This window comes from Pongo abelii, chromosome 11, assembly GCF_028885655.2.
Source record: "Pongo abelii isolate AG06213 chromosome 11, NHGRI_mPonAbe1-v2.0_pri, whole genome shotgun sequence".
Classification (NCBI taxonomy): Eukaryota; Metazoa; Chordata; class Mammalia; order Primates; family Hominidae; genus Pongo; species Pongo abelii.
This window is the reverse complement of record NC_071996.2, coordinates 103,354,948-103,639,214: the sequence shown is the minus strand read 5'-3', so window position 1 is coordinate 103,639,214 and position 284,267 is coordinate 103,354,948. Positions and strand designations below refer to the sequence as shown.

At 39.4% G+C, this 284,267-nt stretch overlaps 3 protein-coding genes across 10 annotated transcripts; 1 reads left to right on the top strand and 2 right to left on the bottom strand.

Annotated features, from left to right (window-relative positions):
* Window positions 1-1,986: 1,986 nt before the first annotated feature.
* SGO2 (shugoshin 2) lies at window positions 1,987-61,002 on the bottom strand. Of its 2 annotated transcripts, none has more exons than XM_024243639.2 (9): window positions 59,497-61,002; window positions 52,682-52,816; window positions 50,628-50,803; window positions 49,654-49,731; window positions 43,134-43,219; window positions 16,009-16,238; window positions 12,007-14,919; window positions 10,454-10,604; window positions 1,987-2,332 (listed from the first exon to the last, which is right to left on the bottom strand). In XM_024243639.2, exons 2-9 carry the CDS (start codon window positions 52,812-52,814, stop codon window positions 2,317-2,319), a joined length of 3,783 nt encoding a protein of 1,260 aa, XP_024099407.2. In that variant the 5' UTR covers window positions 52,815-52,816; window positions 59,497-61,002; the 3' UTR covers window positions 1,987-2,316. The 2 variants fall into 2 exon arrangements, with proteins under 2 accessions (XP_024099407.2, XP_024099408.2); XM_024243640.3 differs by lacking the exon at window positions 59,497-61,002 and adding an exon at window positions 59,010-59,494.
* A 14,717-nt stretch (window positions 61,003-75,719) lies between these two features.
* Window positions 75,720-93,772, top strand: KCTD18 (potassium channel tetramerization domain containing 18). 4 transcript variants are annotated; one of them, XM_002812718.6, is made up of 7 exons: window positions 75,720-75,911; window positions 78,820-79,054; window positions 80,959-81,170; window positions 83,646-83,839; window positions 84,888-84,982; window positions 89,456-89,558; window positions 92,114-93,772. In XM_002812718.6, exons 2-7 carry the CDS (start codon window positions 78,895-78,897, stop codon window positions 92,628-92,630), a joined length of 1,281 nt encoding a protein of 426 aa, XP_002812764.2. In that variant the 5' UTR covers window positions 75,720-75,911; window positions 78,820-78,894; the 3' UTR covers window positions 92,631-93,772. The 4 variants fall into 4 exon arrangements, with proteins under 4 accessions (XP_002812764.2, XP_009236224.2, XP_054405613.1 ...); XM_009237949.3 differs by having other exon boundaries at window positions 75,853-76,294; XM_054549638.2 differs by lacking the exon at window positions 75,720-75,911 and adding an exon at window positions 75,972-76,424.
* A 10,285-nt stretch (window positions 93,773-104,057) lies between these two features.
* Window positions 104,058-276,810, bottom strand: SPATS2L (spermatogenesis associated serine rich 2 like). 4 transcript variants are annotated; one of them, XM_024243635.3, is made up of 13 exons: window positions 276,751-276,810; window positions 253,887-253,936; window positions 193,854-193,914; window positions 170,738-170,846; window positions 166,694-166,743; window positions 163,659-163,905; window positions 143,714-143,920; window positions 142,257-142,392; window positions 122,874-122,932; window positions 115,292-115,401; window positions 112,541-112,643; window positions 109,514-109,734; window positions 104,058-104,952 (listed from the first exon to the last, which is right to left on the bottom strand). In XM_024243635.3, the coding sequence occupies exons 3-13, from the start codon at window positions 193,890-193,892 to the stop codon at window positions 104,557-104,559; spliced, it is 1,677 nt and encodes a 558-aa protein (XP_024099403.1). In that variant the 5' UTR covers window positions 193,893-193,914; window positions 253,887-253,936; window positions 276,751-276,810; the 3' UTR covers window positions 104,058-104,556. The 4 variants fall into 4 exon arrangements, with proteins under 4 accessions (XP_024099403.1, XP_024099401.2, XP_024099404.1 ...); XM_024243633.3 differs by lacking the exon at window positions 276,751-276,810 and adding an exon at window positions 276,408-276,648; XM_024243636.3 differs by lacking the exon at window positions 143,714-143,920 and having other exon boundaries at window positions 276,751-276,793.
* Between the last annotated feature and the right edge of the window lie 7,457 nt (window positions 276,811-284,267).

Below are 284,267 nucleotides of genomic sequence, written 5' to 3'. Positions count from 1 at the left end.
AGCTAATAATTACTGGTTTTAAAAACCTTGATATAAACTTAAAAATTTTATCACTATTTACAGTTTATCCAGTAACTAACCATAAAGTTTATCTGGTAAATAAGAACAGAGATGTAAAACATCTTGGAAAACTTAAAAAAAAAAAAAAAACTTGGAAAATAGAGCAAAGCATAAAAATAAAGATCACCTGTAAGCCCACAACTTAGAACTTACCACCGTTAACTTTTTTAGTCTATCCTTACTTTTTGAAACATGTACTTTAACACCTTTAAAAACTTAAGTGGGATTAAACTAGTTATTTTTCAGGCTTCTTTTCACTTGCCATACCTTAGAACATTTTCCCATGTTATTTCATTTATGTAAACACAAAAATTTTATTGTGAAATTTTCCAAACTTTGCACATAAAAGTGAAGAGTGCAACTGGCATCTACCTGCCCTTCTCTGAGCTTTAACAATGGTCAACGTTTTGACATACTCCATTTTTTGCAGTATTTAAAAGCCAATCCTGGACATATTTTAGCCCTAAATACTTCAAAAACACACATACACATCCTTTTAGTCAGCCGCAATGCCATTTCAGTGTCTAAAAAATGTCTTTTACACTTGACTTCTTTGAATCAAACAAGAGCTGTGCCATGTATTTACATGTGGTCTCATCAGTCTCTTTTGATCTAAAACAGACTTTTTTTAAAATTCAAATTTTTATTTATTTATTTTTATTATTATACTTTAAGTTTTAGGGTACATGTGCACAATGTGCAGGTTAGTTACATATGTATACATGTGCCATGCTGGTGTGCTGCACCCATTAACTCGTCATTTAACATTAGGTATATCTCCTAATGCTATCCCTCCCCCCCTTCCCCCACCCCACAACAGTCCCCAGAGTGTGATGTTCCCCTTCCTGTGTCCATGTGTTCTCATTGTTCCATTTGACCCAGCCATCCCATTACTGGGTATATACCCAAAGGACTATAAAACAGACTTTTTAACACTGTTAACACATTGAAAAAGAAACCAGGTCAGTTGTCCTATTGAAATGAACCATTTTTTGAATGTGGCTAATTGCTTCTCCCTGGTGTTTTCTACTCTACTTATTTCCTATGCATTAAATATTAGATCTAAAGCTTTGATTAAATTCAGGTTCAATTTTTTGGAGGGCAGAGGGCAAGAACACTTCATAGGTGGTACTACATACTTAATATTGCAGCACAGCAGGAAGCATATGGTGTCTGGTTGTTTCATTCGTAATGATGCTAACATTGATCAGTGGGTTCAGAAGGCTATTTCTTTGTAATGAATTTCTCCATCAACATTTCACCTAATTGTTTTACATCCATTGTTGAGCATTGCCTGAGCAGTAGTTTTAATAGGGGGTTGCAATTTTTCTAATTCTAGCATTTCTTCTTCATTCATCAACTGGGATTCTTTGAATAAAACCATCCATCCTTCACTAGAGCTATTGACTAAACCCCTCCAGCACTCTGTACATCTACTGCAGTCTCTCAAAGTGTGGTACTAGGACAATCCTCGGACGGACTTACCTGAAGCATCTGATTAAGATGCACATTTCTGGGCCCACCCTGTTCCTGGTCAGATATTGTTTAAAAAAGTTTTCCATCTAGGTGGAATAGAGTTTGAGTAGTCATTTGAATTCAATAAAACTGTGTATTGATCTCAGATATGAACAGGATTTATTACTACTTATTACTGGAAGAGTAAGTGATCTTTAAAACCAAGTTATAAAAACCAAATTCAAAAGAGCCTGAAAGGTTAATCTCCTCCTCTAAGTCATCAGATTACATATAATAGAATACAGAAGCTGACATTCAATATGTATTTCTGAAAATGGAAGAATGAAGGGAGAGAAAACGGGCCAGGGCAGAAGGTGGCTTTAAACCCTTTTAGATGTCCACATATATTGAATGGGTTAAAACACACAGCAAAACAAGACAACCTAGTATACAAGATAACCAATGCAGAGGTATTTATTAACACATTTTATTTGGTTAAAAGGTTAATAGCTATTGTTTGGTTAAAGGCTACTAGGTAAAAAGAAGCTTAAATAAACAGGAAGATAAGTTATATCATGACCAAAATGACTTAAAAAGTTTAATGTTACAAAATAGCTATTTTATGCACATATATCTATTAATAAACATTAAGAATGGACAAATCAACACTCCATGAAAGGCCAAAAAAAACAAAAAAAAACTTTTCACATCAAGCATTTCATCTTCTTGATACTAGTTATATTTCTGTTTTGATTCCTTATGCTTTGAAAATTCAGAAAAACCAGAATCCATAAATTCACTTCATCTTCTCATCTTGCTGCAAAGTAGAAAAAAAGGAAGATTAATAACAACCCAAAATTAATGCTTTTGCTGTGAAGCATGGAGAAGAAAACTGTTTCATCATATCAGTAGTTTCCTTAAACCATAAGCTTTGTTAAATATTTGAAATACTCTAATTTTTCTTAAATCTTACAGTTCTCACTATCACAGTATTTCAAATAATTCATTTCAAATATTTAAGAAAATAAATCAACACAGCTTTTATATATTATGTGTTTATTACAAAGTTCCTTTTTATTAGCTATGTTCAAGAACATGTGAAAATATACAATTTAAAAACAAAGTAAGTGCTCATGTTCCTACACCCAGGTTAAGAAACAAAATATTGCCACACCTCCAATGTGCCCCTTTCTGATTACATCCCTCTCCTCCCCCAAAAAGGGACCACTATCCTGAATTGTATTATCACTCCTTTCTTTACAGTTTTTGTTTTAAGCACTTGTGTATTGCTCTCCTAAAAAGTATATTGTTTGGTTTTATCTATGTTTGATAGATATCTTTATATCAACGGAATCGTACTGTAGATGTTTTTCTGTGACTTTTCCCACTCAACATCTTCATTCATTTTCAAGCCTCTCCTTTATTGAAACATTAAGCATTTTATATTCCGTGTCTGATTGCTGTTTCTGCTGATACCTTGTTCCCCTGTGTATGTAATGTTTTTCTTTACTATGAGGTAGCTCTTCATTTTCCTTGGAACTCTGGCTGTGCAAAACATGTTGAGGTGTGAGATGGACAACTCCCTACAAAATATTTGCTTCCAATAGACAACAGGGCACTATAGTTCATGCACTAATTATACTAAATCCTCAGCTTAATTTTTTTTTGCCTTCTAAATATTGTGAATTCCAGCTATAATCTGCAATAAAGGCTGTATTTTGGTTATGAATTCTAAGGAAAGTTTTTTTCCTCCTTAATTCAGCACCCAAGTTATTCCCTGGGGCTGAGCAAGCTAGTGGGGAGGTTATTTTTAGTTTGCTCTTCTACTGAGAAAGTAGATCAACTTTATGGAAGAAGATCTATTAGACTCTTTATTTTGGATAAACCCTAGGATTTGTCTTCTGTCCCTAGGCCCAGAGGGCTGTGAATGCAATGTTTAGGTTCACCTAGTTAGACAAATATCTTCAGGATAAGGTCAGTTCCCCTCTGAGTTCCTGCTATCATTTGATATTTGATCTAAGCTTTTCTTACTTTCCTACTAAAAGAAATGTTGGTTAGCTAATAGTCATTAGCTAAGAAATGAGTTCAAGGTATGTTTTTTAGTATTTTACCCAATAATTTTATTTTTTCAGTAAGAGGGTAGATTACTGCACCTAATACATCATGTTTCGAGATACGGAGTTTAGTTATATTTTACATGCATGTGTGTAAGTGTGGTTTTTAGATGAAATACATAGACATGGTCCCAAATTAAAAAAGGTATACAAGATTAGGTGGAAAGGTCTCTTTCACTCCTTTGTACTCCTCTTCAGAGCCAGTGTGATACCACTGCCTTGGGTAATTAGATAGAGTTTAATTAATCCTTTCAAAAGAAGTACCTATTCTAAATAAAACATAGCAAAATGCTGTAAGGAAATAATGTTCTATTTTAGTTTAGATGTACAGTGCATGCAGACGATTTGCTATACAGCTTAGTTGGTAAAATTTTCAAAAGCAAAAGCCACAGTATTCAGTATAAATTCCGAGTGATGACCATCCAGTTGCCACTTTTTTTCTTCCTTCTTTTTCGATTGGAAATAGTATGCACTAGGTATATCACAGCTTCTAGTAGCTCCCATGAAAGTAGATCCTAATTAAAGCTGCTTGCTATTAGGGAATGATCATCATAGGTATTGAAGATAGGAGTGGTAGGAGTTATCAGGAAGCTCACATAAATATGTTTTTAAAGTCTTTACCTCTTAAAGACTTTAAGTCTTTAGTCCATAGCACTGAACATGACAAATGAGGACATTTTTAATATAATAAAGGCCACAATCCAAAATGAAATAAGTAATAATTATGATATTTACATAGCAAAAAGCAGAGCAACCACCTTTCTGAAGCAAAAACTACAGGAGATACATGGAAACACAGGACACAATAGATTTTAACATACCACTCTTAGTGTAACAGTACAAAACAGATCACTTATTTACAAAAAATAAGTAAAGAGAAGATCTAAGCAACATAATACAGTAAATCTTATGGATATACATCAAACTTTAGACCCTGATTATGGAGAATACACATTTAAGCACTCACAGCACAGTTATAAATGCTGATCCTATAGTAGGTCACAAAGAAAATACTGGCAATTTCCATAAAGCAGAAATATTACAATAAATAATTTCTGACCAAAATGCAATAAAACTAGATTTACAAATAAAAACAAAAAACCAGAAAGGTTCATCTACCTGGAATTTTTAAAACCTCCTAATAACTCCTGAAGAAAAGGAGAAACTTAAAAATGACATTGAAAACACTATGTATCAGAATCAAGATACATTGAAAGCACTGATCAGAGAAAAACTGATTGCAAAAGACACTTTTTAAAAAAAATTTGTTTTTTGTGTTCTATTTACTTATTTTTATTTTTAATTTTTTGAGTCAGGATCTTTCTCTGTGCAGTGGCACAATCATGGCTCACTGCAGCCTCGACCTACCAGGCCCAAACTATCCTCCCACCTCAGCCTCTCTAGTAGCAGCTGAGAATACAAGCACATGCCAACGTGCCTGGCTGATTTTTAAATTTTTTATAGAGTGAGGATCTCCCTGTGTTGCCCAGGCTGGTCTCGGACTCTTGGGCTCAAGTGATCCTCTCCCCTCAGCCACCCAAGGTGTTGGGATTACAGGTGTGAGCCACTGTGCCTGGCCATAAAACACTGTTATCTATATAAATGAAAGAATAAAAACAATAAATTGAAATGAGAAAACAACAACAATAAAGTAAATCAAAGAAAACACAAAGAAGGAAATAATAAATATGAAGCAGAAATCAGTGAAGTAGAGAACAGAAAAATAGATCCAATTGGTAAATCAAAGTCCTGATTTTTTGGAAAAGTTAATAAATAAACTACTACCTAATTTGATAAAGAAAAAGAGAAAAAGAACAAACACAAAAAATAATAAATGATATAGGTAAAATAATTATGGGAAAAAAGATTTAAAATTAATTTACATGTCTAATTCATAAAAGATAATTTGCAGACTTTTATGCAAATAAATTTGAAAACTTAGATGAAATGGATAATTTCCTATGGAAATACAAATAAGAAAAATTGACCCCATTAGAGCAAAAAAGCTTAAACAGACTAATTTTTACACATACAAAAAATAGTCAACGTTATTAAGGAACTATCCCACACAAAACAATACTAGGTCCAGATGGTTTCAGAAGGGAATGCTAACAAACTTAGAAAAACCAGAGAGTCCCAATGTTCTAAAATTATATAAGTATATAACATACAAATAGTTATGGACATAAATTATAATGCACTATAAATTATAATGAAATATAAATTATTTCATTAAAGGAACCAAGACGGTGACTTTCTTGATTCCCTTAATATGATACCTAGGCCAGATAAAGACAATTCAAAGGCGGATAACTATAGACTCACATCAGTTATGAATGTTGATATAAAAATTCTAAACAAAATATTTTGGCAAACTCAATTCAATATCACATTATAAAAAACATACTCCATGACCAAGTGAGATTCATTCCAGGAAAGCAAGGTTAGTTCGGTACTAGAAAACTCATCAACAGATGCCATGTTAATACATGTAAGGAAATAAAGTATATGATTATCTTCATAAATGCTGAACAAGCCTTTGACAAAATTCAACAATCATTCATGATAAAAACACTCAATAGGCATCAAGGGGCATTTTCTTAGTAAATTATGTACATATCTTAATCCTACAGCAAGTACCTTGTTTAATGGAGAGACAAAAATACTTCAACAGAAGTATTTCTACTAAAATCAGGAACAAGGCAAGCATGCCTACTATTCCTGCTACTATTTTAACACTGTACCTGATTTACTAGCCAATGCTAATATAAAAAGAGTAAGAGGCATACAAAGGGGGTAATGAAGTAAAACTATCTCTATTTTCAGATGATATCATACTATACCTGGAGAACTCAAGACAATCAGTGAGATAAGAGAATAACAGAGTTCAGAAAGTAGCAAGATATAAACTGACACAGAATTTAACAGCTTTCATATATATGAACAACACTGGACATCAGTTACATGTCCATATATAATAGCAACAAAGAAAACTAAATACTTAACAGACCAGTGGTTTTCAACTCAGGATGATTTTGCCTCCCAGTTGAAATTTTGCAACATATGGAGACATTTTTGGTTGTTATAAATGTGAGGGTGCTACTGACATCTAGTGGATGGAGGTCAGGGATACCGCTAAACATCCTACAATACACAGGACAGCCTCCCATAAAAGAGAAGTATCTAGCCCCAAAGGTCAACAGTGCCAAGGTTATGAAACTCCGAGCCAGACAAGTCAATAACATCCTAAGGTTCATTTGGAACAACAAACATTCAAGAACAGTGAGGTAAACAATTAAAAAGAAAAACCATGAGAGGATACTAGCCCTACCAGACATTAAAACATACTGTAGATCCTCTACAATAAACAAGGAGACCACTGGCAAAGGTAATGAGATGTCTCACTTCCGAGATGACATTTTGTTATACAAGACTCTATCCTGCTAGAGGACTTGCTCTAGAGATTCTCCATAGCTGGCTTTGAAGTAAGTGGCTATGCTGTAAAGGAGGCTGTATGGCAAGAAGCTAAGGACAGCCTCTAGTTAACAACAAGATGAAGCCCTCTGGCCAGAACCACAAGGAAATGAATTCTGCCAACAATCTGTATGACTTGGAAGCAGATTCTTCCCCAGCACGGCCTCCAGATGAGAACCAGCCTGGACGACACCTTTAGTGCAGCTTTGTCAGACCCTAAGCAGAGCACCCAATTAAGCTGCATCCAGATTGCTACTTAAGCCACTAGGATTATGGGAATATTGTTATGGAGTAATAGATAACTAACACAATACAATATAAGCAATGAGCATACCTAGTGCTCAGATCTTGGTTTCTAAGCAAAATTCTTTAATTAAGGGAACCAGGCTTCTCAAAGAAGTGCCTGATTCTGGCACTTCTCACTAGGGTAAGCCTGGAACATCCTGTGTGTCAGAAAGTAAGAAAGTGCTCCAAATAGTATGAAGTCATGTCAAAAGGACACGGAAGCCAACCTGAAGGAACTTTTAGTGGTCAAAGTTGGAATAACTTGAGCAACAAGATAAATATTAATGGTATTGGACTTTGATCCATAGAACAAAAGAGATACCCATGATATATATCTGTATCTATATCTATATCTATATATATCTATAGAAAAGACAACTCTTCCTTACAGATGAATTCCAATTAATGTAGAAGGAAAGGGAGAAATAAAAAATCACTACTAGTAGTACCCACAGTAGTAACTGTTGCAGGCAAGATCCACCAATGGATGCTAAAATTAGTGGGTGAAAGTTTGAGAATGGAATATATAGACTCAAAATACCTCCCTCCCATGTTCATTAACAATAGAGGAAAAGATTGTGACTTCACAGTTAAAAAACCCAGCAGACACTACCTTAACCAAGGAATCAAGGCTAACATGACTAGTAATGAAACACGTTGACATAATGAAGCCTTGAAATGAGGCAAGAAGGACATATAGTTTCTGTGAAATATTTGCCAAAAGAGCACAACTGCATTGCAATCGTGAGAAAATATCAGACAAACCCAAACCGAGAGATATTCTACAAAATAAACTGACCAGTAGTCTTCAAAGGTGTCCAAGGCAGAAAAAAAGAAAAGACTGAGAAACTGTCATAGGTTGGAGGATGCTTAGGAGAAACAACAACTAAATACAATGCGGGACTCCAGATAGAATTCTGAAACAGAAAGTGATGTTAGTGAAAAGTCTATAGTTTGTTAATAGTATTGTACCAATGCTAATTCTTTAGTTTTGATAATTTTACTGTGGGCACATAAGACATTAAAATTAAGGAATGCTGGGAGAGGACCATATGGGAAACCTTCGTATTATTTTTACAACTTTACCATAAGTTTACAATTAGTTCAAAATAAAGTTTAACTTACAACTCATTAAAAGGCAAATGACCCAACTGAAAAATGGGCAAAGGATCTCAACAGGCATTTCTCCAGGAAGATATACAGATGGCCAGTAAGCACATGAAAAGACGCTCAACATCATTAGTTATCAGGGGATTGCAAATCAAAACCACCATGCAATATCACTTCATACCCACTAGGACGGCTAGAATCAAAGTCATAGAAAAACAAGTGTTGGTAAGGATAAGGAGAAATTTTTAAAAATCATCATCGTTGGTAAGCACGTAAAATGGTACAGCAGTTTTGGAAACAGCTTGGCAGTTCCTCAAACAATTAAACAGACTCAGCAATTCCACTCCTAGGGATATATCCAAGAAAAAAAACAAAAACAATACTTTACACACAAAACCTTGCAAAAGAATGTTCATAGTAGCATATTCATAATAGCCAAAAGATGAAAACAACCCAGTTGTCCATCAAAGGACAAATGGATGAACAAAATGTGGTATATCTATACAATGGAATATTATCCAGTCATAAAAATGAATGAAATACTGATACATGCTACAATATGAAAGAAACTTTAAAACATGCCGGGTGAAAGAAGCCAGTTGCAAAGACCACATATTCTATTATTCCATTCATATGAAATGTCTAGAACAGGGAAATCTAGAGAGACAAGAAGTTGATTAGTGGTTGCCTAGAATTGGGCGGATAGGAAAGTGATAACTAAAGGGTACAGGGTTTCTTTTTACGTAAAGAAATGTTCTAAAATTGACTCTGGTAATGGTTGCACATATCGATGAATATACTAAAAACCAGAATATTGTACACTTTTTTTTTCTTTTTTGAGACAGTTTCACTCTGTCACCCAGGTTGGAGTGCAGTGGTATAATCTCAGCTCACTGCAACATCTGCCTCTGGGTTCAAGGTGATTCTCTTGCCTCAGCCTCCCGAGCAGCTGGGACTACAGTCGCGCGCCACCATACCCAGCTACTTTTTGCATTTTTAGTAGAGATGGGGTTTCACCATGTTGGTCAGGCTCGTCTTGGACTCCTGGACTCAAGCGATCCACCTGCCTCAGCCTCCCACAGTGCTGGGATTACAGGTGTGAGCCACCACATCTGGTCTAAATTGTACAGTTTAAATTGTGTGAATTATATCTCTCAATAGCTGTTTTTTTTAAAAAAAAAAGAAAGAAAAAAAAAGAAAGGCCCCTTGGTCCTTAATTTCACTTTTAATTTTCTTTTACCCTCCCTTATATTACTGCCATCTGCTGGTTATTGTTTTAAAATACCCATGAGAATCATTCTTTTTTGTTAGATGTGATCATTGTTGTCTAGTTTTGCTAAGAACTTTAAGTTCTTACTTTTTAGAGACAGATATATAGAAGTGTTTTAAGAATTAAATGACTCAATATTTGAGACTCTAAAATACAACAAAATGGATAGATGAAGCAAATACGACAAAGTGTTATAACTGTTGAACCTGAGGAATGGATAAATTGGAGGAGGGCACTATTCTCTTTGTTGGGGTATGTTTGAAATTTACAAAAATAAAGAGAAAGGACTGTTATTCTTTGAGAGTAAAGGACACATAAACCACTTTGACTTCTAGGGAACGAGGTAGGAAATAAACAAATGGGGTAACAAAAATAGCTTGCAAATCACAGGCCACAAATTTTTAAAATTATAATTATCAGGTTACAATTTAAAATATGACAGTAGTAGAACTGGGAACTAACCAAAAGTAAATCAATTTAAATCCAGACAATCCTCCAACCCCCCAAAAATAGCCTGTCCAAAGGACATATTTATTCAAATCTTACCCAAATAATACTGTGGTTGTTACATATCAATAATATACATTTTATTGAGTTATCAGAAGTGCTCAAATACTAATTCAGGCACAAATTTTTTTAAGGATATATTTTATAATGGCATACTAAAATCATTTGAAATACTTACTCTCTGAGGCTTGGCTCTTTAAAATGGAAAGGAGTACACCTTCTTCTTCTGCTTGTCCGTTCTGAAGATAGATCTTCTGACTTATTTTCAGATTCAGCAGTGTTATTTGAAACAAAACTGGTATTTGTCAAGTCCTGTAATGGTCTATCGCCTGAAAAGAATATTATTTTTCACAAATATTTTTAAAAGTATATAGAGATACAAATAGATATGAGCTATATAATGGTTTGCAAATCACTGCAGCAAATTTTAAATCTTGATTCAATTTTGAGAGGAAAGAGACTAACATTTGAAACAAACTGTCAAAGTAGCCTGCAACCTTTTTATTCTGAAATCACATATGGCTCCCAAAAGTTCATCCTAGTTCAACTCTTTTCATGGAAGCACACAAATTACAGAACATTCATTCAATATATATGCCATTGATCACTCACTCTGTGTAAGGCACCATGAGGAGCACAGAGATAAAAAATGTCTCACCAAATGTCTCTAACAAATCCTGCAACTCTAAACCTTTGTAATTCTTCTGCTTCAGTGTGCTTTTACCTGGAATTGACTTACCCACCAAAACCTTAGGGATCTACACACATATATTGAAATAATAGGCTCCCCGTAAAAATTTTTAATTGGTACAGGAATGTTTAATATTACAAAATTTCTAATGTCAAAAGAACATTTTTAGGATCCACTGTTAAGGAAAAAAATGAGATAAGTAATGTTATATATAGTATGACTTCAAATATATATTTAAAATTCCATAGATTTGGATCTGCATGCACATGGTAAATGGACTAAAGTTCTCCCAGGTGATTTTTTCCCCCTCCCTTTTTCTGACTCTCTACTTTTGATTTTTTTGCAATGAGTACTATTTTAATAACTGGGAAAAAAATGAAAAGTAAATACTACAGGTAAAAATCTTACTTATCCTTTAGGGCCTAAAATGCTACCTATTTAAGGATGCGTTTGAAGATTCCTCTAGTCAAAATTACTCCCCATTATATCCCTTAGCGTAATACATGTGCTTAAAGAATCATTTATTCCATTTCACCATGTTTGTTACATACATGGAATCTGAGGAAAGGGGGTTGGTATTGTTTATTTTTCAATCCTCTCTAATATCTAGAAGGGTTTGATCACATTAAATATATGTTGTTGAACGGGGAAACAGTCTCACCCTCAAGAAACGTGCAACTGTTTTCAGTAAAATAAAAACCAGTACAATTCATTATTATATATATTTAAAACATACAATTTCCTTCAGATGTATGAAAAAGCAAATTATTTGCCTAAGATCTTTATTAGGCAAGTTTGTGGTAAAGGCCAAATCCATTTGTAGTTGTAAATATCCAAGATACTCTCACTGTTATTTCCCGAAGTATGAAACTTTCTTTATTCCTTCATGTTACTTCTATGGATCATGTACTCAGTTATTTATTGTTTTTAAATTCCATAAAAATACTATTTAGAAAATACTTCATTGGCTAAGTAAAAAACAAAAACAAAAAACAAAACACTTCTAAAACTTTATCATTTCATAATGGTTATTAACCTACCTATTCCTGATTTTTGGGTTCTCCAGTTGACTTTAAATTTCATCTCGTTCATCTTCTCACGCTCATCATCACTTACTTGAAAGGCTGGTGAGCACTCCAAGGCAAAATTTTCTTTTATTATCACATTTTTACTAGAAGAAATGCTCAAAGGTACTAAACCTCCACGAACACTGTCAAAGGAAGAATCTTGTATGTTAGGTGAATATATCTCAGACAAAGATCCAAATGCCTTTGTGTAAAAGTCTGGCTTATTTTTGACCATTTTCTCATTCCCCAAATTGTTTTCCTTATCAACTTGTTCAGACACAGTAGACGACTTTCCCTGAACGCTGTCAAGTATTCTTTCCGTCACTTCATGGCTCTCTGGAGAAGGATCTATGGAGGTCTTCCTTTTCTTTGACTTAGATGTCATTTTATTTACCTTTTTAACCTGACACTCTCCTTCTTTTATTTCTTCCACAAAAGGGAGATCTCCTTTTTTATTCAAAGTGGTAGTGCTTTGTTTCTGAGTCTTACATAGTTCAACTGGGTTTCCTGGATCAGAATCTGCTTCACTAGTAATATGTTTTAAATCAGATTCTAAGGAGATAGATGTCTGTGAAGATTGTGTTAACTGTGAAGCAAGTTTGTTCTTACCTTTTGTCAAAATGTTCTTTGCCTTGCATGATGATTCTTTCTTACGCTTTTTAACTACTTTGTAGGAATCTAAAATTTGATCACAACTTTCCTTTTCATTACTGTTGACTTCCATATGGTGTTCATTGATAATGTCTTGGCATTCAAGTTTTTGTTTAGATTTATTTACTTTAAAATCAAGATCTTTTGTATAGCTTTCTTGGACATGTACATCTTTATCAATATCCTCATATATCTGGTTCATTTGAGAAATTATTTCTGTCTTCCAATTCACTTTATTCCTGAGCTTCTTATTTATTTTTGATTCATTTTGCTCAGCAGATTTCCTATCAGTAACATACTTTTTCAAATCCAATATATTCTGGGTGTCATAATCACATAAATTTCCATTATCTTTGATGAGAAGATCAACTGTTTGAAATTCATTTGTGACTTGCAGATTTTCAGAAATTGTTTCTTTATCCTTTGGGGTTAGAGACAAGAAGTTATCTTTTTCTAGGTCATGTACACCTTTGTTATCCTTCTCATATACTTGGTTGGTTTCAGGAATTATTTCTGACTTTTGATATACATTTAGTCTAGGCTTCTTACCTATTTTTGAATCATTTTGACAAGCAGGTTGCATATCATGGACATGTTTCACCCCCAAAACATTTTGAATCTCAGAATCATACAGGTTTCCACTACCTTTGGTAGAAAGAGCAGGTGCTTCAAACTCATTTGGGTCTTCTAGGTTTCCGGGGATGATTTCCTTATCTTTTTGAGTTAAAAAGAGTGAGTGACTTTTAACTGTGTATTCTATACTTTTGTCATTATCTAAATGATTCACTTCAGAAATTATTTCTGTCTTCCGATTTACTTTCTGCCTAAGCTTCTTATTAACTTTTGATTCATTTTGCTGAACGGGGTACATATTGGTGATCTGCTTTTGCAAACCCAACACATTCTGGGTCCTACAGTCACATCGATTTTCATTATCTCCAGTAGAAAGAGCTGGGATTTGAAGCTCTTTGGAAACTTCTATGTTTTCAGAGATAGGTTCTTTATCATCTTGGGTTTCGGAAAAAAAATTATCTTTTAGGCCACGCACCTCATCTTTATCATTATCCTCATACATGTGGTTCATTCCAGAAATTATTTCTGTCTTCCGGTTTACTTTCTTTCTAAGCTTATTGATGTTTGATTCATTTTGCTCAGAGGGTTGAATATCAGTGACATGCTTTTTCGAATCCAATATATTGTGGGTCTCATAATCACATAAATTTCCATTATCTTTGGTGGAAAGATTGGCTGTGTGAAATTCATTTGTGACGTCTAGGTTTTCATAAATGGTTACTTTATCCTTTTGGTTTGGGAGTAAGTTATCTTTTTCTAATTTGTGAATCACAAATGTCTGTCTAGAAGCTTTACTTTTATTACAAGTTAGGGAATTCTGACCCTTATCAAATTTACTCTCCTGGTGAAATTTACCTGAACTTTGGGATAAAGAGTATGTCTCCTCTTGCTCATTTGTTATTCTTTTCTCCTTTTTATTACACTGGACATTTTCTCTGTCACCTTGTTCAAAGCCAGTTTGAAGGGTCATTTTCTTCAGTTCATTCATCTGAGCCAGCTGTTCATTATTGAAAATAAAACCGGGATCTTCTGCATCCCTTTTGCCATCCAGGACATCAGATCTTTCTGGCCTGTTTTCAATCTTTTCCCCGATATCGACATCTGAACTATTTTTAAACTGTCTCTTTGATCTCTCTCTCTTTTTTTCAGAGCCTGAATCTTTCACTTTTCTGAAAGTTTTCATTCCATGTTCATTTGTTTTTTTATTACTTTTCTTTTTAATACCTGTTGAAACTGTGACAATTTTGCTGACATCACTAGCAGTTAAATCCATGTCAGCATCATACACAGTTTTCTGCAACTGAAAGTCATCATTATCCTCAACTTGATTCATGCACTCTGCATTAGGTTCTCTGGCAGACTCAGAAGATAAGCCAGGAAGATCCTGTTTATTTCTTTGCATTTCAGTATTTGTTTCATTAGTATGACCATTTATCTCATCATTGCAATTTAATTCTGGATTTGAAATGTGTTGTTGATCTAAAACTGTTGCACAGGGAGTGTCTGCAGAAAGATTATTTGATTCCCAAGATGACCCACGCTTCTTCCTTTCAGTCACATTACTAGGGGATGGTTTCTCCCATCTGTGGCCAATAGGTTGGGTGTTTCTCATCTCATTCATTAGAGAACTCTTAGAATTTTGGTCTGAGTGGGAATGGCTTTCTATTAAGAAAAGGAAAATAAAACTCAGAAATAAGTAATGAAATAAATAATAAGTTACTTTAAACAAATTAGATTTGAAATCAAGCTGTTTCATAGATATAATTTCTGACAATGTGTTCTGCCCAGATCCTAATATTACTAAGAATCTATGCTTATAAGAAAATAAGTTAGAAATGATGAGTACTCCTAAATCACATTTTACATTTGTATCTGTAGAAAATATATACTGAGAATTCTGCCTCAGCTCCAACAGTAGAGTGGAGTACAGCCAATAGTAAAGCCATTAGCATACATTTCTAGAGTGGACGGAGGCCAGCAAATGAACCCAAATAATAGTGATAACTCTGAAAAGGATTGCTATCAAAGACTATCAACAGGCAGCTAAAATTTATATAAATTATATATACATATATTAATATATGTTTGTATGTGTGTAAATATATACACACATGTATATATGTATATATGTGTGTATGTATATTATATACATATACATACACACACACATTTTCAGAAAGGAAAAACAATTCTAAGCTCTAAATTCAAAATTGTTATAGTTCCACATCCCAGTCTGAAAATCTGTGGCAAATCTGTAAGCACCAGACTACACCACAGATTATCATTTAGGAATACTATATAAATAAAATGTAAATGCCATCTTTTTTCTTGCTCAACCATTACCCAGGCTCAAGTTTTTGCTTTACCATTAATTAGTAATGATCTTGAAAGAGTCTCTATACCTATCTAGGCCCCCAATTTTCATATCTATGAAAAAAGAGGGTAAAACTAAGTAAATATATGGTATCTTTCAAATCATAAGCTAAGATATCAAGAAAAGCTCATTAGGTCCATTTATTTCTAAACATTTCTTCCAGAGTAACAGTATTAGGCCACTGTGGATCTGATGTTTGTCAGCATATTTACTTTAAAATTAAATCTATCACCAGCAGTTTTAAATGGCAGAAGTTAGCAAATCTGTAACATAAGAAAGCTAACTTATTAACTGTTATACATAATTGCCCTCAGGAAGAACATCTGATGAATGTAACTAACACAAATACTCAAAATGAATTTTTAAAACAATCTCACCTCTGGGAGGTACATCAACTATAGAAGAAATATGTTCTGAATCATCTAAACCATATACATTTTGATTATTTTCTTTAAGAAATAACACTTCCAAATTATCCTGAGTTGATAAAGGTTGTGTTGTTGATCCTGAAGAGGGAAAATCAGGTAATGTCTTTGATTTAATATTGTTGTCACACTGCATTTTATCTTTATCATCATCTTCATCATCATTTGAAGTTAATGGAACCCTAAAGGCAAGTGGGAAGGAAATGAGAAAGTATGTATTTTATAAATTTTTTTAAGTGCATGGACAGTTATTTCTATATTCTATTTAAGATCGAACCACAAATCCACCTGGTACTTTTTCAAGTTCAATGAAGACACTTAAAGGTAGGAAATAAGTAGTTCCTACTAGAACAGAACTTGGAAGGAAACAGGAATGCTTCTTAACCCCTTAGTCACAGTGGCCCCAAAAGAAGATAATTTATATATTCACTTCTTGTGCTATTAGAAGACTACTATTAAGGAAATGAAAAAAGTTCAAACGTACTTACAATAGCCATATATAATATTTATACTTTTCATAAAATTAATTCTATGTAATACCCAAAAATCTTCCTTTGGTTTCTAGCAAATATAATTGTTTATAAAATTATGTGTGAAATAAGTTTGCTATGTTTCCAAAAGGCATCCAAGTACACTAAAATCATTATTCCTAGAGTAATTAAATCTATGGGAAGAAAACAGACAGAAATCCATAGAAATAATTTGATAAACTGACGTATTTGAATTCAAAGAATGAAGAGTAATATCATCCACAAACAGTAGAGTTGTCTTGTATTCCAAGGAAATCACAGATATTTTAAAATAATTTATAATAAGAAAAATAAAATATTTCTGATAAATATTTATGAGAAATTTAAAGGCAACTACCAGTAGAATAGCTGTTGGGAGGAATTTTCTATACCACTTGAGGAAACAAGTTAACAAAAATAAACAGAGAGGTTCCGCTTCTGGTGATGGCTAAACAGTTACTATCAGACCAACCCTACCTAACATAATGACTATAAATTCTGGACAAAATATTTAAAAAAACAACTACTAGAAGTCAGTGAATGGACAAAAAGCAAGTAGAGAGCTAGCGAAGGGGGTGCCGACACTTGGAAGAAGAGTGAGTTTTCCATTGTTTTACAGCCTCAGCTGGTGCCACATTCAAAAAAAGTTAGAAACCTACAGTCTTATTGGTTCAAGGTTAGAATTCAGGGCAACTACAACAGCTGTAAAGTGATGGGGGGAAATGTCAGATAAGAGAGTTAGAGAGGAGAGCCCCAAATTTTGTGTATAAATGCTCCCCAAATATCTAGCTGACCTCTGAATCCCATATATATGAGGAAGATTCGAAGCAGCCTATCTAAGGATAAAACAACTAAAATGAGATTTCAGATGTATTTTGGGTTCAGACAAGGTTACTGCCTACTAAAATTGAAACATCAAAACTCTTTGGGAGAGCATAACTGAATCTACATTTTCTACAACAAGGGATACACAATACCCAGGTGCAATCTAATATTATCCAATATATGAAGCAATAGAAAAACATGATTTAAACTCGTATGGAAAAGATAAAAGAGAATGATCCTGTAGCAAATGGCCAATAAGTACATAAAAATATACTTGACATCATTAATTATTAGGGAACTACAAATAAAAACCATGATGCAATACTACTTCATACTCCTAGATGGCTATAATCACAAGACAGATAATTACTAACAAGTGTTGGTGAGGAGATGGAGAAATCAGTATTGAAATACTGCGCTGGCGGGAATGTAAAATGGTGCAGAAGCTTGGAAAAACAATTTGGCAGTTTCTCCAAAAGTTAAACACAGAGTTACCAGATGACCCAGCAATTCCACTGCTAGGCATATATTCAAGAGAACTGAAAATGTATGTCCACACAAAAACTTGTACATGAATGTTTACTGCAGCATTATTCATAATAGCCAGAAAGTGGAAACAACACAAATGTCCATTAATTGATGAATGGATAAACAAAACATAGTATATCCATACAACAGAATTATTGTCTCTCCATAAAAAGTAATGAAATGCTCATATGTGCTACAACATGAATGAACCTTGAAAACAATATGCTAAGTGAAAAAAGCCAGACACAAAAGGCCACACATTTTATGATTCCATTCATATGAAATATCCAAAATGGCCAAATCCATTTAGACAGAAAGTAGATTAGCAGTTGTTAGGGGCTAGGGGAGTGGAGAATGGGAAGTGACTGCTATACATATGAGATTCCCTTTTAGAGATTGAAATATTTTAGAATTGAACAGGGTGAAGATTCAAAGCTTTGTGAATATACTAAAACCACTGTACTGTATACTTTAAAAGGGTGAATTTCATGTGATAAGAAATTTTATGTTAAGTGAATTATATATCTCTATGTTCTTAAAAGTAAAAACAAGGAAATAATTTAAAAAATAGACACCAATGAAATATAAAACATAAAATTGAGAAAAATAAAATCAATGAAGCCAAAAGCTGAGTTTGTTAAATGAACAATAAAATTGACACACCCCTAGCTAGTTTGATTAAACATACAAATTACAAAAATCAGGAAAGAAAGGTTCTCACTACAGATGCTACAGGCATTAAAAGAATAAGAGAGGTTCCAAGATGACCAAATAGGAACAGTTCCAGTCTATAGCACCCAGCATGAGTGATGCAGAAGACGGGTGATTTCTGCATTTCCAACTGAGGTACCAGGCTCATCTCACTGCGGCTTGTCGGAGAATGGGTGCAGGACAGTGAGTGCAGCCCACGGAGCATGAACCGAAGCACGCCTCACCTGGGAAGTACAAGGGGTCAGGGAATTCCCTTTCCTAGCCAAGGGAAGCCTTGACACATGGCACCTGGAAAATCGGGTCACTCCTACCCTAATACTGCGCTTTTCCAACAGTCTTAGCAAACAGCATACTAGGAGATTATATCCCGCACCTGGCTCAGGGGGCCCCCGCCCACGGACCCTAGAGCACAGCAGCCTGAGACTGAACTGCAAGGCAGCAGCCAGGCTGGGGGAGGGGTGCCCACCACTGCTGAGGCTCGAGTAGGTAAACAAAGCGGCCAGGAAGCTTGAAGCAGGTGGAGCCCACTGCAGCTCAAGGAGGCCTGCCTGCCTGTGTAGACTCCACCTCTGGTGGCAGGGCACAGCTGAACAAAAGGCAGCAGAAACTTCTGCAGACTTAAACGTCCCTGTCTGACAGCTTTGAAGAGAGTAGTGGTTCTCCCAGCCCAGAGTTTGAGATCTGAGAATGGACAGACTGCCGCCTCAAGTGGGTCCCTGACCCCCGAGTAGCCTAACTGGGAGACACCTCCCAGTGGGGGCCGACTGACACCTCATATGGCCGGGTGCTCCTCTGAGACGAAGCTTCCGAGGAACGATCAGACAGCAACATTTGCCATTCTGCAATATTTGCTGTTCTGCAGCCTCCACTGGTGATACCCAAGCAAACAGGGTCTGCAGTGGACCTCCAGCAAACTCCAACAGACTTGCAGCTGAGGGTCCTGACTGTTAGAAGGAAAACTAACAAACAGAAAGGACATCCACACCAAAACCCCATCTGTACGTCACCATCATCAAAGACCAAAGGTAGATAAAACCAAAAAGATGGGGAGAAACCAGAGCAGAAAGCTGAAAATTCTAAAAATTAGAGCACCTCTTCCCCTCCAAAGGAATGCAGCTCCTCGCCAGCAACGGAACAAAGCTGAACAGACAATGACTCTGATGAGTGGAGAGAAGAAGGCTTTAGACTATCAGTAATAACAAACTTCTCCGAGCTAAAAGAGGATGTTCAAACCCATCGCAAAGAAGTTAAAAACCTTGAAAAAAGATTAGACAAATGGCTAACTAGAATAAACAGTGTAGAGAAGACCTCAAATGACCTGATGGAGCTGAAAACCGTGGCACGAGAACTATGTGACGCATGCACAAGCTTCAGCAGCCGATTTGATCAGTGACTGAAGATCAAATGAATGAAACGAAACGAGAAGAGAAGTTTAGAGAAGAAAGAGTAAAAAGAAATGAACAAAGCCTCCAAGAAATATGGGACTATGTGAAAAGACCAAATCTACGTCTGATTGGTGTACCTGAAAGTGACAGGGAGAATGGAACCAAGTTGGAAAACACTCTTCAGGATACTATCCAAGAGAACTTCCCCAACCTAGCAAGGCAGGCCAACATTCAAATTCAGGAAATACAGAGAATGCCACAAAGATACTCCTTGAGAAGAGCAACTCCAAGACACATAATTGTTAGATTCACCAAAGTAGAAATGAAGGAAACAATGTTAGGGGCAGCCAGAGAGAAAGGTCGGGTTACTCACAAAGGGAAGCCCATCAGACTAACAGCAGATCTCTCGGCAGAAAATCTACAAGCCAGAAGAGAGTGGGGGCCAATATTCAACATTATTAAAGAAAAGAATTTTCAACCCAGAATTTCATATCCAGCCAAACTAAGCTTCATAAGTGAAGGAGAAATAAAATCCTTTACAGACAAGCAAATACTGAGAGATATTGTCACCACCAGGCCTGCCTTACAAGAGCTCTTGAAGGAAGCACTAAACATGGAAAGGAACAACCAGTACCAGCCACTGCAAAAACATGCCAAATTGTAAAGATCACTGATGGTAGGAAGAAACTGCATCAACTAACGAGTAAAATAACCAGCTAACATCATAATGACAGGATCAAATTCACACATAACAATATTAACCTTAAATGTAAATGGGCTAAATGCTCCAGTTAAAAGACACAGACTGGCAAATTGGATAAAGACTCAAGACCCATCAGTGTGCTGTATTCAGGAGACCCATCTCACATGCAGAGACACACATAGGCTCAAAATAAAGGGATGGAGGAAGATCTACCAAGCAAATGGAAAACAAAAAAAGGCAGGGGTTGCAATCCTAGTCTCTGACAAAACAGACTTTAAACCAACAAAGATCAGAAGAGACAAAGGAGGCCATTACATAATGGTAAAGGGATCAATTCAACAAGAAGAGCTAACTATCCTAAATATATATGCACCCAATACAGGAGCACCCAGATTCATAAAACAAGTCCTTAGAGACCTACAAAGAGACTTAGACTCCCACACAATAATAATGGGAGACTTTAACACCCCACTGTCAACATTAGACAGATCCATAAGACAGAAAATTAGCAAGGATATCCAGGAATTGAATTCAGGTCTGCACCAAGCAGACCTAATAGACATCTACAGAACTCTCCACTCCAAATCAACAGAATATATATTTTTCTCAGCACCACATCACACTTATTCCAAAATTGACCACATAGTTGGAAGTAAATCACTCCTCAGCAAATGTAAAAGAACAGAAATTGTAACAAACTGTCTCTCAGACCACAGTGCAATCAAACTAGAACTCAGGATTAAGAAACTCACTCAAAACCGCTCAACTACATGGAAACTGAACAACCTGCTCCTGAATGACTACTGGGTACATAATGAAATGAAGGCAGAAATAAGGATGTTCTATGAAACCAATGACAACAAAGACACAACATACCAGAATCTCTGGGACACATTTAAAGCAGTGTGTAGAGGGAATTTACAGCACTAAATGCCCACAAGAGAAAGCAGGAAAGATCTAAAATTGATACCCTAACATCACAATTAAAAGAACTAGAGAAGCAAGAGCAAACACATTCAAAAGCTAGCAAAAGGCAAGAAACAACTAAGATCAGAGCAGAACTGAAGGAGATAGAGACACAAAAAAACCCTTCAAAAAATCAATGAATCCAGGAGCTGGTTTTTTTGAAAAGATCAACAAAATTGATAGACCACTAGCAAGACTAATAAAGAAGAAAAGAGAGAAGAATCAAATAGATGCAATAAAAAATGATAAAGGGGATATCACCACCGATCCCACAGAAATACAAACTACCATCAGAGAATACTACAAACACCTCTATGCAAATAAGCTAGAAAATCTAGAAGAAATGGATAAATTCCTGGACACATACACCCTCCCAAGACTAAACCAGGAAGAAGTTGAATCCCTGAATAGACCAATAACAGGCTCTGAAATTGAGGCAATAATTAATAGCCTACCAACCAAAAAAAGTCCAGGACCAGACGGATTCACAGCTGAATTCTACCAGAGGTACAAAGAGGAGTTGGTACCATTCCTTCTGAAACTATTCCAATCAACAGAAAAAGAGGGAATCCTTCCTAACTCATTTTATGAGGCCAGCATCATCCTGACACCAAAGCCTGGCAGAGACACAACAAAAAAAGAGAATTTTAGACGAATAACCCTGATGAACATCGATGTAAGAATCCTCAATAAAATACTGGCAAACCGAATCCAGCAGCACATCAAAAAACTTATCCACCATGATCAAGTTGGCTTCATCCCTGGGATGCAAGGCTGGTTCAACATACACAAATCAATAAACGTAATCCATCATATAAACAGAACCAAAGACAAAAACCACATGATTATCTCAATAGATGCAGAAAAGGCCTTCAACAAAATTCAACAGCCCTTCATGCTAAAAACCCCCAATAAATTAGATACTGATGGGATGTATCTCAAAATAATAAGAGCCATTTATGACAAACCCACAGCCAATATCATACTGAATGGGCAAAAACTGGAAGCATTCCCTTTGAAAACTGGCACAAGACAGGGATGCCCTCTCTCACCACTCCTATTCAACATAGTGTTGGAAGTTCTGGCCAGGGCAATTAGGCAGGAGAAACAAATAAAGGGTATTCAATTAGGAAAAGAGGAAGTCAAATTGTCCCTGTTTGCAGATGACATGATTGTATATTTAGAAAACCCCACTGTCTCAGCTCAAAATATCCTTAAGCTGATAAGCAACTTCCGCAAAGTCTCAGGATACAAAATCAATGTGCAAAAATCACAAGCATTCCTATACACCAATAACAGACAAATAGAGAGCCAAATCATGAGTGAACTCCCATTCACAATTGCTTCAAAGAGAATAAAATACCTAGGAATCCAACTTACAAGGGATGGGAAGGACCTCTTCAAGGAGAACTACAAACCACTGCTCAATGAAATAAAAGAGGACACAAACAAATGGAAGAACATTCCATGCTCATGGATAGGAAGAATCAATATTGTGAAAATGGCCATACTGCCCAAGGTAATTTATAGATTCAATGCCATCCCCATCAAGCTACCAATGACTTTCTTCACAGAATTGGAAAAAACTACTTAGAGTTCATATGAAAACAAAAAAGAGCCTGCATCGCCAAGACAATCCTAAGCCAAAAGAACAAAGCTGGAGGCATCACTCTACCTGACTTCAAACTATACTACAAGGCTATAGTACACAAAACAGCATGGTACTGGTACCAAAACAGAGATATAGACCAATGGAACAGAACACAGACCTCAGAAATAATACCACACATCTACAACTATCTGATCTTTGACAAACCTGACAAAAACAAGAAAAGGGGAAAGGATTCCCTATTTAATAAATGGTGCTGGGAAAACTGGCTAGCCATATGTAGAAAGCTGAAACTGGATCCCTTCCTTACACCTTATACAAAAATTAATTCAAGATGGATTAAAGACTTAAATGTTAGACCTAAAACCATAAAAACCCTAGAAGAAAACCTAGGCAATACCATTCAGGACACAGGCATGGGCAAGGACTTCATGACTAAAACACTAAAAAGTAATTGCAGCAAAAGCCAAAATTGACAAATGGGATCTAATTAAACTAAAGAGCTTCTGCACAGCAAAGGAAACTACCATCAGAGTGAACAGGCAACCTACAAAATGGGAGAAAATTTTCGCAACCTACTCATCTGACAAAGGGCTAATATCCAGAATCTACAATGAACTCAAACAAATTTACAAGAAAAAAAACAAACAACCCCATCAAAAAGTGGGCAAAGGACATGAACAGACACTTCTCAAAAGAAGACATTTATGCAGCCAAAAAACACATGAGAAAATGCTCACCATCACTGGCCATCAGAGAAATGCAAATCAAAACCACAATGAGATACCATCTCACACCAGTTAGAATGGTGAGCATTAAAAAGTCAGGAAACAACAGGTGTTGGAGAGGATGTGGAGAAACAGGAACACTTTTACACTGTTGGTGGGACTGTAAACTAGTTCAACCCTTGTGGAAGTCAGTGTGGTGATTCCTCAGGGATCTAGAACTAGAAATTCCATTCGACCCAGCCATCCCATTACTGGGTATATACCCAAAGGACTATAAATCATGCTGCTATAAAGACACATGCACACGTATGTTTATTGCGGCACTATTCACAATAGCAAAGACTTGGAACCAACCCAAATGTCCAACAATGATAGACTGGATTAAGAAAATGTGGCACATATACACCATGGAGTACTATGCAGCCATAAAAAAGGATGAGTTCATGTCCTTTGTGGGGACATGGATGAAGCTGGAAACCATCATTCTCAGCAAACTATCGCAAGGACAGAAAACCAAACATCGCCTATTCTCACTCATAGGTGGGAACTGAACAATGAGAACACTTGGACACAGGATGGGGAACATCACACACCAGGGCCTGTCGTGGGGTGGGGGGAGGGGGGAGGGATAGCGTTAGGAAACATACCTAATTTAAATGACAAGTTACTGGGTGCAGCACACCAACATGGCAGATGTATACATATGTAACAAACCTGCACATTGTGCACATGTACCCTAGAACTTAAAGTACAATAATAAAAAAAAAGAATAAGAAAAGCATAGTATAAGCAACTTTATACCAATAAACTTTACTGACTAGATGAGATGGGTGATTTTCTTGAAAGACAAACATTTTCTAAATTGACTTGCAAAGAAACCAAAAACTTGAAAAGCCCCATATCTATTTTAAAAATTAAATTCATAATTAAAAACTCCAGGCCCAAATTACTTCTTTTGTGAATTCTACTAAACATTAATGAAAAACTACCAATTGTACAAACTCTTTCAAAAATTGAGGAAGACAAATGCTTCTCATCTCATGAGGCCAGCATAACCCTTGTCAAAACCTATCAACGGTTTTTGTAAGAAAATTAAAGACCAATATCCCTTATGAACATAGCACATAAATTTTAAAGAAAATATTAGCAAATCAAACCCAGCAATATATAGAAAGAATAATACATCATAACAAAAATTTTTTTTAGGAATGCAAAGTTTGCATTAGAAAATCCACTGAAGTCACTGTATTAGTAGAACAAAGGAGAAAAATAATGATTCTCTCTAGAAATGCAAAAAAATTATTTGACAAAATTCAATACAAATTCATTATAAAAACTCAGAAAACCAGAAAAAAGGGAACTTCTTCAGCTTGCAAGAAAGGTGCTAACTTTTCAATAGAAAAAGACAGATGCCTGAAGATGATGAAATGACACCTGATGGACTTATATAGCATTTTAAATATAATAGAATTTGAAAGTAAGGGTATAGAAAAAGATATATCATGGAAATATTATACCAAACAAAGTAGACTTTAAAGCAGGAACCATTGCTAGAAATTAGAAAAACAAATCAGTCCTAAATGTATGAGTACCTAATAACAGCTTTAAAATACATATAGCAAAAATTGACAAAACTAAAAGGAGAAACAGATGAATTCATAATCATAATGGTAGACTTTAATAAACTTCTCTCAATAACTGACAGAATAAACAGACAACAGAAGCAGGAAGGATATGGAAGACTATAATGAACAAACTAGACACAGCTGCCATACATAAAATACTGCGTTCAACAATTGCAAAATACACATTTTTTTCATGTGCATCCCAAATACTTACCAAATTAGATCAAGCTTTGTCCTAATGAAATTCCCAACATACTTCAAAAATCTAAATTCATTTTAACTATAGTACCTAATTATAGCAGAATTAAGCTAGACATCAACAACAAAAAGTAAAAATAAAAATACCCATCAGCTTAGAAATCAAATATACTTATAAGTGATCCATAGGGTCAAATAAAAAATCAGAAAAAAAAATCTTGAACTAAATAATGATACGGTATATCAAAAACTGTGAATCTAGGAGACTGATAATGCATGCCTGTAGTCCCAGCTACTCAGGAGGCTAAAGCAGGAGGATCATTTGAACCCAGGAGATCAAGTCCAGCTTGGGCAACAGCACATGAGAACTCATCACAAAATAAACAAACAAAAATTGTGGAACACAGCTAAAGCAGTGATTATAGAAAAATAACCTTAAATGCTTATATTTTTAAAACAGAGGCTGAAAATTGATAATCTAAATTACCCCAAGGAGCAACTAATAAGAGTAACAATAATAATAATGAAAAGAAAGGCAAACCAGAAAGAAAGAAACAATAAAGAGCAGAATCAATGAAATAGAAAGCAAATATACTAAAACAACGTAGCTCCAAATGAGACCTTCACAAAGATGAATAAAATTGACAGACCTCTAGAGCAAGACTAATTAAGAAAAAAAGTGATGAAACACAAATAACCAACACTGAGAAAGAAGAAGAGAACCTCACTACATACCCAAAACACATTAAGCACATAACTTGATAATATTATGGACAATTTTATGCCAGTAATTTTAGATGAAATGGTCAAATTCTTTAAAAAAAAAATTAACAAACCTAACATAAGAAGAAATAAGAAATCTGAATATTCTTATACCTATTAAAGAAATGAAATGTTAGGCCAGGCGTGATGGCTCATGCCTGTAATCCCAGCACACTGGGAGGCCGAGGCAGGTGGATCACCTGAGGTCAGGAGTTCAAGACCATCCTGGCCAACATGGCAAAACCCTGTCTCTACAAAATATACAAAATTTAGCTGGGCGTGTTGGCGAGCATCTGTAATCCCAGCTACTCGAGAGGCTGAGACAGGAGAACCACTTGAACCCGGAAGGCAGAGGCTGCAGTGAGCCAAGAGCGCACCATTGCACTCTAGCCTGGGCTGCAGGAGTGAAACTCCACCTCAAAAAAAAAAAAAAAAAAAAGAGAGATGTTACCAAAACCTTTTCCACAAGAAAACTGCAAGCAGGCCCAGGTAACTTCTAAACGTTAAAGAAAAATATATATATATATCCTACACATATACTGCCATAAAACAGAAAAAGAGGTGTACTTAATTCATTTACAGTGACCAGCATACTACAAATACAAAAACCTGACAAAATCTATTACAAGAAACAAAAATTATACATCATTTTCATCAACATACAATGATGTAAAATGATGCAAAAATCTTTTTTAAAAATTAGCAATTACAATTTTGCGGCATATTAAAAGGATACTTCATCAGGAGCAGTTCATTGTAGAAATGCAATTGTGGTTTAACATTCAAAAATCTTTATAATTCATTATATGAATAAAAAATATTTAAAAATTCATAACATTAATAGAGAAAAGAAAAAATTAGTATCTACTCAATAGTGACAGAAAAAGCATTTGACAAAATTCAGTAGCTATTCGTGAAAAACTCTCAGCAAACTGAAAGTACAAGGAAACTTTCATAATCTGATTAAGAGAATCTACAAAAACCCAAGAGCAGACATCATATTTAACAACAGGAATACAATATTTAATAATGGGAATACAATATGAATGCCTGTTCTTACTTCTTTTATTCAATATTTAACAAGTAGCTGGCCGGGCATGGTGGCTCATGCCTGTAACCCCAGCATTTTGGGAGGCCAAGGTGGGCAGATCATGAGGTCAAGAGATTGAGACCACCCTGGCCAACATGGTGAAACCCCGTCTCTACTAAAAGTACAAAAATTAGCTGGGCGTGATGGTGCATGCCTGTAGTCCCAGCTACTCAGGAGGCTGAGGCAGGAGAATCACTTGAACCCAGGAGGCGGAGGTTGCAGTGAGCCGAGATCACACCATTGCACTCAAGCTTGGTGACAGAGCGAGACTCCGTCTCAAAAAAAAAAAAAAAAAAAAAATGTAGCCAATGCAACAAGGTAAGAAAAAATAAAAGCCAAAACCTGGAAAAAACAAACAAACAAATAAAAGAAAAGCTATATATTAGGAGGTTGGGGGGAATAAAACTGCCCTTATTCACAAATAGTAAAATTATATTCACAAACTATTAGAATAGCAAGGTCACTGGAAACAAGGTCAATGTCCAAAAATTATATTGCTATATATTAACATCAAGAAGAAAATTAAATTTAAAAAGCAGAGCTTCTCTGCCTATGGGGTAGCCATTTCTTATTCCTTTACTTTCCTAATAAACTTGCTTTTACTTTAAGGGTTTGCCTTGAATTCTTTCTTGCATGAGATCCAAGATCCCTCTCTTGGGGTCTGGATCAGGACGCTTTCCAATAACATCTTCTTGGCAAACCATGAAGGGATGATACTGAGGAGACCCCTGACCCAAAGGAAATAGACTGCAGCACCAATTGGCCAACTTTGGGTAAGTGGTGGGGTGCCCAGGTAAAGGATGGGATTGGGTTAGAGGCCCAACTTAGTGGAGTCAGAGTGTCTCCTAAGACAGAGTGGATTAAAGGCCCCTCTTAATAAAAGGCAAGGATGCTTCACCAAACTTCAGTCTGAGGCCCAACTTATGAGGGTTAGAGGCCCCCATCAGTAAATTCCCTCTTGGTTAAGAACAAATTTGGCATTATGGGATGTTAACCACTCTTCTCTTTGAATTAATTTGCCTTCCACTCTTTGCAGATGGCTTTGGGTGACAGGATTAGGCATGCACAGGTTCATGGGACATGGGGAGCTTTTTCCTCCCCTAAAGGGGGAAACCTGAGAGCTGATGGGACTGCTGGAAAAGATCCTTTCACAACTGACAAATGGCCACCTGAACTTTTGATTCAGTGTCATTGCATTGAGTGGGTCTTTCTCTGGCTTCCCTGAACTCTTTGTCTTCCCCACTTTGCCACAGGCAATCTCTCTCTCCCTCTCTCTGTCTCTCTGTCTCTGTCTCTGTCTCTGTCTCTCTCTTGGCCAGGAGTTTTGGGGTTGATATCACAGTTAGCTCTAAAAATTGTTTTGAGCAGTTAAAAGCCTTTGCAAGCTCAAAATTGGCTGCTGTAAGGTCCTTCTGGGAAGGGCAATGGAAACTGCCCAATGCTGTAGCTTACTGGCTAAAACTTTGTCTTTTCACTATAGCAGCTTGGGTTCAATTCCCAGCTTAGGGAATGAGTACTTTCTGGTTGATATCTGTGTGATCTTTATCATTTGTTGATTCTTTTCCCCTCCGTGTATGACTTCTGGCTTCCCTTCTTGAATCTTCCTTTCTCTGAGCTACCTTTGGAGATTCTGGATCTTATAAAAACTGCTTACCACCTCTTTGAAAATACCTTGTACATTCGTGGTTAAGTCATAACTTTAGGCTTACTGGTTTCACCTGGGAGGTTACCTTTGGTAAATTCAAAAGCGAGAAATATTGGCTGTTTGGCCTGGCTAAAATCAGGTAATGAGATTTAAAAGGACCTTTTAAAAGAGCACTATGACTAAAAGTCAGTAGATAATTAAAAGCGGATATTTGACTAAGCACGGTGGCTCATGCCTGTAATCCCAGCACTTTGGGAGGCCGAGGTGGGCAGATCACCTGAGGTTAGGAGTTCGAGACCAGCCTGGCCAACATGATGAAACCCCATCTCTGCTAAAAATAAAAGAATTAGCCAAGCTTGGTGGCAGGTGCCTGTAATTCCAGCTACTCAGGAGGCTGAGGCAGGAGAATTGCTTGAACCCAGGAGGTGGAGGTTGTAGTAAGCCAAGATTGCACCATTGCGCTCCAGCCTGGACGACAAGAGTGAGACTCCATCTCAAAACAAACAAACAAAAAAAGCGGATATTCAAGCTCTAATAGCCTGAGACTCCTTGGGGAAAACAGAGGAGGCACCACAGACCCTGTTTTGGGAAAAACCTGTTTACCTCATGAAACCCCAGGAATTGAAAGTTGATAGATCTCTCTCAAAATCTAAGGCTCTATTCTGTTTCGCATTGCGTTATCTGATGTTTTTGACTTTCGGGGGTATCAGAAATTCTTTGCATTATGAGAGAACATTGGGGTGTAATAATTTGGTAGGAAATATGCTTCTGGGGATAGCTAATGGCAGTTATGGCGGGGATACTCGGCTGTTTGCATGTTTGGATCAGAAAAGCATGCTCTTGGCCACCTGGAAGGTATGGAAATGTCCTCACCTCCCACTACCACTGAGAAATAAGACTCCCCTGGGGGATGGACTAATCGGCTTTGGGTTGTTTTGTAAAAAATGCCCAGTAAAATCATTGTACTGTCTTGTTCCATAGCATTTCTCATTTTTTGGGATCCAGGATCTGGTATAAAAATGGGACCCTTAATTTGGGGGGATTTATTTTGCCTTCCAGCTATGCCTGCTTATTAGGCCCTAGAAACTGCATGCTTGAAATAGAAACTTAAAAATTAGCAAATGAAAAATCTTACAACTACTGGATCTTCTTTTGTTTGTGTATTTATGTGTGTGGTGTGTGTGATAAAAAAGGGCTTTAACTGGCTTAAAAATAATAAGTGCTTAAATAAAACATTTTGTCAGAAAAGTAAAAAGTGTAATGCCTTTTAGTTCATGTGACTTAACTAATCTTTGGGAAAAGATTATAAAAAGTCATGGGAATGTGAATATTTTTTTGCCTCGTTGAGAGGGTTAAAAAATTGTTTTAATTAGATAGGATAAAGCTGAAGATTTGAGCAAGTTGTGGAGGTTTGTGAAAAATTAATCTTGTAAAAACGTTCTGTGTGAGAACATATTAAAGGGGTATTATTCAGTCTTTCCATAAATTGAACATTGGAATAAAAGAATAACAGGTTTTTCTTAGAGCACTGATCTGCTCTTTAAAAAAAAAAAAAAAATTTGTAAAGGGTTGTAAAAGGTTTGCGAATCTTACCTTAAGGTCAAACTGATTAAGACTGAATACATTTTTGTATAAGGTTTTATTAAGAATTGAGTTTGACATAAATAATACACTAATGCAGTGGTGAAATTTGGCTTATTTGGCATAAAAATCTTACAGGAAGCACTGTCGAATATGAAACAGTGTTTGTCTTTCTTTGTGCTTATATAAATGTTACTGGTATGTGTTCCCAAATTATGGAAAATTCCTATAACTCTGATATGGCTTAGTGTATGTTATTAATCATTATAACTGTTATGCAAAATTGTTGTATGTCATAGAAGAAACCAAAATTTCCTTGTCAATTGTGGCTTTAATAATGGTTGTCCTAACTAAGACTTTTTGTCACCTACAGACAATTGTCTTGTTTTAATCCTCTTCAAAAGGTAATTTATAATCAGCTATAGGACTTTGACAGGTGCTCTTGAATGCAAGTTTCTAGTAACTTTGGAGATTGTGACATTAGAATAGAGGAAAAAACTTCCAGTACTCATGGAGAGTGGAAATGTTCATGAATATCAAATAGGACAGTATTTAACTGCATGGACTGAACTAATGTAAGTCTGAAGTAATCTTTTTTGGCTTTTTGCTTGAAACGTTGATGATCTTTTGTTTTGTTTTTCAGTGTCAACAAAATTTTTCTTTTGAGCTATTTACAGCTTTTAAAAATTGAGTAAAGAATACTCCTGTGAACAAAATTTGGAGCATGTTTGTTTCTCTCTACCTGATTTCTCTAGAATTTGAAAACTAGTTGTAAATATTCTTAATTGATGGCAATATAGTTGTTTGTATAAGTACAATAAGAATCTGTTTTCTTTTGCAACAGGACACAATTGGAAAAACTGGTTATTTTACCAAGGCATTGACTGGAATGGTGTGCTTTCCTTTAAGGAATCAAATTTGACTTAGAGAGCCAATAAAGGCCCATTGGGAAAACTGGCCTCATACCTTGTCTACACAATCCCTGTACAGGTTTCTTGACCTGTGGTAAGTAAATAATGTCATTTTCTGACAGGCCCAGGAGCCCCAAGTTATCTTGGGACCTCAAGAAGAGAGGAATTTACTCAAGTTATAGGTATCGGAGGGTACAAACCCATGGCTGGGCTCGGCTTTAAAAAAGTCTCATCTGAGATTCCTTATGGAACAGTGTTCCATCAAAGCCAATTTAAAAAGAGCTTATGTTTAAAAAAATTATTCTTGCTGCACTTTCTATAAATAATCAGGCTAAATGTAAGACTAAAGCTTATTTTTGCAAACAAATCAGTTCTATTATGATTTGTCTTTAGTAAAAATGTGATACTGGAGAGAGAAGAAAATTATGTTTCAAGCACTATGATACACCTGTTATTGGATTCTAGTCTCATCAGTTGTTTTTGAGTTTTTTTCTGCAATTTAGACTGACTCTGGTTATTCCTGTGAACCCATCAGTGGTCTCTGGCTGTTGCTCAAAAGAAACAAGACGGACAGGTAATGTAGAAATCTCGATCAGTATTCTAATTCTGGGCACGTATTGGAATCAGTTAGTGACTCCCTATTAGCTTGGTTCCAACAATTGCCCAGTTCATGGAAAGCCTTCTTATTTAGTTTACTTGGGATAATTTTACTTATTTTGCTTTACTGTTGTAGAATATATTGCTATTGTACTCCTTGTGTAGGAATGCAGGATGGGCTTCCTTAATGTTTTCTGAAATGGTGCACTTATTAATCTTCCAGGTATCACCTTTTGTCAGAACTCAAGAGTTATGAATGGTCCTCACCATACTGTTGCCTTCTGACTGAGCTCCTCTCTACCCGAATACAAGAGACCCTAACAGTTAGGCAGGAATATCATCACCCCTATTCAGCCTGAAGAAGTTACAGAAGATGAATTTTCGTCCCTCTACAACCCTTAGGATTAAGGGTTCCCTTGTAAAAGGGGGCGGGGGGGTGGATATGTCAGAGGTATTTGAGCCAGAGCAACTCCGTCTTGAACAGCGGATGGGTGAAATAAGGCTGAGACCTTCTGGGCTGTACTCCCAGGAGGTTAAGGCATTCTTAGTCAATGGATGAGATAGGAGGTCAGCAAAAGGTACAGGTCACAAAGACCCTGCTGATAAAACAGCCTGCGGTAAAGAAGCCGGCCAAAACCCACCAAAACCAAGATGGTGACAAAAGTGACCTCCGGTCATCCTCACTGCTCATTATATGCTAATTATAATTTATTAGCATGCTAAAAGACACTCCCACCAGCACCATGACAATTTACAAATGCCATGGTAATGTCAGGAAGTTACCTTATATGGTCTAAAAGGGGAGAAAACCTCAGTTCCAGGAATTGCCCACCTCTTTCCTAGAAAACTCATGAATAATTCACCCCTTGTTTAGCATATGATCAAGGAATAACTACAAGTAACCTTGGTTGAACAGCCCATGCCACTGCTCTGCTTATGGAGTAGCCATTCTTTATTCCTTAACTTTACTAGTAAACTTGCTTTCACTTAAAAAACAAACAAACAAAACCCAGTAACATTCAGAATATCATTTAAGAATATAAAATAAAGCTGAGCACTGTGACACACAACTGTAATCTCAGTTATTCAGGAGGCTGAGGTAAGAGTTTGAATCTAGCCTGGACAACATAGCAAGACCCTATCTCAAAAAATATATTTGAAAAAGTATCTATATGAAATGAATAGAAATATGAGATATGTAATAACTCAATACAAAAAAACTACAAAACATGGAGAGAATATATATTATAGCTAAATAGAGTGATATATCATGTTTATAGATGGAAGAGTCAATTTTATAAAATGTCCGTTGTCCCCGCACTAAACTATATTCCACATAATCCTGGCCAAAAATTCTAGGTTATGTATGTGTGTGTGTAAACTGACAAGCTGATTCTAAAATTCAAGTGTAAATGCAAAGAGCCAAGCTAATGTTGAAGAATAAAAATAAATAAAATGGAGATTCACACTATCAAATAGCAAGACTTACTATAAAGCTAATAATTAAGACAGTGTGGTATTGACAAAAGGACTCACATAATAGAATAGTGAGTTTAGAAACAGACCCATTCATATCCAGTCTCCTTGATTTACAATACAGATGACACTGCAATGGGGTGGAAAAAGGATGATTGCTTCAATAAATGATACAAGGTCAATAAGATATCTACATGAAAAAAAAAATTATGACCCTTCCCTCCCATCATACCCAAAATTCTAAGTAGACTGAATATATAAACGTGAATGGAAAAATAATAAAATTTTTAGAACAGAACACCTTGTGACCTTGCAATCAATAGAAATATTCCTTTTAAAAAATGTATTGAGGTAAAAGATACATATATGACTTACATCTTTACCATTTTTAAGTCTACAGTTCAGTGGTAATGAAAATTCTCTTTCATTCCTCTCTCCTCCTTCCCAGCCTCTGTTAACCACCAATGTATCTTCATGAGATCCACTTTTTAAGCTCCCACATATGAGTGAGAATATTTGTCTTTCTGTGCTTGGCTTATTTCACTTAACATAATGGCCTCAGTTCTATCCATGTTGCTGCAAATGACAGGATTTTATTTTTATGACTGAATAATATGCTATTGTGTATATATCTTCCATACTTTATCCACACATCTGTTGATGGCTGCTTAGGTTGATTCCACATGTTGGCTATTGTGAATAGTGCTGCAATAAACATGGGAGTGCAGACAGCTCTTTGATACACTGATTTCCTTTTTTCTTTGGATATAAACTCAGCAATGGAATTGCTAGATCATATGGAAGTTATATTTTTAGTTTTTTGAAGAACCTCCATGCTGTTCTGCATAGTGGCTATATTAATTTACATTTCTACCAGTATACGATGATTTCCCTTTTTTCTTTTCTTTTTTTTTTTTTTGCTACTTAGTTGTTTAAGCTCCTAATATATGCTGGTTATTAATCCTTTCTCAGAGAGACAGTTTGCAAATATTTTCTCACATTATGTGTGTTGTCTCTTCACTTTGTTGATTGTTTCCGTTGCTGTGCAGAAGCTTTTTAGCTTGATGTAATAATCTTAATTGTCTGTTTTTGCTTTGGTTGCCTGTGCTTTTGAGGTCTTACACAAGACATTTTTGCCCAGATCACTCCTGAAGTGTTTCCCCAATGTTTTCTTCTAATGGTTTCATAGTTTTTGGTCTTAGATTCAAATCTTTTATCCATTTTGATTTGATTTTTGTGTATGGTGAGAGATAGGAGTCTAGTTTCATTCTTCTGCATATAGTTATCCAGTTTTCCCAGCACCATTTATTAAAGACACTATCCCTTTGTAAGTTCTTGGGACCTTTGTAGAAGATGAGTTGGTTGTAAATGGTGCATTATATCTAGTTTCTCTGTTCCATTGGTATCTATGTCCATTTTTATGCCAGTACCATGCTGTTTTGGTTACTACAGCTTTGTCATAAATTTTGAAGTCATGTAGTGTGATGCCTCCAGCTTTGTTCATTTTGCTCAAGATTGCTTTGGTTACTCAGGGTCTTTTGCGGGTTCATATAAATTTTAGGATTTTTCCCCCTTATTTCTGTGAAGAATGTCATTGGTATTTTGATATGAATTGCATTGAATCTGTAAATTGCTTTGGGTAGTATTTTCATTTTAACAGTATTAATTCTTCCAATCCATGAGCATGGAATATCTTCCCTTTTTTGGTGTCCTATTTCTTTCATCAGGGTTTTGTCATTTTCCTTCTATAGAACTTTCACTTCTTTTGGTTAGATTGATTCCTAGGTATTTCATATTTTTTGTAGCTATGACAAATAGGATTGCTTTCTTGACTTCTTTTTCAGATTGTCCACTGTTGGTGTATATAAATGCTACTAATTATGTCGATTTTGCATCCTGCAACTTTACTGAATTCCCTTATGTATCCTAACAGCTTTTCGGTGGAGTCTTTATAAGATCAGGCCATCTGCAAACAAGGCTAATTTGACTTCTTCCTTTCCAGTGTCGATGCCCTCTATTTTGTTTTCTTGCTTAGTTGCTCTGGCCAGTACTTCAAGTATTATGTTGAATAGCAGTGAAAGTGGGCATTCTTGTCTTGTTCCAGTCTTCAAAGTACAATGCTAGATGTGGATTTGTCATAGATGGCCTTTACTACTTTGAGGTATATTCTTTTTATACCCATTTTGATGAGTGTTTTTATCAAAAAGGGATGTTGAATTTTACCAAAAGCTGTTTGGCATCTATTGAAATAATCATACAGTTTTTGTTCTTGTTTCTGTTAATGTGGTGAATCACATTGATTGATTTGTGTATGCTGAGCCATCCTTACAACCCTAGCATGAATCCCACTTGATCATGGTGAATGTTCTTTTTAATGTGCTGTTGAATTTGACTTGCTAGTACTTTGTTGAGGATTTTTGCATCTATGTTCATCAGTGATATTGGTCTGTAGTTTTCTTTTTTCGTTGTGTCCTTGTCTGGTTTTGGTATTAGGGTAATGCTGGCCTTGTAGAGTGAGTTTGGAAGTATTCCCTCCTTTTCAAAGAGTTTTAGTGGGATTCATAATCATTGTTCTTTAAATTTTTGGTAGAATCCATCAAGTCCTGGGCTTTTCTTTTTTTGAGACAGGGTGTTGCTCTGTCACCAAAGCTGGAGTGCAGTGGTGTGAACACTGCTCACTGTAGCCTCAACTTCCCAGGCTCAAACAGTCCTCCCACCTTAGCCTCCTGAGTAGCTGGGACCACAGGATTAGCCTGACAGGATTAATTCTCACAGGATTAGCCACCACACCCAGCTAATTTTTTATTTTGTAGGGACTGGATCTTGTTATATTGCCCAGGCTGGTCTCAAACTCCTGGCCTCAAGCAATCCTCCTGCCTTGGCCTCCCAAAGGGATGGGATTATAGGTATGACCCACTGTGCCCAGCCTGGGCTTTTCTTCAATGGGAGAGTTTTTATTATAGCTTCAATCTCATTACTTGTTATTGGTTTGTTGAGGTTTTCTATTTCTTTATGGTTTAATCTTGGTAGGTTATATGTGTCCAAAAATGTATTCATTTCTTCCACATTTTGTGATTTGTTGGTGTATAATTATTCATAATTGTCTCTAATAATTATTTATATTTCTGAGGTCTGAGGTGTTACGTTTCATCTCTTGTTTGATTTTATTTATTATAGTCCTCTCTCTTAGTCTAGCTAAAGGTTTGTCAATGTTGTTTATCTTTTCAAAAAACCAACTTTTCATTTTATCTTCTATACTTTTTTAGTCTCAATTGTATTTATTTCTGCTCTGATCTTTATTATTTCTTCTGCTAACTTGGGATTTGCTTTGTTCTTGCTTTTCTAATTCCTTGACATGTATTTTTAGGTTGTTTATTTGAAGTTTTTCTCCTTTTTTGATACAGGCATTTATTGCTATAAACTTCCCTTTCAGTATTGCTTTTGCCATACCCCATATACTTTGCTATGTTGTATTTCCCTTTTAATTTAAGAAAATTTTTAATTTCCTTCTTACTTTCTTCTTTGACCCATTGGTTGCTTAGGAGCATGTTGTTTAATTTCCATTTGTTTGTGTATTTTCCAAAGTTCCTCTCATTATTGATTTCCAGTTTTCTTCCATTGTGAAGATACTGGATATGATTTATATTTTTTTGAACTTGTACAGACTTGTTTGTGCCTAGGATATGGTCTGTTCTGAAAAATCTTCCATGTATTGATGAAAAGAATGTGTATTCTGCAGCAGTTGGGTGAAATGTTCTGTAGATGTCAGTTAGACCTATTGCATCTAGTGTGCAGTTTATGCTGTTTCTTTGTTGATTTTCTGTCTGGATGATCTGTCTATTACTGAGAGTGGGATGTTAAACCCCCTACTATTACTGTATTGCAGTCTCTCTCTCTCTCCCTTTACATCCATTAATGTTGGCTTTATATGGAGCTGCAGTGTTGAGTGCATAGATATTTATAGTTGTTATATCCTCTGGTTGAATTGACCCCTTAATCATATAATGACCCTTCTTTACTGCCAGTTTTTACAGTCTTTGTAGTTTATCTTATCTGCTATGAGTACAGCTACTCTTGCTCTTGTTTTCTAGTTGCATGGAATGTTTTTTTCCATCCCTTCTCCACTTTCAGTCTATATGTGTCTTTATAGGTGAAGTGGGTTTCTTGAAGGGAGCACATAGGTAGGTCTCATTTATTTATCCATTCAGCTACTCTATGGCTTTTAACTGAAGAACTGAGACAATTTATATAAAAACCCACAAAAGAATTCTATAATTTAACTCCATTCTCCAACATTTTGTCTTTTAGTTTTATCAATTTACATATTTTTAAATTATCTATTAACAGGTTGGTATAGTTTTGATAAATTTATCTTTTGGGCTTCATGCTAGAGTTTGAGTGGATTGCACACCATAAATACAGTTAACAAAGGATTCTGGGTTTGTCTGTGTACTTAATTTTACCAGTGGGTCTTATACCTTAAAAAGTTTCCTTTTGCATGGTAGTGTTTTTTACTTTCAGACTGAAGAACTCCCTTCCACATTTCTCGCAAGATGGGTCTTGGTGGTGGTGAATTTCCTCAGCTTTTGTTTATCCGTGAAAGACTTTAGCTCTCCTTTAAATTTGCATGACAATTTGTTGGACACAATATTCTTAGGTGTCAGTTTTTTGTTGTTGTTTGAGTGCTTTGAAAATGTTGTTCTACTTCCTCCTGGCCTGCATGGTTTCTGTGGAGAAGTCTGTTGCCCCATGAATTGGAGCTCCTTTATGTTATTTGCTTCTTATCTCTCATTGCTTTTAGGATCTTCTCTTTGTCTTTGACCTTTGAAAGTTTGATTATTATATGCCTTGGAGTAGTCTTATTTGCACTGAATCTGTTTGGTGTTCTCAGGCCTTCCTTTACCTGGACATGTATATCTTTCGCATGTCTTGAAAAGTTTTCTGTTATTATTTCTTTGAATAAGCTTCCTATGCCTTGCTCATGCTCAGCTCTCAAACACTAATAATTCTTAGATTTGGTCTTTTGGGGTAATTTTCTGTATCTTGTAGGCACTCTTCATTCCTTTTCCTTCTATTTGTTTTTCTCCTCTGACTGTGTATTTTCAAATAGCCAGCTCACTGATTCTTTCCTCTGCTTGGTTCATTCTGCTATTAAGAACCCCTAAAGAGTTTTATAGTTCAGCAAATGTATTTCTCAGTTCCAAGATTTCTGTTTGACTTTTATTATTTTAATCTCTTTGTTAAATTTCTCTGATAAATTTCTGAGCTGCTTTTCTGTGTTATATTGGAGATCACTGAGTTTCCTTAAAACTACTATTTAGAATTCTTGGTCCAAGAACTCACAAACTGCCACTTCATTAGTCACTAAATTTCTGCTTTTTGTCCTTTTGGGAAGGTCATGGTTCCTTGTCTGCTGTAGTTTCTTGTGAGTATAAGTCTATGTCTTTGCCTTGAAGGATTATTTATTCCAGTTTTCTTTGTCCAGCCTGTTTTGGATTTTATTGAATATATCTGCCTAGCAAACCTTTTTTTTTTTTTTTTTTTTTTAGACGGAGTCTTGCTCTGTCGCCCAGGCTGGAGTGCAGTGGCAGGATCTTGGCTCACTGCAAGCTCCGCCTTCTGGGTTCACATCATTCTCCTGCCTCAGCTTCCTGAATAGCTGGGACTACAGGCACCTGCCACCACGCCTGGCTCATTTTTTGTATTTTTTTTTTTTTTTTTAGCAAATCTTTACTGCTAGTTTGCTGCCTCCTTTTTGGCTCTAGGTGGTGCCTTCAACCCAGGTTCACCTTGGAGCTAGTAAATGGTTTGACCACTGCCTGTCCCAAAATGGGGGAGGTCCCAAAGGGTTTAGGACAGCAGTGTGGGAAGGCTGGTTAGGAGTTCACACCCAGGGGGCCTGGGGAATGTACCTCCTACAACCACTCTCATTTGGCGCTTCCTTTGGCTGAGTTACAGAGCAGAATTTCTGGGCTGGGGATGGTACTCCAGCCTTGCTTGTTTGTTTCTGCCTGTCCTCAGGGATATTTCTCCCTTCAGGCACTCACAATGCTACCCGTCAGTTAAGGCAAGGACAGTTCTCCTGACAGGGAACTGAAGAAGGTGGGGAAGCTGGCTGACCATTTCAATTTTGCTTTTTCCAGTATAGAAACTGTGAGTTGAGGGGAGATTTTCCACATAGTTTGGGCCTGGCAGAATGGGAGGGAGGGGCATCGCACATGTGGAAGTGCAGTTCTCCTACCATCTGCTCAGAGTTTTTCCACCTCTCTTTGGCCCCAGGAAGTATCTCATCTAGCTTGAGCTCTGGGCTGTTGACGGTGGTAGATCTTGGCACTGTATATTTTGTTTTGTTTTGTTTTGTTTTGTTGGGGCAAGAGAAGCCAGCTTATCTTACACTGCCATTTTAGAACCAGAACCAATAAAGATTTTCTTAAAAGGACACAAAAATTAGTAACCAAAAAGGGGGGTGAGGGAGAAGATACACACCTCCCTGCCACAAACAAAGTTGGATTTCATAAAGAGCTACTGGTCATCTAAAGACACCATTAAGAGAGCAAAGGGGCAAGCCACAGAGTAGAAGATACACGAAGAATATGCCAGGCATGGTGGCTCACACCTGTAATCCTAGCACTTTGCAAGGTGGGCAGATCACTTGAGGTGGGCAGATCACTTGAGCTCAGGAGTTCAAGACTAGCCTAGGCAACATGGCAAAACCCTGTCTCTACAAAAAGTATAAAAATTAGCCAGGCATGGTGGCATGCACCTGTAGTCCCAGCTACTTGGGGGACTGAGGAGAGAGGATCGCTTGAGCCCAAGAGGTCAAGGCTGTAGTGAGCTGAGATTGCACCACTGCACTCCAGGCTGGGTGACAAAGTGAGACTCTGCCTCACATACAAAAAAATGTATAGAAAGAACACCTTAAAAAATATGACAGATAACCCAATAGAAAGTAAACATATGAAAATATACTTAACTTCTTAATTATCAGGAAAATTAAAAATAAAACCTCAAAATGATACCACTACACATCCCTCAAAATGGCTAAAATGAAAAAGACAGACAATAACAAGAATTGTTGAGGATATAGAACAACAGGAATCCTCATATATTGTTAGTAATAATGTAAATTGGTATAACTCCTTTAGAAAACTACTTAGCAGTTTCTCCTGAAGCCAAAGATAGATAGATAGATAGATATATCTCCCAAGTAATTCTACTCCACACTATATACCTAAAAGAATGTGTGCATACCTTCATCAAAAGGCATATATGTGGCAGCCCTATTTGTAATAGATCAAAACTAGAAAACCAGGTCAGGTGCGGTGGCTCATGCTTGTAATCCCAGCACTTTCAGAGGCCGAGGTGAGAGGATTACTGGAGGTCAGGAGTTTGAGACCAGCCTGGCCAACATGGTAAAATCCTGTCCCTACTAAAAATACAAAAATTAGCCAAGCAGAGTGGTGGGTGCCCATAATCCCAACTACTTGGGAGGCTAAGGCAGGAGGATCACTTGAACCCGGGAGGTGGAGGTTGCAGTGAGCCAAGATCGTGCCACTGCACTCCAGCTTGGGTGACAGAGCAAGACTCTGTCTCAAAAAGCAAACAAACAAACCGGAAAACCAACAAAATGTTGACCATAAGAAGAACGGATACATTGTAGAATAATCATACAATTGAATACTATACAGCAATGAGAACAAATAATTTACAACTACATACAGCAATATGGATGAATCTCACAAACATAATGCTGGGCAAAAGAAGACAGAGACAAACATACACACTGTATAATTTCATTATATGAAGTTCAAAACCATGCAAAATTAATCGATCTATAATTAGAAGTCGGTACAATATTTATCCTTGGATAGGTGTTGGGTAGTGGGTAGTGACTAGAAGGGGACACAGGGAAGTATCTGAGATGTTGGTAATATTCCGTTTCTTGTTCTGGGTATTCGTTACACAACAGTGTTCACTTGGTGAAAATCCACCATGTTTGAATATGTATAATATACTTCAAACAAAAGTTCACTTAAAGACACACAATACAATTTTTTGGAGGACAAGTTGACACTTGATTTGCATATCTATATGAAATAATATGTGCATAATGACAACATACTTTTGAAAAACTACTAAGGATCTAATAAACAACAAAATTTACTATTTTAAAATTACAACAATTAAAATGTACTGGTACAAAATGGTAATAACACACATAATAGGCAAGTCAATGGAACAAACTACAATGAATTGAAAGTGATACAGTAAATATGAGAATTTTTTACTATGGTACAGATAGCATTTCAATAAATAAGTGCATTTACTTGTGCACTTAAGTAAAAGCATTAAATCTATAAGTTATATACAATAGAAAGAACATTTTCTAAAAGAGACAACAGGATTTTGGTCAATGCTATCAATTCATTCAATCATTTCGCCTCTCTGAGCACCACTGACAGACTTGTAAGATGACAGATTTAAAATAGGGTGCTTTCTATAACTTATAATCAAATTAATAAAAAATGAGAATTGTGCACACGAGGAGAAGAGCAAAGACAAAAGTTAGTTTTGTTTGTTTGTTTTTTTGAGACGGAGTCTCGCTCTGTTGCCCAGGCTGGAGCGCAGTGGCGCAATCTCGGCTCACTGCAAGCTCCACCTCCCAAGTTCACACCATTCTCCTGCCTCAGCCTCCCGAGTAGCCAGGACTACAGGTGCCCACCACCATGCCCAGCTAATTTTTTGTATTTTTAGTAGAGACGGGGTTTCACCATGTTAGCCAGGATGGTCTCGATCTCCTGACCTCGTGATCCTCCCGCCTCAGCCTCCCAAAGTGCCGGGATTACAGGCATGAGCCACCGCGCCCGGCCGGCCGACAAAAATTAATTTTAAAGCTTAGGACAGTACACAGGATAATAAAGGTAGAAACAGTCATCAGATTTATCCAGCAAAAATCAATACAAGGCCAGGAGTGAACTAGATGAAAAGAAAAAAAAGAACTGTAAAGTAGCAAGACATTACAAATAAACCTGGTTGGGGGATTGACCGTAAGTTTCCTTGAAGTCCTAGAGAAACAACCTATAGCGAGACACTACAAACCACCTCATTTCTACCTTAGTAGATAACTACAGGTTGATGATCCTGAACACTGTACAATACACACAAACACTAATTGTGTTATATAAAATCTATATACTCTGAACTAGTGTAATTCAAGCCCATATTTACCTTGCAAATGGAAGACGCATCAATTTGCACTGTTTACTAATTCGTTTCTTCTTGCTAGCTGACAGTAGAAAGGAACTCTGATGGAACTATTTTTGAAAAGAATAAAGAAAACAAAGTTTCTAGCCTTATTAAATCATGTTAGTTATCACAGTACCAAATTATACAATGACATTAATAGTAAAAGAACAATTCTTGCATTTATCTTTAATAGTTTAATGAGAATAATGTGATAATAAGGTTAAAACACAGTTCATCCTTAATCATGCCAACAAAAGATAATCACTGCCAATATTTTGGTATATAACCTCAACATTCTTCTATGTGTAGGAATAAATACATGACTATACCTACACAAATACAATATCTTTACATACATGCAATATGTTCATGTCTACATATGTATTATATAATATTTTACTGAATTTTATAATACATCTTTTAAATGGCTTTTTAAAATTCAAAATCTGGGTGATTTTAATATATCTTTTATATATTTACTTATCCATATTTCCAAATTTTCAGATACAAACATGTTTTAATTATTAATAGAGACCAGAAAATTAGGCAACACACAACCATGTTTTTTATTACAGAGCTAAGCTGTAATAGAAACAAGGGAATGGTGCCAAATTATCAAGCTGATTTTAAAATTCATAGGAAAATGCAAAAGACCTAGAATAACTAAAAAAACAAAAAAAACTTTGAGAAAGAAAAAAGTTAGGAGGGTTACAGTAATTGAGACAGTATAGTATTAGCATAATGATAGACAAATAGATCAATGACACAGAACAGAGAGTCCAGAAATGGATTCACATATATTTGGTCAATTAATTTTTGACAAAAGCACAAAGGTCAAAATGGGGAACTTAAACTTCCACACTCACCAGGCTATAATAAGACAACTCTCTTCCAAATCAGCAGTACCATCAGAAAAGGCTTGGGACAGCCCAGTGTTAAAGAGTACATCCCCGCCCAGCAATGTCAGTGGAGGACATATTTGGATCACCATCCTGTTTCATATTCTTTTTATGAGATGGTCAGTTGGGTATAGCCATTAAAAGAAGGCAGAGACTCAGGAAAAAAATAAAGTTTATTATACTTGCGGGTCCTACAGACAAGAGGTACAGCAGGCCATGCAGAGCCACACAGAAAAGACACTAGGATGGTCAGGAGGCAGAAGATGGGAACGAGGGGAAGGTTTAGGCCAGAGCCTATTATTGGAGTTTTCATAGGAAAGGCAAGACAGGGCAGGGTGAATAGTCTAGAATTGGCTAGTTTGAATAATTTTGGCAGGCTCTAAGACATAGGAGAGGTAGGTTCCTGGTTGCCTAGTACCTGACCCTGGGCCAATCAAAGCAGAAGACCATTGCTTCCTGAGATATAAGGGCCAGACAGGGGAGATATGGCTCTGGATTAGTTAGCTTGCATATCAAAAGTGCTATGGTTTTGAATGTCTCCTCCAAAACTCATGTTGAAATTGAATTACCATTGTGATGGTATTAACAGGCAGGACTTTTAAGAGGTAATTAGGTCATGAGGGGTCTGCCCTCATGAATGGATTAATGCTGTTATTGCAGGAGTGGGTTACAGGAGTCTGGTCTCCTTTTCTGTCTTGCATGCTTTCTTGCCCTTCCACCTTCTATCATGGGATGACACATGCCAGATGTCAGCATCATGCTCTTGGACTTCCCAGCCTCCAGAACTGTGAACCAAATGAATCTCTGTTCTTTATAAATTACCCAGTCTTTTTAGAGAATGAAATCTCAAATGAAAAAAGAAAAGAAAACGATAAATTACCCTGTATGTGGTATTCTGTTATAGCAGCACAAAACAGACTAAAACAAAAGACATGCTCCTGGCTGGTCCCTTGCCATCTCTAAAAATTGGCTAGCCCTGAGAAGGGCAGTGTCTCCAGCCAATAATGTTTTAAAAGATGTAAAAACATCATAATACACAGAAAATAAAATGTCTATATGCTATACATCCCCATTCAGTGATAGGAAGGAGTTCCCCTCTCTCTCCTCTATGGTGGGGATAGAAGTGGTTTAATAAAGAACTAGGATTTTCATCACTCTTCAGTAGTAACAACCTCCCCCCTTCATTATCCTCCTCATCCTCATGTCAGCAGAGGCCAGGAAAGTAATGAGGTGCACCCTTCCCTGTTCCAGCCATAGTGGTGTCAGCCTGAACTCCCAGCTCCACTCATCAGTTATGCCCACCACAGTGTTGTCAACGGAGGCTGAATGGGAAGTCTAAATTTCAGTCCCCACTTGGCAGTAGGCAGCACCTCCCCTTACCACCAGTGTAGTGTCAAAGGAGGTCTGCTTAAACACAAGATGGAAGTAAGATCCAATGTCTTATAATGCATCTAAAATGTCCAAGATACAATCAAAAATCAATCACTCGTCATACCAAAAATCAGGTAACTCTAAATTGGAATGAGAAAGGACGATAGATACCAACACTGAGATGACACAAATGTTGGAATTATCTGACAAAGATTTTAAAACAAGTATCATAAAAATGCTTCAACAAGCAATTACTAACATGCTTAAAACAAATGAAAAAATGGAACATCTCAGCAAACAAATAGATGTAAAGAGCTGAATGGAGCTCAGAACTGAAAAATGTAATAATCAAATAAAATAAAATAAATTAAATGGGCTCAACAGCAAAACCAAGAAGAAAAGGGGGGAAAAACCTGCGAACTTGGAGATAGAACAATAGAAATTACTCAAACTGAACAAGAGAGAAAAGAGACTGAAAAAAATAACAGAGGGTTAGGGATTTGTGGAATAGCAAAAAAGATAAAACATTCATGTCATCAGAGTCCTAGAAGGAAAGGAGAAAGAGAAAGAGGGCAGGACTGGAAAAGTACTTGGGGACATTATGGCTGAACATTTTTCCAAACTTGATAAAGTCATCAACCTACAAATTCAAGAAGCTGAGTGAACCTCAAAAAGATAAACTCAAGGAAATTCGTGGCAAAACACATCAAAGTCAAAATTCTCAAAACTAAAGACAATTTAAAAAATTGAAAGTATTGAGAGAAAAATGGCATCTTACCTACAGTTAACAATAAAAAAAAAGCATTGACTCAAAGTTAGAAAAGTAACAATGAACCACAAAAAGGCAAAAGAACTTATTAAAAATAAAAGCAAAAAACGTTTGAAACATCAAACATTAAATTAAATTAGAAAGATGGTTCTTTTAAAAGAATAAAATAAAATAGAAAAACCACAACAACCTAAGATAGTGGGGAGAAAAAAGACAAATAAAAGCCCAAATACATAAAATTAATCAACTGGGGAAATGCAACACAGACAAAATTAAAAGAATAATGACAGACTATCCTGGTCAACTCTGTGAACATCAATTTAAAAACTTAGATGAAACAGATAACTTTCTAAGGAAAAATAATTTAATAAAACTAAACACAAAAGAAAGAAAGATTTTCCTAAGGGGACCAATATCCATAGGATAAATAAAGTCAACAAAAAGCTACTATCACTCTCATCAGAAAAGTCCCAGGTCCAGATGGTTTCACAGAATAATTCTACCAAACCTCTAAAGAAAAACAGTTATAATACTGTATCACTTTTCAAGAACATAGAAAAAGTAAAACATCCAAATTGTTTTTATGAGCTTAGTATATATAACATTTTTATCAATGCCTAAAGACTGTATGGTCTTATGTTTTTTTCTATGCATAGAAAAAAAGCCTCAGAGTCCTCACTTATAACTAACAATAGAAAAATCCTAAGCAAAACTGGCAAAAAAGAATTCAGCAGCACATTAAAAGAAAAATAAATCACTTCTGAAGTTTATTACAGAAATGTAAAATTAGGAAAGTTACTAAAATAAATAATCATACTAAGCCACCTAAAAAGACCACATCATCATCGTACTAAAAAGATACTTACATTATTTAGCATTATTTGTATTTAAAAAGCTCAATCAAAGAGGGACTGCAGGAAATATACGTACCTTACTTATTTACATATAAAACAAGCATCATTCTTACTGGGGAAACACTACCTAATATTTTATATGTATTTATTGCACCCTACTATGTTCTAGATGTTGTTCTGGTAAAGACATCCCTGCACTCAAAAAGCTCACATTCTGATGGGATGAACAATAAACAAAATTGTCATATAGTGTTAAGTGTTAAGGAGAAAGATTAAAGAAGAAAAGCAGGATATGAAATGTAGGTGCAGGGGTGAGGAGTGTTTAAATTTATGCAGAGTTGCTAGGGAAGGCTTCACTGTAGTCACTTTTGAGTCAACATTTGAAGGACAGGAACTTGTTGCATGCAGACAGAACATGTACAAAGGCACTACAGTAGCAGCTCACCTCTGTTTGAGGGAGTGAAGTGGGCAGAGAACTGCACTGAAAAGGTTAAGGAGTGGAAGAAAGAGGAGAGTAGTAAATGAGGTGGAAGAAATAACAAGAGTTTCAGTTTTCAGATCACATCAAGCAATAGATAAGACTCCACTGGAGAGTTTCAAGCAGAGACTGACATTTTAACAGGATCACTCTGGCTGTTATAATAAGAAGAGAATACATAGAGAAACAAGAGAAAAAATAAGAAGGCCAAGTTGGGATGCTAATATTAATACAATATGTAAGTAAGAGATAATGGTGCCTTGGACATGGGTGGTGAAAGAGGGTTGTGAGAACTGGTAGAATTGTAGACTGATTTTGAAGGCAGAACTAAAATGATTTGCCAAAGGGTCAGATATGGGGTGTGAGAAAAAGACAGGAAAAGAGAGTTGTGATTACCTTAGATGAAAATCTCAAAAGGAACTGGTTTGGTGGCAAATGTGAAATTTGAGATGGCTTTTAGACATCCAAACAGATGCCAAGTAGGTAATTAGATATAAATTATCTGGAGGTCAGAGGAGATGGTCAGGCTGGAGTTACAAATTTGAAAGTCATCAGTGTACAGTAGTAATTAAAACCATAAGATAGAATAAAATTATTTAGGAGGAGTGAATGTAGATAGAAAAGAGAAGTCCAAGAACTGAGTCACAAGGCATTCCCAAAACTTAGGAAAATAAAGAGAAACCAGCAAACAGACTGAAAAGGAATAGCCAGAAAGGCAGGAAGAGACTTAGGAGAGTATGGTATTCTAAAAGTCACGTGAAGTCAATGCAAGAACCAAGAATTATCCATGGGTTTTCGCAACATGGACATCAATGGTGACTTTCAGGATTTAGTGGATTGGTGGTGAAAACCCAATTGGAATGGGATCAAGAGAAACTACAGATAGTGAATAAATCTCTCAAAAAGCTTTGCTGTAAAGGCAAGAAGAGAGCTGAGATAGTAGCTGGGAAGTAGGTGAAATAAGAGGTTTATTATTATTTTTTTTTAAGATGAGAGATGATAACATTTTTGCATCCTGATGGGAATAATCCAGAAGGGAGGGAAAAAATTAATGATGCAAGAGGGAAAGGCACTCTACACTAACACAAGCCAACAGCAAAGGACAACCCAAGTGTCCAACAATAGGAGCCTAGTGAGGTAGATTACAAGTCCACTCTAGATCTATCCAAAGCAGCACCAAAAGAGAATGAGAAATCACTCCACATAATCATATGGAGAGATCCCCAAGATATGTCACATAAAAAGGTATAGAACATCTGGTATAGCATGCTATCTTTTGTGTAAAGAAGTAAGAAAATATTTATTTTGTTTGTTTGTTTTTATATAAAGAAACAGATGAAAGCAATCACCTGCATGAGGTACAAGAAGACAGAATGGAGAAGAAAGTAGCTGAAGGCGGACAAAAGCATGTGTGAAATTTATTCTATACTTTTCTTATCTCGTTCTGATGTTAGGACAGTACGTCTATATGACCCATCACCTGCCCCACTTAATAACAACTAGAAGGAATAAGAATTTTAAAGCTTGGTATGCAAAAGTTAGTCTGTTAAACAGTAAGTTCAAGAAGGTAGCTACCAAGATGGTATACTGCCTTCACCTCCAGCTTCTCCATCTACCTGCTGTCCAGTTTTTACTTTTCCTTAATCTAGATGTTGACCTTAGCCCTCTGAATTCTCCAAAAAGAACCATATGAAAAGCATTTGGGAAACTTAGAATTTGTTTTAGAAAACAGTATAAAGTAGGACCAGCCTCTATTTTTTTCCCCAGTTTTTCCATTGTGTCCATCTTTAAAACAAACAAACAAAAAACAAAAACCCCAAAGTCTTTCCTCACTTAAAATGCTTCCTTTCTACTAATGTCTTTATGTTTCTGAGTCCGTTTAGGAGCTCAGAATGTTCCACTAACCTGTCTAATCCTGTTACTTTTAATAAAAACCTAATTTTCATACGACATTTTCAATAACCGATTATACAAAATGATAATATGCTGTTAGCCAGTTAAAACTGATATTATCATCAGTCCTTTGCACAAAACTTGAAATGTGAATCTCTAACCTTGATGTTATTTAAATAATCTCAGTGATCCTCAGTCATGTAAAGAATGACACTATTTACATATAAATTCTACTTACCTCAGAAAGACTGCTCATTTCAATTGCAGTTATCAAGTTATTGTTCATGAGAGCTTCTATGTCTATAAGCTTCTTATTCTGCACATGTAAAATAAAGACCCCTTTTAATCAGTTAAGACTTGTAGTTTATTATAATATCAAGCATTTATGAATGCCATCCATGTAAGAAAACTTAAAAAATAATTGATATCACATTGAGCTAAAAATTGAGATAACATTCAGCTAAAATGGTACATTATATAGTACCAAATAGTATTATACAGTCCAAATAGTCATACATATCATACATACATACATGTACACACACACACACACGTTGAATGCTTTAGAACTAATAATTATAAGTTTTCCTATAAACATTTTTCTATCTTCTCATAATAATATATCACATGGCAAGAGAACAGTTTGTCAGCCACAGGAATTTAACCCACAAGTAGGGTAGGTCCTTTTTCCATTATAAATAAGTCCTACTCATTTTAGATTTAGATCTATAGTTGCAGCCTAGCTAATCATTGGCTCTCACTGCCCTGTCTGTGAACAGAGTTGAAATTTGGAAGGAAAAGAAACAACTATAATCCTCATTCTGTTTAGCTTGTAGCCAGGTAAATGCTGAGATTAAAAAAGAATAACAACATTCTGGGAATTCCTTTCCTTTCAAGAACACTGGAAGAACTATGACCATCTTTTAAAAATGTATTAATGTACCAAGCTTTGTTTATTATTAGCAATCGAATGTTGGTCAAGGTATTATACTGGTTTACATAGCACACAAGCACACATTTAGAATGTAGATTTAAAACACATATTTTATTACCCATTAACAGTTTGTCCTTTAACATAGACTTACATGACATACTGACTTTCAATAATTTTTCACAATTGGAGATTTGAAAAATATTTTTAGAGCTTCTATAATAATGCAGCTAAAAGATTTAAGTTATAATTAGAATTCAAAAACAATATAGCTTACATACCAAGTTATTTAGCTTTAGGCGAAGAAATGTGTTCTCAAAATTCAGTTTCTCTACTTCTTTTTGCAATAGCATCTTTTCAGTTGTAATTCTTCGAGAGTTCTCTTTTTCTCTACTAAGAGCCTGAGCTAATGCCCTGTTGTTGTGCTTTAAAGATATTTTGAAAATAGAAGAATTATCTGTAAAAAAGATTTTTAAAATGAGTTAATATTGAACTTATACCTTAAGAAATTTTTATATTCCTTAGTAAAACATTAGACAAAATGCATTTCACAAGTTTTAACTGAAGATTAGAAAAGGGAATAACAATACAGATGTAGTTTTGAGAAAAATAAACCGAGTTTAGAGCTGAAGAAATGAAAGCTAGACAGAAGATGAAGAATTCAAGAGTTGTGAGGAATGCGGAATATGTATAAAAAGGAATAAGAGGACTGCAGCACAGACACAGGATTCTACATAATTAGATCAGTCACAAAAACTAAATCTTGATACTTGCTGCTCTACCTGCTCTCCTACCTTTGACTAGTAGACAGAATGGAGAAACTGATTCTGCAGCTCTAACTGGAAATGTCCCATAGGAATGAGGGTAGCCAATCTGTGAAAATTCTAAAGCCGGCTTCTACAGCTCCAGAACTGAACAAATTATTTAATACTCCCAACATCCATTTTTAAACTTTGAGTGATAGAGGCATACTTACTCTAATGTTAGACAGATAATCTAAACCCCACGGGACCTTTTACTGCCATCTAAAAGATTCGACCTCTTATTTCTAGGCATCTACTGCAATCTAAACTTGACTCCTCTTTAAAAGCACTATGTAAATATGATTTAAATCACTCCTGAAATGCTTTTCTGTTGGAAGCAAAGAAATTTCATTGTGAATTCCTTGGTAAAGCTTACCTTAAATATAGTGTATTCCCTTAGTACATTTAAAACATCATTATATTTTCATAATTTTAACTTACATGTCACTATTCAATAACATATGCCACTGAATAAAAGTCTAGTGTGTGTGAAATAAGTTTTATAAAATTTAATAACATTTTATAAATACTCAGGGAAAACTTGGGATTCTGCAAAACAGGGTCCAAAACAGTACTTTACCTTTGGCACAGAGAGAGTAGTTTTAGATGGCCATCCTTGGCACAGCAAATAGAAACTGACTACAACAAGCTTAGGATTTCCAGAAGATAAAGAGTAATAACATTTTCCTGTTGTACTCCTCAAAGTCAGCATATTCCTTCATAACAGGGGGTGTGGAATAGTCTTGCCAAAGGGAGTAAGCAAGAGCCAGTATAAGGAGTGGCCCTAGAGACCTGGGTGGGAGCTGCATCATGATTTACAGGAACCCAGGAGGCTGGGTTGTTTTAGAAGGCACACGTGATTGTCCTTTGCAGGAGCTATATCAGCAGATAATGTGACTAAAAGGATACCTCCCCAACTCCTGCTAAGATGGGTATGAACATTGAGATAATTTTCAGAAGTAATGAAAATTTATCTTGGGGAGTTTTCCCACCTCCTTTTTTTTGTGCCCTTCTGATGCCTTAACTCCAGAATTCATGAAATTCCATTTCCAAAGTACTCAGTATCTTCATAAGATTGCCTATATAAAGTCACATATATATATATATACACACACACACGTATATATATACGTGTATATATATATATATATAAGCATCCAGTGTGAGCCCACCTCCTCTAGGCTACCCATCATCCAGCTGCCATGACATGCCAGAACAACCTGCTACTCTTATTACATCTTTTCCAGAAAAGTCATGTTGGTATTTTTTTTGTGCGCTGTATAAAGTAGCTGTCTTGGGTCACCGCAGCCTCACTGCTGAAAATTCAGCTGTGTCATACTTAGGGTAAATCATCAAAACCACCCAACTGACAGGAGTTGAAGGAGATAGGAAGGATCAAATTTAAAAAGTTAACAGTTAACAAAATAGTCATTTTAGTAATTTTCTGTACTTGATAAAATAAGGTAGCAAATATATAACAATTCTGGGGAAAAGTTAAAACGTGAGTGTATTTTAAAACTGATGGCACTTACTTAGTATTTTTGTTTTTATTTTTGAAGCAAGAGAAACATTCAACTTAGCAGTCTTTGAAATTCTTTTGTCTTTCACATGTCTCTTAATTCCTGAGGTAAAAAGTGAGCCAGTTTCCATCACTGGGCACTCCATCACTGAAGTGAAAGAAAAAAAAAATCATAGTATTGATTAATAAAAGAAAAAGGATAACTGATAAATACATTTTAAAAAGTAACAATCATGACTTAATATACTTTGTGCATTAAGTATTTGCTAAACTTTGTATAAAATCTGAAAGTATGAATGTAATCAAAAGTGGCTTAAGGTATAATCCAAAAAGGTAAATGATTATTTTTTTCATTTAAACCTACATTAATCATCTATGTACCAGGTGCAGGGGACAGATGACAGGATATGGTCTCTGCCCTCACGGAATGCATGGTACAATGTGGGTACAGACAGTGCTTTCATACAATGTAAGAAGTGTAACCTTAGAGATATACATAGAGTTTAAAGGAAGTACGGAAGAGATATACCCAATCCAAGGTGGGGAAGGGGGTTGGAGAAATAGGAAACCTTAAATTTGTCTATTAGATTTATGGCCTATTATAGAAACAGGAAGATAAAGAAATCATTACATTATAGTATTACAAGAGTAATGGCTACAATACACAATGCAGAGGAGAAGTGATTAACTGTGCCTGGGCAGGGGAAAAGGATCAGAGATAGCTTCACTGAGAAGGAGCAGTTGATGTTGAGCCATGTAAGACCAACCTCCCCATGCCTCCATTTCCTCCCCAAGCCTCCTTGCCTCCATCTGAAGAGATCTTAAAAAAAACAACAACAACAACAACAAAAAAAAAACCCGTCACCTGCACCTGCCTAACCCTCAATACTCAGCCTCCCCACCACTTCCTGCCTTGAGTCCACAGGACTCAACTCACTATGTCAATCCAGGACTCAGCTCACTTTGTCAATCATGGCAAGAATCCCTCAACTCCTGGGTCAGGTTCATCCCCCTCACTCGAATCCCCTAAGCTCTACACATTCCTCATCTGGTCCTGTGGTAAGCTGGAAAATGGTCCCCCAAAGTTATTAGATCCCTTTAATTCTAAACCTCATCTGGAAAAAGGGCCTTTGCAGATTTGAATAAGTTGAGGATCTTCTAATGGGGAGATTATCCTGGATTATCCAGGCAGGCCTAAATACTATCACAAGAGTCCTTACAAGAGACAGCAGAGACAGGAGTGATGCAGCCACATGTCAAGGACTGCCAGCAGCCATCAGGAACTGACAAAGCAAGGAACAGATTCTCCTGAAGAGCCTCCAGAGAGAGTACAGCTGCAAATACACCTTGAGGTGGGAAAACCAGTGATAACTGAATTTAGACTTCTGGCCTCCAGAACTGTGGGGAAATACATTTCAGTTGTTTTAAGTACCTCATTTATGATAATTTGTTACAGCTGCCAAAGGAAATGCATACAGCCTGCCTATTTTACCCTTGTCAGACTCATGAGGTCCTCTAGAACTCACATTCCATCATCAACCAAACCTCTACAGCCTCAATCTCTTCTCTGAATGTTCCCTTCATCTTCTTGAACCACCGTCTCCCCTGAGGACACAGATTCTCCTGCAGTCCTGTCAGGCAGGGGCTGTTTTCCCTCCCACACCCCTTCTAGAGGCTACAACACATTCATGCGTGCAGACCATTCATCTTCCCTCCTCCCTAAAAATTCCCATCCTTGAATATACTGCCACTAGACTCTATTACCCCTTTCCCTTCACTGCTGTTATCAATCCCTGGGTCACTCCTCTTTATGAATTATTTCATATCCTCACTCACTGTTATTCTCTCTCAGAACACTGAAGCAGCCTGTGGAGAACTTTCTGAAAACTTCCATTGCAATTACCCACAAAGCATACCTGTATCTGTGTATCTGTTTTCTCTCCTGTTTTTAGGGATCAACTGTGTTCCTAGATACAGATCCATGCACTGGATCCCAGGCCTTCCTGCCTCCTTAAAGACATCATTCCAACAATTCTTTCCCTATATCATCAGTTTTTTCCTTTTCCACTGGACCATTCTCATCAATATACAAACACACTGCTATTTCCTCACCTTAAAGAACCCTCTTTTGTTCCCACTTCATACTCAGACTACCACTCCAATTCTCTGCAGACCTTTACAGCAAATCTCCTTGAAAAAATTGTCTATACTCAGTTTCCAACCTTCTCATAAACCTACTTCAATCAGGCCTTCACTTGGACTATTCCACCAAAACTGCTTTTTTCCAAGATCTCTGATGACTTCTGTGCTGCTAAATCTAATAGTCAATTCTCAGTCTTCATCTAACTTGATCTATCAGCAGCATTTTAATGTGGTTAATTTCTCCTTCCTCAAAAATTGTATTTCCTTGGCTTCTAGAACATCAAAGTCCTACGTTTTTTTCCTACCTACCTACCTACCTGTTCCTCCTCTGTCTCTTTTACAGGTTCTTCCAACCTCTAACAGGGTCTTTCCTTGAACTTCCTCTCTTTATCTACACTACCTTCTTTGGTGATTTCATACAGTCTCATCACTTAAAATACCAGCCAGATGCCAAGGACTCCATAATTATGTCCTCAGTTTGGATCTCTTTCCTGAACTCTGGATTCATATACCCAACTGTCTACTCCACAATTTCACTTGAATAACTAAAGTAGATGCACCACATTTAACTTCACCAAACCTGCTTCACTCAGAGCATTTTCTATTTCAGTTCATGGTAACTTCATCCTTTCAGTTGCTCAGGTCAAAAATCTCTCTCATATCTCAACTTATACCTTCACAATATATTTAGAATCTGACCAATTCTCAGTATGTCCATTGCTGCCAACCTAGTCAGAGTCACTACCATGTCTCACTTGAGTTTCTGCAACAGGCTTTGACTCCCTATTTCCACTGCTGCTGTCCCTACAGTGAATTAATTTATACAATCTAAAACTCTCCCACAGTTCCCACTTCTCTCCAAAGTCCTTAGTACGGTCTCTCCACTAGCTCTGCACTTCTCTAATTTGAACTCCTCCTCCTCTCCCTCTATCGCATTCCCCTCAGGCCATACTGGCCACCAAGATCTAGCTGTTTGGAGCATATGCCAGGCATTCTTCAGCCTCAGGTCCTTTATACTGGTTATTCTGCATTTAGAATAAATGCTGTTTAGAAACATCTTCTTCCAGATATACAAATGGCCCATTCACTCCCCTCCATCAAGTCTCTTCAAATGTCACCTTCTCAGTGAGGTCGCTTAAAACTGTAGCTCCAGGCCGGGTGCAGTGGCTCATGCCAGCAATCCCAGCACTTTGGGAGGCTGAGGTGGGTGGATCACCTGAGGTCAGGAGTTCGAGACCAGCCTAGCCAACATGGTGAAACCCGTCTCTACTAAAAATACAAAAAAATTAGCTGGGCATGGTGGCGGGTGCCTGTAATCCCAGGTACTCAGGAGGCTGAGGCAAGAGAAACGCTTGAACCTGGGAGGTGGAGGCTGCAGTGAGCTGAGATCAAATCATGGCACTCCAGCCTGGGTGACAGAGTGAGCCTCTGTCTCAAAAACAAAACACAAAACAAAACTGTAGCTCCTTCCCCCAACATCTATCACTATCTAACATACTATAGATTTATTTATTGTCTGTCTTCCCCAACTAGAATTTAAATTCTAGGAGGTCATGGATTTTTACGTTTTATTCACTGATATATTCCCCAGCTCATGGAATAGTGCCTTACAAATGATATCAACACAGTAAATATTTGTTGAATGAATAAGTAAGTCTTAGAAACTAAGAACTTGTCAGGCATCAAGATTAGGAAGGGCATTCCAGGAAGAAAGAATGGCATGTGTAAATGCATGAAAATGAAACATTTAAGAAAATACAAGTGGTCCCTTGATGCTGGAATGCTATGACCTGATTTCCCTGCTTCCCTTTACAGCAAAACTCCTTTAGAGAGTTGTCTATACTTGCTGTCTCCAATTCATCTCCTCCCAGTCTCTCTTGATCCACTACAATGAAATTTCTGCTGTCACCACTACTATATGGAAACTGTTCATTAAGGTCACTGAATTACTATGTTGTTAAATCAAATACTGTGGTCAGGCCTAGTCTCTTTTTACTTGATCTGTGAAAAGCATTTAATATCAAGTCATTCCTTCCTTTTGAAATACGCTCTTCACTTGGTTGCAAAATAGCACATTCTTCTGTTTGTTCTGAGGCAGGATTTTCTCCTGCCTCGCTGACCACTTCTCAGTCTCTCTTGCTGGTTATTCTTCATCTCTCTAACCTCTTACCACTGGAGTGCCCTAGATCTCAGTCCTTGGATCTCATCTCTTTTATATTTACATATACTCCCTGGTCTATCAGCCAGTGTCCTGGCTTTTAAATCGAAATGCTGATAACTCTCAAATTTGTGTTCCCAATCTAGACTTTTCCCTTGAACTCCAGATTTATTCATCCAACTGCCTACTACTCATCTCCAACTAGGATTTCTAACACACATCTCAAATTTAACATGTCCTAAACTCCCCCCACCCCAACCTACTTCACCATGTCCTCCCTAGCTCACTTAATGACAACTCCATCCTTTCAGCTGCTCAGGTCAGAAAGTTCTCTTTCATATCCCACATCTATTCTATCATCAATTATGCTGGCCCAGCTTTCACAATGCATCCACCTGGGCTACTTACCACTATTTCTACTGCTACCACTTTGATCCAAGTTGCCATTCTCTCTCATGTACATTATTTGCTATAGCTACATGAATGGTGTTCCCTGCCTCCATTTTCTCCCTGACTATCTATTCTTAACCTAGCAACCACAATGATTCTTTTAAAGCTTAAGTAAATTCATGTTACTCCCATGTTAAAAAAACTCTCCAGTAGCTTTCCATCTCACTCAATCTTTAAAATGGCCTAGAAAGTACTATACAATTTGACACTTCTCTTCCCCAATTCATCATCAGTGAACCTTTCTAATCCTTTTCATTAATCTTCCTCTTGCTCAATAATCTCTGGCCACACTGCCTACCTTGACATGCTCTAAAGCAGAAACTTTTATTCTTTTTTCCCTTTGTATCAACTCTTCCTTCAAATGACCACAGAGCTTGCTCACTTCCTTCGAGCATTTGCCAAAATGTCACTTTCTTAGTGAGCCTTCCCAGTCCAAACTACTTACCCCCATTCTCCCCTTCTGTTTTATTTTTCTCCATTAACTTATCAATGTCTAAGATAAAATTAAATAGTTTACTTAACTTATTATCTGTTTTCTCCTACTAAATTGTAAGTTCAATGAGGGCATAAACTTTTGTCAAGTTTGCTTCTGTACCTTAGTACAGAAATGTGCCTGCCACATAGCAGCTGCTGGATAAACATTTGTGGAAGAAGTGACTATGAATGAATGGAAGAACTTTCCAATAGAAAAACTGCCCACTCTTGGAATGGGTCTCCTTTGAAAGTGTTAAGCAGATGTTGGAAGGTGTCAAGCAAATAACGGAAAGATGGTTTTAGAAGAAATTTCTGCAATGGGGAATAAGTTGAACCAGAAACCTTTCAAGATTAAGGCTCAACCGTTCTTTTAAACGTTTTGCCAGAAAGAAACTTTAAAATCAAAGATTACTATCTATCTCAAAGACAGCAGAACACAGAAACTCCCCACAAACTGTTTCATCTCACACACCTGAAAGGGATCCTAACATAGAAATCTAGTTCATCTCCCAAAAAATCCAGTCTGGAATACCAAATCTCATTTTACTAATTAGGAAAACACAGCTGGATTGCCCTCCCTAATAAGCTGGTTCTGACACAATTCCTTAATTTAATAAATGACACTGTCAATCGCCTATTCAAATCCTCATGCCAGAAATCTCGAGTGTTCCTTGACACTGCCCTGCAACCCCCTACATCAATGACCTCACCAAGGGAAACTTTAGGAGCCAGAACCAGGCATTTGGGGTACTGTTCCTGGGTAATTTACCATATAGACACTGAGACATTATGATAGTGATTACAACTGTGTTGGAGCTCCAGTTACAACGTTTCATAGCTACGTGATCTCAACACCTCTTCGTCTCAATTTCCAGATTTATAAAACCATAAAAAATAAGGGCATCTCCTTGTAGGGACTAAATGAGTCAATGTATGTACAGTGTCTAGTACGGAACCTGGTATACTGTCAGCACTCAATACCAGCACTCTGTGACACTTGTCCGGCCAGCATCTCGACTGTCTCTAAATACGAAATACTCAGTTCCACAACCAATTCTCCTGAATCGGATACCTCATCTAAAAAAATCATTGTCCCTATTCTCTACTGAAATCCTACCTGTACATCAAGCAGCTCAAGTTCTAAGTTCCAAGTTCTCCCCAGTCTTCCATCACCCTTTCGCCTTCAGCCAGCCTCTCGAAGGAGAGGGCTCCTTCGAGAACTTTGGCACGCAGTCTCTAACATTCATTCCACAGACACGTACTGAGCGCTCACAATGCCCTAGAAACTGTTCAAGAGAGTAGAGCAGTCCCAGAGACAGAAATATCTTCCCTTAAGTAGCAGACCTAACTGGTGGCTCTCCCCGCTCGCCCTGCCGGAGGCTCAAATCTCAGAAACAAGAGGCAGCGACTCAAAGCCAAAACAGGACTCCGTCAACGAACCCCTCGGAGCCGGAGAGGGGCCGCCGTCCCGGATCTCGGAGGACAGAGGGCGGAAGACGAGCCGGAGACCGAGGCGGACAGCGCCTAGAGAACCGACTCAAGAACGACACCGATCCCGACAGGGAGAGGGCGGTCACATCAAATGCCGCAGGCCACTAACTTACCTCTCTTTCAGCGTGGGGCACCCCCACCCAGCTCCGGGCGCTCGGCGAGCAGCAGCGGCTGCGGCTTGGGTTTAAACGCCACAGCCGTTGGCGGTTGCCCCATCAGCCAATCGGGTCCTGCGAAGATGGCGCAAGGGAGGGCGGTTACTAGGAAGTGAAAGGCGCAAAGGGCGGGACCCCGCTGCGGGGGCAGGAAGGGGCGTGCCCAGGCGAGCTGGGGGCGGCACGGTCTGTGTGACAGGGGGGCACAGTCTTCGTGACAGGGGCGCTCTTCCGCCCCGTGTTGGTGGCGGTCCGCTGTCTCCTGAAGCGTTGATGGAAAAGGAAACGCTTCTCTGACATTCATTATCAATCACATGTCTGAAAGGCTTGACAGCCACCTCAAGTCTGTTAGGTTTATGTTGTTTACTGGGATATTACCCACCCACATCTTACCATTTCTTCTGCATCCTTGCATTTCCAACTGTGACGCCAGCACTTTTAGTTTTCACTAAAGCTCTCCCCATTTTTCTTTTAACTTTCTGGGGGAAAAGCAGCAATGACATTTCGTTGCAAACCCCGGATCTCATTAATATTTAGGTCTTGCACTAATGGTCTGTTTTAGCTGAATATACAAGAATGACGTTTTCCGTTATACACAACTACATTTTAAAAATGTATTATTCACCTTATATTCCATGTCAATTCGCTCATTTTTCGCAAATTACTTTCATAATTTTTACAAAGATTTTGGAGAAACTACAAAGAATAAAATTTCCTCTTTGTATGCCATTGGACTGAAAATGAAAATAGCTTGTTAAATCAAGGTTCCAATAATTGATTATACAGTAATGCAGTCAACTTCATATTCTTGTCAATTTTTTGTTCATTCGAAGACATTTGAGAATTACAGCTTTCCATTTTTACTTTAGATAATCTAGACAAATGATGCAAAACATGCTTTTGAGTTAAGACCTTATAGTCTAATATATATCACGATCAGTCTCCAAACAGATAGTTACGTGAATTTTGTGTAAGTAGAAAAGTATTTACTGATTGTCCAGCTGCTAAAATTCCAGAAGACAGTAAAATAAAAATTTCAATAACAGTGGTTTAGAAAGTAATATACTGGTTATAGAAATTTATGCCTTCCTAGGAGTTAACTAGCACTATATCTTGTTTACCCAGGCTGACACATTAAATGCTCAATGTATGTTATATGTTTTTTTAAATGAACCTTGTAGTGACTGTGCCATTTAATGGTTATTTAATCTTGGCCAAACCACTTAATCTCTCTGGGCTTCCGTTTCCTCATTTGTAAAATGGAGTTAATAACAGCATCCCATATATTTTTATGATGGTTTCAATCAATGGGCCCTTTTGTTCAAATACATTAATACTGCTCTCTTCCCAATGGACACATTTTGTAGTTACAGCTTCAAAACCAAAACAAATAGAAAAGGAAGACAGGAAAGTCAGAGGTAGGAGAGATGCTAAAACATTTATCAAGACATGAATACCAAGACCTCTTTTAAAAAAAAAAAAAAAGTGCTAGCCGGGCGCGGTGGCTCACGCCTGTAATCCCAGCACTTTCGGAGGCCGAAGCGGGCGGATCACGAGGTCAGGAGAGCGAGACCATCCTGGCTAACACAGTGAAACCCCGTCTCTACTAAAAATACAAAAAAATTAGCCGGGCGTGGTGGCAGGCGCCTGTAGTCCCAGCTCCTCGGGAGGCTGAGGCAGGAGAATGGCGTGAACCCGGGAGGCGGAGCTTGCAGTGAGCCAAGATCGCGCCACTGCACTCCAGCCTGGGCGACAGAGCGAGACTCCGTCTCAAAAAAAAAAAAAAAAAAAAGTGCTACCTTATCTCAGAGCAGTTGAAAGGATTTAACTGCTTTGTAAATTGTAAAACCTCTTGAAAATGTAAATTAGTATCATATACAACCATAAACCTAAAAGTATAATTAATCGGGTTAAATTTAACGTGATCTCAGCTTGCTTTTTAGTTATTTGCCTTTTGCCTCTTGGTATAATGGATAGAGGCAGGAGCCCTGGATGAGAAGTCTGGAGATGCAGTTATTATTGTTGTGGCTGAGCCATTAGCTGTGTGTTCCTTGTTTCAAGTATTTCATCTATAAAATAAACTAGTTACATTAAATGAGCTCACAGTCCTGTTGTGATACTCTCCTGCACTGGGCACTGATTTTGCTCCTCTCCATCTGTTTTCCTTTATTCTTATACTCATTAGTTGCCTGATTTTCTCTACCTAAGCATAGATTCCAGTCAATTAAAATTTGATTGTCCTAAGACACAATCACTCACACCAAAAAAGGGATGGGAAGGAAAGGAAAGAGAGAAAGTGTAATTGCCAAAAAACAAAAAACCAGAAAAACCCTCTTTAACATATCAGCATTACTAAAACAAAAATCATCCAAGAACAGTCCCTGAGTAGGAGCCAAGTAAAGAACACTGCAAATCAATAAAGCAATAAAACAAAGTAGAAGGAGTGTGCTTACATCTTATGAAACCATCTGATCTGATCATCTGTACCAGTCTGGCAGGATGAATTGCACCAAGGAAAATTAACCCAGGCTGATAGAAGCAGAAAAGAATATTGGGTGGGTTAAAGCATTTCTGGGTAGGATAGAGATACAGGCTTGGAAAGTAAGGGGAGCTTGGCAGCAGACAAGCACCTAGCCATGGTCATGCTACCAAAAATAGCCCTTTGAGGATGCAGCTGATCTTGTACAGCCAACAGTGGCACTAGATGCCACCACTGCTGCTGGGACCACTGGGACCACCACTACATATGGGAAAGTGGGCATAGTTGTGCTGCAGTTTTCCCATCACTGCTGCTTGGCATTACTAGCTCCTGTTGCTAGACCTGGTTTGGGTGTGTCTGACTCGTCAAACCTAAATCATATGCTACAAGTCCTGCCGCAAGGGAGTCCTGAACAGCCTGTGTCTGGCTTTTGTTGTTGTTTTGATGATGATGATGACTATGATGACGGTGGCTTCTTAGTGAGAGGTAACCTAGACTCATAAGGTGAGGAATTACCCAAACTCAGGAATGCATTTTGAGCTAGGCGGCCAAAAGAATGACAAAGGTTCATTTCAGTATTTTATGCAACTTTACTACAATAATTACTTTTATTTTATTTAATAGAAAGCAGTTAAATAAGCTGTGCTGGGTGATGGATAGCTAATCATTATAACAGCAGCAGATAATATTTATTAAGGGCTTATCATGTTCTAGACACTGTGTCAAGCCCTTTAAATGCCTTTTTAGTTCTCAAAATGATCCTATGTGGTAGGTACCATTATTTCCTTTTTAAAGTTGAGGAAATTGTCTCTACCTTTCTGGGTGGAACCAAGAAAGCACCAAAAATTTAAGTAACTTCTACAAGGTTTAGTTAAGTGGTGCAGCTGGTATTTGAACCCAGGCAGCCTGGCCTGAGTCTCTCAAGATAGTGAGAGAATTACTTTGTCATTTGTCACTTTAGTTTTGAGGCATGGTATCCATCATGCTAATTTCCTCATGTTTCCTGCTTGTCAGCCTCCTCTTTTTCTTCAATATACATTTATCAGGAGCCCCTTTGCACCTGGCATTTTGCTGAGGGTAAAGATAGATGAGGCAAATGTTCTTTCCTTTGGGGAGACAGTAGACAAGCAAACAATCCATTCCTGTATATTGTGATATGTAGATGTTAAGTGAGGTTTGCAAAAGATGCTATCAAAGCATTTAGGAAACAGGACAGCTACGGTGACTCACACCTGTAATCCCAGCATTTTGGGAGGCCAGGGCAGGAGGATCACTTAAGCCTAGGAGTTGAAGACTAGCCTGGGTAATTTAGCAAGACCCTTTTCTCAAGAAAGAAGGAAGGAAAGAAAGAAAGAAAGAGAGAGAGAGAAAGAAAGAAAGAAAGAGAGAAAGAAAGAAAGACACAAAGAAAGAAAGAATTGATTTAGGAAACAAAGAGCAGCTCTTAAAGAAGAGGGAAGATGAATCTTCAGGGGAAGTCACATAGCAGTGGAACCTCGAAGGCCAAGTTAGGTGGGATTCATTAGGCTGACAGCACATGGCCTGTCCCAGGAAGCAGTTCAGAGCTGCCTAGGACGCATGTGGTCAGATGGGGGGAGCAAAGGCTGAGAGGTTAGACAAAGTCAAGTAACAGAAGGATCTTAGATGCGCAGCTAAGAAGCTTTACTTTGTGTGGACAATGAAGGAAAGCAGCAGGGGTGTGGGAGGGAGCAGTGCTTAAACTCTCAAGAAGTTTAAGAAAAGGGAGTGATAAAGATCTGATTAACTCTAGAAAATCCAGGAGCGATGTTGGGGATAGATGGAAGGGGTCTTTGAGCCTTGAGGTGATTCAAGAACATTTCTGTGGTTTAGGCAAGGGCAGGGAATATGTAACAGGAGCACCAAGCTTCCTTATGTCTGACCAAGGTATATGTGTGTGTGGAAGGGAGGCTTGTCTGGAAAGGGATAAAATAATCAGGGAATTTGGTCTACCACTTGTTCAGCTAGATAACCTCTAGCCATGGTTCTCATGGCGACTCTTTTCTCTACATTACTCCAGTCCAGATGTTGGATGACACTGAGAGACCAGGGTGTAGTCTACTTCTCAACCTCCACCCTGTGCCTCTGCAGGAAGTCCGAAAAGCTTAAAGTACTCCTTTACTCAATATCTCCAGTCATAAAATCCAAACCATACAAAGTGGAGGCTTGAGGAAGGGGCCTGAAAAGATAGCTGCTGTACTCACTGGCTTTACCAGTGGACTCACACTTACATGTACCACGCTGCTGGCATGGTCCTGAAGCCCACGTCTCCAGAGTTATTTCCATATGGACATTCCCTGGCTGCTGGATGGGGTCCCAGAGACCCCCATACCCTTCCTCATCATATAGCCTTCCCTTTTCCACTCTTCATTGAAAATGCAAAGGAATAGCAGTTGTGGAAAATAATAACTCTGCTATTTAGGAGATCTAGTCGGAAATGTCCAGTAGGCTCACAGAAATAGAAATATGGAGCTGAAAAGGGATGCTTGGATTTGGGAGTCAGCAGCAAATAGTAATTAGAAATCACAAGAGTTGATTAAGTTGTGGAGGAAGAGTGTGTAGAGGCACAAGAAGAGTAGAAGGTAGAATCACGGTGAACATCAATGAATGGAGGAAAGATGAAAAGGCAGCAAGAGAGGCAGTGAGAGGTAGAAGGAGACACGTGGGAGGGCTGAGGGAGGAATGATGGTTGGGAAGGGACTGCCAACCTGGTCTTAGGCAGCAGGAAGACCTGAGTGAGAACAGTCCTGGGGTTTGACAGTTAAGGAGTCATTCCTTTTGCAGTAGAGAGGATGCAGAGATGAAAATAGACATTTCTTTGAGGATCAAGAAAGAAGTAACAATAGCTACAGGGGAATGAGGTTGGAGGGAGGGTTTGTATTTGTGAGAGCAAAATCTTGGGGCCCCAAAATTACTATGCTAAAGGGAAAAGTCAAGCTAGAAACTGTTCAGGGCAAAACTTTCCTCCCATTCTATTCAAAGTCATCCCTCTGCTCACTGAGATAAATGTACATTCTGATTGTCTCCTTCGGAAAAGCCTATCAGAAACTCAAAAGAATGCAATCATTTGTCTCTCATTTACCTGTGACCTGGAAGCCCCGTCCCTGCTTCAAGTTGTCCCCACCTTTCTGGGTGGAACCAATGTACTTCTTACATATATTGATTGATGTCTCATGCCTCCTTAAAATGTATAAAACCAAGCTGTGCCCCGACCACCTTGGGCACATGTCATCAGGACTTCCTGAGGCTGTGTCACAGGTGCGAGTCCTTAACTTTGGCAAAATAAACTTTCTAAATTAACTGAGACCTGTCTCAAATTTTTGGGGTTCACATATTCTTTCTAAAAGCTGGATAAAGGAGCTGGTAGAGGGAGAGAGGCTGACATAGGAAAGCAGTTAGTAGTGGTGAGGCAGGGGTTAGAATCAGGGCTAAGCTGTGAGCTGAAGGGTCTCCTTTTCCTTTGTGGTGGGAAGAAGAGAAGAAAGACCAGATATTGTAGGCATAGATAAGTTTGAAAACCAGAGTGCTTTGTAAGTTTTCACATTCACATAAATGTTGGACAGTTATCTTCAAAACATTTGCTTCCTTAAAAGAAAGGCAACTCTACATTTAAAATTTTTATGCTTTTATTTCAGTAAAAACTAAGGTAAGTGAAATTATTTAGGCATAAACCAAAACTTCCTTATCTCCTGTAAACAGTTTCTCTAACAGAAAGAAATAAAATAATTATAGTCATGCCCCACATTATGATGTTTCAGTCAACTACCAAACAAATATATGATGGTGGTCCCATAAGATTATAATGGAGCTAAAACATTCGTGTTGCCTAGTGACATTGTAGTCATTATAACATCATAGCACAATTCCTTTATTTTTTAAATAAATTAAGGTAGCCTAAGTGTATAGTGTTTATAAAGCCTACCCTAATATACAGTAATGTCCTGGGCCTTCACATTCATTCACCACTCACTCACTGACTCACCCAGAGCAACTTCCAGTCCTCCAAGCCCCATTCATGGTAAGTGCCCTATGCAGGTGTACCATTTTTCAAAGTCATTTATATCATATTTTTACTATACCTTTTCTATGTTTAGATACGTTTAGATATACAAATACCATTGTGTTACCATTGCCTCTAGTATTCAGTACAGTATCACTCTGTACAGGTTTGTAGCCTAGGGGTAATAGCCTACACAATATTGCCTAGGTGTATAGTAGGCTATGCCATCTAGATTTGTGTAAGTGCACTCTATGATGTTCACACAACAATGAAATTGCATAAAGATGAATTTCTCAGAACATATTCCCATCCTTAAGTGATGCATGGCTGTGTATCTGTAAGATCTATATTATTGCTTATATGACTTAGGTCTACATTCATTCCTCTTTTTTGGCTACTGAGTCTGTTTTGTACTGAAGGTAGTGTCTTGAAGTCTTTTTGTTAGTGTGTGTCTATCAGTGTTTCTTTGCATGTCCTGTAGTTTTTCCTTATAAAGGTTGCTGTTATTTGGTGAACAGAATTCATAACTGTAGTATATCCATTGTGAACTGTGGCATGAAAACATGCCCTCCTTTGTCTCATTTAATGAATTTTGGTTTAAACTTTATCTTGACATTAGTATCACAACCCCTCCTTTGTTGTTGTTTCCATTTGTCTAGTGTACGTTTGCCCATCCCTTTTTAGACTTTCTGAATCATTTTGAATCAGTCATGTCTCTTATTTTCAGCATCTTGCTTTGTGAACAAAATTGAAAATCTCTTTTGCCTTTTTTTTTTTTTTTTTTGAAACAGAGTCTCTCTCTCTGTCACCCAGGCTGGAGTGCAGTGGCATGATCTCGGCTTACTGCAACCTCTGCCTCCTGGGTTCAAGTGATTCTCCTGCCTCAACCTCCTGAGTAGATGGGATTATAGGCGCCCACCACCACACCCGGCTACTTTTTGTATTTTTAGTAGAGACGGAGTTCACCATGTTGACCAGGCTGGTCTCGAACTCCTGACCTCAGGTGATCTGCCTGCCTCGGCCTCTCAAAGTGCTAGGATTATGGGCATGAGCACATCCAGTGGAAATCTTTTGTTTTTAATAGATAAGTTAAACTCATTCATACTCATTAATATGACAGTTCGACTTATTTTGTTATACATATTTTATACTATAATAATCTTAAAACTGTGTTTTATATTTGCTGTGTTTCTTTCTTTGCATGATACTTTTTTTTGCTATTTTAATTAAAAAAATTTTTGTATTTAAGAAAGCTTACAGTTTTATTCTACTGGTTATCTTTGTACTATACTTTTTTTAAGAAACTTCATTCCCTGTTTTTTATTTAACCTTCGATTATCTGATTTTTAAATTTTAATATTGTCCCTTAACTCCTATCCATTGCCTATATCACAATTGATAAGCTTATTCTATTTTCCTCTTTCTTGTTCCCTTTTCCCATTTTCAGTTGTGTTATTTCTACTTTGTCAAAATATACTACATATAACATATGCATTAGTCCGTTCTCATGCTGCCAATAAAGATGTACCTGAGACTGGGTAATTTATAAAGTAAATGAGGTTTAATGGACTCACAGCTCCACATGGCCAAAGAGGCCTCACAATCATGGCAGAAGGTGAAGGTGGAGCAAAGGCATGTCTTACATGGTGGAAGGCAAGAGAGCGTGTGTAGGGGAACTGCCCTTTATAAAACCATCAGATCTCGTGAGACTTACTCACTATCACAAGAACAACACAGAAAAAACCCACCCCCATGATTCAATTACCTCCCAACAGGTCCCTCCCATGACACATGGGGATTATGGGAGCTAAAATTCAAGATGAGATTTGGGTGGGGACACAACCAAACCATATCAACATACAACAATATTTTGTTAGCTTTGTCCCCACCTTTGTTTAGTCTTAGGTCTACAATTAAATATAGTAAACGATCACCATCTGTCCTTTTGAGAAAGTTCTGCTACTTGGTTGAGCAGAAATCATCTTTTCAAAGATTCTTCAAGAAGGGTTCATGTATTAAAAACTCTCTAAATTTTTTCATGTTTAAAACTCATCTTTTCTTGGCTTGATATTTAATACTTGAAGAATGGGTTGCCTGGAAGTCCTTGATTCACACTTTTTTCCTTGAGTTTTTTTTTAAACTGCTGTTCCATTGTTGCCTTGCTCATATATTGTTTTTGAGCAGTCCTGTGCCAGTCTAATTCTCTTATCCTTTTAATTTCTTGATCTTTTTTCCCTTGGAGATCTTGGGGATTTTTTCTTTATCTTTGAAATCTAATAATTTTACTTGCATATGGTTTAAAGTTGACAATTCTGGGTTAATTTTCCCACATAATTGATGAGTCCTTTTGGTATATAGATTTATATATTCTTTTATATCCTGAAACATGCTTGGATTATGGTCCCAAATATTAGTTCTGTTCCTTTGTTGTTTGTGTATATCCCTTAAGGACTGCAATAATTTGTATGTTGTTTCTTCTTTGCCTGTCTTCCATTTCAACTACTTCTCTCTGAAATGTCTTCCATTTCAACCACTTCTTTTCTCTCAAAGCTTTTAGTTTTGTATCTTCTTTTCATATCTTGGTTATTTCCCTGTCCCTTATTAAGATTTTATTTAATTCTCTTTTCCTTTGGAAACTTTGCAATCTGTTCTTCACTTCTGCAGTAATTTGTCTTTTTCTTATATTTCTTTCTTGGATCTAACACACTCTCTTTTATTTCTTCCCATTTTTTGTCCATTTTTACTTTAAAATTTCTGATTCAAGGTGTTTTTTTCATATTCCCAAAAGCTTCTTTGAAGATATTTACTTCACTTTGGAGTTTATGTCAGTTTTCTTCTGCTTTGGATTCTTTTCGGGGGGAGAGGAGAATGTTCATCAGCTGACATAGTCTTGTTTTCTGTTTTCTTCTTATAATGGTTTTGCATATATTTACTCTGTTTTCACCTGTGGTAGTTAATTTTATATGTTAACTTGACTGGATCATGGAATGCCCAGCTATCTGGTTAAGTATTATTTCTGGATATGACTGTGAGAGTGCTTCTGGAAGAGACTAGCATTTAAATTGGGAGACTGAGAAAACAGACTGACCTCCCCAGTGTGGGCTGGTACCATGCATTCCACTGAGGGCCTGAACAGAACACAAAGGTAAAGGAAGCGAAGATTTGCTAGGTCTCTGCCTGTGTTTTGAGCAGGCATAGCAACCTTCACCTGCCCTGGCTCAGGGCTCATGGTTCTCAGGTCTTCACACTCAGCTTGGAATTTGTGTAGTCAGTTCTCTGGCTTTCAGGCCTTTGAGCTATACCACTGGCTTTCCTGGGTCTCCATCTTGCAGAGAGCAGATCATGAGACCTCTCAGCCTTCATATTTGTGTGAGCCAATGCTTTATATTAAATGCATATTTCTAATCTATATCTGTATCTACATCTACATATATATGCACATACTAATTATTGGTTCTGTTTATCTGGAAAACCTTGAATAATACATTATCTGTTCATTTCAAAGATTTGATATGGTTTATGAGATTTCAAGTTCAAGTGTATTCTCTTCTGCAGTGAAATACAGTTTGTCAATGGATGGCTTTTGCATGTGTACATGCATGCACATGCATGTGTATGTAGCTAAAGATTGCATATTTTTAAAGCTTTGAGGCCCAGCGCAGTGGCTCACGCCTGCAATCCCAGCACTTTGGAGGCCGAGGCAGATGGATTACTTGAGGTCAGGAGTTCGAGACCAGCCTAGCCAACATGGTGAAACCCCGTCTCTACTAAAAATACAAAAAATTAGCCAGGCATGGTGGTACATGCCTGTAATCCCAGCTACTTGGGAGGTTGAGACAGGAGAATCCCTTGAACACAGGAGGCAGAGGTTCCAGTGAGCTGAGATTGTGCCACTGCACTCCAGCTTGGGCAACAGAGTGAGATTTTGTCTCCAAAAAAAAAAAAAAAAAAAAAAAGCTTTGAAACTCATTTACTTGGCACTAAAATTTCTTTTTACTTATTTTCCTCTTCATTTAGATTCAAAGGGCGCCTCTCTATCCTTTTTACCTTCTGTACCTCCAGAAGCAATGCATTTCATAGACTGTTCCCATGAATCATGTGCACTTTAAGAAAACATATATAGCAAGTGGTTTTATCTCCTAGGAATCTTTTGCAGTATGTTAGCACATACGATGGACTTCCTCTTTTTTCTGGTTTTCTTAGATCAATCACAGGCCTGTCAACAGCTCTCCTCTTCTCTCTTCTATTCACTTTCTCCAGGCTGCTCTATATCTCTGTTTCTCAGAACTGTATCTCTGTGAAAGTTTATGGCAAGATCTTGGGACGCAGCTAGTTGAGACTGGATGTTTATTTCCTACTTACAGATATACTGAAATTTGAACATTCTCTTTTAGTTATGCAGGCGGCATGCATTTCCTGCAGTTTTGTTTGATCTTTTTATTGTTCTGTAGTGTGGTTTTCAGAGAATGAATTGGGAAATTCAGATTTATGCAGCTATAGCTGCTATTGCCTGGCTGCTCAGAAATTGTCCTGTCAGTGTTATCTTGGTGGAACTGCACACTCTGCACCAGGCATTGCAAAAAGAAAAATGTCCCAACTCATCTAGCCTTTGTGAACAAAGAAGCAACCAGACCCTTCATTCTCCCATACATTGTCCTGGGTTTGAAGGAGGAATGTGTTTATGGTTTGGGAATCTTTTCCTGGAGGATAGTCGCAAAGTTATTTGCTTCTCCTTTACCATGACAAGTACCTATCTTTCCCACCTTAAAGAGTGCCAGAAGAGGAGGGCAGTCTCAAGTCTAATCAGGTGTATGACTCAGGTTCCGAGTTATATACTGCTTTTTTACCCCCTTCCCTTCAACCTTCTGTGCACCAGAGCTAGGATTGTTCTTTCCTTCCAGGAGAGCTGCAGGAGGGAGTAGTCACCCGAGGATTTTCCTGATGCTTCAGTTCCACATAAGACCCTCCCTGCCCTCAGTCCACCATACAATTGAAAGCAGTCAGAAAGTGGGGTTATACCAATGCTATTGAGTTAAATATTTGGCCCTTGCTTGAACCTTGCATTAATAGACCATTAGGACTTTTCTCATTATGTCTAGACCCTGTTTCTATAATCACCCCAGGAGTCCCAATTCCCCAAGTTGTCCACTGTTACCTGAGGACCTCATCCTCATACTTCTGATATGTCCACTATTATAAGACAATTCTCCACTGTTCTCATTGCTTCCAAACATCTCCACAGAGCCCTTTAAAATTCACTTTTAAATGTTACCATCACTTTTTTCTTTCTTTCTTTCTTCTTCTTCTTTTTTTTTTTTTTTTGCTCTGTTGCCCAGGCTGGAGTGCAGTGGTGTGATCTTGGCTCACTGCAGCCTCCACCTCCTGGGTTCAAGTGATTCTCCTGCCTCAGCCTCCTGGGTAACCGGGATTATAGGCACCTGCCACCACACCTGGCTAAAATGTTACTATTGCTTAATTTTTTTTTTTTAACTGAAAGTTGTCTGTTCTTAGAGGTCCTGCTTCTACTGTAGACTTCTTGGGTGGAGACTACTTTTTCTTCCACTCCCTCCATATTCCAGAATCAGGAGGTGGGGCTGGCATTTTGTTTTCTCTCAATAGTGCTTCCAAACACTTCCCTTCTTTGTCTTTCTAAGCCCTAGGTAATTTTAACTATATGTATACATCAGGACAGAGGATCTCTCCTTCTTTCCTCAATGCAGTTTTCTACAACTCTTTTGATCATCAATTATTGGTAACAATGGCTTCTGTTTCATCATCTTTCTCTCTATGCCTACTCATTCTTGTTGACTTTGTATTTACTTATGGTGATAACCCATCTTACAACCTAGTTTGCCATTTCTTTACAATTTTCACCTCTGCTAACTTTGTTTCCACCCCATCTCATCCCAGAGCCTTGGCATTACATAACCCATCTTACAACCTGGCTTGCCATTTATTTACAATTGTCATCTCTGCTAACTTTCTTTCCACCCCATCTCAGCCCAGAGCCTTGGCATTACATTCATTGCATGACTTCTGGCATCTTGAATTCAAGTATACTCTCTGACCACTGCCTTTAATTCTTCTAGCTCACTTACTCTAGTATCCCTATTTGAATAATTCCTCAACTCCATTGAGATCTCAAATCCATTAATCTCACTACCTTTTCACTATGCATCACCACATTCATATACTTCCCTCCTTACTCATCTTAGAATCTATGATCTATCATGGTAATCAATCCTTGTGTCATACTACCTGGCTAAATCCCAACTCTGGCTGAGCCCAGGGTTATCTACTTTCTCAGCACCTGTACTGAAGCTGCTGAATGTTGCTGGATAAAAGTCATATAACTGGGATGACTAGCTTGTCATCCATGTTATAATGATTACAATCTTCAAGTGGACACTCATCCCTTCTTAGCAATCCTACCAAGTTTCTATAGAAAGTTTGCTTTTCAGTTCCCAAGATAAATAATTCATACCTTACGCCCTTCTTCACACCTTTTCCACTCCTCATCTCCTTTACTCTCAGACTTTGACCTTGCTTTCAACTAAATAGAGAATGCAGAAGCCATTTGGTCAGACGTTTCTCATCTCTCCTCTGTGAAATCTACAACTTACTTGAACTTAAATCTGTCTTCTGTGTTTTACCTCCTATCCCTGCTCTTGTCAAACGAAAATTGCTTAATTTGTGCTTTGGCTCTAACACCCTTTTGCTTTGCCAAGTATTTCATTTCTTCAGTTGTCCCCTCCCTCCCCTTCCTGCCTCACCAATCTCTGCCTATCTACTGAATCATTTCCATCAGCATAACCTGCTGGAATGACTCTCATCCTAAAATTCCTTTTCTTGACTCTTATCCCACCTTCACTACAGCCTCACTTCTCTACTTCTATTTACAACAAAGTCTTCTCTAAAGGGTTACATCCAGCCTTCCATCTCCCATTCACTCTCCAGCCCATTTTTGGCTGGTTTGCGTCCTCACCACAACATTGAAACTGCTCTTGTCAAGGTCACCTAGAACTCCCACAATACCAAATATGATGGACCCTTGATTTCTCAGCGGCATTTGACATGAATGACACTTTGCTCTCTTGGTTCCTGTAACTCCATATGCTCCTGATTCCCCTCCTTCCTCTTGGCTCTTCCTTGTAAGCCTGACTTCTAAATGCTGAGGTCAATGCTTCATGTTGTCTCTTCTCATTTATCTACCCTTTCTGCAGATGGTTTCATACACTCTCATAGCTTTAAATGCTTATGCTTTCCAAATATCCACCTTCAACACAGAATTTCACCCCTGAGCTCCAGATTTATTCAATTGCTAATTGATCTCTCTACCTGAATGTCTGAAAAGCATCTGAATCTTAGTAGTCCAAAACACAGCTTCTGATTTCTTCCCTCAAACCTATTCCTCTCTCATAATTCACTGACTCGGTAAACTCACTATTATCCCATTGTTCAAATTAACAATTTAGAGATATTCCTACATTTTTCCCTTTCCCTTAAATCCCATATATGGCAGCCAAGAAAATGCACTTCTCAGATCTCCAATTGCAGGGAGCATTGTTGACTGATGCCTCAGCTGCTGTCCTTTGAAATTTATCACCAGGCTGCACTGCCCACTGACTGCTCCCAGCCAGCAACTGAGCAGAGGGATTTAAGGCAAGCCCATTCCTGGGAGACACAGAACTCTTCTGATATGGGGGACTTTGGCTTGAAGGCTTTCCACTGGCTGTGCTGAAACTTTCTCAGAACTGTATCATATCTACAACTTTTCCTACTCTTCCTTTCCTGTTCTCCACAAAGGTTGAAACTGTCTAACGTTTTTCCTAATTCCCCTCAGATACTTCCCTGTTATTACCTCACAAGTGTTCCCTTCAATAAATCTCTCACATGTCTAATCTGATAATATTGTTTGCTTCTCAGGGGATCCATATTAACACATTGTATTTGATCCATCAACAAATTTTATGTCATGTCTGTCTCCTGAGTACACCTCTTGCATCCATACACTTCTCTTTATTGCCAACACTACTCAAGGAGGAACTATGACATTTCTCCCCTGGATTATTGCAATAGTCATCTACTTCCATCTCACACCTCTCCAATCCATTCTCATCTCAGTAGCCTCAGTTTTTTTTTTTTTTATAGTAAATCAATTGTGTCACTTCCCTTAAAACCTTTCAATAGCTTCTCATTATGCTTAGAGTCAAATTAAACTTCTACCACGGCCACACAATATTTTAGAGCCTGGGCTCTTGCCTCTCTCTTCAACCTCATCCCATCTCATCTTCCCCTTTGTCCTGATGCCCACCAAGGCTCAGACATACTAGTGGACTTTCTCTTCCTACAAATTGCTGAGTCCTTTCCTGCCTGAGGGGCTTCCCACTTGCTCTCCCTTCTTCTTAAAATACCCTTCCTCCATCTCTGCAGAAGGTGGACTCATTCTTACTCCTAGCCCTCAACTTAAATGTCCACTCATTTCCTCGCCCCTAGTTATCACTATCTGTCACCACTTTGCTTAGTGTCTGTTTCTCCCACTTGAACAAGGGCAGGCAAACTATGGCCCATGGACCACCATTTGTTTTTGTCTGGCCCATGATCTAAGAATGGCTTTTACATATTTAAGTGTTTGAAAAAGCTGTATTTTTAAAAGAATATTTTATGATACATGAAAATTATGTGAAATTGGAATTTCAGTGTCCATAAACTTGGAACTAGCAATGCTCATTTGTTCAGGTTTTGCCTATGCTTTCTTTCAGACTACAACTGCTGAGTTGAGTAGTTGTGCATGGCCCACAAAGCCTAAAATATTTACAGAACAAGTTTTCTGCATGTTGTACTGGAATGTAAGGTTGAATGCCCATTATTTGTCTCGTCCAGTCCTTTACTCTCAGTGCTTGCTCCATAGCTAGTGCTTAATAATTATAGGTTGAACAAACCTTCCCTCTCTCCTAAGACTGTTAATGTCTAAGGGGATAGGTTGACTTACCTCTCTTTGGCTTATTCTCTTCTAAGAGCCAGTCAGGGAAATTTGGAACCAAATATTTTTGATTTTGGGGAAGCACCTTGAAAACAGGACTGTTATATTTTTCTTGAAATATGTGGCACAGTACCTTGCACAAGGTAAGATGCTGCTAGAAACTGGAAGAACTCTTTTAGGGTTATCATTAACAGGAAATTAAGTAGTGCATGCAAAGCACTTAGCACAGTGTCAGGTGTACAAAAGTGTTGAATAAATGTTTGCTCTCGCCTCAATTTTCCTTCCTATAATGGGAAATAAATATCACCCTTTATATCACTGTCACACAGACTAAACAAGAATGCTGTGTGTGAAAAAGCTTTGTAAGCTGCAGACACTATCCAGATAGACTTATCCAAGTGCAATATATTAACACACGTTGGCACTGAGCAGCCCTGTTTGGAGGGATGGGCACTGACCTGGGGGTGAGAACACTTAACATCCTAATTCTTGCCACTTATTAAGTGACCTTGGACAATCGCAACTTCCGTGGCTGTTTCTTCTCTTCACCTGTAAAACCAGCCTCTGAACACACAAGACCATCCCTCGGGGTTCAGCCCTGGCCTTCTCTACCGTGTGTTTCCCTTACCTCCGGGATGGAAGACCCACCCAACTCCGAGGCGGCCCACTGGGGCGAGACCAGTCTGGGGGCGTGGCGTGGCGTGGCGTGGCGTGCCCGGGGCGTGGCCTCCCTCCCTCCCTGAGCCGCCGCCGCCGCCGCCGCAGAGCCGGGCCGCATGGGGGCGCCGCTGGGGCCGCTCTGCTCCCGAGTTGCCGAGCAGCCGAGAAGGCGTTCACTTCCGCGTCCGCCCCGCGGCGTCCGGCGGCCGCGCCGAGGGTCTGGCGGGCCGCAGGTCAGTCTGGGAAGCTGCCGACCCGCCCCACCCCCCCGGTGCGGAAGAGCCGGGCGCGGGATGGGCCGCGGGCCCGGAAGGCGGCGGGGCTCCCTGAGGAAGGGCCCGGGCCGCGCTGGTAACGCGCGCGTCCTGGGCTGCAGGCTCGGGCTTCGGGCCGATTTGGGGTCTCCAGGCCGCGGAAGACCGTGGCGGGGCTTTCTGGCTCCCCAGCTCCTCCCGGCTCTTCCCGCTTCGGAAGAGGAGTGTGAGCCCCTTGAGCGATGTTTTTCAAAGTGGGGTTCGCGGGCAGATCCCGACCCCTCCTCAGACTTTCTGAGGAACTGTGTGCTGTGGCCGGAGTGTCTTCGTTTTCCCAAGCGTCCCTGATGGTTTTGATGCAGGTGATCATAGGACTGCACCCTGGGGGACATTGTCCCCGAGGGCTGGACACTTTCCACATGGCAGGGAGCCTAACTGGGTGCTTTTGAGGATGGGGCCTGCGGAGTGCCCCCCTGATGTGGCCTTGGAATGGTGATGTTCCTTTCCTTAGGAGAGACTGCCTGGGGTTGGGGTAGGAGGAGTAGCTCTTAAATCCTCGGGATCGGGGTGCTGCTGTGTTATTGTAGCCAAGTCTTGAGATGTACAGATGCTTAGAGAGTGAAAGGGCTGGGTCAGGAGCCATAGGGGTGAAACAGTGCTGGAGGAGCCGGTGTGGGGTGAAGCAGGAAGAACTTGGGGTTCATCCTGCCGATCTGGATTGGGGCTGGCTCCACAACCTACTAGCAGTCAGCCCTTGTGTGGCCCCTGTACACATCACTCTTTTTTTTTTACCCCAATGTCCTCATCTGTCAACAGGGACAGTAATTCCCATCCAATAGAGTTTTTGTGTGAATTAGGCAATGTGTGTCAAGTGTCTCTTACAATGGCTGGCACATAATAAGCATTCAGTAAATGGGAGTTATTAAGAGTGACACAGGCCCTGGCTTCCTTGGCCTACAGACCAAAAAGTAGGGATTAAACAAGTGGGGTAAAAAGTGGACAGACACACAAAGTATATTTGTAGAATTGTGCAAGGATTCTAACTTGGGGGGCAGAAGGATACGTGGGACGGTCATGCAAGAAATTAGGTTTGCTGAAGGCCTTGAAGAATAGATAGGATTCCAGGGAGCTAGTAATGAGGCAGAGGGAACTAGTTCCATCCCATGCCTCAGAGGTGGCTCTCACACATGGATCTTTGGAGTGCTGCTCCTGGGACTTCTAGGCAGTGCAAGATGTCACATCCATAAGTGGTTTTGGAAGGCTGGACCTTTGGCCCATAATGGTTTCTGTTGCTGACCGTGTTCTACACACATGGTCTTCCTCAGATTTTAATGGTCTCCTTCCATTTTATTGGAGACTAGCTGGCATCTACAAAACGATCTTAGTTATTCACTGAGTAAAAGTGAATTGACATGGATGTAGTTGAGCCTTTTGGCAGCCATTTTAAACTTGCTATGAAATGTGTGGATACTGCAGATTCTCAATAATTGGGAGTACCTTTTTCATCACAGTATTGTTTTAGGTGGGAAAACACCACAGTGTCACCTGTGGTTCTGTGATTTCCAGAATGGATTAAATAAATCCAACCCTTAAACCTTCCCTGGGCCAGGTGCAGTGGCTCACGCCTGTAATCTCAGCACTTTGGGAGGCCGAGGTGGGTGGATCACCTGAGGTCAGGAGTTGGAGACCAGACTGACCAATATGGTGAAACTCTGTCTCTACTAAAATTACAAAAATTAGCCTGGCTTAATGGTGTATACCTGTGGTCCCAGCTACTCAGGAGGCTGAGGCAGGAGAATTGCTTGAACCCGGGAGTGAGCCGAGATGGTGCCACTGTACTCCACCCTGGGCTACAGAGTGAGACTCCATCTCAAAAAACAAACAAAAACCCCCAAAAATTTCCCTAAAGCTTCATCCATTTCGCAGTGAAGAAGCTAGATGATTTGGAGGTGTTATTTGTAGTTCTAGACTAGTCTGGCTACTGGTCCACATAGAATTCTGATCTCAGGCTGGGCGTGGTGGCTCATGCCTGTATACTCAGCACTTTGGAAGGCCAAGACAGGAGCATTGCTTGAGCCCAGGAGTTCAAGACTAGCCTGGGCAACACAGCGAGACCCTGTATCATTTTTTAAAAATTTTTAAAAATTAAAAGAAGAATTCTAATCTCAGTTGATAAATTATATATTCCTTAGTTACCTAACTTAAGAATTATAGTTATCATTGTTAATAATTCCTGTTCCTTTATTTCCTTACATTTCCAGAGTCAATATCAAGTCCCTCAGTAGACACCTTATGGTTAAATTTATATCATTTTGCGTAATATTTATAATTTATTGAATAGTTACCATGAGCCAGATTCTGCTCTTTTGCTGTTTTATATGTTCTTTTAATTATTCCTCTTATAGTCCTTTGAGCTGGACATTATCACTGCCTCCATTTTATTGAAGAGGAAGATAAGTAATTTGCCCAAGATCCTAGAGCTGGTGAGGGGAAGAGCCTAGCAGCTCAATTCCATGCTGTCCACTGATCTCTGCAGTCTAGAGCTCCCTCAGACTTATCATCGTTGAAAAGATATGTGAATACTGAAGATCATAAGCAGGCTCTCCTTTGTTTGCTGTGTGACAGAGAGTGCATTATCATGTTTAAACAGTCATTTCAACAGCAATGATTGGGTTGTTAGTCGTTTATTATCTTTTACAAATCCTCTGAGCCAACATTTTCCAACTTCTTAGCATATCTTGAAATTCTCTTATATTATACAAAATCCTTCAGTTCAATAATGCCAGTACTGAGGAATTTATTTTCAGTCATGTTAAGGTATATTTATTGTATTATCTATTTAGTGTCTTGTTGGAAATGGCAGGGATGACTGTCCTTTGTTTTACAGAGGGAGACCAAGACATCGTTGTTTTGAAGTTTCTGAAAGTGTTGGGAGGCAAAAATTCAGGTGCCTGGGGGAGAAATGGAAGGCCACAAGGCAGAAGAAGAGGTGCTAGATGTTCTCCGACTGAACGTGGGTGGCTGTATTTACACAGCCCGGCGGGAGTCCTTGTGCCGCTTCAAGGACTCCATGTTGGCATCTATGTTCAGTGGTCGCTTTCCTCTAAAAACAGATGAGTCAGGTAAATGTCTAAAGTCTGAAAGCGTGATCTGAATATTTATTAATACAAGAGTCCAGTTTAAGTTCCCTTTGATTTTCCTAATTACAGCGAAATGTACTAGATGAATATACTAATTACTGAGATCATTAGGACTCTATGGAGATTCATTAAGTACATGGAGAAATTAAATACTACTACTGAAAATCTGTGATAATGTTAAAAGTTGACAGAGAAGTAAGAGTTCATAAAGGCTGGTCATAACCTAATTATGGGGATTAACTGTATTTTGAAACTTGTTACTTTCGTGCAGCTTTGGGTGATGATATTGATGCTGATTAAATATATTTGCTTCTCTCTGTGTCCTTCAAATTAGAAAATGTTTTGTCTGGAGAAAGCAGCTGCTCTCCTTATTGCTAACAGAGCAGCCATCGTCATTGTAGAATTAGTGTTAGGCTCGCCACCTAGCCTAGCTGTGTAGTCTTGCTGTGTGGCCGATGTGCATGGCTGAGAAAAAGTCTGTGCAGTGATACTGTCAGAGGCAAAGGGGCAGCGGACTGAAAACTGGGTTTCAGAATTGTAAATCACACAGGTAGGGTTCTGGGGCTGCTCTCTGCTTCCAGTGCTCTTGGACTCACTGAACCTGCTACTGGTTGTAAAGAAAGTTCATCAATACAAATGAAGTTTTTTGCCCTGCGTATGAGCCCCAGACCCACTCTTTGTTCTGTGTTAGAGGAGAACGATTGAGGAGGCTTGAACATGAGGGACTGTTTTACTGTTAATAACCCTGGTGTTAGGAGGTTGCTTTGCTGGTTAAATGGCAGTTGAAAGAATGGGAAAAAAAATCACCAGTGGCTGGTGCCCAGGGCTTGGTATCTACCTGGGCTGAAAGGCTGTTGGGGCAAAGATGGTAAGCAGGGATTGAGTTTTCTTCTCTGCCCCTAAATTTTACCTTCTTAATCCCTTCTTTTGTGAGGAATTACTGACTAGCCTCGTGTAGAGGTTTTTCTGTTTTTTTTTTTAATTCTGCTAAATTATAATAAAAGAAAAATCTTTTATTATAAAGTAGTACCAGCATAGCGTTTCTTCTTTTTTAAAGTTTGGGTTCTCATAGTACAAAAGGACTAACCCAGTAATTTGAATCATCTGGCATGCCTGGAGCGAGGAACCCCAGATTTGTAGTGTTGCTGATATGCAAACACTGGACATAGTGATGAGCATCCCACATGCTCTTTTTAGTGAGCACCTCCATATACCTGTTCTAGTCCAGCTGAGATAAAGTTAGGGGTAAACTTCTGTTTCTACCAGCAGTGTGGGGTGCCCTTAGCTTTTGCAGTGGCCATTGTGGGAATATAGTCATTGCATCCAAAGTTCTAAATGGATCTCAGAATATATTTTCCCATATGGTAGTGAGAACGCAAAGGTCCACCACTGATTCATTCAATTTCTTTGTGTACAAATTAGAAAAGGGTACCCTTTTATCCAGGAAGATGCAGTTCCATGCCAGGGTGCATGGCTTGGTGAGCAGAGTGTGGGTTTGGTTTTAGCCTCTCTTGCCTGCTTGGCCTAGCGTGGTATATATAGTACACCAGTACAACCAAACATGGCAACCCTGGTGATACATATTTGCATTCAAACTTATGTGCAGTATTATAGAACTACAGGTGATTATCCCACACAACTCATTCAGATTCTATTTTACAATATCACCTATTTGTAAGCAGAGGGTTGCTGGTATATCATATTTGGTGTTTGAATAACCAAAAGTCTAGCTTAGATTACATAAACCTATTTGAACACTAGATATTAACTTTCATGTGAGAAAGAAACATTTATAATTGTAGAGGTCCTCAGACCTAGTTTGATTTGTTGAAATCTTATTGATCGACTGAATCTCTACAATCATTTTTGAACTGAATATTTTCTAGGGGCTTGTGTTATTGACCGTGATGGACGTCTATTTAAATACCTTTTGGATTACCTTCATGGAGAAGTTCAGATTCCCACAGATGAGCAAACCCGCATCGCCCTACAGGAAGAGGCTGATTACTTTGGCATCCCTTATCCATACAGCCTGTCTGACCATTTGGCCAATGAAATGGAGACATATTCTTTAAGGTCAAATATAGAACTTAAAAAGGTCTTGGCATTTTTTTAAGTTTTTGAATATATATATTTATGATGCACAAAGCAATATGTACTATTTTACATAGCCTGTGTTTTCACATTAACCAAACAAGATAGTTTTTATACATTTTGAAGACATGTCTCTTTACTACTTCTCATTTTTTAAGGCCAAAATTCTTGGAAAGTATATTGCCACTCAGGTTGATTGAGTTTATATTCCTCATTGAAGATTTAACACTTTTTGACGGCTTTTTTATAGAACTCCTGAAATTCTTTTTAAATTAAGAGAAATACTATACTATGTGAGGGCATAGTGGTATTATTTTATTTACTAAAATGATTTTTGAAAAGAATGATCCTGATGAATAATAAAGCATCTTATTTGATTTAGTAAGTGTAGTAGTTTGTTACTAATTTAAAACATTAGTTTGGCTAATTCACTTTGAGATCAGTAAATATCTTTTTAAGATGCTTCTATTTTAAATTGCATTTTAAAGATCTTTACATGATTTGAAAATCCTAATTATCTGTTTTTGTCTTATTGAAAGTATTATATGTGTTATTAATTAGCACTTTTGAGCATCTAAGAAAAATATTTTTCTTAGAAAATTGTTAATAGTGAAAACTGATCTGAACTTGTTTGAATTCTTTGATTTGGATGTCAGTGTTTAGGAAGCAAGCTGATGGGTGGTTGGTTATTAGGAGTGCAGCATGAAGAGAAAATTGATTTGGTTCCAGATCCCCTTTAGGAATTTGCATAGTTATATGGGTTCTGCTACTGAAGTTATTCATAAACTATATTTTCGAACAATAGTCTTTTCCTGCTGTTGCCACATCTGCAGAATGAGGCCTGACTAGAAGGTTGGGAGGGTTAATGCTCATCATCTTCAGAAGTCTCAGTTCTGTAGTCTTTTATTCCTGGTTTTTATTCAAAAAGGACACAGCATGCCCACATTCATGCTGTCAGCCAACACATGTTTGTTTCAAGTGCCTGTGACATGTATGGCACTGTACAAGGGGCTGCGTGGGACACCAAGAAATACAACATGCAGTTCTTTGCCCTTGAAGTTTATGGTATAGTTGGGAATTCTTGTAGATGTATGTGTAAGTAAAATTCCAAACCAATACAGGAGTTAGATAGCAATATTAAATGAAAGTGCAAGACATGGTAGGGCCCCATTTTCATTCACTGAGTCAGTAAATACTAGGCATCTCGTTTGTGTCAGGCACTATTCCAGACACTTGGGATATAACAGCGAACACAGTATAGTACCTGTCCAGAGTACTTACAGCAGTAAAGCTGTTCCTCCCAGGGAAGGCCCTGGCAGCTTCACTGGGTGAAACCCTTCTGCTGTCTGCCCTGGAGCACCTTGTGGTCTCACTGGTGGCACTTCTTTTTTTTTTTTTTCTTTTTAGATGGAGTCTCGCTCTTGTTGCCCAGGCTGGAATGCAATTGCATGGTCTCAGCTCACCGCAACCTCCACCTCCCGGGTTCAAGCGATTCTCCTGCCTCAGCCTCCCGGGTAGCTGGGATTACAGGCATGCGCCACCACGCCTGGCTAATTTTGTATTTTTAGTAGAGACAGGGTTTCTCCATGTTGGTCAGGCTGGTCTTGAACTCCCAACCTCAGGTGATCTGCCCGCCTCGGCCTCCCAAAGTGCTGGGATTACAGGCGCGAGCCACTGCACCTGGTCCTGGTGGCACTTCTTACACAGGGTGCTGGTGGCTTATTCAATGTCTGTCTTCTGCATTAGCTATAAACTCTACAAGGACTGGGACCCTGTCTCACCATTGTTCATCGTTATCTCTTCAGGACCTTAGAGCTCAGCACAGAGTAGGAACTGAATATTCAAATGAATGAATGAATAGGTTGATAAGTGCCAAATGAGTTCAGGCAGCATATATGGAGTTTAGATATTGAGTTTACATATTCGTATCTTTCCGTGTAAAAGTAAAATCAATCTGGTTAGTCCATGATTAGAATTTGGAGCTAAAAATAAGGACCAACCATGGGGTTAGTCAGTAGAAGGTGAATGGAAGATTGTGTCAAAAGGGAAATTTTGGGGAAATTACTCTAAAGGGAAAAGAAAAAGGTCTACATTTTAGTTATTATATGAAGATTTCAAAATTAAAAGTGATGTTGGCAGTGGAGGAATGATCTTATAAAGATTATAAAATTAAAAGTGATGTTGGCAGACTAAAGGAGTAAGAAATAAAATGGAATTTCCATGTGGCAAAGGATTCTGTAGATGAAAAGGTGTTGGGTTTTTGGGGGGTATTTTTTGTGATTGTCCTTCCCGCCCCGATTTAATTCAAAAAAAGTATGTTTGATTTTTAAAGGTGTAAAGACTAAGCTGAAATATATAATCTTTTTATTTCCCTTATGATCAACTAGAATTTCAGCTTTTACATGAAAGTAGTGGAGCATATTCATTTTTATTTTACTCTAGAATTAAATTCAAATTTTATATATACTTTTTGCTTTAGGCTTTAACAGACTTCTGTGATTCATATGGCTTAGTCTGCAATAAACCAACGGTTTGGGTTCTCCACTATCTTAACACATCTGGTGCAAGCTGTGAGAGTAGAATTATTGGTGTATATGCCACAAAAACTGATGGAACAGACGCTATTGATAAGCAGCTGGGAGGAAGAATTCACAGCAAAAGCATTTTTAAAAGGTATGTCCAAATTTAAATGTGAAAAAGAACAAAATAAAGTCTTGGTCTCTTCTAAGAGGTGTTTCTGAATGAAATGTGCTTGACTAGAAAAGATCATTAACACCTCTCAGGAGACAGAGTGAGCCATCATAGCAGTTGAGATAGGCCTGCTTCATGAGGAGATTATGATTAAGATCATGTCACATACAGTATGGATAAGCTGCAGGCCATCTGCATGATCTAGTGCAGTGGTTCTCAAGTGGGAGTCTGCATCAGAATCCCCTCCCCTGAGAGGCTTAAAAAGAAAAGAAGACAAAGAAAAAAGAAAAGCCACATGCCTGGTGTCTTCCTAGACCATAGAAGCATTGGCAGAAGAAGTCAGCAGGCCTACTGAGTGACTCAGGGCTGGCCTGCCTTGGTGTCTTCTTCTGAGAAATGACAAAGTACTTGCTGGTCCCTTCCAGCTTTAGAATTTTATGACTTGAACATGTTAAATTCTTAAGAGTTATTACTTAATATTTTTCCTATAATCTTATTTACACTGGTTAATTCACTTAGCAATTTTTAAAAAAATTCTCTGGCAGATGGGATTGGGTCGAATATTAGTGACTAATGCAGGATCATGTAAGCTTGCCTTTTTAGATGATTAAATATGTCATCAGTTTCTGAATTCTTTACAGATAGGGATGCTTCTATGTAAGATATGTAAGTGCCTGGCATAATGCTGGTCAAACGTGAATATTTTCTAAGTTCATTGGAGTTCGCTGATTGTTTTAAAAAACTTGATATTAAAGATGTGTTGATTTGTCTACATGGTGCATATTGTGGAATTAATAAAATACTCTACTATGATAAAAAGAGATCAAAATGTAGGTTAGTATATTATATAATGTGTACATATGTATCTATGTAAGCATATGTATACTTAAGGATCACAGAACAACTACTCAGTGCTTACATATTTTTTCCCTTAATTAACAAACTCTTATTAAATGTATATTAGCTGTATGTATATATACACATCCATACCTAGGTAGTATATTTTCATTACTTTTTGCAATATTTCTAGAGAGGCGGGAAATAATGTTCAGTACATTTGGAGCTATTATTCAGTAGCAGAGTTGAAGAAAATGATGGATGCCTTTGATGCTTGGGAAGGAAAAGGTACAGTGCAATTCTTTTATTTCATGGAAGCAGGTGGACTTTTTTAAAAAAATAAATAAGACAAAGTAAGCTCAAATACCGCATTTCTTTTCCTTAGAAAGTATTCTTTTGAGTGTTACAATGTATTTGTCATCTCATGATAACACTGAGGCAGTTTACTTACAAATCTTTAAATCCCATGAGTTGCTACATATTATTAATAGTTTATAATTCAGTAACTTTAATTATGCTTCTGTTAGCTAGACTTATTTAATTTAATTAAATAAGAGTTCATTTAGTACCTACTGTGCATTGGAAAAATACTTCAAATTAAGCATAAAATACATAATCAAGGAAAGGGAGAGAAAATAATGTTGGAGAAGATATCTAAAGAGCCCTTATAAAATAATTACAATAATCTTTAAATGTACACTTTGAAAACTGGTCATTTTTCTCAAACTACAGAGTGAGAGTTGGTAATAATAATGCTGTTTTATATCCCCGATAAGTAGTTTACATTCAGTATCTCTTAGTCCTAACACAATCCTGTATGCTACTTACCATTCCTATTTTATAGATGAGGAAACTGAGTCTCAGAAGGGCTTTGACACTTTCATAAGGATCACAAAAGGTTATGTGTTCTGTTCTATGCCTAAGCATTTTTTTTCTTAATAACCATGTATTGAGTGTTTGTTAGGTGCAAAGTATGATTAACAAGTCCTAAAATTGGATCCAAAGATAAATAAGACATATTCCATCCTCAAATAATCCTAAAAGCTAGTAAAGACTCACTGCCAGTCACACAATGGATAAAAGAACTGGGCCTGGTGTCATGCACCTATTGTCCCAGTTACTTGGGAGGCTGAGGCAGGAGGATTGCCTGAGCCCAGGAGTTTGAGGGTGGAGTGAGCTATAATCACACCACTGCACTCCAGCCTGGGTGACAGAGCAAGACATAAAAGGAGAGGAAGAGGCTTTTAAAAACTGCGTTGGCTGGGTGCAGTGGCTCATGCCTGTAATCCCAGCACTTTAAAAGGCCGAGGCAGGTGGATCACCTGAGGTCAGGAGTTTGAGACCAGCATGACCAACATGGCGAAACCCCATCTCTACTAAATACAAAAAATTAGCTGGGCATGGTGGTGCATGCCTGTGATCCCAGCTACTTGAGAGGCTAAGGTGGGAAAATAGCTTGAACCCGGGAGGCGGAGGTTGCTGTAAGCTGAGATTGTATCATTGCACTCCAGCCTGGGCAACAAGAACGAAACTCCGTCTCAAAACAAAACAAAACAAAAAACTGTATCAGCTGTTCTTCCTTCAGGTGTCGTGCCAGCTCCAGTCCTTCCTTTCCTCAACTTTGCCCCCCTCACTTTCCTTTCCAGTCATACCCCTCGAGCAGGCAGGATGACATCTTTCAGCTTTCTATTTTATATTTAATTTACTTTGAGACACTTATGCTCAAGTTGGAGAACAAACTCCATGGTGTTCTCTGTGTCTCTGTTTGTGCCTCTGGACTGGCAAGATGTCCAGGAGCCCACTGACTTAGAAAGCTGAAGGAGGGCCGTGAACAGTGACTTACACTTGTAATCCCAGCACTTTGGGAGGCTGAGGCAGGTGGATCATGAGGTCATGAGATTGAGACCATCCTGGCCAACATGGTGAAACCCTGTGTTTACTAAAAATACAAAAATTAGCTGGGCGTGGTGGCACGCGCCTGTAGTCCCAGCTACTCAGGAGGCTGAGGTAGGAGAATCGCTTGAACCCAGGAGGCAGAAGTTGCAGTGAGCCGAATTTTTGCAATCAGACCTTGGCGATGACCTTGAGCAGTAGGATATAAATAACTCCCACATGCTTAGTGTTCCAATAACGGAACACTAGGCATAGATGTTAAACACAAAACAAAACAAAAAAACAAGGAACATTAAAAATTATAAATAAAATTTAAAGACTAATAAAAAACTAGGATAAATAATGTTGCATTAACTGGACAAAGTATATCTTTAATAGAGAGAAGGTTTATTAAAATTGATTAGAAAGGCAACCACTACTACAAAAAAAAATTACAAGGTTCATGACCATAAAATTCCCAGAAAAAGAAATAAACATGTGGCAGGCAGTTCAGCTTCATTCCTTATCAATGAAATATACATTTAATAAAAACAATTTTTTATATACCAGATGAGTAAAGATCTCTTATTCATTCCTGGTAGGAGTAAAAATTGATGTAACTTTTGGAAAATAACTTGTTAGGTCACATCAGTGCATCAAAATTTTTCATATTCTTTGACCCAGTAATTTTACTTCTTGGAATCTATCTTATCTATCTTAAGGACATAAACACAGACAAAGGCTTAGGAACAGAAATGTTCTCTGGCATTTTTCATAATAGGGACAAAATAAAAACACTTTTAATGTCTAATGATTGAGGGTTAAATATATTTTGGCACATCCACAAAATGGAATATAATAAAGTGATTAAAGTTATTTTAAATAACTTTTTGCATAGATGAATGCCCATGATAAGAAATGATAAAAAGCAGGAAATAAATGTATATCATATGACTAGAAAAAAGACTGGAATGAAACATATTAGTCTGTCCTGAGCCAATGATTCCTGGTCTTCTGATTAGGAGTGACTTTGATTCCCTTATATATATTTTTCTATATTTTCCAGGTTTTGTACAAGGGATGTGAATTACTTTATAGGCAGGAAAAAAAAGAAAGTTTTTAAACAAATTGTGGTGTATCCATACAGTGGAATACTACTCACCGATAAAAGAAATGATCATTGCTACATACAGCAACATGGATGAATCTTAAAGCATCATGTTAAAGAAGCCAGACACAAAAGGTTGCATTTTGTGTGATCCCATTTATATGACATGTCAGAAAAGGCAAAACTAAGGATGTGGAGGGGACATTGATTGCTAAGGGTTATGAGGAAACTTTTTGGGGTGATAGAAGTGGTCTACATCTTGATTATGACTGTGGATACATAACTATATCCATTTGTCAAAACTCATTGAAATGTGTACCTGAAAAGGATGAATTTTATTTTACATAAATTATATCTTAATAAATCTGACTTTTAGAAAAGCAAACTTAATGGACCAGATTTGGGAATGTTTTTATAGTATGTGTAAGTTTTGGAGTGTGATCAAGCAGTTCCAGAAAGTTAATTGTTTTAAAATGAGGATCATAGAGTTATTTGAGTATCAGATATGTCTATTATTATAATGATTTATATGCCCAGCTTGCTAAATTGTTATTGTTACCAGAAGTTTAATAAGAAGACAACACCAAATCCATTATTGGGACTTAGATTACTCCAAGCAATTTTTATTCAGCATAATTCCTTGAGCTTTTTTCATGTGTATGTATTTATGCTTCTTTTTTTAAAAAAAATTAAGATGGAAATTCACATAACAGAATTAACTAAAGCATACATTTCATTGGTATTTACTACATTCACAATGTTGTGCAATCATTACCTCTCTCCAGTTCTAAACATTTCGTCACCCCAAAAGGAACCCCCTAAGCGGTCACTCCCCACTCCACTGTCTCCCACAGCCCCTGGCAACCAGCAGTCTGCTTTCTGTCTCAATGGATTTACCTACTCTTGATATCTCTACAAATGGAACAATACAATATGTGACCTATTATGTTTGGTGTTTTTCACTTAGCATAATGTTTTCGAGGCTTCAAGAATACATTTTTCAGCTTTTAATAAAAAACATAACAGATTTAAAAATTAAAATGAATTTGAATGGCGTTTTTGCCTAACTCACTAGCTCAGATTCTTGTTGGAAAAGGTGGTTATCGGGTGGTGATATCTCATATTTGTACAGTGGTTGCCATTTTCAGAGTAGTTCACAAAGTTCCCCTGATTTGATGTCACAGCAACCCAGTGAAGTAGACAAGGCAAGTGTTACAACCTACCCCCTATACAATATTTATACTGCTCCCTATGACTACGACTGGGAATAAAGGTACTTGACAGTTTTTGAGTGCTTAGTCCGTGCTAGACCCTGTTCTAAGCACTTTGCATTTATTAACTCACTTAATCATCACAGTGGTCCTTCGAGGTACATACTATTATTGTCATCATTTCACAGCTGAGAAAATTCAGGCCTGGAAAAGTAACTTTCCCAAGGTGACATGACTAGTGAGTGAGAGATGGAGATTGAGACCCACACAGGCTTTGCTGGAGCCTGAGCTCTCACTCTCAGCTGCCCTGAGTATGCATCATAACCTGCTGAATCTTCTCAGCTAATCAGTGGCAAAGCTGGTGGCCAGCTCTTCCTGACCCAGGTCGTGAGCTGCATTGCTCCCTGGCCCAGCTCCTCATGTGAGCGCTTCCTGTTCATGTTGTGCACACCTCCCTTTGCCAAACGGGAGGCATGAACCTCAGACTCTGGCAGGTCTTAGGCGAAACAGTGTTGCTCAGCATTTTGCAGTGGATGGTAGCTGTCTTAATTATCTCTTTTTACCTTCCAGGTGTTAGCTACTGGCGGGTGCCTCATGAGCTGATAGAGTGTTGGACTCTAGAAGAACGGCCTTTACTTGGAAGCCTGCGTCACATGGCTCCAATTCGAAAGAGGTTATCTATGCTGTGTTGATTATTTGTTTTGTTTTTTAATCGCTGACATTTTTACTGTCTTTGTGAAGGGAAAATGAATAATAATTCTTGACCTTACTAAGCTTATTAATCACCTATTTGAATATTCTGTCTTACCATCAAAATATAGATCTTGATAAATATGAAGTTACCAAAACTATCTAAAAAGTGGGAATAATTCTTTGTAACTGCATGTGTAACATGTTCTTATTGAGAGAGTGATGCTAAAATTGCTAGTGGACACAATGGGAATGCTGTGGTAAATATTTTTGCCCCACAGAAGTGAAATCCCAGGCTTTATTGGCAATAGTAAAAAAAAATCTATTTAGACTTAATACTTGAAATTTCTTGTGGCTTATTCTGAGTTCCTTTATGTTTCCTATTGCCACAAATAGCACTTTTATTTAATGGTATTTTCCTGTGTTCCATGAAATTATTAGCATTAAATTCACTCCACAGCTGTGTCTTTCACTGTGTTTTAAATACATTTAAAATCACACTTTTTTTTTTTTTTTTTTACAGTGTCTGGGTTTTATTCATAGTGTTCAGATGTTCTGATTTCTTGATCACATGTTCTACAATTTAATTGAATGCCCGTATGGAATTTCAGACTACTTTCTTACATTTGCCCTCTGGGTCTTTCACTGAAATGCAGAGATGCTTATTCAGTTTTTAGTAGTTAACCATCACTTGTCAAAACAGATCTTATTTCTTAAAAGCCATAATTTTATTATCATTTATTTTGCCTTTCGAGCCTACAGTTAGTAAATATATTTTGAGTGAAGAGCAGTGGTTCTCAACTAGGGGTGATTTTGCCTCCCAGGGGATATTTGACAATGTTTGGCAACATTTTTAGTTGACACACTGTGGGGTGGGAGTTGCTACTGACATTTAGACGGTAGAGGCCAAGGATGCTGCTAAACATCCTACAGTGCACAGGGCAGCCCCCCAGAACAAAGAATTATGTGACCAAAATGGTAATAGTGCTGAGGTGAGAAACCTCAGTGTGGAGTCTGGTGGAAGATGTAGACGGAAAACATAGCAGGCAGGAGTGGTTTACGGAGACCCTCTTCTGTTAGTTATCTTTCCTCTACAAGTTTATGAAGCATTATTTTTGATGCATCAACAGGATAATGATGACGATGACTGAGAAGCACTTGTAAGGTCCCAAGGAGCCATCTGGTCACCAGGGAAAATGTTCAGTAGGGATTTAGGGTTGAATATATTATATTTGCATTCTTTGCTACAGATGGCAATTTTCAAATAACCATGTTTTTATGATCCCATTTCCAAGAATGAGAGTTCACTAAGTTGTAATTGCCTCTAACGACACACTGATGCTATGCGGGCTTGCAAGAGAGCAGAGTAAGAGGATTGCAGTCCCCTTTCATGCTCGGGGTGGTCCTCAGGAAGCGAAGCTGAAGGAGCAGGCAAGGTTTTGACAATGATTGTTTGACAGTTTTAGGTCATTTAAAAAAATGTTCCCCCTGTAGGCTTTTTATAATGAATGGTAAACTCAGCTCTGGAATCTTTAAAGGTTTGTCCATGACTGTTCTAGCAGTCCCTAAAATGGGTTCCAAAGAATGCAAATTTTACTGGCCATCAAAGGTTTCTCTATAGAATGATTGGGAAATACAGATATCTTTAGTATAGGCCTTTCATAATCTTTAATATGTTAACATGAATTTTAAAGCTTCGAGAGGAGAAAAAGATATGTAGCAGTTTATTAGTTTTGCATTGCTGTAAAGGAGTATCAGGCTGGGTAATTTATAAAGAAAAGAGGTTTATTTTGACTCATGGTTCTGCAGTCTGTACAAGAAGCTTAGGGCCAGCATATGCTTCTGGTGAGGCCTCGGGAAGCTTACAATTATGGCAGAAGGTGAAGGGAAGCAGATGTGTGACATGATGAGAGACAGCAAGAGATGCCAAGCTTTTAAACAGCCAGCTCCCATGTGAACGAATAGAGTGAGAACTCACTCATTACCATGGAAGAGGGCACAAAGCCATTCATGAGGGATCCTCCCCCATGACCCAAACACCTCTGTCAGGCTCCACCTCCAACATTGGGGATCACATTTCAACATGAGCTTTGGAGGGGACATGCAGCCAAACTATATCAAGCAATATTTCTAATATTTATTTGATTGTGAAATCTTTTTTTTTTCTTTACTAAATCTCTTTAAACTGCAGTTCTGGGAAGAACAATTTGTGATATTTCTGGTTATCCCATAGGTCACATCATGATACTTGGGAACAGGGTGATATATTGTATTCTTATATAATATGCCAAATTTTAATTTGCTGGTATTAATATTATGTGTGAGTTTACATAATTCATATTCAAATTGAGACCAATCTTGTAAACTTGCTTACTGACCTTGGTGGGAGACGAGAGATGAGGTAGGTGCCCATAAACCTCTTGGCTCTTTAATTCTTGACCAAAACCTTTCTGTTAATGCTGAAGGTAAACTTTGGAGATGTTTTCATGAGTTACTAAAACTATACATGTGGAAAATGACACGCTTCTGTATTTCTAGGCGACTGATAACGTTCAATGAAGCGGACGAAGGTGTGAACTATAAGACTGGTCCTAAGCCAGTTAGATTTTTGGGCCCTTCCACAAGCACCCAAATTAAAGTCAAGAACTCGGCCTCAGTCACAGTGTCTCCAGCCAGTGCCATCCAGACGTCGGCTGGGGCGACAGCAAACTGGTTTCAAAGTGGTAGCCGCAGAAAGGCAGCTCAGCACTCTGCACCTTCCAGAGCCACGGCCCTGGTGGGCACGGGGGCACCTGGGCATCCTCAGGCTTCCCCTGGGGCTGCGAGTGCTGAAAATGGAGGCACGCACTTACCTCCAGCTAAGGTGCTACTCTCCGACAAGAAGCCTACACCCCAGCGGGTGATAAAGCTGAAGAGGACTCCGCTGTGTGCCACCGCGCCTTCCCTGCCCGTCCCCACGGCCACGAGGCAGGCCAGCTCCCTCAAGCCGCTTCCCGGCGAAGCTGCCCGAGCCTTGGGAGTGCGGACTGAGAACAGGAAGGACAAGGGAAATTGACGAAAGTGGTGGACTTGAAATTTCCCGTTCGTCTCCCAAAGCTTTCAACCCATTCGACGCAAAGAAGTGACACTTTCTTAACGCAGTAAAGGGGAAGCTTAGGTTTATGTTTAGGATTCTGTTCCTGGAATTGTGTGAGCTAGGAATGGAGGAGGGGAGACTTTCAGTGGTTAAGGCTCCATTTCTCATTTTCCCAACTTTTAAATGATTGTCTGTGGACAGTTTGAATTTCTGGTTTTCAATTTATTTTTTAATGATTAATTTGTATTAAGGCAACAAGACAGTACAACAAATAATCTCTAGAGAGGTCCACTTTGTTGCTGAAGTAAACGTTACTTGTTGCAACCCGAGGACGGGCATGAGGTTTGGCCTTAGGTATTCCTGTCTGGGGAAATGGAGGGGTGATATGAGTGGCTCCCTGTACTATATCACAGCCAAGAGAGATTAGAGAGAGAAAAAATGTAGATCAAGGTGAGCTGCCTACAAATTACTCTGTCTCCAAAGGCAACATGAAAAGAAATGATGGGGAGGAAAAAAAACCCATAGATTGAATTGGCACTTTGACTCTCACTTAATTCAACGATTTTCTTTCCTAGATTGGCTTTTCTTACTCTTTTCTGTTAGTAGATTTATTTATAAACACCACAAGAGGATCTCTTGGGATCAGAATTATATGTCTTTGAAGTAAATTGTTAAAATATCCTATTTTAATTTGAACAGTGAAGTTTTGAAAATACTTTGAAAAAGAGAAGTAAAAGTTTAACTTTTTAACTAAAGTTAGTATTTGTTTTTCAGAAATGACCACTGAAGATTCATTCTGATTATACAGTATGATTTTTATGCATAAAATTTCCATGTAACTTGAATTTAATATTTTTAAACAGAATATTTTGACTAATCCTCTATTTTTTCATGACTATTCAGTTGTGTGTGTTTATTTGTAAATGTTATGTTTTGTAATTGGATCACATAGTTCTACTTTCAGTGAGAGTATGCCTTCACTATGTTAAAAAATAAGTTCATAAAACAGGGTACTTTTTATTCAAATGCTTATCATTGTACTTGCATTGCTTTGAAAGAGTAAAGTAAGTATACTCAAAACATTACGTTTTACAAAATAAAATAAAACTTTTCCATAAAAAGTAGTATTTTCTGTGTCTGTACTTTTTAAAGCCGTGGAGCCCTGTAGTAGTTTGAAAACTTATTAGTTTATTTAGGTTATCCGTTTTCACTTATAAAATTGCTTTCTTGTGCAGATAAAGTATGAAATAATTAAATCAATTTTGGATAACTATCCATCTACTAGCAACTTTTTAGATAGATTGCTTACTTTGCTAGAAAAAGTGATTATTTAATTGAAGATCCATGATGACTGTCCTGTGGAATATATAAAATATTCAGTTACTTTTGAAAATGCTATTATAGAGAATCCAGGCATTGTGGAAATCAAAGACCATAGTGAATTTTCAGAACTACCAATCTGGACATTATTAGTATTGCTTGATTTAGGACATTTTGAGTTGCTGGACAGGAAACATGTTGACAATCATGGGTGATTCCGTTGACATCCTCCATTTCTTTGCATCAAGTAGTTTAAGGGAAATCCATTTAGCACACTTAGTCTTTGTAAGAGGAGTGACTTTGGATAACTACTGAAGGCTGGGGCAGCTGCAGTAGGGAAGGGGAAGATGCACCCTTATGGATATCAGGAGTCAAAGTCAAATTCAGCATGCTTGAGTAACATAAACATTACTTGGGTGTAACCTTCCCTGGGGGCTAGCTTCACTTTACATGGAAAAACATTTTTCTTAATACCAGACTGTGCAAACCCTAAAAGAGTTGGTAATTCATCATAACCCATTGCTCTTCCTGGAAAAAAAAAATGAAAGCTTTATAAATAGTGATTTGAGAAGTAGGTTTATACAGTTGGATCAGGAGACACTTAGAAATACTTAATGATAAGTAGGATATTTAAGTATTGTTCATATATTTTAAAAAAGGTTAGTGACTATACCCTTTCACATAATCTGTGTTGAAAACAGGTTTGCCCTGATTAAAACTGGTTAGTTGTTTCATGGATAGCCTAAGGCTGGCAGTGGAGACCTAATGAAGGGTTTGTTTTGTTAATAATGCCTTATGTTAGAAGTTAGGAAGTATTTTCACATACGTGATTTCATTGCTTTTTACATTTCTTTCAAATTTTTCAAATTTTTAATTTTTGTAGTGATAGGGTCTTGCTCTGTCGCCCAGGCTAGAATGCAGTGGTACGATCTTGGATTACTGCAGCCTCCAACTCCTGGGCTCAAGCAATCCTCCTGCCTCAGCCTCTGGAGTAACTTGCTGGGACTACAGGCATGCACTCCATACCCGGCTAATTAAAAAAATTTTTTTTGTAAAGATGAGATCTCACTATGTTGCCCAGGGTGGTCTCAAACTCCCGGCTTCAAGCCATCCTCCCACCTTGGTCTCCCAAAGTGCTGAGATTAAAGACAAAGAAAATGAGTTTCAGAAAAGTTAAGGCTACACAATAGGGAATGTACACATTTTAGCGCCATTATCTGATTTCTGCAGAACCACACAGCATCACTGAAAAGCTAGAGGGAGGAAGTAAATGTATGTGTGAATTTCCTCAATATTTGAAGTTTTTGAGCAGGAAAATATTAGATTATGTGTTTGTCTCCTACTAAACAGGGACTGTTGTTTCTGTCCCTCTAGAGCCTGGTACACAGTAGGCCTTTAATAAATTTCTGAACAGTTGAGGGCCACCTCCTGTCTCCAAATTATTTTAGGAAATGTATCTGATAGCAATATTCAGAGGGTGTGGAAACTGCTTTTTTGACCGTGCAGAGTTTATACTGTCAGGGGAACAAAGGAGGTGCTTTTGAAAGTTCCTTGATATAGTGAATATTGCTGATGACCACAATTACTATTGGTAATGACCATAACAGTTACGTAACTTGTTGAGTTGTTTGAAGTAATTTAGAGATATGTATCACCAGATCCCAGAGAGATCCGTGGCCGATGCTTCCTGACTTTCCAGAGAGGAAAGCAGAGGTCTGGCCTCCCTGCTCCTAATTCAGTGCATCTCCTGTGCTGATGTAAGTTCTTTTTCATTCACAGACTGAATCCCATTGCCTCCTTAGCAAGTGCTAACGTTAAAAAAAATTGCCGATTCACTTTCCAGTCCATGGTTAAATACAGTATAATGACTGACCAGCTGTATCTTGACTTTTACAGCGGAATTAATATACAAGCGTGTTTGGCTTTACCTGAGAAATTGTTCATAGAAAACCGTTGATTTAAACACATTTTGAATGTGCACAAGGCCTGTGGTGGCAAGTTGTTCGGTAAAGGGAAGAATGCTGACATTTATATGAGTATGAGATCACCTTAGATAGGATTATCTTACGTCTGCAGGCCCTTTGAATAGCTTTGATCTGTATTTGGTAGGATGTTGGTTGGAGACTAAATAGAAAGTATGAACTTGGTAAAACATAGCGAAAGAGCTTCTATTATAGCAAGTGAAAAGTATTTTCAAATGACTTACATGTGTGTATTTGAAAGTAACCAGGAACTTTTTAATTATGAAAAATTCTGTCTTTTCCATATGCTGAAACTTCCTTGAAAACTGTCAACAAGTTGCTGATTCCCCAGTCAGGAAACAGTGAGTGGATGAGTGGTTCTTTGTTGAGGGCGGCTGTTAGTATGCAGGGTTTCAAGCGTGTAGGACCCCAAAAAAGAAACATCATAAATAGCTAACAGGAAAAAAATTGCTTTCCAGCTGTTTCCAGAATTTCATATGTCAATTTGGTTGGTGGTGCAGTCTCAAAGCGACCATTTTCACTTATATTCTTGTCAGCCTCATAAGAGACACATGGTTTACATTGTTAGAGAAAAGCTAATTTTTCTTTGTTCACATGTGTTGCCTCAGACAGCCCATATATGTTTTATATTTGCTAGCTAAATGGCTTCTGATGTAGGCTGTGGCTAAGACAAATAGAATTTTACAGTAACAGTCAGTATTCTGCCCTGCTTGTTTATTTAGCAGCTTTTCATTTTATTATGTTGTTTCTCATGCTTTTCATTTGCTTCTTCCACCCTAAAACCCTCATTGCCTTAGTAAAATTCTGCTGAGCTCCAGGTATGAAATGGGGGGCCTGGGGCTTAGAAGAGAAACTTGTTTCAAACAGACAGCATGTCATGGAAAGAAAAAGGTAGAATATTTGCTAATGATGGGAAAAGGCAAACTGCCTTCTGCCAAGATTTCTTAAAATTTTGAATAGTTTTGTTTCAATAGCAGCTCTTTCAAGAATCTATTCTCTAATTTCTTGGTGTGGAAGACCTGGGGATTCAGTTTCTATGTGTGTGACACTAGTAGTCCAGGGACATCAGAAATTGTACATTTAGACCCAGCTATAGGTCAGACAGTCTGGAGTTGGTCACCGAGGCTGAACCAGCCAAGAACCTAGCATAGCTGGAGGAATCAGGGAAACATGTCCTGGCTCATCTACTCAACTTTTGTCCCCTTTCTCCAAACCCCTGTACCCTCTAGATCAGGGTTTCTCAACAGTGGCTTTATTGACATTTTAGACCAAATAATTCTTTATTGTTAGGATTATACTGTGCATTATAAGATGTTTAGCAGCATCCCTGGCTAGCACTCCTGCCCCAGTCGTGACAATCAAAAATACCGCCAGACCTATCCAAATGTCCCCTGGGGTCAGAGGGTGCATCGATTATCCCCAGTTGAGAACCATTGCTCTAACTGGGTGACTTAACTTGAGCAGATTAACTGCCTCTCCTAATTGGGGGCTGTGGATCAGCAAGAAAACATCGCAGCTGTCAATCACAGGCAGGAGTAGAGCCACAGGAATTGAGGGGGAGGGTGATTCAGAAGGAAGGATGTCTCGGGCCTGCTGATTTAAAAAATCCATCCTTTAAGCTCCCAATTACATTTCTGGTTTTGGCACAAAATTTGAAATATTTTCGTTTGCTGTTCTGACCAAGCAACTACTTAATAAAAGCTAAGATGTGCTCTTCTAATTGTTTATAAACTTATTTAATACACTAACCCTATGATGCATGTCGGTATTATTATCATCCCCATTTTACAGATGGAGAAACTGAAGCACAGAGGGGTTAGATGAGCTGCCTAACTGCTAGCAGAAGGCAAAGCTAGGATTCACATCCATGTCATCTTACTCCAGAGTCCAGGCCCCTAAGCACAAGGCTAGGTCTGCTCTTATAGGAGCTTGTTACTCCTATTACCAGAGATGAGCTAGATAGGATTAAAGTCTTCCATATGCTACACAGCTATTTATTCTATGGATCAAACACTTTTTTTTTTTTTTTTTTTTTTGAGACAGTCTCACTCTGTCGCCCAGGCTGGAGTGCAGTGGCGCAATCTTGGCTCACTGCAACCTCCGCCTCCTGGATTCAAGCGATTCTCCTGCCTCAGTCTCCCAAGTAGCTGGGATTACTGGGGTCCACCACCACACCCAGCTAATTTTTGTATTTTTAGTAGAGACAGGTTTTGCCATGCTGGCCAGGCTGATCTTGAACTCCTGACCTCAGGTGATCCACCCACCTCGTCCTCCCAAAGTGCTGGGATTACAGGCATGAGCCACCGCACCTGGCCTGATCAAATATTCTTATAGCGCTTACTAAGGATGTGTTGGTTATCAATTCATTGCCTCTTGCTTCCAAATCCACTCTTTATTGTGCTGCTTGTGATACTAGAGCTGGACCCTGTAAACACTTCTCTCTCACCAGCTGGCATGATGTTAAGCTTTGTCACTGGTGGGACACTGCAGAAGGGCCCTTTTCTTCCGGGTTCAGGGTGCATCCCAGGTCTTGCTGCTGCAGTGCTTGGTCCCAGTGTGGAATATCCAGTGGCTTTCACCCTCAGCAAGCACTGCCTTGTGCAGCTTCCTGTTGGGTGGGTCTCCCTGCTGGCTCCACAGACAATTCAACAACACCCCTGTGTGTGGTTTCCAGGTGAGTTTTGCTGGTGTTCCAGCTGGAGTCCCAGCAGGTTTAATGGCACCCCTGCAGGTGTATTCCTGGTGAATCTGAGTGGCTTCCAGCTTGCCAGCCCCAGCCTGCAACACCTCAGCGAGCTGCTGCGCCCTCCAGTGGCCACAGCCGCACCCTCTCCAACAAGGCCGAATGTCAAGCTTGTTCCTTTCTTGGGTACTCTGTCTCGCCTCTAGTAGTGACTAGTCCCTGTATCAGCTATTCCTGTTGTCTTCAGAGTTCTTACCCTTTAGTAGCTAATCTCCTGTTACTAGTTATTTCTGTCGATCTATCTTCCCCACATACATTGATAAAGCTTCCCTAGCAAATTACTCTGTGGTTACTGTCTCCTGCCTGGAATCTATATAAAGTGCCAGGCATTATTCCAAATGCTTTGCAAATATTAAGTATTCAATCCTCATAACAACTCTGTGAGGTAGTTCCAGTTACCTGCCCCATTCACCCATCGAGAAAACCAAGGTAAGGAGATGTTGAGAAACGTACCCAGGTTTACACAGCCAGGAGGTGGTGGAGCTAGCGCTTGAATCCAGACAGGTGGCTTTGAGGGTCGGTTACTTCAGCTGCTCTGTTCTCTCCTCCTATTTTCTCTAGGATTGTTTTACTGGGTTACTTTGCACAAGCCATTTAGACTCCAGAATTTTCTGGAGATATTGGAGTTGGTCACCTGTTCATATCTTCTCTCTCTTTTAATCAGTGTTCATCGAGTGCCTACTATATGTCAGGTGTTGGCAGAGGACTAACGATGTTATTGGCTAACTTGTTACACAATAATGGTAATTTACAGAAAGTGGGTTCTTTCAAAGGACTAGGAACAATTAAATCAAATTCAAATCTAAGTATCTGAAGTTAAAAACAGGATAGCTGGGCGTGATGGTTCAAGCCTGTAATCCCAGCACTTTGGGAGGCCTAGGTGGGCAGACTGCCTGAGCTCAGGAGTTCAAGACCAGCCTGGACACCATGGCGAAACCCCATCTCTACTAAAAATACAAAAATTAGTCAGGTGTGGTGGCATGCATCTCTAGTCCCAGTTACTTGGGAGGCTGAGGCTGGAGAATCGCTTGAGCCCAGGAGGTGGAGGCTGCAGTGAGCTGTGATTGCACCACTGCACTCCAGCCTGGGTTACAGAATAAAATCCTATCTCACACACCAAAAAAAAAGAAAAAAAAAAAAAAAAAAGGATACTTTTTTTTTTTTGACAGGGAGCACTTTTTACACTGCTATTTTCTGTAGAAGTTCTTTGGCCATTGTCACAGTCGTGCTTCTGAACTATTTTTTTTTTTTTTTTGCCAGAAGTCTACATAATTTCTCAGACAAATTTGCTTTAGAATATACTCATTATTCTGCAAAAGTTGTTTGTGGCAATTCTTTCTACAAAACTGGAACTTACTGGCAGTCCCAGAAGCTTCTCTGAACTGTGGGAAAAAACAGAGTTCTCAGACAAAGGGACTTCTGATAATTAATCATTAATGTGTAAGAACCTTGAGTGATGAGAGCAGCATTCTGTATTTCTCAGATAGACTAGATTCAGACCAGAATGCCTTTGCCTGCCAGGCTGCTATAATGAGATTAAACACTGGGCTTGGCCAGCTGAGCAGCCTCCCAGGACTGGGGACCTGGTTCTTTGAAACTAAGAATAAATACAAAACTTTGTTAGAATTTATTAAAGAAGCAAAAAGATTTTTTAAATCCTCATAATGGATTGTAAAGAATAGTATTTAAATTACGTTTCAAGTTCTTAGCTAAGTAACAAGAGAATCACTGGGACTTCGCAACTCTTCATAATTTTCTCACAAAATCAGAGCAATTGAGATGGCTCAGTACTTTCAAGGAAATGCTGGAACAATGTATTAGGTGAATTGCTTTTTTTCCTTTTTTTTTTTTTTTTTTTTTGGTCTTTTGCTATTTTATAGTTTGCTTAAGAAACTTAAGAACAAGTGACTGGGGCCGGGCGCGGTGGCTCACGCCTGTAATCCCAGCACTTGGGAGGCCGAGGGGGGTGGATCACGAGGTCAGGAGATCAAAACCGTCCTGGCTAACACGGTGAAACCCTGTATCTACTAAAAATACAAAAAATTAGCCAGGCGTGGTGGCGGGCGCCTGTAGTCCCAGCTCCTCGGGAGGCTGAGGCAGGAGAATGGCGTGAACCCGGGAGGCGGAGCTTGCAGTGAGCCGAGATCGCGCGACTGCATTCCAGCCTGGGCAACAGAGCGAGACTCCATCTCAAAAAACAAGTACAGCAAAAAAGGGTGCCGTTACATAGGTCATTGGATGCTATCACTGGAATGTCTGTTGAGAAATAAACGTTTTACCATCTGTAGACACATGAGGGCGCTTTAAGCAGGCAGCGTGGGACGCAGCGTGCAAAGGGAGGGAGGGAGAAAGCTTTGTCAAAGGTAGCCTGAAATTCAGGCATCTCCCTATCTGGTTGCGGACCTGTGCCTGCGTGGGGGTGGGGAGCACCGAATTGGTTTAAGAACTGCGCAGGCCCTTGATCCCCACTTCTCATGGTGAAATTAAGTTTGAGGTTCAAATCAAGGCTTTCAGAGAATCAGAATTTCCAAATCTGTTACTCTGGCAAAAAACTGCTTTTAATCTGGTAACGTTTCCCATTAACCTCATTTGATGTCCTTCCCTAAGAATGTTTAATTAGAATCTCCTTTTCTGATGCCAGCAGAATTGAACTGCTTGCGAACTGAGCTTTAAATTGGACATGTTGTGTTTCTAGTCCTCCACTGAGGGTGAATTTTGCAGCAATTTGCGTTTAACTTTGTGTCTTGCTGCATTAAGCACTTCTAGAATAGGATCAACAGGACAGAGCTGGAGTATGCAGAGATTCTCAAAAGAAACGTAAATTTGGAATGTAATTGGGAACCCAACAGGGAGGTGTGGATTTCACGGATGAAGTCTTGGTGGAAGATCTAAGTGCCACAATGTGAGTTTGAAGTTATTCGATCTTCATAAGTATTAAACTATTTTAACCTCTACTAGGCAAATGTTTAAGAGAATAATCTGTTCTTCTGACTACTGTGCATTAAGTAGAGAGATTAGAGTTTAAAACACTTTAAATGAATGGCAGAATAGGACTCAGTTCTCTAGGATCACACCAATAGTTCCACCAGACAGATGAAAATATGTAATATAGTGTTTAAGTGGCCTGACATTGGCACTAAAATATTGAAATTACTGTTTCAAAAATGCAAATTAATAAATGCTTACATGCCCAGGGTCTATAAGAAAGGCAAAAACCAGCCAGGCGAGGTGGCTCATGCCTGTAATTCTAACACTTTGGGAGGCCAAAGCAGGAAGATCACTTGAGCTCAGGAGTTCGAGACCAGTCTGGGCACCAGAGTGAGACCTCGTTTCTACTAAAAATTTAAAAAATTAGGGACATTGTGGTGCACACCTGTAGTCCCCGCAACTTGGGAGGCTGAGGATGGCTTGAGCCCAGGAGTTCAAGGCTATAGTGAGCCATGATCATGCACTCCAGCCTAGGTGACAGAGCAAGACCTTGTCTCAAAAAAAAAAAAAAAAAAAAAAAAAAAAAAAGGAAAAAATATTGGAAAAAATGTAATCAGGTCTGAGCACTTTTTAGCATTCTTTTGTTTCTTTTCAGTGACATGGGAGTGTTTGCTCTGTGCTCAGGAATATGTTTGGGCTTTCTTAACCCTGAGGGAGTGAGTCAAGGTCAAGAGTGGTTGGGTTCAACTCTGACAAAGGCAGGTGCACTCCTGACCTGGCAAATTCATTTTTTTCCCTGTTCCAAGAATTACTTGACTCATCTTTAAAGCGGTCACATTTACACTGACATTTTTCAGTGGTGAGCAAAATCTTGCTACATAAAAAACTGTGCAAAATCCTTCTGTCTTGTAATATATAAATTCAGGGCCTCAGATGGGGTAAACAGGGCCTACAGTGCTGAACATTTATCTTTCTTATTTGAACGAACAACTCTTCCTTCCTTCCTGGAATGTGACTTAACATTTAGAATTCCTATTAAATCTCTGGGTACACCCAGAGACCTCAGAAAGCTCTCTACAGAGACAGCAAACATCCTCATGTACTTGGCAAAAGAAGAAACAGATGCTTGCGTGGCTTGCAGGCTCAGCTGCTCAGGGCCGCTCTGTGGAAGAGAACCAGTGAACCTGGGTTGCCAGAAAAAATGTTAATGTTGAGCTGAGAATAAGCATTTGCACTTGTGAGTAGTCAACAAATATGTAGGACACGTGAGTGTAATGCAAGCGGCACCCAAACTGGACTGCCCTGTAGTCAAAGTTAGGGGAACTGGGGCTATTTGGGGTTTGGGCCATCGGGTATCCATTTTCCCTTTCTGAGAAGTACCCCTTCTCCATCTAGCTCAGGAACTCTGAGAAGATGGCCACACCCCGGCTCCAGGGGTGGGCTCTAATTAGTCTATGCAAATTAGTTCATCCCATTCACTTCTCTCCCCGCTTTCATGACTGGTTTAAGAGACAGGCCTACCAGCAATGGTATGTAAGACCTTTGCTGGGATTTCTGAGAAAGACACTTGCTCCATGTAGAAGCTACTAGGATAACTTCTCTCCTCTGGACAGTGTGGAGAATAGACTTGAGTCTTAAGAGCATGGCGGCCCTTTGCCACCATTCTGAATGCAATGTCAACCCAAGGAGGAAAGGAGAGCTAAGATAATCAAGAGATGGGAGCCGGCCGGGTGCCGTGGCTCATGCCTGTAATCCCAGCAGTTTGGGAGGCCAAAGCGGGTGGATCACCTGAGGTCAGGGGTTCAAGACCAGCTTGGACAACATGGTGAAATCCTGTCTCTATTAATAATATAAAAATTAGCCGGGCTTGGTGGCTCACGCCTGTAATCCCAGCTACTCGGAAGGCCAAGGCAGGAGAATGGCTTGAACCCAGGAAGTGGAGGTTGCAGTGAGCTGAGATCACGCCATTGCACTCCACCTGGGTGACAAAGCAAGACTGTCTCAAAAAAAAAAAAAAAAAAAAAAAAAAAAAAAAAGAGTTGGGAGCTGAAATCCTGATCAAATTGGACCAACTGGACTTTTCACTCACTGAACCAATAAATTCTTATTGTTGAAGCTAGGCTCAGCTGAGGTTTGTGGTACTTGCAACCAATGTTTCCAACTGCCCAGCTGCCACATGGTGTGTCTAAGACGATCAGGGTGCATATCCATATACTTGTGTAACCTAATTGAAAGGGCATATATATATATATATATATATATATATATATATATATTTTTTTTTTTTTCCAGAAAGAGTACTTGTCTCAACAGAAACAGTATTTATTGTACAGAGCTTTGCACCACAACCTCTAGTCTCTAAAGTTTTTTTGAAAGCACTGAACAGTACATTCAATAACCAGGTGGGTATCAATAAAAGAAACTAGCCAGGTGTCAAATGCAGCATATTTTAATTTGTTTCAAATAAAGCAATATATGTATATATATTTTTTCAGAAAAACACCAGATGTTAAATTCTACAAAAGCGCATGTGTCCTCAGCAGATCATGTTTGTCTGATTATTAAGAATTCTTTTTTGTAACATTAACTCTCTAAAGACAATCAACGGACTGACATCACTGCTACAACATAGGTTGCTAACTGAGCCTCTGATCTTCAGCCACATCTTGATTTTCCTAACAATGAGTAAATACTGCCTGGCTAAAATGCTGCAAAGTCTTGATGAGAGAAAGCATCAACAGATCAAGCAAAGCCATGAAAATTATGAAGCAAGCTAGAGCTGATTATTAGAATTAGTAAAAATGATTAAGAGAGGATGACACAACCATACAGGATTTGTATATTCTGATTGACACTCTTTTGGCAGCGAATTGGGTCAGCACCTCGGGCAGGGAACCAAAACTGAGTGAAAACTGCTCTTTTTCCTCCTAGCTCAGGCCACCAACGTCACAGCCGGGACTGAGAGAACTGCTGCATCTGTGGAAACTTCTATTCTCGTGGGGCAGAGATTGCACTGTGAAACCCTACCGACACTACCCCGGAAGGGCCTGGCCTCCGAGGTGTCTGCAGCGTGCTGCCTTCGCCGGGGCTTTTCAGAATGGGCCGGGGCCTCGGGGGTCTTCATCCCCAAGGAGGCCTCTTGATTTTTGGCACCGCCTTTGTTTTTGGGCCGGAAGCCGTTGTGCGGCTGTCTTCTGTGTTCGTGGCGGCCGTTGCCCTTTCCCAGTGGCTCGGCTTCATTCCCACTGCCCTGCGACTTGGCAGGCCCATTTAGCCTGCTGTTATGATACTGTGGATTAAATCTCCGTCTTTGGTTAGAAGATCCGTTCTACCAAAAAAGAAAAGAGGTAAGTATCAGATGCCAGCAAGCCACTGATGACACCAGTAGACATCAGGGAAACCAAATCTCTAAGCCACAGGTAAGCATTTTTTTTTTTTTTTTTTAATACACCAGAAGAATCAGAAAACATGAATGAAGAAGATGAGGTCAGGCAGATAAAATTATTAATCCTAAAAGAATAGTGGACTGTTTTGTAAATGGAACTGGAAGAAAATGATGTTGAAAGAGAGGTTACAGAAGCGTAAGACAGACAATTCAAAAACTGGGTCAAATAAAATTCATAAAGATGGTTAAACTATAGCAGAATAAAACAGAAGCCAGGAGCAGAGTAATGATGATCCTCTACTATGGAGATTTTGGAGACATTCTGTAGAGACTGAGAAGGACAGGAGGCACAGAAATTGTACACAGAAAAAGGGCAGGGCCCCTGGCCAAGACCCATTCTCAAGCCCGAAGTGAGAACTTTACATTCCTGTTTTTCTGCTCAAATGTTGCCTTTTCCAAAACCACCCCTGGCCCACCCCACCCCCCCATCCTGTACCCATAAAAATCCCAGGCTCCACTGGCACAGAGCAGAGAAGAGGAGAAGCAGCTGCACGTCGGAGACTGCAGTCTGAGTCGGAGAGCAGCAGCTTGACTTTAGCGGGACTGCCTGATGGCAGGACTTGAGGGGAAGAATACGTTCCCACTCCATCCCCATTTTCCAGCTCTCCCTCCTGCTGATAGCCACTTTGATTGGCAATAAAATCCCCTGTGTTTACTATCCTTCAATTTGTTCATATGACCTGATTTTTCATGGATGCTAGACAAGAGCTCAGGATACAGAAAAGTGTCACACTGACCCTCTGCCTTCATGAAAAAGTAGGTCTATTGAGCTGTTAAACACTTAAGCCGTCCTTGGACTGCAAAGCTAAAAGAGCATTGTAACGCCCGCCCTCTGGGGCTCCAGGGGTCACGGGTACCACCCTAGGCGCTGCTGTGGGACTGCATGGAGTTTTGATCCTGCCGGCGCCCAAAAGTGCTTGCTCTAGCTCCTGCACCTGCTCACCTGCATGCTCGCCCTCCCCCGAGGGGTTGAGAGCTTCAGGCTGAGAAAGTGAGGCACCCTTGTTGCGAGGCCTGCGCAGGGGTCAAGGAAAATTTCCTGTTCAAAACCATGCATAGGAATTCTAATTACGTAAGTGAAGAAAAAGTAAAATTCTGTAACTTTTCTTCTCTAAAGTAGCTTTTCTAATTTATTTCAAAACAAATATCTTTATAGTTCAGAAATACTATCTTGGACAAATATAGGGGTGATGTGTATCTGGCAGGTCTTGGTGGCATGCAGAAATAAGGTGTATTTTCACAGAGGTAATTCATTGTTTTTCTAAACTTTCTGCAGTTATAAGCAAAGAAATTTTGAAGCCTCTATTAAAAAATCATTCCTTCAACACATCACTGACCAGGAATGTAAATGGATGAGTAGTAAGGACGCAATGGATTAAGCTCCTGTACAAGGGAAAGATTTCTGAACTCCTCGAGGTCAGTAATAGCCAACACTCATTGAGTGCTTACCATGAACTGAATGGGGTTCCTCACCATGCACTACCTCATTTAACATCAGAATCACCCTTTAAGATAGTTGCTATTATGTGCTTCATTTTATAGATGAGGATAAGGAGTTTCAGGGATTTGCCCAAGGTCTATCTATAGTTGGGAAATGGTGGAGCTATTCCCACTTTATATACTGTTTCCTGACAAGACTCTTAAGTTGTAACATAAATATAAACCTTTTTTGAAAATCAAACCTCTTACGAAAACATGAAATTTTATGAGTTACAAATATATAAGGTTCTTCATTTGTGCACTGTGACTGGATGGTATAGGTTTAGGGCAGACCAACTCCCAATAATTCAGAGCCTAGAGCAAGAGTACAAATGTAGGTCCATATATCTGTTAAAGGCAAATAAATCTTGGGGCCCCCAAATCACTAAGCTGAAGGGAAGAGTCAAGCTGGGAACTGCTTAGGGCAAACCTGGCTCCCATTCTATTCAAAGTCACCCCTCTGCTCACTGACATAAATGCATATCTGATTTTCTCATTTGGAGAGGCTAATCAGAAACTCAAAAGAATACAACCATCTGTCTTTTATCTACCTAAGACCTGGAAGGCCCCTCCTTGCTTCCAGTTGTCCGCCTTTGCCTCCAGTAGTCCCACCTTTCCGGACTGAACTGATGTTCACCTTACACAAATGGATTGATGTCTCATGTCTCCCTAAAATGTACAAAATCAAGCTGTGCCCCACCACCTTGGGCACATGTCATCAGGACCTTCTGAGGCTGTGTCATGGGTGCATGTCCTCAACCTTGGCAAGATAAACTTTCTAAGTTATCTGAGACCTGTCTTAGATTTTTGGGGTTCACACACCATATATCTGAATACTGTCTTTTCCTATCTCTGGCTCCATCCCACATTGTAAGGGGGCCTTGCACACACAAATGTGGACATTCCAGCCTGCACACCTAAGCATCGCCTCCACTCCCACCCTTCAGGCGGACAGTTGTGAAAACTGGCAGTGTCGTTCATCTTCAAGATGATGTATACAGGAAAGTGGTCCAGGCAGATCCTGTGAGCAGGCTTGGGCCCACTTGGGAAGAGTAACCCAGGATCTCGAGTACTGACTGGCAGCATGCTTCAGAACAAAGAGTGTAGATTCCAGTGGCCCTGTCTCCTTGGTCTCTCTGATTCCTTACTCTGTAGAGAGGGCCATGGCTGTGGGAGGGTCAAGAAGGTTACTTGAAAACACAGGGCCCAGTCCAAGGGCCCTTCTTACCTGGGTCTACAGTGTTCTGACTTAGATATTTGAGTGGATTTCAACTTAAATGAGCCATTACCTAAATTGCTAAACCAGAAAACTGAAGAAGTATCTACATAGATAGTACTTAATCTGGCCTCCTTTGTTTTTAAAGAAATTATGAAAAAGGGAAACTCTTAGACTAAATTTTAGACTTAATTATTAGCATGGTATTTAATAATGAACAGAGAGGCCAGGCATGGTGGCTCATGCCTGTTATCTCAGCACTTTGGGAGGCTGAAGCAGGTGGATCACTTGAGCCCAGAAATTTGACAGCAACATGACAAAACCCCATCTCTACAAAAATTATACAAAAAAATTTAGTCAGGCGTGGTGGCACGTGCCTGTAGTCCTAGCTACCCTGCAGGCTGAGCCTGGTGGATTGTTTGAGCCCAGGAGGTTGAGGCTGCAGTGGGCCGAGATTGTGCCAAAAAAAAAAAAAAAAAAGAACAAAAACTGTGAAGATACATTTAGACTACAAGTAAAAACAGATTTGATTATGATCTTTAACTAATGAGATTATAACATGCTCCTTGTCAAAGTGCTATCTTAAAGCTCATGAAGACTTCAGGGCCTGAGAAAACACCTGTCAATATCATTAATAAGAATTCTCAAAGGCTGAGACAGCAAAACCCAACAAGACACCTGTTAGAAAACCAGCATTTTAAAAGACTTACAAAAAAAAAAAAAAAAAAGAAAGACATTTTCTTGGAGATGATAAAAGGTATCTTAGGTTCCTTTTTTTTTTTTTTTTTTTTTTTTGAGATGGAGTCTCACTTTGTTGCCCAGGCTGGAGGGCAGTGGTGCGATCTTGGCTCACTGCAACCTCCGCCTCCTGGGTTGAAGCAATTCTCCTGCCTCAGCCTCCTGAGTAACTGGGATTACAGGCACCTGCCACCATGCCTGGCTAAATTTTGTGTTTTTAGTAGAGACGGGGTTTCACCATGTTGGCCAGGCTGGTCTCAAACTCCTGACCTCAAGTGATCTGCCCACCTTGGCCTCCCAAAGTGCTGGGATTACAGCAGTAAGCCACTGCACCTGGCAGATCCCAATTTTTTGTTAATTCTCTAAGGGTAAGGGGGAAATCACCTCCAAAAGATATAGTGGAGAAGCAGAAGGAGAGAAGGAAGATTGTTCTTTGGACACTTGTGTCTTTAGACGTCATAGTAGATAAGAATGAAGAATGCCATTTTGAAATGTAGTCTCCTTACTGAAATCCCAAGAGAAGAGAAGATTGCACTAACTTTAGCCTCCTATTGATCAGCTAAACATAAGTGGGGATTAAAATATCTTAAAAAACAAATGCCAGATTTCCTCTCATTAGTAGTTTCAGTGGCCAGGTTCCAAATCTTGTTCCCGAGTCTCTGTGGGTCCCTTCCACATGTGGGCTGGTTTCAGGGCCCCAGGGATGGTGGCAGTCCTAGCCATGAGAAGAGCCGTGTCACTTGGGTGGACTCTGCTCACGCAGTCAAGAGTGTACGCAGGCCACTTCCTCCACGTGGGAAAGCACCTGGGGGCCATGGATGAGAGCGACCAGGGGAGTTCCCAAGAGGCCAGCTGGGCAGTGCTGCTGGGTGGGGAGTGGGTGAGGGCAGGTGGCGGGAGCCTGAGTGTGACCCCAGGAGGCCCAGAATCCAGCAGTTGCTGTTTTCTTCCTCTGGAAACAGGGTTGTTTTTTTTCTCCCCCACTGGCACCCTGCACCAGTGTCTGCTTACCTGCTTGTTGGCCGGCATGGCCTGGTGAGAGGGGTCGGCGGTGCTGGGGAGACTGCTCACCATTTTGGGGTTTGCCGCTTTGCCTTCAGAGAGCTTATTGTGAGTGGATGATTTTCGGGAAAAGTTACTCTGTTTCCCAGAGGTTGCTGCATGCGCATTCAGCAGAGGCAGCAGGGAGCTGCAGGGAGTTCTTGAGGAATAGCTATTCTTTGGATGTGTAACTGCAATAAGAAAGTGCTCAGTGTTACGAGCTGCACCTCCAACACTGCTGCCGCAGTAACCCATTAGGAAGCGCTAGAAGATGAAGAAACTGGCCAGGAACTCCACAAAAACATTAAAAAGTTTTCTTTTGAAAGATGTTATTTGAAAGGGCATCTTGGTGCTTAAGAGAACAACCAAATTTCTCTTGTGGGAATCACTGAACTGTGTTACAGCATAATCATCCAAGTTGGGAGACATTTGTAGGAAATAAGACATATCTGAGCAACTTAAATATTATTCTTTAGGTCAAGAACCACCAAGGGAAAAGAGATAATGAAACCTCAAGGTTCCCTCTCTGGCCCTGTCTGCAAATGCACTCTGCCTCATAGAGTCCCCATTACCAAACCTGTTCTCACCTCCCTGATCAGTTCCCTGGACCAACTGGTACTGCAGACACAGAAAGATTGGGAGCTATGCGGACACTCTGGCCTGTCAGATCCACGATGTTCTGAGAGCTTGGGAATGGGGTGATGTTGGATGTTAGGAATTCTGTTACTCTGGGTCATGCATATCCCCCAAACACAGGGCCAGGCCCGCCAGCCCCTAAGACATCTTGTATATTTCATTAGTGCTCCATTTTCCCACCTTTAATCAGCCCCGTTTTCTGCAGCCTCACTGCAGATGTGCACCACTTCCAAGGTTACAGGCAAGGCAGGCTGATCAGGCAGACACCCATCAGAGCTCAGGGCTCAGGGCTCAGGCAGGTCTGCTCAGCGTTTATTATGACCATTCCTGCTGGTTTTGAAAGTGGTGGTTTCTGCTGGGATGATTTCTATGTGATTACACTGAATCGGAACTGGAGGGAATCAATTCAAGGATAAAGCCACAGCTTCCCTCTCACAGTTCACCATAATCTGACTGCCAGCTAGACCTTTCTTTGAGGCTTAAAACTGTCACCAATTTTTGAAAGCAATTTTGTCTGCTCCCTTTGTTGGATCAGATTTAATCCCAGGGTTCTGCTAGAGGATTAGGCGGGACCAATAGGAATCACAATACAGGAGAAATGGAAAGGCCAGGGACGCATCCCCAGTCCCTTCAGTGTATTGGGAAGGTGTGACAGCAAGCTGGGGCTGTCCAAATGTGACCAGGGGATTTCTGTGGCTCCTGTGCTCACCAGATTCAGTTTCATGGGGTCATTATTGTCTGCAGATCAGGGACCACTATTTCTGGTTCAGTACCTGTGGGTTCTCAATGTGCTCTCAACAAAGCTGAGAAGGAAGGGCCTTTGGATGATTACAGTGTCTGTCTTTCAGAATGGACACCTGGAATTTGGTAAGGGACCATTTCTCCCACTAGATGGCACTTGAAGTGCTCAGGAGGAAAGGAGGTGAAGGGGCACCTCTCCATTGCCCCTGAGATGGGTGACAGGTCATCACTCAGCATCACTGTCTTGCTCATTGAGGGCTGAAGTGGAAAGGAGGGTGGGCAGTTCCCTTTTTTAGAGGTGGGGCAAAAGCTGGGGATAGAGAATGGCAAATAGGTAGATTCTTTCATAAGGAAGAGTACAGGGGGGAACAATAATTTTTAAAAATGCAGTCAGAAAATCAAATAATTGGCAAGGATGTGTGGACAAGGATGCTCGCAGCAGTGTTATTTAATTAATTAATCTATTTTTTGAGATGGGAGTCTCGCTCTGTCACCCAGGCTGGAGTGCAATGGTGCAATCTCCACTGACTGCAATCTCTGATTCCCAGGTCCAGGTTCAAGTGATTCTCCTGCCTCAGCCTCCCAAGTAGCTGGGCTTACAGGCACCTGCCACCACACCCAGCTAATTTTTGTATTTTTAGTAGAGACAGGGGGTTTTACCATATTGGCCAGGCTGGCCTCGAACTCCTGGCCTCAGGTGATCAGCAGTGTTATTTTAATGGTGAAAAACTGGAAGCAATCTAAATGCAGCAACCAGAAGACCGGTGACATCAATTATATTTAGAGAAATGACTGGTTAAATATATTGATATGAAAAAATGTCTACCATAGATTGTGAAGTGATAAAAGCAAATTGTGTTATTATATATGTATGCAGTGTAGTATAGTATAGTTAATTATATCATAATAGGAAGTGCAGCCAAATCTTAATTTTTCAGCTAACTGCGAGGCTGTGGGTTTCCAAGTCATTGACTAGTCCTTTGCTCCTTGCGGCTGTCCTTAAAGCCGCTTCAGTGCTCATTCCCACCTCCCCTCGTGGGTGGGCTGGTGTAGGGGGAAAATATAGCAGCCAATTTTGTTGCACATTAGCTGCTCTAATTAAGGCTTAATAGGGAACAAGACTAAAGCTAATGGCTGAGTGAAGTCTTTCATTATCTGCAGCCTCACTCAGCACAGAGAACTAAGGGCGGAGGCTCAGGGCACTGCTGAGGGGCTCGCACAACAGCTGGGCCCTGCACAACAATAACTGATTGTTCCCAGACATGTTAGGAAGACTCACTCTCTGCCTAATGAGTTTCTGTAGAACCAGGGCTGTTTGAAATCAGAGAAGCAGTTTAACTGGCAGTGCTTAATAAAAGTTTGCAAAAGGTATAAACTAGTTGACCTGTTCTGTTCCACTTAATAAGTCCTGGGGAGTTACTGATGGGCAGTGGCATTTGAAGACTCTAGGTTCAAATCTCGATATTTCTGGTGACTTGTGTCATGAACTTAGATCATTAAATGTCTTTAGACCTCACGTTAGCCCCCTGGGGGGACTGCACACCTGACATTTCCAATAGCAACTCCAAATAGCACCAAGGTTACTCACACAGAATTATTTAGCAAATACGCAAAACTCACTTTCTCCGCAGAGCATGATTTGGGCCTTCAGCTGTTCGATGTCACAGGAGAACCGGGCAGCTTTCCCGAGCTCCTCATCATATTTACGCTCGCTGACAAAGTGCTGGAGGAAAGAGATGAAAAGCAGGAACCCCATGATTACAGAAATGACGGAGGCACCCCGTGGATGCGTTCACTCTGCTCTTCCGGTGTCCACTGCAGTGCTGACTTGGTAGGGATCTTTCCAGCCCTGTTGCTGGGAGGCTCCACGCTCAGTCTTAGGTCTTAGTGCTGACCTGGCTAGGGAATGAGCATCTTCCTGCCAGGGGAATATGTGAGGGGCCTGTGTTTCTCTTGTTTGGGCCTACATGGAATGTGTGTCTGACTCATCTATTTAACCTTTTAGCACCCCTCGTCCTTCTAGTACTTTTCTGAATTGCGTTCTGGCAGGGTCTTCTGAGTTTGGCCAAGTGCCTGCTAAGGTATTAACCATCAAGAGAAAACATGTCGCCCTTCCTAGACCCCCATTCCTATTTTAACAGGGAACCGGGACGTCCACAAAGCCTTTAGTGTCTGGAAAATATTATTTTAAATGGCAGAATTTCAAGTGCTGTGAAAAGAAGTGAGAAAGAGATTATTTGTCCATTCATTTAAAATTAAGATCTATGTGTAGAAGAGATGGTGAGAAATACAGAAATAACTGTGACTCAGTCCCTTCTTGAGTTTACCAGGGAGTTTAGCAATGGCAAGGAAAACAGATACCATTAACTACCATACAAGGTGGAATGTGGTTGGTGCTTTAGGAATATAAAAGAGGAAGAAATTATTTCCTACTGAGGGCAATGGGGAAAGAGTTATGTAAGAGGGAACACTGAAAAAATCATTGAACACTTACGAGGCACTGGCCAAATTCTTACCAGATCATCTCATTTCATCTGATCACAGTATTATGAAGTCAGTACTATTATTACCTCTGTTTTACAGACGCGGGAATTGGGGTTCTAAGAATCTAAGAGAACACGTAACTTATCCAAGATCACAGAAGTAGAAACTTTTGCAGCTGGACTGTTTCACTCCAAAGCCTGTGCTACTATTTTATGATGGGTGGCGTTTTGATAGGCAGAAATGAAACTCGGAAGATGAGTTGATTTCAATAGATCAGGAAGTTAACAATTACATATTTCTTACTTGATGTTCTAACAAGCTGGAATTTTTGTAGAGAGAGAGGGAAGTTGGAATATATATTGAAGTCCAGCTGTGAATTTCTTTCTGAGGGGAAGGAGATATACTGGGGAAACCAGATCGGCTTTGGGAGTTCAAGTCTGGTCTTAGTGGAGTGTACGAGGCTGGAGGGAGACAGTGGAGGCAGAGAGACTAGTGTGGAGGCCACTGCAATTGGCTGGGTGGGAGGCCACAAAAGCCAGAGCAGAGAAGGTGAGGAGGGAAAGGCCACTGATGCCCTCAGCACCCTCGGGTGAGGTCCTCTTCCCCAAGGGGCCCGCTTTCATGCCCAACCAGGAGGGAGGGTGTTGAAAAGTCACTTGCCACTGTCTATCATTGCCAAGCAGTTTTATGCCCCAATTTGCAATCTTACTTTCAAAGCTAGCAGCAGCTGTGTCTTGCAACCATTCTAGTTTCCTGGAAGTGGGTAAGAAGCTGGAAGGCGTGTGTGTGTGTGTGTGTGTGTGTGTGTGTGTGTGTGTGTGTGTGTGTGTGTGTGTGTGTGTGTGTGTGTGTGTGTGTGTGTGTGTGTGTGTGTGTGTGTGTGTGTGTGTGTGTGTGTGTGTGTGTGTGTGTGTGTGTGTGTGTGTGTTTAGTATACTGGGTGAAAAAGTGGATAAGGGGAATTTTAAAATTTCTTCCTATTTTGTTGTAAATACTTATACTTGCCTTCCTGGTAACTATTTCCCCTTCTGGTAACTGTACCCTGATGCATTTTCAAAGATCCATAATCTTGGTGGGTCTGGCGATCAAGATGTCACACCCTCTCTGGGACAAATGATGGACGTGACCCAAGTGGAGGCCAATCAGAGCCTCTCTCTTAGGGATCTGAGCCAAGCGGGGTGGTACAGGGCTGACGGTCCCATGAGAGTGTCTAGTGATTATTGCTTCTTATTTCACCAGAGCCACCCCAGTTCCTACCTAATTGTTGAGCTGAGCCTTCAGACAGGGCTCTGCTTTGCTGAGCTATACTCACATCCTGTCAAATTCTACTTGTCCTTGAGGTTAGCCAGGGTCAGTTTCTGTTGCTTGTCAATGAAGGAATCTAATAAATACGTATTTATGGGTAGTATTCTTAAAAATGCAACTAAACTAGAAAAGAATATAGGAAAGAAATCTCCACAGACCGCATGCTTTCTAATCTTCACCATTACACTACGTTCATGCTTTGTGTGTGTGTATATACCTGTGGATGTGTTTATATGCATACATATAAATCAGTGTGTGAAAATAATATCCCCCATCCCAGCTATAATTCATGGCCAAGTTACTTTATTTGGGTCAGTCTCTGACTGACAAAATAGCTTGTACTGACTGACAAAATAGCTTGTACCTCTCCTTTGGAGTAACACATTCCTTCAAAGCACATTACACTTAAACACAGTGATTATGTGGGTCTTCCCCCTTCTGTGTTCTCTATTTCCACCCTGTGGAAGAGAGCTGGGTGTAGATGTTAGATCCTCAGAGAGCAGAACTCTGTGGATGCAAAACAAACATAATGAGGATCAGCTCTCTGGCTCAGGGTTCAGGCTGTGATATTTTAGAACTGACCTTAATTTCTGCCCTGAGTTCGGCCAGCTGCATCTCTGCCATCTGACTGGCAAGGTCAGTGAGTCTCTTTAGTTCTTCTGCTTTCTTCTGACGAGCAGTCAGGATTTCCACTGCCAAATAAGGAGGAGTCATACATTAGGGCCAGAGATTGAAACATATTAAATAACCTAATTTCTTGGAATCAGTTCTCACTCCACAGACTGATTGCTTTGTTGGACCACGACTGTGTTTTCTGAGTTGGTCACGGAGGCGGGTTCACCCTCTGTGCCTATTACCAACAACCCAGTTCCTCCTGTCCTCCACCAATCCCCAAGCCAAACACAGTCCCTTCTGATTCACTGTACACTCCCACTCTACATTTTCTCCACTGGTGTCTGACCTCACTTAACGGAATTTAGACTTTTGAAATTTGTTACTCCAAACAACGATCTCTGAAAAACAACACTTATTAAAATCCTCTCTGAGTGATACTGCAAAGACAGGAAGTCTACTAAGCAGAAATCATTCTATATGTGCTGCACTATTAAACTTTAACAGCAGCAGCCCTCTTGAACTTTAACACGTACTCACTTAGGGTGACTAGCTGTGTTATTGGAATCTGACATAAAAATCTAACTTTATTAGTTTTTTTGTGAGCCAAAAATGTCTCTGCTTTTGATACTCTGCAGATACGTTTCCATTCAGCAAAGAAACAGAAGTTCTACCCCAGAGTGTCTTAGGTCTTTCTATAAGTGTCCCCAATGGAAAAATTTCAAGAGTGAGTTAGGCCAGCTAGAACTAGATTCGTGTGAATTTTTTAGCACCTGCACACGTAGAGAGGACACTGGGGAGTACTCTGGCTCCAACATTTTCACACATCTTCAGATGAACTAAAAGTTCAAATAGATGTAGTAGCCTATTGGTTGGTTTGTGTCTGTGTGTGTATACACGTGTTTCCCAAAAGATTACGGTGCTCAGAAGCAATCAATACAAACACACAGGATGAGATTTAAATATGAAGCTGGATCTTACATTAGATAGACTTGTGGCTCTCTAATTCGACTCATATGAATTGCCTTCATTTCTTTGGGACGAGCATTTTGAGTTATAAGAAAAAAGGTGTTCATCTAAGATGACATTCATGTCAGACTCACATTCTATGCTTGGCTGAACAAGGATCAACTGCGTTATTAGACCAGATTCACAGCACACATGCAGGTCCAAACAATATGATTTCTGATTTTAAGAGTTCTTATTACTCAAAATATCAAAAGATAGTCACTGCAAAAGCCCAAAAAGAAGTACAGAATCCATCAAGAGTTAAGATTCCCTGCAAATCATAAACCATTCTTTAGACAGACTGAAAGCCATTATCTTCTTTTTTTTTGAGATGGAGTCTCGCTCCTTCGTCCAGGCTGGAGTGCCGTGGCGTGATCTCGGCTCACTGCAAGCTCTGCCTCCCGGGTTCACACCATTCTCCTGCCTCAGCCTCCCGAGTAGCTGGGACTACAGGTGCCCACCACCACGCCCGGCTAATTTTTTGTATATTTAGTAGAGACGGGGTTTCACCGTGTTAGCCATGATGGTCTCAATCTCCTGACCTCATGATCTGCCTGCCTCGGTCTCCCAAAGCGCTGGGATTACAGGCGTGAGCCACCGCACCTGGCCCCAAGACATCATCTTTTTATGCTGATATCAATGTTGAGATGTTAATAAAATAATTAGTCTATAACTCATACAGCTTTATCATCTGCCAAACTATGCTAATCATGCTTTGATTCTTTAACTGGGGCTCCCCCTGGCCCCCATTTACAATACCATGTGGCTGGGCAGACAGATCTGTGCCTAACAGTCTTTCTGAATACAGAGGAGCTAGTGAAAAACTTGTCTGGATGATGAGAGTGAAAGGAAGTCTCATCTCAATGTAGACAACATATTGCTGAATGATCTCTTAGGACACCCAGTGGGACCAAAGGTCACAAAAAGGTGGCTCACTATCATTTTCAGCCAGAGTACATATGTCTTGTTTGGTCCACACATTATGTTTACAAATTAATTGCCCACATTTAAAAATTAGAAGATTCCATTTGAAAGCTGGCTCTCTGGCATCTCTTAAAATACTGGAATTTCTGGCCACAGTTGGTCAACATTCCTACATGGTGACAAGTGGCTGAAGCCAAGAAGCCACTGCCCTCTTTAGATGGAGTCGGGTGCCCAGTGTGCCATGGTTTCCCCCTGCCCCATTTGGCACATTAATGTTACCTATCTGTTTCCTGCGAGAGAATGAGTCTGTGAGTCATTCTCGGGACTACGGTGTGAACTGCACTATGTAGTTCTTTGTATCCATGGCACCTAGTGCCTGCTTGGTACACAAGGGGTAGGCAATATGCCTGCTGAGTGAAGAATTCAATGAATGAATTAATCTATTACTTAAAGGGAATATCTAAAGAAGGATGGAAGTTCCTTTTCTACAGGGGTCACTTAAGACTGTTTAGGATCCATACCTTTGATTGGTTATGTTATTTGTTTGCCATTATAATTCAATATATGGATGGGACTAACATCTGCAGCATGAGAAAACAATTCAAGTAGGAAGATGAAATGAGGTACGTTCTTCTTGCAAACTAAAATTAAAAAAATTAATTCTGTGCCAGGCGTAGTGGCTCACACATGTTATCTTAGCACTTTGGGAGGCTGAGGCAGGAGGATTGCTTGACTCAGGAGTTCAAGACCTGCCTGGGCAACAAAGCAAGACCCTGTCTCATCAAATTCATAATAATAATAATAATAATAATAATAATAATAATAATAAATTTGAAGGCCCAGACTTGAAAAGCAGCTAGTAAAGGGGTCATTAGGCCCTCAGTGATGACACAGTCCAACAGATCTGACTTTTCTTCATGGATCATTTGTGAGACTGGTGACAATTAGGGGCCACTGTTCTTTTTGATTAAGTAGAACTTGGGCATTCATACCAAACAAAAGATTTTGTAGAAATAGATATAAATGGGCCTTAAAATAGGAATGCAGGTGCAAGATCACCAATAAATTCTGAGTTTACACTCATGCCAATGTGCATGAAAATAAATACTTTGGATCAGCAAGTGTTGAAATGCATTTTACATATAGTCTCATTAACATTTCAAAGCCTTTCATTATGAAAAAAGCCTTAAAACTTGAGATCTAAAGCCAATATTCTTTGGCTGGAGGGATGAACGTTTTCACCTCAAAAACATCAATCACACAAACAAAAAACAAAAACAGATCAGATCTTAAGCTTCATTGATCCTGTAATTTACAGTAGAATAATAAGTATGTTTTGGAAGCACCATGCTTTCAGAAATCTGTAGAGGGAGACAATTCTGTACAGCTTAGGTTTTCACTGCATTCAATACTTAATTAATATTATGTATGTATAAACAGTAGCTGGTAAGCTGAAATCCACTTTCTCAATAGGATTTATAAACTCCTTCAAGTTTTTGAAACACATTGGAAGCTTGCTCATATTATCTGAACCATAGAAAATCTTAAGGCTTCTCAAAACAATAACCCTCAGCAGAAAATACACTCAAAATCCCAAGGTGGGGGCCAGGAGCTGGAGAAGTGGCTCTTTAAGCACAAAGATTCTTTGGAATACCTTTTATTCCTTAAAAATTCTTGTGAATTTTGCATTCTACTTCATAATTTGTTTGTGTTACTATGAATTTACAAAGTAATGTTTTCTTCCTGTATCTCTAGTGAACTTGACACCTGTGCTTACCTGGGTATAAACATGAAGTTTGAGACCCTAGCACTACAACACACTTGGTTTCTTCTTCTGTAAAATCTGTGTAGGAACTGATCACATCTTGTAGGGGTGTTGTGGAAATAAATGGAATAACATATGTGAGGTGTTTTGTATAGTATACTCAGAATGCTAACTCTAAATATTATTGATAAAGTGAGATCTCTTCATCTAGAATATACTTCCTCTTTTTTGCAATTACATGAATGTTCACTAATATTCGTTCCCACAGTCTACAGATACTGATTTATTTACAATAATTCATTTAACAAATATTTATGAAGTACCTGCAGTCTTCTCAGCACTGGGTTAGGTGCCAAGAGGGATTTAGGAGCTTCTGTTATAATTGAGGAAATATGGTTTATAACGTCTACAGGAAATGTAAAGTGTGAAAAATACTCTTGAGACCACAGAGAACCAAGTTAAAGATGGTGGTTGTAAAGACAGTTCTGTAGTTAGTGGGGAGAAATTCCATGGTTCTTTCTATTTGTGGAGAAGACATAGTGTTGATACAGGCTTGTCATTTGAGAGATTCAATAGAACCCCGACCTCCATTTTTTGACTGTAATATGAGGGGGTTGGGGTAATTTACTAATAAGAACTCTTCCCTTTTTGCACACATATTGTGTCAGGCTCTGTGCTAAGTGCCTGACATGTATTTTTTCATTTTATCTTTACAATAACTACTTGAGATGGATATTATTATTATTGTTGTTGTTTTTATTATTATTTTTAATACAGGGTCTCTCTCTGTTACCCAGGCTGGAGTGTAATGGCATGATCATGGCTTGCTGCAGCCTTAAACTCCTGGGCTCAAGTGATTCTCCCCTCTCACCCTCTAGAATAGCTAGAACTATGGGCACATGCCACCACACGTGGCTAATTTATTTTTTATTTTTATTTTTTTAGAGATGGGGTCTTACTGTGTTGCCCAGGCTTGGTCTCGAACTCTTGGCCTCAAGCAATCCTCCTGCCTTGGTCTTCCAAAAGGTCTGAGATTATATGTGTGAGCCACTGCCAGGGCCTAAGGAATATTAGACTTTGAGAAGTCAACAACATGGTTCAGGGACACACAGCCAGTTAGAGATGGAGGTTGGACTTGAACTCAGTTCTGCCTGCCTCAAAAGCATGCAAATGGGCTTCCCCAGGGCTGAGGTTAGTTCAAAAACCAGGGCCTGCTGTACCAATTACTGAAGTTAGGTGAACCCTGTCAACCAATCTAGCAGTTTCAGCTAGCCTGAAAGCTTGGTGAGTGCAGGCTCTACATTTGTCTGTTTGCTGTTTATCCTGGACACAAGGAAGCCCATGTGTTTACTGATTGAGTAAGTTTTTAAAATGAGATGCTCTCCAGAGATGCTCCAAATTCCACAGGTCTTGGCATCAAACACTATCATGTCTCAAGAAGGAAAAATGAGTACATGAAACCCGAGGTCTTTTCTTGACCTCTAAGAAAGTGATGATGTGCTAGTGACTTTCCATTTTGGTTCAAGAGGATCATTTGTGTCTGTGTTGGTTGTTAGCATTTTTATCATTAGGACATGAAACTGAAGTAAGCTATACTTGAGAAGCAGGGAAAATCCCAAGTTGTGTATATAATCTACTTTTACTGAAGATGTCAACAGATTTCATAAGAATAAAATAATTTCACAACCAAAGAGATTGTTTAACTACCTAAATAGTCCATCGCTTCACCCTGGATCACATTAGTTTCATTTAACAAAGCTTGCTGTATTTCAGGATTCTAAAATGTTGCTTACAATTATTTAGATGCCTGACTAAAGGAGGTCTGAAATGAACAACAAAATAATTTAGAAAACTGTGTAACAAAAATAACGATAGCTATTTTCCATAAAATGACACTTGAATTATGGCCTAGGTCCAGACAAGAAAAATAAAAAAGAATGAAGAATCTGGTCTGATCTTTCATTCTGGCAAAAGAAAGACATCACAACAAAGGTAAAAGGATTTCACTGAAATCTGGTTAGGGGCACAGACTGCCATTTATCCAATTCATCTTTGGGTAAAGATGAGGAATTTAAAATGCCCAAGAGACAAGGATTGTAAAACTAAATCCCAGCTGAAAAATAGGGTCTTAGGGGTCCCATTAACACAGCAAACTAAATTCAATAATAAGAGAGGGCCTCACACATTCACTTGTGGTTTGATGTTGAATCTAAGTAATCTTGTCTTTGTTGAAATTTCCAACTCATGAGCCTCAGTCTATTTAAGACGGTAATTCTTCTCTACTACTCAAGTAACTTTACCACAGTGGAAAGGTTTAGAAATCAGCATAAAGAAAATAAAACAAGTCAAACCCAGAATGTTAATATTTTATGTTAAATTTAGGATTAAGTTTTGCAATGATCAAGATGATTTGAGCATGTTCATTATTTAAACAGAGAATTTGGTACATTAAGCAATCTGATTGGTGATTTGCAATTTAAAATATGGAGTTAATTTTCTTTTGCGGTTTTAAGTTGGCAGGTTGGTCAGTGTATTTGACGAAGTTCATGAACAGAACTGGAGTATTTTAAGAAAACTGTTTAGGCCGGGCGCAGTGGCTCAAGCCTGTAATCCCAGCACTTTGGGAGGCTGAGGCGGGTGGATCACAAGGTCAGGAGATTGAGACCATCCTGGCTAACATGGTGAAAACCCATCTCTACTAAAAATTCAAAAAATTAGCTGGGCGTGGTGGCGGGCACCTGTAATCCCAGCTACTCAGGAGGCTGAGGCAGGAGAATGGTGTGAAACTGGGAGGCGGAGCTTGCAGTGAGCAGAGATAATGCCACTGCACTCCAGCCTGGGCCACACAGCGAGACTCCGTTAAAAAAAAAAAAAAGAAAACTGTTTAGTGTATCTTTAATTTTGAATTATTAATCTTATTTATTACTTTTTTTTTTGAGATGGAGTGTCACTCTGTCGCCTAGGCTGGAGTGCAGTGGCGCGATCTCGGTTCACTGCAAGCTCCGCCTCCTGGATTCATGCCATTCTGCCTCAGCCTCCCGAGTAGCTGGGACTACAGGCGCCCGCCACTACGCCCAGCTAATTTTTTATTTTTGTATTTTTAGTAGAGACGGGGTTTCACCGTGTTAGCCAGGATGGTCTCGATCTCCTGACTTTGTGATCCGCCTGCCTCAGCCTCCCAAAGTGCTGGGATTATAGGCGTGAGCCACCACACCTGGCCTTGAATTATTAATCTTATAAGAGTTGCTTAAAAGCTTAGGAACACTTTGCTTGTTAGGTTTGTGAGTTTGCCTTGTCTGACATCTGAAGCGCTTAAGACAAATCAGATATATTAAATTTATATATGTAATTAAAAATGTTGAGGGGAATTTAAGTAATTAAGTTTCAAATGGGACTAATTTTCTAGGAAAATTTAATATGATAAACTTAATTGAACCTAAAAAGAACTAGTAAAAATGATGATGATATTTATAAGTTTTAAAGAGTTAAAATTGTCTTAAAATCTAATACTAAATTCAATGTCATTTTAAATCCAATTAACTATAGGTTCTTTATGTGCACAAACATCCCTTTGGACTTTAGAAAGCTCAACTGACACCTATTATGTACTGAGTGTCCATCCTGCCATGCACTCACCTGTATGAGGTGAGTGTTACAACTGTATCCTTTTGCCAGATGACGTAAATGAGGCTTCCAGGGGCTAAGTGACATCCCTAAGGTTACAGAGTTCATGAGCCAAAATTTCAGTATAAATTTTAGGACCCTGCTCAGAATCCGGTATCATTGTCAGTCTGACCTATGGATTGCTTCTGATTGGGAAGCTCCTAATCAAATAACCATGTGTTGTCTACTTACTGGCTTCTTCTTTAACTTTATCCATTTCTGCCATTAATGAAACTTCTTTGTCAATGATGCTGGGGAAAAACAAAAACAAAAACAAAAGCAAAGAATGCTTAATCAAAGATAAACTTTTAATAAGCACTGAAAGTAAAAGAAAAATTATTTTCATTAAACAAAATACAAAATTACCATAAATATTTCTATGCTACAATGCCAGCAGTACACTCTGCCTCTCCAAAAAATGAGGCAACATGGAAGGGATGTTCCCAAGGATTACATAGTGACATCTGCTGATTAAATCATTGTCAACAAACCTAAAAAAAAAAGTCTTTTAGACTTTCAGAATTGTGCTGCTTTGAATTTAAATTTGGGAATATTTTTGTCCTATGCATTCCAAAGTTCCAAAACAACGTTAAGTATTTGAAAAGCTGGCACTTAGGTCCTTAAGAACTGTAGTTCCCAGTGCCTCTGTGCTCCAACCTGAGAGATTCTGGCTGGGAGGGAAGGAGATGGGCCCAGTCCTGCTGCAGATGGTCCTGGGACCATACTTTGAGACATATGGTCTGGGCCAATCCATCCACATGCTCAACAACATGAGTCTCTGCCTTTTTCATTCTCCCGAGTAAGCATTTCAAGGTTCTAATTAACTTTTCCTCATATTTCATTTATTTTTTGGTTAGTCCTTTGAAAAGATATTACCTGCATAAAGCTAACAATGATCTGTCCCAAAGTTTGCTTCTCTCCTATCCCATCCCAACCCCCCAGTTCTCTAGTTCCCCTCCCAGAAGTAATGCATCATGACAAATTCCTTATATGTCCTTTTACAGATTTTTATGTAGGAAGGAGTGAAGAGAGGTTTCAGCAAAAAGGCAGGGAGCTGTGCAGGGTGAAGAGCCTGGGGAAAATCCCCAGGGTGGGTGAGCACAGATGTCAGATTCTCTTTATATTTTTAGTTTAGTCATAATATTTAAATATATATCTTTAAAATATAAGGACTTCTGGGGACCACAATAATTTACTATAGCACCTATAAAACATTCACAATAATTTAATGTTATCAGATATCTACTTAGTATTCACATTTTCCCAACTGTCCCATATATCTTTTTGTTTGTTTTAACAGTGTGTTAAAACAAGGATCTAAACAAGCCCTGTTCATTCCAATTGGTTGACTGACTCTTAAATCTGTTTTAATCCAGAGGTTCCCTCTCATCTGTTTTCCCAACCCCTTTGCAATTTATTTGTTGAAGAAATTAGGTTGTTTGTCCTGAAGAGTTGTGCAAAGCCTGAATTTTACTGATTACATCTCCATGGTGTTATTTAGCCTGTTGTTCTGTATTTCCTATAAATTTGTTATTAGATGTAGAAATATGATTAGATTCAGGTTTTATTTTCTTAGGAGGAACACTTGATAAGTGTATTGTGTCATTATGTGTGTGCTGATGGAAGTATATGATATGAACTACTCCACCTGAAAAAAAATCAGACTGAGTTTAATCAAATTTCTACATCTAAAATGGCAAATTTATAGGAAATACAAAAGACTTCTCTCCTTTTTATGATCTTAGCAGCCATTGGTGATCATTTCCTAGATTTATAGGGTTTGCAAAATTGAGATATTCACATTCTCTATCGCTCCTTCTTCATTTATTTCCTGGAATTCTTCCATAAAGAGAAACTTTATCAATGATTTGGTTATCATGAAGTATAGTTTGCATAGGTAAGGTAGGATGAATGCTTGATTCTCCCCTTTTGTTTTCAAAATGATAGTTGGTTCCTTAGCATCCTTCAAAGGTAATCAAGATGATTTTTTTGCTTGTTTGTATATTTTAATTCTACACATTAATTATAAACTCATATTTAATGTGCTTCAAAACACTGTTATCATCTTTATTACTCTCAGATTGTTCCATCGCATGGACTTTTTCTTCTCCATCAGATGTACTTTCGCAATTTAAAGTGTGTTGAAAATTTACTTCCTCTGAAAAATTTTGCAGTATTTGTCAAAGTAAGAAGTGACTTCTGGGATATATCTGTGTAGTTTGGGGGCTCCTCAAGTAGACTGTGCAACCTAAATACTTGAAGAGTAAAGGACTGTGTGCTGAGGAACTCAGCTCTTCCCAACCAGGAAATCCTAGTGGAAAGGACTAATTGCAGTGCATGGCATGTTCTCCAGAACTGGGCTCTAAGCCTAGTCCCTCAACTGCAGACAACATCGGCCAGCCCCATGACACACATGGCTTACGGTCACTGGATATGATCACTTTGGTGTAACCAACATATCAGGACGCCTGTCCCTTATCTATTGACGTTACATTGGTATGTCAATGTGTTTTAAGTATAGGAAATGCATGATACAGAAAGGTGTACAGTGAGAAGGAACTCTTTATCCCATCTCTGCCCCAATTTACTCAGTTCCCCTCCCTGGAGGTCTCCAATGTGACAAGTTCTTGCGTTTCCAGAGACTGTCTATGTAATCAACCATCATATATTCAGTAATTGTATGAAATGCCAGGTTGAGTCAATAGGCTTTGTGCTCCTGTGATTATAAGCTTCTCTGCCAAGTTCACAAACATAGCCATGACAGAGGCATCTGTGTGTGTGTGTGTGTGTATGTATGTTTTCATTATTTACAACCTTCTTAGAGAGGGGCACTGCTACCTTACTTTAGGGAAACAAAGACTGCTCGAGACAAGCTGTTGGGGAGATATGGGGAGAATCTACAGATGTGGAGCCAGAAACCCAAACTACAAATATATGGTTAAGCTACTCTGCTTGAGGACATGTTTTGAATTTTTATCCCTTACAGAAAGGGAAGAGAGAAAAGAGAAAAGTCAGCACGACGACATTCTTTGTGGGAGAGCTGAGAAGAATGTGAGAGGACCTGCCAGGACTCATTGGGGAAATAGTGAAAAGCAGATAGAGAGGAAAGAAAATGACGATGGCAAGAAGAAGCAATTAGGATTCACATTAGGATTCCCTTCCCTGAATCAACTAGAAGGCTTTATAAATAGAGGCCCTGGGTTTAGAGAGCATGCCCAGCACACACTAAGGGAAATACTGCTGCATGTGACACAAGACTGACATGTCCTCAGATGCCCAGCGGAGGGGAGAGGAGCAGACTGCAGGCAAAGCAGAGGTCCTGGAGGCTTGGGAATCCTCCTGCCTGTGTGTGGGGTTGGTGGAATGGTGGTGTGTGCAAGGGCCTTTGCTAATTTCTTTATCAGCTACAAGACCATTGTAACACTTTTGTTGATCAAATTTGTTAACATAATTTTGTGCCCAGAGAATTTACAAGATGGACATTTGGGGTACAATACTTGTCCCCAGGTCTAACACATATTAAAGAAAGCTGGGTATTTATATACAATGGTTAGTTCAGACCTTCTGGGCTAACAACAGGAGAGAAGAGGGTTTACACAATAAATTGTTAATCTGCTTAATGCACACCCTTGAGGATGTGAAAGAGCCTGTGAAGTTGGCATCAAACCAGGCTTCCTTTCCTCTGGGCATTTCCATAGAAGATCGTCCACAAGCATCGTAGTAATTCAAGCTCTGCTGTCTATGGGTGGCTGCTTTCAAAACTCATGTGCACAAAGGCAAGCCTGTGATCTCTGCTGACTCAGGACCCAGCTTGGAGCTGATGAACTGATGCAAACCAAGATCAGGGGCCAGCCCAGGGCAGATAAACCCGGCCTGCCCTTGAGAATCTCAATGTGTAGACCTGAGAGTTCCTTGAGTTTTGCTTTCCAGGCAGTAGGCTTGTCAAGGGAAGAATAATGGTGGGAAGTGGATGTGGAGGAAGTAGTAAAGCCAGCCTGTCCTTTGGCAGGCTGTCAGACAGTGAGGAGCCAGCCTCACATTGAGCGAGTGCCAGACCAAAAGAAGGTCAGAGAGGAAAGACCATGCCTAAATCCTTCTAAATGCCCACAAAGCCTGGGGTGTCTGGGTGTGTCAATCCAGTTTTGGAAGTAATTTCATCAGTGCCATTTCCACATTCTGTGGAATCTTCTTAAGAGGTACCAGGACAAAGATAGACACGTGTGGGTAGTCAAGTGCAGCTTGACAACTCTGCAGGCTGGACAAGGACAGAGGGCACTTGGCAAAGCCCTGGTATGGAGTTACCAGATATGGAGGGAGGAGTGAGTGCCTTGGAGAGGAATGACATTAGGGAGTTGATGAGTCACAGAAGAATCACAGACAGTATCATGAACCACATTCCTACTGTGGAAGCTGCAAGGTCACACACTTGCTTTCGAGGTACGCCTCTGCAGACACATATCAGCTCTCAGTTGCCTCAAAATGTGAGCTGATCACTTTCTGGGTGCAGATGGTGGGCCAGGCACATTAGGTAGAGCGCCAGTGCCTTCCTGGAATGATCTCATCTAAGCTTCCTGACATCCCAGGAGGAGTGAGCCTGGCTTTCTCCTTGCCACAGGGGCTTGAAACAAGCCCTTCCCTCTGCCTTGAAGACAACTCTTCTGCTTAACCTTGCTTCTCTTCATCTAATCAGCTCTGAGTCCTCCTTCAGGTCTTTGCTTAATCGTCACTTCCTTAGAGAGTTCTGACTGAGTTTTTAAAAACTTCTGTTCAATTTCATGATCTTAGACTATTATGGGTTGCTCAACAAAAATTTCTTGATAGTGATGAATATAAGGGAAGACAACATATTCATTTTTCTGTGGCATAACAATAATGAAACTTACTAACTAGTACATTGCGGTCCTTGCATATACATCACATTTATGCAAAACTTTATATAATTTTGGTCATTGATGGAATTTAATCATTTGAGACATAAGCTTATAAGTAAAGGTGTCATGATACTCATCAAACACACAAGGTTTGGCTGAGTCAAAACAGGCAGTTTGCAAACTATGGTGGTTTAATTACTGAAATTTGTTCTCCCACCACTGATCATCTGAAATGCTAAGCTCTGAATGTTTTTGCTTTTCAACAGTGATCCTGAGTACTTGACAGAAATACATAACTCTTTAATTGGCTTTCCACTGGCCACTAAAAGTTTTCTAAATGGTTGGGTAAAGCCCTCTGGAGGGCACCAGGCACATCAAACGTGTTCTACATAAACAGAGCTCCCATAAAATCCACGCGGACCTCACATGTTTCAGATGTGCCCTTTCTCCTTCTAAAAACACATCTTCTCATTTTAGCCAAACTGCCTGGATAGTAAAATTTTACTTTGTTGCCATAAAAAAGCTTTTATTATCAAAGCAATAAGGTGCAAGGAGGAGATTACCATGGCAAAGACCTTACAGTTTATTATATAGTTAATCACAGAGATAAAGTGTCATTTATAAAAATGTTTCCACTGTCTTGATTCCTTTCTATAGAGGACTGATAATAACAATAATGAAAAGAATCAGAAAGCCTTGTTAGTAGTAATAGATTTATCATTTTCTGCCCTGTGAATGGCTCTTTAAATTTGGAGACGGAGGCATTGAATGACAAAATTGATTCATTTGGAAGCTTGGGTCAGTCATGTCAGGCCTAGTGTTCTTCAAAAATAAAGATGCCACCATAGAGAGGCAGCCACAGGACCATCAATGTGGTTGATAAGCTGGAGAGCAGAATCTGCTGGTAGATACTGAGGAATGAGAGCAGAATTTCAAAGGGGAGGTGAAGAACTCAATCTGTAACAATAGCCAGAGTTAGATGTTAAAGAGTTAAAACCAGACCACATTCCATCTTCCATGCATTTGCTTCAGGGAGACTAGAATGAGAGGAATTGCTGGGGACCATCTGATCCCAGACAATTTTGCTGCAGAACCTTCCTGTGGGGAAAGTACTTCAGCTGGAGCTTCCTTAACTCATCATCTGCCAAGCCGACAACTGCAGGATGGGAGCATGGGGAGGCAGGCAGGCCCAGCAGGAGGGGCATGCAGAAAGAGAAGGTGGGAACTGCTGGAGAGAAAGGATGCTATGAATGCTAATGAATATTTCAGCCTTCCTGGCCTCTATCTACCAAATAGCATAACGCATGCCAAAGACTGATAAGCCCTACAGCCAGGCTTCCCTGCATAAAGAATTTCCATTTCTTTCACTAAAAAGAAAAGAGTGGTATAAAAACATCTCTCTCCACTGTGGGCTCTGATGCTTCTTAATGCAAAGGAATAAGAACTGTGACCAACAGTTCTAACATCCCCTGAGAGGGATGTCAGCTGGGCTGATAGCCTAGTAGTGCCCACTGACCACCACGTGGACCTTGAGCTGGGAAGCTACAGTTGCCCCTTACTAGCTAGCACTGAGCATCTGTGTCCCTTCCCTTAAATTTTGCCCACTAGTTGCAAGGCAGGAAAACTTCCTTTATACATTTAAGGCCTAATGTACTGTTCCCATGAGTACCATTTCCAGTCCAACTCCCCAAGTATTACCAGCAATTATTGGGCCCGGGGCAAAGCTAGTCAGGGGTTTCAGCTTACCAATTTCTCAACTGTTGCAGCTGTCAACAAAGATGCTTCCCTGGCTTGACAGCCACAAATGCAGCAAGACTGCATGGTTCTTTATTCCCAGGGTCAGGAGACCTGGCAGCCCTAACTGTAAAGGGCACTCACGCTCTTGCACACTGCCAATTCCCGGCTCTTCCTTGCTGTTCTGCTCCCCATCCTGTCCTCTCTCCTGTACCCTCTATGCTGGTTACTGGTGTCATCTCTCACCCAGTGTCCATGGCTCCTCTTCCTTCACTTCCCACATGGTTACATCCTTGGGAGTCTACCCCAGAAATGTCTGTCTGTCCCATGCACCTCTCCACTTCCACTGACTCTTATTTAACCCTGAGCACATTACCAAGTCCTTGGCTATTTGTTGTTGTTTATTGTTACACTGCTGGAATTCCCGGGTCTGTCACCTTCCACTCTGTATATATTTGCATTTAGGTTTTATAACAACCTGGATTCTTTTCAAAACTGGAAAATAATAATATATTTTTTTTTCAAAATGCAGCACTGGTGACAAATTGGTCCTTCTAAAGATTTTTTGGATTTAACAGTGTTATTTGGTAAACATATAAAACCCTGCATACATGTCCACAGCATGTATACTGGGGTTAGCACACAACCCTTTGAAAGGCTGCCTACTAATCATGCTCGTCTGGGAAATACAGTGGGGGTGCCTCAAGCACAAACCACACTCAACATACAAAGCAAAGTCAAAATCCATCTGACTGTCAATGAACATCAATGACTATACTCAATTGCCAATCAGGCTGACATTTTATTTCTACTACTTTTATGAGAGGCAATACAATGTGTTAATATTGTTTAGTCTGCATATTTTATGTTGGAATCATACAAAGATTTGAAATCATGGTTAATAAATTGTTCATCATACTGTCTGAGATGCATTTCTGGAATGAGACACACAGATTTAGTATAAGGACTAACTCAACATTATAATATTTTGGAGTTCTTCAAAAAGGACATAATTATTAAAGAATACACAGGGATTTCTTTTTCTTATTGGAATTTTTTACATGACAGAATAGCATAATCCCATAGTATGGAAATCCCACGACATTAAATGTTCAACTGAAAAATCTATATTCCTCTGTTTAGAAATTGTACATATGACTTTGATGAACAATAGAAATTTTTATCTTTGCTAATTACTTATTAGTTCAGTTTCTTTTCATGGAGGTCACTATTCAGGGAAAGTAACTTGACTGTATTTCAGTGTCTTTGACTATAAAAATGCTGACTCCCCTGCTTCCCCTTTTAAAGTTACATCTGCCGGGCGCGGTGGCTCACGCCTATAATCCCAGCACTTTGGGAGGCCGAGGCAGGCAGATCACCTCAGGTCAGGAGTTCAAGACCAGCCTGGCCAACATGGTGAAAAACCCCATCTCTACTAAAAAACTGGAAAATATTAGAAAGCAGGATAAAATGAAACAAATTTCAAAATAAAACAAAATAAAGCAAAATGCCCCTTTGTCTCAAGCACAAAATAGAGCCAACCACTCTGATCACTGTTGTATTTCCTTCCTTCCAAAAAAAAAAAAAAGAAAACAGTGGGGGCAAGGGGAAGGGCATTTATGTAGATGCCATCATGGTTGCTGAACATAAATAACAGGAACAGAAACTGGAAGAAACTGATACAGTACAAGAAATGCCAGAAATGCTGGCCCACATTCAACTCAAGGCAGCCAGGCCTAGCCTCCTCTGCTCCTGGCCTCCACGCAGGCTCTCATGTGAGAAGGGGAGGGGAGAGGCTCTTCTTGTTTTTGGCCTAGAAGGCTCTTCCCCACAATCGCAGGTGCTGTTATTGCCCATGGTAAGGCCCTACCCTAGTCCAGGCTTCCAAAGTGGAGCACGAATACAATATTAAATTTTATGTACTCACTTGTTAATTCTAAGTAGGCTTTCCTCATCTTTAGTATACAGATTAACAGTAGTATAAATGTATAATTTATAAATGAACTTTCTGATTTCAGAGGGATGTGCTTAAAATTCATTTATTGATGGAGTGAGACCATCATCATTAATTAATTTATTTTTGAGACAGGGTCTGGCTCTGTTGCCCAGGCTGGAGTGCAGCAGTGTGGGTGTGATGTTGGCTCACTGCAAACTCCGCCTCCTGGGCTCAGGCGATCCTTCCACCTCAGTCTCCAGAGTAGCTGGGACCACAGATCTACACCACCACACCCAGGTAATTTTTATATTTTTTTGGTAGAGACAGGGTTTTTCCATGTTGTCCAGGTTGGTCTTGAACTCCTGGCCTCAAGCAATCCTCCCACCTTGGCCTCCCAAAGTGCTGGAATAACAGGTGTGAGCCACTGTACCCAGCCGAGACCATCATTATTGATGGAAGAAGGGTACTTCTCCCTGAGCACATTATGTTCTTTCTTGCCACTGGTTCTTTGTGTTGCTTCTTCTGGATGGAATCTTCTTTATTCCTTCTCCATCTGGCAACTTTCTAGTCTTCCTTCAAGATCCTGCTCAAAGGTCACCTCTGCAATGGAACCTTTCCTAATGAGCCAGGTAGAGTTGATTTTCCCTTTCCCCAGCTCCATTCCAGCTTGTTTACATCTGCAGGCATGGGCTGCATACTAGTGCATGGGCTTTTTTTTAGGAAAAAGACTGTCTTTATCCCTCAGTCTTTCTAGAAGTGCTCCTTCGAGTGTGGTCAGCAGACCACCTACATTTGTACTCACTACACTCATTGAGTGGAAGATTCTTGGGTGCCACCCAACATCCACAGAATCAGAATATCTGGAAATGGGGCCCTGATGCTCCTCATGCACTCAAATATTTGAAAAGTAGTGGCTTGACACACATTCATCTACCTATTAAGTGGATGAATGAAGAAAGGGGAAGAGAGAGGTAGAGAAGGCATGGCAAGAAAGGGGAAGGGGAGCTGTTTTGGTGGCAACTGTGACATTCAGAAGTGGGTGTCCCTTTGCCTTACTTCTCTCTTCATCAAGTAATAAAAAGTAGAAGTGGTGATGAACCATTCCTATCCCATAGCTGGAATCCACTGCATACTAAATAGACAGAAAGTTGGAAGGGATAACTTATTGCCAGTGTCTTGGTGTAGAGGAAAAGAAATTTCCCAAATGCTACTCTGGAAGAGAATCAACCTTAACTGAACATCTCTTATGGGCCAGGCTAGTGATTTTCTAGAATGATGTGATAGATACATTACTTATATATGAATTTTCACAAAACCCCTAGAAAGTGATAACAGTACTCCTGCTTTGTAGCTGAGAAGGAGTTTAAAAAACTCAACCAGGTTCAGAGCTAGAATATGTAGAGATGAGATTTAAACCTTAATCTATCTAACTCCACATCCCGTGCCTCCTAATTAAGTGGTTAATAAACCTTGGAAAAATGTGTCTTTTATTAGAATATGGCCTGGTAAGAATCAATAGTTTATAGTCACTAGAAGCGGCATGTAGTATATATATAAGAAATTCTATTTTATTGGCTTCACGTACAGCCTTTCTATATGATTTGTTGCTGACTTAGCTGACAAACTGCCCAAAATAACTCCTTAGTCTCACTGTACCAGTCCAAAAAACAGAAATAAGCTCCAAGATGCATTCTGAACTTGTAATTTAGGACTCACTTTTTAGCATTATAATGTATTTTATATTTATAATAAGATATAAGAACAAATTCATCTTCTTTTTTCTAGTGAAAATAGACTATATTGCATATATTTTTTTAAAAGACCATACTCTAGTATCCTATGGGAATGTGTAGATAGAACAATTTGCTTATTTCCTCTTTATTTTTCTATTTTATGATGAAAACAATTCCTTTTCAGAAGTACATTCCCGGGCTGGTTGATTGGTAAGCTTTCATCTGCTGAAAAGATTCAGAAATCTTTTCCGATTTCAGGCTGAAATTAGAACCAATTTCTTGTCTTCCAGCTCTTATTGCGGGCCTTTATTCTGCAAAGAAGGCTGCAGTGCCAGCAGAGCTGACTGCCAGTGCCAAGTGTGTGACTGACATAACGTATGGAGGTAATCCACACGTGTAGCTCAGGAAGGCTATTAATAAGAGGTGCTATTTATGCTGGTTTCCTGGGGACTATACCTAAACTGAAAAGGCCAGTTCAGTACTTTTTGTATTTATCAACCTGCTCTTCCTTCATGTCAACTGATTCATTCAGTCCTTGCAAAGGCCCTGGGGAAACATCTATTGCAGAGGAAAACCTCAGGGAGGAAAGAAAATAGGAAAAGAGACGCTTTCACCTCCAAAGACACCTACACCTATTTAGAAAGTGAGCTACACCTATTTAGAAAGACACATATTCACAAACGAGGCAAGATTTGAAATATACTGCACTACAGGGACGTGCCTTAGTCACAAAGTCATGGGAACCTTGAGTTTCTCCATGTTATATGGGTATTTGCCCTTTTCACAATTTCAGAATAGATCCTGGAGCTTATTTCAGTTTATTGGACTGGTGCAGAGTGAGGAAAAGGAGTCATTTTGGGCAATTTGTCAGCTAGACAGCAACGGAAACCATACATATGGCTCTCTTGAGAAACAAATATATTTATTAGCCTCTTCCATTATTGTCTCTTGGTGTCCCTTGCAAGTAAATGTTCATCCCCATACTCTCTGTTTCTTTAACTTCTGGCATAATATTGAATATTGGGGGTGGGGAGAAAAAAAGTTTAATTTTCTTTCTATGGTGCTTTGTGCAAGTCACAAGCAGGTGAACACTTAGAAAAACTACTTGATGAGAAGGAAATGGATTATTCAGAAAGTCTGGTTTGTATAGATTTTGATCAATGCAAGGATTGTATTCATTTCCAGAGCAGAAAGAGATAGAGCCCTTTTATTAAATGTCTTTTAAAACAAAACTTTAAAACACAATTCAAACACTTGATTTTATTAAAAACAAAACCAAAAACACACTGAGCTCTTATGATTTTGTTGTTGTTGTTGTTGTTGTTGTGTTTGTTTTTGCTGTTTAGACAGTGTCTTGTTCTGTCACCCAGGCTGGAGTGCGGTGGCGTGATCTCAGCTTACTGCGACCTCTGCCTCCCAGGTTCAAGTGATTCTCCTGCCTCACCTTCCTGAGTAGCTGGGATTGCAGGCATGCACCACCATACCAGGCTAATTTTTGTATTTTTAGTAGAGACAGGGTTTAGCCATGTTGGCCAGGCTGGTCTCGAACTCCTGACCTCAAGTGATCTACCCGCCTCAGCCTCCCAAAATGCTGGGATTACAGCGTGGGCCACTGTGCCCACCCGTTTGTTTGTTTTTGAGACAGGGTCTTTCTCTGTCGCCCAGCCTGGAGTATAATGGCATGATCACGGCTTATCTCACAGCCTCAACCTGGGGGCTCAAATGATCCTCCCACCTCAGCCTCCTGAGTAGCTGGGACTAAAGGACTGTACCACCACATCTGGCTAATTTTAAAATTTTTTGTAGAGATGAGGTCTCCCTGTGTTGCTCTAGCTGGCCAAACTCTTGATTTTTGTCTTCACTACTTGTTTAATCTAAGGAATTAACAAAATTTAGTAATTGTTTAACACATTCCTGATAATTAAACAGGGAATTGAAAGCTTTTAAAAATTATCATATAACAATGCTAAGTGGCTGAAAAGGCTCCTAAAGGCAACTTTCCTACTGGTAATCCTATTATAAACATGCCTTGTTGAATAATGGCACAGAGAAAAGCATCATCTTATTACTGTACAACTACACTATACTACCCCAGATACTCTCAGTGTACACTAGGAGTGTTTACTATCAATATTTCAGCCACGTTGCTTTAACAATGGAATCTTGACTCATTCCTCATGCTTATAACAACATCTTCCATGTGACTGAACTCAAAACCCAAATTTGCTTGTTGTCACAGCATCTATTCTGTGACACAGATCTGATTCTAGGACCTGTTTTGCCTAATATATATTTTTCCCATGCTTACCTGTTAAAGTATATATAGTGCCACAATTCCAGTGATCTCCTAATTAAGACAGAGTAATGAAATGGCCAATAAGTATTTGTTCAACCACTACGGCACCGTAAGATATGTAAAAGACCTTCTGTTCATTTGGCTTAAAGAGCATAATGGCCGGCACACCTGGGTATGTCACTGGCATCAGAGTAGTTGGATATATGCCAGGTATGCCAGAAACACCAAGTAATATTGCTGCCTGGCTGAAGTCAAAGAAGAAGAATAACCCCCAAGCAGACATTTAATGGAACAATTCTTTACTGTATTTACCTTTACATGTCTCAGATCTTCATTCTAATCCTGGTCCCCACTGCGATATTTGGTTTTATTGCAAAATGAGAAAAAGACTCAGGTAGAAACAGAATGGCTAATGAAAGTGACTGCCTATCATTAGCTACAATCTTCGGTTCTTAATTTTTCCATTTTCTTCTAAGGATTGAGTAGAATTCTATAATGAAAAACAGATGATAAAGCAAAGCCTTCAATTTTCTACACTTCAGTATAATTGTTTTTCTGATCTCAATGAGACAAAAATGTAATTTGACCTTTAAAATGTGTAGTGAGAGGGTTTACGTTTCAGGCACTATGGAAAAAATACTTCCTGCTGCACTGATATGAAATGAGAAGACGAATATAGTGTTTCTTTGGGTATGTGATTGGAAAGCCCCTCTTTCATATCTCCAGTGGTGGCTTAGGAGGGCAACTGGGGGCAGACAGATGATCAGGGGTGTTTCAAAGGGAAGAGTCTCCATCCTTCCTTCAAGGAGCTCCAGCAGAACCGAGGTGGCAGGACGAATGAGGCACTCTTCCTCTCATTTTCCTCTCACCCAGGCTTTCCCAGCACTACAGACATTTTGGGCCAGGTAATTCTTTGTTATAGGAGAGGTGGGAGAGACGGTTAGCAGCATCCCTAGCCTCTACCTAACAGATGCCAGCAGCACTCTCTCCCTGTGGCTGTGACAACCAAAAATATTTCCAAATCAATGGCCTCCTGGGGGCAAAACTGTCCCATTGAGAACCACTGCTGTGGCCCTAGACATATCACTCCCTTTGCAAGACTCTCAACCAGCAGTTTTCAACCACAGATGTCAAGAGAATTATCTGTTTTTGGTTCTTACTGAGACAGGGTCTCACTCTGTCACCTAGGCTGGAGTGCAGTGGCACGAACACGGCTCACAGCAGTCTTGAATTCCTGGGCTTAAGCAATCCTACCAGCCTCCTGAGTAGCTGGGACCACAGGCACACACCACTATGCCCAGCTAATCAAAAAATTGTAGAAATGGGGTCTCTCCATGTTGTCTAGGCTGGTCTCGAACTCCTGGGCTCAAGCAATCCTCCTGCTTCAGCCTTCCAAGGTGTTGGGATTGCAGGCGTGAGCCACTGTGCCTGGCCCATTTGTTGTTGTTGTTGTTTTTGAAGGAGTCTCACTCTGTTGCCCAGGCTGGAGAGCAGTGGAGCGATCTTGGCTCACTGCAACCTCCACCTCCCAGGTTCAAGTGATTCTCCTGCCTCAGTCTTCTGAGTAGCTTGGATTATAGGTGTACACCACCTTGCCTGGCTAATTTTTTGTATTTTTAGTAGAGATGGGGTTTCACCATGTTGGCCAGGCTGGTCTTGAACTCCTGACCTCAGGTGATCCACCTGCCTCAGCCTCCCAAAGTGCTGGGATTACAGGCGTGAGCCACTGTGCCCGGCCTGTTGTTTTTAAAAGCCTGGTACAATCAGTATCTCTGGGGGTGGCACTTAGGCAAGGGAGGACTATAAAGCTCTAAGAGTTTTTATTTATAGTGTACACACATATACTTTGGTATGGAAAGAAGTAGATATTAATATGTAGGCATTATCTTTTAATGTTAAGTTGTTCACAAAGAGAACACATAAAAAAGCCAAAGGACACAGAAAAGCCAGGGTTTATCATTGTTTGGAAAGCCAGGAATCACACGAAAGCAGCTAAAATTTGGAGAATATGGGCAGGGAAAAAAAAAACCAATCAACATGGCAAGAATCAGCTCTGAAAAATCTGCAAAAGTGATGGTCTTACTTGGACTCAAACTAAAGGGGCTTCTAGGATATATGTTTCAACAATTTAAAATTATCTGGGTATCCAAGGAGAGCAAACTGGGAATATGGGACATACGGTTATATATACATGGTTCTGATGCTCAGCAGCGCCACTGGCAACTTCCCATATGGGAGACCTCAAGATTACATCCTAGGAAAAGTGCACAATATTTAAAGTGTCAATGGTGACATCTGGTTTGTATGTGGGGCCACCTGTTGACCACACTGATAATCTGTGTGTGATTTTGCTTGGCTATCAACAGGGCTTCAGTAGCAGATGAGAAGGATTTGAGGGATGAGAAAGATAAAACTTATTTCAAAATAGCTTTTTCTTCTGCCTAAAAGTCCCACTTTTATTTTATTATTATTTTTTCAGGGTCTCACTCTGTTGCCCAAGCTGGAGTGCAGTGGCACGATCTCGGCTCACCACAGCCTCGACTTCCTAGACTCCAGTGATCCTCCCCCTTCTCAGCCTCCCGAGTAGCTGGAACTACAGACGAACCATCACACCTAGCTGATTTTTTTTTTCTTTTTGTAGAGACAGGGTCTCGCTGTGTTGCCCAGATTGGTCTCAAACTCCTGCCTCAAACTCCCAAAGTGCTGGGATTACAGGTGTGTGCCACCTTGCCCTGCCACATTCTCACTTTTAGAGTTAGTCTTTTGGCTGGGGGAGAGAGTCTCAACAGAGCATTTGTTAGTATGAAAATATGTCACTTTGAGAAGGAGGATACATGGTTATCATAGGGATGAGTTTAGTAAGTTACATAAGATAATTGAGTTTCCATAGTTAAAAAAAAGAGAAAAGGGATATGGAGACACCACTATAAACACCTATCTTGATTGAGGTGAGGAGCCCTGGCCTGTAGGGGGCAGCAGGAGGTTCACCCTGTCTGTTGGGAAGGAGGAAACTCTAAGATGCAGGAAAATTGGCAGAGGAAGGGGAAATGGGCCAGGGCTCAGGGTGCGGGGAGCTGAGACTCCTGACCTACTTTCAAATTCTGCTTGGGCCAGACTTGGCATTGCTTCGGGAAAAAAGAAACACAAAGTATAGGAACATTTCTGGCCCATTGGTACAGAATACATGCTTTCACAGATTTCCCTTTCCTCTTGGAAAACAAAGCTGCCTAAAAGGACTGCTCCCTCCAGCCCCCATTCTCTGCAGCCTCTTTATGCCTCCCCACGCCCAGCACACACGCTACCCCATTGGCTCATTACCATCTTCCATTTTCTTAGAGTGCTTTTAATTAGATGTTAAATTGACAATAGCACCTAAACAGAATTTTTACAGCTCTATTTTGGAATACTTTTCCCCCCAGCATATGGCGGAACTATCAAGTATTATTCTCCTTCCTCAATTTTTTTTGAATTTAATGTTTTATTGCTCATTTTAAGCCTTCACAATCAACTTGGACACACACACACAGATTTGTGATGAGAAGCTAGACTAGTTTGCATATAAAGCAATTAAATCTGGCAGCTATGATTCCAAAGGATGAATATTTTCCAGTTGTGGTAGGAGGCCAATCACACAGAAAAGAAACCAGCTGTTTCATGTTAGTTCCTGATGTGACTTTTCACACAGATGCTCATGTCACAAAATTTATTTTCTGTTAAGATGCATTGTGAAAGCATTGTGTCAACTTTATTCTCCTCGCAAATCCCTAATTCTTTCTGGGAAAATGAGAATGCTCTGTTATGGTCATGCAGCCTACGTAACTGTATCCTGCTTAAATGCCAACTTTGATTTTACATTTTAGCTACTTAGTGGTTTTCTTCAATAACTGTACTGAACAAAGTATTCTTCACAGCCCGGTTGGAAGAGAGATCATTTCGTTCATTTTACCTTGATGTGTGCTTGCTTGGTATTGAGGATGTGCAAACAACAGCTTGCTCCCAGCCTCTCAAAATCATCATTCTCATGAATTCCAGCAGTACTTTTCAGGCAATTTAGACAAGCAGGACTCAGGTCCTTATGCTGGCACTTTTTGGTAGCAAAGTGAATATTTAGAATTTCTGACCTGAGTTTCTAGTTCTCAACTACACGAAATGCTTGTTGAGTACTTTGTGGTTAGGATAACTGGGTGGCCCAAAGCAAGGAGAGGAGAAGAGGAACTGGAAATGGAAGGTATACATCTATGTCGCTTGTGCACCATATGCGGTGACATCTCTCTCAGAACTGGCACTCTTTCTGGAAATCTCCAGAGGACTTATCCCATGTCCTCCAAATCTAGATATGCCTCATGATGTAATCCTGAGGCTACAACTGCATTAAAATGAGTACATTCTAATACACCTACAGGTCAAAGTTTTCTCTAATGCTTAGAATGCAGGATTTCACCATCAATAGGAAAATTTCATTAACAAAAATTTCTAAGCTGCCATCTTCAATTTTGTGACCTGATATTTCAAGAGCACCACAATCCCTAAAATTCATTTTCTTCCTCTTAGAAAACAAGAGGGAGGCTTTATTCAAGTATGTCACCATGTTTGCTGGGCTGCAAGCTCATTTGGAACAGAGGCAAGGTTTTTCTGTTTGGCAGGCATGCATAGTTGATTTTAAAGAGCACTTTGGTTTTATTTTTAAGTTAACATTTATGCAATTATTGTGGGATCACTTTTATTAAGGATTAGATCAGAAAATAAGTGCTGCTGTTTACTCATTTTATAGCAATGGCATACCAAAATGGTTGATCTAAATGTCTTCTTTGGTTTGCAGAAAAAGTGCCATTTTGTTAAGTAGGTGGCTTTTAAACAGCAGTACTACTTGGCAGCGCTCATTCAGAAGTGATTCTTTCCATCAGTTTAAAACACAACATGAATTACAAGCAGAGAAAAAATATACAATTTCCTTGGGTGTTGACTTTCCTGGCCCCACGCTTTCAGCTCTTGAGGAGTAAAACTCTCACAGAATCTGTTATAAATCTCAAGATGTCTCATGACCCATGTGATGTTCATATTACTAAGAAATAAAATAAAATAAGAAGTACTCGGAGCAGCTGGAGAAGAGAGAGGTAATTTGAGGGCATTGCTACACTTTGTCAATTAGTGTATGAGTCACTCAGATGGAAGGTATCACACAGAGGGCTCAGAGGAAGAGTTTGTTCTAAAAGGCCACACTAAAGAGTAAGACAGAGTGGTCTTCTCTGAACAGCTAACTAATGCCTCTAGACAAGGGTTGACAAACAATGACCCTCATGAGCCAAATCTGGCCCACAGCCTTTTTGATTATCTAGGACTGCCTTTAAGCAGCAACAGCAGAGCTGGGTAGCTGCATAGAGACTTTAAGGCCATCATGCTTAGGATAGTTACTAGTTGGCCCCATAAAGTCTGCAGACCCTGGCTCTAGAGAACAGCCCTGGAAGCTGGGTGTACTTCTAAGTGTTAAGGTAACTTACCTAAAGATAGATTGGAAAGTTATAAAACTATAAAATAATAGTAATAACAATTTTCATTTGTATAGCATCTTTAATTTCTCTAAGTACTCAAACATATTCTTGGAGTTGCTTTGAACAATTGGTTAGGTTATAATATGATCAAACAGAGAAGACTTTCGTTAACATCCAGATGCCATGACTGGGGTTGGGGGGAGGTAGATGAATCCTCCCCTCAGAGGGCCTCTGAGAGGCTGAATGATAACTGAAGGAGAAAGTTTTCTTTTAAGTTCCTAGTGTCTTCTGCACCCTTAGGATCTTATATGATACATAGCAGATGGTTTAAAATTCATGCATTTTAGATTAGTGGTAAGCTTAATTCTTAGTTTTACACAACTCCATAGTTTCTGCTAAAAAGCACATCAATGTCAAAGCAAGGACCTGGAATAGGAAAAGCATGCAGAAGAAGTGATCAAATTCTAGAATCACGGGAGGCCAGTGAGATATAGAGAATATGTTACATGAGCTTGGGCATGGTGGATATGTGCCAGCCTTTGGACTTTTGCTATTTCAGATGAAGCCCTCTCTCAGATCATCAGAGAGCTAAGGATTATGTAATCTGGCAGCTGTGAGGGGGTCATCTTTGCTACCACAAAGAGAGATGGTGCCTAAGAAAAGAGCCAAGAATGGACAGAGCTAGGAGACTGTGGGAGACACCAGTAGAGAGGAAGGAGAGAGGGTGAGACAAACTGAGTCCTGATAATATAATGAGGATTTACAGTCAAATTTGTCTGAAGGAAACTTCTGTAATTTTCATGTATATCAGCCAATAAATTCTCTTTTGTCTTTAACTTCTGTGACTTGATTTCTGCCACTTCAAACTGAAAGAGACCTAACTGATACGCTGAGAACACTTTTCTACTGTTAATAACTAAACCTTTATTAACAGATATATCATTTCAATTGTGGATATGAGCAAATATACAGGGTTCAAACATTTTCCATCAAAATCAGTAGCAGGGAAGGGCAAGGCAGGACCAAAACCATATTGATGCACCAAGTTTAAATTCTAGTCTTAAAGATACCCAAGAATGGGATTCTGTTGCTAAGTTTATGTGAGATGTTTCTGAATTTCATTAAGGGAATTCTTCTTATTTTATAATTATAGTGCTGGAAAATATTTTGTTTTCCTAGTAGTATTCATGATATTAGCCTTCCAGGGATTTGTCAAAAATACTATTGTTTGAGGTTTTACTCTTTGTTGAGGTTTTGTTTTACATCATTCATACAGTTTTGGGCCAACTTCAAACTCCAGTGAATTATGTCTATCAGGTTTCTTTTTATTCAAATACTTTATCTTCTTTTTTATTCCCAAGATACATGCTACTGCCTGCAGGGCTTAACAAAATCTGCTGGAGAGTTATTCTGTGATGTTTATGTATTAAATAAACAACATTTTCCATCTGATACTTTTACCTGTTGGAACAGCTCAAGCATCACAAATTTATAGTTCCTACATTGAATCACTCACCAGTTGTGTAATTCAGCAAAGGCAGCTTTGATCTTCTTCACGGAACTATCCACTTCTTCCTTGATCATGACGCGATATCTAGTTAGAGAAACGGTGCAGCGTTGCAAATCCTTCACTGATTTCTCAATATTTGGGCCTAAAATTGATGTCAAAAAATATATTATTAACTTGAGCATTTTATCCTTTGTTTGTAAGCTAAATGACAAAACAAAGCAATTAGCCCACCAAGAAAAAGGGTCTCATCTTTTGTCTAGTAAAAGTTCCATCAGGAGAATGTTTGTAACCCAGTGTGGGTGGTTTGTGTGGCACCTGAGGCTGTTATGATTTCACCAGTGGGGTCTCTGGCTGGGCCATCTGGGGTACGCTTGTCTCCTGCACTCTTTGGAAGGAGGCTGTCATCATTATGTTCTATCACAAACTGCAGCGCCTTAGAATCTGATACGTCTAAAGACCATTTGTGCTGCTGGCTCTCTCTATAAACACCACTTTGCGTGGTTAAAAGCCAGTAGGGCTTTTGGAAGAGGAAACTGACACAGAGACTGGGAGAGGTACAAATGAGCTAGAGAGAGGATGGGGCATCAGTGCCAGGTACGCTGGCACTGGCCCCATCATCCGAAGCCAGGCCTGTAATTAGAGCAGCAGCATTGAAAGCAGCTCTATGGGTGCCCATCTCACGTGATTTCCTGCAACTGTCACCAGGGTCTACAGATATTGCATCACAAATAGGCAGATTGTACTTATCACAATCAGGCCATGTTTGGTAGAAGAAATCCCCCTCAAGAAAAGTGAGAAAGTAGATCAAACAAAGCCAAGGAAATCAGATACAACTGAGGCTGAATGAAAAGAATAGTATTTAATCTTCTGGGAATCAGAAAGGAAGTGATTTTCATTTTTAATACCAGTTACGTATCAAGTATATCCAAGCTCAGAAAAATCATAAAAATCCAGCATGTCAAATATAAAACCCTCTTTCAATGTTACATTGTGTGTAAATTCTAACACAGAACTGAATTTACAATAGGAAGACCATATCTGAAGAACATATACCAGCCTCCAGACTCATCTTTGTTCAATGCAAGTCAAGCAATTGTGTATCAGGGAAACATGAGTCCCTTTTAGCAGTTACATTTTTAAAAGAGCTCCTGAATGAGCACTTGCTTTATAAGATATTAGGATAGAAGGTACTTGTGGTGCAAGTTTATCCATGCCTACAACAAGAAGAATGGTCTCAGAGGGGCAGAGAAAGGAGATGTAATTCTAGTTAAATATTCAAGACCTTTGATTACATGGGAGGAATCACATCTGCCTTTCCATCTATGTGGGTCACAGAAAAAAAAATGCAATTTCATGTGCATCTCTCTTCACTAAGCAGCATCTTTTGGAAAGTTCTGTCACTCTGGCACTTTTCTGTATGTGCAAAATATGTTGAATCATTTGTGCAAAAGAAATCACTTTACCTCTTTTCTTTGCCAACTCATCTGGCTTTACTTCAAGATGAGCTGCAGGGGTATTGGACTTAACAGGAGATGTTTTTGCCTTAGGCTTGCTTGGGTTACAAGGCTGCTCAGCTGACCACTGTAGGCCATCTGACCTCTCTGTTGTTCCATGTATAGGTTTGGGGTTCCCATCTAAGGACAGTTTCTGTTGCAGTAGTCTGTTGCCTTCTGTAAGAAAACACCAAATAATGACTGTGAAGTGATAAACTAAAAACACTGATGATAAAGTGATGGAAGATGCCAAGAGTTTTGTTTTTGTTTACATGTTGGCAATAATGCCTTTCATTGCAAACAGTCAAGAAACTGTTTTAAAAGAATCCCCAGAAGATTAGAGGGTGTACTAGAAGAGCCTTGTATTTTGAGTAGGAACACCTGGGCATGTTTTGGCTCTGGTAATTACTTGCAGAGTGACCCTGGGCATCTCTGAGCCCTAGTTTCGTCATCCATAACTATCCAGGAAGGTTATAAAGAGGCTTATAGAAGATGAGCAGTGCCTTTTCCCCCCTGCTATTCCAGTAAAGGCTTATGAGTCTTTTAAGTACAATTTCATATTGAGGCTATCAAAATGTAGCCCTCCTATCTCCAAGTGCTACATTAATGTCTTGTGATATTTCATTCCGAATTAATGAAGGCAGAAGAGTGATTGGAGATAGAGCAAAAATGAAGTGACAATAGATACTATAATCATTGCATCTAATTTATGGAGGGCTTAAATCAGAAAACATCATCATAATATCTCAACTATGTTTAAAATCTAGGGAGTCAGATTCTCTCTGGAGATTTAACAGATGTGGCAATAAATTAGCAGCATGTTGCTTTCGGCATCTTTTAAAGGTAGGTTCCTATTTAGTTATTGCTGGAATGAATTAAATGGCACGTTAGTGGCCTGAAAAGGAAATGTATCACCCTTAACATCTTACTTACTACCAGAGAAAGTTTTGGGTGTAAGAAAAGGGAAGCCAGTGTGCTTTTGAAGTCCGGGTTCTTGTAGAAAGCTTGATGAGTGCAGTTTGGATCTGGGAGAACCAAGTTCTGGTATTCCTTATGTCCTGGGTGACCCTGTGGGAATGTCTTCACTTGTCTGGCTGACTGGCTTGCACTCAAACAGAACACAGTCATCTTTGTAAAGCCCAGCCTTTTCAGATAGTCACCCGTGCCCTGCTTCTCTCTACTCCCATGGTACCTTGCTTTACTTAAAACCATGGTACCATGGTTTTATGTTTTAACACAAGGCTTCCGTATCTGCCCCTCACCCCTGCCTTGCAGAGGCTGCAACCTTCCCAAGGGCAAACACTGAGTTCAATTCTGTTTTGAAGCCCTAGTACTTGTGTCTGGCTCGATGGCTTTCTGTAGAATTATGATCGAATTAAAGTACATTCGAAACAATTTCATAGAAAAAAATAAAACACAATGAATATCTTACCTGACACAGTCACAGAGACTACACTTGAAAAAATACAAAGGAATATGATCTAGGTCCTAGTCAATTTGATTTTAGACATTAGTCCATTCATGATCAATATAATTAGACTTCAGTTGAATCCATCATTCATAGCTTACATATCAAGAAAGCACAACATACTTTTTATGAGCTGAATAAATACCCTTAAAAATTTACTCACAGTACACAAAATGTTCAGCAAAGGTAGTAAACAAAGTACATAAGTACTGAAAACAGCATTTCCTCCAGTAATAAAACAGATTCAAATGGTAGTATGCAATTTTATCCTTAGTGATATTAAGGTAGAACTTCACTATAAGGCACTGGCTGTCAAACTTCAGTGTGAAATGAGTTTCCCTTGGTACTTATTACACATGCAAGTTCCTGAACACCATTTCTAGAGATTCCAGTTCAGCTGTGGGCCCAGGCTTCTCCTCCCCAGGTGATTCTGTTGGAGTGGAGATGGGTGGTACCAGCCACCCTGAGAAACCCTACTGTAAAAGATTAAAAAACTAATTTTATGTTGAGTCTATGAACATTTGTGTTAAAACAATGACACGTCCAAACTGTGTCATTTTGTAGTGGTACTTGTAGAGAGGTAGTGACACCTCTCTAAATCCCAGTTGAGAGGCAGTCTGGATGAGATACTATAAATTGAGAATCCTGGGTTAGGCTGTTTTTGCATTGCTGTAAGGGAATACTTGAGCCTGGGTAATTTTTAAAGAAAAGAGGTTTATTTGGTTCATGGTTCTGTAGCTGTACAAGAAGCACGATGCCAACATCTGCTCAGCTTCTGGTGAGGGCCTCGGGAAGCTTACAATCATGGCAGAAGAGGACTGGGAGCCAGCATACCACACGGTGAGAATGGGAGCAAGAGAGTGAGGGGAGAGGCACCACATACGTTTAAACAAGCAGATCTCACATGAAGTAACTGAGCAAGAACTCGCTTATCACCAAGGGGATGGTGTTAAACCATTCATGAGGGATCTGCCCCCATGATCCAGTCACCTCCTACTGGGCCTTACCTTTGACACTGGGAATCACATTTCAACATGAGATCTGGAGGGGACAAACATTCAAACCATATCAAATTTAAAACACAGATCTTCGTGTATAGTGTCATAAAGAGATCATATTCCTGAAAATAAGGGGATTTATAGTATAACTTAATGGAAACAATGACCTTAGAGCAGAGGGAAAAAATTATTGTAATGAAATGCAAAAGAATTTTAAATGGAAGCCAAGCATGCAAATGAGCATAGGCTCATTAACCTAGAGCTGAAAACATTTTATTTGTGTATCAGATAACTGATATGTGGTCTACTGGTTCGTTTCAAAATTCCCCATCAGATATCAATTGAGAAATGTGAGTAGAGATATTTTTTTAGGTCCTCAAAAGCTGTCTCATTACTAGTGAAATCATTGAACATTAAAATCTTCAAGACCACTTGTACATATTTGCATATATGCATGTATGTATGACATGCATGTATGTCTTGTTCATCATTACTGCATGTGTTTGATATCTTGCAGATACATAATAAATACTGAATGAATGTATCAGCGTTACTTTAGTACAGCTCTGTCTTCAAATATAGTAAAACTCTGGGACTCTTGCAGATGAAAACTGGTGGAGGGTTATAGAGCTATTAACAGAAAGTCACTGTATCCAGTGACTTTCCTCTAACATTATAGTCCAGAAATACCATCAGCTCTCCATTTATCTGGAGTCCACTTGTAAACTTCAACAGGTTGTAGCTCAATGGGGGCTGATTCACATATAAGCCTCCAGTGTCCAGTAAGGTAGCCACTGGCCACATGTGGCTGTTGAACACTGGAAATGTGGCTTGTCCAAATTGAGATGTGCAGTAAGTGTAATATATATGCTGAAATGTGAAGATTTAGTACAAAACATTTAAAATATTTCTTTAATAATTTAAAAAAGATTGACATGTCAAAATGATATTTTTGATACATTAAGTTATATAAAATATATTACCCAATTTAATTCACCTGTTTACACTTTTTAACTGTGGCTACCAGAAAATATAAAATTATATACATAGTATGTGTTAAATTTCTGTTGGATAACACTAATAGGATACACAAGGAGTGTGAGAGTTTTGATCTTCAGTGTGTAATCACTACTAATTTATATTCTAGAAAAGGGTATTTGTTTTTAGTGAAGCCTTAAAATATCCTCTGCAATTTCTTCATGAGAAAAGTGGTGACAGGGTGATGTATGTCTTGTTCATCATTACTGTATGTGCTTGGTATCTCGTAGATACATAATAAATACTGAACGAATGAATCAGTGTTACTTCAGTGCTATGCATGCCTACGGCCCTTCCAATTGTAGGGAGCCTCGTTTGATATGAGTCTCTGGCTGTGTCTTTATCTAATATTCATCAAATACTTGAACCACAGTAGCCATATCTTGGAAAGAAAAGTTATCTCTGGAAACACCCCATCTGCCTGGATTTCAATAAAAATTGTATACATTTTAATTTAATCCTTGTCCATGTATCTAAAAATGGCTCCTAGAAGTTTGTGTCTTTGAATTTAACTATTACTTGAGCATTCCTCTTATTAAAAACACTTATCAAATCCCAATTTTGTATATATACACAAATGGCACATAATGTCCTGGGTATCACGTTGGTTTCTGATTCAAGGATTCAATAGACACATATGGAGAGTGCACACTGTATCAGCTCTGGTTTATTAATAGGCAATAAATGAGAAATAGACTGACCTTAATAACTAGTATGTAAAATGTGAAAAAATAATGGAAGAGGATACCAGAGTAAATCTGAATTGGCCTTTCCCATTGAATTGTCTTGGTACCTTTGTTAAACATTAATTGACAATATGCGTGACTATTTCTGGACTGTATTCTGTTCCACCGATCTAGTTGCCAGTTCTCACACCCACCATCACACTGTCCTAGTTACTGTAACTGCTTTACTCCTCTTTTTCAAGATTGTTTTGACTATCTTAGGTCCTTTGCATTTTAATATAAATATAAGAATCAATTTGCCTATTTCAACAAAAAATATGGTGAGATTTTCATTGGACTTGTGTTGAATCTATAAAGCAATTTGGGGATAAGCAGTATCTGAACAATACTGAGTCTTTTGACCCTCGACATGACATACTATGCCATTTATTTAGATTCTAATTTGCTTTAGCATCATTTTACAGTTCTTAGAGTCTTGTGCATCTACAGTCAAATTTATTCCTAGGTATTTTAGAATTTTTATGTTATTGTTTATGGCATTTTTAAAAATTTCAATTCCAAAATGTTGGTTGCTAGAGTTCAGGAATACAAATGCTTTTTAATATACTGAACTTATATCTAGCGACCTGGCTAATTTCCTTATTAGTTCTGGCAGCTTTATTTTTTTTTTTTGGTAGATTTCTTAAGATTTTCTTTCTACAAACACAATGATGACAGTGGTAATGAAGTCTAACTTCTTCTTTTCCAATTGTTCCTTACCTTATTTATTTGTCTTATTAATCCTAGCTACAAAGCAGAATGAGCATCCCTGCATTGTTCTGGGTCTTAGGGAAATTGCATTCAGTATTTTATCAAGCATTACACAGCTGTAGAGTTTCCATATATTTATTAGACTCTAGAAGTTCTCTTGTATTCCTTCTTTGCTGACAGTTTTTATTTCGTCAAGTGAATTTTTTATTTTACACACTGAGATGATCATATTATTGTTCTCTTTTATTTTATTAATAATATTATGTTGATTTTTTTAATGTTAAACTGATGTTGAGTTCCTGAAATTATTAACCACACCTACTTGTTCATGGAGTATTATCCTTTTATATATTGTTTACTTCACTTGTTAATGTTTTGTTGAGGATTTTTGCTTCTTTATTCATTAATAATATTGTTCTGTAATTTTCTTTTCTTGTAATGACTTTGTCAGGTTTTGATACGAGTTATGCTAACCTCATAAAATGAGTTGGGAAGTATTCCTTCTTTCTATTTTCTGAAACTGTTTAAGATTGCAATTATATTTATTCCTCAAATGTTCATGGGAATTCACTAAGGAAGTCATCTGGGCCTGGAAATTTTAATTATGAATTTCCTTGATAAGCACAGTGTTACTCAGATTTTCTGTTTCTTCTTGTGTGTTTTGGTAAGTTGCGTTTTTTAAGGATTTGTCCATTTCATTTAAGTTGTTGGATTTATTGGCATAAAGTTGTTTATAACATCCTGTTGTTAGCTTTTAAACAAATGAAGTCAGGGTTAATTTTATTCTTGATATTGGAAATTGGTTTATTATATTTTCGTTATGATTCAGTTCAAAATTTTTCTCATATCTTTTGTGAAATTTTCTTTTTGGCTAATGGATTGTTTAGAAGATTTTTAAATTAATTTTTAAATGTTCAGAGATTTTCTAGTTATCTTATTGCTACTGTTAATTCAATTCTACTGTGTTCAGACACCATACTGTTAAGATGGTGTTTTAAAATTTGAAACTTGTTTTATGGTCCAGCAACTGGCCTATTTTAATGTAAATGCCATGTTCTCCTGAAATTATTGGGTATGTTGTCCTATAAATATCAATTGGCTCAAGTTGGTTGATAGTATTGTTCAAATCATCTATGTTCTTACTGATTTTTAGTCTGTATGTTCTATAAGTTACTAAGAACATGATATTAAGATCTACAACTGCTGTGGATTTGGATTTGTCACTTTCTTTAGTTCTATATATTGCTGCTTCATGGATCTGAAATCATTAGATGCACATACATTTAGAGGTGTTATGTCTTTTTGATCAATCAAACAACATATTACTATGAAATGACCCTTGGATATGAGGCTTGTTGTTTTTCATCAAATTTGGATAAACTGTGTCCATTTTTTCTTCATAGCTTCCTCCTTCTCCCTGTCAAATTTCCTCTTTGCTCTCCTGAGACTCCAATTACACCTATGTGAGACTGCCTGATACTGTGCCTTAAGTTAATGAGGCTCTGGCTTTGTTTTATTCTTTTACTTTTTTTCTCTCTGTTCAGTTTGCATAGTTTCTTTTGACTTGTCTTTAAGTTCACTCATCCTTTCTTCTTCATCGTCTGAACTGTTGCTAAGCACACCTGATGACTTAAATTTTCTTTTTCTTCATCCATTATATCCATCTTTTTTTTTTCCGTAAAATTCTTAACATATTTTTAATTAGCAATCCTTGTCTGCTAATTCCAACTTCTGTGTTGTCAATGGGTCTGTTTCTAATGACTAATCTTTCTCTTCATTATAGGTCACATTTTCCTGCTCCTTCCCGTGTCTAATTAATTTTTAAAATTGGACACTGACCATTTTGGATGATGCATTGAGAAACTCTAGATCTTCTTCTTTTCCTTTAAAGGGTTTTGACTTTTGTTCTAACAGGTGACTAATGTACTTGCAGATCACTGCCCACCCTCTTCCTCCCTTTTTGCCTTGAGGATAAATGTTAGGCAGCTAAAAGAACAAGTTGGGGGATGGAAGAGATGGTAAGGGGATAGTAGACTGTTCCTTAAAATACCTTCATTTAATTCCTCTGCTTTATACTCGTCTTCTTGAGCTTGCCTTCCATCCCATGTGCTGACTCCGAACCCAGGGCTCCCCCAGTTTCTGCAGGGCAATCATCTTCCTCCCCACCAAAGCTCCTCCCTCTGTATTCTATGCTGCAGCATCCGATTCATCAATAAAGCCCCTTCCATCTACTTCCCTTCTTGTAGAAACTGATACCCTTTTCTCATTTTTTTCAGTATTGTGGATTTCTACATTTAAAAATTTCTTTACTATAATTTAAGGGAATTTGTTATGAAGTCAATACAAATTCATGCCTTTCTTTCTCTTGAAAAGTTCTTGATGTGCTTTGTCAAATTATTTTTCAGTCAAGTTGTACCATTTACACTCAGCTGCAGTGCCTGCAATTGTTCTCACATTTAACTCTTGCCAACAGTGAAAACTATCAACTTACTGGTTATCTTAGTATCAACTTATGTACTTTACTTGTTCTTAATTTGATTTATTTTATACAATAAATGAATTGTGCTGGTTGTTTTTGTTAGCAGTGCCAAAGAAAACAAACCCTCCTCTTGGGGGAAATATATAAACTTGGATTCAAAAGTTTTCATTATGTATGTACAGCCATGTATGTATTCAATTTGAAACTTTCTGAAAAAGATTGTTTTCTCTTTAGCTTTTACTTTTTAGTGAAAGCTTGATATACTTACAAGTAGACTGAAGAAAGAATTCAAATCTAACTTTAAGAATTCAAATCTAACTGTAAGGAATGTATTAAACATAGAATAGTTATAAAATTATTATTTTAACCCTTGAGTTAAGATGGTTTCATTGTCTCCTATATACAGGTAATTGCAGCAAAGCATATCATCTGATCTTGAGTAAGTATTGTAAAGTAGTTGTATTTGGAAGAAATTGATAAAGAAACAAAGCATAACTTTGTTGTTATAAAATTATGTCTAAAATTGCTAATGTCTATGTTACTTAAAGCATGTTACCATTCTTTAAAAAGTACTTATGTGAATGTGATGATGTTTTATGATACTTGATACCTGATAATACAATTGGTAGTTCTTTGGTAATTGATCTTTGTGTTCTTACATATTTACAAAAGAAGAAATATAAATGGAAAAGAAACTTCTTAAAAAGTTCCATCCCTCTACCAATCAGTTTTAAAAGTAAAAACAATGAGATTAGTACAACATTTCTGGACAGTAATATATTAATAACTTAAAAACTATTCATACCCTTTGAACCCAGTAATTCTACTTCTAAGAATATATGCTAAGGAAATAATCATGGTTGTTCACACAAATCTATATACAAGAGATGTTCACTATAATATTGTTTATAAAGCCAAACAACGGAGGCCGGGCGCGATGGCTCATGCCTGTAATCCTAGCACTTTGGGAAGCCAAGGCGGGTGGATCACCTGAGGTCAGGAGTTCGAGACCAGCCTGGCCAAAATGGCAAAACTCCATCTCTACTGAAAATACAAAAATTGGCTGGAAGTGGTGGCAGGTGCCTGTAATCCCAGCTACTTGGGAAGCTGAGGCACGAGAATCACTTGAACCTGGGAGGCAGAGGTTGCGGTGAGCCGAGATCATGTCACTGCACTCCAGCCTGGGTGACAGCACAAGACTCTGTCTCAAAAAAAAAAAAAAAGGAAACAATTCACACGGACAACAGTTTGGGAACAATTAAAAGAAATATGGCACATTCATAAAAATACAATGCAGATATTTAAATCACGTTTTTAAAGAACATTTAATGATATGAAGTAATGTTCATAATCTCATGTTAAGTAAAAAACAGAACACAAAGGTTCACAGGCCGTTTAATATCATTTAAAAAAATCTACATATCTGTGCATTTTAAAAATTCTGAAATAAAATTTAACAGTGGTTGTTTCTGGGAGGTAGGATTGTTTCCTTTTTTTCCCTCAAACCTTACTGAATTTTCAAATTTCCTCAATTAGTGTAAAGTCTTTTTAAACCCAGAAACACAAAATCCATGATTATCTTTAAAAAGCAACATAGCAACTTACAAAAATTTAATTATCTTTAAAAAGCAACATAGCAACTTACAAAAATTTAATTAACCTACACGTCTCCATGTATTTTATCATTAATAATTCAACAGAGATCATGAGAAAGGATTGTGTGAGTGCCCATCTTTGTTCCAGGCCCCAGAAATACAATGGTAATGAAAGACAGATGTGGTCTCTGTCTCCACAGAACTTGCACTTTAATAGGAAGTTGTGTAAATCAAACCACCATACAAACAAATGAAAGACTGCAACTGTGGTGTTAAGAAAGAAAAGCATATAGTGTTCTGAAATCTGTAACTGGCATATTTGACCTGGGGATATAAAGAAAGAATTCCCCAAGGAAGTAACACCTAAGGTGAGATCTGAATGATCTCATCTGAAATCACATGAAATAACTAGTTGAAAAGAGTGGGAAATTGTACTCCAAGCAGTGATTACATTTGTAGAGGAGAAAGCATTGTGTGCCAGTTACCAAGTTATAGTGTCTCTTGGCTCCAGATCTACTCTTCTTGCCCTACTTTGTGATACTGGAGCTGGACCCTGTAAGCAATTCTCTTTTGCCAGCTAGTAGAATGTTAACTTTTGATGACAGCAGATGGCAATAAAGTGACCCTGCAAGGCCATAAGAACAGGAGTATATCTCTCTTTGGGGTTCTGGATTTCTATTATTATTAATTATTATTATTCACAGGAACCCAGCAGCCATGCAGAGGAGCTCCAACCTACATCCTCGTGCCATGTTCCTTTCCCCATCTCCCGCCACTGTCAGTGGCTTTGAGCAGCTCCAATCCATCTACACCCTCTGGCAATGGCAGCCTCTTAACAGAAGAGCTCAGTCCATGCCCTTTGACAAGCTTCTTCACCACCACAAGGCCACACGTTCCTCTGGTAGCCACACACCTTCTTTGATCAGGTCAGAATCTCAGTCTTGGCTTGGGGGCCTCCCCTAGTCCTTAGTTCCTTTATTGTCTCATTTTCTTCAGTATAGATATAGTAACTGCTCTCATGCTAAATGTGGACACCTTATGGTCCTCATTTACCCCTTCTAGTAGTTAGTAACCTCCTACTGTTTTAATTAACAATGCTTTACATTACATTTCTCCTATTCAAATAACCAGTATGGTTCCTATCTCCTGACTTGATCTTGACTGATACACATGGCCAGTATGAGGGCCCAAACAGAGACCAGCATAGCTAAAGTAGAAAAAGCAAGAACGAATGTGCCATGCAAGGAGGGTGGAGTGGGACACAGGGGCCAGACTATGCTGGGCTTACAGGACAGGGTAAGTCTTCTTGTCTTTATCGTAAGAGGTCAGATTTGTGTTTTGAAAAGATTACAGGATAGAGAATGATTTACAAAGGAACAAGGGTAAGTGCTAGGAGATTAATGAGTGGACTATTGCTGCAGTGCAGGCAAGTAAGAATGGTAGTTTTGGTGGGAAGGCAGGGGAAGAGACTGAGCAATGAATGAATTCTAGAAATACATGGAAATGAAAACCAACAGGAAATGCAGATAGATTGGAAATGGGGAATGAGAAAGAGGGAGATGTCATGACTGATGACTAGATATCTGGTTTGCACAATTGGATACGTGGTGCACTAGGATCGGGAACACTAAAAGAGAGCCACGACCGGGAAGGGAGATGATGAGTTTGTTTTGAGCATGCTGTTGAAGTGCTTTGAAATATCAAAGTGAAAAAGTCAAAGAAGAGTCTGGAGTTCAGAGTGTAGCCGGAACTAGGAAGATGAGTTTCGTGAGTCATCTTACATAATTAAAGCTAGAGTATGGCTGAAATAATCTAAGGAGAGTGTGTAGCTTTATATGATGAAGGACTTGAGATCAAACAAGCCCTGGGGAGCTTCAGCAATTTAACAGCCAGGTAAAGAAGAATGACCTCCAAAGGGAACAGAGAGGAAGCAGTAAAGACAGAGGGACACAATCAGGAGAGTGTCATGTCATAAAAACCACAGGGAAAGGATAGAGTTGTTAAGGATAGAGTGGTCAACAATGCTGAATACTGCTAAAGGGAAAAAATAAAGTAAAGATTAAAAAAACGATGGCTAGATTCAACAACATGGAGGCCATTGCTAAACTTACCTATAACAGCTTACCTAGAGCAGTTTATTTGGAGAGATGGGGCTGAAAGCCATAACAATGAGGTGATGAGTGAGAGGGAGGTGAAGAGTGGAGACAAGGAGTAAAGGTAACTCTCTGAAGATGTTACAGAATAATGGTCTAGTGATGAAGCCTCAAGAAAACTCCTCTTTTTTTTGAGACACGGTCTCGCTCTGTCACCCAGGCTGGAGTGCAATGGTGTGATCATGGCTCACTGCAGCCTTGACCCCCAGCTCAAGTGATCCTCCCACCTTAGCCTCCCGAGCAGCTGGGACTACAGGCATTTGCTACCATGCTCAGCTAATTTTTGTATTTTTTGTAGAGATGGGGTTTGCCATGTTGCCCAGGCTAAGAAAACCATTCTCTCATAATTATTATATACTTTGATTTGCAAGTTTCATCATTCTTCTATCTTTATATGACAGGGTAATAAACAAAAATTTGGGGAAACAATAACTTTGGAACAGAGACCAAAATAGACAGGTTTATGCAGCAGACACAATGTCAGTTCTGCCTTCTCATAATGTCTTTATCAAATACAGATAGACTTTATTATTTCATTCAAATCCTATGAAGCTTGATGAGCTCAGAGGGCATAAAGGTGGTAACTTTCCGACTGGAATAATATCTTTAGTTTTATTTACATTCACTGTCTTTACAAGATCTCATATGTCGTTAATACCTTAATAGGTTTAATATATATGTATATTATTATATATAATAATACATGTATATTATATGTATGTATATGTATGTAATATATATGTATATGTATAACTTGATTTTTTCCACTGTCTTATTTCTCTGCAAAACAGGTTTAATTCTTATTGCATTAAAAAAACCTTTTTTTAGTTTTTAATTTTTGTGGGTACATAGTAGGTTTATATATTTATGGGGTGCTTGAGATATTTTGAAATAGGTATACAATGCATACTAATCACATCAGAGGAAACAGAGTTTCCATCTTATTGCATTTTAATAGAAACAGTTAAATCTTTGTTTAAAAATCTTAAAAAAAATTTTGAAAGCCTTTTGATCTTTGTAAGTAGTACATTCCATTTAATTAAGTCCATTTGTAACTGAAATCACCATAACAAGGAGTGGGTGGGAAGTTATAAAGGTATCAGCTATTCAGAGATGAGTAGTTTTGTGTTTTTGCTGTACAGTTGCAGCAAAAATACTCTTGAATGAGAAAGAGAAGAGAGCCCAGGTGACCGAAAAATACCTGAGGGGTTTTATGTTTCCTGTGCCCTCCTATCACTACATCCTGGGTCTGTCTCTTTCTGCTTTATCATACATAAAGAAAGGAAGCAGAGCTCTAAGTCACTGCAAATGCAATCTAAGATACCAACTTACTTGAAGCTGAGGTTGAGACTGAGAATAACACAACTGTAAATGGGAATTAATACCAAGTATTTAAATTAAAGCTGAGTGAGAATAGTAATTATGTGCTTTAAAATATAAACTTTATTTTTATTTTTTATTTTTTTGAGGCAGGGTCTTGCTTTGTTGCACAGGCTGGGGTACAGTGGTGTGATCATGGCTTACTGCAGCCTTGACCTCCTGGGCTCAAGTGATCCTCTCACCTCAGCCTCACAAGTAGCTGGGAGTATAGGCATGGGCCACCACACCCTGCTAATTTTTAAGTTTTTTTTAGAGCCAACTCTCACAATGTTGCCCAGCCTGGTCTTGAACTCCTGGGCTCAAGTGATCCTCCTGCCTTGGCCTCCCAAAGTGCTGGGATTACAGGCATGAGCCACTGTGCCTGACCAAAATATAAACTTCAAAAATGCATGCTCATATGATAGTACTTAACATCAGTTATATATATGTTAATAGAGTATTAGATCTTTAATAACAAAAAATAGTAAAGGCCGAGGTGGGCAGATCACAAGGTCAGGAGATTGAGACCATCCTGGCTAACACAGTGAAACCCCGTCTCTACTAAAAGTACAAAAAATTAGCTGGGTATAGTGGCATGTGCCTGTAGTCCCAGCTACTTGGGAGGCTGAGGCAGGAGAATCGCTTGAACCCGGGAGACAGAGGTTGCAGTGAGCTGAGATTGCGCCACTGCACTCCAGCCTGGGTAACAGAGTGAGACTCCATCTCAAAAAAAAAAAAAAAAAGTAAAAACCTATAGTTATAATTCTATAAGGGCTTCAGCTAAGGTACTTAATAAAAGTTTAGATAAAACACTGGCTGTTCAGACCACTGTTAAGTTGGCATGAGAGAACCTGAATTGAAGCACTGGGATCTTAGCTTCAATGTCTCCAGACACTTACGTCACAGCGGGACCTTCTATGGAATTGCTGCACACATGCACTCCCCAGCTGCCCTTCTACACGCTGCCTTTATAACATTTATTACAATCTAGAATTATATTGGTAACTCAGTTGTATTCTGGTTTATTATCTACCTCTTCTCCCCATTCCCCCCACCCCAAAGAACGTAAACTCCCCAAGAGCAAAACCTTTGTTGTCTTGTCCGCTTCCTGTAGAAGAATTCCTGACACATGTTGGATGCTTAAAAATATTTACTCAATGGATAAATGAATGATAAGAGGGTTCACCCTATTCCAGATGCTGAGCTAATCACTTTACATATCTCATTTACTGCTCACCACAATATTGTAAAGTGGAGGAATGTTCTTTATTTTGCAGATGAGGAAAGTGAGATGCAGAGTGGTTAACCTGTCCAGGGTCACACACCTCATAAGTGATGAGGCCAAGATTTGAAATCAAACATGTCTAATGCTAAAGCCCTGGTTCTTAGCTGTGATATTGTATTGCTTCCATTTGAGAGCTGGCACTTGCTGAAATCTTAGATACACACATTTGACTTTTACTATTAAAGTTCTAAGCTGGCTGCTTTCTTTTTGTTGATCTTTGCTAATCCTCTGTCCAATATAGGGCTTAGAGAAGCAGGGGAGGTAATCTTGAGGCCAGGACCAACAGCAACATAAAAAAATCTGCTTGAACAACCTGTGGGGAACCGCCTACCACAACAATACTGTGAAATGGTGGTGAGGTGTTTTTGTTGTTGTTTGTTACAGGAAGCACAAATGAGGGGAGGGCAACTAACATTCTAAAGGCACAGGACCCTTTCTCTCACCTATGGTTCAGTTCACTTGAGGATGAGAAAGCAGCTCTGTGCAGGTGCTGCGCCCAAGCACGGAATTTGCATCGCAAAGGTAAAAATGACAGGGCTGTTCCTGCTTTGTGGTACAGGACAGGCTGTACAGTCCGCTCATGAAGGTCAGCAAGCATGGCATGGAGCCTTCTGTTCCAAGGAACAGGGACTGAAGACTTGGTTTCCCGGGATGCTTTACACGAGGAGGCAACATAAAGGACGGCTGCTGGGTCAGCAACAGGAGCTCAAGAGAGGGAAAGCCCTGCCCCAGAGTTTATCTCTGGGAAGCTGCTGATGGCCCACAGTCCTGCTCCTGGAATTCCTATTCAATGGGAATTGTGTCCAGTGGGGTAAAGACAAGAGAGGAATCTGAATTCCTATTCTGGCCTAAGCGGAGACAAGTAAATGCTATACATTTTAACTTATGAACCTCAGGAAACACAGGGCAGGAGGAACATTTGGGAAAATTAGACCCTAAGGTCAAAATGTGCTTTAGACATTTAGATAGGGTCTTAGAAAAAAGTATTATCCTTGGCACTACTTTTAGTAAAATAATTTTGTTTGTTTGTTTTTGTTTTTGAGATAGGGATTTGCCCTGTACCCCAGGCTAGAGTGCAGTGGCGCAATCATAGCTCACTGCAGCCTCAAAACTCCTGGGCTCAAAGGATTTTCCCACCTCAACCTCCCAAGCAGCTGGGACTACAGGTATGAGCCACCATACCAAGCTAATTTTTCTTTTTTTAAAAGAGATAAGAGCTCACTATGTTGCCCAGGCTGGTCTCAAACTCCTGGCCTCAAGTAATCTTCCCACCTCAGCCTCTGAAAGTGCTGGGATTACAGGTGTGAGCCACTGCGCCCGCTCGGCAAAAATAAATCTTGATCTACTCTTTGCCTGATTTTGTATTTGAGCCCAGGATGATTTTGATTGGATTATATAAAAGATCCAATTTGAGCTGTTATTAAAAATTCTCAGATACAGAAAAAAACTACTCTCAGGCTTAAAACATACTCCTAAACTTCTAAACTATCTGCTGACACACAGCATTGTCCCACTTGACAGTGCTATATTTACAGCCTAAAATGATGATGCTTTTGGTGGTGATTTTTCATGTAGGAAGTCACACTAACACCCCTGAGCCACCTGCATATATCTTAAAGCTAACTTTTCCCCTACCAAAAAATGATTCTGTTTAAGACTTTTAAAAAGAGAGATCCTGAATGTCAAGGTGTTATAAAAAGATAAAACACGCATCCCACATGTTCACAGCCTCCTGCCCAGTGGGGCATTCAGGGCAGGCTTTGTTGAGCTAGTTCCATTATTGGAGGGCTTGATAAATGCTCCACTATAGTAGCCTGGCGATTTCTTTTAGGCTTATGCTGTGAACTCACTCAAGCACAGAATATCATTATGTGGCTTTGTTATTGTGACTTTTTTCTAATTTTTCAATTACACATTTTTTTTTAGGAGTTAGGGAATCCATGGTTTTAGCAGTAACTCTCCACTACCTGATAAAATTACATGGATTTGAGTCAGCCTTTTGCAAACTACAGAGAGTTCAAGAGGGTTATCCTCTCAGCTTCTCAATCAAGGAGCCTTGGTTTCTTCAGTTATAAAGTGGGGAGCCAGGATTAAAGTTTTACTCTCATCCCGTCTAGTTCCAACATTCTACTCAAAATGGGGTGCAGAGTGTCTACAGCCTAACACTCACCTGTAGAATACCTGTTAGAGCTCTTGTGATTGCCAGTAGATTGAGCAAGCATTTTAAAGCCATTAGATAGTTTTGGCATCAACTTTCTGATGAACCTTCATAATTTGAAGGCAGGAAAATCTAACTACAATAGTCCTCCCTTATTCACAGTTTCAGTAACCCATGGTCAACTGCGGTCCAAACATAGCAAACAGAAAATTCCAGAAATAAACAACTCATTAAGTTTTCAGTTTCATACTGTTCTGAGTAATGTGATGAAATCTTGTGCCATCTCACTCTGTCCTACCCAGGATGTGGTCATGCCTTTGTCCAGAGTATCCATGCCATACACGATACCTGCCCACTCGTCACTTTAGTGGCTGTCTTGGTGATCAGAGTATCATCACATCTCATCATGCAGGCATTTTATCATCTCACATCATCACAATAAGGATGTTTATGGTGCAATAAGATATTTTGAGAGAGAGAGCAAGAAAGAGGCCAGTATATTGCTATAATTGTTCTATTTATTATTGGTTATTTTTAATCTCTTATTGTGCCTAATTTATAAATTAAACTTTAGCATAGTATAGTATAGTACAGGAAAAAAACAGTGTACATGATTTCAGGCATCCACGAGGGGTCCTGGAACCTATCTTCCAAGGAAAAGGGCAGATTACTATAGCTAAAAACTCATTTTAAAATTTACAATCCTAACAAGTAGGCTGCTAATGAAGTTAAGGGCCAAGAAGGAGAATTTGCTTCCTTTTGCAAAAACATCTACTAACCTTCCATTACCATAATTTCTTCCTCTTCCTCTTTTTTTTTTTTGAGAGGTTTCACTCTGCTGTCCAGGCTGGAGTGCAGTGGCATGATCACAGTTCACTGCAGCCTCAACCTCCTGGGCTCAGGTGATTCTCCCACCTCAGCCTCCCAGGTAGCTGGGAGTACAGGCATGCACCACCAGGCCCAGCTAATTTTTGTATTATTTGTAGAGATGGGGTTTTGCCATGTTGCCCAGGCTGGTCTTGGACTCCTGGGCTCAAACAATCCTCCCGCCTCAGCCTCCCAAAGCACTGGGATGACAAGTGTGAGTCACCACGCCTGGCTCATTTATTCTTTAACAGAAAAATTTATTGCACAGACATTTGTAATGAATCAGTAACATTAACAAATAATACTAACACACCTCAATGCCTTCATGCTATACTTACAAAACAGAAGGGTGAATGGGATCACTGTGCAAGAAATAATTCTTCACAGAAAGTTTCATGTTAGGGTTTCCAAAAGCCCCCTTGTACCCACTCCCCTGGTGGGCACTTAACTTTCAAGGCAGCTGTCCACTGGGAAGGGAGGCACTTCTATATTGCATTTGCTTTAATATCATATACTTGATAGAGTTACTGACATTGTTTTACAAAGAAGGTATAAATTATAAGTAAATGAAAATATATATATGCTAAGCTTTTAGTCTATGATTGATATCAAAATGGCAGCTTGAGTAATTAGATTTTGAAAGTAATTCATGTGAAAGCAATAACAAGTAAAGGTGGGAATCTGCCACTCGATTATTTAATTTCTTTCTCTTGCTCTGACTACAAATGAAAACAGTCTCAAAATTGTAGGCACAGTGAAAATTGAATTTAAAAAATCCCCGGAGAATTCAGATTCAAAATGAAATAGGTTATTTTTGTTGTTGTCATTGTTTGGTTTTAGGAAACCATCATGAAGTAAGTAAGGATGATATGAGTTTCGGCACTATTAGTGGAGTTGTTAGCAAATGTGTTTCTGGAAGAAAATTTATGCTTTGTGAGCAATTTAAGAACTTACTAAGTATTACAGAGTGTGCCAGTTATTTAATGCCTTCTCATTGCCACCCTGATTTGGTACATGTCACCATTTGCTTTTCTGTTTGCACCTCCATCTCTTCTGGTAGTCTGAACTTTTCTTAGGCATGGATGTGTCTTACTCTTTTGGTTTGTCAGAGGACAGCAGTGTGTCATATACAGCAGATGTGCAATACCTGAGGGTACTCAGTAAAGTTCTCCTTACTTCTCTCTAACCCTCCAAATCCTTTTTACCACCTCAGTTCTATTGGTCCTTTAATACCCAATGCTCCCAGGAAATCTCCCAGGATCACTCAGTTGGATACTGCACCTCTCTTCCCCAAACCTTAAACTCACCAGTGAACCTAAAGCCTTCTCTTCAAGGATATCAGAACGTGATTCCATCAGGGCCTAGACCATATCATATCCTTCTCTGAATCTACTGTGGCATCTAGCACAGTGCTCTGAATATAACGGGAGTTTAAAACACCACTGATGCTACAAACTCAGGATTTTATAACTAGAAGGACTTTGGGGGTCAACTAGTGTAGTGGTTCTCATCAAAGGATCTACCACCTTTTAGGAGGCATTCTGAAAAACTGAGGGGGCATTTTTAAAAATTAGCAAAATGATTGTGTGTGTGTGTTGGCAGTGGGGTTGGGGGGCAGGATGCTAGATGACTTGCAATCCTGGGAATGTCATACATAACAAAGAATTAACCTGTGTCCTGAACTTTCTCATCTTCTCCTGGACATTCATGATTGTTAAAAAAATATATATATAATTATGTGAGTCTAGACAGTTTTACTACGGATTTCCAACATTTGCTTGGATTTCCAAGATTCAACTATTGCATAAATTAAAGGAAGATGGTACTTTATGATGTTTAGAACTTGACTGAGAATTTTTGGCCATATGGAAAACCACATCAGCAGCCATGGTATTAGAGCTGATACCCATTACCCTAAATTGGACTGCATTTGTAGCAGGTGCATTCACAGTGATTCCATGTTATATACAAATATACTTATGGAGCTCTTACTGTACATGTCAAATGTAAAAAAACAGTATCCACAATATCCAGCTGACTACTGCCTTACTTCATTTAATTGCAAAGTGATTCATTATAAGTGGGTGTAAAAATCTGGCCTCTTTATTGAGCTTTCTATTTTAGTTTTTCCTGAATTTCTTATATTTGTATTTATTGAAATTCTGTTTCTAGGTAGGTTATATTATGCATGAATTCTATTTTAGTCATTCCTGAATTTCTTATATTTTTATTTACTGAAATTCTGTTTCTAGGTAGGTTATATTATGCATGAGTTTTATTTTAACATTTGTTCTAAAAATGGGGCATTGGGTCAGACAGTATTGAGAAGCACTGATCTAGTAGATTCCAATGCAGTTTCCTTATTTTTCAGAAAGGAAATGGGACCCTAGAGTAGATGATGTGCCCAAAGTCAAACAGTGGATTAGGAAGTGGCCTTTTGAAGATTAATAAATATATAGCTATAGCACAAATAATTAATGTTCCAGATTCTAACACCCTGGAAGATTATGTTCTGTCACATCATATAAAAAATACCAGCAGTTAAAATAATTTGGTCCGCCCTTTCTAAAAGAAAACATTGAATAACATTTCTTTTTGTCATCAATTATTCCTTCATTACCCCAGGTGAATTCTAGCAAAGGTGTCTATATAGAACATTTCTTTAAACTGGAATTTCCATTAAAAAAGACCTCTTACTGGCTAAGTGTGGTGGCTCATGTCTGTAATCCCAGCACTTTGGGATGCCAAGGCAGGATTGCTTGAGTCCAGGAGTTCAAGGCTGCAGCTGCAGTGAGCTATGACCACACCACTGCACTCTAGCCTTGCACAGCAAGACCCAGACTCAAAAAAAAAAAAAAAAAAAAATCCTCTGACTTGGTGTAGAGCTAGATTGAGCATTTATTCTCTGCCCTGTTACATTCCCCTTCACCCCCTATCCTGGCTTCAGGAAGGCTGAATTGTACACACTGCAGAAAAACAACCTTCCATTTTCAACAATATCAACAGTAGCCCCAATGAGCTCCCTTTGTGCTCTTTTCATCTATGCCTTCCTAAGCAATTTTACTTAAGCATGACTGACCTGTGACCCCACGAAGTGCCTTTGAAGGTTCCTCAAGTATTGAGATCTTTTTCTCACGAGGGATAAGGGCTGGTTTTTCGTTAGCAGAATCCGTGGACGAGCTGTCCTTCTCACAGCCATTCATGGGGCCGTTTTGAATCTGTGGTGGCTGTGGCTGCAGGGGCCCTGACTCAGGCCTCTCCACCTTGTCTTTAGCATCTTTGTTGCCTTGATGCTGCTTGGACTTGCTTCTTTTTCTTTTATTGTTCTAGAATGAGAAACAAATGAGAACATAATATTCAACTCAGACTCTTGAAATATAAGGTGAATCTGAGAGATGAAAATAAGATACGCTATCTTTTTTGGTTCCTGGCTCTTCTTATAGACTGGATGAAGAATATTTACATCTTTATTAACCACCCAAGCTAATTTAAGTATCTTCTCTCTTATAGTAAGTTGTATAAACTTTCACCTCATAAACACAATAAAAAAGATTCCAGTAAAAGGAAGAAAAAAACAACAAGGAATGGCTTAAATAGTTGACATATTATTTGAGCAACTTGAGGCTCTATAGTAAAATCTTGTGATAACCATCCTGAAAAAACTTGATTTCAGTTATCCTGCCATTGGGGAGTAGCTCTCATCTCAAAGTGGTGAATGCTGGGGAGGCAAGGAGGCCACTAAGGTTCCCGTCTGCTGGGCAGAAGGAGAGGTAAAGGGGAGGACTACTAGGGAAAAGGCAGGCAACTTCTTCTTGTAAAATGAGGACACAGAATGTAGGTCCTTAAAGTCCAGGTTGGGTCTCTGAAATAGAAACCAGTCAACCAGGAGATTCCTGGAATTGCTGTCATTGTCTAGGAAGTCCCAGGTAGCCACAGGATCCATAATCATCCCCATGATTATTTATTTATTTAACAAGGTCTCACTCTGGCTCTGTCGCCCAGGCTGGAATGCAGTTGCGTGATCACGGCTCACTGCAGCTTCAACCTCCTGGGCACAAGCAATCCTCCTACCTCAGCCCCCTGAGTAGCTGTTACTACAGGCATGCACCACCACATGCAGCTATTTTTTAAAATTTTTTGTAGATACAGGGTCTCCCTATGTTGCTCAAGCTGGTCTCAAACTTCTGGGGTCAAGTGATTCTCCTGCCTCTCTGCCTCCCAAAGTGCTGAGATTACAGGCATGAGCCACTGCGCCCTGCCATCCCATGAATATTTCAGCTGGAGCAGACAACAGCTTCAAGGTAATGCCAAAGTGATATAAGTCCCCCTTTTCCGGTGAGAAAGCCCCTGGACCTCTCGGCTGCTAGCTGAACAGCATTACAAGGCTTCATTTTATTTCCTTTGAAATAAAACCACCCTGCATTTTATACAACTGAAATTGTTTAGACCCCCCCCAATATCACAACAGTCTAAAATGCAGAGTTTTACTATATCTCTCTTAAAATGTTCTAATGGTGAATACATAAGAATATCAAGAAAATTAAGAAGATGTTGTTCCTAATTATGTTATATGTTTGACTTGATGTTGCTTTGTACCCAGTTGATAACTCAGCGTACTGAACAAGCAGTATGTTACCAGCCCCAGCCAATGGGAACAGACGCCGACCCATAAGAAAGACCCTGTCCCACCTGCTGAATGAGTGAGTGCCAGCTGAACATTAGCCTGGCTTCATTCTTCAACACATTTAGAAAAGAAGTAAAAAGAAACTGTTTTTTCTTCTCAATTCTCCTCCCTGCTCTTTTCCTTTGGAACCACAATCATGCCCCAGTAAATGCTTTCCTAGGTGAGAGGTGTATGTCCCAGGTTGAAGGCAAGGCCAGTGGCACTTATTCCCACTAAACACCCACAGCAGCTTCTGGCTCTCAAGCCTCACATCTACTTGGCTGGGAGACCATTTTCCTTTTCAACCTCCAGGAGGAAGACTCAGTAATGAGCTGGGTCTGCAGCTGCTGTCTGCTCTTTTTTTCACATCAGAAAAATCTAATACCCAAACCACACATTTGAAATTTTTCTATGTAAGTCTAAATACTGCCTTTCAATCACTTGCAAATCATGTTCATCTCACACACAGGCCTGGGAAGCTATGATTAAAGATAAGCAGAGATTGTCAAAGATGGTGGCATACAAAGGTTAAAAAAAAAAAACTCATAATTTTCCTACTCTACATGAAACTAGGAGGAGAAAAACGGAAAGGATGATTCCTGTAATTTCAGTAATCTTCGGGTTTTATGAAAGTAATACTGTGTTATTGTTTGTTCAGAACCTGTTTTGCAGGCCTGTGATCTTCCCCCACGGGGAAGGGTAGACTGGCGTACTATATCCTGGGAAATCCGAAACACAAGGCCTTGCTGTGTCATAGCAGAAATGAGTGGAACAGTTACTTTGAAAGGAGCGGCACACTTTTGCTAGTGTGTATGCACAGACGCATCTCACGAGCTCCCAGAAATCCCAGGCCCTTTGTGACTCGACAAGAAAGCAAACCAGTTTGAATGGGACACAGTAAAATCCCCTTCCCTTTGTTCTCAAAGAGCAGTACGCCAGTGTTCAAGAAGGCCCCTTACTATGGTTCTAAGGCATTTTCTTTTCTTCTTCTTTTGTTAATGATCTACCTTAGAATTCGGCCAAAAAAGCATCTCAGGGCAGCCTTGGACAGATTCTTTCAGGTGGAAAAACATGTGAAAATATATTTAGAGGTTTTCAAGTATCTTTAAAATACTCCTTAATTTTTTTGTTTGTGCTACAGGATACGTTCAGGCAAGTTAATGTTTTGAATCCTTTGAACTCTCCAGCTGGGCTCCCCTTTATACTTAAAAAAGAGAACAACTCTGGGACTTCTTAAGCACACCTGGTTGTTAAAAACACTGAGTAGAAAATAAGGGCATTACTAGTGAGAGTATCTGGTAATTTCCGAGAGTCATGAATTTGGAAGCTTTCTGGGTGTATATATTAACATATTTGAAAGAAGCAAAAAATTGGCAGCCTTGTTAAAATGATAACAACCATGAAGGTTTTGATTGAAGATGTTACCAATTTACAATCAATATGAATCTTACCTTCTTTTTTCCTGTCATATTCCATTCTTTTAGAACTTGAATTGCACTGCCTAGATAAAGACAAAGAATCTTCAACAAATATTCACATCATAAAACACCACACAAAATTCATCTCTGTCTTTCCATCTTGGTAGCAGCTTTTTTTTTTTTTTTGGCTTTTTCATTTGTTTTGATACATCCTATCTTAATAAAAATGCCAGTTTCATTTTTTATTTCCCAGATTTTCATTTAATTCACTGTATGATCTTGGTTTTATCAAAATATTAAGCCTCACTACATGAAGCTTACTTTTTTATCATTATATTGTCTTACGGAAAATGAAATATATCTTGAGAATTTTCTAGCAGCTTTGTTGCCATAGGTAGAATTAAAATTATTCTGTTTGATATATGAATAAAAATACCTATAATCTTCTGAACCAAATATGGGATTCTGAATATTATTAACAATGTGAATCGCAGCTTTCTGTTTGGCCATTCTTTCTCTTTGTCTGTCCCTATTCATATGTTCACATCTTGCAGGGGGATGAGGAAGACATATTACAATGATATTAGTTTCTCTAGAGTTAGCATGGATAGAGATGGGATGTGGTCTACAAGGCTTCTACCTTGAAACCAAAAAAAGTTCATTAAGTGAAAAGTTGGGCCCCAGGTTCTGTCCATCCCATTCACATATATCAGTAGAAATGCACTGACTCAGAGAAGACACCTAATTAAATTATATTCAAATTATATTAAATTATATATAAATTAAATGCCTAATTAAATTACAAGACATTAAAAAATGTTTTATCGCTGGCCAGCTGCAATCCATGTTTCTGCATAGTCTAACAAAGTTCATTCATTCATTCCAACTGTGCTGAAGGTAGTTTCAATAACAAGTTATTGGTAATGAGGATATCAGTTGTTTTCAAATAAATAGGCACAGTATTTCTAAAAGAGAGTAGCTCTTTTAAGTGTATTCTTTTAACAATTTTAAGCATTCTCATGCAATCTAAATATACTAATAGCTCTCTACAAGGATTATGTTGGCTAAACAAAGATAAATTTCAGGCTGGTCTTTATAATAAATTTCAAATTAGTAGGGTCCTAATTATTGAGTCTACTGTCACTGTTAGATAAGCAGAAGGCCATATGGCTTTGACTAATGTTTAGACAGGCTAATTATTCCTATCTATTTAAAGTTTCCAACTCAACGCCCCTCTTAGACTTGTCTGAGTTGCATGTACTTGAAATAATAAGACTGCACCTAAAAGTAAGCTATAATTCAGACTTTTTATTAACTGGGTTGGTCTTTCTCTAATTTGTCCAGAGAATTAATGTTTCACAGCATTTTCCTTTTGAAGAAATTTACAAAGTCCCTTCTGTTAGGTTTCTTGGTAAGTCTTGGTTAATAATAATTAGGGCAGTTCTTACTTATAGCTACGCTTCAGTTTTCTAAATAAAACTAAAACTTAAAAATGCTAAATACTGTTCATTTTAATCAGAAAGTGGTGGTGAGTTGCTTACTGCTTTCACAACTGCCATATTCAATTAGTCCTCTAATTTTCATGTTTTGATATATATTCTATTTGTAGTTTGTACAATGAGCTTTAGGGACTAATTTTGAAGAAGAAATACCCATATTTACAGAGGATTGTGAAACTGTTATTATTAAATTTTAATTATACTGAAATGGCTTGGAGTTTTTCAGCCACTCAGAGCGCTTTCTGTATGCCTCATAAATGACTCCTAAACAAATATTTTTGACTGTCAGTTGTTTGGCTTTTTTTATGGTTTTGGTTTTTTTTTCTTTTTCTTTTTTTTCTTTTTGGAGACAGGGTCTCGCACTGTTGCCCAGGCTGGAGTGCAGTGGTGCAAACATGGCTCACCGCAGCCTCGACTTCCTGGGTCCAACCAATCCTCCTGCCTCAGCCTCCAGAGTAGCTGGGACTACAGGCATGTGTCACCACTCTAGACTAATTAAAAACAAAAAATTGTAGAGACAGTGTCTCGCCATGTTGTCCAGGCTGGTCTCAAACTCCTGGCAATCCTTCTGCCTTGACCTCCCAGAATGCTGGGGTTACAGGCATGAGGAACCTGCCTGGCACCCAGTATTTTTAAATCAAGTTTTCCTACTGCTCCCCAACCAAAATGACTTCTCATGAGGCTTCTCAGCAATCAATGAGCTTTATTAATGAGATCTCAACACTGACAAGGTGAAAATTTCAAGAAGGACAAGCAAGGTGCTCTGTTTAAATACAAACAGATTTGATGACAGTCCATCAGTTACTGTGCATCTGTGCATCTCATCAAGATCACTCTGCAATAAAAACTTTCATGATGAGGAACGTGGGGGGCCTCAATCCAAGTGGGGGTAGGGAGGAATGGGGATAATAGCCTTTACCCTTTCCTAAAGCTTTTTTTCCATGCAGGTGTTGTTGGCAAATAAAACCTGAAAAGAGACTGTATCTGATCCAGGATATGCTTATTTCCAAATATTTTTTGAGACAAACTGCACCTAATGCTGCAAAGTTAGATTAATATTGCATTCTCTACTATTTGCTTCTTGTGACTAAAAATTATGTATCTCTTAGTATATGAAGCAGGAAAAAACAGTGAGAAAAGTTATGCACCATGGATTTGCTTATAGGTCTACTGAATGATAATCATGTGCTAATTCAATTAGGACCCTAAACCTTGACTGCTGATATCAGAATGTGAGCATATTGCTTAGTTCCAAGACCTTGCCCTGAAATGCAATTATACTTTTAGAAACTCAAGAAGGTTATTCTACTCCTAGGAAAATAAGTAAATCAAACTGTCCTTGACAAACTGTAAATAGGATACAACTGAGAAATGTGCTGGCAGGTCTTCCTTGACCTTATTTGACAGATTATGTGTAGCTTGCCCATATTTACAAAATAGAAACTAATGCCAGGACGGAAGACATACGATAACTGAGGACAAGTAAGAGATCTTTGTTCAAAACTGGAACTTGTTTAATTTGATTAGGAGAGGATAATTTCCCCCAAATTTACAGGAAATCCAAAGCATTACGTTGTAAATTATAGGATAAACATATTCCTGAGACTTTAGATTTTATAACATCTCTGGCAATGGACTACCTAAACAACAAAATTTTTAAAATAAAGCAAAAAGATTTTAGAGGTAGATAAGATAAACTGATATTCTGATTAATTTGGCAATCTAAAAATCATAAACTAAAGATATTAAAGAATAAACCAGTCCTCTTAGACTACATAAGCATCAGGTTTAAGAATTCCAGTCATAAAGCCAAGTAGGATTATGCTTGGCTTTATGACTGGTTGGAGAAGTGAGAAGGCCTTCCAGATAAGGACCAAAATACATTATCCTCCATTCATAAGAATGGTATCAAATAAAGGACACATTTATTTATTTCTTTATCTATTGAGACAGGGTCTCAGTCTGTCATCTAGGCTGGAGTGCAGTGGTGCGATCTCAGCTCAGTGCAACCTCTGCCTCAGGGGCTCAAGCCATCCTCCCACCTCAGCCTCCAAGAAGCTGGGACTACAGGCGTGCACTACTATGCCTGGCTAATTTATATATTTTTTTTTATAGAGACGGGGTTTCACCATGTTTCCCAGGCTGGTCTCGAACTCCTGGCCTCAAGTGATCTGCCCACCTTCACCTCCCAAAGTGCTGGGACTACAGGCGTGAGTCACTGCTGGCCAAGGACACATTTAATATTAAATTGGAATGACTGGTAGGCAAGGAAATTGGTAGCACTATAATCAATATCCTTTGAAAACTATCTAGAGTCTTTTTTTCCTTAAATGAGAGATAAAGAACTTCCAAATTCTATTCTTATTGAGTGTGTCTATTTTTTTTTTTTTTTGAGATGGGGTCTCACTCTGTCACCTAGGCTAGAGTGCAGTAGAGCGATCATGTGAAACCTAGCACATTTCTATGAGACCTAAAGTACGCATAATGAATTGATATTCAGTTCATTTAAGGAAAAAATATGGGATATCTGGAATATTTAGGTCTAACATCTTCAGCTGCAGAGCACAGGTATACCTACCATCCACAAAGGCTTGCACGGCTTTATCCACATTAAAATCAAACTGTTGAAGCACCAGGACTATTTCATTATTGCTTTTGTTGGGAACAACTGATCTAACTGCATAGATCTGTAAAGGAAAAAAAAAAAGAAATAGAAATGTGAACACTTTAAATATTTTTCATCTATGAATTAATTGCCCACTGGATAGAATTATAACTATTAGAAAGGCCTTGAAAAGCCAACTAATCTACCTTCTTGTCATCAAGCATACTCAAGGCATTCCAGACCAGTGAAAATTCATCCTGGTAATCACCTTGATACCTACTTTATTTGTGTACACATTTTTACAAAGACCTCCTTGTAGGAGTGTAGGAGCATGTGTGAAAAGCCAACTCTGGTTTTGCAATCTACCCTCCCCCAAGACTACAGATGCATACAAGATGTGTTCTCAGTGAGGACACAAAGTCTTTTTCTGTCTCAGGCTTCCTTTCCACTGGCTCAGGGGGTATCTTTAGAAAATGTACAGAAATAGCCTCATGCCTCAGCTTCTCTATCTGCACAGTGGAAACAGTCATCTTGAGGGTCACAGAAGTGTGCTGTGAAATTCCATTAATGTTTAAAGATACAAAAATGTGGAGCATTGTATTTTCGAAATGGTAATCTTAGCTATAGTCCAAAAAATGTTCGTGAACACACTTCTGAAAATCAAACATTGAAAATAGTAAAAGTAAATACATATATCCACTAAGGATTTCAATAGGTTAAAGCTTATATTCAATGTTTAATGACATATATGCATTTCTTAGTCAAATTTAGCATATATTCTTTCTTCTTGCCTATTAGAATTAATTGACCTTTATCTCACAGTACTTGCAATAACTACAGAATGTTCTATTGATTTTAGTAAAACCTGGTTCACCCAGTTTTCTATCACAGGGATTACTGCAGCTGCTACTGAGAAATACTAGAGTACTGCATGGTGCAAAGGTAAGTGATCATTAAAGCACTGTACGGTCTTCAAATGTTTTCATCAGCATTTAAATTATGACCAGTGGGTTTTAGAGTTAAATGCAGTTTAGTATAATTGGATTCACAGAATATGGATTAAATGGGTATGGTATGTGTAATGTGATGCTATTGACCAGAACATTTCATTGAACAAGATAGCCTATTTCCTGATTATGTTAGAAAACAGATCACCTATTCCATACAGATCTGCATGTAAGAGTATTTAGGTTGTAATGAGACAACAGCACAAGCTACTGTCATGTACCCACCCAGTACAAGCCATGGGTGGGTATATGACTTGTAAAGGTGCTGACACTATAGATTAGAAAGCTGGATTTGAATCTTGACATTTTATAAATGCTAAATATTTGAGTTTTACTGAAGACTCTAATATTATATATATATGTACATATATATGTATGCGTGTGAGTCACACACATACAAATTGATTTTCTATTCTCACATTTCATTGTTCTTAGTTTTTCTAGCATCCATTAAAACAAATTAACGTCTTCAAATCTAAGTTCTTTCTCACTTCTTCTCTGTGTTATCTTTAAAAATCCAATTCTGTGAGTATTTTTTGAACACCTATTATCTGACAAGCAATCAAACTTCCTGGAACTTAGAGACTAGAGGAGGATTTACACATTGACCAAATGATTGCACAAATAAATGCTTATACATTCCATTTAAGTGGTATAAAATCATATGACAGGGAGACTTGACTTACATGACTTTATCCACTGAGACCTGGATGGAGGATGAGTGAGAAAAGATGGGTGGGAGGGGAAGCGGAAAAGCACTTTGGGCATAGGGAACAGCATGAGTGAGGAGCGAGGCATGGATGAGGAGGGAGGAGTTGGACATGATTAGGGAGGGAGGCAGAGGGTAGGCTTCTAGAGTACAAGGGGAAGCCAGAACTGGGCAGGGACCAGATCGTACAGGGCCTACAAGGCTGTGCAAAGGATTTTGATCTTGTGAGCATCCCTCACTATCCTTTTGATGAGCTGTTTTTGTTTTTGTTTTTGAGAGAGGCTAAGATGGGGAGGAAACAAAACACAAAAAAATCCCTCCATCCAGCCCAGGAAGGTCATTAACAGAACGTGTTCAACAATACACATTATTTGCCTCATTGTTACCAGTGCACTGGAATTATACCTAAAGATTATGTTACCCTTCCAATATAGCTCTTTTAAATAAAATCTAGCATTTATTTCAAGCCACTATGGCTTAGTTCATATTACATAAAATTTCTTAATAATCACCATCATTACCACATCAGGCACACCTAAATAATATAATTAATATAATATTAATTATACTAACTACATTATAGTTATATTAGACAAAGGTTTTCAATCCACCTACACAGCTGTGTGAACTGCAAAGACCCAGAATTATGGAATAAACATAAAATAATGGCTTTCTCTGCCTCCAGTCTATCCCCTGCAAAACACAATGTTGTATTATGTTAAGACAAAACACAAAATAAACCACTACTTGTGGAGATACTTCCTTTTTAGATGTTTATACTACTCTTGCCTATCCTTCTTTAAAAGAAAAAAATACATGGTAAGATGTGCACAGAAAATATTTTCTATCCTTGTCATTTTGTGTATATCCTAGCACTGACTGTATACTTAGAAAATTGTCAATAACTGAGTTTTGATATCAAATCTAACTGAATATCAGATACAATTCCTGGAGGAAGACATTTAATTAGGACAGGTATTCCAAGTTTTACAGAAAAAAGGGGAAAAAATAGTTTCTGCTTATTCTTGGATATTACATAGTAATGTTGAATTCTAGTAAATTTCTGGGCCAACCTCTGTTTCTGCTTTAATCACTTGGCTTGGCGAATGTGGAAAGAGAGGCATTGTTTCTCAGCCTGTTATTTATAAATTCACTATGTTTATTTTCCTATGGAAATGTCTTTGAGAAAGATGGAGAAATTGTGTGAACTCACATGTGCACATAAAAATAAAGGAACGTCACTGTGTCACTCCTCATAATTCAGTGGTATCAAAAAGGGTTTAAGCATTTTAATCTAAAAAAAAAAAAGCCCTCATTATGAAGAGCTTTAAATATAAGGCATGGATGACCAAGGAAGAGTTATAGTGAGGTTGGACTGAAAGGCTTGCCTTTGCAGTTGGAAACCAAGCTTCTGAGGACGGATGCTCCTGGAGGAATGGATCAATCAATGCGTGACTAATAGTAGTTTGCATACGGAGAACTCATAAAATTCATGCCTGCAGCAGCTGTTTTGCAGAGGCTGTTTCTGGCACAGCTTCACACACACGGCCTTTTACTTCATTGCCACAGCCCAGGCTAACACCTAAGCCACTGTTTGAAGCTGCACTTGACTGCCCCACTAAAGGGCTCTCATGCCATAAACAAAGTGGTCCCACCAGGCGGCCACTGTTGGGTGACAGTCAAGATGGCTAGTTAGCGGTTCATTTAGCAACTGCTTTACCTTCCCAAAATTATGTTCCCCTATTTTGCTTCTGCTAATTTCACTCTGGTTTGGCAAAGTCCATGTGCTATCTAGAAGTAGCATGATGTTTTGACGCCACCTCTTGAGCGTTTTAGTCATGATCCTCTCCTCTCTCTGGGGCTTCCCTATCTGACTCTGCAGGCTCTGACCCATGGCGCCTCAGGCCCGCCCTGCTGGCCTTTTGCCTGCACTAACTGGGCAGTGAGGCAGTGTGACTTTCAAGGATGTTGTTTGGTTTCAGTTTCCCAAACTAACTTACCTTCTCTGCACCTGAGCTGTCTGGTTAAGAGTTAACAGATTTCCTCATTCATACTGTGCATCTTTTGGGCCTGTCTGTGATGACCCTTAGAAATTCTTCTTGGCTTCCTGATGAGTCACTTAAACTATGTCTGAGTTTCCAAAGTGGCTCTGACCAAAGTTTTCAATCCACCCACACAGCTGTGTGATCAGCAAAGACCCAGCATTATCAAATAAACATAAAATAACTGCTCTCTCTGCTTCCAGTCTCTCCCCTGCAATTCAGTCCCAGGCAGCTGCTCTTCTGGAGTATATTCGTGACCATTTTACCCTCTTCCTTAAGAACTTAAGAATAAAGTTCATTATCTGCAACCTGACATTCAACGCCAGCAACAACTGGGCTCCAACTTGCTTTCTAAATGTCTCTGACTTTACCCCTTCACAGACAAGCTCCCCATGCCCAGTTTTGAACCCCCACCCCCAGGCTGGGCTTTTCCAAGATGTGTCTGAATTGCACATTCCAGGTGAAATGCCATGTGTTCCATGAAATCCTTCTCCATACTCCCTGCCAGAGGTCATCATTGCCTCAACTCCTGTAGCCCTTGGTCAGCAAGTGTCTTAGCCCCCTTTCCTTTATAGCTCCAGTATTTGTGTATGTGTCGTGTCTCCCAGATGGTAGGCAACGTGAGGGCAGAATCCTCATCTCGGCCATTTTTGGATAATCACCATGCCCATTCACAAGCAACTAATATGGTGCATGTAGCAGGTATTTAATACATATTTGTTGAGTGAGAGAATGCCAACTTGTAGCTACACCAGGCGGCTGCTCTGAGTCAAAGGAAGACTCCACCATTGTGTGTGGACCATTCCAGCACTCTGCATCTACCACTCATGATAACAGTGGGGAGGTCTCACTTGATTGATGTCATTAAGCATAATATGGGTAGGGAGAACATATATATGTTCTTTAAATTTCAATAACAGAGACTGGAGGAATATTTATGAGATTTTTACATTCTTACAATTTTAATTCTGTAGAATAAGGTACTCATGGTATTTTGTGGAGTTTTAAAAATATGAAAAAGCACAGTAACTGCCTGTCTATCCTTCCAAGGCTCAGCTTAGCAGACAGACATTGGTTGAGCCCCCATTAAATGACAGGAGCTGAGGATACAAAGAAAAACCAGATATAGTTCTGCTGTAAGGAGGCACAGTTTAGCAGTGGAGCCAGAAATGTCTACAATAAAAGTAGGTAATAAGTGTTGTACTGTCCTTATGAACAGGGTACTGTGGTGCTACAGAGAAGGAATTAAGTTTGCCCGAATAAGGGTGAGTACTTTATAGAGAGCCAAATATCATGGAAGGAGCGCTGGAGTTAGACAGACCTATGTTTTAATCCTGGCTCTGCTACATGCTAGCTCCATGACCTTGGGTGAACTACATAAATTTTTGAAACTTGGTTCTGTAGCTGTAAAATGAGGATATTATCTTCTACAGCCTATGTAAAAATGGAAAGGGATGATGCCTGTAAAGTGTTTCATACAGAATTTGGCATATATTAGCTACTCAATAGATTTTAAAAAGAAAAAAGTGGGAGCATTTGCATTAAGGGGTCCCTCCAGGTGTGGCTTTGAAGTGGAAAGACCATGTGGCTTGAATGTTGGTCAAGACGTATTTGGGGGAGACTACCTTGTCTACCCTTCTTCTTAGAGAACCTCCTCCCTCCACAGACTTGCTAAGGGGTCAGTGGACCCAAGACTCTGTCCCCATTTTCCCTTCTCTATGGTGTAACTGGTACAATGAGAAAGTCTATCTTTAGGGTCGTTAATGTGGTTTTATCCTCCTCTTCTTTCATTTAATTATTTACTAAATGTCTACTATGATCAGGCACTGCACTAGTGGCTGGATACAGCACTAACAAAACAGATATGGTCACTGCCAAAACTAGAGAGGGAAATGGATATAAACATAGAAATTAAAATGTATCACTGCAACTTGTGCTAAGTGAGTGCTATGAAGGAAGCAATCAGAACACAGTGACAATGAATTACAGTGGTCAGGAAGTGGCCTGGCTAGAAAAGACAAAATGAAACAATTAGACCCTCTGCCTTGAAGGTCTGAGCTATTCAACACAAAGGGAGAGAAGCTGGAGTGCAGATGAAGAGGCTGGACTTGCAGCTGCCTCACTTTCTGTCTTTCCTGCTTCTTTAACTTTTCCTGAAGTCTCATGAGACGCTGCCAGAACTTTATAACAATAACCTCTTTTTTTTTTTTAACTTGTGCTAGTTTGAGAGGGTTTCATTTTCTAGAGCAAGTATGGTGTGCCTGGAGGCAACATTAATAGCCGGGGCTGGAAATAAAAATTATAAAGCTAAATAATTAATCCCGATTGGCAAAGGTGAGAAAAGGAAGATTTTAAATATAAGTCCCATTAGAATGTACATGACAGCTGGGAGAAGAGAGGCCTGAGACCTTTGCTCACACACTTCTTCCAGCACTGACGTTGCCACCATTATTTACTTATGTGACTTCTTGCTCTACTGAGTGACAGGGAGCATATCTTTGTATCCACAGGGTCTAGAACAATGGGTGGCATTCAGTAGATGATTCATAAATGCTTGTAGAATGGATGACTGCCTGAATGAGTAAAAGGAAGCAGGGAGTCTAGTAAGACGGTTACTGACATATTCTAGTTTTATTTATCCATTTTCAAGTGCATCTCTAATTAAGAATTAAGTATTACACACTATTAAAAAGCTTAATGGATTCAAGCTCAAAATGTATGAAGTGCCTCCTGGGTGCCAGGCAGAGCATATGGCTGGCTCTTTGCTTGAGAAGCTTGCAATCTTGGAGGTGAGCTTAACCTTATCCCCTACGATAAGGACAGCAATCAAGCAGGCAGCAACCTCCTCCTCACACCAATGGGAACTGGAGTTATTTATGGGTTTGCCGTTCCTGCAAATTTGAAAGGAGTTTTATAATCAGCTTTGGTCACATTTCTCAAATGCTGAGCCATTCAGAGATGCCTTAAAAACAGCTCATCTGTGTATGCTTTGCTTCACTTGCTGGGCCACTAATATTATCTACACAGTAATGGAGGTAGTTTTCCTATGAATTTTCTTGGGGAAGAAAATACTCTTTGCAGACCAGTACCTTTGCATCATGGATAATTCCATAATTTAATTGCCTTTTCTAACATCTACTTCCTGCCAGCAAAAAATATGCATGAGGTGCTGTCATGTTCTACTTGGCTGACTTTTGGTGAATTAACACCAGGGGTACAAATCAAAACTAACTTTTTTTTTTTTTTTTTTTTGGCAGGAAACCAGGAAGAGAAAGAATAATGCAGATTTGAAGATGGAAAAAAAATGCAGTTTTTTATAGAATTATGGGAAGTAAAAGTGGAGAGGATCTTAGAGACAGTCTAGTTGTGGCTTCTCAAACTTTAAAATATATTCTGATCACCTGGGGATCTGATTGGGCTGAAGATTCTGATTCAGAGGCTTGGGGTGGGTCCTGAATTCTACATTTCTAATCAGCTCCCAGCTGATGTAAATGCTGCTTGTCCAGGGATGTGGTGGGCAGAATAATGGCCCCCCAAAGACGTCCATGGCCTTATCCCCTGGAACCTGTTAACATGTTAGGTTACATGGCAAACTGAATTTGCAGATGGAATTGAGGTTGCTAATTAGCTGACCTTCAAATGGGGAGATCATCCCGGATTATCTCAGTGGGTCCAGTATAATCACAAGGATCCTTATAATTTGATGGAGATGGAAGAGAGTCAGTGGGACAGTGATGCAATGAAAGGCTTGGCCAGCCTCTCCGGGTTTGAAGATGAAAGGCGGCCTCGAACCAAGGAATGCAGGCAGCTTCTAACAGCTAGAAAAGGCAAGGAAGAGTATTCTCCCCAGGGCTCCAGAACCGGTACCTTGAGTTCAGCCCAATGAGACCCATTCGGACTTCTGACCTCCAGAACTAGAAGATAATCAATGTGTGTTGTTTTAAGCTGCTGAAGTTGTGGTAGTTTGTTACAGCAGCAACTGGAAATGAATGCAATGGACCACACTTTGAGAAACAAAGGCCTACACTTCTCTTCCTCCCTCCTTATAAGGAGATGTCTTTCCCTATCCCACCAACTATTACGTTTTTAAAAAATATACCTTCCAGATGGTAACCCTCTCCACAAAGGTTTGGGGGAATTCTAGCCATTCACTCATTCAAGCCACATTTTGTGAGGGAAAGTGAAATGAATCTCACACAATCTTTGCATCCAACGAGCTGACAAAAGAGTAAGGAAAATAAGGCAAAGTCATAAGTAACTAGCACATCATTCTGGTAACAACGTCCTCTCTGAATCTTACCTGCTCTCTATTCTTTCTTTCATTAACCCAGACAGGTTCCCCTGTCTTTCACCTGGACTCTGGAAAAGGCCTCCTAATGGGATTCTCTGGCTTGGTTTCTCCTCTCTCCAATCCATCTTAAAACAGTCATTGCACAATTAATCTCCCCAAAGTGCTGAGCGTGTTCATTGATGGAGGGAAGGAGATGGCAGTGAGAAAGAATTAGAAGAGGGGAAGAGAGGAGATAAATTATGAAACAAGCTTCCACTGGAAATAAAAGAAACATCATCAAATCCCATGTGGAATGGAAGGGAGGTTCTTCTGTTTTTCTAAGAATTCAGAGAAAGGAGAAAAGGAGAAGAAGGGAGAGTGAAGACATAATAAAAATTTCAGATTGTGAAGGGGAAAATTTATGGAAACCATTCCTCTGCATGAGAGTTTTAGAATTCGCTTTGGGGCTTAAAAAGTGGAGAAAGGTTTAGAGCTGCCCTTATGGGAATGAGACAGGAAATGACCTTGATGAATGACGGAATGTTGAGCAGGCCTGTGGGTCCACGGTGCTGGACTGCACAGATCTGTTACGGTGCCGATCGGCATGGCTTTCCCCAGCAATTCTCAACAAGCCAGAAGCAGGAGCAAAGGAATCATCCATAGTTACAAACTGTAAGAAATGTAGTGGTAGATTTTAGGGCTCAGAAACATAGGGGCTGAGTATCACTAAGGTGGCTGATGAAGGCATCTGTGGTCTATGAAGGGGGAGGATGAATTGGAAGACTAGAGAGAGGCTAAGGGACAAGAAAGAACAGATGTTAAAGAGAGTTAGAAGATGAGAGAGGTTGATGATAAGGACATGCTCAGAGAAGGGATGTTAGACATTGCCAGTCTGTGGTCCCAGTGCTGCTTGCTGGTGTGTAAGTATAAACCCTTTTTTGCAGTCCAGCCCTTTGCTTTTTAAAAAGAACTAAAGTGTTCTCCACAATTCCATCTTTATAGAGTAAACATGCTCTTCTGCAATTTTTCATAAGCTGTGCTTCCTAAGTTTTTACTATCTGATCAAGCTCATCTGAGCATATCCTGTTAAAATATGTTGCTATAAGAGAAGCACGTTGCTCCAGAAGTGGTTGGATTAGAGCAGAGGACTGTGAGACCTGCACCTGCCTTGGTTGGGCTCCGTTTATCCATTAAGGGAGTCTAAGGTGGCATCAGTAATTTTAGGAGCCACATTAATTAATCACTAGGTCAAATGCAGGTTACTTGCTACTAACTCTCCTTCCATTGAGTTGGAGACAAGTGTCCCCTGGCCTTTACTTGTGCAATGACTAGAACGCAAAGGTAGGATTTTATATTCATCTTTCTTAAATTTCAATATGTAAGTTCTGACATATCACTCCAGCCAACTGTTATGTTTTAGAACCTTGCATTTTGCCCCATCATGAACAGGAATGTTTCAGCCATTCCTTCCAATTTTGTATCATTTTAAAAATCAGTTGAGATCCTCTATATCTTAGATTTGTTATTTGAATTTTGTGTAGGCCATGGCCAAGTACACAGGCCAGAGTATTACCATAAAAACTTCCCTCAAAGTTGAAATTAATCTTTTAATACTTGTTCATTCATTTCTTCAGTCACTCACAATGCACAGACTCAGAAGCTGGACTGCAGCAGTGACAGATGCATTGGGGTTTATAGTCTAGGAAGGCAAATGTTTGATGAATGTTATAGAAGAAGCAGTAAGGATGCTCTGGCATCTATAACAGGGGACCTGTCCTAGTCTAGAGAGTAAGGGAAGCCCCCTCCAAGGACTGAAGTTAGCTTCAACCGAGAATGATGGGTTAGTAGCACTATAGTTAGGTGAGGGGAATGGGAGGGGAGGTGGAACATTCCAGGAAGAGGGCACAACGTCTATGAACAGATAGGACTGAGTGACTGGAAAAGCATGCTCAAAGGAATGAAGGTCAAAGATTGTTGGAGCATTAAGTATGAAAAGGAGGGGGACTGTGGGTAACGCTGGAGAAGAAAGGCATGAGGAAAAAGTGGGCAAGGCCCTGGAAGCCTTATTATAATTTTGAGGCTTATTCTAAGGGTAAGCCATTGAAGGGCTTTACTCAGGAGAGGAACATGATACTCGTACATTAAAGGTCATTCCAGTTTCTTTGTAAAGGTGTTGGAGGAGATCAAATGGATGCCTGTTAGGATTCCAACAGTGTCCAGGGGAGAGAAAATGGACCAAGATGGGGCAGTGTAGAAAAAGACTCACAAATTTCTTGGGAGGAAGCAATTGATTTGCGTTTAACTAGATGCAGGCAATGGGGAAGATGAAGGCACATGGGTGACTCCTTGGTTTCTGGCTCGATTGTCTATGTGGCTGGTGGGGTCATTTCCTGAGAAGGGACCAGTGGTGGTAGCTTTACTCTTTCGGGAGACTGTGAGACATCCACGTCCAGATATCTAAGAGGCAGCTGAATCTGTAAATCTGGAGCTCCAGTAAAGAACTGAGCTAGGGATAGAGATTTTGGCACCATCAGCATCAAACTGAGTCTCAACCCTGGCTGCAAACTGGAATTACTTGGTGAATTTTCAAAATATAGCTAAACCTGAGCCCCACTATCAAATCTGGGACTTGGCATTCCTTAAAAAAAAAAAAAGTTTTCCCAGGGACTCTAATATCCATCCAGAATTGAGAACCATGAGTGAGAAATCATGAAAGTTATAGACAGGTAAGGGACAGTGGATGAGGCAAAGGAGAGAAGGTGGCACAGGACAGATCTCTTTTTAAGTATAACTGCTCACCTGTCAACTCATTTACCTGAGTGTACTAACTACGCACCCACACCTATCCATTATTTATGTAATATTATAATTTCAAAAATACCAGTTCTAGTTTAGAACAGTTTTACTTTCTGTAAAGCAAAACTCTTCAAGAGGGCACTCTCTCTCTCCGTAAGAGGGTATCCCAGGTATCCACTGCTGCATAAGAAGTGTCCAAAATTTTGTGGCTCAGAACAACAATCTATTTTTCACTGTTTTTGTGGCTTAGGAATTAGGGAGGAATTTGGTGGAGTAGTCTGCCTCGGGGTCTCTCATGGAGATGGATGGTTGGGGAGAGGGATGCTGCTGCAGATGGGGTGTGTCTGAGCCTCTCTCTCTTTGTGCAGTCTCAAGGTTTCTCCAAGTGGTCTGTGTTGATGGGCTAGTCTGGGCTTCCTTGCAGCATGGTGGAACAGTCAGACTGTTTACATGGCAGCCCAGAGAGCCACTGCAATATCCCGCCTGAAGAAGTAGCAGAATCACCTGGCTTTGGAAGTCTTTTCCTTCCTACTATACTGATCAACCAGCTACAAAAGTCTGCCCAGTTTTAAGGGGAGAGGCAGGCTCCATCTTCTAATGGGGGAAGATACTATTGTTGTCTCTTTGAAAAATACAGTTGGCTTCAAACAGTTAAAGATAATGAAATCAACAACCTAGATTTCTTTTAACCAATTCTTCGTCTACACTTTGTCAAGTCACTGAACATTTGGAAAAAAAGCAAATTTATCTAACAGTTATAATAACACTAAACGAAAATTGATAGTTTCTGTTAAATACAACTTCTTTAATTCCTAGAAATGTGCTGATGACTTATAGAGTAAGAGATATTCAAATGGACTTCTCTCCTATCTAAAAAAAATAGTAAAATTGGAGACTGATTTGAGTAATAATAAAACTTCAGTCTCCCACACACAAAAAAGTAAAATTAAAATGAACTAAAGTGTCTTAAATCTTTAAATTTAGTCCATGATCAACTTTTTATATCAGAATTTTGATTTTTAATCTGACACTGGGAAGTTTAAATATATACATATAACTATCAAATCATTGTGAGCAACAGTCTCTTTGATCTACATTTAAACAAGCAATGAGCTTAATACATATCTCATTTCACCCATTTAGCTAGCATATATTCAGTATATACCTACATGTTTTCTATAATTGTTCTTGATTCTTCTCATATTTTCTCAGAACTACCAGTTAGGCTTGCACATAATTTTAGGGTACACTGAGTCCTTGAGTCCATTGGAAGTCTGTTTCCAGCCAGCTGGTTATACCTACATGGTATTAGGACTTAGGTAAATATTCTGTCTGGCCACTATCACTGATGAATTCTACATTTGAATTTATTACTGAGGACAAAAAAAAATCTTCATTCAAGGCATCTTGTTTTTGGTATTTTAATCAGAGTAGAAAACTAAGACACTTTAATCTTCTGCTTCTAACTTAGAATATTCAGTAAAATCTTTCTTCTAATTTTCTTTACAATTTAAAGTCTCCACCTGGGGGGGGAAATGGTAATTATTGACATTCACTGTCCCTGAGGGATTTTTTTTTCCTGCTCATTCACAGAACTTTTCAGATAAAAAGGTATAAGTCACTATTACCCTTTAATCAATACCAGACTAAAGGAGTTAATTACCTTTTAGTCAATACCAGAATAAGGGAGTTGGGTTAATCTCTAAATTATATTAACCTTGGATATTTCTTCACTGTGGTGTGGAGGAAGCCGATGATTTAAACACCATGGAAACTGGAAGCACACTCTCTCTCTTTAAGGGGAGTTTATTTGTTCACCTACATACCATTTTTTATTTTAACAGGTTTGATCAATTAAAAAAGAGCATGATGATTTGAACACCAGTCAAAATTATCATCTGATTGGCCAGACCTTGTTTTCCCAATGATTTTATAAGTTTGTTTGCTTTTTCTCTAAAGGCAGTAAAAAAGAATTAAAACTAGTCAGCATTTGCCAAATTCCTAAAATTACAATTTGAGCCACTAAAAATTTTAAAAACTACAATTGTCCATCGGAAGCTGAGTGGATAAAGAAAATGTGGTATATATACACAGTGGAATATTATTTAGCCTTACAAAAGGAAACCCTGCAATGTGCAACAACATGACAACACTGATGAATCTTGAAGATGCTATGCTAAGTGGAATCAGCCCAGCACAGGACAAATACTACATGACTCCCCTCACATGAAGCATGTAAAATAGTCCAACTCATAGAAGCAGGGAGTAGGATGGTGGTTTCCAGGGCCTGGAAGGAGGAGGAAATGGAGAATTGCTGTTCAATGGGTATAAAATTTCAATTATGCAAGATGAGTAAGCTCTAGAGGCACTGTGCCTAGGGCTAACAATATTGTATTGTGCATTTAAAAACAAAGTAAGAGGGTAAACTTCATGTTAAATGTGCTTAGCATAATGTTTTTAAAAAGAAAGAAAAACATTAAGTTCTATAATTGATCCTAATAATCATTTCAATATATTTTTGATAATTACCTTCAAGGATTGAGAAGCAGAGTTCTGAAGCATCCCTAAGACAGGAGGGCATCAGAAATGTTATGCCAGTGAACGATACATGGACCTTTAAGATGGTTCAATCAGGTTCCTTTATTTTATAAGAAACTGACGTACTGAGAGGTTATGTGCTAAGTTCAAACTGAGGCATCCAGTTTGTATCAGGACTCTGGCTGGTGCCCATGTTCGCTGACCCGCAGCAGTCTCTCTTTTGATCTTTCACGGTGCCAGTGCGTAGGAGGTGGGAAAGACCACAGGTTCATCCAATGATAGAGCTGCAAAGGATTTTGGAGTTCATCTATATGAACTCCCATCGTTTGGCAGATTAAAACATTGAAGCCAAGAGAATAAATACAATGTATACCCATTGTACACAAAGGACAATTTTTCAGTATAATGATGTCCCTTTGTTACTTTATATGTGGTTTGAAACAAAGTATACTTTTAATGGAAAATAAGATTACTGAATCATTGTTTACCCTAGAAGTTGAGAAGACTCCCCATACTAGTGGCAGTATGACTTGGTTTGGTAAAGGATGGGAAATTCTAGAGTTTGCATTTTAATTTACTAATTACTTTAGAATAATGGTTCTCAAACTTTTAATTTTATTCTTTTCAATAAACATAAAAATCTTAAGCTTTTCTCATATAGTTGAATTCCAAAATAGGTATTCCAATTTCCTTTTTAAATATATATATATGTATTTTGTTACACCCTGAGGTATTGTGGCAGCTACGGAAATCAACACAGTTGACTGACAGCCTAGCTGCCACTCCTCTGGGTCCCCCAGTGCATTTGTACCCCAGCCACACTCCTCCCAGGAGGCTGCTAGTTAACAGCTGAGGAGGCTGGGGACTAGTGAAAGCTCATTTCTGAACATTCCTCCAGTGGGCAACGTTGGCCTAAACACTCCTTATCAGCCTGCCGAAATTCAATACTGCACTGTAAGTTTGAGACATTCTCTGCTCGATTTTCCTTTCTTCTCCCTCTTCTTTCAAGCTATCAGATTTGCATGGAAGTCTAAAGCCTCTCCCTGCCTGCTCTGGCTGCCTACCCTCTTCCCCATCTCTTCTAATCCCATCTCATCTTGGCATCTGTCTCTTGGATGACTCAAAAGAAAACAAATATGTGGGGGTTTTTTTCTAATTATACCTATCTTTTCCCCCACTGACATTCTAATACTTGCCCTAGACCCAGGAAGCATGTCCCACTTCCTTCTTCCTCCCCATAAGTTGAGAATTACCATTAGACAATAGTGGCTAAATATTTAACATTGATTAATTAGGCAATATTTGGAGGGCACAAAGTCTATGATATTATTATTATATAATAATTAATATATTATTATAGGATAAGTACACAAATAAATCAAAAGTCCATTAGGAGCTTATAATCAAGTTAAGGAGCAATGATTTACAGAGAAGATGTGGTTTTAATAATAATACAAGCAATAACAATTTTAAGGTCTGAGTCTATGCATCTATCTGTTTGTCTGTCTACCTGTCTGTCTAATCTATCTGAACAGATTTCCACTGTACAAGGTTAGGAGAGAAGGAACCATTGTTACAGCCTTCCAACATTGTCATTTTCTTCTCCGTAAAAACTGAATAATTTAATATGAAGGATCATGGCGAGAAATAACTAGAATGTTGGTAAAGTACCTATAAATCCCAGGGGATTGTGAACAGAGGTTACTATTTCCTGCTGCCAAAGGGTTTCATTTTTGACATGCTCTTGTGTTCTTTAGCATTAACCATCCATCTCGTACATACCTCTCAGCCGCAGTGCACAGGGGATACCAGGAAAGACTGGAAGGAGTAGGGGTGGGGATGCAGGAGAAGCAGGAGAAAAACACTGTGAATTCCAATCATGTAGCCTGGAAAAAGCAATGTGATGCTAATCCTACAACAGTAAATTTCTTCTTATCCCCTGAAACTGATGCTGACATTTCCATTTATTCATTCAGTTCCTTTAGACTCCTTGTCAAATCTCTTCTAGTTGCCAAGCAACAGTAACAGCAGTTCTGTACATAAGCATTAGGCAACAACTATTGTCAATGTTTCTCCTTTCTGTTAATGGGAAATTTAATGACCCTTTCCTATGAGAAAATGATGACAAGAACCTGTTTCATGGTGAAATCTGAAAGCTGTGTGGCTTGTGTTCTTGTTTGAATCCAAGGGTTGGACTAAATTGACTTCTACACTCCTGCAAATTTTTCCCCAAAGCTTCCATGGTTTGCACTTTCAAAACAACTACTTAGCATTAAAACTTGTTTCCAATCCCATGAAGCGAGTTATCTATTAAATGGAGTTAATGTTTTAAAGATGCATAATGATGGGTTTCTTCTGTACTCTCTGTAATCAAATGCTTGGATTTTTCTGACCGTACCCCGCTCCACAAAAAGATTTGAACTATACTTTACTACTCTGTAAAATGCAGATCAAGAGAGTTACAAGAAAAAATAATAAAATAGTACATATTTATTCAAAAATAACTAAAAAATCTGCTCATCCGTTGGGGACAGACACCAGGACACATAGACATGAACACTTTCTATCTCCATCATCTGCAGAGACATTGAATATGTCACCTCTCTGGACAAGAGACTTTTCTCCTTTTTCCTATTCCTTGTTTTTTTATTTTAATGATTCTATACAATTATTGTTTATAAAACCAATTTACCTCTATAACTTTAACAGTTCTAAAAGCTATTCACAGTGAGTGGCGCAGCTCAGCAATGACATTATAGACTGAACTGTTCCCCATTTCCATATCATCATATTGTCTAGTCTCACTTATTTTTTGTAGGCTCAGCAATAGCTATAAACGTTTGAAAAAGTCAAGTCCGCTTTTATGTTCTTTTTCTCATTTGGTCTTTTTACTTTTTCATTCTAATCTTGGTTCTATGGGAATATATATAAAATATACATATATATATATATATATATATATTTTTTTTTTTTTTTCAGATCGAGTCTCACTCTTTCGCCCAGGCTGGAGTGAAGTGGCATGCTCTCAGCTCACTGCAACCTCCGCTCCCTGGGTTCAAGAGATTCTCCTGCCTCAGCCTCCCGAGGAGTTGGGATTATAGGTGCCCACCACCACGCCCAGCTAATTTTTGTATTTTTAGTAGAGACGGCGTTTCGCCATGTTGGCCAGGCTGGTCTCGATCACCTAACCTCAGGTGATCTGCCTGCCTTGGCCTCCCAAAATGCAGGTGTGAGCCACCGTGCCTGGCCTCAAACAAAAATGTTAATTAACTAGAGCTCTTTTTCCATTTTTTAATTGGGAAATAAACAGATAAGCTCCCCCAGATTCTTTCTAGTTTATATCGTTAAGAGCTCATAAAGCAGCTCTACATTTATTATTGTACTTGATGACTTTGTGAGGCAGATTTTATTATCATGTCCAATTTACAGATTAGGAAATTGAGGCCCAGAAAAGTTAAGTGGCTTATTTCAGGGTGCTCAACTAATAATATCTGACTTCTGTCTCCGAACTCCACGCTCTTTCCACAGCCTTACCTTGTTGGAGATCACTTCCCAAGTGTACTGGGTCCTCTAGCATGGCTTAGGGGTCATTCATTGGAATTAGTTATCAGTGCATAATTGGACACTTTGCAACTATTAACCCCATTTACAAAGATCCTCTTTACTTTCCATCACCAAGTTTTACTGCTGAATTGTATTCTATTTAAACTGATTTATGGGAATGCATTAAAAATATCTGACTAAAATTTCTATTTTTTCTATACCAGTTCTAATAATCCTTTCTTACTCAGTTAAAATTACATTTAAACATTTATAAATGTAATTTACCTTGGTACCCATGTATTTTACACAGAAATAATCTAACAGTGACTATTAAGCTCCATACTGAAATCATCTATAAATTTCTAGTGTTCAATTTCTTTAAAAATGCATTATGTAGAAAAGAAGCTATTAAAAATGAGTATGCCCCAAATATAAGATCAGATTAGTCCAAAGATTTTGTTCTGATAGCTCACCTTCACAAAGTGACATTTGGGGAATTTTTTTCTCCCTTTATTTTTTTATTTCATGAAGCGGGATATGACCGGTTACTCAGCAAAGGACCTCATTTGGTATTGTGAAGCCTACCTGAGACCACCTGTATTTGATGATTACGTAAACATACTACTTTTCTGAAGAACCACAGGTGGTCAACGTAAGTAACCCAAGTTTCTGTTTTTAGAAGCAATTTAAAATATGCTTTATTTAATAGCAAAAAGAGTACTAAAATGAGATGACATTTCCATTAACCTACATTTCATTTTTCAAGAAGACTTGAGATTTTGCAAAACATCGTAAATGGGAAATGAAGTCTCTAAAGAACTTAACAATTCAAGCAGGCATGTTCATTCATTCATTATTCATTCATTTATCTAACTCTATCTGGGGGGTCAACTACGTATCAAACCCAAGAACAGTAATAGTAAGACCCATTCTCTGCCTCCAAGAAGCACAGTCTCACGTGGGGAGACAGAGCCACAACTAACAATTACACTCCGTGGAATAACAGCTGCAGTGGAGAATGCAGAGAAGCCCACAGAAGTACAAGGTGAATGACAGAGGAAGGGCGAATCATTCAGGCAGGGTAGGAGAAAGAAGAGAGTTGAGTCCCTGAGGAGGACATCCCAGACAGAGGAAACAGCCTTTGCAAAGGAGGCAGACACATTCAAGGTCAGGGTGGCAACTGAGAGATGCATAGAGATGCGGCAGTGGATAAGGGTGTAAAAGGCGGAGAGGGGTCCACTCATGCAGGGGATGTATGTTATGCTGAAGAGACCAGACTCTGATTGCAACCATATTTTCAATTTAAATCCTTATCGTTATAATCCAACAAGAGAGAGATATTTTAAAATGAAACAGTTAAAATGAGTGTCAATTTTAAGTTTCAGTTGTCTTGAATATTAAACCTGAAATCATTAGCTACCTGCTTCTTTGGACTAAAAGCTGCATGAAGGCAGGAATCATTTCCTCACCAAAGCACCTACTTGAATTCATCCAATAGAGGACCCACTAGACAGCTGATGAACTCATTTGATTCCAACACTTCTTATGAAGTAATTAATTTCCCACAGTGCTTGACTAGATACTGCATCACCAACACTACATAGATGTTTTATCTGATCTCTACAAGCTTGTACTCTAAGACATAACAGTTGTTATTATTCTTAATTTTCAGAATTAAAATGTCATTGCTCTGTGTGACAGATTGAGAAACAAACTAATCATAAAAATTTTTAGGCCATAAAAGCTAATAACTAAAGACAGTAAGTATACTAAAATAAATCAATGTAAAATTATAAACGTTCAGAATTTTCAGTTGTTTATTATGATTTATTTTATTGAGTTGAGAAATCTATTAACCTTTTGACATGGGAAGATGGAATTCACTAAATAAGTTAGAGAAGCACTACTTCCATTGTCATCACCCTCTTTCAAAATAGTGCTAACATTTTGATAAGTTATGGAAATGCAGTGGGAAAACACTACTGTTAATTGTCAGGTGGACATCTGACACTGCTCGTGAGGAGTGGGATGACTGTGGCTCTTAAGCCTACGCATGGAGCATTCACACTGAACCTCTGTGATCTGTGTGCTGACAGATCAGCCTATTTTCCCTCATTGGCATGATGCCACCTCTGTTTTGAATAAGACACTCTAGTGTTCACTGCTGTGCCTACCATATTGGTCTGTCCACCAGCCATGCTTTGCAGGGATCAATTGCTATGAGTCTGATTCTTTAAAGTGCTTTTCCTTTCCACGATCCAACTTTAGGAGCTGTTCTATCTCAACAGATATTAGGAAACGGGCGCCGATCCTAGGTCAGCACCATGGCGCCCAACCCAGCTTCTCAAATTGGGGAATACATATTCTCACTTGAATATATGACTGTGAGTTCAGACATTATATGAAGAAGCCATGACATAAAAGGGACATCTTGCTGCTATTTTTTACTCAATGGCCAATAAGTTTGTAAAGATATAGGAAAAAACAAACTCTGCTTCTCCTACTATGCTCTCACAATGCAGAATACTTCTGGGGACCTCTGGTCACCCAAATGTGTGGGGGACTTCTCTCCACCAAGTAATCCTTCAGCAGTGGATTCTTCAGCAAACAGCAGCTGGGTGTTCTCCCCCTTAGTTCTCCCAGTGTTAATTCTGACACTGTCTACCTGGAGATAGCATCAGATCCCACAGATTGAGAGCTCAGTTCCACAAGACCATCCCCCACTTCAGATGCCAGCACAAGTACAATTGGCCCTCCATGTCCACAGGCTCCATATCTGTGGATTCAACCAACCACAGAACCAAAATATTTGGGGGAAAAAAAAAAACAGTAAAAAATATCAGGAGTGTACTGAGTACCTATGGCTTTTGGAACATCATAAAATCAAAAAATCTTAAATCAAACCACCATAAATAAGAGACTGTCTATAATTTGCTAGAGTGGCTCACAGAACTCAGGGAACACATTTACTCGTTTATTACAAAGGATATTATTAAGGTTACTGATGAACACGAGATAGAAGAGATGCATAGGGCAAGCTATGTGGAAAGGGGTTCAAAGCTAACATGCCCTCTCTGGGTTCACCACCTCAAACCTCCAAGTATTTAGCTCAGTCCTTTTGGGTTTTTCCAGAGGCTTCATTACATAGGCATGACTGCTTACATCATTGGCCATTGGCGATCAACTTAACCTTCAGCTCCTCTCCTCTCCTGCCATTTTGGTGGGTTGGACTGAAAATTCCATCCTTCTAATCACCTGGTTGGTTCCCTGGGCAACCAGCCCCTATTGGACGATATCCAAGAGCCCTCAGCCAAAGATCAGCTCATTAGCATACAAAAAGACACTTATCATTTTGAAGATACCAAGGATTTTAGGAATGGTATATATATTTCATAATAAGGATCACAAAGTTACAGTGGTTTTATACTGAAATACTGTGTGGAATATATTATTAAATACAATGGATAAAAATTTTGCATCAATTTTTAAGACAACACGTAATAATACTCCAAGGAAATTGTGTTGTCAGAAGTTAGTTTTGACCATGTACCCAGAGACTTGGGGTAACACATTAGTTCTTCTGTGTCTTGGGGGCATTTTGATGGAAAACCCTGAGAAGCAGTAATATGTGGAAAGGGTACAGGCTTTAGAACCAAACACAGCTGAGTTTGAATCCCTGTTCCTCCACATTTCTTGAGAGTTTGACTTTGACCAAGACAAGTCTGACCTCAAGCCTCAGTGTCCTCATCAAACAGAAAGGTTATTTAATATGAAGATTTATAAAATATGTAGCACAGTCGCCAATGGAGCCACGTGAGATTTTTAAAACATGTAAGATCAAGTCATATTCCAGCTTAAAACCTTCCAACAGCTTCTTTTTGCCCTCTGAATAATGCCCTACATGGCAGTATTATGGGTTCCAAACCTTTCAGTACATGGACCTCCTTTGGCAGTCTGGTGAAGCCTTTGGGGTCTTTCTCAAAATAATGTTTTAAAATTCATGAAATAAACTACATGTGATTACAAAGGAAACTACTTATACTGAAATATACGTAGAATATTAATAAAAAACAAACATGCTACAGTAATATATGTACTTCCCTATTAACACATCAAATAACATCATATAGTAACAGGGTTCTTCAACTACAGTAAGTTTGAAGTAATGATGGACAAACATTTCAGGATATCTGCAACAAATGTAATTGGATATGAAAATATCTGTGATTTTTAATTGTGAAAGTCATGGGTACTGCTGCTCTACTGTGGGTTTTGTGTTTGTTTGTTTGTTTGTTTTTTGAGACAAAGTCTTGCTCTGTCACCCAGCCTGGAGTGCAGTGGCACGATCTTGGCTCACTCCAACCTCCGCCTCCTGGGTATAAGCGAATCTCCTGCCTCAGCCTCCTGAGTAGCTGGGATTACATGTGTCTGGCACCACACCTAGATAATTTTGTATTTTCAGTAGAGACAGGGTTTCTCCGGGTTGGTCAGGCTGTCTTGAACTCCTTACCTCAGGTGATCCGCCGGCCTCAGCCTCCCAAAGTGCTGGGATTACAGGTGTGAGCCACCACACCTGGCCCTACTCTGGTTTTTTTTTTTTTTTTTTTCCTTTGCCTACATGCATGACTGGAGGAAACGGTAAATTTCATTTAGATGTTAGTGAAGATAAAAATGTATTTGTTCTCATCTACATTCATGGACCCATGGATTCTAACTACGATCCCTTGGAGATCCATGGACCTGGATAGAGAGCCAGCATTCTAAGTGGTATTCCTGGACTTCATCTCCCATCATCAATCACCTTTGTCTACCACACCTGGAACACACTGACCACTTGCTCATCAAACACATTCAACTTAGTCAACCTTAGGCATCTGCTTTGCTTTTCTCTCCGTCTGGAATTCTCTGTCCTCAGATCTTTGTACGGTTGTTTCTTTCCCCATGTTTATCTCAATCAAATGTCACCTCCTCCAAAGGGCTTCCCTGACCACCCCACATAGAGCAGCCACCTCCCCTTGCCTCCCCCTCATCACACTGCCCTGCTGTTTTCTCCACAGTTGTTATCACCGCCTGAAACAATTGTGTTCATTTAGATATTCTTGTGTTTATTCTCTGCTTCCCTGCCCTAAAATGTGAGCTCCATGCGAGCAGGAACTTCATCTACATGTTCAGGGCCATACCCCAGGCATCTAGAGTGGTGTTTGAGTCTATTACCCCATTGCTAAGTGAAAGAAAAAATAGTAATGGCTTCACAAATGTCACTTCTTTCATCCTTCACTCTGTATTTTTGGTATGGTGAAGATACAAAGAGATGAAAGACAAACTCCTGCCCTCACATGGTTTACAGTTCAGAGAAGGCTGTGGGGTGATGCTGTGGAAGGTGCACCAGCACTGTAATGGCTTGGGCTCCTGTCCAGGCTCTCCCACTTACGTATACAACCACTGGCAAACCAGTGCTAGGGCCTCAGTTCCTATGGTGTCAGACAAATGGGTTGGACAAATTTATCTTCATGGTCTATGGTTTATGATCCTTAAGAGCTAACATTACAAGGCAGCATATATGGCAAGTGAGGGATTCTGACCCTCAGTGCAGGATGCAGCATAGACTTGGAAAGAGCTCCGAAGTGGAATCAGTCTCCAACAAATCATGAGAAGTGGGGATTTTCACAGTCATGAACTCTCAGCGTTGAAAGAAACTTCAAAGGCTGCCCAGCATGATCACCAGGTGATACACTGGATGTCTCTCTCTGAGTCCATTTCTGAAGAGGTAATATAATACCCTTGCTCTTAGATGTAACCTAGCCTAGGGGTGAAGAGTATGAACTGTGGAATGGCACACTGCATGGGTTCAAATCCCAGCTCTGCTGTTTACCAGCTACATGAACTTAGCCAAATTACCTCTCTGTTTCTCAACCTCCACCTCTGTAAAATGGAAATAACAACAGTATCTTCTTTATGGGGTTATGGTCAAGAGTAAATGAAAAAATGAGTGTCATATGTTTAACATGCTTTCAGTAAACGTTACTTATGATTCTTTCTGCTGAACAGTTTACTGTTGTGGCAAACTTACAACGTATCCCCCAAAACCATTTTCCCTTTCTCCATTGTAATTGAGTTTTTACCTGCTAGGGACTGCATTACCTAGTTTGGAGTTTCTGTGAGCCAACATATAACTTGATCTTACCTTTTCCTTGATATTCACATGAGTATTGAGTTCAGCCATCTTGCTTCTAGTGGAATAGGCCCTATAAAGAAGGAAAAAAGATTAAGTTTTAAAATTGATTTCTCAATGTGTTATTTTTATACTCTCTTCCAACACAGTAAACAACTTCATTTGGTCATAATCATAAATATCATTTTAGAATGTAAAAATACTTTCAAGCTAAGCATCTGACTTAGGTATGTTCTAAAAGCATGTTACAATAACTCTAGAAAACAAAGTAAAATCTTTTATTCATACTGTATTGACATGAAAAATGACAAAGACAGATGGGAATTTATCTAAATTGTGTTTCTTCCTATTATGTAAAAGAAAGGTGGTCAAAAATAGAAAGAAGGGAAATTGTACCTATTTTAACTAAGTATTGTCATCACAATCCTCACTGTCTCAAAGCTTTTATCAGCTCCTAGGTAATCTAACAAACATTTATTGAATGTATCTCTCCTACATGTACATAACAATACCAAGCACTACAGGAAAAAAAACAGGAGAAAACTATCCCAGGTTTAAACATAAGAATCCACCCCCCAACTTCTTTTCTTGTCTTTTTTTTTTTTCAACTTTTCTCTCTATCTGGAATGCTCTAATTTCAGATCTTTGCAGGGTTGTTCCTTTCCTGTAGTCTTTTTTTGGGGGGGCCTGTCTCAAAACCTTTTTTTTGAGCTTGTCTCAAAACAAACCTAAAGGAAAACCTACCTGTTGCCCAGGCTGGAATGCAGTGGCGTGATCGCAGTTCACTGCAGCCTCAATCTCCTCAACTCAAGCGATCCTGCCACCTCAGCCTCCCAAGTAGGTGGAACTGCAGGTATGCACCACCACACTCAGCTAATTTTTGTATTTTTTGTAGAGACAAGGGTCTCACTTTGTTGCCCAGGCTGGTCTCAAACTCCTGGGCTCAAGCGATCCTCCCACTTTGGCCTCCCAAAGCACTGGGCTTATAGGTGTGAGCCACTGAGCCTGTCTTCTGCAGTCTTTATCTTAGCTTGAGTTATCACCTCCTCCAAGACGGCTTCACTGACCACCATATCTGAAGTTGCCACCTTTCCTGCCTTCCTCTCCAACAGAATATAACAGTTTTAAATTTGTTTTTTCACTTACCAACATATCATGAGCAACGTTCCAGATCGATACATATGTACCTTCACCATAATTTTTATTGTCCATAATTTCATAATCTCCATTTTTAAATGGACCCTTAAAACTGCCCATAATCCTGTTTCTTCAAAATCTTTAGGTTTTCTGTCTTTGGTGTCCAATCTCCTTTGTAAAGTGGCCCCCTCTGAGAAGATCTGTGTTCCCAAAATCAAGCTGTTGTGTTTTCTTTTCCCTCATCTGGTCAAAATCTTTCACCATTATAATGGAAGACGGATCTTAAGACTTTAATAGATTCAATCTTTTTGAAATAGAGAATAAATGACTTAAATGCACAAACAGATTGGTTCAGAAATTAGCAGCCAGTCAGGCCAAGATATCAACATATACCACCCATTTGCATGTTGAATGCTTTTTGTCAATCAAGAACCACTGAAACACTTTCTTATATTCCTTTTCTTTTCTTATAAAGAGTGCACCCACCTCCAGAGTAGACCCATGCTAGGGATAACTTGCAAAAATTCTCTGATTCTTCCCCACTATCTTCTTTTACACCTACATCTTAAATAAAGCATAAATTCAGATCCATTATCTTTTGCTGATTTTAGGATGAAAGTTTGGTAATACGTAACATTTCCTCTATTAATACTCAAATTATTCTCAACTAGGAATCCACAGAGACAAATTATCAAATATTAGAAACAGTAAGATTTTATTTTTATAAGTTTCCAAATAATACTGACACTGACACGAGCTTTGGACATGCTAGCAGGAGAGACCCTGCACACTTGCTTCCAGTAAAGCAGCGCTTTCCCAAATGCTCCATAAAAGTGCCCAATCTATTGAAAACACCCTCCAAATGGTAAGTTCTATATCCCTGGACTTGGCATATAGGAGAATGAGTTGGTGCAAAAGTAATTGCGATATTTGCCATTGAAAGTAATGGCTAAGGCCCCAAATACTTTTGTACCAACCTAATAGCTGGCAAATAACACTTGAATTTTATTTTCACTTATTCCTGCCCCTGAAAGTTACTCGTTTGTAAAGAAGAGGATTCTTTTCTGATTATTTCTAATAGTGAACATGCATGATGTGTGAAGTACAAGAACAAATAATTAGTTGTTTTTGTTTACAAGCCAGGGGTGGAAAGTAAAGCCTTTGGTCGGTCATTACAAGCCTGCAAGACGGTCTGCAATCATTATATTGGAAGACTTCTGGATGGCTGATTTTCTCATTCAAATGAAAGTTTCAGCATTATGTAAACATACATTGTATATACATGAATTTTTCAGTGGGTGATAGTATATGAATGTGTGTATGAGAGGGGGATGGAGGGCGAGGAGAGAAAGAGGTATACCTAAGAACTATGAAGAACTGAATGGTGACAGCTGAATTTGGTGCCATTAAGAATGAACCTGTGAGCCACAATGACTTTCATTAGACCAGATCAGCTGATTCTTCTGGACACATCTAATTTTGCCATTACGGATACGTGAAATCTAACAGAAAAAGCTTTTGTTTTGTTTTTGCATTTGGGCTTTGATGTCTAGGATTTGGATGTGCAGCATTTTCTAAAGCTGAAATCCGCAGAGGAATCAGGGAGGAATTCCACTGAAGAGAGAAAATTTATGAGATCTGAAGACGTGGTGACAATGGATGGTAAGCTATATTCATAAGAAAACATACACGCACACACACTCACACCTCCTTGGCAATTCTTTTTCTCTTTGACCTCAAGTCTAACTCAAGGAAGACTCTTCTTTGGGACTGATGCTAGTAAGATTAATTACAATTTTATTCAAATCATAATTTTATTTTTTTGTGGAAGAAAAATGCTGGCTGTGAGGGTAGAATGGGGTTATTTTAAGTTTCTCAGATGGAAAAATAAGATAAAAATAATTAAAGGGACCCATTCCTTGCCCATTTTACTCTCAATTATTTTTCCCAGGTGGAAGGCTGCCTCTACAGGCTCCATCTTCCAGGTGGGTTCCAATACCCTCTCCACATCACAGTAAAATAAAATCTTACTGTTTCTAATATCACAGCTTTCTGCTAGCTGGTGCATAACAGAGGCAATGGGAAACTAGTTAAAAGGTTTTAATTTAAACAGACCATAAATTTGGTTTGCCTTAAAGAATTATAAGTTGGCCGGGTATGGTGGCTCACGCCTGTGGTCCCAGCACTTTGGGAGGCCGAGGTGGGTGGATCACGAGGTCAGGAGATTGAGACCATCCTGGCTAACATGGTGAAACCCTGTCTCTACTAAAAATACAAAAAAATTAGCTGGGCGTGGTGGCAGGCGCCTGTAGTCCCAGCTACTCAGGAGGCTGAGGCAGGAGAATGGCATGAATCCAGGAGGCAGAGCTTGCAGTGAGCCAAGATCACACCACTGCACTCCAGCCTGGGCGACAGAGCGAGACTCCGTCTAAAAAAAAAAAAAAAAAAAAATTATACGTTTAAGTGACTAGATAGTCAAATTGGGATCTACTGCTAAGGACAAACACTGGGGAAACTGTGGGACAGGTGAGGTTATTTTTGGTGTGTCCTGAAGGTCCTCGTTGAGTGTCTGCACCCTCCAATCGGCACTAGTCCCTCCAGAATGTCCGGAAGCCCACCTTGCCCCTGCATAACATCATGTGCTCATTACCTTTCCTGAGCTGACCCTCCATGCTATGAAAACGAAACTGTGCTGTGTCCCTATTTTGAGATTCTCTTTTCTGCTATGAACTATATCTGCCCAGTCAGCTCAATTTCATCTGAATCTTAATTGTTTAAAGTAGTCAAGGAACTTTTCAATATATTTTCACCTGATTTCACAAGACAGGCCCAGGGTTTAGCAACGTGAAGCCTCAGCCCTCCAAGGTGCAGACATCTAGGTAAGCCCAAGAAGCCTCTAATGCTGTGATTTTTAGGACCTACAGTGAGTAACAGATGTCTGAGGACAACAGACCTTCTCCCTGACATCTTGGTCATCACGCTTGGTAGTGTATCACTGCCAAACATGACTAAATACTCATACCTTAACATATATCGACCACAGGAGCTTTTAAGTCTATAAGAAAGGTACAGGGATCTTTGACTTCTTGAGAAGAACCTGGTTTCTCCTTGTTATTATCATTTAAAACTGTTGTTGGAACAGACCAATTACTGATGGCTAACTATTCAAGTCCATGGATACATGTTCCGTACATACCAATGAATCAACACAAAATTAAGATACTCAGAAATATAAGTCCTGACATTGGTGCAACATTTCAATAGTTTAGACATTTTTTAAAACTTTTTTCCTTAAAATTGCAATTTAGATTTCAGTAATACCATTACAAACATATATAGATATAATCATCTAATTTTTACATATGTCCTAAAGAAAAATAGAGATCAAGGAAATTGTTAAAACTTATTAGGGAAACATATTAGTCATAAAGAAAAGATTTTCATCATTTTAATACGTCATCTATATATACTTTTCTAGTATAAAATTTATGAACCACAGCTGGGCACAGTGGCTCACGCCTGTAATCCCAGCACTTTGGGAGGCCGAGGCAGGTGGATCACGAGGTCAGGAGATCGAGACCATCCTGGCTAACACGGTGAAACCCCGTCTCTACTAAAAATACAAAAAATTAGCTGGGCATGGCGGCGTGCGCCTGTAGTCCCAGCTGCTGGGGAGGCTGAGGCAGGAGAATGGTATGAATCCGGGAGGCAGAACTTGCAGTGAGTTGAGATCGCGCCACTGCACTCCAGCCTGGGCAACAGAGCAAGAATCTGTCTCAAATAAATAAATAAATAAATAAATAAATAAATAAATAAATAAAATTTATGAACCACAAATATGGTTACCACCAATCACTTCAAACACAGAATTATATTAAACTGATCACTGAGCAAAAATCTTACAGAATATGCATTAACAGTAGCCAGAAAATCTATTAGCTTAGAACAAAGATAAACATTTTTTTATGAAAAAAAAACCCAAATAATAGAAATTCTGGCAAATATGTTTGTCTCCGTATTTCCAACTGATATAATTCAACAAAGTTTAATATGTACGACAGTCTGTAAAGTTTTAAAAATATATATTTATGTTTCTAATGCAATCACATAAAACATGAAAAGTTCTATCAATGTACTGACCTATCAAATCGCTTTCTGACTTGCTTGTCTCCTTTCTCCCTCCTGTTTGATTGTGTAGGCAGTAATAAAGTTTCACTTTTGTTTCTCTGAAACCCATTAATGCTCTTACGTTTACTTTCCTGTTCTCGGGTATTACATCACTTTGCTTGAACTGGATTTAAGAAACCATAGGAAATATATAAGAAAACATTTTAAGTAATGATTTTAACAATATTTTCAAGGTTATTAATGCAAAATTTCCCATGATTTGTAAAAACATAAAAATCTTACTGCATATTTGGGGCCGTTAATAGGGTATTTCATAAATTATCATAATGTAAGCTGGAGTGGGTAAATGCCAAATGTCATGACGTATGGCTTAGAGAGGGAAAATGACCAAGTTGGTAGAGACTGGATCGACTTGACTTTCTGGCTAATCAGCAGACTTAACCAGGGAGCTCTGAAAAACTGAGATTTCTGGGCCCCAAGGTCAGTTGGTGTGGGGAAGTTGTGATGGAAAACAGTGACTCCCAGGTCATTTTCATGCAAAGCCAGATTTGAATGTGGCTAGTCTAAAGTAAAATGTGCTGGAAGGGTTTAATAGAGGCTGAGTTTCAAAGACTGAGTACAAAAAAAGGAATATAAGCTGTCTCATTAATACTTTTTATATCGATTATATGTTGAAATGATAGCATTTGATAGGTTGGATTAAATAAAATACAATATTAAAATTAATTTCATCCACTTCTTTTCACTTTTTTAATGTGATTGCTAGAAAATGTATGATTGCATGCGTGGCTTACGTTATATTTCTACTGGAAAGTACTGTCCTAGAGCAGGGGTTCTTAAAGTGTGGTTCCCAGATGAGTGGCATCAGCATCACCTGGGAACTTGTTAAAGATGCAAATACTCTGCCCCTCACCAGACAGAAAGAGAAGCTCTGGAGGGCAGGGGCAGCACAGCAGTCAGTGCTTAACAAGCCCCGCAGGGCATTCGGATGTGCACTAGCAAAACCGTGAGAACCACTAGTGTCTCCATCCTGGAACATAAAGAAAGCCTCTTCCTTAATCCCAAACACTACACACAAGAAACAGATTCTCATGGAAGCCTAGAGAAATAAGGGGAAGGCCAGTTTCCTACAAATTACGTCGTTAAGGAATAATCTTTTCAAAAATATATTATTAATAATAATTAGCACACTTCTGGAGAACTTATAACGTACCAGACACTCTGCTAAGTGCTTGACATACATTTTTTTCATTTTACCGTCACAACCCTACGAATAGAAATTAAGATTATCCCCATTTTTACATACGTGGAAACTGAAGCACAAAGAGATCTAGTAACTGCTCAAGGTCCCACAGTAAGTGGCAGGGCCAGGCAGGACTCAAACCTAAGGCAGTCCAACTCAGCAAGCCCACAGCCATTAGGCTAACAGCACCTCAAAACCATCATAAACAAGTCACGGGGCTCACCGTCTATGAAATACAGTAAGAACTCCGCCAGGGGAATAAAACCGTTCAGCGGCACCTGCCTTCTCAGGCCAGACAGGCCCACAATATATGCCTTGAGCATGTGCAGGATGCACAAACTGCAGCGTGAAATCACTCCACTCACACAGGAATGGGCATAAATGAACTTGTTTTAAAGAACTGCCTGTTTTTGGCTGCGTGCGATGGCTCACTCCTGTAATCCCAGCATTTTGGGAGGCCGAGGTGGGTGGATCACCTGAGGTCAGGAGTTTGAGACCAGCCTGACCAGTATGACAAAACCTCATCTCTACTAAAAATACAAAAATTAGCTGGGCGTGATGGCGTGTGCTTGTAGTCCCAGGTACTGGGGAGGGGGATGGGGTAGGGCTGAGACAGGAGAATTGCTTGAACCCGGTAGGTGGGGTGGAAGTTGCAGTGAGCTAAGATCACGTCACTGCACTCCATCCTCAGTGACAGAGTGAGACTCCATTCACCACAACCCTCACCCCACCAAAAAACGGCTGTTTTCCTGCAGCTTCCTACCTCAGGTGAAGGTGCAAAGAGTTGCAGTTAGTGGGCCCTCAGCCAACAAATTGTTTCTTGCGAGCTGTGATGCTGCCCAGTGGCTCCGTGACATTTTGGGGTCTAAAGGCATAACTAACTGAATTACTAACTTAATTACTAAGTTAGAGTAATTAAAGTGTCTGTGTACCTGACTTTGGTATAGCCTAGATGATGCTATTCAAAAATCCTGCATCACTATGATCACGTAGATCCTGAGACATTTTCTCATGGCTGCCTCAGAGGGGAAGAATCAGCACTGATCTTGTGTGTAGGAAGTCAATTATGCCATGTGATTTGAGAAGCAGCAAAAATCTCTCAGACAAAACAGCATCCAACAGTATCTCTGAGTATGAGTGTCTTAAGAGACATATGCATTTCTACTTAGTTGAAGGCATGCTATTACCTCTGGAAGAAGGTGCACTATCACAGATTAATTTGTTTGATTCTCCTACTGCCGTCAATTGGCCCTTAGCAGACAGCAGTGTTCTGAGAGGATGGGAAACAGGACAGGTACATTTCGATAGGGAGAGCTGGAAGGACTTCACATCTGTCTATAAAGGGCACCATTCATCCTGATGGGCCACAGTGTGGCACGAGGGCCTCAGGTCTCCAGGTTGGAGGAAATGAACTCTGTGGTCTCTTTTGGTTCTCAGGTACTACAGGTCTGTACAGGCACTGGGAGTTGATGGAAACACTTATAAAAGGTGTGGGTGCTGTCTCCAATGATGTACAGTAGTAGGCTATTTCTCTGCACAGGTCACTTTTAAACCAGAGACTAACCATCCAGTGCCCTAAGCACAATCAGGGGCACTTGCATGCCAGCTGAAGAGGGAAACAGTGTTCCTTCTACAAAACTGAGATTTGGTCTAAATTTAGTACTAGGTATGTTTTCTGTCGCCTAAATGTTCAATTGCCTAATTTCTCTTCCATTTTGTCCCCTCCTCCTTTTCCCTCCATCCTTTGCTACTCCTTATCTGGCATGGTAATGACTGAGGTCTCTTATATTTCAAGTGTTTTTGATCTTTGTTTCTGTGGTTTAATTTCCATAGTTTAATAAAAGTTCTGTTCCTTAGAGGAAAGTCGCTTTAATTATTAGGACTGAGAAACATAAACAATGAAACAGGTTGGTGACTGAAATATGAATTTCATATGCATATACTTAGATTGGCATTTTTTGTTTAATTTGGAGAAAAAAACTCAAGGTTGCATTTTCATTCAAAGACATTTCAATGTACTCAACCCACTGTTAGAACAACTTCACTGAAAAGCATTTTAAGGGCAAATGTCAGAAAAAAATTTCACATTTAAAAGCTCTGGCTTGGCCTGTTTTGAAAGGCAGGGTTAGCCTTTGGTTTAGAAATGTCACTGCCTACTAAGTTCTTTGTGGGGGGAAGAAAGAAAATTGAATGTTTTATTTAAACAGGTCATTAACAGTCAATACTTATTTGAAAAGGCCTGCTTTCAGAGGCAGATAAAAGCTTCCAATCACTTAGAATATCACTTGAGCAGATCTAGGGCAAGATGTGCTCATGCAAGTTTGAGACCTTCATGGGAGAACATCTTCACTCAACAGCCCCGAGTGCTGAGTGCTAGTATGGCAGGCAGAGTCATCTGCATGGCGCACACTGTTGTATATGCTGCACGTACACGGCAGAGCAGAACACAAAACACACTTTATGGCAGTCCCAGCTTTGAATTTTCCATTTTAGTACTGGCAAATGCTTATGAATGAAGATTAACCATTTTTGCATAAAGTGCCAAACCACCTCCTCACAGCAGCAGAATGCAAATGGGCACAAAAGAGCAAAGGACAGCTAAAATAAACGCGGCAGATCTAAGGCAGTGCAAGCACGGGGGGGGGGGGGGTGGGCAGGATGCATGGCAGGCTTTATTAGCATTCACCTACGGCATGGTTTTTCTATTTAATTTGAAATTATTTTATTTCATAGGTCTCTGCTGGCTTGAGAATATAAATAAATGCCTTTTTCTAAAAGTGACCCAATGCTGGCTCCTATAAGGATCTGCTTCTGATTGCTGGGCTTTAAAGCAAACGTGTTTCCATAGAGATGTGGGCGACCCGGACCTGGTGCAAGTACCCACTTGTATCAGCAACTCAATTATACTCAGTTCTTTCAAGATACGATGATGCAAGCTCAAGTCTTTAAAATATGCCCATCCTCAGAGACGTCTCAGGAAAGGTGAAGTGGCCAACGTTATGTGAAGCAGAGAAGAGGTTCAGCAGAATAAATGCCACCCTCTCCAAGCACACTGTAATTGGTTCTCTCCCTGCAGATCACACTGCTTTGCTCCCTCATCCCCCCCACCACCCGCTGGCAAATCCCAAATCCCAGAGGGGTTTGGACAAAAGATCAAACATAATTCTTTATACTCCAGAGGCCCAAGTACTTTACCACAAACTCCCCAATGTTGAAAAAGAAATATGTGTTCCCTTTCTTCCCTTCCTTCCCCCATCTCCTTAGCTATGGGCAATTCCTACAGAAAGGGCAATGTTTTTTCTTATAATTTGACAAACATTCATTAAATACCGACAATGCACCAGGGTCTGTGGGGAATGCTGGCAGTGGTTAAAGCTACACTTACTGAACTCTTACCATATATCCAGCACTGCTCTAAGCACGTTCCATGTATTAACTCTTTTTATTCTCAGAATTGCCCTAAGCAATGTGTACTTCTATTTTTGTTATCACCATTTTATAGAAAAATAAACGTGAGCACAGAGAGGTAAGCTACTCACTAAGCCACAAAGTTATTCAGCACCTGGTTGAGCTAAGATTCGAACTTACACCTCCTGGCTCCAGAGCTCTTGGCCCCAAAGAAGCTTACAGATCAATGATGAAGACAGATATGTACACAAAAACACAGGAGAATGCCAGGCAAGGAAGTGGGGAAGGAAATGAGATTGAGAACTAGAAGAATTAGAGTTGGAATTCAGCTGGCTCAAGGTTCTGGGCACAGCAACACTGGGGCTGTGGTCTGTCCGGCTCAAAAGTCCCATCCCAGAGAGTCAGGCGCAAAGGTATTAGAGGCACGCTTGCCGTTAGCGGGGCTGGGGATGGGGCTGTATGCTTTTTAAACTTTTAGTGGGATCTTTATAAGGATAACACTGCATATTCATGTCCAAAGAAAACATGGATTATGGTTCTGCAATATAACTCTGAACCGGCAAAGAGAACCCCTAACTAAACCTGGCAAACAAAAGCTCTATGTTTATAGTTAATTCTGGGAAGTCGGCTCGGTTGTCATGGAATAAAAATGTGGAAAAGGAACCCATCATCTCTTCACAGCACATTCTGGTTTCAAAAACCTCTGTTCCAACAAACTCACAGTATCCTAGTTCATTGAGTCAGAACACTCCTAGTAAACATTTAATAATTTTCTCAAAGTGGCAGAGAAAGTCAGTTTCTTCCTAGTTCCTTGAAATGTCACTGGCACTGGCTGAACAAAAACAGTATATGATGTACTGCCTTAAATGCACTGGCACTTGATGGGAAAGAAATACTGGGGAGCGAAGGCAGGGCTTGGACTTCCAGTTGGAGAGTGCCCCAGGCAACCAGCTAGCTCCCTTTCTCACCCCATTACTGTTCTTCCTACGGCTTCCCAGCAAATGCAACCTCAACTCACTTTTTAAGGTTTCCTTTTGCTCCAAATCAGGGCTCTCAGTCCAGTTTCCAGCGACTGGCTTTCTCAGGAGGCACATAAGCTCTGTTCCCCCACTGGCCACCTTTATCAACTTGCTTTTACTCTGACCAGTAAGTCATCTCAATAGTGACGAATTTGGAGCCAGAAACCAGGGTAGTAGCAGGATCTTGGGCGTGGCTGAGTAATCAGCAGTGGGCTGGTGGCCTCGGCCACCTGAGCAACAGAAAGACTCACCTTACGAGAGACTGCTTGTTCCCTTTTTGTGAAACTGCCCAGTGTTTTTGCCTTCAGGGTCCTGTTAGTGAATGCCAGCTCTTCATCCTTCTTATCTTAGGGAAGGTATAGCTCTAAGACTGAACTTGCAACCTTTACACTGACTGCCCCTGAGGCTGAGAAGGTATAGGCTGGGGCTGTAGTCATCATTCCAAAGGTCAGTTTCTGGGCATGATTGTCTGCTAAGGGCTTCTTATCTTCCGGGCAACACCAGGACAGGCATATCAATCAATTAGTACACATTCTTGCACTGCACCCTGAAACCAGTTCCTGGTTCTACACCTAATTGAAAACATCTGTTAGCTAATTTTGCATTAAATGGAAAATGTACAAACCATGTCCAGGGGTATACATTTTATTAAGCGGCATGTGCTCACACAAGGAAGTGAAGTTCTTGCCTGATGTTTATTCAGTTTAACAGCAAAAAGCCAGGGTGAGAAGCATGTGGTAGAGTACATTTGGGGCAGAGTGGAGAGGGTTTTCTTACCTGTCAGACCTGCTCCATCTACACACACATTAGTCCTATATATGTTACCTGTTCACTGGTTTGAGTTTTAGAAATCTAACACATACATTCTACATGTTCTTAGAAAGGCTCACTTCCCTCTCAGATCAGGCCCCACCATCAGAGCCCATCTAGCTTACTACACGCAGGTAGTTGGCCTAGAAAGTTGCTACCACCAGCCCTGTGCCTCTGTCACCAAGCACAGGATCTTGGGCCCTTAAGTAATCTCAAAGAGTAAACACTGTCTATTTTCTGCAATACAGATTCTTCCTTATGTTCTTATGACCAAAAACAAGCAATTACGATTCACCAAGATTGAATCCCAGCTCTGCCTCTTACTAGTTTTGGGATTTGGGCAAGTACTTTGATCTAGGCCGTGTTTCCTCATCAGCAAAATGGGGATAATAATAGTAACTACGGCATAGGATGGTAAGAAGGATGAAATGAGTTCATGTTTGTAAAGTGATTACAACAGTGCCTGGCACACAGCAAGTGCTATAAAAGTGCTATAAAAGAATATAAATAGATGCTCTCATAGCTCATGTGGTAGCTTTCCCACTGTCCTCATTTTACAGGTGAGAATCTAAGGATTATGAGGTTACCAACATGCATCCAGCCAGTAATGGAGCCGGCCCTTGAAACCTGACCTTCTGACCACAAATTGTCCTGGTGTGGCTACACCCGTCCCTTTTCCAACTCACACTGTCACCTGATGGGAGAGGTAGGGTGATTCCAGAGAGGAGAGGGTGGCCGCCCGAAGATAGGGGCCTGACTTTCCTTAGCCCTGCTAAGGAAATATGAACTCTCAGGGCTCTGTCTGTGTCCACAGGGTCATTTGTTTTCCATGCTTTTAAAACAGCTGCACTGACAGAAGCAAATCCATTACTACAATATCACTTCCGCATAGAATGGATCGGAAACCCATGTCAGGTCACGGTTTCCTGCCTTGTAGCTATCACATGTGCTCAGTGCTTTCGTGACCAAATTCACAGCTTAAGGTACTTGTCTTCAAAGGACAACAAACAGTCATAACATAGAAAGAGCAAAGTTCAAATAATGCCTTGGAGCTAATAAGGGAACAATCTAAAAATTACTAAACCTCTTTCCATACATGATTTCAGGTAATTGTATCAACACGAATAAAAGAAAGAATTCATATGATTTTAATTCCCTTTAGTTTATTCTAATACAGTCACAGATAATAAAAACTCATTTTGATCATTTATTATATGCTCAGGATTCTAGGGGGTCATATTTACTATCTTAGTGAACTTTCCATTTCTAGCTGTAATACAAAATAGAAATTTGTCACCTGAAATATGCTGTAATGGGAAATTAATAAATAGTTTTAAAGTGCTTCAAATATACAAGACTTTAACAGATTTCATACGTTACAAAAAGAATTCCTTCCTTTTAAAAGACTGCTTCTGATAAATTCCACTTTGCCTTTCTCTCTTCCAAAGTTCCAAATACAACGCCTTTGACAAGCTAAGTGTTCAATGAAGACACATGGAAAGAAAGGAATAAATGTCCTCTCATTTTATTCTTCCTGTCTTGCTTGCAATGAATTTTTAATAATTTTTTCTCCAGTTTTTAACCCCTCATACTAAGTTATCACTTTAAATGCCACCCTTTTAAAACCAGCATTGTCAGGCTGGGCACAGTCACTCATGCCTGTAATCCTAGAACTTTGGGAGGCTGAGGTGGATGGATCCCTTGAGTCCAGGAGTTCAAGAGCAGCCTGGGCAACATGGCGAAACCCTGTCTCTACTAAAAGTACTAAAATTAGCCAGGTGTGGTTTCATGTGCCTGTAGTCCCAGCTACTAGGGAAGCTGAAGTGGGAGGATCACTTGAGCCCAGGAGGTCGAGGCTGCAGTGAGCTGTGATCATGCCACTGGCACTCCGGCCTGGGTGACAGAGTGAGACCCTATTTCAAAAAACCAAAAACCCCGATATTGTCCGATATTGTTCTAGCCACATCATTTCACACACCTTCCAATCCACTCTGCTCTTCCTCCCAGCATACCTCCAACCTTGCAATATCTTTTAGTCATTATCAGAGTCAAGGTCTAATCATAAGCACCCAAACCTTCTGTATCATCCTTATTGGGCCCCCTGTATCCCCTCTTTAACCTGGTAACATGCCTAGCATCTTTTACTGATTTTATTTCTTCTTACTATAGAGCTTTATACCTAGGATAAAGTCACTAGACTATAGCTCTCTAGTTCCTCTCCATCAAAGCCTACACTTTTGTCCAAAAAAGAAAGACTGAAATTAACCTTTTCTATGGAGTATGAAAAAAAATTCATTTTCACCCAATGCTAAACACATTTAACCATTAGCCTCACTCCTATATACCCATGTAACTCCAGCATAGAGAGTGACTTTTATTGCTGGCGGCACCTACATGCACTTTATGGACGCTTCATAAACTATCTCATGGCCTGCCTTGGCCACACTCTTAGTTTGTAGCATAAAATGCTGGAGTGCAGACACACATCCTCTCTACTTTGCACGGAGCTCTAGCCTGCCCTATGGCTCAACTCACACTGGGGGGAAGTTCAGAAAGTACCAGATGCTTCCAATGGTGTACAAGCATTAGCAATACATAGTTTAATGTCTTCCCAATCATTTTTCTAAAGATTGAATGAAACAAAACTTTTTTAATACAGTGGCTCAAATAATGCACAGGCCTCTCAGCTAAATATAATACCATACATTATTTCCCTTTGGAAGACTTTGGTAGTTATTCAAGCTACCTAACACCAATTTTGAGGTGTAAATGTATTAGGTTTTTATCACCTGTTTGGTGAAACAGGTCCATCTCTCACAGCTTTGATTCCATTTATACCCATTCTTGGCTGATTCGCAGAGACAAATAATTAGGAATGTCTGTTTTATTTTACTAATGCTAACAATTTCATTATCTAACTGTGGAACATGTCCTTTGAGTGTGCTCCCCTTGAGCCAGACACTACATGTAGAAGGTGTCTGTGTGTGTGTCCCTGTGAGAACTGAGACCCAATGCCTATTCTTGGTGGGGGTGTATATTGCCATGCACAGGGGGATCAAAACCAAGAGAAATAAGAATGTAACAAAATGGTAAACAAATCATTCTAAAATGACTACAACCATGTACATAAAGTGGCTTCTGGAGCGATGAGATGGCTTTAGTTTAGGTGAGCTTAATCAAAGAGGGCTTCAGAGAGGGAGTGCTCTTTTGCACTACTTTGAGGCAATACTGGCAATGATGGGAATGGCACTGCAGGTATGAGGAAGAGCGAAAGTGAAACTTTGCTTGCAGAAACAGTGACTAATGTGTAAAACCAGAAAGAAAACCTACCTGCTTAGCACACAAAAGTCAATTAACAAATATTTACTGGGAGTCCACGATTTGTCTCTGCTAAATGCAATGTGTTTAGTTAATTATGATGCAGTATAAATTTAAGATTGGCTCCTGCAGGGAGATAAGATTAGCAGGCAGTAAGCAACGAGATGACATCAGAAGGCAGAATTTGAGAAGGTGTCTATATGGTGTGGTTTACATTTGTTCTGTTCGTAATGCAGCTAGAGGTAATATCCTTGTTTCATTTTTCTTTTAGTAAATGGGAAAGTTCCTTCTCATCCTATCCCAGCCCAATTCTCCCTCCCACCCCACTGTCATTTTTGGTTACATGGTTCTGAATCTAGACCTTATGCATTTTCTCTGTTATTCTTGAAATGCTGAATTGAAAACAGGATCTTTTAAAATAACTTCAAATTGGTGCAAGCTGACTTTCAGCACTTTTAGTTTTGCAAAAATATATGCTTTAATCTGACAAATATTAAAGGGCTCCAAAAAATAAAATTATATAGGCAAGTTACACTTACCTCTAGGAAAGTAACTCATAAATTATATTTAAGATTCCATTTGGTTTTATTTTTACCTGATTTTACATCCTGTGAGATGACTAACACCAAATATTATATAATTTACCAAACTCAGTCTGGAAAAAAAGATAACCAGACACTGAAAAGACACTCTTGTTTGTTTTACTAAATGCATCTCTTAAAAATGCGAGTAGGTATTAGAAAGGGAAAATGTCTTCAAAATTTAATCTACATTTGTATCTATTTCTGAATGGCTACCAGCCAGTCTTTTAAGTCTTGGTTTCATTTTTTGTTCCAAGCTTTCAAATGATACTTGACTAGACAGAATGAGACCACTCTAGATGTTTCATAGAGAACATAGGGTAAGGATTGAGGAAAGACTCTAATAGTCACAGTATTAGTCAGTTTTGTTCTTTTTTTTTTTTTTTTTTTTTTTTTTAAGGCAGTCCAATTTAGCACAGGGGGATTATATGCCAACTTTAGTGACACTAATGTTAGTAAGTTCTGATAACCCACTACCATCAGACCAACCTAGTCAGTTTTTGAAGAATCCTAAAGCCATGCTGTATGGTGGGGAAAAATTAACTTAGCTTATGACAAACCATTCTCCTTCAAGCCTCCGAATAATCAGCCTCTTGCTTTACAAACACTTCTTGTGTCTGACAGCTCTGCCATGCCTTTAGCAATAGCTATCATTTACTGACCACAGTCATTCATTCATTCAGTATTCATTTTAGCATTTAGTGGGCACCTGCTCTGTGCCAGGTACCATCCTAGGTGCTGGGGATACAACAGTGAACAAACCAAACAAAACTCTCTTTAGGCACCACACTGGATGATTCTATTTCACTGAGACCTCACAATGTATCTGCATGTAGGTATTATTATCTCCATTCTAGAGATGAGGGAACTAAGGCTTATATGTTAAGGCCCAGGTCCCAGAGCTAGTCAATAGCAAGGCTGGGACTGAAACCTCTCAAACTAACTCTGAAGCTGGTCCTCATTCCACTAGTCTGGTGCCATTGTTTTGGTTCAATACAAATTAAGGGAATATGTAGCTTAAAAATTATTTAGAGGGTTCATTCCAGTTGCAACGTCTTAGTATTCACAAAAATTAGAATCGTAGATGTAAAGCTGGCTTGGCAAAAATGCCAAAGGGGGAAGGAAAATTATCAATGGGAGGAACAACATTTTCTCAGTGCTTTAAATTTTGCTCCCCACTTCCCAGTGAGGACAAACCACCATGGAATACCCTTTCCCGGGCCACCTGCCACATTCTTTCTTACCCATTCCTTTACTTACTATCTCCTTATATTCCTTTCCCTTTATTCCTGTTACATTTGGTGTCATTAAAGGGTAGGTGAAGCTGTCCTGGGAGGTAGTGAGACTCCTGCCACAGAATCTGTTCAAGCAGAAGCTGGCTGGCCACTGAATGAGGATGATGGAGAGGGAATTCACTTACAGTTCGGGAAGATGGGGGACCTCTGCCTTATAACTCCAGAATTCCAAAGGGAGAAACAATGTTGTTTTTGTAGTCTTTTCCTGAGTTTCCCATGAGGCATCTAGAGTGGTCTCATTCTGTTTTAGTCATGTGTTGTCTGAAAGCTTGAAGCAAAAATTGAAGCCAAGTCAAGTCCAGCTGATACCTACAAGGCACACTCTCAGAAGTCAATTATTTCCTTTGGGTTTTTATGCCCGGGAGTCTGAGATGGTCATGGAAAGAGCCTTTCTTCCTGCAGGCAGGGCCAGAAATGCCTCAAATCTATGGCTTTGTTAGAAAACATGGTATGACTTACCATTCAAAGCAAAATCTAAAGAAGCTGTTGGATGACACAAACAAATACCTTCTAACAGATTCTGCATGTTTGGGTTGGTTTGTAACTCAACCCAGCTTTCATGAGAAGCATCTCCTGGTCCTAATGTACCCACAATCTGCAAGTTGGTGAAGCTTCAACACTGAACTCAACATCCAGTAACTGTTTACTCTTCTGGAGTCCTGGGACTCTATGTATAAGGGAATTTATCCATTCCTAAATTAATTTGTAGATAAGACATTTTGTCTTGGCAGATCTTGAGAACTTTATTCTTGAGAGAGCACTTATTCCTCATTTGACATAGCCTGGAGTCTTCTCATCCTGAGATACATACTCTTGAGCTATAAGTTAATCCCCCAGTCAACATCCTCATTAAATAGCCATCCAGACCTTGCTCAAACATATTCTACAGTGGGGATCCATGCCTCCTAAAAGAGCTTTTTCTGTACAAGTCTACTTGTGACTAAACCCTTAGCTAAGATGGAGTCAACTGCCTTCCATGAATGTGCTAGCTCTGCCTTCAGACACTCCTTAAACCTGGTCACTCTTCCAAAATTCTCAGATTCATCTTACGTATGCTTTCCTCTATCCTAGTACAGAATTGTTCATAGAATCGAAGGATGTCAGAGTTGGAAAGAACTTTATATAATACATTCCTAAATTAATTTGTGGATAAGACACTTTGTCTTGTCAGAACTTGAGAACTTCATTCTTCCCACCCTGAGATACATATATACAAATATATACTCAGTGGTTTTATTCATTTTTTTAATGCAGCCTAAGATTGCATTTTCTTGATAATCACATCATGGTATGCACTGATCATAATGAGCCTACAGTCAATTAAAACCCCCAAGATTTCCTCATATGACCTGAGTCCCATTTCCCCAATCTTTACTTTGGCAGTTGATTTTTCTTTTTGAACCTTAAGTGCATGTGTTTATATTTGGCTCAAATTAATTTTGTCGTACTAATCTGGCTGATTTCTCAAGCCTATTAAGGTTCTTTCGGGTAGCAAATCTGTAACTTTCCACTTTAGCTGTCCATTTCACTTTGGTCATTCACAAATTGAAGGATATCATTTATGTCACTTATGCCATTAAGTACACAGTCTGGGCTTGAATCTCAGCTCTGCCACTTACGAACTGTGTGACCTTGAGGAAATTATACTCTCTGTGTTGCAGTTTACTCATTCATAAAGTGGAGATAAAAGGTTATCAATATCAACTACATAGAATTGTGAAGATTAAATAAACTAACACATATAGAATAATAGAACAGTTTTTGACATATAAGAGTTCAATAAATGTCAGTTATTTCTATTGTTTCATCAAAATCATCACCATTCATGTCACTGATAAAGAGAGATCTGGAATAGAACAGAGGTCTATACTGGTTACCCTCTGCAATTATACTGACCCATTCTTTGGCACTCTCTGGGTTTGTTATGCAAACCTAATTGTGAATCCATTGAAACTATTCTGTTATTCAGTTCTTATTTCTCCATTAAATCCATAATGAAACCCTGAGATATTGTGAAAACTGTGTTGATGAAATTCATATACACCATATCTATTACATTCTCTTCACTTTGCATTCCATTTATTCTATTGAACAGGAAAATCACTTAGTCCTGCTTGACTTCTTGGAGCCTAATGATTATCACTTGCTTTTCTGAGTGTTTTCTATTTTCAGAATAAATTCTGGAATTTTGCTGAGCTTTTATGTTTTCTCTTTTTGTCAATCGCCAAGCTTCTGAGGGCTTTCTCCATTCTCCGCCATTCTCACAGATGACTGACTGCCGCAACAGTCACAGGTGAGCAAGGCTTGTGATGCAATTCGGGCCAGGTGGCCCCAATCCATGACTAGGCACTAAGGGCCTAGCATTACACTGCTGGGGACCTCAGTTCCTTCTTATTCATATTTTGTTTTACCCTTACAGGTGAGAAATCAGTATCCTTGATTAAAAGGCAAGAATAAGAAGGGAGGAATAGTACTTTGTTTTTCTCTCATCAGAGATCTTATCTCTTTATTTTTTTTTTTTTTACAAAACTAAAACAAATTTATATAATAAAAAAGATAAAAATAATATTGCAGTTGACAGAAATAACTACGTCATTACTAAAAAATGCACAAAACTCAACATCACTAGGATCCCAGTCTTCCATATCTGGATTATTCTGTCACCATTATATTCTGTAGGATTGTTTCTTGCCAGTTTTTTATATCTTTGGTTGTTTTTAGGATTTTTTAAATATATTATACTTAATTTATACCTATTATCCAGCACGTAATACTTATTAAGTATTATTATACTTATTATCCAGCTCACCCTGGATTCCAGGCTTCCTGACACTTTTCTGATGGGATTCTGTCTCTCTCTTTGATATTTGTTCCTGGTTATTGGCTTCTCCTGGCATTCTTTTTAAATGGTTTTTTATGGCCCCTGCCTGGTGGCTCATGCCCATAATCCCAGCACTTTGGGAGGCCAAGGTGGGCGGATCACTTAAGGTCAGGAGTTCAAGACCAGCTTGGCCAACATGGTGAAACCCTGTTTCTACTAAAAATACAAAAATTTGTCGGGCATGGTGGTGCAAACCTGTAATCCTAGCTACCTGGGAGGCTGAGGCAGGAGAATTGCCTGAATCTGGGAGGCAGAGGCTGCAGTGAGCTGAGATTGCACCACTGCACTCCAGCCTGGGTGACACAGCGAGACTCCGTCTCAAAAAATAAATAAATAAATAAAATAAATGAATGTTCTTTTATATTATGAGTTAATTTGAACATGCCCTTTGCAGCCATAACTATCTCTCTTCTCTCTCTCTTTTTTTAGAACTATCAAATCTCTAATTCTAATCATTCAAACAGTTATGGACTGTTAAACTTAGAGTGCATGTGTGTGTGTAAGACAGAATGTGTACATTATCTTTGATAATTTGGAAACATAATCATGATTATATTATCAAGATTTCATTGTTGATTCTTTCATTTTATACATATACACACATATTTTATATATGTATATGTAAAACTTACTGGGTATCAGCTATGTGCCAAGTACTGTTTGAGGAGCTTTAGGAGTACCTAGAAAGAGCCCCAATTTGAATGTAGAGGTGGGCCTCTCATCTCTTCAGTTATCTTCTCTTTTAGAGTCTCAGGCTATAGAACTATATCTTCTTCTTCTCTGAAATATTTGGGATTTCCCCCTGAAGTCTGTAATACATGTCTGCTATATCCACCATCTGCTCCTTAGTTAGCACAAAAGCTTAAACATTGTGGTCACAATCCTCCAAGTGCTGGCCCACAGCAGACACTCAACATGTATTTATCAAATAAACTGATAAAGGTTCCTTCTACTTCTATTTTACCAACCAATCTTTTCTTGGTTAAAATTAGGTCCAAAATAGCAGTTTCCTTCATTTCCTTTACTTCCCTAGAGAGAAAATGGCGTGAGGCAAATTAGTATCTGAGACCCCATTTTCATTTAAACATGAATAAGACTTCAAGCAGATGCCCAAAGAGCTTAAGTCTCTCATCACTCTTACTACCTCTGTGTCACTTTTGTACATTATAGCAGAACTAAATTATACCAATGCCCAATATGACTGAATGGTCTAAGTTCATTTAGTCAACTAAACTATGTATTGTCCACCACATGTTAGGAACTCTCCTGCACACTGCATTTTTTTCTTCTTCCTTTTAACTTCACCAAGTATGGATCTTCTTTTGGGTTTTTGGATTCTCACACCTCTGCCTCCCTGAGAAGTTCGGGATTCCTGCTCCACGGAAACAACCTACTGAACTATTACAGTGAAAAAGCTCATTTCCCTTCTGTTTCTGCTCTGTCACAAATCCTGCCATTTCATCAACTTCTTTTCTTAGGGCAGATTAGTTAAAACCAGGTTTCTCAACCTTTTTATAATGAAAACTTTCTTACTTTCTTATAACGCTGTTTTGAATACCAAATTAAGTATAGTAATTTAAAAATCAGAACCATGAGACAAAATACTACATTGTTTATAAACTACAACTCTTACCACTTACCAATTAGGAACCATTTATCTGAATCTGAAAATAAATAACATTTTTAAAGAATGCAGCTAAATTTACAATATGATTCAGTTGATCATCAACATGATCAGTAACTTCTAGGATCTGAACTTTCATTTACACATTCATTTACTCCATATGTAGCATAAAAATTGGAATTCACTTTCAATACTAGGATATGTAAATATGGGCATTCCTTTCCTAACTTTTTCAATCTACTTTTTAGAAAGTAATTTAAGTAATCTATAATCAAATGCAAACGCTGCACTCAAACAAACCACATAATTTATTTTCCATATGAAATAAAGATATACTTTTATTTTCTTGAAAAGTACAGATTTTCATCTAGGCTTCTGTACCAAGATTTTGAGTCATCAGATCATTTTCACTGACTATGATTTGAGTACAGAATAACTTGTGTTCACAGAAACAACAAATCCATTTGTCTTTGCTGTTTCCTGGTGTGTTGCTAAAAGACTGTGTTCTGTCCACACGAGGTCATGGCCCTGACCTGGAAGTGGGCTTTGCTGAGTAAGCAGGTCAGGGATCATCATGATTGCAAAATAAGCAAGAAGACATGAAAGTAATGAAGAAAGAGAGAGTGGGGTAAAAAAACCCAACTTAATGTTAATTAGCCTATAAGCTAAGCTAAACACAGTTTTTGCCCAAAGATAAAAGAAATTCTGTACAGGGCAAGAAAATGTTTAATGAAATACAGACTAAAATTTATTTGTAGTGAGTTTACTTAGAATACTGATGTTTTATCCTCTCAGGTATATCTTTTCAATAATATTAAGACTTTGCAGTAAGGTTAAGAAGTAATTTCTGAAAAGTGTTTAGTCTATTTTTGAGTCTTCGATTAGTGACAGTCACCAGCAAATGTGCAAATTTTGGAAAAATTAATTGCACCTATAGAAATTCTTAGTAAATTACTACTTTAGTTTATTACATACTATATATTAATAAAATATCTAAATGTGTTTAATTTACTAGCAAGAAGTACCTGAGGTATGGTAAGATTTTGATTTCTATGGTAATAAGCTTTAGGAATGTAGAAAGCAACATCTTGAAAATCTGTAAGCCTCCAATACAATCTTTCAGTGTGACATGGATTCCTCCATTAGTTAGGAGTTAGCTGAGCAGACATCACATGTGAGCTATTGCAATTATTTACAATTAATACTGCACATTTTTACTGCTGGGATGTTAGTTTGCATTTTCCTTTTATTTTCATATCAAATACTTCACACAGTCATGGTATTGTGCTTATTACCAACTCAAGTCCATGAATAATCATCAATATTTGCAGACTTTTTTCTTATTTGATACTGCAGTTTTTATACGATAGTTTATTTAATTATATTCACTTGAAATTCTTAGTATAACAAAAGATTTCATTAACTCTCTCTAGGTAAAAAACAGATGGATACAAGAATAAGAAAGCAGACATAAGCAGAATTTGTTATTTTCTCAGGCTCAAAAGCCTCCTTTTGAGTGTGCCAATCAGTCTAAATGAAGAGGATATTCTATGATAAGTAAACCCTTGGGATCAAGGACAGAAATATCAGCACAAAACAGGTATGAATCTGTTGACTGTTAATGTATGTAAGTGGATGGGGTGAAATAATTAATCCATGTTCAAGTAGTCTAGGCAATCTGCCTAACTTGTACTTTGCAAGATATGATTGTTGATTTATGGTTCTGGGACAGCTAATGAGTTGCATTAGAATCCCAATATGTTCATGTTTGAAAAGAACTCCTTAGCATCTCAACAAAATTTCTTTTTATAAATGAGGAAACTGAGGCTGTATGGACAGAAGGAACTTGATGAAAGTCACACTAGTAGAAAGTGGCAGGGCCAGGACTTAAACACAGGTCTTTCATTCTTATTCATTCAAATTTTATTGAGCATCTCCTATGTATATAGGCTTGTGCTGAGTCCTAGCTAAAAGAACAGTACATGAAATACAATCCCTGGCCTCAAGGAACTTTGATTTTAGTGAGGGTGACCAGACAAGTGAACAGAAAACAATACAATACAAGCCATTCTAGGGGAAGCACAAAGTTTTATTAGACCACTTTGAGTTGGGGGTGAGATGAGGGCAAACAACAAAAATTAGGAGGGTCAAGGAAAGCTTCCAGGTGGATGTCAGGTTTAAGCTGGGCCCTGAAGTAGCTAGGTGAATGGGGCACAGTGAAGAAGAAAGAAAAAGGAAGAACATGATCCTTAGAAAAAAATAAATACCCTAAGAATAAGGCCATAATGTTTCTGGCTAATCCATTATCCATATTAAAACTTTGTTTGCCTGAGTATATCACGGTAGAGTCTGATCATCTCTGAGTTCACAGACAGAGTCCCATGTATAGACTTTGAAGACTGAAAACCAGGCTTTGAAACATGGCCTCAACTGAGAAGTCCTGCGTAGGCAACCAGCCAGCAGCAGCCCCACAGTGGTCATATTGCTGTCCCAGCCAAGCCGGTACAGCTGTCATCCTCCTTGAGCCCCATGGTCTTTGGCTGTAAACAGGAGTAATGCCATCTATTTATCTATTTCATGGTGATGTCGTGATGACGCTCCCCTTCCTCAGCAGGAAATGGAAGTAATAATATGTATTTCACAGTGATTTTGTGAGCATTAAAAGATAACATAAGTAAACCCACATAATATTAGCACTTGGGTAGTAGGAATACAATTCTGTTGGTTTCTTGTCCTGTGATAATGCAAAAGCTGTTCCCTGGGAATCTGACTGACCCAGCAAAGATAGAGGAAAACCTGTGGCCTTCATTTTATTCACTTACACCAGGATTTACCCAACTGACTTAACTGACCTGAAGGACATCGATGAATGTCAGATTGCGAAGATTCTCCTTTTTAGAGAGACTTTCTTAATCCATAAAACAAAACAAAACAAAACAAAAATAAGAAAACAATACACGGAGTTCATTCTTCCAGCCCAGTCATCCCTGAACTGGAATGCCTCACTCTAGAATACCCACCCCACCTGGGACTGCCCTGTACTCACCAGGATGACTGGCAACTGGTCCTTCTCTGCTCCCTGCTAGGAACTTCCCTCCCCTACCTCTCTACAGACCCCAACAAGCCTTCAGACATTCCTGCAGTCCAGGCAGAAAGGAGAAAGAAAACACAGGGAGAATTGCTTTGGGGAAGGACCTATGAGTGGGTGGTACCTGGATGGCACTAGAATAAATTTCCCAAAACTTGGCAACAAGTAAAATAAAAACATCTTCTGAGAGTTGATAAATAAAATCAATAAATGATGAATCCTAGGAGAGACTTCAAAGTCCCCTTAAAGTGACTGGGCCACTATAAGACTTGACAGTTGCCACTGACATAAAGAAAGAAGTCCATCGGCAACCTAAACACAGGAACAGGGCACTCAGTGGGAAATCTTGCCCGTCTGAACACTGGCAAGGCATCACTATGTTCCCTATGCTAAGCACCTCTCACAAATCATTTTATTTAGCAATTATAACAAACCGGTGACATAGCTCATTCTATTCTTCTTACCGAACAGGAGAGGAAACACTGTGTTTCCTAGTGCTGCTGTAACACATTAGCACACATTTAGTGGCTTAAAATAACAAAAATTCATTACCTTACAGTTTTGTAAGTCAGAAGTCTGACAAGGATCCTTTTTGGAAGCTCTAGAGGAGGATCTATTTCCTTGCCCTTTCTAGATTCTAGAGGCCACCCACCTTCCTTAGCTTATGTCTCCTTCCCCCATCTTCAAAGCCCGCAGCGTCCCATCTCTCTGACCATTATTCCATAGTAACATCTCCCTCTAACTCTGAGCTCAGCCATAATATCAGTTTTTTTTCACTCTCCAAGAACTAATTTTCATACCCTTGGGGGCAATATTGCCCCTGTTGAGAATTCATGATCTATTCAAACAGGAATACTAACACTGAAGTGAGTGCCTGTTGTTGATCTTCCACCACAGCCTCCCAGTTTTCCTTCCTCTGGTATGTGCCAGCCATGCAGGTGGAGACTGATCCAAGGCTTTAAGCTTTGACCACAGAAACTGATGCAGAAAATGTACACACTAAAGCACTCAGCCAACGAAATGAGACTTTTCATTATTATGTTATCTCTACAACAGACAGTAGAAATGCTAACATTTGTATATCAAACAAATGACCAGCTATGAAACATATTTTCAATGTCATTTTTAATATCCTCTGTACACTTAAATTAATCCAATTCTTAGGAAGAGCTATGTATTTATTTCTTGTTTCTAGTTAAAATAATGAATGTCCTTGATCTAATTCTGCCATGGTTTTTATTAGTTTTCTCAATAACAAAAGCCAGAAACAAAATCTGATTTTGCTTCTAGCTGTTTAAAGAGATAAAAATCAGTGTGACTGTCAAAATCCAGGTTGGTCTTGTCAGGTTGAGAGGAAAACCAGGGCTACAACTGAAGAAGATGAACATGGACACTAACATGAAACAGTGCTTGGCTAGTCAAGTAAACAAGTAAGACACACAAGTCCCCGATAGAGTATGTATAGCACTGCACTATAATAAGCAAACTGTCTCTTTATGATTATTTTCCTAGCGAGGATATTGCTAAAGTAATGCAGATTTTATAATGAGGTGGTAGTAGTAGTATAATTAAAAAAAAAAACAACTTTAAATTTTCATTCATTAGCATTTTAAAAGTTTAATTTTTATCATTATAGGCCTCAAATACACATTACTGCCCCTTTCAGAGACATGTAGCAATAACTGAGACTAATAGAAGGATCTGGATCGAGGGGCAATGGCAGTACGGCTTCTGTGGCCTAAAATCACAGTGATCATGCATGTGATCTTGGTTTTATACTGAACCTATCTGGTCTGAAAATTGTACCTAGAAAATTTATTTTAATTCAATTGTACAGTAGCAAAATATATTCCTGGGGGTTAAGCTTCAAATTATTTTCCAGCAGGAGGATAGGTGTATCTCATCATTGAACTGGAGGCCTGAGAGCCACAAAGTTGCAACACCAACCTTCTACTGCAGAGCGAGATTTTCTCCTTCTTTACATCCTTAGGTATTTTTTTACTTTGCTTACTAGTCCCCTAGCTGAACTTGGGGTCAAAACATGCTGCTTAGGCTGGCGCTACAAAGCCACAGGCAAAGCAAACTGTTGTCCCCAAAATCCATTACTTCCTTCTACCTGGGTGCACAATCGCCCATCTAAAGGTCATAATCTCCATCCTCCCTTGCAATTAAGTATCTTCACGTAGCTAAGTCCTGGCCAATGGAATGTGAATGAAGTAATATGCAAAACTTCTGAGTTGTACCTTTCAAAGAAAAGAGTGTGCTTCCCACTTCCTTTTGTCCCCTTCTTGCCAACTGAAGTGTGACAAGAACTTGAAATGGAAGCCATAAAGTAAGGATGACAGGACAACCTGCCAGGAAGACTGTGCAGCTCCCGCATCAGCCTGTATGCCTAGACTGTGACATGAAGGAGAAACAGACTTTTGTGTTTCTAAGCCAGTGTTGTTTGCCTTTATCTCAGCAGCCAAATTGGTAACAAAACTAATATTTAATCCAGAAATTTCCTGCACTCTAGCATTCACAACTCTTTTTTTTCAAGACAAGGTCTGTCTCTGTTGTCCAGGCTGGAGTGCAGTGGCTCCATCACAGCTCACTTGCAGCCTCAACTTCCCAGGCTCAAGCAATCCTCTTGCCTTCATCTCCCAAGTAGCTGGGATTACAGGCATGTGCCACCATGCCTAGCTATTTTTTTTTTTTTTTTTCCAGAAACAGGGTCTGGTTATGTTGCCCAGGCTGGTCTTGAACTCCTGGGCTCAAAGATCTTCCTGCCTTGGCCTCCCGAAGTGCTGGGATTACAGGCATGAGCCACCACATCTGGCCCTGCATTCACACCTTTGGGTTAAGAAGGTTTCAATATCCTAAAGACTTAAGTATAAATGTTCTAATACCCTGAACAAATCATAATGGACAGGTAAAAAACTGATTTGGAATTAACATTATAGTTCTTCTTTTAAGCTGAATACTGGGGATAAATACACAGAAGCACACAGAAACCAGTAAATAATCCTTTTATTTTGTTCCCACAACTAAAGTGGGATGTGAAAAACTGAAGAGGATGTAGAAAAGTGCATGCACAGAAACAGGTGCATGATGGCAAAGGATTGGCTTATTCAGTTGTAAATCTAGCGGTCAACTTAATATCCCTGTTTCAGACAAAGGATGGCAATGAACTGAACCTTCTACAATGGAAAGAAAACCATTTTAAACTGCAGCAAGAAAGCCTTAATGATTTGGAGAAATGTATTCTCTTAGCCTGTAGTTAATCATTTTAGTTACTGAGGGAGGTTTTGAAATCTCTTTCCCTGCAGATATTTTTTTAATTGGATAGATTTTAATTTTCTAGAATGTCATGTTAGAATTCTGCCCTAGGAGGGCAAGAAGGAGGGAGTGAGGATGGAGATTATCTCAACAAGGTCCCTCATCCAGGGACCAAGGGCTTCCAATCTTTCCTCCTCCCCCCAGTCAATTTCCCTTCTTTCTCCTTTTTCTTCTCTCTCTTTCTCTCATGACATTAAGTTGGTTTGTGCTTACATAAGAAGCAATAAGCTTTGTTTCTCTTTGCTTTATTTCTCATGACCACATGCTTTCACCTATGTCCATTCTATAATGTGCCACAGATTGCAAAATTTAATGGTAGGAACAGTACGTATGTGTATGTAGGTGTGTGTATCTGTGTAGGGATGTGTGTGTGTGGCGGGATGGGGAATAGTGGGGTGGAGCTAGAAAAGGAGTTTCACAATGGAACCAGAAGCAATTCACAGACACACACACACACAGTCACACACACACACACACACACACACACACACAGCCCTGTTCTGTTCTGTTCTATCCTACCATTGGGAAATCAGATGATGAACTCTAGTGGGGGCGGGGGGTCGTACAATGGCATCAAGCCTCAGGCCTCAGTACAGATCCATCTTCAAGCACACAATTCTACTCATCCCCTCAATGGGTCATGTGCCATGCTAGTCTTTTTGGTAAAAAAAGAAAGAATGCTCCTTTTCAGGTAGATACATTTGAAACAACACAAGAGCTTATTACGAGGTGATGAAAGCCAAAATAACAGTACCTTATTTATTTGGAGGAAATCTCATATTGTGAGGACACTGCTGACCACCTGCCACCTGCTTCCCCTCCCCCAAGGAGGAGCAGCTTATCCCATAGGTTCATTTGAAAGAATAAACAGGGTAACCCCCTTCCTCTCCCCACTCTGTTAGGATCCTTCTGCCTGCCTGCAAAGAGGGTAACTTCCTACCTGCTCTTGGCCATGCAATAAGCTTTGGGTGCAGGCCCTGCCCCTGGTTGGGGAGGACAGAGGTAGAGAAGGGGATATAATGTCCCACTCTGCCTGTAACTGGGTCTCCTTACTGCAGGGCCGAAGTATTAGCAAACCATCCTGGCCCTGATCTAAAGCCACATTTTCCAGTGAGCTTTTATCAGAAAGAAAGCTGACATTTTACTCTCCTCTTGCCGGACTGCCCTGTCTCTCAACATTACCTGGCACACTGTAGGAAACTAGTAAAAACAATTTTTGAAGGAGAGAATAAATGGACTTGGGTGAACCAGTTAGCTGACCTTCTAAAACCCCAGTGAAATTGTTCTGAACTTGAGGCTCTATGTATTTTTTATCACTCACCCCATAGTTACAGTGCTTGCACATGGACCATATATGTTATTTATTTATAAAGGTTAAACATGTGCTTCTGTATTAATATATCACATACTTCATAGAAATACTCTAAAATAGAAATTTGAAAAGATATGGAAAAAGATGTTAATATAAGCTCCAATATATTCTTACACCTCCAAAGGATTATTTTGAGCACTCCACTTTGTAGCCCACTGGTCTAGACTTTCAGTACTGCAGAAGTTCAGAAGAGAAGGACTTAGAAGTCTGGAGTAGTCCAGACAGACTCAGCTACACTGGAAGGGCCCTGGTTCACAGCCTTGCACTCCTTGTCACATGCTGTAAGATGACTTTCCATTTGCAGAAGATGCTCAGTGTATATGTGTTGAAATGAACTGGAAGGAGAAGGTGAGGACTGAGCTAACAGTTGCTGAATGGGCAGGATTTACAGAGCTAGAAGGAAAATGGGAGGGGCATGCCAAGTGAGACTTCTCTGGGAATACTTTATTCCAAGAACAGGCTTATCACAGAAATGGGATAGAAGTTGGCTTTCATCACACTGACTTGAGCGCCAATGTATTGCAGAGTAACAGGAAATAATGTTAGTCATTGGAAGGCAGAGAAGAGTGAAAGTGGCAGGTTACCTTGAACAATGAAATAAAGGTAGAGAAATCTGGATTTGATTTGCTGATTTGATTTGATTTGCTGGATTTGATCCAGAATGAAATATGGACCCATTCAACATTTTAAAGATACAAACATCATCATGATATCTATGTTTTGTGAAGATTACTCTGAGGTTAGGGTGCAAACTGGATGGAAAAAAATTGGATTTGGTTAGAGCAGCTCAGAAGAGTCTGTAGTGAGACTATCAGAGTTTGATTAGAGTGATAAAGGTGGTAATAATGAAGAAAGTATAAAACTGAACATCGATTAGAAAGAATATGATCAAGCCTCAGTAAAACATGGAAGAAGAAAGAGAAGAAACCAAATACTCCTAGAAATGATTCCACCATTTAAAAACAACCCCAATTGATTTCTTGAAGTTTTTTATCCTGATTTGCTAGAGTAAGTAACAACAGTGTGAGTTGATATTTCCTTACTCCTATTTAAAAGCTTGGGGCTCAGCCTCTAACCTCAAAGAAAATTTGTGTGTGTGTATTTTTTTTTAAGAGTCAGGGTCTCACTCTGTCATGTTGTCCAGGCTGGAGTGCAGTGGTATAATCATGGCTCACTGCAACTTTGAACTCCTGGGCTCAAGGGATCCTCCCCTTCAGCCTCCCGAGTAGCTAGGACCACAGGTGTACACTGCCACGCCTAGCTAATTTTTTGTTTTTAGATAGAGATGGGATCTCACTATGTTGCCTGGTCTCAAACTCCTGGCCTCAAGTGATCCTCCTGCCTTGACCTCCCAAAGTGCTGGGATTACAGGTATGGCCCACTGCATCCAGCTAAAAAATTCTTAGACATGGAAGACGGACTAAATTTTCAAGAGCCCAAGATATTACTACATTTGCTAGAAGGTGCAATTTAGAAATGGCACTCTGCCTTGAAAAAAAAAAAAAGAAATATCACCTTTGTGTGTATGTAGTGAACAACTCCTGATTTTCTGCATGTGAGTGAGCAGAGCAATGTGGTCAACCACAAGATGAAGACCAATATTAAATTCACGTATGTTTGCAGCCAGGTTTTTCCTGCATGTGAACTCCACTGTATTTCTAGCCACAGAATTTAGCTCTAAGATAATTTAGCCAAATGAATACTAAAAGACATGGAATAGCGGTGTAGGTCATGAAAATGCTGGAAGAAAAAGAAGTCCAAGCATTTTCATCAACTAGTGCTAATTCTGTGAACAGGTTATATGATGTGCCTGCATCTGTACCGTTCATCTTTTGAAACCTGTGTGCTAGATCCCTCAATGGCTTATTCTGAAAATGGTCTCCTAAGATGGTAAGAAATGACCAAAAATTACATAAAGCTCACTTTCCAAATAGAGTTATGCAGAAAATAATCTGCCATCTGGCTTTCTGGCTAACTTCACTTCTTTCCTTTTAGGCAGATATTATTTTATCCAGACCACACAGTTTGTTCGTCTAGTTGGTTCACGAAAATTTCAGAACATGACTCTGTAGCAGGAATGTTTGGCAAGTGACAGAACATTAGCTGCTTAACATCAGGCCAGTTTCCTTGTCTCAGTGGTTAAGCAAGTCTCTCCCAGGCTATGTGTGCTTGGGTGCCTTCAGTTATAAATTCAAACTGATGATTTGATGACATCTTTGACATCTCCAATGCACTTTGAGACATGTATTGCTCATGTACATATACTGATGCTCAAAAATTAACTACGAAGACTTTAAAACTCAGTGCTACTTCATGAAAAACATTATGATAGTCTACTTGAACGCAGATTGATCTAAACCAAGTCACTGTACTTGTCATTTCATGTGAAATGGGAGTAAAGTTTCCCAATTCTTGTTACATAAAAAACAACCTGCGCTTTAAAATTTAGCCAAGGTGTACTGGAGTACGGAAAAAGTAATTTGGTCTGGGTTGGCTTTTCAAAACCATTTAAACTAAGAAAAGAGGCATTTGATTTTTTAAAAATCAGATAAGTTGTATAGTTACCTTTCCCCCTCTCTACATTTTTCAAAAGGCAGAAATCAATGGTCTTTGTAACCACCTACCTGTCTCCAAAGAAAGTGACAGGCTGAGCTGAAAGTCAGAGCCTCCAAACTTCTGCCAATGTAAGGGAGGAAGGCTTTTAATGACACTGTGGGCTTGGCATTATTTCTCAGTGGCCTCACTTAGCCAGCAATGCTAAGGGCTGCAGCAGAGCCTAAAGCATAATTCTACAGACACTGACAATGAAAGGACCTTCAGGAATGTAGTAACCAATACTACAGAAGCAGTTTAGAAGGGAAAACACATGTCCAAAAAAATCTGGCCCCATATAGAGGTGGAATGAACAGAATTCAACATCTGTGAAGAATGTTGGATGATGACATTATAGTTCTCAAGAAAATATTCAGTGAGAACTTCACACAATTTTAATAAACACAGTTTATCTAGATCCTTGAAAATAACAATTCCATTGCTATGGTTTGAATGTATCCCTTAAAGTTCATGTGTTGGAAACTTAATCCCCAATGCAGCAGTGCTGGGGGGTGATTAGGTCATGATGGCTCTGCCCTCATAAATGATTAATGTCCTTATTGCAGGAGTGGGTTAGTTATCTGGAGAGTGGCTTTGTTGTAAAAGCAAGGTGAGCCCCCTCTTGCTCTCTTGCCAGCCATGAGATGAAGGCAGCACAAAGGCCCTCCTTTCACCAGACACCAGTGCCATACTTCCTAGCCTCCAGAACCATGAGCCAAATAAACTTCTGTTCACAAACTACACATTCTAGAGTATTCTGTTATACAAAATAGGCTAAGACATCCATGATCCCTAAAGCTTTATTAGTCATTTACCAAGCCATCCTCAGATTTTTATTTCCTATTGAATCTAGTTGATAAGTTATATTGCTCATTTGCATAATTCCATTTCCTCCACTATGTCTTTGATCCAGAGCATGACATCATGTAGTCAGAGAATGGAAAATGTTTCTATATTTTGGGAGAAAAAAAAGCAATGTTTGTGATAACCCATTTTTTTCCCTCCTTCTAAGCTAAACACTTATAATTCTTAACACATGTTTTTTTCTTGGAACCATTTTTTTACTTCTGGCTTTATGTAAAATGTGAGAATTTTCTATCTCAGAAAATGGCACTAGTTCATCTCTTATGATGTCCCCATTGTATGTTCATTGCCAGTGAGACAATCTGTTTAGCGCCATCATTATTATTACTATAAATAGACCTGTATAATGTGCTTTTATGCATGTTTATCATTTTCAGTTTCAGAACTGTGTTATTTAGGCCTTGATCAGAAAGGTTTTCATATGAATAATGAGCCTGACTTTGTGGTCTGAAATTCCAATACACTTTATAGATACACATAATACCCATTTACCAAGAGTGGACTGACTTGTAATTCAAATAAGAAATTCAAAACCGCAGGTGTAAATGTACTATTAGTGTTGGCTTTGACTTGTAAACAGGAATATAATTCATGAATTTCATTAATTATTTAGTCAACCATTACATAGATATTTCTCAGTCAAATTGTAAAATCTTAACATTCAGGTTTTAAGTGTGTTTTACAGGTACACACGATAATCTTAATCTCTAAAGACTTGGAAATAAGGAAACAATCTTCTTTACTTCCTTATGAAGTAAGACTTAGTCATCTAATTTTCACCTTCCAGGTATAAGGATCTTATAAAATAGCAGAATACTGAAGTCAGAGACAGTCTGAAATTGTCTGAATTATATTCTGTCTTCTAATTACCTGCAAATGTGTTTGCTTCACTGTTTAAAAAGGCATAGATGTATGCGTCTGCATAAACATATTTGTATACACAATGGAATACGGAATGGAAGGAGAACTCAATTCAGAACTTCTAGTCCTGCTTTCCGCAACTCAAACGTATCAAGTTCTCCGACTCCCAGTCTCATCATCTGTAAAGCAGCTGTGAAGAACAATCGTGTGCGGAAACCTTTTGCAAATAGTGAAACAGAAATCACTAAATGCACATGAGATTTGTGTGTTTGTGTGTGTGGTTGCTATAGCTTGACCCAATTCACAGGAACATGACAATGAATGGGGCTTGTCCTCCTTATCTGTCTCACAGACATCCAGATTTTTAAAAAGGATATTTGTAAATCCAAATGAATCAAAGTAAATGAAGATAGAAAGAATCACACCACATTAGAGAAAATACTGAGGAGCCTACCAGGTCCAGCCCAGAGGCTATGTCTGGGGGGAGACCCCCTAACTGTGTCTTTTGCACAGCTTCTCCTTCCATTCCAGAAACCACGATTTTTCCAGAAGGGCCAAGTTTTTCCACAGGCGGTCTCCACAGCAGTGCCGCAGTGGCTCTGGCATTGAGGGGGACAGACAGCAGGCCGGTGAAGGGCAAAGAGGGGAAACAAAAGAGATGTCTGAAAAGGGAGAGATGGAGGAAGGGCGGCCTTTTATGTCTACGGGAAACCTGTTTGTCAAGTTCTTGTAAGTCAGGGATTGTACGTATATCCAACCATACTTTACTACAATTAAAAAAAAGTCATTCACGGCTGACATTTCCTAAATGTCATGTATAGCCACGAAACACAACCCTGGCAAGATGTCAAAGGTACTGCCTTTGTTGTTAAAATCTGGTTTGTTCAGGCACAGCAAATAACTAACAAACCCATGGCCATTTTCTCTTAAATCGAAAAATATTTTCTGATGTATCCCAAAAAGCACTTTTAAAATACCTCTACAGACAGTTAAAAGCTATTTGTATTTTCTACAAGCTATCCCTCCAAATGGGAAGAAAGGAGAGGAATAAGAATCCTTGGCAACAGCTAGCCTCCCGCAATGGTGAGGGCTTGAAAGGCATGAGAATGAAGTGGGTAAGTGTAAGTGGGAAGAAAAGGCTGAACTCCATTCTTTTTTTTTTTTGAGACGGAGTCTCGCTCTGTTGCCCAGGCTGAAGTGCAATGGCACGATCTCAGCTCACTGCAACCTCCACCTCCTGGGTTCAAGCGATTCTCCTGCCTCAGCCTCCTGAGTAGCTGGGATTACAGGTGCCAGCCACCACGCTCAGCTAATTTTTGTATTTTTAGTAGAGACGGGATTTCACCATGTTACCAGACTGGTCTCAAACTCTTGGCCTCAAGCAGTCCTCCCACCTTGGCCTTCCAAAGTGCTGGGATTACAGGTGTGAGCCGCCGCGCCCGGCCTGAACTTGATTCTTTACTAGGGCTGGCTACACTGCCCAAGACCTATGGCTCCACTTCTAGGATCATAGGGTAAAGTTAAAGTCATCTCATTGCATGACAGCGAGGAACATGAACACCCCTTTCTATTAAGAGCAGAGAGCCTTCACTAAATTCCATGGTCTTGGCTATGCATCTTTCCCTTTTTGGGATAAATGACAGGGTCTGAGCTAATGATTCACACTGTTAAAATTATAGACCCAGGCAAACAATTATTCATGGTTAGTTAAGCTTAAGTTTGCTCCAACATGCCTTCCTGAAGTGATTCCTCTCAAAAACAAACTTACTTGGGAAATGTGTAACTTCATTAAGCCCTCACTGACATCAAGAAGGTATATTTCCAATGGACACCACCATGCAAAATACGGATTGGACAACTTAACTGAAGGCCCACTTTGCTATTTATGTATGGAATGTTCTCTTCTCACTATAAAGAGAGGACCAGAGTTCTGCCAAGAAAATGTAAAAGCTGTAGTTTCCTACAATAGTGGTGCATATTTCTGTTTTAGACCATAGCACAGTACTTGTAGAAGTCATTGCTTCAGTAAGAGTTGATTATGTGTTCATTTCTCAAGGACAATGGGTCTGAGTGGCAAATACCTTCAGAATATTTTTTTTTTAGGGATAAGCTAAACTAAGTCAGATTTCTTTGTGAAATAGGGGATGTGGCAGAACAAAGAGTGGTTAGATTCAAAGTTTGAAAATTTTGGGTATCATAGCTATTGGAGGTAGGGAATGGTAAAGGGTTGGAAGAGGGTGGAAATATCCAGGGACCACATCCATTTGCTCTTCTTGTTTTCTGCTTCAGGGGTAGTGACTTCTTTTGAAAAATGAGAGGTTTATTTTCAAAACAGGCAGTGAGGAATAGTTAGGCAGATGTGTGTGGGTTGGTTCTGGCCCTTGATTAGCAGACGGGAATGATACTGCCTTTAAGTTTCACCAAATATATCCCTCAAAACACATACAAGGGACCTCCACTTGGATTGCACAATCAAGATCCCAAATTTCAATGCAGCGATCAAGCTGTTTTAGGAAAGTTTAAATGGAGCCAAATTTCCATTTCCAGAACTGTTCTCAGATGTGGTTAACAGATTACATGGACTTTTTCATCTCCTCTTCTTTGCTCCTCTAGGTTGAAAAGTCTAAAATCAAGGTATTTTTGAAAAATTTTCTGTGTTTTGATCAAGGAAGTACTTGATAGAGGCAAGATGTCATTCTGCTACCAGAGTATCCTTTCTCAGAACCACAGCAAGAATGTTCCCAAACCTTTTAAAGAAAGTACGTGCCATGTACATACAACATGTAGATGCTGTTGTCAGAGTAGTTCAGACTTTGGGCAGCTAAAATTGGAATGTGGCTTTGAGAACACTACAAAGTTCACCGTGTGGCTGTGCATGTGTGTCAATGTGGGTGTTCCCCTCCCCTGCTTTCTCATTTTTTTCCTTCATACATGCAGGTTTTTGTGCTGTTAATCCTCTTGGAATGCAGCTTTTATCAGCACCTAGAGGAATTCATTACCCCTTCACCTTTGCTGTTCTCCAGCCCATGAGGCTAAGGAACAAGAGCGCAATTGTCTGCAGAGCTGAACCCTGAATTCAGGTGTGCTGGCACTGGGTTACTGTCTACCTGACTTTTCCTATAATCAAAAGGGAAGGGGAGAAATTAATAATGCTTCCCTCTCCAAGGGAGCAGGAGAAAAAGAGCCTTCAGGAACAGAGGCTAAGGCCCCCTGCCATTAAATCCAGCTATTTTAAAGCTAAGGGTTAAAAAAGAAAAAAAAAAGCAGCAGGTTAGCAGATTCACAAGAGATTCTAAGCTGTGTCTGCGTAACAGAGCAAATGATCAATACAGTGGGGGTGAAAACTAGTTAAGCCAGTTATTTGGAATAATGTTTAAAAGAGAGAGAGAAAATCGTGCTTGTTTACCTTTACATATATATATATACACACATATATATGTATGTATATATATGTGTATATATGTGTATATATATATATACACACATATATACATATATATATATAAAACTTCTGCTGGTTATATAGTGGACTCAAAACCAAAATATTTTGTATTTTATATAGAGCCTGCAAAAACTCATTTTATGGTCTTTAAGTATATGCCCTTTTCTATCACCCTTAAATTGTCAGTTTTGTTCACAGAAGAAAATAAACTCAGAATACAAATATAGCACTACCTTTTTTGGTTGTAAACCATGAGGCATTGCCACACTGTCAGGCATTTACAAAAAGCAAAAGGCAAGACACAAACACACATCAGTCTCTGGCTCTTTCTTCAAGCACGTAAACTGAGATGTACACTGAAATGGGAAACTACCCAAGCCAGAAAGGTAGCCAAATAGACTGGAAAAGAGATATAGCAACATTCTTAGAATCCATTAAAAGGCAATAGAAAGCAACCATTAATTGAACAACACTCAACTAGATTGACAAGATAGAACTGAAATGGCACAGGGGGTTTCCACCCTCTTAAAGAGCCATGTCAAGGAGCAGGGGATTTATAACCAAAACCCTCAGATATTTCTAGAAGCCAACAGGGAAACCTTATACCAAAGACTACATCATTGTTAGCTATGTTTTTACAAGGTTGATTTACAGTTGCATCAAAAAAAAAAAATCTCAATCTATAACTCCTCACTACTGAAGGGAGGAGTGAATAAAAAAATTTTTATGCCCCATCCTTCAGTTTAAGGCTATGTAAATCAGTCATCAACTCTGAATATTGTATTAGATGAATCCCTTTGTTAACAATTACGCATGTCAGAACACCAGGAATAATGTAGTATTAACCAAAATACATCAGGTGTTGGAGAAAAGTTACTGACAAGGTAATATATTTATTTTTTTAATGGGAAAGTTTAGTTCTCGGCAAAACAAAATATGTGCCATTCATTTAATTTTAATTTCTCAGGATTTTGAAAAGTATCTCAACTTCAAATGTTTTTACTGCAAATATGTTGCTATAGTCACAAAATCTTCTACCATACATTAAGTTTATTCACTTAGCAAACATTATTCCTTGTATTCCTGGTACTTACACACTTGGAGAAAAGCTTGCTATTGCTGGTTAGTGCATCTAAAAACACAAACACTGAGATGTTTGGCACTCCCTCCCAGCAAGTGCTCAGCTACAGAAAAAATACACAAATGCACTTCTCCCTCAGAGTTCTCACTGCTTTCCACCCATTGATTTCATTGTGGTGCATTTCATTTTCAAAACACTTCCATAAACATGATTGTGAACCATGCTGTGAGGTTAATTTTTGGTGATAACACAAAATCTGAGAAGATTTGTTTTTCAGAAGGTTCTTGGCAGTGACTGAACATATGGTGTGATCTTTGTGGAGGGTAATTCCTCACTTGCTGCACCCATTCTCTGTACTGCTGAAGCCAAGAGCCTCAACACTCCAAAGGAAACAAAAAAAAAATTAACCACACTCAGCCCTAGGCAGTCACTATCCACAGATTTTAGGTCTACTTAAAATTTAAATTTAGGCCAGGCATGGTGGCTCATGCTTATAATCCCAGCACTTTGGGAGGCCGAAGTGGGCAGATCACTTGAGGTCAGGAGCCCACGACCAGCCTGGCCAACATGGTGAAACCGTGTCTCTACTAAAAAAACAAAACAAACAAACAAACAAAAAAACATAGCTGGGCGTGGTGGCACACACCTGTAGTCCCAGCTACTTGGGAGGCTGAGGCATGAGTATCGCTTGAACCTAGGAGGCAGAGGCTGCAGTGAACGATCGTGCCACTGCACTCCAGCCTGGGTGACACAGTGAGACTCCATCTCAAAAAATAAAATGAAACCAAAATAAAATTTAAATTTAGAAATTTGTATTAAGAGAGAAAAATTTAAATAATATATTTTTTTTAATGGCTATTAACATGGGGTGGGGGTGGTTAACACTGTGCCGATCTGTTTTCTTCCAAAACCTACTTGGATGGTGAGAAAGTAATTTTTAAAAGGTATAAGCCCAAAACGACAACAAATGAGAAGATGAGACAAAAATGCCTGAGGCATGACACAACCATTCAGAAAGAAGGAAAGCAGACAAGAGTGGGAACTTGATCCAGCAGAGGCCACTGAAACTTAAGGGCCCACAGATAAGAATACAGAGAAGCCAGCCGTCTGGCCACCAAAGAACCCCCGGAAGGCTGAGAAGGGGGACAGAACCACCTCACTCACAGCAGCCACGCAACCATCCCTCCCAACCGTGTGGGACATATGTGGTTTCCTCTCTAGAAAACTGAACCCAAGAGGCTGAGACCCCAGGCATTATGGAGGGCAGGCTGAGGCTCCAGGTTGAAAACAAGGGCCTAGGAGGAAGTCTGTCTGGGCACTAACAGTGAGGCCTCCAGCTCTCTCCCATTCAATAGCCTGGGGCAGTGGCTACTCTTAGACCCCCAGGCAGGAGATGTGAATTTCATTCCTTGGTAATGGAGTGACCACAGTGGGAAGACGTTTAGATGTTGACACTTTGGTGGGAGGACAGAGTAAAAGGTGGCTTCCAACAAACTGAATTTGCTGAAAGGAATGAATTCCTGCCCTTCAGTGCTTGGATGAGAATGGCAATTAACATGGAGACCAGAAGGAGAGGGTTAGAGGATAAACAGGGTAGGGTCATTAATTCCCCTGACCTGCGCATTGAGAACCTTGGGTTTCATTCCTGCCTGTGTCTTTGACTCTTTTTCTTTTCTGAGACGAAGTCTTGCTCTGTTGCCCAGGCTGGAGTGCAGTGGCGCCATCTCAGCTCACTGTGACCTCCGCCTCCTGGGTTCAAGGGATTCTCAGGCCTCAGACTTCCGAGTAGCTGAGATTACAGGCATGTGCCATCACACTCGGCTAATTGTTTTGTACTTTTAGTAGAGACGAGGTTTCACCACGTTGGTCAGTCTTGTCTCAAATTCTTGACCTCAAATGATCTACCTGCCTCAGCCTCCCAAAGTGCTGGGATAGCAGGTGTGAGCCACCATGCCCGGCCTATGTGTCTTTGACTCTTGATGTAGCCTGTGAGTCATTTCTCCTTTCTAGATCTCAGTTTCCTCATTTGTAAACTGGAGGGTTATGGCCCTAGGGTCCTGCTATTCTGAGATGTTGGAACACTCTTTCCAGAAGGTCTAAAGTGACAGACGGAATGCTGGTGGACTCTAACGTGATGCCAACTGCAGGCCTGAGACTTTGCTGACTTCTCAGGGTCCTTCTGCTCCCTCAGCAAGTGGCTGCCATTCTTAGATGTGATGCAATAACACCATTCTTCTTTTTTAAAAAAGGCTGTTTTAAACAAATTTGCACCAAAAGTACAGGACAAGATCCTAAGATAGTAAAAGCACCTAGGATATGTCAATACTGACTCTCCATTTTTCTACACAAGAAAGTAAAAGCATGGTCAGAAAGGAACAGAGCCAACCCAAATTCAACTTCTTCACATGCACACTTTTTTTTTTTTTTTTGCTTAATGAAACTCAGGGGAAAAGAGTGAAAAACTCAGTAATATTTCTCTTTCTTTTCAAGGGCCAGCTCTGAAACAGAGTAATAGTTAACATTTCCTAACATTTAGTACAGGCCAGAAGCACTGAGCTAGGAGCTTTCCAGACCTTTTCTCATTAGATTCTCATGTGTGCCCATCCTACAAAGGAGGGAAGTGAGGCTCCTAGAGGTTAGTGATCTACTGGTACACATGGAGGTACTAGTGTCAGACCTAGGCCTCTCTGACTGTAGAGCTCACACTCCATCATTCCACTTCACTGCCTCACCTCCACCTAGCCCCACGGTCCTCAGCTCAGATAGCCAGTCCCTGGCCACTAAAGGAAGACTTCCCGCAGTCTGCTCTCCAATGACGTGTCCCATGGCTTTAAAGGAATTGACATGATCGGCCCTTCTGCTGAAAAGTTAGAAGGCATTCTGAAAAATCAATACTGGCTTCTGCAAGAAGCAGCCTTGCCCAAAGCTAATTGAAGGCCATCTGAACATCTTCAGAACTGTGGCCATAATCATCTGTCTCGTTGTTTACCATGTCTCAACATGCATCTGCAGTAAATCACTTCAAAATCACTTTTACATGCTCTCTCATACCAAAGAGAGGACAACAATATTTTTTGTCACTGCCCTATAACTTCCCCATCTCAACTCAGAACACTAGTATTATGGTTACATAATAGACAGCCTGCTGACATTACTATTTTAAAGCACCACTTTTTCAGGGTTTATCACAAGTCGTTTTAAATTTCATTTAGCTGTAACTTGTTATACAACTTTATGTTCAGCAACAATGTCCTCTGCTATATCAGCAAGCTATACTGGAAAATACAATTGTTGTGATTTGAAAAAATTTCTTGGCAAGCTTTTGATTCCACCCTTTTAGCGGGCCATATATGGGGTGATAATGGAAAGAGAAGTTATATGACTTATTGTAAGATATTACTCAGGAAAACTAGAGGATATATATTTTGATAGCTAATCCAGATTAATGGTGCAGCCTTGAGCCTTCAATTTCATTTACTATAAATGAATCTAGTGACTAAATTGTTGTTCACGTAACTTTGCAAACCAAGCAATCAGTTTACTAGATTATCAGAGACTAATAACTCAGAGAAGAAACTGGCAAACTTGGTGGGTGGACATTCGTAGTATGAGCGTTCCGTATCCATCCATCCGCACTTCTCCTAGCCCTACTTTGCTTTAGGGGACCCAGTGAAGCTGCCTCCAATCTGAGCCCTGGGGTTGTTATATGACCAGGATGGATCCATCGGCACATTTTATTCTATGTGTCTCAGTTATGGGTTCAAGGCAGCTGAAAATGGGCAATGAGGGCAAGGACATGCAAACCGGGGGCTTTGTTTAAGCTGTTAGGAAACTGGACTTTTTCTTGCTGGGCTTAAATGAAGAGAATGATGAGACTAAAGTTGACTTGACCATCCTGTGACCAGGTGGAGCTCAGAAAGGAGCCAGAAGAAGCAGAGTCAAGACATGCACAGGGCAGTCAACTCCCACTGAAGAGGTTTCCTGGAACTCCCACCTAGAGATCTCTGTGTTGGCTACCCCTCACTGCAAAGGAGGCTAGGAAATGCAGTCTTTTGGCTGGAGACATTATCCCTTTGAATAAGATCAGAATGTGTTACTAAGGAAGAAGAAAACAATGGTACTGGGTAGGAAATTAGTGACCTCTTCTGTGGCCCACTTGGGTTGTGTTTTCCATGCTCAGCCTAGAAAACAGACAGCTATCTGACATATATAAAGGAAGAATGGCATATTTCAGAGTCTAAATTAGAGATAGAGTTAAAACACACAAGTCTTTGGTTTGTGAAATCTTTCATTAGGCAATAACCTGTTATTTTGCAGTAGCTTCATTGAAAATTATTACTCAATTGAAAAATAATGTAACTACAATTAAAAATGCAGGATCCGCAAGCATGTACAGCAGCCCAATTTTGCATATTCAACTTAGATACAGAAAAAGTGTTGTTAAAAATCCTAATTTCTTCTTACATTATAGAGAAAAATCAAGCTACATATTTATGAGCCCACTGTCTCCAGGCAAGAAACCTTCAGTTTCAAATTATGCCTTGGACTTCTACAGGTTAGGTTAGAAATGATAACAAATGTAGGAATCTTTGAATTGACATTTAGTTCTCAGGGGATAGCTTTAAAAACTAGAGAATAATGGAAGTAGCTGCTTTTAAGAATTTTTTTCAGTAGTCACAAAGACACATCATACATTAGAGGATATAAAGAATGCCAAAATGAGATTCTCTCTGAAATTACTTAGTGTTTTATGAGAAAAGGAAGATAAACAGAAAAACAATAGTTTATTGGACCAAGAGAAATAAGTGGCAGGGGAGTCACTGAAATGGAGTGTTAACAGACACTCTGCCTTTGGTCTTGAGTTATGAAGGCAACAATAAATGACCTTTATAGATCATAGTCACACAACTTCAGAACTGAGAGGAAGGTTGAAAACAACCACATTCAACTATTTCACTTTCCTGAGGAGAAAAACTTGGACCTAAAAAAAACTAGGTCATCTTTCTAATGTTCCCCAAGAAGTTCACAGCAGAGCCAGGATCAAAATATGGGTTTCCTAACTCATGGAGCTGTAATACTCTTTCCACTAACATCCATTCAGAAGTCATGGAATTAGGAAGTCAGTCTGCCAGGTGTTACTGTAATTTACCTCTACGTTTATTGTGAAGTCATTCTGAAATTATATTTTTAAAGGGAGGAGAAAGTGGTTATAATACTATGACATCTGCCAAGGGTGATTAACAAGGAAAAATATATGGCATCTTGCCTCACCGAACTAAACCAGGTCCAGGGTTTGTAGACAGACAGAGCTCTCCCGGATACAAAAGGAAGAGGCTGAGAGGTTGTCAGCGGTTTAACAGCTGGTGGGAATTTTATTTTCTGAAGGAAGTGACTTCTTTGTTACAGTTTGCTTCAACTGCTTCCCACCTATGGCTGAAGCTCCCCTGAAACACTGAGCAGCTCTCAGCTATGCAACCCTCACTACAAGCGCTCCAAAAAAGTTAAAATCTAGAGTAATCAACAAGTGATACAAAAACTAGGTCTTTTGAAGGTCTTTCTTCAAAGGAGCAAAAGATCAAGGATAATATTTCAGAGTAGGTTAGTTTGAGTGTACTACAAATGATACAATGAGTCCTTAATAATACGTGATCATCACTTGGCAGCTAGTAAATAGGAGAAATGCAGGGAATCCCCACTCAGCAGTTTCTCTGGGTAAACCTAGAAAGTGCAGACCTGGGATTTGGGAGTAGGAAGAAACCACAGAGCTGGCCTAATAAATTGAGTTCCTTCATTTTGCAGGGCAGTCTAGGAAGAAAGCTAATAATCTCTGCTAAATCAAATATACTAAACAGTAGTTACTGTTCTCAAAATCACAGCACACATGTTCAGCTGAAATATGTTTACAAACAAATACAGCCAAAAAGCCTCATATGAAATCTCTCAGTTATCCAGAGTCAGTCACTTTCATAAGGTTTGACCTAAATATTTTCCTTTTCTCAATTAAAATAACCTTTGTTGCTGGAATAACTGGCTAGCCACACGCAGAAGATTGACACTGGACCACTTTCTTACACCATATATAAAAATCAACTCAAGATGGATTAGACTTAAATGTAAAACCCAAAACTATAAAAACTCCTGAAAGACAACCTAGGCAATCCTCTTATGGACCTAGGGATGGGCAAAGATTTCATGATGAAGATGCCAAAAGCAATCGCAACAAAAGCAAAAACTGACAAATGGGATCTAATTAAACTTAAGAGTTTCTGCACAGCAAAAGAAACCATCAATTAACAGAGCAAACAGACAATCTAAAGAATGGGAGAAAATATTTGCAAACTATGCAGCTGACAAAGGTCTAGTATCCAGCATCTCTATGGAACTTAAACAAATTTACAAGAAAAAACCAAACAGCCCCATCAAAAAGTGGGCGAAGGATATGAACAGACACTTCTCAAAAGGAGACATACATGCCAACAAAAAGCATACAAAAAAAGCTCAATATCACTGGTTATTAGAGAAATGCAAATCAAAACCACAATGAGATACCATCTCACATCAGTCAGAATGGCTATCATTAAAAAGTCAAAAAATAACAGATCCTGGCAAAGTTGCAGAGAAAAAGAACATGTATACACTGTTGGTGGGAGTGTAAATTAGTTCAACCATTGTGGAAAGCAGTGTGACAATTCCTCAAAGAGCTAAAAACAGAACTACCATTTGACCCAGCACCCTATTACAGGATATATACTCAAAGGAGTATCAATCATTCTACCATAAAGACACATGCACACAAATGTTCACTGCGGCATTATTCACAATAGCAAAGACGTGGAATCAACCTAAATGCCCATCAGTGACAGACTGGATAAAGAAAATGTGGTACATATACACCATGGAATACTATGCAGCCATAAAAAAGAACAAAATCATGTCATTTGTGTAAATGTGGATGGAGCTGGAGGCCATTATCCTCAGCAAACTAACATAGGAACAGAAAACAAAATATTGCGTGTTCTCACTTATAAGTGGGAGCTAAATGATGAGAAGTCATGGACACAAAGAGAGAACAACAGACACTGGGGCCTACTTCAGTGTGGAGGGTGGAAGGAGGGAGAGGATCAGAAAAAATAACTAATGAATACTAGGCTTAGTACCTGGAAGATGACATAATCTGTAAAACAAATCCCCATGACATGAGTTTACCTATATAACAAACCTGGACATGTACCCTCAAATCTATTTTTTTAAATTTTATTTTAAAATAAAATTTATTTTTTAAAAAATTACCTCTATGGATTCTTTACTGCTTATTATGAAAGCAGTATATGTTCAGAGTAGGAAAATTAAAAGACATAGATAAAATAGAAGAATGCCTCAAATCTTACCACCCAGAGAACAACTTTTAAAACTCTTAAATACATTTCCAGAATATTTTCTAAGAATATATACATATATTAAGCAAAATATGATCACATTGCATACTTGGCTTTTGTTAACATTTTATTACCTAACACTGTATCATAAACATCTTTTCATTATCAATATTTATCTACAACAGCATCTACTGTGGCTGAACAGTATTTTATTGTATGACTGTGACATCATATACAGAATATATTTAACTAATCTGTAATTGAAGCAATTTCCTGTTTACCATATTATAAACAATGATGTAATGAACATCTTTGTGGCTAAAACCTTTCCACATATCTTTAATTATTTCCTTAGCACAAATTCCTAGAAATAAAACAGTAAATATATTTTAAAGGATTAAAAACAAACATAGTGACAAACTGCCCTCTAGAAAGGGCATCGTATACTTCAATTTACTTGAGTTACTTGCCTATCAAGTGTTATGATCAGCTTAGTACTACATGAAGAGAAACTAAACAGGCACCCTTGGGTTGGTGAAGTATGATAGATGTGCTTGTATCCATAATTCTGATGAATGTTAACTACAGATACCTTAATCGATTAGGTGATTTTATATTATATACTCCATGTTTATATACTTCCAGCCAAGACTGACATACATTCCATTTTGGCTCTTTCTTTGGGACCTGATGCCTTTTCTCCCTCCCTTGTGTTAAGTACTCTTCTCATACACTTACCAACATTCTTAAAAACATTCTAAATGGGTCAGTCCCTGACAATATTATTGTAGTGCTCTGATTACATGCATCAGCTAGAAAATCTCCATCCAAGTTATTCTCCCAATTAGATGCCAGATCAGTTTGAAGTCTGAAATTTTAATGAAGTGACAAAAAAATTACATCTGAAGTTTAGGCAAAATCAACAAGTACCTTAAAGAGAGAAAGTAGAATGTATTATCAGACCACACATTTTATTTGAAATTTTTTTATTTATTCATTTATATTCCACCTGATTCCAAAAAGGACTTACAGCAGCTTTTCCTTTTAGACATGTTTTCTAAATTGGACATTTCTGCCTCATTGAGACTGCCAACTTCTTTCCTAACATAAGGATATTCTTCTATCATAACCACATGCTATATTTGGAGACTGAATGGCAAGGATATTGTTCTTATCCAGAAAAGAGGACAAATATAACTCATTATGATCACAAACTCCGCTTGGAAAAGCCCCCAAACAGGGTGACCCTGGGTATGCAATACCAGTCCCAGAAAACACCAGGAAAAACTCAAATTTCTAGGATGCATAAAACCTCCAAAGAATCACAAAAAGTGAGGCCTTTGGCTCTCCACTTCCCCCATGGGACTGTAAGGGCTCAGCTCCCCAACATCCTGACTTGTGTGAACATAATGAGAAATGAAGGTACTAGACCCACAGACAGAGAATAGCTGCACAGCAGGGAAGACAGGCCCAGCATCAGACGGAGGAGGAAGGCTTCACTCCCCTGTAAAGCAGCTGCAAGAGAACAACCAGTCTCCTGTTAAGCTTGTCTTTCTCAGCATCCTCTTACAGGTCCTCCTCCAATACCACCCAGCTGACTCTTCTGCAGCTCTGGTCTCCTGTCCCACACTTTGAAGCAGTCATTTTAGTCTGCAGCCTTTCTAAATCTTTATCTTTGGACTTGTTTTCCACCTCTCTTCCATTGGTCTACACCTTGCCCAATATCTCTTGTGTTTTAGGGCCCTGTGCTGGCAGTACAAGACATGGTCCCAGGTCCAGTATTACACAGTGAGTGATGGTTAGTGATAAGTCCACGGTATATGGTGAATACACACTGGAAAGAAAACTTATTTTGCATGATTTAGAAAAAAGGGAGGGAGTGTCAAGTGCTACATTAAAGGGGGATTAGAGTAAAAGGAAAACAATGACATGATTACTTGCCATATTACAAATGTTATAGCTGGACGGGCGCGATGGCTCACGCCTGTAATCCCAGCACTTTGGGAGGCCGAGGCGGGCGGATCATGGTTAGGAGGTCGAGACCATCCTGGCTAACACGGTGAAACCCCATCTCTACCAAAAATACAAAAAAATAGCTGGGCATGGTGGCAGGCGCCTGTAGTCCCAGCTACTCGGGAGGCTGAGGCAGGAGAATTACTTGAACCCGGGAGGCGGAGGCTGCAGTGAGCTGAGATCCCACCACTGCACTCCAGCCTGGGTGACAGAGCAAGACTCCGTCTAAAAAAAAAAAATTATAGTTAATTTTGCCTGTCCTCTAAATGCTTCTAAATGCCACCATTTTGGAAAGGATCACTTTAATTGTGAAACCTGAGGTCTTCCTGTGGCTTCAAAACAGCCTTAAAAAAACAGTTTTTCATCTGAACCAGCAGTATATCCAAGCAGCAAAGGACAAATTCACCAATAAGACTCATAACAGAAAACATCATATCAACATTTCCCCCATACTTCAACCTTATGCTTTAGCGCATCACAATTAAGTGCATCCTCTCAAGTAATCATTTTATTTGATCCTCACAATTTAGTAAGGTAAGTGTTACTATTCCCATTTCGGAGATGAGGAAACTTAGGTTCTCAGAGGTTCTATGACGCACTTGAGTTATTGAGTTTAGTTCAGTGGTTAATAACATAGGTGCTGAAGTCACACTGCCTAGGTTCAAATCCAGGCCCTGCCCAGGGTTAATCGTGTGACCTTGAGGAAATCATTTAACTTTACTGTGCCTCCGTGTGTATATCCATAAAACACAGATAAATGATAATACTACCCACCTCGCAGGGCTGTTGTGAGAATTGGTTGGGATAATGCATTAAAGCAGTTTTAGAATTAAGAAATCGGTCTGCCAGTGACACATATGTGCACATACAGAGTAAGCACTTAAGAAATATTAGCAAAGCTGAATTCCCAGAACTAAGTATTTTAGGGCCACAAGCGCTATCCTTATCTTTAACAGTTACATTGCTTCTGTGATTCATAATTTTATCAGCAGAAAAATTAGCTATTTCTCACAAAAGGAAAATACATGATAAAAGAAAACACTGAATTGGATAAAATGGCTCAAAAAGGAAGAGCAAGGGCAAAAGTTCAAGTGTGCCTTCTGAAAAGAACCCCATTTATTTTTGTTTCCAGAAAAATACTATACATGATTTAAGTATTTTCAGTCCTTTTTCAAGCACAATGAAAGGTCAAGCTAAATGGAAGTAATATTTGTGTAACCCATGGTGACTGTCAGGGAGTCTGTTTCCCATGGTCAGGTCCTGAATCCGGACAATGTGGCACTTCTCTGGAGGACCACTCTGAGCAGAAAGGGCTGTGCCTCCCCACAGCCCTCCCCACCTCCCTGTGAGCTGCACCCCCTCCATGTGAGCACTCTGAAAGAGCAGAGAACAAAGATGCAGCTGGCAACACTAGAGTGCTGTGGAAAAGAGCAATTTCATCCAGGGAAGAGGGCAGTGGAAAATCGGCAGAGGAATATTACCAAGACACGCTTTCTTGTTTCTGGTTTCTTATAGCATTGAGGGCAAAAAAAAAAAGATGCTGAAGTGAAGAGAATGTGTTGTTGGGGGAACAGGAAGGAACAGAGATACCCAGCAGGACAGAGGATTTGCAGAAAAAACTGCTGGTGGCCAGAATAACTACAAAACACATACCAGCCATAAGAAGACACCAAAGCAGCAAGAGTAAAGAGTGCAGGGTAGAGAAACTCTGCGAGCACAGCACACTTCAGAGGACCATAACACAGGCCACCCAATACCAAGGATGAGCAATTGCTCAGCCCTTTTCTACTGCATGGGAGAAACTGGGGAGACGGCCACAGTGGGGCTCTTAGATTGCAGATGTTACGTGGGTCGAGGTTTCTTTCTATAAATGAGACTTCCAGCTAAAGCATCATGTGAAGGATCACATGGAGGCACAAGTGTCATCTAAAGAGCTGAAAAGTCAACTGCAGTGTGAACGATTCCATCTAAGGAACTCAGGGCACCCCCGACACAAAGGTTGCATGTGAAAAAGGAAACCTCACTCTAAACAGGAGCATTCAGCATTTAAACAAGAAATTATGGACTGTCATTCAACCCAGAATGTGTCTTCATGCCACAAACGTTAAAAAATAGCAGTAAGATAATCACATTTGTATTGCACTTTAAACTTTGTAAAAAATTATAAACATGATCTTCTGGCCCACATGGATGTTTTTTTGCTTGCCCCAACAAGACATGTTCCTTGTATTATTTCTAAAAGTCCCTAAGAATTGACTTTATGTTATTGCAAGCATGTTTTTAAACCTATAAATACACACATTGAATTTATCTATGGATACTATACATAAAAAGCAAATGGTGGGTTTTAGGTACTGAATCTGTTCTAAAATATCTACTTATTTTCCAGAATGACTAATTAAATATAATTTATGTTAACTAAACCAGGTGTAAACATTTCAATACTCTGCACAGACTATTAAACACATCTCATTAAGAAGTTCCTATATTTTCAAACCTTCAGACATTCTAAGGGGGTACTATAGATGAATAATTATTTTCAAAAGGAATGTATTAAAGGATATCCCTTAAGGGTCTTTAAAAACAGGTCTTAAAAGCATAAACAGGAAGCATGCTATAGGGTTATAAAGAATCGTGGAATAAAAATGATTGTGGCCTACTTCCATAAAGAAGCATAAAAAGAAAGAAAAAAAAAAACCTAAAATTACTTCCAGCTTGCTGAGTTAAAATGAACCGTTATTTCATGAGGCAAGTGTCTTATTTACTCTTTGCTCTATATACAATAATAACATGTGTTGTTGCGAATCAACCGTTCACATTAGCATTTTTTAATTTAGGAAAAAGGGGAAATTGTAAACCCTAAGGAACAGCTTTCTGACTGACATGGTTCGGCATGCCTGGAGGATGATGTGTACTTTGTACCCAAATCTTTATTAAGTCTTCTGTCCTTGAGATACAAAGATAACACTTCTGACCCACAGTCAGCAGGGCATTGGCTTTGAGGTTCTTTCTCTTTCTTTCTTTCAGCTTTGATGAGAAATTTGTGCTGATCCACCCTCTTTTGGTCATCTGGTTTTCTATACGACTGACAGTGCACATTTGGGAGACAGCTGTCTGGCTTTGAGAGAGAAGTGCAGCTTGGAGAAGAAGAGAAGTGAAGTGGAGAGGTAACCCCTTGGCCTTGGCACTGGTGTTAACCAACTGATGTGTTAAAAACAAAATTCTATAAAGTAGAAACTGACACTCTTAGTATGGTAACAACTCAGCAAAACTATTTTCATTAAGAAAAGCTGTGATAAGATGAATCTTTTCACTGTACATGCTAACTATTGGAGTAAATTAAGCCTTTGGGAAGGTTGTATCAATTCCTTCTATACCACTGGGCTTTCAGGTTGTTCCAGGCTTTGGTTTCTCCAAGCCCTTAGTCTACATCACAGCACTTGACTTGTTCAGGTTTTTTGCAGCTCTCATCACTCACTATAACTATTGGGTTTATTCACTTGATTACATGTTTCTTCATTGTCTGACCCTCCCACTACAATATAAACTCCATATATTAGAAGATCTCAATCTACTAAAATTAGCTACTGATTCCTTGATTAGAGTTAATTTGGGCCTGGGCATGGTGGCTCACACCTGTAATCCTAATGCTTTGGGAGGCCGAGGTGAGTGGATTGCTTGAGCCCAGGAGTTCAACACCAGCCTGGGCAACATGGCGAAATCCCATTTCTATAAAAAATACAAAAATTAGCCAGGAGTGGTGGCACACACCTGTATTCCCAGCTACTCTGGAGGCTGAGGTGGGAGGATCACCTGAGCCCAGGAGGCTGAGGCTGCAGTGAGACATGATTGGACCACTGTGCTCTAGCCTGAGCAACAGAGTGAGACCCCGTCTCAAAAAACAACAAAAAAGTTAATTTGTTTCAGAGTATATCTGGTTCAATAAATTAATCACCAATATATAGATCATAGAAGAAAATACCTGAATATATATGTTCATTCAACAAATACTAATTGAGTATGTCTTATGTATTAGGCAGTGGACACAGCACAGGAAATACTGGTGAACAAAGCAGAACCTAGACAGCTGGCAGTCTATTATGGGGCTAGCTGAATATCTTATGTAATATCTTGCTAAATCTTTGAGCAGAACATAGAGAAAGAAAAAGAAGAGAGGCCATCAGCTTGTGCATCAAGGAGCAAGCAAGCTTTTAGAGGACAAAGCCACATCTCTCTCACGTTTTAAATTGCATCTCCCTAACTCTCCACTGCTCTAGGTAAGCCACACATGCCTTTCAACTAGCTGTCAGAGCCCTCTTCAAGTTCTCTTTTCAGAACGTTTTGCAAACATCTTATAAACAATTTTGCTATCCCAGAAAATGCTCAGGTACTCCTTTGAAAGAAAAGGAAAATTCCTTTGAGATTTTTTTTCTCAGTAACAAGGAATGCAATTAGGCCTATACTTGGCACTCTATCAATTCCCACAGCCAAGAAATCTCGGGGTTAGGAGAACAAAACTACCAAGATGCTTTTGCTATTGACTATGGCTGGCCCAAAGTTCAAAGGTTAAAGCCTGAGAATGTTTTACCCCTTTAATTTCCCACATAACTAACTTCCAAATACCAAAGCTTAGAGGACCCAGAATGCAAAATCCTTTCCATTACTTTATTAAAAAATTTTGTATGCTGTGATTTACTGCTAATGCTGGTCTTTCAAAGCATTAGTCAGGACACCTACAAACCTTCCTGCAGTGGCTGCCAATAAAAGTTTAACATTTCATAGGTTAGCACTTAAAATCTGACGAATAATAAATCATCCTTGTAAACAGTGTGAGGCACTGGGTGATAACATATTGAGACTTGGTTAAAAAGATGCACTTCAGATTACATTATAACTCAACACTGTGGAAAACCAAGGCTAAGTAAACTAATGATCGTTATCTGTCTCTTCAGCGATCTGCTTTCTCAAAGAAAGACATTTTCTTTTAATAGAAAAAAAATTTCACTAAGTATGAACAATATGAAATTTGGTTTTTTCATATGTACATGTGCTTGAAAAACAAGGAATCAACACTCTTCACAGCTTTAAAATGAATGATCCAAAGGGGACAATATACTAACATTTGGAACTTGTCGGGGCAATACTGAAAGAATCGTTTAACTTGTTTTGGGAGTTATTCATCAATTTTTCAGACATATGAACATTTAAATCATTTCCATCCTTGAAATATTATTAGTAATTACTTAAGTCCTGGTAGAACAAATGTTATGTATCGGATACACATTTGGTGTGAGGAACAGCAGTACACATCTGTTTTAGAAATGGCTGTGATACAATCAAATACACTTTAATAGGTTCACAAGAGAAAAAAAAATTAAGGTCTTTTAATGGTATGATGACCTGCCTGTGATATGCAGACTTTTCCACACATTTTAACTATGAGCAGTAAGTAGCCTTTGACCTACATAACAGTAGTATCCAAGTTATTTTCTACTCACGTTTTGTATGTCTTTTTTTTACAATTCATATACATGTATTATTGTATTAATATGTTGTATACCTTATAAAACATGGAAAAAGGATGACAGAATGAATACAATGTTTGCTAATCATAATATCTCAAGGCAATACATACAGGACGAATTTCATGATTAAACAAGGTGAATATAAATCCCTTAGTTTTCTAGGTATCATAAAATTTTGGTGGCCAGCTTCTTGCCAGATTTGATTCAGTGGTCCCTGTCATTAACTCATAACGTGGCTGACAAAAAGTTCATGCAAAGCTTTGCCATTCTTTTTTTGCTTGCATATTAAAATTGTCTTCAACTTATGAGAATTCTTTCCAGAATCTTTTTAAAATTCTGCTAGTTTGTGAGGTTTTGTTAAAACTAAAATATAGAATTTGTAAATCCAGTTAACTAGGCACAATATATTTCACAATATAACCACGACAGATGGAACGGTGTGGAGGCCACTGGGAAGCCCCTGAGCTGGGCACTCCCATTCTTTGCTCAGGAGACCTCGCCTATGCCCCAGGCAATAACTAACCACCCAGATATGTGGACTCAAGGATGGTGCCAATGTCAATACAGTTGCCATCAGTTACCATAATGTTTTATGATAACAAAATGAATGTAAATGCAAGTCCTAATCAATTTCTTTTCCTATCCAAATGAGTCTTCTCAAGTGCTCCCTGGGGTGCATATCCCACTTTGGAGACCACTTTGCCAGGCGGTGACACAGTCATTCACTTCTAAAAGCCAGTTATAATCACAGAAATCTCTAGACATAAAACCAGGTGTGAACACAAGGTGTGAACTAAGCCAGGCCAAAGAGATAGTTACTTTGTTTATCTTTTTAACTTTTTAAATTATTACTATAACTCATTAAGAGGAAAGTAAATTTAAAAATTCATTTATTTTGCCCACATCACTATCAGCCCCATCAAAGCACACAATATTGCCAGAGCCCTTGGAAGCCCTCCAGGTCCTTTCTCTTTCTCTTTCCTGTCTTAGAGGTAAGCACTATCTTTTTTTATTTTTATTTTTTTTATTTTTTTTATTTGAGACAGAATCTTGCTCTGTCACCCAGGCTGGAGTGTAGTAGCGCAATCTCAGCTCACTGCAAGCTCTGCCTCCCGGGTTCACACCATTCTCCTGCCTCAGGTAAGCACTATCTTGGTATCTGATTCTTTCAGTAATAAGTTCCTTGCTTTTCTTTATTGTTTCAGCCACTTGAATAAACACACCTTAGCAACAAAGTTTAGTCTGTTTTTTAATAAGACTGCTATGCTCATGGGTAGGAAGAATCAGTATCATGAAAATGGCCATATTGCCCAAGGTAATTTATAGATTCAATGCCATCCCCATCAAGCTACCCATGACTTTCTTCACAGAATTGGAAAAAACTACTTTAAAGTTCATATGGAACCAAAAAAGAGCCTGCATCGCCAAGTCAATCCTAAGCCAAAAGAACAAAGCTGGAGGCATCATGCTACCTGACTTCAAACTATACTACAAGGCTACAGTAACCAAAACAGCATGGTACTGGTACCAAAACAGAGATATAGATCAATGGAACAGAACAGAGCCGTCAGAAATAATGCCACATATCTACAACTATCTGATCTTTGACAAACTTGACAAAAACAAGAAATGGGGAAAGGATTCCCTATTTAATAAATGGTGCTGGGAAAACTAGCTAGCCATATGTAGAAAGCTGAAACTGGATCCCATCCTTACACCTTATACAAAAATTAATTTAAGACGGATTAAAGACTTAAATGTTAGACCTAAAACCATAAAAACCCTAGAAGAAAACCTAGGCAATACCATTCAGGAGATAGGCATGGGCAAGGACTTCATGTCTAAAACACCAAAAGCAATGGCAACAAAAGCCAAAATTGACAAATGGGATCTAATTAAACTAAAGACTTCTGCACAGCAAAAGAAACTACCATCAGAGTGAACAGACAACCTACAGAATGGGAGAAAATTTTTGCAATCTACTCATCTGACAAAGGGCTAATATCCAGAATCTACAAAGAAATCAAACAAATTTACAAGAAAAAAACAAACAACCCATCAACAAGTGGGCGAAGGATATGAACAGACACATGAAAAAATGCTCATCATCACTGGCCATCAGAGAAATGCAAATCAAAACCACAATGGGATACCATCTCACACCAGTTAGAATGGCGATCATTAAAAAGTCAGGAAACAACAGGTGCTGGAGAGGATGTGGAGAAATAGGAACACTTTTACACTGTTGGTGGGACTGTAAACTAGTTCAACCCTTGTGGAAGTCAGTGTGGCAATTCCTCAGGGATCTAGAACCAGAAATACCATTTGACCCAGCCATCCCATTACTGGGTATATACCCAAAGGATTATAAATCATGCTGCTATAAAGACACATGCACACGTATGTTTATTGAGGCACTATTCACAACAGCAAAGACTTGGAACCAACCTAAATGTCCAACAATGATAGGCTGTATTAAGAAAATGTGGCACATATACACCATGGAATACTATGCAGCCATAAAAAATGATGAGTTCATGTCCTTTGTAGGGACATGGATGAAGCTGGAATCCATCATTCTCAGCAAACTATCGCAAGGACAAAAAACCAAACACCACATGTTCTCACTCATAGGTGGGAATTGAACAATGACAACACTTGGACACAGGAAGGGGAACATCACACACCGGGGCCTGTCATGGGGTGGGGGGAGGGGGGAGGGATAGCATTAGAAGATATACCTAATGTTAAATGACAAGTTAATGGGTGCAGCACACCAACATGGCACATGTATACATATGTAACAAACCTGCACGTTGTGCACATGTACCCTAAAACTTAAAGTATAATAAAAAATAAAATAAAATAAAAAAAGAAATTAAAAAAAACTCTTCTACCCCAAACTCCCAACTTGATCATTACATATCCTACACATGTAACAAACACTCATATGTAACCCATAAATATGTAAAATATCATGTCTCAATAAAACAAAAACAATAACAAAAACCTAAAAAAAAAAAAAAAAAGACTGTTATGTAATCTTGTGTCTTTTCTTTCTCTCTCCTTTTTTTTTTTTTTTTTTGAGACAGGGTCTTGCCCTGTCACCCAGGGTGGAGTGCAGTAGCGTAATCTTGGTTCACTGCAGTCTTTCCTTCCTGGGCTCAATTGATCCTCCCACCTCAGCCTCCCAAATAGCTGGGACTACAGGCACACACCACCACACCCAGTTAAGGTTTTTTTTTTGTATTTGTAGAAAAGAGATTCACCATGTTGCCCAGGCTGGTCTTGAACTCCTGGGCTCAAACAGCCCCCCAGCCTTGGCCTCCCAAAGGGCTGGTATTACAGGCATGAGCTACCAAACCCAGGCCATATCCTCTATCTTTCAACATCATGTCTATGGGATATATCCATGTTATTGTGTATAGCTCTAGTTCACTTTTTTTACTGCTGTATAGTATTCCAGCATATGATTACACCACAATTTATTAATCTATTCTTCTACTGATAGAGAATATTTTACACATCTCTGGATGCATATAAGTATATATTTCTCTAGAATACATAGATACATACATACACACACAGACACACACATGCAGTTAACTTAGTTTTTTTTTCAAAAAAAAAAAAAAACTAATGAATTCCAGTAATTCATTCTTTGGGCAATGAATTAAGAAATCGTAATTAACTAACTCTAATGAAGCTATGAAGAAAGTTCATTAAATTACTAGATTTATTCTCTCAGTAGACTTTCACCCCTACACATTCACTAAATCTAAGCCATGACAATAAATGCATTTTACTGTATTAAAAAATAGTTTGGGCCAGGCATGGTGGCTCACACCTGTAATCCCACCACTGTGGGAGACCAAGGTGGGAGGATCGCTTAAGCCCAGCAGTTTGAGACCAGCCTGGGCAACAAAGTGAGACCCCCCATCTCTATAAAAAATTAAAAAATTAGCCAGTTGTGGTGGCATGCACCTGTGGTCCCAGCTACACCAGAGGCTCAGGCAAGATAACTGTGTTAGCCCAGGAGGTTGTTTTAGTGAGCCATGTTGGCGCCACTGCACTCCAATCCAGGTGACAGATTAAGACCCTGTCTCTCTAAAAAAAAAAAGCTTGAAAATTTCCAGTAAACTTACTAAAGCTGATTCTTCCAAATCTCTCTCTCTTTCCTCTCTGTCTCTCCCTCTCCCTCTCTCTCTCTCTCTCTCACACACACACGTTTTACATATTGTAATAAAATTTTTCATCTTAATGAGGGCTAATATTGTGCATACCAAGAGAACAAAATGTTCATTCAAATTTTAAAGCAATTTTGCGCCAAAAGGGTTCCAAATTCAATACTGATCAAGCCTGGAAAGCCAAAAAATGTTATTTCTGTAGCCAAACTAAGGAGTACAAGCACAAATAATAGAGATCAATTCCAAATTCAGAGTCTCCAGTGTTTTCATTACCATCACAGGTGTTCTCCAAGTGGACTGTAGAAATGGGACATACTTAGATGACAATACTGTGGTACGAGCAAAATCTGCCTCTGGTCTACCACTGTCTTACCAATAACAACAAAATAACTAACATTTTTTATTGTGCCAGGACTTTCCACATATCAACCTACCTATACTTTACATATATGGGCTTGTTTAATCATCATCAAAACAACCCAATGAGGTGAATACTCTCATTTGTCCCATTTTACAAGAAGAAACTGAGGCACAGAGGGGGGAACTAACTTGACCAATGTCCCACTGCTGTTAAGTAGCTGAGTTGCGACTCAAAATCATTCCTCCTAGAGCCTCCGTCTATATTCCCTACACTACCTTGCAAAATGTTAGTTTTGTTGTTATTGTTGGCATTGTTATTGTTATTTTGATAACAACAAGAATAGTTCCTTGAAATCAGAGCAAAATGTGTGAATCCTAGGGGGAAAAACATCTATGTACATTTATTTTGATCCATGAGAAATTTGTGAAAATGATTGTAACCAAGCAACTCTCTAATTCTGGGAGAACAAATTAAGAAATGAATTAAGGGATTCAGTGGATACCCAAATTAGTCATTAGAACTTGAAGATCTGGAATTCTGGTCTAAATCCAGCTTTGGCAATTGCATCCAAAATAAACATGACCAGATAAGTATCAGAGCTCACAATTAAAATGGATTTATATGGCTTATGTGTCCACATGGGACAGGCCTCTTCCTAATTGAACTCGGACACCTCTTCAGTTATCGTGGGCTTCATTTACCATCTTCCTAGTCTTTCATAACTGCTGGCAATAGGATTATGCTGAGGGGGAAATCATTTTCAATCAGTGATGTCTGCAGTACAAGCATAAAAAGATAAAAGTAAAGCCTTTGAGCTGTAATTAGAAAATTCCTAAAGTGTGCTCATGTGGCATATGGTTTAGACTACTACCAACTGGCAAGACCAGTTACAGAAAGGATGTCTAATGTCACTGTTCTGGGATAAGCAGCCAGTACAAGTAGCGTTCCAACACATGATTAGAGTAATCTTTTGCAGGGTAAAACATTCCTGCTTTCCATCTCTAATATGATTAGTGACAGGCAGCTGGAGGCATCTCATTCTCCTGACAAAAAGACGATCAGAATTGTTTTCAATTGGTACATCTTTCCATCAAGCTGTGGCCTTCCAGCAGAATAATCAGAGTTTCTGATTATTTGGTATACGTTTCAACAAAACAGGAATTGATTGTGCCCTTGCTTGTCTGATGGGTAGAAGGCTGCCAGGATTTACATAGTAACTCTTCAGCTGCCTAACCAAAGGAAAACTAAGCAGTGTGTGCACCTGTGTATGCAGACATGTGTATGGAGACAGAAAGACAGAAAATCAACAGTTGTTTCTATATTAATTCTCTTTGAACAACTGAAAGTGCTTTCATTGTGATTCAAATATGAGGAAGTAAAATATTCGATTCTATTCATGGAAAACAACCAACTCCCACCAATATTTATGGCTCTTTTCAAAAAGTTACAATCATCTTACCACTAAAGTTTTGCATTTATGGAAAAAGAATCAAGTTTATATTAAACATTAATGGAAATATCCAGGAGGCAATAAGACCTCATTAATTTGGACTATCTCAATTTGGAATTTATGATTATTTAACAGGGTCTGGACCAAGGATGATCTTCCCACAAGGAATATACAGCTTGTTAAGTAAATTAATTTAAATAAGACCATTGGAGGGAAAAATTTTAAAAATGATAAAAATACTTTCAGGGAAAATATGGACCTAAAACAACATGCTTTCTGTTCAGCAAATACTTCTGATATCCCTATTCAAATACCAATACTGATTAACAATAACAGTTACTGTTTTATTGAATATCAATTTTGTGTAAGTTTGCCTTGCATACATGAGCTTGAAAACATCTCGACAATTCTGCAAGATGGGTATAATTATCCCCATCTTAAAGAAGAAGAAACCAAGGCTTAGAAAAGTAAGTGACATGCGAAGACTGCACGATTATTAGGCAGCAGAGGCAGGATGCAGAGCCAGGCTGTCTGGCTCAGGAGTCTGCGTCCTACTCCCAACTCAAGGCTGACTGAGCACTGTCAATTCCAAGTCAGACTTCTGCAATCATGGGAGCACGTTCTTCAATAAGAAGGACAATGAGAGCAAAAGTGGCTATCACTGTGAGGAGGGAAAGCCAGGCAGTCTGGCTCCAGAGCCCACCACTCTTAGCCATAATTCTTTTCTAAATCACAAGAATGTCTTTAAAAGCCCTATTTTTTTTTTTTTTGGTACTTCAAAGTATTTCATATGCATGAAACTACTCTAAAGATCCACAGACGTGGCAAGGCAGGTAGGGAAGGGGGATGTGGGTGGGGTGGGGCTGATTTACATCCACCAGACGCCACTGCCCTATCAGGAATAACTTCAGTCAACACACTCCAGAAGAGAACTCTGGTGTTGAGCCCTGAGAGGCAGCAGAGGTGGCCAAAGGCTGTGACAAGGCTCCCAGGAGTCAGCTGCAGGTGTGGAGACAGCTGGCCACGGCAGCAGGAGGAGGTCACAGAGAGGGAAGGACCATCTCTACTCACCTGGGAATCCACAGTAATGTTCCTGAAAGCAGCCTGGGTTCTGAAGAGCTCTAGGAAAAATGGAAATTTGGGAAGTCAGGCAGGTCTCAAATTACTAGCCACACCACCCATTTCCCATCACACTCAAAACCCAAGCACAGGATCTGGAGTCAAGCAGACAGGGAATTCGTCCTCACCCATGACTTAACAGCTATGTGACTCCGAGTAGGTGGAGTAACCTCTCTGTGCCTCGGTTTATTCAACTGTAAGATGGGGATAATAACAGCACCTTCCTCACAAAGTTGTTGACTGGATGATATATGTAATACATTTAGCACACTGCCTAGCATATAACAGTGAAATACACCAACAATAGCTAACATTTATTGCCTGCTTAGGAAGTGTCTAGCATTGTTCTAGGGCTTCACATAGGCTAACTCTTCAATACTCTGAGATAGGCCCTGGTATTACTGGCACTTTACAGGTGTTAGAAAATGAGGCACCAGAGAGGTCAAATCACCTGTCTCATGAAAATGTAGCTGGCAATCAAGTTCCAGAGCCTGGACTATTCACCAAAATATCTTGTCCAATTTAATGTTAGCTATTGTTCTTCTTGTTATAATCCTCTCCTCTCCAAAAGATATCCTATAAAGTACACACAATCCCAAAGAACTCACCATTCAATCAGTAACCACTTAGGTGGAAAGATGGGTGCCAAGGTCATAAGTCAACCAATCAATCACTCACTCAGTCACCCATCACTTCACGTATTTCTTAAGAATGCCTATGTCTCTAATGCTCTGCTGAGCACTGTGTGGGGATTCAAATGCTCTGCTAACTGGTCCTACGAGACTCAGAAGACTGACCTCCACAAAATGACTGGAGAACAACTGCGAGGGAGGCACTGGAAAGAAGGGGATGGGGCCTCAGGACACAAGATGCTGTTCCTGGCTCTGGCACCAACTCTCTGGGTGACCTTCTCCAAGCCAGCTGACCTCTCTGGGCTTCATCTTTAAATAAGAGGATTGACCTAAAGACTTTAAGCCCTGAGATTCTACTTTACAACTGTGACTTTCTTTTGGACTAACTTGTTCTCCCTACCAGTCCAGTTTTGAAAAAATATATTATAACCCTTCGTTTAGCCAACAAACATTGACTGAACACAGTGTTAGGCACCATGAATAATGCCAAAGATATAACACAGGACACAGCCTACACTTTGTAATGATCTCCATAAGCATGGTGAATTCTCATCCTATGAAATCTTGGCAACCAGAAGACAAGGGAAGAATGCAGCCCTGAGGACAACTGTACACACTTGGTCTGTCCCAATCTGCACCAGTCTAACATCCAGGATCCACGTGCCCCAAGTGTCCAGCAGACTGGGAAGGGGTAGGGTGTCATGCTAAGCAGATGGGGAGGGTAAGAATGTCTGTGAAAAATAAGGCAGAAACAAGACAACCAATGGGATGCTTGGGTGGAAGTTAGATTTGTTTTCTAAAAGTTAGTAGTGTTGTATGCAACAAACCAAAGTGACAAGAACTCAGCTGGTACTTAATTGACTTTCTTTACTTTAATAAAGTATACCAATGGCTATTTTGATAGAAATCTTTTGTGTGTGTGTGTGCACGCGCACGCACGCGCATGCCTGCTTCTACGGGAAACATTTACTTCTACACAAATGCAACTGACTTTATATAAAGATCAGTTCATCTCACCTAGATACATTTGCTTTCACAAAAACTCCTTGGAGGGTAATAATTTAGTGAGTGTAATACTTCCATTAAAAACGAATTGATTTTAAAATATGCTTTTCATACTTTTGACAAAAACAATTTTCTAATTTTCTTTATGCCCCACAAAAGGCAAACGTTGTTGTGTTGACAAAGTAATAAATAACATGAGTTGTCAAATGAGATATTAAACATTTATGGATTAAATTTTTAATAAAGACTTTTAGACATTCCCCAAAATATCCATCAATCTTTGACATGGAAAGAAGCAGCATTTTGGTAAATTCCATCCGCCACTACAATAGAAGTCAGCACAAGATATTTACGATTCAAGAGAGGGCAACGATAGCCTTTTTTTTTTGAGATGGAGTCTTGCTCTGTCACCCAGGCTGGAGTGCAGTGGCATGATCTTGGCTCACTGCAACCTCCGCCTCCCAGGTTCAAGTGATTCTCCTGCCTTGGCCTCTCAAGTAGCTGGGATTACAGGCGCACGCCACCACACCGAGCTAATTTTGGTATTTTTAATAGAGACAGGGTTTCACTATGTTGGCCAGGGTGGTCTCAAACTCCTGACCTCAAGAGATCTGCCCTCCTTGGCCTCCCAAACTGGTGGGATTACAGGTGTAAGCCACCATGCCTGGCTCAATGATGGCATTTTTAATAGGATGGTTAAATATTTGCAGCATAGGATTTCAGAAGGTACAGGATGGCCAAACAGGGCCGGGCACAGTGACTCACACCTGTAATCCTAGCATTTTGGGAGGCCAAGGTGGGTGGATCACCTGAGGTCAGGAGTTCATGACCAGCCTGGCCAACATGGCGAAACCCCATCTCTACTAAAAAAAAAAAAAAAAAAATTAGCCAGGCATGGTGGCACACGCCTGTAATCCCAGCTACTTGGGAGGCTGAGGCAGGAGAATTGCTTGAACCGGGGAGGCAGAGGCTGCAGGTTGCAATGAGCCGAGATTGTACCACTGCACTCTAGCCTGGGTGACACAGCAAGACTCCGTCTTGAAAAAAAAAAAAAAAAAAAAGAATGGTCAACCATATCATGCATTATTCTGATAGGGTTTTCAAGTAGCAGATATACTGTCTTTACTATGTTTCTACCAAAGTAACCTGTGCGTGGGAGTCTATAGAAAAGTTGGTTCCTAAACTGGCTCTGAAAGGGATTCCACAATTATTTTATGCAATGGCAACATTGTTGGAATACATGCATAAACCTCAAAGAGGACAAGTTTCGTCAAAGAGTACAACTTTGAGGAACAATGCTCATTTGGATAAATAGCTTTCTTAAGCCTAGAAAGAAAAACGACTGAAATTTCAGTAGTGATAATCCCTAGGGTGAAGGATTATGGGTAATTTTTCTCCTTTTTAATAATTTTCTCTGCTTTCTAAATTTTCTACAGTGAGTATGTACTACTTTAACAATCTGAATTTTTGTTTTCAATCTCAGAATATATTATGGAAAACAGCCTTAAAAAAGTGAAAAGGAGTTGGGCATGGTGGCAAGCCCTTGTAGCTCCAGCTACCTGGGAGGCTGAGGCAAGAAGATAGCTTTAGCCCAGAGTTCAAGGCTATTATGTGCTATGATTGCATCTGTGAAGAGCCCAAGACCCCATCTCTAAAAAAAGTGAAAAGGCTCTAGAATCAGACAAACTTTGGTTCAAACCTCAGACTATACCCTTTCTACCTTGGTGCCATTTGATAAGTTACTTAGCAGCTGAAGTCTCACGTTTATCTGGAAAATATAAACAATAGCATGTGCCTTGAGCATCATTTTGCCTGTGAGAGGTGAAATATTTTAAGTGCTTAGCACAGAGTAGAAGCCCAATAAATGGTAAGCACTCACCTAGTCAAAGAACACACGAAAGATAAGTGAGGCTTTTCTGATAACACATAATAAATGTGTTGGTGTTTATAAACTGATGCATCAGACTACTTGTTTATAGAAATACTGAGTTTGTAATAGGTGACTTCCAGAAATCGTCGAACAGTTAAAACTTCAGAGAAAGAGTAAGTAGAAACAGGCTTCTACTCCACTCTCCTTCACATTACAATTATTTGATTATTAGATTCCTACAGTCTGGCCAGGGGCGGTGGCTCACAACTGAAATCCCAGCACTTTGGGAGGCTAAGGCAGGCAGATCACTTGAGGCCAGGAACTCAAGACCAGCCTGGCCAACATGATGAAACCCCATCTCTACCAAAAATACAAAAATTAGCCGGGCGTGGTGGTGTGCACCTGTAGTCTCAACTACTCGGGAGGCTGAGGCAGCAGAATTACTTGAACCCGGGAGGCAGAGGTTGCAGTGAGCCAAGATGACACCACTGCACTCCAGCCTGGGTAACAGAGTGAGACTCTGTCTAAAAAAATAAATAAATAAAAAGATTCCTACAGTTCAAGACTCTTGGATTCAGCTGTACCTGCCACTTTGCTCACATGTACCTGCTCAAAAATCCTTTGAATGGGACGGAATTTGGGAGAAGGATTAAAGCAGCTCTATTTGAGGATAGAGAAAGAAACCACAGCTATCACAATAAAAATATTTTTCATGTTGTCATTCCTTATGATTAAAGAAAGCAAAATAAATTATGGAATTGTTTAAATGAGGGGTAAGCTACAATATTATAGATTCTCTGGCTTTTTTTATGATAGCTATGTTGATGTTTTCATCCTTTTCCTCTGAAGGTAGTTCAATCAGGTTTATGATAAAATATATATACTCAACAAAATATGGCTGTTGGGGAGTTGCTGCCCTTGGATATATGTTGCTGTACCTTGACTACAGCAAGAAATATTGATTTAACTGGCTTTAATATCAAGTCAGGTATTTGTTGACACATGGAAATGAAAAATATCAAAACCATGAAAAGCTTAATATATAGGTCAAATCCCATTTCAGCTCACTCCAAGGGACTCTCCAAAGTCTTCTCCTGTATTGAAATTGGGTTCTACTGATACTTGCCTAAGTTGCTGGATAACAGAGATTTTCATTATAATGGAATTTGCCACACAAATGAATATTAGTATAGATTTTTATGTAGTACAATTTATTGTATAGAAAGTACAACAGAAAAAAATTCATTACGTCTTCAGTTCTCCCTTCTCTCAACTCTGGAGACACATCTTGCTTCTTACCTAAGGCATGCACATTCTTTCCTTTCAAGACCTGATCTCCCTTTGTTCCTCTCACAGTGCCTGGTGCAGAGGAGACACTCAGGAAATAGCTGGTGAGCTCAATGAAAGCTCTGGTACCAAAGCAAAGAAGGGAAATTCAGAATAGTTCCCTGTGTCGAAGGAGAAATAAAATTTAGAAATTGATTCCAAATGAGAATAGCAAGCAGGCTGACCCTCACCACATGGCATGCTCAAAGAGTCCTGGGACCAGTGGGCCTTGGATGGGCTCCCTACTGCTAAGCAGTCACAGAGGCTTGTCTAAAATGTCCAGCACTTAGCTCACACACTTACATCCCTCAGGAACTCCACAGAGACATTTCAATCATTAATTGCCTGAAACACCCTCAAGGTCCTACAGTATAGTCCAAGCAAGGGTGGTCAGTGAGCAAATCCTGTTGTCCTAAGGGACTAAGATAAAGGGCGATCCACTATGACTGTCTGGGAGGCCATAAAAGCCAAGGAGGTCAGAACATAGCAGCCCAGGATAAGGGAGTCAGCGCAGCCCCAGGGTTGGGATTTACTTTCTTGCAGTCAGACCCAGAAGCAGTTTCTGAGCCCTTCACTACATCACTAGAACTGGGGGGAAGAACCAAGAGAGACCTCCAAAAAACTCTGCACAGACACTACCCAGTGTCAAAGTTCCCAAATTCCCGTTCCCTTTCCTGTCCCCTCCAGCACTTGCATTACTTTAATAATAAAAGAGTTGCCTATAATTTTCTGTAATGCAATCTTCTGAAATCTTTTTTCTACCTTATAGTCTTTTTCTCTGAGCCTTTCTTATTGAAGGGTAAAATACACATCAAATACCAGTTTTGTTTCTATCTTAGAACAACATAATAGATCTAAATGCCTATTTCTATAAAGGTCTTTACTGTGATCAAAGGAACCACCTATTGAAGTCAAAATGCCCCCTTCCCTCATTAGAGGAATATGCCCTGGGTGTGAGCATCCAAACCTGAGAGACTCTAAGCTAGGCACCAGGGGTTTCCAGGGCAGTAAAAGGGCCTGTCCCATTATTGCTGGATAAAGTCCAAGCAAAGAGTTAGAAGGGTCTGGTGAGGTTAGCCCCAGGAGTTATATATTTCTACATACATCTTACAAATATTCCCATGCTTCATTTGAAAATATTTTAAATGGTATGTTGGCTTATGCTTGAGGGGGATGACCCATAGCCATTATTAATCACTTAGAAACAAACCATAAGCAAACTTTTGGGTGAACCAATGGTTTGCTCAATACATCTGACCCTCCAAATGATCTCTGACTATATAGTAGTCCTTATCTCCATTTGAGAGCTGAGGACTCTCAGGGATAGGAAAGTTGTTTGTCCAGGGGTAGACAGCTACCACACAATGGAGCCATGCTGTAAATCCAACCGGCAGATCCCATAGCTAATTGTTTGTTCACAGTTCTAACTATTCACTAGTTGCATAGCAAGCTCAAATTTAACTTGCTAGTACCAACATGCCAAGTTGGTGGTCATGCTCTGTCGAGATTTGAAGCCTTTTTGGCCTTGGGGCCATGAGTGACACTGTTTCTCCCTTGCAAAAACTAAAATGACTGAAGGGAAACCAGAATAATCCTCAGACAAAAATGAGCAAGCTCAAAGGCTATAAAAATTCGAGATCTCAAAAACCAAAGATAGCTTTCTTGACTAGACAACAGTTGGTTACAAACTCTGCAACAAAGTACCTCTCAGATATGAAATATTACTCCTAGAGTTGGGGTTTTTCCCCCATTTTTACTAAGAATTGAAACCCACAAAATGACAAATCAGGATTACCCTATCAAAAGACAACTTCAATTGCTCCTTTGTTCTAAGAAACTGTGTGTTAGGTACTGACTGGCAATACCTGTACCTTGATCTTCACATTAATTATGCATTTTTCCTACAAAATTGGCTGCCACAGTAAATACTGTAAGTCAGATTTGAGAGCTGCCAAGAGAAATGTTCCGAATGGCTGACTTTTTAAAGACAACTTGTCAGTTCACCAAATAATTCTTTGGGGGCTTATCCTAGTATACTTTGTTTCTCATATACCTATACTTATACCTATAGCAATTATTACAGCTCTTTCCTGATGTATCAGCTTACAGCTAAGGCTAAAGAGGTATTTTTTTTACATTCAACCCCTGATATGCAAGTAATGAAACATACAATTCCTTTGACAGCATCAATTTACTTTGGCTGTTGTTATTGCTTAATTCCTAAACTGACTTATGTGAAATACCCTGATTCCTGGGGAGATAAGTGATTCTGACTTAGTCCGTACAACTAAAACAAAGAAGAGTTTTATATTATCAACTCAATGAATATTTTCTTCCTTGAGGTTTCCTTTCATCAAATAATCATATCAATGCTTCATTTCCTTTAGTTAACACCTTATTTTAATGAGGCTTGATTCCAAAACATATAAGAATACACACACGCAAGAGGTACTATATTGAGTAAGTCAGGCATTCCAGCCAAGTATCCTATCTTTCATGTGGCACCAAGTGACATTTTGTAGAAGGCACAATGCTAACTATTCATTCTGCAAGCCTCAAAAAGATAGGCATGAACTACACGCCAGAATGGAAAAAGCGTAAGCTTTGAAATCTGATGCTGGCTTCAAACACCATCTCTACCACCACTCACTCTCTCTGTGACCTTGAGCGAACGACTTATCTCCCCTCAGAGCTCTGTCATCTGAAAAATGGGCGTAACAGACTTACCTCAAAGGGGATGTGAAAGTTAAAGAGAATTTTGTTGTAAAGAACATAGCATATAACCTGGAACATTAATAGACACTAAAGAACTCAGTTTTTTTCTGCCTTTCCATAAAATGCGATTAGTAATTCATTTTGAATTTGTTGTCTATTCACAAAACATAATGTAAAGGATATTAGCTGTGGGGTTCTTTGTGATCACAATAAATTAAAAATTGTTTATCCATAGAATAACATTAAAGTACATTCATATACTGAAATTTACGCATTCTAAATATTTTTCAAATAATATTTTATGACAAGGAAATTTTTACCCTAGAATTTAAGTGAAGAAAGCAGAAAAGAAAACCTGCATAATAAAAATAGTTCACATTTGCTGAGCATATGCTATGGTCCAAGAACCATGCTATGTACTTTATCTGCATTATCTTATTAATTTTTACAATAAACTTACTAGGTATATAGTATTATTATCCCCATTTTATAGAAGTAGAAATTAAGGTTTAGAGAGTTTAAGGAATTCATAGTCACTACGTAAGTTGTATAGCCAGGGCTGAAATCTCCAAGTGCCTGATTCCAAAGCTCTTTACCGACTATGTCATGCTGATTCTTCAGTACAAACGTCCTGGGTCCACCAAGAGCTAGTTTAAAACACACACTCACAACCTCATACAAATGCACGTCTGAAAGGGAAACACCAAATGCTAACAGTGACAATCTCTGAGAGGTGGAATTTTAGCTGACTTTTAATTTTTTATCCATTTCAGTAGCTTCCAAATTCAGAGTATGTATTATTTTTAACATCAGATTTTTTTTCAAAAAAGAAAATGCATGAAATTACTTTGAAAAATATAAAGTATGACACAAATACTAGTATTTTTATGAAGCAATCATTTATTTTTTGATATATTATAGATTTGTGTTTCTTGAGAATACTATTCTTTTAAATTATTTTTTTCTATCTAGTCCAAGGCAGAGACCATGTTTTTAAAAAAACTATTTTGTAAATGAGTACAATAAAATATAGCACAGAAAGCACCATATGTGTTACTTGACAGCTATTTGACATTAATATGAGAGTCAAATAATTTGTGTGGGAGGAAAAATAAACCTCTTTTCAAATAATACAGAATTTTCAGCTTAGTGAAAACACATCCATTAGTGACACAATGCCATCAGAGCTCTCTCTGTCATGGTCACGTTAGTGATATTGTCATACAGCCATCTATACAGGCTGGCACGCTGTTTGGACAGCGTGACGACTCTCTGTCCCAGGAGATGAGAATATCATGATGTGTTGGAGTGACACCTATGGAGTAATTTCCTGTCACCCCACCAATTCTTTTTAAGAGTAATGATTCTGTAAAGAGAATAGAATGATGTATTACATAGCAATTCCTTTGAACCAAACAAGTTCATGAGTTGAAATGATAGGTGAAGTTTGATTTTATTTTACAAAATTATTTTCTCTTAGATACATTAAAAATAAGGTGACTTAGATATGCTTTTTCAAGAACTTTTTCAAAAGAAAAAGTAATGCAATCTAAAAATTACTCTCATGAATCTTATTCTTTATCATAGGGGTTCTACTGAGTGGCAATAAGTAGACCAATAATTATCTCATTACTAAGGCATTTGACTAAGTCTTTCCCTGACTCTATGCTCTTGGATAACAAAGTAAACATAAGTGAAAGACTGTCAAGCTAGTTTAAAAAAAAAATTCACATACTGATGTTAATAATTCTCTTGCAGAATGTCACAGGCCCTACCTTTGGCCTATCTTGGTAAACATTTTATCAACGACAAAGTAACATTTCCAAGTGTGCAACTGATAAATAAGTAAAAGTCTAACATCACTAATATATCAAATTTAAAAATTTTACAGTTCAAAGCTGTCTTGATAAAGAGGAAAACTAATTTAACAAAAAGAGACAAAATGCAGAAGGATAAATGCATGTAAAGTCCTCTAAGTAGGCACACATGATTCACTGTTCAAGTAAAGAACAAAGGAGACCTGGCTTTGTAGCAGTTGTTAGGAAAAAATGCTTGGAAGTTTTCTTTAGCTTCGTATATGAACAAACAATGTGCTGCTCCCGATTTACAAGTGAGGCCCACACAATATTTGACTAGATTAATGAAAGAAGAGTGCCCTGATCAAGGGAGTGAATAGAAGCCTGGTGTTTTCTACTGTTCAGAGTACTCAGTCAGGAGTAGGCTGTTGCATTCAAGATGCCTTTTTTTTTTTTGAGGTGGGGTCTCGCTCTGTCACCTAGGCTGGAGCACAGTGGTGCAATCTTGGCTCACTGCGACCTCCACCTTTGGGGTTCAAGCGATTTTCCTGCCTCAGCCTCCTGAGTAGCTAGGATTACAGGCATACGCCACCATGCTCAGCTAATTTTTGTATTTTTAGTAGAGACGGGGTTTTGCCATGTTGGCCAGGCTGGTCTCGAACTCCTGACCTCAAGTGATAGGCCCACCTCGGCTTTCAAAGTGCTGGGATTTCAGGCGTGAGCCATAACATCTGGCCAGATGCCTCATTTTTAAGATGGCATTGATAGAGTAGTGGGTGCCCAGAGGAATGTGAACAGGATGAGAACTATCAGTTAAGAGAACTAGCACTGCATAACCCTGAAAGGAGAAGACTTCGAGGAGGAGATACAATAGCTATGGTCAAATATTTGAAGAGCAACCACACAGAAGGTACATATTTATTCTGTGGCATTCAAAGGACGGATGGAAGACCAATAGGGAAGCTGCAGGGAGGCAGGTTTCAGTGCACCACTAGGGAAGAGGTTTTACAAATATCTGTGTCCACCTGTGCTTGATGGAGTATTGGTCCAACCACAAATAACACGAAGTCCAAATCAAAATGGGCTTAGGGTCCAGGAGCACTGCAGACTACTGTCATTACATTACTTGACTTCATAAAATGTTGACCAAACTCCTCGTTCCTGGCTGGTTCAAATGGCAACTGGGATAGTGTGGAAAGAATTCCTGCATTTGGTGAGATGTTAGACCACAGTATCCATTTTCCATTTCCAATGTCTGCTTTCTACACGTCTAATTTCTTATCAGTGAGTTTCATGAAGATACTCCTAGTACATACTTCTAAGTAATATCTAAATATGCCTCACCTTAATAAATGAGGGGGAAAATGTAAATTTAAATGCAATCTAGAAGAGTCCAGAAGGTGAAATTCCACAAAAGTTTTCATATTATAAATTAGCATTGCCATGGAAACCTTAGTTGATATCATCCACTGCAACTGGAACAGTTCTTGTTCAGGGAGTACCAGAACAATGAATGAGTTTATATATTCAGTGCCACAAACCAGCACTAAATAACATTTTTAATGCCACTATTTCTAATTTTTGAGGAAGTAGATTTACATAGTCTTCTTGAGTGTTCATGATTTTGATATAGCACTAAAATCGAGCGTATGGAATTACAGTGGAGTGATCAACTGCATCAAGAGCTGAGCAAGTCACTGGAAGCTCAGTGCATGTACTGAATCCACCATTCAGATTCCACAGGAGAAATAAATGAGAAAGGAAAAAGACCTGCCAGATCAGGACATTTGCAATCACAGTGACTGGCATAATATCTTCCCCTTTTCCCTTAAAAAATTACAGGACTGACCACATTCCTACAATAAACACTTGTCGATCAGGGCAGTATGTGAGATCAGACTCTCTGCTGTTTACAGCACTTCAACTAATGGGTTTTCTCAGTTATGTACTGGTAATCACTACAATACATGAAAGTCAGCCCACACTGAGAACAATATTGCCTCCAATCAAAATCATTCTTACCTTAGTATACTAAAGCTTTTTCCCTCTTGTATGCAACAAAGGCTACAACAAAAGAACTTCCCCAACACCCACAGCTAAGTAAAGAACTGCTCCAACAAAATAAGTGTGAAAAATCTGTCCCTGGTGTCCAATTCATATATAAATCTTCTTTTTCAGGATATTTTAGTGGCTTTCTTTATTTGTAATCTATCAGCAAAGAATAGAAATAAAAGTTTATTTTGATGGCAGTGCACCTGACTATTCAGAGATTCAAAAACCTGCTTTGTTAATTGTTATGCTATCCTGGCAGAGGATGTAAACATGCCTTTTTTCCAAGGCTTCATGCTGTACCTGTAATCTCAGACGAATATTTTCACAAATGCAAACCATAGGGAGGATGGGACTTAGGCAAAATGTGAAGGCAACTTCCTTCTGGTCCTTTTTCACCCTTGGCTGGGTAAAATCTGGGCCCCTTGCCCCAGATTTCATATCCTCTTCCTGATCAGTCTCAGGGAAAGGTCTATAAAATTATTCAACATAAGGAGGGTGAATTGAGATATACTGAGATATGAGGGTAAGTTTGACTTACCACCTCCATAGCATTTGCATTTTAGGCCCTGGTGCCAGGCACTTTATATTTTATCTTATTTAGTCATAACAAAATCATAACAGAATTGTAGGCGTTACTCACTTCACTTCATACATGAGAAAACTGGGGTTCAGAAAGATTAAATAACTTGCTCAAATTCATATAGCCAGCAATGGCATGACTCAAAATCAGGTCTTTCAAGTGCCAAAGCCTGTCCTCTTTTTCTTCTAAATCATACTGGTCATAGGAAACTAGAGTTTTTATAACGTAGGCTTTCACATATTGGAGAGCAAAAAAGAGAAACTTGATATTTGAAGTGCCCTTTTCAGTGGTATGGATTCTGAAACCACAACATGAAGGCGGCCACCTTTCTCATACACACATAAGACCAACCTTCCCACTAGAGACAAAGATATGAATGCACCATAATTTAAGAAAATCAGCCCTATATCTGTCTTCCCTTCTCCTTCCAAGTTGTACAAATGGGACTCAGAGACCAGCGGGACAGCAAACTAGCAAGAATGTTTGCTCTCAGGGGTCTGGAGCCAGGGAAAGCCAAGCTCCAGGCAAATTATTCAATTCTAAATATCTATCAAGTTTCCTGACCCTTGCTGGTAGTTCTCAGTACTAAAGAGGCCTAGAAGGGAGGAGCAGTGGCCCAACCCTAGGGGCACTACTGTCCCAAGAAGGCTTGGAGAAACATGACAGGACCCTTACCTAAGAAAACTTGGGGTCCCTCCACAACACAAATCCAGGACTTGGGAATGCAGGAGACAAGGTGGAACCCAGTACAAAAGTGAAAACTTGTTTACCCAAGAACAAGACTGAGTTATGGCTACCTGGCTAAACTACCTGGACAAGGCAAACTGCACGGTCGGTCCGCTAAGTCGCTAAGCCTCAGATGAAAGGAAGCTGTATTCCCTCTGGAAAGGGCCTAAACTGGTCCTAGATCCTGCAAATGAGGGAGAAATAATCACATCAAGGTAGTCACCACTCCTCTCAGGCCATTTTCTATACTGTAGGACTTTCAAACTTTTGTTTTTAGCACAAAAACCTTTGCCCCTAACAAAATCTTATACAAAATGCCTACTCATGAAGCAAATAAAAACAGCTGCCCAGGATGAAAACAAGAGAGGAAGTTCTTCTCAGAATTTAAGAGTCCAACAGACTACAGCAGGCAAACCACCACTAGAGAAGACACTGAGTCACACTGCCTATCAGATTTCACTGGAACCTAATCCTACTGGACTGTTCTCTTTATAGTCACAGTTTCTTCCCATCACCTCTTCCAGGAGGGTTCCCCTTCCTGATCCAACCTGATAAGATCTGGTTTCCTATCACAGGTTGGCTTTTCCACCGTGAACACATAAAGCTCTGCATATCTCTTTTTTTTTGAGATGGAGTCTTGCACTGTCTCTCAGGCTGGAGTGCAGTGGCACGATCTCGGTTCACTGCAAGCTCTGCCTCCCAGGTTCATGCCATTCTCCTGCCTCAGCCTCCCTAGTAGCTGGGTCTACAAGTGCCCACCACCATGCCAGGCTCTTTTTTTTTTTTTGGATTTTTAGTAGAGACGGGGTTTCACCGTGTTAGCCAGAAGCTCCGCATCTCTCTTAAGGCAACACGCGCTATCTTCCAGGCCTTTCTGACAGCCCATACGCCCTTCCCTCAAAGCCCTTCAGGCCAACTCATCCATAGATTACTGCCCTCAGTGTCTTAAGGCATAACTAACTTCTGTAGAGCCCTTATAAGTTTGGGGCACATCATTTTGTTTGACACACAATGACTGTATGGTGTGCATATTATTCAGACTCCAGATTCGTTGATTCATCTACTTGTTCAGGATCCTACAGCCAGACAGTAGGGGAGTTGGGACTTGGCCCACTAGGAAGAATCAATGGCAGGATGGGGAATCTCAGAGACCTGGCTCTCAGGGTTTCAACTGGTGCCTCACAAGTAGGAGGCTTCCAGGGAATGTGACTCCACTTTCCCTTCCCTTGTTCCTCCTGTCTACCTCAAATCCTTGCTCTACCACACCACGAGAATTCCTGCCTCCCACTTCTGATGATGGCTGGGTGGGCCTGCTGAGACAGATGTTCTTTAATAGTGCTTTCCACACTATGCCCATTGTACATACAACTCCTGGCTATAGTGTTCAGAATCTGTCTCTCCAATTCTGAATCTTATCCAAACATTTCATACCTCTGGATTGAAAAAACTGAGCAACTGCTACTTCTCTATGCCAATAGGGCTGACTTAATCATTCAAAAAGCTCGTGGGCTTGGCTCGTACAGGATGCATCTCCTGGGAATGAGATGTTCCCTAACAATGCTGTCCAATAGAACTATAATGTGAGCACACAAGTGATGTTTAATTTTCTAGTAATCACATTTTATTTTATTATTTCTTTATGTCACATGTTAAAGTCCACTAAGTAATCACATTTTTAAAAATAAAAAGAAATATGTGAAATTAATTTTAGTAATATATTTTGTTTAACCTACTATATCAAAACTATTGCTGTTTCAACATGTAACCAATATTACAATTTGTTAAATGAGAAATTTTACATTTTTTTATATAGTCTCAAAGCATGGTGTATTTTACACTTACGCACATCTCAACTTGGACTAGCTGTATTTCCAGTGCCCAACAGCCACATGTAGCTAGTAGCTACAGTACTGAACAGCAGGTCTATCATCTCGCCTCTGTTCCCATCCCCCCTATCATTTCTTTCCTTTAGTGGAGATGCTATGGGCAGGGGCAGACAGTGGGGACCAGGATCATTAGAGGAGACTGACACACACCTGAAGGGAAGGCCCAGATCACAAAGAAGCTTTCGTGCCATGCCAGGGAGCTTACATTTTAACCTGAAGATGCAGAAACTCCTCTGAAGGATTTTAAGCAGTGGAGAGTTGTAATCAGATTTGCCTTTTAGAAAGGCAGCAGTGTGAGGAACAAATTGGAGACAGGCCAAGCAGAAGCCAGAGAGACCAGTTGCGAGGCTACTGCAATAATCCTCAAGAGAAGGGATGAGGGCCCGAACCACGGCAGTAATGAAGGTTATGATACAGGGAGGAAAGAGCAGATTCAAGAGAGTCTGAAAAGATAGTCTCTATATAAAATGTAGAGGTTGAAGAAGGCAAAGAAGTTGTCGTAGGTTTTAAACTTGGTGAAGGTTTCATTCATTGAGATAGAAAACACAGAAGGAGTATGCTGAATTGAAGTTGGGGAAGTGATGTTTTGAACTTGTCGAGCTAAAGATATTTGGAACACATGTCAGATAAGATTTCAAGGCTGGAGGTGCAGATTTACAATGGAATCAATGGCATATAGGTAGTAGTAGAAGGAAACAGAAGATGAGCTGCCACACGGCAAATGTGAAGAATGAGCAGAGAGCTGAGGGCTGAACTGTAGGGGAGGCTAAGGTTTGAGAGGAAGGGAGGACAGTAAAAAGAAGTCCAAATATAGAGCAGCTGGACAAGAAAGAAAATGAACAGAAACGGATAACTCAGAAAACAGGTGGGCAACATTTTAAGGAGCAGAGAGTGGTCAAGAACACCAAATGTTGTGCAAAGTTCGAGAAATGAAAGAGAATCCTAGATAATGGACCCGGTGGTCATTAGGAGAGGACAGGAGTGCAGGGGGTTGAAGATGAAAGGAAGATGGCGAGGTGCAGGATGTGTACGAGGACCTGTACTTCAAGGAGCTGCCTGCTAAGACCAGGAATAAGATGAAACACACCCAAACCTAGAGAGAAGCGACCAAAAGCGTTCATCGTTTTCTGTTTTCATAAAGAATAAGAAAGACGTATGCATGTTTATATGCTGAAAGAAAAGGATCATTGAGACCCTGAAGAAAAGACAGTGAAGCAAGGTCCCTGAGGAAGCAAGAGGGATTAGCATCAGACTGGAATAAGGGAAAGGAAGAAAAGGAGTGGGAAGAGAGCCTGCCATTTATAAGGAACACAGATTACCACTGCAAAACCATTTTTCCTTAATTAGAAATATAAATGTAATAAGTTATCTGTGAAGGCTTTCTCTCTCTTTAATAGTACTACTTATCATGTATAAAATAAAATAAATGCTGAGCATGGGAAGAAGTCACTAGAGCTCCAGATCTGTGGTCTTGGTAGATTACCAAGCCTTTCACACACCTTCAAACTGCTCCTAAATATCACTTCAGGTGATACTCATCACCTGCAGAGCCACAGGGGTTGCTGACAGCTAGTGGCCTCTCTGACTTGTTGGTTTCTGTGCAGACTGATAGGTAAATATTTTCAGTGTCACCCTGTGTTACCTCACAGGGTGGTATAACAAAAGCAGGGCCTGGGTGTCAGACACCAGATTCATCTGCCACTTATCAACTCTGCAGACTCAATCAAGTTATGTAACTTTCCTGAGCTTCAGTTTACCTGTCCAATAAGGGTATATAATCCTTACCTTCCAAGATTCCTTTGAGGTTTAAATAAAATGACCAATAAGTGATAACTATGATGATGATGACTGTATTCACTTTGTTCTGAATCTCTAGGAACTGGGTGCTGATAATGAATTAGTACTTTGCAACAGCCAGCATCTTGATCCCTAAGGTGAATTAAAGAATCAATCCTAGTGTTAGGAAGGAAGCTCGAAAATCCATATGGCCACCTAACGTTTGCATCCTTTCTTCATCTCAGTGCATATGCAGTTTCTGCCCGCAAACTGCCTGGACTTTACACCTGCTCTACAAGTTACTAGCTACTCAACCTTTCTAGGCTTCAGTTTTGCTCTTCAGTAAAACTGGAGTAACAGCAGCATGTACTTCATAGCACTGTTTTGAGAATAAAGGAGAGAATGCATATAATTAAATAAGATATTGCCTGGTATAGGTGATGCTTATACATGTTTAGTGATGGGGGCCTATCACCTCCTGAAATAGCACAATCCATAATGGGGCAACTTTCCATCTATTGACCCAAAATCTGTATTCCTCAAACATTCCCATTGGTCCTAGCTTTACAGGTCCTAGCTTTTACATGGGAGTAGTTCCACAGAATCAGAATGAGGGTTCTATATAACAGTGTGTTTACACCTTTACTCAACTCGGCTAGGTGCACTGTGCGGTGTCCCACAGATGGCTGGCTGCTTGGGAACACAATCTGGGGTGGACCTCTCATTATTTACATTACTGTGAAAGTGTCAACCTTCAGTGGCATTTCCATAATGCAGGAGGCCTTTCTGAGCATTCTAAGTGAGCTGGATGCTATCCAGGAACACACTGGTTATATTGCTTCCAAGATTTATTTTTCACTTTGTGTCATAGTCAGTTCAGCACTTGGCACCACACGTAATTATTGAAGGTATCTATATATCCTTTACGTTCCATTATTGAACACTGCAGCCCACCAATGCTCAGAAGACTCCTAGCTGGGCTCAACTCAGAAGCAGGAGTACTATAAGAGCGCTGATGTAAAGTCAACAAATTGGCCCTGGAATTCACTCACATCACCCTTCCCCCATCCTTATATTCCCAATAACACTGAAATCTTATCCAAATCCTTTCAGTAATCACCTCAAACAACTGTCATTCTAAGAAGATTCCCTCCACTCCCCAACAGAAGAAGATTTTTTTCCCTTCTGAGCTCTGTTAGACCTTTGTTTCTGGGATACGTCTGTTATTTTTTCCTGCTAGGCTATAAACTCCTTCCCAGCAGAAACAGTGCCTTGCACAAAATAAGGCTTACTAAAGAATTAAATTCAGTCCTGAATACAATGGGATGTGGTAGACTCTTCCCTACATCACCTTTCACCCTCAGATGGGTGCCCAGATGTATTTTTTTTTTTAATTTACAAGGATGCTTTTAAATGAAAAACTTGAGCAGCCCTGCAATAAATACAGTCTGAAATTTTAGAGCCAATTAGCTGAACTTTTATATAACTGATAACTTTAGCCTAATTGTTTGACGTATAAAATACTGGCATAAAGCCTCAATGCTTTTTTTTGCTCAGTACTGGGGCCCATCACTCCACCTTAAAATAACTACAGGCTTCTTAATTCCAACTCACAACTGCCAGACTCCATCATTATCCCAACTCTGGGAAATGCCGAGTCCTCAGAATTCTCACAGTTGATGAATGGAGAAGCTGATTAGAACCACTGAAGAAAAATGGAGGAAAAAAACCTTGACAGACGCCTCCTTCAAATGCCTGTCCCTTTTATCCAATGTCAACATGAATTTCTCAGTTAACAAATATTTATTGAGACAATGACTGTGTGTCAGGCTGTGAGTTAGGCTCTGAGGACCCAATGGTGAGGAGTTCAGAGTCAATATCAAAGCCCATGATTTTAAAAAAATAATCCTTACATTTATTCATTTTATGGGTGTATTTATCAAGTGCTTCTTATGTCCAGGGCCGGTAGACAGAATAAAAGGCACATCAGTGCCCTGAAGGAACTTGCTATCTAGTTGAGAAAGCAAGAATGAAGCACATAACAGCATAAGAAAGGATCTGATGGTCTAGAGGAATGATGCAAACAAAAGGGCAGAAAGAACCAATGAGAGTAACATGATCAGGGCAGGCTGACTTGAACTTGAAGAATGTGGTTAGGTCAGAGAAAAAAAGAAGAGAGACATTCTAAAAGGTAGGGCATGAACAAAAAAGGACACATGAAAATGAGCATGTCATCTTAGAAGGACAGTGAGATCCAACCAGTAGGAACAGAAGCTTCATGTTGGAAAGAAGTAGAAAATAAAGTTGGTAAGTTAATTTGGGGCAAGACTGTGAGGTACACTGAAACCAGGTTGAGAGGCTGGGCAATGAGGGAGGCCATGGAAAGTATTTGCACTATGGTGCAATACTAAACAATGCTAAAGTATTATTCCCGTGAAACAATCCTTGGAGAAGAGTTCTGAGGGAAGAGTTTTAGGAAGGTTGATACGGTGGAAGTGTGTAGAATGGGGAAAACTCAATTACAGAGAGACCAAGATGTAGACTATAATCATCCTAGAAACGGTGATGGCTGATGGCCTCCTATCCGATTGGGGAGAATGAAGAATGAAAAGGAAATGCAGGGGTGGCTCAGAGAAACCATTAAAAAGGAAGAGTTAACAGGACTTGATACACAGTTTCACAGAGGCAGTGAGAGAGCGAAGAGTCAGCAATGGTACCTACCTCTCCAATCTGGGTGATGAAGAGAATGCTAAACAGATCAAGAAAGGAAAGTCTTTTCATCATAAAAGGAACAAGTTTAGAGAGAATACAAAAAGTTTGTTATCAAGCACGTAGTCTTTAGCTTGACAGCAGGACATCCACCATAAAAAGTCTATTAATTAAGCAAGTAGATAAACAGGAATGGAGTTTGGATCAGTACTAGAGACAAAGATTTGTATGATGCAAGGAAGGATAACATCACATTTAAAATTTTGTTATTAGAAAATAAAAACACTAGCTATTAAACAAAAATAATAAAAAATTATATAAGTTGTAGAGAGAAATATATCTTCATAAGACTGTTTTCCTCAGCTATGGTACTTAGGGGATCCTACCCATTACCACAACACTGAAGGAATAAGCTTCTGCAGAAATTCAACATATGGCCTATTTACATAACAAGCATCACAACTCCAAATTAGCCATTTTGATGTGTCAAAGACATAACACCTTCATAGCAAGACTACTTCAAAAAAGGGAAGAAAAAAGAAAGGTTTGTTTTTCTTCTATAATTATGTTTACTGGGTTTTTAACTGTTTGTAACATGAAAATCTTATTTTAATTGTGTGATTACACTTTAAGGCAAAACAGTGATGAAATGGATTAGTTGAATGTTGCACAACCATTCAGAGATCAATAAACAGACCCAATCACTTAAATTTGTCCATATGAGACATCTACTCTCATGTCCTGTGTCATGCTTGTAAAATCTACTCTTCTGTGCACAGAAATTATAAAAACATATGATTTAATTATCACAGTCAAATGACAGTAAAAGTGCTACAGAAGATGGCTAGGAAAGAAGTACTATGAAGCAGTGACTAAGCAGTACCTGTCAAGTGCACATAAAACGCATTCCACTCTTGTCATGCAGTGGGACAGGTAGTAGCAGCTTAGATCTTACGAAGAGCAACCTCAACTTTTTCCATCCTATCCAAACTGTAACCAGAAGTTCTTGTCCTGGCTCACCTCAGAAAATGCTGATTAAAACTGTATAAAGTAATAGAATGAAGACCACCTATGCCCTTTCAACACACAACCATTCACGAATATTCACTGTGATTGATAACACAACTCTGATCGCAGACTGAGAAACTGACAAAAATTAGGCCCCAAAGTGAGATATTTCTAAAGCTTAACTTCTGATGTAAAAGCTTACCATTTACATGGTAAAACGGGTCCATAAAATGCTTCAGACTGGCATGCAATCAAAGACTGCAACGGTGTGGCCTAAGTATTTTCTTTCCCTGATCCTTACTGGTGTAGCAGAGCAGCTTCACAAGCCCACAGATACCCCTCTCCACAACGGCCTCAGGAAAATCAGTGCATGCAGAGAAACTATTTACTGAAGACTTTCATTAGGGGGCTCCCTAAAACAAAATGAATACAAAAGGAGTCTTGATCATTTTGCCTGTCTAAACGAGCACATTAAACTAAGTTGATTCTTAGAAAATCATTTAATATTTTCAGGGATTAAAGAAAGAAAATTGCCAATTAATACAGTCTTTTCCCAGATGTTCAGTTTTTACTAACGTCTTTAGCTATTCTCTGCATTCAAGTGATTGTATTTTTATGCAAATTATCTTTTGGGGCTAGTCTCTAGTTTGTGTGTCTGTGTGTGTGTGTGTGTGTGTGTATTTAAAGCCACACAGATACAGAATTTGACATGTTTTCTGCCACACAGATACAGATTTGACATGTTTTCTGTTCTGCTGCTCCATACAATAGGTTTTAACACAGCTTGAGCTTATTCCAAAACTCTAATTAGAAACTGCAGTATTTGGCTTGTCCAAATAGAAACCCATTCCCAAAGTTGATTTTTCCCCAGTTAAAATTCAACAAAGAATATCATACACAGATATTTTTAAACACGACAGTTACTAGATAAAACTGCCCTATCTAACAACACATTGCTTTCTGGTTAAGCAACACAATTTCGTAAGGCCTATCAAATACTTTATCCAGAGGGCCACTCTATTTTCAGGGTATTGGTTGTATTATTTGAAGGCTTTTTTTTCACAGTGAAGAGATTTCTGACTTCCTGTCCTTTTCCCTGCCATATTACATACAACTGCTTAAACTCTGGAAAACAGTACCAATCAAAGTGGTGCTGAATCCTTCCTTTAAGACAAACTAAAACGATGTTAAAAAGGTTACACGACTTTACTATTTCAAGTACTGGTAAAAAACCACTTTCTCTGCACAGGTTCTAAAATTTCAGAGTCGTTTGTCTTTAAGTCTGTCGGCTTGTGAGGGGGCTGGTACATATGTTAATATTTAAATTTCATAAAATAAGCAAAGAGACTGTGTTTTAAGTCCAAGGGTTTTCACTAGTTCTCAAGCTACAAACCCTGTAATACAGTCAAAAGAAAACGTACAGAAAGAGTCTTTCACGAAAAGTGTCAGGTCTCCAAAACCCTGACATCTGCTAAAACCAGGACTGCGGGGGGGATGAGAAGCTCGTAAAGTTCACAAACACACCAACCCCGCGGGAACACGAAACCTCCACTCGCGAAGACGCGACACTTCCGCCGCATCCCCGCGCAGGTGAAGACTCGGCCCTTCAGCCCCGCGTGTGCGGCAGCATGATATTCAGAGTGCGCCGGAGTCCAGCGGGAGCGCCTCCTACGACAGCCCGGTCTCCCGCTCCGGTCCGCCGCCCGCGGACTCCGGGGTCCCCCTGCCCAAATGCGGCGGCGCGACCGCTTCGTCCCGCGGCCAGGGCGCTCGGCGTCTGCTCCGGCCACCCCCGCCCGCCCGCCCGCGCAGCGCGGACGCCGACGCATCCCGCTCCCTCTGGGTGCCCGGGGCGCGGGGTTCCCTGGGGCCGCGGCCCCCGCACCCGGCTGGGATCCGAGGGCGGGGTGGTCGCGGCTGACTTGGGCTTTGCGGCTCCGGGCCAGAGAGCGGCTTGGGGGCGGGGGGGGGGGCGGTGGGTCTCTCTCCGGCTTGGGAGAGGACGGGGGCGCCCGCGCAGGAGTACGGCAGGCAAGGGACGGTGGCCGCGGGCGATTCAGATCCGGGGCGGGCGGGTCCACGTCGGAGCGCGGCGGCCACACGCTCGCCCGGGGAGCGCCACTGTGCGTCCCAGCCGGCGCCTCCTCCCGCTTGCCTGCGCCGGCCGGAGAAAGGAAGGACGGCGACCTTCGCGTCCGGTCCGCGCCACCAGCCCGCCTCGGCGCCGAGCGCGGGCCACACCCAGCGCCCCGGGAGGCGGCGGAGGCTGGGCGGCCCGGGCTGCCGAACGCTCGGCCCGGCCGAGTCTCCGTCCCGGCCGTGCAGGCCCCGCCGCGTCCGCCCGCGCCCTGCATCCCCAGCCGGCCTGGCGTGGAGGGGGTCCCGGGCTTACCTCTGTGTCGAGCGCCGGCCGCTCCGTCCCGGGCCGGAGCCGGGGCCCGGGGGCTCGGTCGCCAGGGCCCGGGGGCGCGGTCGCCAGGGGAGGCTCCGCGGCGGTGGCGGCCCCTGCGACTCGGAGGGCGGGCCGAGCGGGAGCCGCTGCCTGGGCCGCGCGCCGTCCGGGGCTCGCCCCGCGCTGCCGGCGCTTGCAGCGGAGGGCGCAGCCAGCTCGGCCCCCGGACTGGATTCCTTCACTGACACAACTCCAGCTGGGCCGCCTCATGCAGGGACACTCCCGCCCCTCGGAGGCTGCCCCCGCCCGCCGGCCCGCCCGCTTTCCCTTCGGTGTCACTCACCAGGCGCACACACCCCAGCCGGCGCCCCTCGCTCCCGCTCGCACACACAGCGCTGCTCACGCCTCTCTCGGGTTTTGTATCCGCTCACACGCACGTTCTGACACAGATCTCGTCCCTCCACACGCCCTCCCTAGCTCCTTTCCCACCCCACTTTCTAGAAGAATCCCCGTACAGCTTCCGCACTTTGCTTGCTTGCTCCAGACCGACCTCCTCGCCTTTCCCCAAACCTCCACTTCACCGAAACTCCCCGTTATTGAAAGATTTTGTCACAATTCGCACGTGTTGCAAGAGAATCATCTTCTCCTACCGGAGAAAATGAACTTTGCTCCCCCAGCACTGTCTGCAAATACGAGATGTTTTTCCTTTTAGAAGGTAGTAATGCTTTCTGGAAAGGATCCAAGCTCAAAATGTAAACAAAGATAGCCCATTCGAAAATGACCTGAAAAATTAGGCGCGGAAAAAGTGCTGGGGCTCTGGTCGGCCCTTGGAAACCCGACCAACCCGGGGTGTTCCGCCTCCTCCTCTGCGCTGGGGGTCTGCACAGTGGGCTCCAAACGTGTGTGTAATAACCAAGTTACACATGGGCATCGTGGGCTTCAGCCGTGGGTTTCTGCCTGGGAGTACAGTAGTCGGGAGAGTAAAAGCGGTTTCTCAATCATTATTCATGATGGAAGCACTTTAGATAACACTCCTCTTCCAGAGGCAGTAGAGTGAAATGCAGGCAGCTCTCCAATTCAGTGTGTGTTTGTTTATTTATTTATTTATTTAGAAGGGTGACTTCTTAGCTTCCTTTTTTTTTTTTTTTGGCTATACCAGTAACTGTTTCTGAGTGGCTCCTTGGCTGTCAAGCTCCTTACAAATATCAGACCAGAGTTGGTTATGCCTCTCGAGCTCCAGACTCTAATGGGCTTCCGAGGGCACTGCAGAATCGTACATAATCCGATGTTCAGGAATTCATAATTTGAAATAAAATACAAACACCTTTCGGATAAAGTTCAAATCTGCTAACATAATGTGGCCCTGTTGACAACGCACTGCTGAAATAGAGGAGCTAAAACGAAAGGAATTCATTTTCTTATGTGACTTGGAGTGGTGGTTCTTGCTACCTTATAGTCGCCTTGGATTGGTGTGTGGAGCATATAATTTATTTAACAGACATTAGCAAGTGCTTTATAAGTACTAGCTCATTTAATCCTTCGAAGAACCCCATCAGGTAGGTACTGTTTTTGTCCTGTTTTACAGCTAAACTGAGGGCTGGGCCCAGTGACTCACACCTGTAATCCCAACACTTTTGGAGACCGAGGTGGGCGAATCTCTTGAGCCCTGGAGATCAAGACCAGCCTGGGCAACATGGTGAAACTCCATCTCTCCAAAACAAACAAATAATAATAATTGGCCGGGCATGGTGGTGCACGCCTGTAGTCCCAGCTACTCAGGAGGCTTAGGTGGGAGGATTACCTGAGCCAGGGAGGCTAAGGTTGCAGTGAGCCAGGATCACACCCCTGTGCTCCAGTGTGGGCAACAGAGCCAGAGCCTTTAAAAGAAAAGAAAGAAAGAAACTGAGGCACAGAGAGGTGAAATAAGTTGCCTAAGTTTTTAGCTAGTAAGTGGTAAAGGAAGAATTTGAACCTAGACCGTTGGACCCTGCCTGTGCTACAGAGAGGAAAGCTTGCTTCTAGAAGCCATACCACACATAAAGAACAAACATCCTATTGCTTATTAAATTTAGGTGTAATAAGTAACTTGTAGCCATTTGACTTGAAATTTGATGCACTTCTTAGGTCCTCTGGCTAAATAATTTATTTATGTTTTTGGGAGGTTTCCTCCATAATTAGAATTCCAAAATGAATAATAAACAACACTTTTCCTAGGAAGGGCTTTGGAAATAACATGGAACTTAGTCTTCATTCTTTTCTTCCACCACTTCATAATCTTCCCATGACTGCAAATCTAACTTGCTTAGTGAAGTCTGACAGAAAAAAATGCCTTCAAGAACTGAATATGACCAGAGGGAAGAAAGGGTTTTAAGAAGACCATGTATGGCCTTTCTAATGGAAGGCTGCTTCTTAGTAAGTACTGTAGGTAGGAGCTATAAGAATAAATGCTGTATGTGTTAAGAGCAAAGATGTTAAAGCAGTGAATCAATGAAAAAACAGAGACTAGGTAGGTAGGAGTAGCCACTGTACCACAGAGTAGGCTAAAACTAATTCTCTACTGTGAGTGGAGGCCTAGCCCATGGAAAGACAAGTATAGAATAACTTCGAAGAAAACAATTATATGTTTCAAGAGTTAGCTAAGGGGCCCAGCCCCCCCCCCCAAAAAAAAATCAGAGTTTTAAAAGTTTTACAGACAGTGAATTTCAAATCAAACTTGAACCTTTTGCTGTTCAAATTAATTTCTTCTGGGAGTAATGAAAACTTCTGTTTCTGTTAGAGAGGATTTAATATGCTTATTGAAACATGTAAAAGCTTCTTGCACATATAACTAACAAAGCATTATTTTTCTGAATTAGGCATAAATGATTTTTAAAATATGCATTACATTCCTATTATTATAGGGAGATAGAAAAGTCTGAAGAAATAAAATATGAATAAGATATATGTTGGTGTCTTCACCAGATGGTCAAAGTTTATTTGAAAAATTACATTGTTTAAAATCTTGATCTGTGTAATGCTAGTTTGACAGTATTGTTCAAAATGATTCTCTGTGATTACAATCCAGAGATTGAATCGCATTTTACTATTTTCTAAACTAAATAGAAATGTGAAGATCTTTTCTTAAGCAAACAAAACAAGAACCATAAGAGCAGATGTTTACTGAGGGATGAACAAAGTATGTTCGTTTATATTTTTTAACATTTACACGTAGGTATTTTTAATCTGTGCATACTGCTTTCCTCCACATTGTCACCTACACTCTTTATTCGGGGTGCTTAATTGTAAGCGTGGAGAAACAACGCCATATCCTTCAATAAAGCTGACACTTTTCTTGCAGTATTGATTTTTGCAAAATGCCATATTCCCCGCTTGCCACCCCTAGATTGTACCAGGCTCCTGATTCTCTAGGCATGATCGTTCAGAGCAGGGCTCACATTAGTGGATATAGCTCGGATCCTGGAAACCTGTTTTAGGCCATGATCAGTTGTGACTCTATTAGGATTTTGATATCTGAATAAGTAGTGGGGACAGAGAGGAATTTTAGTTGCTAGACTCCAGATCACTAGGCAATATTCAAACTTATTGGGGAGGGCATCTACCATCTAGGATCTTGGACTTTGTCTGCAGTGACTGAATGGAATCTGGGTTATCTCCCCTAGGAAGGGGATGAATATGTGTTCTGTGTTTGTTAGTGTGCAGTCCAGTAGGGCTGTTCACAAATATTCCAGCTCTGCTGCCTTCGAAGCACATGATAAGATTGTACTTCCCCACCTGACTAAAGTATAGTATAGCCCTGCGAGTTGCTTCAGCCAATGAAAGGTGGCCGGAAGTGATGAGTATAACTTTGAGTCAGAAGTTAAGAGTTGGGACATCAGTCACCGCATTCTCTTTTCTTCCTAGTGCTGCAACATCAAGGTGCGTGGTGGTGACTGCTTCATCAGACTGGAGTGAATGACAACAATGAGCAATGCCATCCCTGCTGAGCATTAGTGGACATGTAGTATGATCAAGAAATAAACCTTTGTTGTTCTAAGCAACTGAAATTTGATGGTTGTTTGTTTCTGCACTGTAATCTAGCCTATTCTGTTTAAAAATAGGAAGGAAGAAAGAAACAGATAATTGCAGGGAACACCTTGGCAGAATATGCCTAATTATTCCCTTTCCTCCTCAGCGCACAATAAATTCACATTTCCTAGCTTCCCAAATTGTTAGGTGAATCCAGGGACTGAATTCTGGCCAGTGGAATGTAGGTGAAAGTGTTGTACTCCCCTTCCAGGCCTCATCCATGGAAAGCCTCCCACATGATCTCTTTTCCCCGTCTGCCATGTGGAAACTAAGAACCCTGAGACTTCAAAGCAGAAGTCAGGAAACTTTTTCTATAAAGGGCCAAATAGTAAATATTTTAGGCTTTGTGGATCATATAGTCTCTATCAAAACTGCTCAACTCTGCTGTTTTATGGAAAGCAGCCACAGACACTATGTAAACAAATAGGCATGGCTATGTTCCAATAATACTTTATTTACAAAAACAGGCAGTGGGCTGCGTGTGGCCTATGGGTTGTAATTTGCTGACCCCTTATCAAGAGGAGGGTAGAGCTAGGATGGAAGGAGCCTCGGTCTCTGAGTCACCCTGTCACTATTTCTTATAGACACTCACAAACACCTGATATTAAAACACTTAATATAAACGTTTAATATACCTGTGTCTGCTTGTTGAACACCCACAGTTGTTATCTGAACACCCACAATTGTTATCTGAGTAAAAAAAAATCCTTCTGTTGAATGAAGCATGACTAATACAGTCTTAGCTCGTATTCCAGAAAAAATTCCAGATGGATTAATAATCTAAACATAAAAAACTGTGAAAGACTAAAAGAAAATATAGGAGACTTTTACAATATTTATAATATTTCTAATCGAAGGCTGCTTCTTAGTAAGTACTGTAGGTAGGAGCTATAAGGGCTCCTTATAAGAGCTTTATAATACTAATTAGAAATATCATGAAAAAATTTCAGAAACTACAACAGAAAAAAATTAAACAGAGAAGACTATAAAAATTTAACATTTCTATCAAGTGAAGGGTACCATAAACAATGTTACTTAAGGGGAGAAAACACATGCAACATGTATACACAACAGGAAAGGGTTAATATGGGTAATACAGACAACTTCTTGAAATCAATATGAAACAAGAGAAACAGCAAAATAAGAAAATGGACAAAGAAAATAGACAATTCTCATAAGAAGGACTATATGCTAATAAGCATATGAAAACATACCCAACCTCATCAATGATCATAGCATAAATAAAAACAAGATAGCATCTGTTATTTGTCAGATTGGCAAAAATATGTTTTACTATCAGGTGTTTGCGTCTATAAGAAATAGGAACTTTCATACTTAGCTGACTGGAGTATGAATTAATAAACATTTTTGGAAAGTAATTTGCAGAACCTATACATATTAAAAATGCATGTATCCTTTAACCACACTTTTCCACTACAAGTGATCTCATCTACAGAAATATTAAGTGTGCAAAAATATATTTACAGATATGTCAATTGTAATATTATTTGTAAGGGCCAAAAAAATTTGGACCACATTCCACATTTATAAATAGAGGAATGGTTCATCTATTTCTCTATTTGGGCACATCTACACTGTAGAAAAATAAATAGCTGTTTAAAAATGAGGGAGCTATGTATGTGTTGACATGGAAGAGTGTCCATGATATATTTTTGAGTGATAAGAGCAAGTCAGAACACTGTGTACAGTATGAGCTCTAAACAGCAAGGGAGCAGGGTGGGGAGGATGGAAATTCCTGTCTCTTGAAGAATACTCACACTGTTGACCCTGGTAACCCTTTGACCCTTAGGGTGATGGTGAAAGGGGTGAAACTTGCCCTTTTAACTTTGTGCATTTCTTTATCATTATAATTTTTTAAAAAAGTAAAAAGATGGAAGGCAACAGAAACTAAAAGAAAAACCTATCGTGGACACTGGCCAATGTCAAGCAGTTGAGGGATGGATAGGCAGAGAAACAAAGACTTGTTGAAGACCTGCCGAGGCAAATCCAAAGGGATGACTCACTCCCTTGGTGTTCTGGTGCAGCAGATCAAGTTGTTATGACCTGAGACCAGGGCTCAGCTTGGAAATTTTCCAGAAAAGATGAAGACTTGGGGTGAGAAGAGAAAGTATAACCTTGCTGGCCTGAGAGTAAAACATGTTGGAAAGAAGAAACCCAAACAATGCACTTTGGCTGAACTTGTTCAGTCTATACAGGAGCTAAATATTAGGTTATCTTTTCATTGTTTCAGGCATTTTTTATGTTCAAACCTTCTGTCCTCAGAAGAGTTGCCTGAAATGAACATGTACCTAATAGAGGGGTTTTTTCTTTGTTTGTTTGTTTTACGGGTTTCATGTCACTGTGTATTCTAGGAAGATAATTTTAGGTTCAGATTGTGCCAACAGAAGGACAAATGGAACCAGTTGTGTATTCTAAGTGAATAGGCTATCACTCATTCAGGATGCATGCATTTGTTCTCTGATGTGTACAGATGATCCTTGAGCAACATGGATTTGAACTGTGCGAGTCCACTTATATGTGGATTTTTTTCAATAACATTTACATCTAATGTGCCTGCCTCTTCTGCCTCTTCTTTCACTTCCTCCATCTATTCTGCCTCTGCCACCCCTGACAGCAAGATCAGCCCTCCTCTTCCTCCTCCTCCTCAATCTACTCAATGTGAAGACAGTAAGGATGAAGACCTTTATGATGATCCACTTCCACTTAGTGAATAAAAAATATTTTTCTCTTATAATAATTTTTTAATAACATTTTTTCTCTGCCTTTATTGCAAAAATACAGTATACAATACATACAACACAACTAATCTACTGTTTACATTATTAGTAAGCCCTACAGTTAATAGTAGGCTATTAATAGTTAAGTTTTTGGGGAGTCAAAAGTTATACCCAGATTTTTGACTGCATGGGGGTCAACACTTCTAACCCTCACATTGTTCAAGGGTGAACTGTATTAGCATCTTCCGTTTGCCAAGAGCAGTTTTTGTCACAAATCTGATTACCAGTGAGATAGAAAATCTTGCATGTTTATTAACCATTTGTTTTAAGTAATGTCATTTTGATCTGTTATTTAACACAAAGTTTTATTTTTATTGAATTTAGCTTGTACTCTAAAATTACCTACAATAGTATATATTATTTAACTTATAAGCAAAGGACTACTGGTGTTGTTTCTGGATGTCACACTGGGGAGGTTTAATGGGTCTTGTCGTAGACTCAAATTCAGTATTTAAAGAGAAACCTTTGAATTCATCTGGGTCACAGCGTAAGAACAAGCTGCAGGCAGATGCAGGCATGTTTCTGGTTAGTCGTGCTCTGAGTGCTTTTGCCCAAATTTTCCCACATGTGGGACTGGCCTTGCCTAGCATGGTACCTGAAGCATGGGATATGCTTGTGACACTGAGATGGCATATTAGTTTGCTAGGGATGTTGTAATAAAAACCCACAAACTGAGTGGCTTAAACAATAGGAATATATTGTCTTACAGTTCTGGAGGCTGAAAGTTGTCTCACAGTTCTGGAGGCTGAAAGTACGGGCAGGGTTGGTTTATTCTGAGAGCTGTGAAGGAAAGGTCTCTCACAGCTTATAGATGCCCATGTTCTCCCTGTGTCTGTTCACATCATCTTCCCTCTACATAGGTCTGTCTCTATGTCCAAATTTCCCCCTTTTCATAGGACATCAGTTATATTGAATTAGGGCTCACCCCAAGGACCTCATTTTAAAGACCCTATCTCCAAATAAGGTCATTCTGAAGTACTGGGGGTTAGAACTCCAA

What these genes read in the sequence shown, in the direction of transcription:
- KCTD18 (XM_002812718.6), top strand. Translation starts at nt 78,895, where the DNA reads ATGGAAGGCCACAAGGCAGAAGAAGAGGTGCTAGATGTTCTCCGACTG. An exon ending in TCTAAAAACAGATGAGTCAG is followed by an intron (nt 79,055 to 80,958) that starts GTAAATGTCTAA and finishes AATATTTTCTAG; the next exon opens with GGGCTTGTGTTATTGACCGT. An exon ending in CAAATATAGAACTTAAAAAG is followed by an intron (nt 81,171 to 83,645) that starts GTCTTGGCATTT and finishes TTTTTGCTTTAG; the next exon opens with GCTTTAACAGACTTCTGTGA.
- SGO2 (XM_024243639.2), bottom strand. Translation starts at nt 52,814, where the DNA reads ATGGAGTGCCCAGTGATGGAAACTGGCTCACTTTTTACCTCAGGAATT. An exon ending in AATAAAAACAAAAATACTAA is followed by an intron (nt 50,804 to 52,681) that starts GTAAGTGCCATC and finishes TCTTTTTTACAG; the next exon opens with ATAATTCTTCTATTTTCAAA. An exon ending in AGTTGATGTACCTCCCAGAG is followed by an intron (nt 14,920 to 16,008) that starts GTGAGATTGTTT and finishes TTTTCTTAATAG; the next exon opens with AAAGCCATTCCCACTCAGAC.
- SPATS2L (XM_024243635.3), bottom strand. Translation starts at nt 193,892, where the DNA reads ATGGCTGAACTCAATACTCATGTGAATATCAAGGAAAAG. An exon ending in GGCACTTCGTGGGGTCACAG is followed by an intron (nt 143,921 to 163,658) that starts GTCAGTCATGCT and finishes GTTTTCTTACAG; the next exon opens with AAGGCAACAGACTACTGCAA. An exon ending in AATCATGCTCTGCGGAGAAA is followed by an intron (nt 109,735 to 112,540) that starts GTGAGTTTTGCG and finishes TTCTTATTGCAG; the next exon opens with TTACACATCCAAAGAATAGC.